Source organism: Symphodus melops (genome assembly GCF_947650265.1).
Source record: "Symphodus melops genome assembly, chromosome: 2".
NCBI lineage: Eukaryota > Metazoa > Chordata > Actinopteri > Labriformes > Labridae > Symphodus > Symphodus melops.
Genome location: NC_136692.1, coordinates 6,560,759 through 6,849,116, shown reverse-complemented (window position 1 = coordinate 6,849,116; position 288,358 = coordinate 6,560,759). Strand labels below are relative to the sequence as shown.

Below are 288,358 nucleotides of genomic sequence, written 5' to 3'. Positions count from 1 at the left end.
CACAGAAGTGAAATAAAAAAAAGTATAAAACAATATAAATTATATAAACTACATAAAGTGTAAACAAGAGAAAACTGTACTTAGTGTTGCGTGTCTAGGCTGTAAAACTGAGAGCAGAATGAGAAATCCAAAGATGGTCTTAAGTTGTGCCAAATGCTGTCTTCAGCTTGTCTCAACCAATCGTTCTGAGAGGCACTGATCTTCACAGAAGGTGTCTCTGCTGGTTCGTGAAGAAGGAAACCAAACAACTTGTATCAAGTTTTAATCAACCGTTAAAAATCCAAAGACTAAAAGACGACAAAAGAGGTTAAAAAGAAAACCAAGTAAGGAGTTTGTCAAAGGCACTTAGACAAGCATGACTGTTATTTGTATTATAAAAGATCCAGTGTCGTTTTTGCTGGTTATTATCTGCCACGTCACTCAATTTGCTTTCGTTTCCATCCTGAAATTGTGCACTTGTCATGCATTCAGTGCCTTCAGGGAGTTCTGCTCGTGAGGCAGACAACAGAGAACCCACTGCAGCTGTCTCCTGCATCGACATCAGGATGGCAAGAGAAGAGGAAAAAAGCTGTGAAATCCTCCATAATGATCCCCTTCATATTGTGGACCTGCTGTTACAGTTACCCGCTATCTCAATGCAGTTTGTGTTGTTGTTTTTTTTAGTTCCCTTAATGAACTTAAACCCACACAAAAACTGATGAAATTTAACATATAGTTGGGCGACCACCTCGTCTTACAGTCCATACTGCTTTTCCAAGCTTAGAGTGGCACCTTGTCCCGTCGTCATGGTGATGTTGTCACCCTGTGTGTTAGCCGGAGATATGCACAGACACAGCAGCGTTTTGTATAATCATTGCTTAAAGACAGGTCACTGTGGAAACTGAAATGTCGCCAGTAAGATGGACTTTCTGTGGAATATTTTGATAGGTGCTTTTTCAAGGATTTGCATTTAATTAAAGAATAATTACTATGCAGCATAATGTGTTTGTTGTGGTCATTTAATGCTATACAATTATGTTCCTGACAACAAAGTGTTTGTCTCTGTCAAGAATAAAGGAAGAGCAGCAAAATGCTTCAAAATGACTGCTTCTTTCAAAGTCATTTAACAACATATTCAGGAATAGGAAAATGAATGGAGCCGTAAAGTAGGATTTTATTTTAAGTCTGCTTTCTTTTCCGAGGTGTTTCTTTGCTTCTTAATCCGTGAGTATACTTTTAACTAAGCATACACAAAGTATATCAGCCTTGCGCTTCCTGCAGTGGTTTGGAGAGTTGCTAATGCTATCCATAATCGCTTGGAGAAGTGTAGAGTCGTATGGTGATGAGACTTGAAAAAAAATAAAACTTCGGAAGCACCAGAGGGCTGCTAAAACAATGGCGGAAAGTTTGGAAGAAAAGGTAATAGATCAAGTCCACAACTGTTCGCACTATTATGTGTCATTGCCATTGTATAGCAACAAATGTGCATTCCAAACCAGCTAAGTAAGGAGTATAACAGATCACAAAAGATCTGTTATACTCACATGAACTTCGGTGTTTTACCCCATCTTGTTTATATGGTGCTTCCTCTAGAGGATTCCTCCAGTAACACGTTATACAAAGACAAGTATGTGAACATTTCCATTCATCATGCAGCAAGGTGTCTACACTAAAGCCTGGTTCAAAAACTGGTATATTTGAGTCATTAGATTTCCCAGACACAAAGCAAATCGGGGATGAGTTCAAAGACTGTATAAAACATGGATGCAGTGTCAGTTATGTCACAAATAGGAGTCTTAAGAGGCTTTATGAAGCCAAACGATGGAAGCTTAATGTCAGGCAAAGTGGTAGAGCTAAGACAGACCTTATGTCTCAAATAAACAGCTGCATCTGTGAGTAAACTCTGACAAACCCCTGATCATGCAAATGTATAAATTACTCTATAACTTCAATAAACAAAAACAAATATATATATATATATATATTTGTTTTTGTTTTAACACAGAGGTTTCCACTTTGGTAGAACCCAGCATCCTGTGACACTGGAATCAAGAGCAATGAGGTAATTCATGTTTAATACTAATATTGTCGTATATGCACAAGTTGATGCACCATTGCATTTGTATATTTCATTTTTCCGAAACAAATTGGGGGAAGGGAGGAGTAATATAAAACAGGCCAGGGGAAGTCTGTGGTGTGTTATTGTATATTGTTTCCTGTTGCTGTAACGCGGTTTGCAGTGGGCTTATCACTAATTAGCTCAATGAGAGATAATCATTGTGCATGAGCTTTAACTTAACAATCAAAGCCTCAGCTGCTCATTAATCAAAGATAATAACTGCGTGGCTGACTGGTTTTTCAGCTTGTGTAGGAGGTTTAAATGATGGTATGCACATGATTACAAAAACTGGAGTCTGTCATAAGCATGATCGAAGTGACAATAAGTCAGAGGGAAAAAAAACAAAACAACCGAGCAACTTTGATCATTTAGAATTGACAAGTCAAATTGTTGATGAGTTTTTATTTGAGCCCCCTGATTTAGTGCACTCAACCTGATACATTCAACAGGCACCTCAACTGCAGCAGATATGTGCTGGTGGCCTTCAAACAAGATAGACAAGTAAGAGCACTCAAAGACTCACTCACACAACATAATGCTGAATTCGAGACAAGTGGTTTGGCTCCTGCCTTCATCTGAGGCAAACAGAGAGGATCAGTTAGAAATGTGTGGTTTCATATCATCTGTAGCTATAAAATCACACAAACTCAAGACTCATTTTGTAAAATAATCAGTGTATACTTGCAGCACTGTAAAAACCCTAGACGTGTAGATTTGACTTCATGCCAATAGTGCAACTTCTACACTCTGTTTTGGAGTGTGTGATTAAAAATGATTTCAGTTGATGGATCATTACCTTAATACATGTGAGTGAGTTTTTTAAAGGGCCTGGGAAGATGCTCTTATTCCACCTTGAGAGGTTTGTAACTGTCTCAGAGTGAAACATCTTCTCCATTAGCATGAAACTCACTGTTAATCCTGTAGCTCATTAGTTATTTGAAATGGGTTCAGTTGTGGAGTTATATTTGTAGACATCCTCTCAGAAAAGAATGTACACAGAAAATAGTTCCAGAAAGTTTCAGCCTCAGCCATTGTATAAAACCCTACAGTACGGGGCTAACTGGCCCCTAATTATAAATGAAGGCAGATGAGTGTGTTAGTGTTGTATATCTGTACACACTTCTTGCGAGATGACCTTGTCCTATAGTCTAAGTGCTGTAAACAGCTGATGAGGCTGCACTGTAGACTGTTAAAAGTTTTGCTATTTGAAACTACTTTTTTTTAAGGTGGCAAAGTTACATTCTGTTGCTTTAAAGACACTTCTGCTTTTATTTGTATTTGATGTCAGTGAACATTTATACGTGCTTGGCTGATGTTTGTCTAAATCTGAAAAGAAGAAATGACGCAACTTATGTTATGAGTTTCATTCACAGTGGAGAAAAACCTCTTTCATCATTGAACTTCTTATGACTGCTTTGAGTCAGGGCTCTGCATCACTATGGAGGGAAACCAATGTGGAGAAAGTTCTGTTATTCCTGTTATTTTGGGTTAACAAGTTTTTGCTTTCGGAATATTTAATACAAAACAATTTTTTTTGTGGTGTTTCTTTGAGTTGAGGGACTTTTTATGCCTCTGCTCAGAGATAGGACAGTGGATAGAGTCAGGAATGAGAGAGAGGCAGAGTGGGGAATGACATGCAGGAAACCCGAGCCACTACACTACCAGCCCCCCTAATACTCCAATTACTTGGAATGGCACTATATACCATAAAAAGTTAGGACGTGAAAATCCCTTGCAACAAATTTTCCATTTAACTTTTTTTTTTAAACTTATATATTATAAAACCAAAACTAGTTATACAAATTACGTTGAATGTTATGCTGTATCAGTAAATTTCATATTGGAAGAGCAATGTTATTTTATCCAGGCAGTTACAGCAGAAACTTGCTTTTACAAGTGATTCAAGATGCCACCATTGTGGTAATAGTGAACAGTTAAGAGGAAGTGAGAAACATGAGAAACAGACTGTAATTTCACTTTAGTCCTGGCTGAGAAACGGCATCACTCTTACTCGAGGGTGAAGTTAGTCTATCGCACAAAAATATTTTACGTTTTGCTCCAAGCCTCTATTACAGCGTGCTGTCGATTTATTTCTGAGGAATCTTGATCACTATCGTAAAAGCTCCTATTTTTAACAAAACTAAAGCTACACAGAGGGACATTAGATTTGAGTTAGATGCACCATTTTCAGCCACCTCTTTGTGCATTTATTCAGACTGTTATGTAAACACAGTGAATTGTGTTAGTTGAGGTCTTTGGATAAGGATGATAAATAGCTCTTCTCTTTAAACCTGCTAAGTGTCCTCAGATTAACAGACGGATCATTCAGTTTTACGAGTGTCTCATTACTGAGAAGAAGCTGAGCGAGAAAGCACAGGGTAAATGTGTTCATAAAGTGGCTGCTGTGTTCAGAGCAGACAAAGATAAACACTTCAGCACCCTCTCCTGCCCAGAATACAAATATTGTTTGATGAACTGAAACAGGGAGACAAGAGATTATACTGTATATCATTCTTCATCATAAACGAATATATATCACTGCAACAAGGTACAATTCAGGATAATTACCATCAGGGCCGATGGAAGTTATTTTGAACAGGAGCTGCTGTAAAAAATCTTTTGTTCTTTTTTGGACAAAAAAAACCTATGAGCCTATAGGCCTATTTAGAATACATTTATAAAATATTTACATTTAAATATGTTTTAAAAAGATGAAGATTCACCACGTCATTGTTTTACACTCTTCAGTGAACACAGCCAGGGCCACACACAGACATCAGTTCTCAGAGTAATATATGCACAATTACTTAAACTTCACAATAGCACTTTAACATTGCAATAGGTTTGTTCAGCTTGCATCAACCTGAGTCACTGCACCTACATTTATGTCACGCACGACTCTATCAGCTCCTAAATCCTTTTACGCACAGCGCAAAGACATAATCTCAGACAATCTAAGCACATTGTTGAATAGCTCTCCACATTCATTACGCAAACATACGCACAAAATCACACTTTTTTTCTCCATCTCCAACCTTTTTACTCACGCCACAAGGAAACAATCCAAACCATTTACACGTTATTAAACAGTTCTCCAAATCCATTATGCACAGAACACACTATGAAAGTAACACTCTCAATCCCCACCACCTTGCAAAAATACTATAGTGTGACATTGAACTGCATATATGAAAATGCGCGGCGGCACCATGATCTTACTTTGAGCTGCAGACAGGGTGCCCTCTGGGGTCGTGGAAATAAAGTCTCTAATGAGGGGACGAATGTCCAGAGAGATCATGATGTCTGTATTGGCATACATCAATTAATGGTTTGTCAGTCTTTTCTGGGTCATCATGGTGCTGCGTGTCTTCAAAAGACGCAAGGCTGAGAAAGTGTGCTCAGGTGAGACCACAGAGATTGGTAGGCACAGACGTAACTCAATAAATTTTTCTGTCTCTGAAAACGTGGCTCTTGTTTGTTACTGGAGCTTAGTCCAACACGATGCTACATTTTGAACTGTGCCACTCGTAGACCGAGCATGGAGCGGGCAGGGAACCTTTTCACCACGAGCCGGCCTTACGTTGACAACGTAACTTCCGTGAACTTGTGTTGATTATGCCTAAAAATAATTAAATAAAAATCAAGAAATACATGTAATAGCCTACACGTGTCAAAATCTTTTCCCATTCATAAAGGAATGGGAAAATGGAATCTATAAATTGTGCAAAAATATTTTTTATATATATATATATATATATTTTTTAAATTTAAAAAAAGCTCCCCTCGCCACTAGGGGCCCCAGCACCCCCACTTCCTGCGGCCATGATTACCATTATTCAGTTCAAAATGCAACCGATTTTTCATTTTTGCAGCAAAAAATGTATTTAATATGAGGAATTATAAAACACGACTTAACTCAATTTGATAAGAATTACATGGAGTATATCAAATCTATATTTTATATGTTCTTGCTTTAAGCCTTTGTTGTCAACGTATTCAAGAAATATACTTTTAAAATCTTCAACTATTACACCCCTTCTAAGTTTATAGACTGATTTGTTCATATACAACACTGCCACTGGGTGGCAAGATGAAATCACTAACTCTTACATTATGGAACAATATCATAAAACATTACATCCCTTGAAATCAGTCAACGCGATTTCTATCTTATTTTATATTAACTTCTTTTTAAAATGTGCTTTTAGGACAACCCCTGTCCCCATTTACTTGTGCCAGTTCACAAAGAAGGTTTCTGTTGAAACGTATTGGTGCCAAGTTTCACAGCTGTCACTGAGAGCTGTGGTCTGGAAGTGGAAAGGAAAAGGATGCAGGGATCCAGTAATGTATTGATCTGAAGTCTGGCTCCATTACAAATGTCAGTGCTTTTGGTCCTGACTCAGACTAATTCACTTGGTCTTTGTTGAGTAATTTCTAATGAGTAATTAATCACCTGGATGGCGAATATACTGTGTTGCCGTTATGCTTGAGCTCATTTCCTACACCAGGGGGCAGGAGAGCTTCACCAAAGACTCTACATGATGGAAACATCATTTTTAAGTTTTTAAAAAAAAAATAAATGCATTTACTACTTAGGAAGTACTAATTTTTAATGTCTACAATAGTGTGCTGTCATACAACATAATAATAATAGATAATAATAATAGAAAGGATAACAACTTGTGTGCTTTTGTCAACTTATTGATGTGTCCAATTACTCTCCAAGGACTGACACTGTTATTGTTGTTGAACAATATTATCGTGCATTACATTGTGCCATGATGGACAAACAACACAACACTAGTAATTAGCTACACATCTGTTTTGAATAGGGGTGTAACAGTGTGTGTGTTCATCCTGAACCGTCACGGTGGAGACTTCATGGTTTGTATGGAGAAAAAAGGTAATCACACATGGCAGAATCCACACCCTTATCCAGGTGGTGGTAATGGTCGTAACTGCTCGCCATCCGCTATAAAACAAAAAATTGCAAAAGGAGAAGAAGGCAACAGCAAAATAGAAGAAGAAGAAGTGATGGAGCATGAATAACTGCTGCACCGGCTGTTGCACTTAAAACAGATGGAAGGACCTCCCATGCCTCTTAAAGGTATCTCACAGTGACCGCACACTTCATCAACTCAGAGTGATCGTTATGCACTTTTATGAAGTGGATAATTAATTCAAACTTAAGGCAGAAGGTGAAACAAGTGGTCCTGAATTACCTTTCGCAATTAGTGAAGCTCAAGTTGTACTGGGTTTGATGGAGTTCACTTCATCTTCACAGGACAACATGAAGGGGAAAAAAACGTGTGACATTTATTGGAAGCTCAACTAATGTCAATCCTCCTTAAGTGAAATAGATACATTCACTTAGTTAAAGTGAGTAGTTAGTATTTGCTGCAGTTTCATAAAGACCAAGACATGCTTTATAGCCTGCAGTCTTATCACTAGCATTCACGTTCTGTTTAAGAGCTTTAATTAAGTGGGCCTTTGAGATATCATTCTGGTGTTTAAGTACTGACTTTCATTAGAAAATGTTTTGCCAGCAAACATTCCCATGCATTCCTAATGTGTAAAGTACCTAAATTGACATTAGTGATACATGGCTCAGTAATATTATAATAAGATAACATTGTAGAGGCTCCAATAATTACAGCTACATCCATAAGCGGCTATTTGGCATCATCAAATTAGTTTGAGCTGATATAATCATGACTGGGAACATTTCACATCAGCACGATGTCATTCATTAGGAAAATGAAAACTTTCACACCACAGTGCGGAATTTGCAGATTCAGTCATGTAGTCTGTTAATTTATCACGGCTGTATTTCTCTGGGGGACGGAACTGTTTCTCAATCTGTCCATCGCTTTAGTCTGGACTGAAACATCTCAATTTTGAGCGAAACGCTGGTTCCTTATCTCGCATTTCAGCATGTTTACCAATCCAGAGACATATCTCATTATACACAAAAGAGATGGACATTGGGCTTTGAACAGACTTTCATGGTTGTAATAGGATGAGTCCTCTGGGCTTTGGAGGAACTTTTACATATAGGTTTCTCTCGAGTGCATTGAAATTTAAAAAAATGATCTGCCTGAGGAAGAGAAGTGGGGAGCCATATATGCGCTGCTACAGAAAGCAGACAAAGGTACTTTTAAGTAATAAACTGATTATTAAATCAAACTACTACTGGCAGAAGACGGCTTTGTGACAGAAAGAATAATATAAACAATCAGATCTAAGACATCAAAAACAACACAGAGATCCTTTCAGGGCAGACTAAAGACAAATACAGACAGGGCGTTGTATACTGTGTGACCGATGCTCTAATATTTTAACCCATCTCTCTATGCACCCACTGTGGCACCCTTCACCTAGGCTGCGAAAGACAGACCTCGTAAGCATAGACGCATTGCAGCTTAAAGGACACCACTGATGTGACCTTTAGATTTATACTCTCACAGATAATAAAAAGAGCAGTCTCATCTAAGGGTCAATGCGTTTTTCTGTTTTTTTTCTATGACTGTGGGATAATGGAGGCATCGAGTCATTACAGAACAAAAGGATCAGGTAGGGGACAAAAAAGACTCTTTTCCATCTTCAAATTCAGCTTTGGGGTGTTTGTGGCCTGAGTCTGGCAGGGCCATCCCACAATATTAACTACAATCTCTTGGCAAAGGTAGTTGGGGCAGCCAGGTCATCATAACACCCATAATACTTCCCACATGAAGTCACACACTACCTTCACTGTCTTTCGTTGGTGCTCTATGAGGCATGGAAGATATCCAAAATGTAACAACGACCCCAAATGTTATGAAAAAAAAGTAATAAAACCTAAAATGTAATAACTGGTCAGCAATGTAAGAAAAGTGCTGTACACAATGTAATATGATTAAATGTCATTTTTTGGTTTGTCAAAATGAGTTCAGAAATAAAGAACAATTAAATCTTATTACTATTTTGCATAATAATAATAATTATCCACAGGACTTGCTTGTAGATTGTTAAAAAAGACATTTTTTACAAAAGCATCAGGTGTAAGGTGTAAGTAAGCATCTTTTTTTGTACTTTAATGTAAATAATTATTGATTTCCCCACACAATATATCTTCTTCTTATCCTCTAGTTTTATGTATTTTGTATGCCAGCTATTGATCCCTGGTGATCAATCATTGAATAGCGGTAAACACTCAGACGGCAATACTTGCTGTCCTGAATCTATGATGAACCTTCAGAGAGCTGAGGTCACTCACCAGTGCTCAGCCCTGTCATCAGTATTACTTCGGGTCTGCAAGTGCTGTCCAGTGGGAAATAATGTGTCAAAATGGATCTCTAAATCCCGCTCCACAGGAGAGTTTGTCGACGTGCCTCTCGATGCCGATTTACAGAGAGAGAGCGTCTGCACTGAAGTCAGTGTGATGTACTTCCATTAAAATCACTGGGAGCGTGTAGCTCGAGAGGCCATTAGTCTTGGTGTAGATTGCAGCTCCAGATGGAGAGCTTGTTTGTGTCTTTTTTTTTCTTTTTTTTTCGCTTTACAACCAAATACAGTATGAGCATGAAATTAAAACAAGAGGTAGCGGAAGTAAATGGCCAGAAGGCTTTTATACTGTCTATAGTACGCTGAAAAAAAACAGCACCGCTATAGTGTGGCGGTGTTGATACATGATTTGGAGACGTGAAACGCACGATATTAAGCTACTGACGGCGAATGACAGCTTATTTATGAGATGCCAGGACACAAATGCCATTCGTTCTTCATGGCTTGTTGACAAGTTAATCATGGCATAAATACGTTTTTTACTAAATCTGGATAGATGCAAGGAAACACTTTTAATTACATGTTACATACGTGTTATAGCTGGGATAACCAGGACAAAAGTTTGAAGTCGGAACTTTCCCACTCGCTGCAGAAATGTTCTCATTAAGTTTGAACTTTGTTTCAAGCGTCTCGTGGACCAAAGATGTTATCAGCTGTCAGTTTTTATCAGGACAGTTTTTATAGACGTTTTCACATTGGGCCCGATTTTTTCGTATCGTGCCTGAGCACAATTGCTCCCCCCTCCCTCTTCCCCAGCTGGTCTGGATGTACATCAGTAACATTGCTCTGTACCTGAGTACACTTGCATAGCTTTGTGTTCACAACAACTCAACTCAACTTAAACTATATTTGTCCCCGGAGGGCGATTTGTTGTGCAGCAAGTCAGAACAATGACAGCAGACAGTACAAGGAGAGCAAACAAGACAGTAAAAAGTCAAAGGACGAAAGTACAGAATCATCATGATGACAATGCAGGAGGCACCAAATACAATATGCATAGAGGGACAACCAGTCAAGATCATTGACTGAGGCTCACAGCAGCTGATGTCAATATAAAAGTAAAGTGCAGAATCCACTTAATACAAGCAGCACACTGTTAAGTGTACATCAATGGGATACTATTCATAAGTGCACCTTACAACACAACCAAATACATATGCAAAACCCCAGTCTTGAAAAAAGAAGCCAATGCAGAAGTGCAAAATCCCGCAGTTCATCAACTGTCTGCTTGATCTTCAGTCATATTTTTGACCAAAGCATTTTTTTTACTAACTGTTGCAATTGTATTTTTGCAATTTAGAAATTTGCAGGACTTTGCATTCAATAGTTTGTCATTAAAAAGAATAAATTATTCAGTACTGAGAGCGTATTTTTGTTGCCTTACTATCAGAGATACCGCTTTGGCCATGCAGCACGAGGGGAAGAAATGTGACGCAACAGGGGAGCATGGCAGTGCTCCTCTCCATTTAGGAGTGATGGGCTTTGTGCCTCTTGTTTGATCCATTTATCCATCCATCCACCCCCTGATGAGTACTTTCTCACTTCCAAACAGCGTCACCTAACTACCTCCTACGCTCCTGCACACGTCATCAGAAAAACTGCCAATGGTTATTTCTGCCTTGAATATAAATGTAGGTCACACTTGTAGTTGATAATGATTTTTCTAGGATGCCTCGGAGGTGCAGGTCTAAAATTTGTCACCTAGGGTGCCTTCAGCAGGGATCCACAGACAGCACGATTTGCATGGCAGGCAGAGAGCCCAGCTGTTCACTGAAACTCATCTCAACATCATTATGCATATGCAGTTGTGACATTATATGCCAACTGTGGTGCATGTCAAACCTGTTTTGCACTCATTAGCTGTCAGGCCAGAGTCTGACATGCAAATATGCCAGTTGTTATAGAGGAGGTAGGAACTGACTTTTCTCATACTGTTGCCACAAAGCTGGTTACAGTTGTCGCCATTGAGGTCATTGTGTGCTAAAAATTCCCTTACCTAAAACTTTAAAAAAAAGGAACTGACTAAATCAAAAGTTTAAAAAAAGCAGTGGTGGCAGAAGTTTTCAAACCTGGAGTATAAATAGTGAAACAGCTCTGTCCTTCATTCCATAATAAGAAACCATACCAAAACAAACTTTTGACAAAAAGTCAAAAGTGCAGGATAGCCTGTGAATATTCTTCCATGATCAAAACTGTCCTATCTTATTTCAAGGAATACTATATGTTTTGTTTTTTATTTATCAGTACTTCTGCATAATTACAGTTCATACAGTGATCTCACAGAAAAGAAAAAAAACGAGTGTGCAATATTTCAACCTGAAAAGTAAGAAGGCTTCAGTGTGAAATAACAGTAATGAGAATATCTGATTGACACGCTGCTGTCTTGAAATTGTACTTTAGTATTTATAACTAAACAGTCTCTTTCTGTGACCTCACAGCAGTCATGGGTTTCTTGATAATTCTACGCCTTATTTGAAACATGATTGTATAATTTTTTACTCTTTATATTAAGTTCTTCATTAGCACAGGTGTTGTTTGTTAGTCTCTATAGATCACTTATTTATGCCACAACTGTTTTTATACACCTACTAAACCATTCACAAAAAGCTGTCTGAGACCATTTAAAAAAATAGATATACATATATGTTGGAAAACTCCTCCTGCATGTTGTCTTAATTGTAGAAATGATTCTGTATCCAAATGTTTCCAACACATTTTGTGCAGTTAAAAAAAAAAAATCTTTCACTTGCAGCAGCTTTTGGAACAAAATGTCGAGCATTGAAATAACAGAGACAGTAACACTTTATAACACAGGCTATCAAAAAGTCTCTCAAACCTTATGCTGCATTACCTCTGCATTATATGGCTCTTACGGAGCACAGGTCAAATCAAACCTATATCTAGATAATAATTAGAAACTTTAAAACAATAATTGCAACAAAACCGACAAATAATTTGTTTTATAAAATTTATTGCTGAAAAAACTATTTTTAAAATTGCACACTTTCTCAAGGCATCTTTCCTCTTTAGTTTAGTAACCTTCTGTTAGTTTAGGACTGTTACAGAAGCAGCTTTAAGTGTCTCTCTTATTGGGAGTGTCCTGTGAGTGTGTGTTTGTGCACACAGATGTGTGCATTCCCCCAGGTTGATTACGGGCATCATCCACCTGTGCAGCATCGCCGCTTGAAAGAACTGATTTGTGCGCACACTGCCGAAGCTTTGGGACTAATCAGAGTTCAGCATCGGGGTCATCACAGCCTTAAGAAGACTACCGGTGCTGTCAGTCAGGAGCTGCTCAGGACGAAGTCTACTTCATCTGTATCTCTCTTAGATTGTTTACTTCTGTGAAAACAAGGCACTCTTTTGGACCCAGGCTGGGCCAGGTAGAATTGTTGTTAATAATGAGGAACACACATTGACATTCAGCGGGTAGACGTCCTTTCTTTGCTAAGATACACTAGGTTAGGGGTGACCATGTTCTTAGACACCAATAAAAAGAAGAACAGAGGTAAACCAAAAAGAGAAAAAGACACACAAACTGAAGGTCTCATCCCTTAAAGCTTTCATGATTTAAAAAACATTAAGAGAATAACTGTCTCCAAAGGAAGGGGCTTCATTTCACTGTGAAAAGGATTGAATGAATGACTCCCTAAACAAACACAGCAATCATACAGTCGACTGGAAATGAGTGCAAATACTTTTTGCTCATTGACTATAAAAACCAGCCTGTGTTTTTGCGTTGTAAATCATGTCTGCACGTATCTACATTTCACAAGACAGACTGTAAGAATAACTGAACACAAATTAACACAGATGTCCATAAAATAGTTGGGAACTGCACAAAAACTCAGAGAGTCTTTTGATTCTGGTGCCAATTTAGTATTGATTTGCCATTTGAAAGTGGCAGTGATGGGGGAGTTGGGGTTAATGGAAGACCTTCAAGGTGGCAGGTGAAGGAAGAAGAAAGGAAAAGTGAGGATTAGAGGAAGAGGGACCCGCTTTGAAATCCGACATGAGAGTTGGATAGAGAGCAGTGCCCTTTTATGATGGTCTGCTGGAGTTTGCTGTGTTTTCACCTGTTGCACATGATTGCAAAAAGAAAAAGTTTCTGGCAAAATTATGAAGAAAAACCTTTGTTGTTTGGGAAGTTCTAAAGTTCTAATGGACACTGATAAATAGTCTCAGCTGTTTTCAGAAAACAAGCATGTACTTACTGTATATAATTAGCTTTGGTTACATTTTCCCCTCATCTTCTTCTCATGAAATATTTGCAGTGCTCTGTGAAGGTTGATACTAAAGCATCAGCGATTAAAGGGCTCTGCCACTAAATCAGTGCAGCGCCTAAGCCCCTCTCTCCCTCAGAGTCCAGATCATTTGACTTGTGAGTGATCCAAGTGTACCGTGCTCAAGCACGGTACACTTCCTTGGCCCTGGCACAATTGGAAGAGGTGTGCTTTGGCACGATACAGGTGCTCATGCTTGAGCAAAAGCACATGTACACAACGTGAATATGAAATGTAAATCTCTGCCTCCATTTTGCTTCGAGAAATGTCTGTGTGAGTGTGTATGTGTGTGTGGGAGTCTTTATTTTTACAAGGACCCAACATGAATCCACCATGAGCATAACACTTGGCAACAATGTCAATGAAAAACTTTTTTACAGACAGAAAGTCCAACCCCCCAGACTCCTGATTAACAGGCATGTTGTGAGTGGGTGGGCTGAGAGAGACAAACAAACAGAGCAGCAACAAAACAATAGACAGACAGGCTTAAGCCAACAATGCCAATATCTATCTATCTATCTATCTATCTATCTATCTATCTATCTATCTATCTATCTATCTATCTATCTATCTATCTATCTATCTATCTATCTATCTATCTATCTGTCTGTCTGTCTGTCTGTCTGTCTGTCTGTCTGTCTGTCTGTCTGTCTGTCTGTCTGTCTGTCTGTCTGTCTGTCTGTCTGTCTGTCTGTCTGTCTGTCTGTCTGTCTGTCTGTCTGTCTGTCTGTCCAGAATCCACTGTTCGGAATCTTGGGAGTTATTTTTTATGGAGATACATGTCCTTCAACTCCCACATACAACTCATTTTGAAGGACAGCCTATTTTCACCTCAGTGAGTCATGTTCTCTTGCAAAAGAACCCTGGTCCTATTTAATAAGCAGAGGTTATTAAATATTGCGTAATAAATAGTTCATGTCTGGCCCAGCAACTTTATTTGCTTGAGGTTGAAAAAGTGAAAACCCCATTGATAACAAACATATTTTATAATCGAAAATCATGAACTGTGAAATTAATATTTCGTTTGGATGTGGATACAATTGTTGAGGAAAAATTATAAGCTACATTTCATGCATAAAATAGTAATAATGTGCAGTTAACTAAATACCAAATTAATAAAAACAAAACACCCAATTTATTTAACAGAGTTCAATCTCAAGACTGATAATCACATTTTCTCTTTTCCCCCTTTTTACACAAGAATAATACATCAAATCTCTTTAATACATTCAAATGTATGCACAGTTGCGATGTCAAGATAGAGACAAATGGTCCAAACAATCAGCATGCACATCGTGCATGCATAAACAGATGGAAGTAATAAAGTCATGTTGAGATAGAAAACAAGGGTAAAGTGAAGAACGCTGAATGAACAGTGATTCTTTACCGCCCGGCTAAATGGAGCTCTGCAGGAGGAAATCCATTTGTGTGAAACTACAGCAAATCTCTGGTGAAAATAAGCCTAAAACAAATGACACTATTATCCCTGAACAATAGTAACCGTGCAGATTTGAATGACTTTTGGTGAACATAACAAACCTATTTCAATAATTTATGACACTGTGCTATAGTCTACATCTGTACTCATTTACATGAATTTCAATAATTGGATTGTGTTATCAGGTTCCACCTAAGAAACAAACAAAGAGGAGTGAAAAAATATTATTTTCACACATCTTACCCAGTATAAAAAACGATATATTCTCCCTGATCCCTCAACTTAATTGATTTAACTGCCACTCAAGGGATGTGGCAAAAAATCCGGCATCACTGTTTTTCTGCTTTTGAATTCTTTCTTTTCTTTCAGGGGAATTAAAATAAACCATTTGCTTCACAAGCTGTAAAAGAAGCAACAGGACTACAGACAATAGAAATGAACAGCACTGAACATGTCCTTAAAGCCATCTGTGTGGTCACTTCAGCAGAAACAAAATGTCACTGTTTCCTCATGACCTCTCTGTAAATGAGCATAAGGTTCAGAATAACATTTGATTAAATATGATGAATTTACACAAGTTCACAGGAAACTTGATTTTATAATTTGAAAAAATAAATAAATCTTAGTTTCAATGAAGTTGAAACTGCAGACAGGTAAAAGGTTGCAAAGTAAAAATAAAAAAAATGTTTTCTCAATTTTGAAAATAAAATTATTTGATATGACTATCTACACTGAATGCAAAATGCAAACAAATTCAATCTAAATATTTGACAGTGATTGACATGGTATTAGAAGAACATTTACAGTCATTTTGAAAAACATCCAGGCTTATATATTTGATGCCTATTTGATTGAATATTTGCACTGACTGCACAACAGAGTCTGGAGATGACTGACCTCCCAACACAGGTGTGCTGTGCAGCTGTGTGTCAGTGACTGACTTATAGCATGTTTAAAAGGGTCAAAGGTAACCACTCGTTTGAGCTGAACTCCACTTTAAAGAACAATATTTCTGCAGGAGTGAAAATACATTTCTTGGCTTGATGTAACCCAAGCTAGCTTAATAATGGGCTCGTCCAGCAGTGTGATGGTGTGTAAAATAAGGCTAGAAAACTGATTATGATGAATTACTTAGGTGTGATATTTATAGCTGGGTCAGCTGTGTAACGATGTCTTAATTAAGTTTCATGTGTAAATGCAGCCTCAGAATTATCAGTTTGCCCCTGAGTGCGGAGCCCTGCCATCTGGTGTATCATGTTGATGAGCAAATATCCTTCTAATGAAGCTTTCGTCGAGCCAGACAGGTGCAATACTCTCACCAACAGCCCTCAATCAAGTGCAAAGAATTCTGCTACAGTCTTCATAAAAACACTCTGAAAGAGGATCCTTTCAGAAAAAGCTGAGAAAGTATGAACAGGATTAGATTAAACAGGTGTAAACTTGCAGTTATATGAAGTACAATCACAACTTCTTCCATTTACATTTGTAAATTATTGTGGTGGGTCAGCAGAGGCCGTTGACTCATGCTGGAGTTAGTTAACAAATAGAGGTTGTTTTTTTTTACCTTACAAAAAAGGGTTAAATAATCAAATATCTGTAAATAAAATCATTTTCTATTCAGAATTGACTCATTACACATACTGAAACACATTTCATGTCATTTTTCATGAACAGCCTCAGAAGAGAAGTATTTTCACATGGGGAATTTGCCACACAGAAGCAGGGACACTCAAATAAGGATCTCATATTATCAGAGATTTTGGTGCATGAATTACTTTTCTTGGCCTTTGGCCTCGAGCAAGCTTTAAGAGTCTCTTTTCTTTGTCGTTTTTTTCCCCATCTATTCAGACGATTTTGCACTGAAAATAGATTTTTCTCCTCATTGCACAAAATGCTGCCAATCCCATTCTCGATATACTGGACATGATGTGACGTCTAAACAGAGTTCTAACAGTTCCTTCTAGCGGACTTCCTCCATGATTCAAGGATTTATGGATTTTATTTGAGTTGAGGTGAGGTTATAGGCAGCTTACGTTATCTCCTAACACTTTTTTCTCCCCTTTTCACTAGCTGTTGACATGCATTCATAATCATTGCTGGGATTGTCAGCATCATGCTTGGCATTCATAAATGATCATTAACGGATATCAACAAACCCTGCGGTAAATTTCTGGCTGATTGCAGTATCAGTGATGCATTTTAATCTGTTTAAGCCTGTCTGGTTAGGAAAAAGGTTATTTACTGGCAAGGCGGGTCTATGTTCATCCCACAACAAATGTGTTTATGTTCGTCCTCGAGCAGTGCGAGTGCTGGCCAGCAGAGGAAATGGGGAGGGGGGGGCAACAAAGACTTCAGACAGAATTGTTCGCACTGCCTTTACAGCAAGCATGCTTGACCCCCAAAGTCCAGTTTGTTTGACTAGTTTGAGTAATCCGGATAGTGCTTATAGACACGGTACACTACACGGAAGGTGTGCTTTGTCACACGCACAAGCATTGAACGCAATGTGGGCATTACGCATAATCTATGCATAAAGAGTATTTACCAAAATCACTCAAGATAAGCCATACAAATTCAGTATTGTCTCGTATTTTTTTAATATGACAGTGTTTATTTTCCTTACTGTGAAATACTATAAATGATGTATTGTATTTGAGCTCAAACACTTTGACTCAAATCCTTTATTGTCTCAGTCAAAGGATGGTACTATTGAGCATCTGCAGGAAATAACAGTGTTGTGTTACTTTTTGCTTTTGCACAGCCTAAATCTGCAGTGATGGGCAGCCTGGACCTTCGTTTCTGTTTTCACAGCCACACTACATGAGCTGTCTCATGCATAAGACGAGCATGCTATATCAGATGGGCGACAACAACAGTAGTTCTGCCAAAATTATCCAGTAACAAGTCACAATCTTAAGTTTTGCTGTGTAGAATGCAAAATGCTGACACTGAGCAAATAGACATAGTTTCATGTAATCCTTTGTATTGTCTTAAAATGGACCAAGTCAACTCTCGTGAGTTTGTACTCTTCCGTGTACATTTGTCTATCTTTATCATAGGTTTAACCTTATTATAAAGTAATGTAGGGTTGCTGTTTTTTTAAAATGGTCCTGGTTCAAAAAATTTTTTCCATCAATTTAATTCTCACCTTGATTGAATACTTAATTCTGATTGGTCAATTGATCATTTGACAGTCTGAATAAAAGCAGACTTCTGAGCCAAATAACAAATCATCCTCTCAGGGTTTATATCTCGCTAAGACGACTTGCACTGGCAAAACATTATGCTTGACAAGTCATTTCAAACAGATGTTCACACTACATTCTCAACTACACAGTCCTTATGCTCACTGGTTTTGCTTAACAGCCAAATCATTTGTTTAATCCTCACCTTTGCTGATTAACCCAGACATGAAGCTAATTTAAGCAACAAGCTCTGATACACCACCTCTACGCCACCTGCAGCATCAAACAGTAATAATTCAAAGTAACTGATGAGCAGTAACTGCTTGCTTTTTACAACATTCTTTTGAACCATCATTTGCTTGAGACTATTCGGCTCATCAAGTATGCCATTTAGTTTATAAGGTGTATTGAGGGCACTTACAAATTAGACATTAGACAGTATTTCATTCACGGCTCATTGAGCAAACAGTACATCAAATGAGATCATGAAATATAAATCAAAGAGAAGAGAAGTAGGGTACAGAAAATTAAATGCCCTGACTGCAGGCTGTCTCATGAGACTATTCAGGTGATAAATGATGCTGCAAATAAAGATGATTTAAATCTCACATAGACACCTGTGAGGGAATTATGAGTCAAAACGATTGTGCTGATTAGGACATTTAATAGCTTCCTCTCTTAATAAGAGAAATACTTATGTCCACTTAAAATAGTCAGAGTAGAGTCATTACAGTAGCAAAGAAAAAGGGGTATAATTGATGATATTGAACATTTTAGGTCTTTCGTCATAATGACGTCCCGGTATTAGCTGGAGGCAAAACTAAGCTAAACTAGAGGTAACCATGAATCCTTACCACAGGGTGGTACCAAGGCAGTCTTAATGACGTCTTCTTGTGTTGTTGGGTGCCAGAATTGAAGGAGTACTAACAGTAATGTCTCAAAATTGAAATTCTACCATATACCAGCCGCCACTGCCCATCAATAACATAAAACATGATGCTAACCTTACAGCATTGCTAACATAAAAAGCGTGTCTCATGGTTGTTTAACATGTTCATAAACCAAAACAGACACTCAGATCACATCAGTTGTGTAGTGAGGTTGAGAAACCACTTTTAAATAATGTGCTGTAGGTTCACTTCATGGCCATGCAAGTGCAATTTGCTGTTATGATGTAGTTGTTGGCTCTATTGACAATGACCCAAGCCTTGTACATGGCGGACTTCTGTCCTTGCCAGTGGCTGTGCAGAACTTAGGACAGTATGATTAATACCTCATTAATTATATTTTGGTATTAAAGTCCTGTGCACGGCCGCATCCAAGGACTTGTACGCTCTCAGTTTCTCTTTTCTAAAAACAGTCCGTCTTTATAGCAGTCAAATCATTCATCTACCAAGTAAGAGCACGTACAAGTCGGCCAGTCTGCTTCAGTTCATCAACACTCTCGATCCTGGGGAGTAAGTAACTTCGAATATTCAGAGAGACTTTTATTATCTTCCGCCAATGTTGAAAGCGAGCCAAAAAGGTTTAAGAACAGAAACGTTGTGATTTTTTTCAAAGAAATTGGTACTGCAGAGCAAGAGTAATGTGCAGAATTGATTCTTCTCTATGGAAGAATTTGATGATGTGCGCACCCACTATATGAGATAGTAGAATGTGTTAGTTAGTTAGTTTAAAAGAGTTTAAAAGAGAAATGTCTTTTAAAAAAAGCAGACAGAACGTGGTGTAACAAAAGGAAAGCTCATACAGGGACATTTAAGTGTCTTGATGTTGGCACCCTGTCTGCAAAGCAGTACCCCTGTCTCTGGGCTTAACTTCTCCCAATGGTAATTTCTGACAAAACTCTCAACCCTGAATCTTTGCCATGGAAAACATGTCGTGTCAGCATGCTATTAATCCCTTTTTCTGACACCTACCCTGCAGCACAGGTTTCAGGCTTTAAATAAGAAATAAATAATCATATTGCTGATGGTTTATTTGCCTTTGTAGTTTATAAAGAGGTATGAATATTAATTTCAGTATGTTTCATAAAGGAGGCGACGCCTGGGAGCTAGTTCAAGCAGTCAACTCACTCAAGCTGTACTGATTTCACATTTGACGTGTCTCATTCACAACAATCTCCTGACAACATCTCTTTCCAATTAGTGATCTATTTAAGCTGCAAAGTTCCAGCCTCCCACTCTGCTCTTTCATTGCCAGTTCTTACCTGCAGGAGTACTGCACTCGCTCTCAGCCCAACCGCCCCAGCATCCAGCTGTAGGCTCCAACTGGAGGGTTTAAGATATTATCCAATCACTCCTCACATTTCTTTCTGTAAATGAAAGCTGCAAGGATTGTCGAGGTCAGAGCCTAGACGCCAAACACAAACTATGCTGCAATAAATATTTTAAATGGTACAAACGCGAGTTGTTTGACTGAACTGGTTGAAAACCTTTTACAGGAGTAATGGGCTTTAAGTAATGGGTTAGAACATTAGATTTTGTTTGCATTAGTTTTCGTGTGCATCAATTACTCATGTAAAGTTCAAACATTCCGAAACACACACCAATAGTATTTTGTTTTCTTTTGCTATCAGCATATCATCATTCAACATATCAGACTACCGTTCCTCGTAAACATCCCATCTCAGCAAAGGACAGTGGAAATGACCCCACACTGATACATGATACATGGTGATGTGAGAGGAGGAGAACTACTTGGTAAAGATAAGTTCCCATAAGCTTTGACTTAGCCTCTGATCTTACTGCGGACCCAGGGGGGCTTCGTGTTTGAGTGGGGCTGAGACAACAACACAAACCACAAACAGGAGAAGACATGCAAATTAGTGGGCAGAAATAAACACATGCAAGTGTTTGTTTATGAGAGGCATGCAATAAGAAAACACAAGCGATAAAAAGTCAGGAGTAAAAACACAATGTGCATTTGATTTTTTTTAAAGAGGGTTACAACTTGTTGTTTTTCACATTTTCTAAGTACACAAGGTTCAACCTGTGAAGGTAGGTTAGTTTTATAAGGCAGCAGTGGTTTCAGGGACACAATCTTCTCACAAACAAGAAGTTCAATGACAAGCTAAGTTCTAAGCCACAGCTTAAGGCAATACATCACAGCCAGCAGACAATGCACTGATTAAGGTCAGCTTAGTGGACTCCTTGTATAGTACTTTGATCTATGATCGGCGATGTAACTTTTAAAGTTGATACTTGCAGGCCTGTAAGAAAACTACAAGTGCAAACGGACCATAGAGTCAGATTGGATACAACTTCACTTCACCTGCCAACTGAAACCGAACATCATTAATGTCATTAGTTACGCCTGCACACGTAGACACACTCTTGGCAGTCAAGGCTTATCTTGCTACTATAAGTCATCAACCTATCCATCAAATAGTAATATGTTGTGAATGTAGAAAGGGGTTCATTTCCAGTGGGCTTCAAATCCAATTCTACAGATGCACTTGGATTGCTCTAAAGTGGCTGAGGAATATTAACTTGAAGAAAGATTTTCAGCTGTAGAGGACCATCCAGTTCCAGTTCCACCTCAAATGTGGGATTAGGGGGTCAAGGATTAAGGAAGAACTTGTAAATTATATAAAGAAATGAATACAAGTCAGAAATCTTAAGAATGTTATCATTTAGATAAAAAATCAGCAACCCCAGTCCCAGCAGATGTTTGCGTGTGGGCTACAGTCCAGTTGGAATCTGTTAATGAACACGTTAGCTTGTAGTTAATTGTCAGTCTCAATTTGATTCAGAACGACTCCAACATGTTAAAAATAAAGAGACACATGAATGTTTTGACATACATGTGACATCCTACAGAGAAAGGAACCTGCTGAAGAAAGGATTTAAGAAATGTATACTTACTTTTGGCCCCTTTAACGAATGTCTACCACACTCTCTCTCCCCATTGTCCTTCTCTATATACTGTCCTAACAAAATAAAGACAACATCTCCCAAATAAATCTAACGAATGTGTCACTTCTTATATGTTATATACTTGGCATTAATCAAGAAGTGTGAAATATCTTACTGTAATCTACTTCACTCACCCATCAGTTTTCTGATAAGAGAGGTAAAAACACTGACAATACGTGTCCTCTCTGATCCTGTCTGACCTCGCTCCAGCCCAGAGCTGTGAGCCGCAGAGCAACAGAGCTGTGCAGAAAGGCGAGGAAGACGTTTCCTCTGTGGACAAAGCTGAAATCAGCAAGAGTTTCGTTTATAGATCAAGGTTAGGAATCAGGGTCAGATATGCTCTGATAGCTCAGGGCTTTCTTGACGCTCCACTGAGGCTCAGAGTTTACGCACCACAAGTAAGACTTCAAAGCTGCATCGTATGAATGGGAACGCTGCAAACTTGAGATGAAGTCATTAAGACAGTAAAGCTGAGGATAGCTTTATTATCGAAAGTTGAACATTTTATCTGGCAACTTTTATTTTAAACCAAGCTTGCGACTATGTTGAACATGACAGATACATTGACTGATATTATCATTCTGATGTGGGCCCACAGTACACTCTTTTCAAATGTCCTTTCATTCATCCGTTTAAAGAAATGGATTTTGAGGGCATATTCATGCTGATGAAAAGTTGGTGCAAAATCCACATGAAGAGGTCGATTTTCATCCCAGCTCAATATAATCCATCATGAAAGTTTTGACAAAACCACAAGTCGACAGTAAAGACGTTCCAGTAACATTTCATTCTTCCTGATAGCGATTCTGTTCCTGAACTTGAGAACCAGCCAACACTGAGTATCACTCCAAGACCAGCAGGACTGAAGGAAACACAAAGTTTTATGTCATGGGATTGGTGCATTGACTGGTGAACTCACCCATAGATTGCGGTATGAAGTCATTTATATTGTCCATAAATTAAAAAAAAAACATTACATTACATACGTTACATTAATCCTTATGAATCAGTTCTATTTGTTGCAATGCAACAAACAATGTGTCAACCACATTAAAAGATATCCGTCTTCAGTTTTCAATAAACTTGGAAACACGTAGAGGGGATGATTCAGAAATAAATTGGGCTACATGGGCATGTTTGCCCAACAGTGACACAAGCAATCAGTTAACATGGACTTAACTGCAAAGTACCCTGTTTTGGGGTTGGCTATAGCTTCTTTAGCCCCTTATCACACAAACACACACGCCCCTTATCACACAAACACAAACACACACACACACACACACACACACACAAACACACACACGCCTCCACAGTCTCCATCATTACATAGCAATGGCATGAAATAATTTGGTCTTAGTCATCACCCTCAGAGCCCCCCCCCACCAAATAACAATCTTTGCCTGACTATGCAGTGACACATTTCAACTTAATGGTAGTTTTCCAGAGTTTTCACCTCTAGCCTGATACGAGAGAGAGGTAGGAAAAATGAGGTGAAACTAGATATCAGCCAAGGCAAGCAAGAACAAACATTTGCCTTAGAAAATTACATAAAAACAATACTTCAAGGTCAGAACAAGTTAGAAACACTAAAAGCAAAAGAGAGCGGGTTATTAGATATTTATCAAACTTTTCAGCATAAGAGTGGAATCATTTTTGGAAGTACACAGAGGATAAGGTGATATAAGAAGAATTAACTGGAGAAAAAGAACTGCAGAAACAGGCCCTTCTTCCCCTGGTAAGTGAGCTGTATCCAATGTTCTCCCTTGTATCTATGTCATCATACATTTTTGATTTGACATTTTCACTGAATTTCTTCAGTTCACGGCATTTTTCTGTTCTGATACTTTCACTTTATTGGCTTAATCAGCATTTTCATTTCATTCTCACTTTATTCCTTCAGCTGCTTTCAGCCTCTCTCCCTTTCTGTCTAGTTTGTATTTGTGTGTTTGTCAGTGTGAGAAGGTCAGCAGTGATGGAGATAGTTGCTTTCCTGTGTGTCTCTGCTAATTGCTGATCAGCATCATTCACACGAGTGGACTCTGAGCGGTGACAAATTGCAAATGGAGGAAGCTCTTGCGAGCCAGAGATGCTGTTGTGAGAGCCGAGGCTCAAGCATCGAAGGCTTTCATTTTCATCCCAGGAGAAGACTGGAAAGTATTCAGCATGAACGCATCAAACACAGATTTATTATGCATAAGAGCCACATGCTGGCATTTATCTGTTCCGATTAATGTAGGCTGAAGAGACTACAAGCAATTTCAATTTGAATGTTAATGAACAGTACAAATAATTCAGACATGAGACAGAAATTAGGGGTTCAGGTGAGGAAATAATTAAAAGTTATCTGGTCTCACTCGATTTGGTACTTTTTTCATTTAGTTTTGGAGTGATTATATCTCTCATATAAGAAAGCACTCCACTCACAAAGCCACTATTTATTTTTTCCTTTGTTTTTGCAAATGATGTGCAAAAAAAGTGCAGCTTATTAAATTGCAGCAATTTGGTCTATTTGGACAATTTTTCCAGTTGATCATATCGTATCGTAATGTACTGTACCAAGAAGACTTGTTTAAGGGAAACAAATACATGTCGGCAGGAAACACACTATGACAGATTAAGATGGGTTCTTGTAATATAGCAATTAATAAGGTATTTTACCTTTGTAAAGTATCTTGAGATAACACTTGTTATGAATTGACACTATACAAATAAAGATTGATTGATTGATTGATTAGCCAGGGAAGTCTTAAAATATTGCCAAGAATTTAACTTTGCCTGCCGCCAATATAAACAGGATAAGGCTGGGAGAAAGGCCGAAGCATTTTGAATGAGCTACACATTAGCATGATAGCTTGTATATTCTTTGCATTACAGCTGGATGAGTAAACAGACGCAGCTGCCTCGGCACAGTTCCAGAGATGTCCGGTAAATTCATGAGGGGTTCAATTAAACGGGGATTACTGTATGCATTTTCTGGAAGTGCAGACAACTGGGCAGATTGTTGGGTACTTTCATAACTTCAATGGGACACGTAGTCAAAAATATTGGCATCTATATGACCAGGGTCTGGCACACATAACGGAGTGGAGCCTGCAAGCAGTTGCACCTGGTGCCACTTGGAAGCACTGTAGTATGCACCGAAAGGCTTTTGCTGCCAAAGACATGCCTGTCAGCTTTAAAAAGGTTTTAGTTTTAGTTTCCTGAAGTCGGGCCTGAGAACTTTTGGCTGGACTTTAATGCTTTATTCAGAAATTATTATCAAATGGGTAGCAACAATCTGACATTTGCTTTGCAGTGGTGAGACAGAGGCAACGTACTGACACTTTTTTGAGCTTAAAATGTTGCTAATTTCCAAAAACTTCACCTTTTTCATCATTTGCATGTTAACCACATAATACTTCATTTTTTCTAAGTGAACTTAATGTCATGATACAGACATCTTCGCAGCCTTATTTAATGAGGTAACTGTCACTATGATAAGCTGCTAAGATGATAAAAGAAATTGGATATGTTTCTTTCCTTTAATGACTTTCTTTGTTTAAATCAACTGTGTGACAGGAAACTGTCAAATGCGACACAACAAGATGTTTGAGTGTAACGGCTGAAAATTGAGGACTCTGACGGCTGCATGGTTATCTTTTGTCTTGCTGCCTTAACTGCATCTGAACAGAGGGGCTTGTTGATGTCTCGACAAGTTGATATATGAAAATGGAATTCTGTCAGGAGCTTTTGCCAGATCTCTGTGCACAGAGAACCCCACACTCGCCAGTCGAGCTGGCACGACCGTGATGCCCTTTGCAACTTTAGGGAGAGTGGATTCTCAACTCTGACAAGCTTGAAAACAACATTCAGACAGAGGTTGTGTGTGGGCTTTCTCAGCTTTAACCAAACATTGCACAGTTCTCAAGGACACCGACACCAGTCACATCAACCTGTCAGAGTCGTCCTTTTTCACAGTTTCAAAAGCATTTTATGGGCAGTGTGAATGTGTTTGTGTGTGTGTGTGGATGAGTAAGAGGTTGGTAGTTTTCAAGGGTATAGCTGGAGCTTAAATGTCCCCATAGAGGGAGAATAAAAAATTAGGAGCGACTGTGTAGAGCATAATAGCAATGAAGATCAAATCCATTATTCCAAACCTCTTAAGATTAAATTCCTTTAGCAGGAAAATTTGAATCAGTGTTAACTGTACCAAAGATGAACGTGTGAATACATAAAGGGCATTAAAGAATTGTATGGACTCCACACAAGAATAAATCCAAAGCAAAGTGCAAAATACAAGAAGTCTTTGGTTAGATGTAAAAAAAAAAAAAAAAAAACGAAAAAGAAAGAAAGAAATGTGCTTGCCTTTATATAAGAGTGTCCGTTAGTGCACGTTAGAGCTGCTGGGTCAGGTGATGAATGTGTTACTTTGTTGCCATGAGAGAAATATACATGATTAGTTCTGTAAACTTTATGCATGCAGGTTAATTGCTCAACAGATAAACATAAAACTTTGAATAGATTGTAGTTCATCTTAAAATGCTTATTTGGGGTTATGAGAGAAGGACTGCGAGAGGGGGCGGACAGCAGAAGACTTTTATAAATAGTTGGCAGGAAAGATTTCCAGCAGGTGCTCGGGAGCTGTCCTAGGGGCAATTGTAAACACTCCTTACCTGTCAGTTACCTGGTTTAAAAATAAGTTCTTGGTGGTGTATGCAAAGTTAGAAGAGATACAAAATAATAAAAATTCACCTGGAATCAACCGGAAAAATTACATTTTATTTTCCAAGGACCACCATGTGTATAATGTAGCGTACATTCTAGGCACAAAGCAAAAGTCTTTTTTATATTTAGCATTGAGACTTCCATCACTTCCACTCCATGTCAATAAAACAGCTCAGAACAGAGATTGTATGTACATAATTGTTATCTGAAAGGTCAGGGTTTATACCTGTACAGTAACTTTTCAAGCAAGCTGCAAAAACATGTGTTGTGTTATTGAAGGCATACATAATAAAGCATTTAAAATGGGTACTGCGGTCCTAATTCAAAACACTGGAGAGAGATGTCCTCCCCATGTCTCCTCCTCCCTCGATTTCACGAGCACACAGGTTGTCATGTTGTGGACACGGAAGCTTCAGTGTTTAGCCAGCTCTGCATCGGTCTTGAAACCTTTCTTCATCTAATGTCTCTGTTTTTCAGAAGCATCTCCAATTATATCTAAGTTTTACTACGTTTCTGCTGGCAAACAGAGAGGCCAGGAAAGAAGAACATGCTGTAGTCAAATGTTTCTATTGTAAAAAAAAAACATAGTAGAATCCTATATTAGAGTTTTAAATTGATTAAGGAAGACGTAACATAATACTCCTGTATAAAATTGCCTGGTACTTACTGACTAAACAAAGAAGGATTACTGAAAGGTAAGGAGGCTTTTTCATGAGTCAAACATCAGCTGCAAAGATTTCAGTAAATTAAGATTCATTGCTGTGAAATGTTCCTGTAGCTTAATCTCAGCTCGAGGAATGTGTGGATAAAAAAAACAAACATATTTGCATCTTCATGAGAGTGTCTCTTTCAAAACCACAGTCACATTAAAAACCTTCTTATATTGTTTTGGAAAGAAGGTTTCAATTGGTGTTTTAACCTTTAGGATTAATTTCCCCAAACAGCCAAAGTCTCCTATCTTAACATTTCACATGCAACTTTTCATTAGCCGTGCTAATATCATGGTTTTAGGGATGAAATTATCAATCTGTCATTCCACCAATTTGGCAAGGCTGGAAAAGACTGAAAACAATTAGAAAGAATGCCATGGCCTTTCATACAGACAAGAATGGTAGCCAGAGGATAAATCTTCACAACTTAGTGACGCCCTGAGTTCCTCCCTGGCGTCATGAGGTTGACACCTACATTAGGGGTGAGCAATACAGAAAAAATTGCATATTCTCAATTTTAGTATCACTATATTATCCCAATTATTTGTTAACATTTTTTGCAAGTAACTCAAAATAACAATTCCTGATTCCATCGTGTTATATTTTAAATGCACAAATGTAGTCTTTTTAGCACTTTGAATTGCCTTGTTGTTAAAATTTTCTACATAAATATATTTGCCTTGCCTTTATTAACAACAATACAATATTTTGAGGGTAACATTTTTTGTCACAAAACTTATTTCTTTTACCAAACATGTCTTTCCCTTCAATCTCATCCATTTTTTCATGCAGCAATATAGTGATGATAATGAATTTTAATTAAAGACGGATCGGAACAACAATAAATGAGAAACACAGAGCAGTGGCCATAGAATCACAACCACACCTGCCCGCTGCACACTATACGTGAGGAGAGAGAGCTTTTTGAAAAGATTTCCCCCGAGATCCTGTTATCACAACAGTCAATTCTCTGTAGAAAGGCTTGTTAAAAACATTAGCAGAACTTAGAGAGCAAAACATCATCAGTTAAAACAATTAAACAAACAGGATTAGATCTGCTTTTCCTGATTGTGGAGCGTCTTTTCTCCTCGCTGTTTGACTCTCAGCGTATTGGGATGTTGTCTCTAAAGAGTGTTAAAAGATTTGAAGTGTTGCAATCCAAAGTGCGGACCTTATCTGTGCATGCGTAGAAAAGTTCAGAGGAAAACAGCTGGATGGTCCTTGTATGACAATAAAACAATGGTGCACTGCAGCCCGCTGATAACAGTCCCTCTGCTTTGGCAGATTGACAACACTTCTAATCCTTCACGATATAAGACCTTCCTATCTCACACGGTAAGGTTAATAAAGAAACATACTTCATTGATTACGTGCTTTAAATACTGCATGTGCATTTCCCTTGAAAGATGATCTTTAAAAACTGTGGCTAATTAGCTATTGATGCTTAACCTTTACTGCCATCACAAAGACTCATTTTGATTACACTTTAGTTTATAAACCAACTATTGACATTCCCATCAGCCTGTACTATCTGCCTACTGAGCAGATGTCAGGACACTGCTAGCTGGCTAAGATGTAAAGCATGACTGCAGACTCTAATTAACGGCTCAATTATGACAAAATATATGGAGATTAGTTGTCTTCATCGTCATTAAATTACCAGGGCTGCTGCATTAACATGACTTCTATGTTGAGTATCTTAAAGCACAATTTGTGTAGAAATCAAATTAATAACAAAATCTGTTACTACTTAGGAATGGTTATCAGATTAAAACTAGAGATGGTTTTCGCCACTCATTCCAAGTTGATAAAATGATAATTTAATCTCAGACTAGTAACGTAAAATAAGAAAAGACTCCGAAAACTATGGTGCCCCTTAAGTCCAAAAAAGTAAAACAATTGTGTGTTCATAATATTAACTTGTGTTCACTATATATTTTTATTTTTATTTAATTTTTGGGACTTCAGGGGCTAAGAAAAAACAGTCAACATTAAGTACAATTTCTTTAACACAGTGTTAAACACAGGCTGCAGCTTCTGTGACTATGTCAAAATGATTTGTCGGCCACATTGCAAGTTGATGACCAAATACCTGAGCTTGCATTGCTTCAGTTGAGTGGCTGTATGCCAGTTTAAACTGAAACAGCCTACATTTAAGATAAGCACCATCTTCTAGATCAAAATAATGTAAAACTGCTTACAATATAAAACTGCCTCAATCTGCCTCCAGGTTTCATTACAATTTTCAAACAGTTGTCATTATCGGGGGCCTGGAGTAATAGAAATATTGATTACTCGTTTAACTGGTTTCACAAGGGTTAATCCCTATCAGTGTTCAGTTGACTAATAGCACAGAGCCCTCCTTAAAACAGCTTCCTCGGTTTTAAATGCTCTGTCCCTTTGACACCTTATTAACGATTTGATAGACAGTTGTATAGAAAATGAACTTCCTGCAGCATATTTTAGGCTTTGGAGAGTATAGAACATTAAAAAACAATTGCTGGTACAAAATGGAAGCTATATATCAAAAGGCTTGTGTGGTTCTAGATGAGTCAAGTCAGTATGAGTCAATATTACTATTTAAAAAACACAGAGCCTATTTACTGAGAGGAAGGCTCGTGTTTGATGAGCAGATACACAAAGACGAAACAACTTCTCCTTTTCACTCTCTGTTCATGAGCCTGCTCATCTGACACAGTAATTACATCCCTTTCAAAGCCTTCACATCTTCCTGAAGATACTTCCACCTTCCTTTCATCCACCTGCAGCTCTCTGACATTCAGACCCAATCATCAGTCAGGTGACGATGCCTCAGATGTCGACATCAGCCCTGACACACACAGTGACGCATGGGCCTGCTTTGGCATTCAGGTCACACAGTCTCAAAAAACTCATGTCCATAAAAATACCACACACTGTCATCTGCACACTTTCCTGAAGGCAAACAAGCTCGTATAGCTGCTAGGAGAAGTAGAGGATTCCTCATTAAAATGCTGCACGGTGCAGCAACTGCATGGACTGCATACTACGACAGGAACAATGACAGTAATGTTCAAGGTGGCTTGCCCATGTCTGGTTTAATATGACTTCTGACAGAATAGTATTCGGACCAAAAGATTTTGTTGGCATGGAGAAATCCATGTTTTTGTAAAGCTAGATTTATATACTGAACGGCAACCATAAAAGAAACAACAGTCACCATAAGTGCAGGTGGAAAAAGCAACATTTTCAACATAAACACTAAAATCCCAGAAAGATGACCCGTCAGCAAAGTAGAGCCAATTCATACAATGAAGAATCTCTCAAATCACTTAACATCGAAATTCAACTCCATTTGGGGAAAATCAAAACAGCTATCACGGTGTCTCATAAAAGGCTTCAATTCTGTAATGTTTCATAATCATTGCAAACATATTTTTCCTTCAATTTGGTATTTGTTAAATAATTGTTGATTTATTGCCAGGCACAATAGCCAAAAGTACACACTTCGTCTTCAGAGTCACTCTAATCACTGAGTTCTTTCCAAGCGTGGAGAACAGAACCCCTCATCAGAAGCTGAGCAGAAAACGTTTTGGCTTAATTCAGTTTGATATTATCCAGATGCCCTGAATTAGCTCTGTATATTTATGCTAACAAGCTTCATTTGGATAAGAACATTTGGTCTGTGAAACTAGTTTGTGTGATGGAGGACTTACACGTAGGATTTATTACAGACGTGACTAAAATCAAGGTGTCACACACTTTAAGTGGCTCCAGGGTTTGTCATGCCATCTGGATTTAAATCTTCACTCTTAACTGATCAACCACAAAACCCAATGGGCATTTGTTAAATATCCATAACAATATGGAGGATAATTCTTTTGTTTTTAATTTGGAGAGTTTATATGTGTGTCCTCCCAGGATTAGAAAATTGAACCCCCTAATGTTTTTTATTATGCTTATATTGGTCCTCATGCACGACTCCACTTTATTTTGTTTGATATCAGTTCTCATATCTTATCCATCATTGCACTACAATCACTTTGTTCTTTCACTATTCATCTTTTTTATGTAGCTCTAGTATATATTTATTCTGTTGTTCTATTATCTGCCATGACTGACTATATCACTTTATTATTTAGCATTAGCCTACTTGCACATAGCTCTATATATACATTTATTCTTTTGTTGACACATTATCTTTGGTAAAATCTTTAATTAAACCTTTAGTATAGCTGCACCATTGTTCATTTACTGTTCTGTGTGACCTTGCCCCCTGTGGACAAATAAAGCTTTTTTAATTGAATTGAATTGAATTATATGAATCACAAAAAAGCATCTCTAAGGACACAATATGATTTTTCATTTCATTTCATTTATTGTCCACGGTATGGAGATTTGTCTTTGGCCTAATAAAAAAACAAACATCAAGCAGAACACCAACAACAACACTTACACACAGACATTTTCAGTGCAAAAGGCAGGACAGCAATGACAGCTACATTACAACACATCAGCGGGACATGGTGTTCAGTGCCCCAGTTGCATTGGGAATAAAGGTTTTTGTAAAAAAAAATTCAGGTCAATTAATCATTAGTCAGAATAAAAAAGATCACGGGTCATAATACGTTCATGAATAACTAAATTAGTTCAACTAAATATATTTACTTTTGGTGAATCAGAGGTTGATTTAAGTTTATGAATATATATGACTCTTCTAATTCAGTTATCAGTCGAGAATATCAGATGATATTAGCATATCAAGTGACTATCAGTGTCAGCATCTCTGATATGCGTAGATACTTGTAGATCAATCCGTACAGATGAAACATAGAACTAAGAAAGATTTCGGACAATATTTTGGCATCCCTCCTTTTCCATCGGTATTAGATCCAAAAATCTCATATTGGTCGGGTCATGCTATCAACTATTGCTGAACTTGAGCTCATCTAGAAAGTTTGTGCTGACAACTGTGACTTAACAGATGATTTCGTTACTGCTTCTCCAAAACTTCCTTGTAGTTTCTATGAACTCACATACAGTAGAGCAGACTACATCTGGTATATACAAAATATTACCCACAAGGTGACCTTCCTTATCTGTAACACTACAGATGGATGTAACAGACGCACAGAGAAGAGAAAAGCCAACCATAATAGCCTTGTGCTCTTCATCAACAATTGGAAATGTGTCCAAATATGTTGGAGTAGCACATACCAACAATTTAAGATTGTTTAAAAATCACCAGATGGATGTTTAAAAAAAAAAAAAGAGTAGGCCTATGAACATATTGCTAAATACATCATAGTAACAAGCTGAAATCTGTTCATCCTAGAATTGTTCATTAAAAATATGAATAGAATACATCCAGGAAGACCTCTCCTGGCCTCTTCATATATCCACGGAGAGTAATTTAATAATTCACAACTTAATATCCATCTCAAAGTGCACAGAGGTCCTGAGAAGGGATTTGCAAGAAGTTGAATATGAAAGTCAGCAGCACAGTTGCTCCGCACAGTTCACTTTACCTGTTTATACAAAGTAGGTATCAAAACAATATGGAGTTAAGTCCACTTAAAATAGCAATCCACCCCTTTAGGAATCACTTTTCCTGAAAGTATTGTTTAATCATTCATGGCCTCTATTTTCTGCTAAACGATGATTTTATGTGTCCCATTAATGAAGGCGTCAATGTATGACTCACCATAATAAATGGATTAGAATATTTGAGTCAAGAGAAATTACAAGATTTCAAAATGTCAAAAGTAGCCTAATATAAAGGAGCAAATTATATAGCTGTGACAAATTGTGTTAAAAATGGGTACTGTAGTCCAAATTTAAAACACTGGAGATGGAGAGTGCTGCATTGTTGTCAGAGAAGCCAGCACTTCAACAAAGCATGTTTCCCTAATGTCTGATGATATAGCATCAGGTCATTTTACTTTTTAATTCAGTAGATATTTTACATTGCTCTGAGTACATTTTATTGCTCTAAATTTAGAAAAAAAGGGAGAAGTAAATGGAAGCAAGGTTATAGTTCATAATAATGATTTTATTCAAATAGATCCATGCACTTTGTCCAAGTAGGCAAACAACAGGATTTCTTTCCTGCCCAAAGAAGACTTTTAATTTGGTTACTTCCACCAGGATAGCTTAAAGCTTGACAAACTAGAAAATATGACTAGCACCTTTAAAATAAATAAAATTATCACCAAAGGAAACAATAGGTGGCAATATACAGCAACAGTAGTGATAAAACATCAGAGACATAAACGCAAACAAATAGTCTTGCAAAATAGAGCTGTAAAGTTTAAGCTAGGTGTTTTTTTTTTGTTCTCCACACAGTTGCCTAGCAATATCAGTGAGTTGGTAGTTGGACTCACCTGATGAAGTCCTCTTAAATTAGCTCATGGTCCAACTTCTCTGCTTCATAACAGGAAACTATAGCAAGACCTTTTGGCCTCTTTGTCCAGTGCAGCTCCTCAAAGTTTTCCAGCATTTTATAGCCCAGATCGTTGAAGCTGCACGTTGAACTCCATCGTTATGGTGAACAAAAGCAACAATGTCTCACACATTTTAGTAAAGACAAGAGTGTCCTGCTGAAGTCAGAAATCTGGAGGACACACTATAATTGGTGTGACTGTTTTAAACCTAAAGGTAAATGCATGCTGACCATGATCCATTATGAATGTCACACTCTTGAAACCGTTCAAGTGAACGTAGGTCACACAGGAAACATAACTTAGATTTCTTTTAGGGGCAGGTGGCTGTCACGCCTCCGATGATGGAGTATTGCTCTCCTGAGTCCTAAGGCTGCAGAAACATCAGCAGCTTCTTCTTTGCTACAGTTGATTTGTCTCCTTCATTTTTTCCAAGTCATAGCCTATAGCACATGTGTAAACAACCAGGGTTTGAGTGCTTTACAAAGACAACAGGTTTAAACGGAAAACAACAATCCATCATTATAATAGGAACATCTGTTGCGGTTGGATTCCAATGTATTTATAATGTGCTTAATGCCCATGTGTTTTTGAAATACTGTTTTTGTATGGTTTGTCTGAACAGCCTTTTCAAATTCGAACTATGGCAACATATGGAACTGTGGAAAAGAATTTCCCTAAGGGGACAACCAATAAACTGACTAAATCATTTTCCCATCTTATCAATGCTCTTAAGGCCAGAGAAAGGAGAAGGGTTTTCGTCATTTCATACATTCAATGGTGGGAGCAGACCAAATTTAAAGTTGGCGGCTGCATGCTCCACAGGATATGGGTCTACAGCAAAGGTCTCTTCTCTTCTGGTTTAAGCTTACTTTCGGGCAAATCCAGAGGCAACTTGAAGGTGTCATGTAATATTTTTTTTCTCTCTTGAACAAGTAGAGAACATAAGTGATGAGATCCACAGTTTGGCAGCAGCGCCTTCAAATTGTAATGCAATGTCATGGATGTCATAAAAGGGCACATTTCACCACTAAACAACAAAAAATGTTTGTCAAATAGACGTTATACAAATCCCTGTCCTCTTGGCTAAAAGAGAATTTATTTTTCTTTTCTTTTTTTTAACAGTAAATAATTGACACAGCCAAGCGATATATAATGAATGCAGTGCATTGCGGAAAGTTAGTGCAAATACAGACAGTATAAATATACATATATACAGTACATACATATGACTTCCCTAACATAAATATGTATGAATAGATATGCATGTACATAGGCTACATCTGAAATATTAATTGTGAAGGCCTGCTTCAGCTACAGATGGCAGATGTCTTCTTTTTGTTCTCAGAGAATTTGAATGTATTGCTCTTGGGGTGTTGAGAGAATTTCCACAATCAAAAAAGCTTTTAAAATAAATAGATTTTTCTTGCTTTAATGACTGGCTTACACAACCATATCAACCATTTAGAGTTCCCTCCAGAGTTTGATTGCATGCCAGGCATCTCTTACTGCAGACTGTCAAGTACACGTCTCAGACCGGGTCTTGGGGGGATTTTTAGCAAATAAGAATAGTTTTATTTCACAGTTATTGCATTTTCAATGTCGAGGGGCTACAATGTGATGCGTTACAAAGAGTCCCACAGGACAAATTAGAAATGTTGTTTGCTGTCCTGTCGTTGTCATGAGCACTGGGTGGAAAATGGCTGTCAAATCTGAACAAAATGAAAATATCATATGAAGGGTGTGATTTGCTCTACAGACCCCACTAAAAGAACTAAATATTGCTTAGGGGAAGACCAAAAGAAATTCCTTCACTAAATATTAATCAAACACAGAATGCCTCTGTGGTGTTTTCACTTTTGTATTTTTTAAGTAAGGGGTCATTGTTTTCTTGATGTAGGAAATGCAGTAAAATAAATTCAAAGAAATTTTTACCATAAATTATACTTCTTCTTTACTACTTTTATATAAGTGCCTCCAAGTGAATATAAGTGGATAAAGATCAAACTTAGGCTTTCTGGGATTGCTTGAGACATTACTGTCCTTCTGGCTCCAGAAATAACCGCAGTATTGTTTGCAGTAATAAAAAAAAAAAACCCTTAGGTGGAGGATTCGGTGTCACATAAAAGTCTAGTTTCAGTCTCGTGTATCTTGGCTAAAATTCATTTGTTAGTTTCTCTCCTGTTCTAAAGAAAACTATAACCATCTGAAACCTCTCAAACTCCCTGTGTTTGTGCTCTTTGGCATGATCGGGCCCCAACATGGTTGCCATGGTGATGTTCTGTAATCAGATAGGGCCTAATGGTCGGCTGTGCTAACTTCTATGGCATCTAATTTACCATTTATATAACAACCATGCTGAGTATGTGATTAGGTCATAAATAACACACGTTAAGAATCTATTTTAGGATTAGAGCCTGTTTTTTTGTAAACATTTGTGAAGGAAACCAAAGGCTGCATATGTCCAAAAACATCACTGACATGAGCAAAGGAGACATCGTTCTTCAGAATTTATAATAAATTAAAACAAATTGAAGAAGAAATTGAGTTTTGCAGAAGATGAATAACACAGATGAATAACACAGTGAAAGCAAGACAGACACTTTATTTGGCATTTCACCTTGAGTACAGCAGATTAAAAAGAGTCAATACGGGGTCCCCCCTAATTACTCTCTGTTTGTTATGGTAAGTATATTGAGTAAAATAAAAATGTGTTTGGGTTTTTCCAACACCATTGCAAAAATCAATAATTTAGCAACCTTAGTGGTGCCTAAATGGAGCTGCCTGAATTGATACCTTTCAGAAAAAAAATGGGATAAAAACAGGACAAGGTTTTACTCTTGTGACAACTAATGTGATAATACTTCTGGTGGTTGTAATGCCAGTTTCTGATCTCTGGAGAACAGTGATGGACAGCTCACTGAGCAGAGAGGGTAGAGAAGGTTCAGCATATTTGGTTGTGACAATTAGTGAAACATATTAGTGTAATCTGTGTTTTGATTCGGTCCGGTAGGTACCAGATGTGGTAGTACGGGTACCGGAATTCAGTATACACACTATAAGCCAGGATGCTTCCTACTAATGTTACCAGTGTTTTTGATCATTCTGCACTTATAGTAGGAACACCAATTCTTCTTTCTTTTTTTTCCTTCAAATTTTGGTGACACCTACCTTTAGATTGTCAAAGTTTGACCCGGTAAACTCTCAAGTGAAGACAAACGATTTGTTGTTTATAACAAGAGAAAGTCAATAAATCCTGTCGCCCCCTCATTAAAAACAATGGACTGCGCAGTCCAGTGTGACTGACATAAGTGGAATTCAATTCTGCAACCTTGCGCTTTAGCAGTATCAAGCACATTAGTATGTACTTAACAGCAAGATCAGCAGAACAAAAGTGTGTGTACAGTATGCATTATGTAATCTCAAAATGTGTTAGTAATTTCTTTCCCACTTTTTTGGTGGTCCAGAAGGGCTCGAAAATAATTTAACTACCATAAATGGAAATACCTCTGTAATGTTCAACCCTTCACTTTGTTCATTAAGATTGATGTTTAAGTTTTTTTTTGTTGAATTTAGAGGTTTTCAAAAAACTAATAATGCTTCTTCTCTTGACATTGAGGCTGTGTGAGAGGTTAATACACTCTAAATACTGCTAGGTTAAAAAAAACAAAAAAAAAACCCAACATCACATACTCCATATTGTTAAAGCCTACCATTAGCCTGCCCTATAGGGCTAACAACAAACCATGAATTCACCTAATAAAACACATCATAAACCTTACCAACCTTAAAAGGAAGGGATCCTTTCTCCTGAAGCCAGCACTGAGCCTCAAAGCTCTGAGGCCAGGTGTGCCTTGTGAAATCAGTGAGCTGAAGACAACAGACGGGGAGAAACAAACCAACTTGCCTCTGTAAATCAAACTATTTATATAGCAGAAGGGAAACAAAACAGAGCTAACAACATATAACTGTAACAATATGATAATTGTTGGTGTCAATGGTGGAATTGGAAACTTGATTGCTTTATGACAATACTTTGAGTTTGAGATCTAATCTAGAGGAATTGGTGGAGTTAAGAGAAATTCTTTTCAACACTGTTTTGCCTTTCCTTTCTACTTATATCTATTTATATTCAAAATTCATGGGTTATTGTTAAACTTCAAAACAAAAAGGTGTAACTTTCGAAGGTTATTTTAAGCCGTTAACCAAATTTTGAGTTGCCCCCTGGGGACAAAAAGTTTTTATTATTTTTTTTATTGAATATTCATTAGGTTGACCAGTCGTTTGCATTTTGTTAAGATTTGACAAACAGAATAAATTATACATAAATACAAGTTTGTAAATAAAGTACAAAAATAATAAACATTTATATAAAGGTTCAGTTAAAGAGGAGAAAAGAACAACATAAAAAAAAAACAACCCAGGGCATGTTGGTCGGATTGCTTGAAAAATACTTTTTAAAGCAAAAGTTTCCACTCAGTGAAGGTCTTCTAAGCCTTGTATAACTATACGTAAGGAGAAAAAAGAAGTGAGGGTGTTATTTATCTGGCAATCCTTTCCACCTTAACCTGATTCTTGGAGGCTAAAGTCCATGGGTTTGGGTTGAGTTTCCTGACACTTTCTGTGTATGGCCGGAAGGAAGAAGCTTCCCCTAATGACATCCAAGGAATTTTCCCACAGCTGAGAGAGAGGGCAGCCAAGGGATTAATCTCTTTTACATGTTTGGAGGGGAGCAAGATGATGCTGAGACCCAGTGCTCCTACCACCTCCAAGTCCTGGAGGTCACTGCCCATCCGCTTCTCGCTGTTTGTTTTGTTTACGGAAGCATTTTCTCTGGATGGAAAAGGACTTACTTAAAGAACAACTGTATGCAGTGGTCAGCATTTTACCTGTTTGGGAACAGAGATTAAACACTGCAGTTTGTGCAAACTATTTTGTGTCAGAGCACAATTGTATCCTATAGCCTACTTGAAAACAAGCCAGTTAAAACGTTTTCTGAATGGACTCCAAGCTGATGCATTCACATCTGTACACCAAATCTATTTTGTGTCTTCGTTGGAAGATTCATTGTTTGATTGCTTTATGTTGCTCTGTTTCTGCTTGTTTCTTACATTGAAGTGGTCAAGACGATTAAACAAATACAATAATATAAGTGCATTGAAATATCCAAAGTCATCACTTATTAATTTCCTAATCTCCAAACCAAATTCATGACAGAATTTGTTTTAATAAACATGATCATTTCAATTTAACACTTGTAACTTGTTTGGGCTGGAAATAGAAAGCACTATTTGCAAAAATTCATCTGCGGACATGACTGCATCACGGGGCAAGAGTAACGTACTTCTGTAAGTTTCTCCAAGAAGAAGCATAAGAAGAAGATTTACTTTTAAGAAAATGTTGATTTCTATCATGTGTTTATTGATTTACTGTTTTTTCTTTCCTTATAGTTAATAGGTTAATAGGATAAGTCCTGTCTTTATCATTATTTAATTGGAACCTCAATTTTGATATCATCAGTGAATTTTAACTAATGCTATCCAGATTAAGACTTGCCTTGAGAGAAGAACAAGTAGCTAGTGTAACAGCAGACCATGATACATTCTACCATGTGAGCGTAAAAGCTCTGCTTCTGCTGGATGGACTGGACATGCCCTCGCACCTTCCATTTGTCATCTATACTGCTTCTCTGGGGACTGGAGCCGACCCCAGTTGTCATTAAGCCTGAACTGGTCGCCAGTCAATCACAGGTCTGACATACAGTATAGAGACAGATGACCGTTCACATGCACATTCACACTTAGAGGCAGTTTAGAGGCCACAATTGACCTCACGAGCATGTCTCTGGACTGTGGAGGAAGCCTGAGTACCCAGAGTGAACCTACGCATGCACAAGGAGAACATGCAAAGCCCACACAGAGAGACCCCGTCTGATGGGGATTTAAAACAGGAAACTTCCCAGCTGTGAGGCAACAATGCTAACCACCGTACATCCCCGATCACACCAGGCCATCATTCATTATTGTTTTCAGTGTCAACAATTCACTTTAAACACTGATGCACATACTTGTACTCCAGTGGATTAGAGACAGACTCGACTGAGCCACAGCCACCCCAGAGAGATATACAGTTGCACACCAGAAGAAGAGTCACACTATTGAATTGAGATTATCCAATCAATTTAAATTATAATTTCCTTCAACTGATAGACAAAACTGTCTGCATTTCTGTCAGATTCATTGCAAGTGTTTTTGAATGCAGAGCTTCAGTGAGGACACACATACGTGTCTGGCACTGACTGAGCACTAGCTAGACAGGAAACTTCTCCACCCTCAGTCTCCTGTTTCCTGTGGGAGGCCTCCATCTCCTCACAGTCACCTGAATGTGAAGGACTTTGTTCTTATGTGCAAACAAATCATTCATGGAGACAGTCTCTTTTTCTCTTCTCCGACATGATGAAACATGCAACTATTATCTTTGCTGAGCTCCTGACTCTACAGAGCTGCCTGAGGCTGCAGCTCACCTGCTGCTGGGAACCTTAGCTGAACCTGATCCTGTTTAGCATAGCACCAATCTTACTGCTGGCGGCACATCACGATGCTCAAACGTGCGACTCACAAACAAAAGCTTGATTTGTCTATAAAGAACAGTCTGTCCATAAGACAATTGTAGCATCTTAAACAGGATATACAGCAGAGCCTCGTTTGGACTGACCTCTTGGAAATCAAGGTAATTCAGAGTTATTTAATACAGGCAACACAAGGTAGCAATAAAAAATACAAATAACCAACAAGTAATTGAAAGAAGAACAGATTTACCCCCTCCTCCAATTCCCACAATGCAGCTTGTGTCATTCAGCATTAAAGAGGATTTTTGGAGATTCAAATGTACGAACCTTGTACATTCAGACATTACCTCTTCATATTTATCTATTCTCATATTTGTTTGTTTCTTAGCGATCATTATGGATGTCGGAAGGACACACTGAGTCAAATTCATTTGCTCCTCTCTTATCCTTATCACTGCAGTACTGTTGATAATTGAGTTAATTTAGCAGCTTTGAGTCATTAACACCGTGTCTTTATGAAGGGCACATTGGGAAATTTCTGCAGCTTCTGAATAATTAACTATAATGAAAATCACTTCACAAGAAGAAAGACTTAAAATCATCTTACTGCAAAAGGCGAATACTGTAATAAAAAAATAAATGAATCCATGTTGCTATTTAAAGACTTTTACCCACAAAGACTTTCAGCTGAAAGAAAAGAGAGAGGACTGTGCTGTATTATGGACTTCAAAAGGATATAGTGGTCATTAATGAGACTGAACAATGAGCTGATGATGTCAAGATGACACATCATCAAAACATGCAATAGCCGTGCTCCTCATGCAATAGTGAAGATTAGTGACAACCATAAAAACTTTTAAAACACAAATTTAAAACCTCACCAAGACAATGTGACAGGGCTTTCGTTTTTAGGAATACATCTTTCCATCTCCATTATTCACTCGAAAAAGAATCACTGAAGAAGTTTTCTTTCAGCCAGGTCTACTTTAAAACCTTTGGATGCAGTGGATCTCTGAACTGAGATTCATTTCCGGAGACAGCTATGGGACAAATTATTGTCTTCTCTACTAAAGACACTGACCTGCCTGTACATCAATCAGGAGCAATAAGCACCTTTTTTTTTATGTGTAAGCCACTTTTATATACCTCTGTATCTCTCATGAGACTTCCATTTCATTTGTAACTTGCATCTTCTCTATTTTTGTCTGTACCTCAGCACCATTACAAATAAGGGTTCTTCCATAGATTTTAAAAAAAATAAATGATGATGATGAAATTACCTGTTTTATTTAGGAGGCTTTTGAGTTTTCTTACTGCAGTTTACCTTAAATCTCCTTGTTTCCGTGGTAGGTATGTGACCAGTCCGTTCTGGGTGACTGTAATGACAAACCCTGAAAAGAGACACTGAATAACATTAATCTAAAGAATCCTTTCATATACTGTTTGTAAAAAAAAGTCTTGATTTCTAGTTTAAAAAAAAGAAAACGTTTCTCTCTTTCTTCCACTGTCATCGGTGTGAAGTTGAAAAACACTCTTCTTCCCCTGAAGCAGAGAAGTTCATGGAATATCAATTGCTTCACATCTTTTATTGAAACTTCACCTGCAGCAGCAGCCGTACCTTAAGGACAGAAATATCCTCTGAATGACCACACGGTCTACTGAGGTGTCAGGAAGAATATTAGAAAGCTTTGCAATATGAAGCAATAAAATAAATATAATGGACTGGCGAAAAAAAATCTGTGGGGGAAGAAATATATATAATGCATGATGTGGGAAACGTGTGTATGTGTCAAGAACATACATGCCCAAGGAATGAGTTAAAAAGGGGACACTAAGAGAATACACACATCAGTGTCAGAGGTAGAGCACCACCCAGTCCCATGAATAGCAGAGTTGATCAGTATTACGCATCACAACACATTTTGTACCTATATGGGGCGGCTGTGGCTCAATCAGTCGTCTCCTAACCGAAAGGTCAAGGTTTCAAATGACCAGCTCCTGCAGCAACATGTCTGATGTTTCCCTGACAAGACACCTAACTTTGAATTGCTCCCGCTGCTTCAGTGGTGGCGAATGCATGTGCATGACTGCCATCAGTGTGTGACCGAGTAGGCGTCACATGCGGCGTAAAAGCACTTTCAGTAGTCAGAAGAATTGAATAAGCGCGACACAAGCTCGAGTCTATTTACCATTGATCACAATTATCTAAGTAAATCTTTTGAACTGAGTTCAACCTTGATTTACTTTGACAACCAATTAGCATTTAATTGCAAATAGTCTGGGAAGTGCTGGCCTTTAAGATGAAACCAGAGTGCAGAACTTCGGCAACTACGACTGTTCTCCTCTGATATCAATCTTTGCACACTCTTAATGTAGATACTGTAAAAACTCTAACTCATGTAAATTAACTGTTACATAATTATACAATTTATTATCATGTTTATCTCTGCGTGTTTGCATCACTCACCACTGCTCATTTGTCTGATAAGCCTTGCACATACAGTACTAGTCTATGCTTATTTTTTGTTTATTTATTATGTATTTAATGTTGCTCTTTTGTACCTTCAGAGCAAAGTTCACACAACTCAGATTCTTTGTGTTTGTAAGCATACCTGGCCAATCCAGCTGATTCTGACTCATCTTTCACAGAGTTGTGATGTTCCTTCATTTTGTCACAGGGCTCGCGTCTGAAATGGCTCCTGTTTTTTCCTAAAAAAACAATTTCATAGAGTGTATGTTGACTACCTCGGAAAACAACACCAACAACTGTGATCAAACCCTTGCCTCTTTCATGCCAGTTCAACAGCAATCACAAATGCAAGATGCGTTGGTTTTTTGTTGTTGTCGGTGCCTCATTATTTTTAAGTAGAAGGGAGGAAATTGAAAGTTTATTGTTTTCAATGTAGCGTTTTATTTCCCTGTTTCGAGATACCTAATTATACAAAGTGCTACTTCATTATTGTTTCTGCTGCTGAAATGAACTGTGGCCTTGGTGAATAGATTTCTCTTCTGCACGTCCATTTAAGTTGGAGCCGTGCCGTACAGAATTTCAATGAACGACCTGTGCTATTTTTAGTTACATTTTGACTGATACGTCTTTACCACTAAAGTCTACAGCGGAAAAATGAAAGAAACATCCACACAGAGAACTGCCTGCAGAAAGGAGACATGATGCTGCATTGTCAATGACCTGTCTGGACCCATGAAGCAGATTGAATCAGTCAGTCCCTCATATGGAATCTTAGTTTTCCCTCTCTTGACTGTCATTCTTCATCTCTTTTATCCTACTATATACCATGATGTGCTGGTCTGTAATAAGTGAACTCAATCTAAGAGGACACTGGTGCTTTCAGTCAAGAAGACAAATGCTCCTCTCATCCTCTGAGTTATTCTCCTTAGCTGAAGATGTATGTGGATGGTAATGGAAAGGTGGACTTTGCCTTCAGGCATTAACAGAGCACTATATGATGGTTAGTACCTGCCAACTCTTGGTGACAGTCATAGGGGAAAAAGCACTCCATCTTCTGTAGTGACACTGCCCAGCCAATAACACACGGGTAAGTGCTTAATAGATGCAAACATGGATACATGCTCAAAGCTGCAACCGCACAATGCGATAAAAGAGAGGAAAAACATCCCTGCTGAGTTCCTCCACAGAAAGTCTGAGGTTATGTGAGCCGACCTGTGTGAACACTGTGAGGCCAGGGTACAGAGACCACAGAGGCTTTCATCTTCCTCTGCAAGCTGAGGTTAGATTGGATAATTATTAGTCTGTTTGTTATTGTACATTTTACACAGCAGATAAAAGCAAGCTGCTTGAGGGAACAAAAAGAGAGTAGTAGTGATTTCCCCGAAGAGCAATTCCCTTGTTATTAATAATTATTTAACTTCAAGTCACAGTTAACCTAAAAAGATAAACTGTGATTATGTGAGAAATTGCTACTTGTGTATCTTTATGTGTGAGTGATTATATGTATAAGACTGTGTGTGTGTGTGTGTGTGTGTGTGTGTGTGTGTGTGTGTGTGTGTGTGTGTGTGTGTGTGTGTGTGTGTGAGCTCAACATGTTTTCCCTTTGTCAGAGGCACTGGAACTGTTTTTCATTATATAGATTTAATAGTTAAAAGGTTTAATCTGAAATCTATCTTCATAGATTGACTATTCTAGAAATGGCTAGTGGTGCACAGCATGTTAGGCACATGTGTCAGGCTGCAGCTTTACAAGTTTGCCTTTGTTGGAAGTTGTGAGAACAAGAATGGAAGAATTTTCTTTATGAAAAATCATAAAAAAAAGTTTAATCTGAAACAGCATGTTTGCAGCATTTGAAATGCTTTCAGATTGAACAGTGTTCGTACAAGCTACAGCCTTTGATCGAGACAGCCGTCATGATTTGTTCAGACATGGCTGTGGGTCTGTATTGAATATTGTTTTCAATGACATTGAATCATTTAATGAAATTAGAACCATCTCTGATTTCTCATGTACATGTCGTGAGAAAATATTTAAAACCAGTAATGGTTGCCAAATGTTACATAAACACGTGTGACTATCACGAGGTGGATAGCAAAGAGACAATAAGAAAAGACTGAGGAACAAGTATTGCTAGTTTGCTCATTTAATAAATATTTGAATTTTCCAGGCCAAATAGTAGATACTTTATTCATCCTCTTGGCAGGTGTATCACATAGCTCACATGTATAAGTTAAATATTAAACAAACAGGGAAAAAGAAAATGTTAATTTTAAAATCATGACTACAGACAGAGTCACAAACTGCATAGATAGGATTAAAAGACAAGTAAAATCCTATGGTCTCTGCAACGTTCTTATTATAGCACCAATTTTCCCAGGGTGAGAGTGTGTTAAGTAGAGAAAGAGAAAAGAAGAAAAGGTAGGCAGTGACGTTCCACCCACAGCTCAGGTCAGGAGCTGTGGGTGGAACGTCGCTGTATAATGGCTATGGGCACAAAGAAGCTCCTGAATCTCATAGTATTAGAGTTCTTGCGATCAACTTTTTAGTTTGTGTCCCCAGATTTGCTTTGTGTACTTTTGGAATAATCCGACAAGTCTGTCAGTAGTCATTAGAGTTTCTGGAGGAGCAGATGCTCGATGGTTGACAGACATTTTTAATCAGCCTCCCCCTCCCCTTAATTACAGACCAATCAAATACTGTTCGTCCTTTAATTACGCTGACATCTTCTCTAAATTTAGCTTAATGACTTGCTGCTTCTATGGTGCTCATTTATCTTTTACCCTGCTTTAAGCCAAAATAAAAAGAGTACTTTGCTTTACACAAAAAATAAATAGAAACCAAGGTCTGGTCATCAATAAAAGCTTTCACATTTTTGCACGTTTTCTCTGGCTGTAGCATTCTTCACTGAGTTCTTTCATCACAGTTGTATTTTTGATGGCTTGTTTGTTGAGTTTTGAACCAACTCTCCATCTCAGTTGGGTGTATGGTTTGAAAAAGCCCTGCAGGTGTTTGTGTATGTTCTCTGTGTCTCAGTAGCATTACTCTGTTAAAAAAAAATCTCTTGTTTTTTCTGGCACCAGTGTTGCATTTGCAGCAGTTGCATTAGAAGGCAGAATGTGTTTTATTGTGATGAGCTAATGAAGCCAGACATTTTTTAGCAGTTAAGGCTATCATGGTGCTAAAATGACAATATCAGATGCTTTTGGGTAAACTGTTGTTAATTTTTGTTTCCTCTTTACTTACTATTTTGTTGATTTCTTCTATGAGGACCAATGGTCTATATCTAAAATTCAACTTCTTTTTTCAAAGTAAAATTACAGACAGATTTTCATTAAGCAAAGCAGAAGGCTTTTGAGGTGGGGGACCCAAGTAGAGCAAGAGAAAATCCATCAATCCTATCTATACTGCTTTTCCCATATTCGGGCCTGGAGCCGATCCTAGCTGTCATTGGGTGAGAAGCTGGGGGCCCCCTGAACTGTTCACCAGTTAATCACAAGGCTGACATAATAAGCCCCGTTTCCACCAAATGGTCCTGTATGGATCAGTACTGTTTGGTATGGTTTGGTTCGGTAAAGCCTGATCCTGTTTGTGTTTTCACGGCCAACCATGCCATATTTGGTGCTTACAGCCACATCAGCTACGTAATCGCGTGACATCATAGCAGCACTACACAGTGTACCCCTCTAATAACAAAGAAGAAAAGCATGACACAGTAAACAAAGACCAACAATGGAAGACATCCAGCATTTCATCTACTTTGTCATTAGCATGTGGCTCTTTGTTACAAAACGCAATCCAGCTTTATTTCATAAAAGGCTGTGTGCCACGAGGAGAAATACAGCCTAAAAAGTCCATCAACTGTGTATTTAAACATGGTCGCACAGGAAGTGACAATTCTTTTGACAAATCAAAGGACTGCAGTGATTAGCTTTATCTTTTAGGTTTGTATTGATATACTTGGTACTCCAACAGAAGGGTTGGTAATTTGTGGATAATTCCCAGTTTTATTCTATGGAAATGCCACAAAATGCGTGCTGTACAGAGTCAAACCGAACTGAACTGCTTGGTGGAAATGGGGCAATAGAGACAGCCACATCCACACCTACAGGCAATTTAGAGTTAACCTATCCAGAAATGATTTGGGCTGTGGGAGAAATCCAGAGAGAACACCCATATACACAAGATTTTTTAAACAAAAGGTCAACAGGCAAAAAGAAAAGCTTACCCTCTTTTATGACCATGAACAAAATGTCCAACAAAAATCTGAAAAACTCCAAAGCAAAGAGGAGAAAAACCACGAGGACAATCCCTGGGGATACACAAAGAAAGAAATCCCAAAGGAACACGAGTAGGTAGACAGAGTGACACAGACGGGAAGGAACAGAGAGACGCAGGTGTGACAGACACAGATGAAACTGATGAGTGCAATCACTGTGGAGGGAAAAACATAATTGCAGGAAGTGACATGGGGGCAAGAAGTAGAAAATAAAGCAGGAAAAACAATGTATGGAGTATAACTATATAAAATAATAATGTAAAAAATATAGAGATATAAAAGTAACAACAATTATATGATAACAGTATATGTCAACCGCAAATAATAATAATAATAATTTTTCATTCATGTTGAAAACAAACTAGGTCCCCCTGCTGTTGTACAGTCTGATAGCTGTGGGATCCTGGGGGAGGAGGGGGGGGGGGGGGGGGGGACGAGGTGTTGGCTAAAGGAGCTGCTCATCTGCCACAGCTCGTCGTGAAGAGGGTGGGAGGAGTTATCCAGGATGGACATGATTTTGTCCTTCTTCCTCCTCTTAGCCACAGTCCAGTTCTAGGCCAACGACAGAGCAGGCCTTTAACTTGCCTCACCAGTCTTAATGCCACCCCACCAGCACACCACAGCAAAGAAAAGTGTGCTGGCCACCACTGACTGGTAGAAGGTCCTGAGGAGTCTGTTGCAGACACTAAATGATCTGAGTCTCCTCAGGAAGAACAGCCTGCTCTGTCCTTTCCTGAAGAGGGCATCAGTGTTAAGTTACTAATTGTAGTGAAGGTGATGGTGGCAATAATGATGTTGATATTGTGGACAAATTTCATTGCTATGACAAGTTTTTTTTTTCTTCTCTTTCTTACCTCTCTCTTTTTTCAAGCAATACAACTCCTACAACAGGACAACATCCTGACCCTCTTGACTGGTGTCTCCACAGGAATCTGGTCTGCATGTAGATCTATGATGCATGACGTGAACTTTTTTGTGTTAATTTCTTTTACCACTCTAATTTTTTTTCTGCAAATCCCAACTGCCTCCCACACACCTGACGGAGAGCAGGGAGGGATGATGCGAGAGCTTTCCCCCTCTACCGGTTTAAAGGTAAAAAAAAGCTTTTTTAAATATTTATACAAGTTTAAATATTTAAAGAGATTTTACCTGTTTTTTTTATCAGTTCATTTGCTCAATTCGACAGACTTTATGACTCTTTAAGCCGCCTCAGAATAATAAAACTAAATACATTAAAATACTCTGTTTACACTGTTATTGTGTGTGACAGTCAGAATTTAATAAAAAAAGAAGTTTAACCTTTCCCATCTGCCAGTTACTTGAACATTATAAGCCTTGATTATAAAATTATCCATCATTAAAATGTACTGCTGGTTATGAAACAGAAGGGAAATCTTTTTTAATGTCTATAATGAAATGTTCAATGAGCTACTTTTAATTGAGTACATTTTTAAACTGGTACTTTTACTGGTACTTTAGTAAAATTTTATCAAAGTTAAACTTTTACTTGAATATTTAAGTACTCTTTAAACCTCTGTTTGCTTACCTTTCCTGGGTATTCACTGGGCCAGTAGGCTTGAGATAAATCAAGTGCAACAATATGTACAGTAAAGGCCCAGAGAAAATGTAAGAATGAAAAATAATACTTGTCCATGTCCAAGTCCAAGTCCATCTCCAACTTCAACTCCCAACTCCAATCACCTCAGAGGCTCTCGAGCCTCCTCTTATATAGGAGCTGGAACCTACCAAAAGGGGTTGGAAATCAACTTACTCCAAGTGTGTATTACCTGTTCTACAAACAACACAAACTATCTGCAATAAAGCTAAAAGCATACATTTCAGTTAAGTAAATATATAAACAGCCTTTGAAATAACACTTTTAATCTCAACAACCTAAACATCCCTCTACCAAACATGGCACCTTCCACTGGACACACCCCCATGTGAGTGAGTGACAACTAAGCATTCTTTTTGTTATATATTTGAAAAATGTCAACATTGATCATTTATTTAATTGTTTGTTTTTCTTTATATAGACATATTACTTTGGTATGACAGTAATCCGTGCATTTTCGTTCGTCTTGCAGTTTTCACACCTTCTTTGACTGCGCTCCAACTTCTCCAGGCAACACCCCACTTTTTCAAAAATACTGTAGTGTCCTGTAATTTACAACATCATGATACTGTTCAGGGCCCATAGAACCGAGTGATCTCTGGCATATCGCAGGTTCAGCTGTGCAGCTCTCCTTGCACATTATTAATACAGACTGAGCTAAGAAAGTAAAAGTTCTGGGGTTGTACCATTTGCTTGTTGCGAACTCTGACACTATGAATGTTTACCCCTCAATATTTCCATAAGCCTCAGAGCCAAATGGACAGGAGAAAGTTCATGTCTGTGTAGTTGTGTATGATTCCAGGCTTAGTGTTTCCTTGATCCCCCTGGACATGTTGTAGTTTAAGCCAGGATGAAGATATGTACACTACATAGGCTCTTGCACACACACTCAGACACTGTTAACCTGCACCAAAGATAAGTGGGCTGTTTTCTGTCTGACTGACATGTGGCTGCTCAGCAAAGGATTACTTTACAGACTGATTAAGGGGAAACAATCCTAAAATATTTGCTATTGTTTGTATTGCCTTAGATTTTAGACTCATCTTTAATGTTACTATTAAAGTATTCCTGGAGGCTTGACTTACTTGTGCAGTGACTCCCAAGCATCTTACAACTTTCTCTTCTCACAAAAAAAAGCAAAACTTGGAGTTTGTGAACCTAAATGAAGTTTACATCTTCTATTCATATCTATTCAAAGATTTAATTTGCGCAGTAGTCAATCGTTAAGGTACTTCTGTTTTAACATCCCAATATCCTTCTTTTGTGACAGTGTTCTTCTCACCTTAGTCAATGCATATGTCATAGACTGTATGTCAGCTGATGAATATCCTTCCTTTTTTTCCTTTTCCACACCGTTGGACATGGATTATTATCAAGTATTTGCCATGCTCTTAGGCCACTTTCTTCTTGCAACACAGGACGTTAAACAAGTTAAAACACCTTTGACCTTCGACCAACACTCTTTACCTGTAGGCAAACTTGAAAGAAGCACAACACTAACAACCAATAACAGCTACTAAATGTGCCCATGGGTGTGTCAAACAATTCAACAGGAGCCTGTGCCAGAAGTTATGAAAGGGACATTGCGTCAATTTAAGTGTAAAATTATAGCAAATAAAGAGGCGCTGTCATGTTTATGTTTGGGCTGTCGCTTGTCTGACACAGAGAAAATATCTAATAAAGGTTAACATTAACCATTAATAGCATAATTGTCCAAAATCGTGAAAACGTGAAATGTCAAGCTGTCATTTCCATAGAAACAAGTACTCATGATATGAGCGCGATGACAGGACAATATCCCAGTGCAGATTTTAAATGTTAAATGTAAATTGATGTCGATCCTCTGTCATAAGTGGCACCTTGGTGGCACATGGCCAAAACATTTCCCAAACAGAATGCATGCTGCTGTGTTTCCTGTTGTTTGCTTATTATGCCCTGATTAATCTCACATTAGAGCTATCAATCAAAGCATTGTGCAGAGGCATTAATAAAGGAGTCATGTTTCGTTAGCTCAATTACATCAAACAGTAATGTTCATGTTTTTCAATTAGATGAAGCAAACTTCTGAAAGACAATGACATTTGCGTTTAAAGATACAGAGTGTAACTTTGAGAGTAGATGTCCCACTTTAGGGCCAGTATCTCAAACTGGTGTTGTAGCACTCGAAATTGGTCTTGGCCTCAAAACAGTTCCGGCCACAATCTTCCCGGTGCTACGGTCTATAAGTGAGTGACACGCCCCCTGCACACAGGGTGTTGTTTTATTATCGATATTTATGGCCTCGATCCCTAAATGTCTACAAAGCCGTCCCTTCAGAAACCACTTCCCCTCTTCCTCCTCCTTAGTGCAAGTCTGTATGACTCTTGGACTCTTGCATCAAAGCTATTGTACCTCATATAAAAGTGTGTGACTCCCACATTGTGGCAGGATTAATGGTTGGACATGGAGGGGGTTCATATAAATAACACGCTTGAGCCTCAGTATCTCATATTCTGTGTGGGAAATCTGTATTCCTGAGGCATGATAAGCCATAGCTGTCTGCAAGGTTTAGGTATATTACAGCAAGAAGCTCAGAAAAATGCTGAGGCTGTATTTTTTCATCTTCTCATAGCCTGAACATACAAACAGCCTCAGATATGTTAACCCTAACCTAACCCTAATAAAACTTATTTTAGATCCAGCTTTTTAATTATTTGTCCCTTAAAATCATGACCTTGATCTATCCTCTGAAATCGTGATAACCACTCAATCTAATTCACGTTTCATTCATTCAATCGTTCATTTGGGAAAGAATGTAAACTATCCCCACCAAACACGTAGCTGTTACAAAATTGCCTTTTTTATCTGCATGTATAGTTTCCCTCTGCTAATGCAAAAATGAAATTGTTTTATTTGTTTATCTCAAGAACAGAGGTCATTGTTGAGACAGAAATGACAGCAATGTCCTTTAGAGTCATATTGCAAACCAATACGGCTGCCAACATGACCTTATACAGTAAATGATATAGTAGCCACGTTGCTGCAAAATACACATTCGAGTTAATGTTCATGTCAGTATATATGCATCAGATTCTTTGTTCTCATGTTGGTGCAAAGTTCAGGTGTTGCCAACGTTAAGATCACTATGAAAGCGTGGAGGAATACTTCAAGTATGACGTATAAACATAATGAAACACCATTTGATCGGAAGAGGGAACAATGTCATTTGGTATAAAAATGTAAAGACATGGAGTGAGTAAGGAATTTATTCATTGAGAAGCATATGGCTGTGTTAGTATTTAAAAAGGAAGCTTGAATTTTAAATAGGGAGGAAGTAATTAAATCATCAGACACAACTGTTATAGATGTAAATAGGAAGTGACGTTGGAAAGAATTTCAATGAGAACACCCTTTTAGCACTGAACCATACACATACCCACACATGCAGCCGTGAACATACACACACACACACACACACACACACACACACACACACACACACAACACACACACACAATAAATATTTATCATGGTCAACTGGGTCCTTGGTGAGCAATCAAGAGAGATTTACAATAAATACAGGCTAAGAGGATATGAGTGTGTGGTGTGGTTTAGAATATTTTAAGTGGGGGATCAGTGTTGATATCACACACACACACACACACACACACACACACACACACACACATAGAACAAAGTGCATGTAGCGTGAGAAAGGCGCTGCAGGGTCCTTGTGTTTTGGAGGACACCCAGAGTTCACAGAACACATCTCAGGAGAGTTGTTCAGTGAACTCTGCCGGTGGCTGGTAATTAATTTAGATTTACACATTGTCAGAAAAGCCAACAGACCAAAGCTGCAGATAGTATTGAGTTATTTCAGTTGCATTACGCTCTTATCAGTGCATTTTTTTTAATGTGTGACAGACAGGAAGGGACCGAGATTTCCATTGACCTCTCAAAGTCTGTTAAATATTTGGTAACTCCTATGTGAAAAGAAATCAGAGATAACAGTGCAAGTATAATCTAGTGTATAGTAAAAGGTTATTGGAGGTAACTTGTTTTTTGTTGTTCTTTTTTTAGAGAATCTGGGATTCAGAATTCTCTTCTGTTTGCTTTTTCAATCTGTGCATGTCCTTGCTCCTGGCTGTATTTTAGAACTTCTGATCCACCTCCACATTGTTAGGCCAATAAAAGACACCTCACAAACATTTCTGTAAGAAAGCTAGTCTCATTAATGCATTCTGCTCCATCTGAACTGCCTGAGGACAATTTTTTGTTTTGTTGGATTTTGTATAGACCAACCTTCAGTTGTGTATTGCAGTCTCCACAAGTTGATAAATCTTCTCTGCAGGCCCCTTAAAGGGATTAAACCATCCTTTTTGGTAACACATATTTCATTTAAAAATATATATTGAAAGCATAATTCTAAATGGCCTGTGCAACTCTAGCCCCTCTCTCCAAAAATATATCCATCCCAGGGTGTTCTATGGGTAAAAAAAGAAACTTGCAGCAGTTACCTGTCTGGTATAAGGTCCTAATATTAGTCCTTGTTAATGGTTAATTGTTTTCATTAACATGTATTGGATTTTTGTTGCATTCAAAAATAGAATTGCAAATGAATTATTCAACTGTACTGAAACAAGAACATGAAAAATCTCGTTTGTCATTTTAAACCTTCCTGTTCCTCCTCCGTCCTCAGTCCTTCCTGCTACTCCCCGCTGACCTGACCCTAAAATACCTACACACCCATCATCATCCTTAGGTTATTTAAAAGGGAGAGTTTAAGGTGTAAGGGTGAAGGGCGAGATCAAAGTAAAGATACCACATAAAATCAAAGGGAGCAAGGTAATTGCTGGTTGGGAAGTTAGTGTAGTTTGACTGACATGGTAAGGGCCTATATGTTGAATCTTCAGAACATGAAACAGGTCATAGAGGCAGTTTAGGTACTTAAAAGACAAGTCAAAAATGTAGAAATATTACACACACCTTCCTGAAGATATAACTATCCCCAAACAAACATCTATGGGCTTCAAATCATAGAAGTATGACACTTCTAACTGCACTTAAAACAACAGATCTCGTATATTTATCATCACTTTTTAAAAGCTCCTGTCAAAAAATAATTTGGGGCATGTCTTTATTACAAACAGGAACTGCTTGTCGGAATATTTATTGATACAAATTTGGGGGAAAAAAGTAAACAAATGGAGAGAAAAAAATGGCTCAAGTCATATCCTACAGCTGACTTACAGCCAACATGGCCAGATCATGCTTCCTGTTTACATTCCCAAAAGACCTAAAGTAAAACAGCGTATGTCGTCTACTTGTGGGACAGTCCCTCAAGTTGAAGCATTTAAGTTTGAGACAGAATCTCTGTCATAATCAGCCTGTTGATATTTGATAAATACTTGCGCATTATTTTTGTCAGACTGTGTTTTTGGACTAAATACTCCAGCCTTTCCCCTGCTTGTCATGTCCTCTGCCTGTTCTAATGTTGTTGGTTTTTTTTACCTGTCTTTAGCTCCTTTAAGAGGCCAATTAAACCAATCAGCTGTTTGCTCACTCGTGTCCTGATTACAGAAAAATTGAGGACGTCCTATGACATTTTATGAGACGATGATGGCATCAAAAGATGTGCTAAAAAGTCAGTTCCAACAGTCTTTCCAGCATTAATGCACTGAAATGAGGAGTCTGACCCTGACTGACAATCTACTCTGAATTAATGTGTTCTCCAGTCTGTTAACCTTTAAGCATACTTCACTCATGGTCAAGCCCTAATGACATCACAAGGATGTTAAATCGTCCTGCTTTAAAGGCACTTAATGCTTCACAGTGGCTTTTCGTTGTATACAAGTTTAAGGCAGTGCTGAATAACCAACACATTCCCAGAAGTATAATACAAAGAGTTTACGGATTCTGTGCATGGCTACAAAAAACAAATTCAAGGCCCATTACGCATGGTCCAATCCACGTAGACTCTAATACCTTAGTACCTTAGTATCCGACAAGAACGAGCTCCACAATGGTTATTTTTTATTTGAGCTCATTTTCCTTTCCTTATACCTCTTCACTTGTTCATCATAGCACCAAAAATAAAAAGGCAGAATTTTCTATCTCTCAGCCCCTCAGTGTTATTTCACAAATTTAGACTCTTACACATATATAAGATGAGTAATCATGCTCAAGGTGCATCAATCTGCACACCAGAGTTAACCATCACAAAAGAACATAACTCCACACTTTAAACATATTGTTGCTATGCAGTGCCCCCCCAGCCCCCCCATCCCCCTTTACCCCCATTTTGTCATTCCAAATCCAACTCAGGAACAGGCTCTGGGGGCTTATGCTTTTGGCCGTTATTGTACCGTAAATTCCGTACTATTGAGCGCACCTGGATATAAGCCGCACCGGCTAAAAATAAGTAAATAAATGTATTTGTACATATATAAGCCGCACTTGATTATAAGCCGCAGGTGTCCACGCTATAACAAGAGCTATTTACACAGACCTAGGCTACCGGTAACATCCGCAAATACTGTAGCGTCCGTACGGACGTTTAAGGACGACGAGAGCGTTCAAATAATAACTTTTAATAACCCGATCACTGTCGGCCGTGACCACGCCGTTTACAGCAGAGAGCAACACATAACTTTGCCGTAACAATCCAACTCTCTCCCCCAGCGTTCTCTCATACAGCCACTCAACACGTTCGCGCTGGTGCATTCACTGACTCTCCACATAATCGGAATTATGAACACATTATCAACTACTGACTTTACAACATGAACCGTTACAATACGAAGCCTTGCCGACGGTGTCTGTAACACGGCTGATGAAAAAGATGACCGTAATATATTTCACAAGAAAAAGTCCATCCATTCACTGTCTCAGAATGACTTCATTACTCACTTCCTCAGTCTCTGTTGTCGCTGTCAGTGTCATCTTAACGTGCAGCAGCTCTGTTAGCTTCTTTGACAGCCAGGTCGATCGCCTTTAACTTGAAAGCTGCATCATATGTATTTCTCCGTGTGTTTTCCATCATGAGGGTGCGTGCATGAAGCGCAAAATGACTGATATTAAGATCCGACGTGACGAAGTCAAATGTTTTTGCGGCAGAAGCTCATTGTCCCCCATAAAAAATCCATGCATTAGCCGCACCGGAGTAGAAGCCGCAGTGCTCGAAGTGTGAGAAAAAAGTAGCGGCTTATAGTCCGGAATTTACGGTAGTTGTTTTTGCTAAACTGGAGATGCAATTCTGTGTTGGTTGGCCGGGTAGATTGTTTTCAAACTGTGTCTCTGACTGTCCAGGTGAAAGTCTGCTCTCCAGAGGAAAAAGAGGTTTCATTTTTTGTGACTGTATCATGGATGACAGTGATGTAAGAGCTGCCATACACTCAACGTTTGAACCTGCCAATGGTGAAGTAAAAAACATATTACATGATTATTGTGAAACAAACACACACTGCACAAATTGGGTGATCTGCACTGCAACTGGCAAGCTGAAGGCTCAAAACCTGAGCCTCCTTTGAGATCAGACCTGCCAACAGGTACTGACAACTGCTGGAGCAACAAGAGGTGTCCATGCAAATCTGGACCAAACACCAGAAGCTCTCAGAGGGAACAATTTGTTTCTTTATGTTTTGAGTCATTAATCTTCTGCAGTGTATTACAGTCTTGCCCTTTGCTTGTGGCAACATGCAAAGGCAAAGAACCAATACCACGGAGTGTGCATGTTACAATGCACCTTATTTTTAATTCAGAGCTGAAGATATCAAACAAATTGTTCACTGAACCAATCTCTGAAAACATGTTTATATACACATATTATATACACGCTTCATATTTCAGTCACTGAGGTTTTGACTTTGAGTGTCTAAAATTCTTAAAGCATATCATTCCGAGTGATTCAGATTCTCCCCTGTGATTCTACTCTGTGGTACATGGCACAAGAGCATTTCAGGTTCTTGTACCATGGCCTCTACAACTCCTAAACAAACAGAATAATATCAATACATGCCAAGTGGAACTGAAGGTCTTGAAATGATTAGCATTCCACAGCTGCACTGATATATGAGTCCTTATTTGACACCATTTCAATGATTCAAGAGCTGAGAGTCACAAAACAGACTGATCTCTAGCTTACCTGCAAGTCAAAATTCATGTATAAATCATTTCATGAAATCACTGAACGCATACAGAATTGTGCATTGTGGAGAAAAAAAAATGGTTTAAACAAAAAGATCCTCAAGTGAAAAGGTGAGAGCTCCCATTGTTATAATTAATAGGCACATTGCCTGCAAAGATTAAAGTTATAACCAGCGATGACAGCACTCTTTTTTTTATTAATGGTGGTCTCATAAGTCTCTCTGAGGATCTTCTGCTTTCGATGCTTCACTACCGCTGTCTTTTTGGAATGTCATTAATCAAGCAGTGGTATGATGTGATAAACACATATATTTTCAGTGTCAAAGCAAAGCAGTTGTCAGAACACAATTCCCCTGTCTGATAAAGGTGGTCTCTAAAACAAGGCATACACAAATATTTTGAAATAAAACAAGGGTGAGAACATAGACTGTATAAAACATGGATGTAGTCTCAATAATGTCACCCATTGGTTTTCTGATGAGGAGTTATGAAGCCCAACAATAGCAGTCACCAAACTAACCCTAACCCTAACCCTAACTTTGGTCAAACAAGTATCATGCAGAATAACAAATAGCTAAGAAGTGCAAACTGTTTTAAGAAGTCCTGAAATCAAAAAGGACACATCTTAAATTAACAGACCTCTATACAGTGTTTACAAACATGTTTATTTCTGCTGGCAGCATTTGAAAGTCTGCTCAAATGTAAATTCCTGGGTTTTTAGAGCCTCAAGTGGACATTCAATGAACTGCAGTTTATTGCACCTATGCAGTAGCTTTATGTTTCAGCAGCTTGGGTGTGAAACACATGGTGTTTTTGAGGGTTTACAGAAAATGCGTCCTATTCAGCATGAGGTAACATTTCAGTTTTCAGCACAAAGGTTGTTTCCTTTTTTTTTTCTTTGCCCACTCAAGACTTAAGTCCTGACAACAAAAGGAGGTAAACCAGGACTTTTGACCTTTTGACTTTTTCAAACATTTGAGCATTCGAACAGTCATGTATGTAATATCAAAGCACAACATGACTTAGAGCCGACTGAAACCCGGCGCTCTGCAGAGGACTGATAAGATGGCTCACAGTCAAAGTCTAGGGCAGATTACCATACTGAGACTGAGGGAAGAGAGGGAGAGAGTGTGTGTGGGAGAGAGATGTCGCCTGTTCTCCTCCCTGGTGATGCTCTAGTAAACTAGTACTACAGCCAATGTCACATCTCTTTGGTCTGCACTTAAAGGAAGCAAAGCTAACTTATTCAAGAAACATTCTTTGGTTTAATTCATTGGAATTCTCTCAACGTTCTACTGCAATCAATAAATAACATGTCCTGAAAGGGGGGGGGGGGCGGGGGGGGGGGGATCGATATAACTGGCTGTAGTGCGCTTAGAATAATTTTGGTCCACACAGCTTACAAGTAGCACAGCTAAGGCATATCTAACAAACAGATTTCATCCTACTTTTACTGCAAGCTGCATGTTGTCGCTGCAAAAATAGGCTGTGAATATCATCTGCGGAAAGTCATGGTGACATTATATACTAGCTGTACACCTTCCACAACAATTTAAATGTCTATGTCTGTTGAACACAAATACTCAGACATATATCACTTTCAAGATAGCTGTCAAAATAAAAGTACAACTTTTTGTGGTGTCAACAAAAAGCGAAGGAAATTTACAAAGATTGGGCACGTAGCCGCACAGTGCACTGTATGAAAATAAGATAACAATACATAAAAGGGGATTTAAACACCCTCAAACAAACTAAAATCAAATATTCTTTTTTTAAGTTTCTCAAAGTGCAGTGTTGAATAGTTTTTTTTTAAATGAAAAGGTTGTTGTGATAATCCTATAAGGAAATTATAGTTTTGAATCTGCGGCTTATAAACTACATACACGTCATATCAAATCAAAAGGTAATGTGTTCACAGTAAAAGATTAATTCAATTAGACTATAATCAATTTATCCTAAATCTTTCATGCACTTAAATAGAATTTGCCACTAACAACCTTTAGCAGTTCATCTAATATACTGTTTTGTGAAACATCCTTGGGTCTGACAGGCTAATGGTCTGCACCAGCACTCAAAAATTCTCTCTCCTCTGTGCTGTGGCCTGATGTTGGCTCTGCATGACTGAGTTTAGCTCTGTCATAGAGTGGGGCAGCTGGCCTGGATGAGGTTGTAGCTTCTGTTAATATGAATCCAATAATGAGGATGTGCTCTGACAGCTGAGCAGGCTCACCGTGACAAGGAGCAGAAGAGCTGAGTGCCTCCAATAGACAGTCATAAATTGTCTTCCTTTAGCCAAACTCGGCCAGTGGTTGGCTTGATGGACCGTCCATTTTGACTTTGCTCTGTTGTAACAGATATTCATAGTTTCTAGATAATACATTCTAATAATGTTGGTTAAATTCTTTCTGACAGTATATAATACCACAGACAGGCAGCCTCAAAGTCTGGCCCTTCAAAAAGTGAACGAATGGATACTCATATTAATTAAGCTAATGAGCAAAATTGAAGGTCCAGGCCTAACTTTTCAAGTTTCATACTGGTAATTATTGCATAATGTTAGCATGTGATTTATAGAACATAGATAATGCTCCAGCAAGCAGCTCAGAAAAACACTGAGTATATCACAGACAAGGTTAGGATGTGAAGTGATGCAAATTCTGACCGGCTCAGTTCTTTCAGAATTATGCGGAAACCACTGCAACATTTATAGTCATTAAAACTTTGTATCAAATTCTACATTCGGGAAGTATTGTTGTGGTAAGGTCTGTCTACAAATGTCATCTCTGTGTTGCTATTATGTTTTCTAATCTTCATTGTGGCATCACAAATAGATACTGCACAGAGCCTGAACTTTAGCATCATTTTAATCTACTAAAAAGAGTTTTAAACCCGGTGATTTAATAAAAGGCTAAACTGCATACTGATGCTTCTATATAACAGACAGACACAAATCAGAGCACCAGCAAGATAACTGATCCATAACTTGCACCCATCCCCCTGGCACATTCCCAAAGACATACATCTCTTTTATATCTCATTGTGTAACATGTGCCCAGTGTGTAGAGGCTATAATTTACACTGAGTGGGGGTTTACAGCTCATATAAAACCAGACAAGGTGATGCAGGATCCACCACATGTTTAACATATGAATGCCTGTAAGTTTATTATGATGACCTACCATTTCTACATTACTTGCCAATGTTTAAATCGATGTCATTGTCAATAAAATTACTGTAATTTAACAACCAATAATGCTATTTATACTGTGGCTGATAAACTGTTGTTGACGTTCACCTTGTACATTTTAAAGCATTTACAGGTTGCCAGTTGAAGGCCCTTGCGGCCCTATTACATCTTGTGGGCAATTGGTAACGCCCTGAGCTACCATCGGAGGTAGTAATAGATGCATAACAAGGGAGAGATGTTGGCGATGTGATGGCAGGGCTGAGTGTGTGTATGTGAAGCTCCCATAGCGTGATCACCCGCCAGGCCACTCACGCTTCCTCGACGCCATAATGCAATGTGAGTTCACACACTGGAACATCAATATTACGTCAATATAGATGTAATGTTTAACCACAACGATGTAGTGATGGAAGAAATTTGTCAAGGCGCTTTTGGTGAATCACAATCTGTACAGGGCTTTATTTAGCCAAAAGTAGACAACATCTCAAAATAATTAATCTGTACAGCTGCTGGACCTTTAAACTATAGCCCTAAGATTAAGCACAAAATAGACATTAATAAAGGTCCGGACCATTAAGTTTAAAGCGATCTCAGCTGATATTCATATACTTTTATGATACACTCCAAGTTGAACTCATTGACTTCAGAGGAGAGCTTTGGTGCCTGACTGTTGATAAGAAAAGAGCAAGTCTGACGAGCTCAGTCAGCCAGTTTATGAGCTATTTAACCTTTAACCTTAAAGGCTTCTTCTGAATAACAAGATTTTTGAGTGAAAGTTCTCAAAAACATTACCATTGAAAAGTGTTTAAACAAGAAAAGACGTACATTTTACTCGACTTTGAAATGTAGAATACTTTTAATTCATATTAAGGTAATTCCATCAATTCACTCCAGATTACCAGTGATATAAAAGCAAACCTCACACAGCAGGGAACAGTCAACAAAATGCATGCAACCGTTGTTCAATAATGAAAATGATACTCATATGGAATTTGAAAGATCTCTTCTATACGGTTTTATCGGATTATATGCCCCAGTGACTTTATGCCTTCAATCTGAATGTTTCGGAGGTGTTGTGGAAGTGACCCCGTCTCTCTACTGTCTTACAAGTTAGTAGCAGAGGCATTACAGGGAGCGCAGTGATGTGTGTGCGTGCATATCAGACTGTGTGTCTATTTGGAGCTCCTGCTGTGCCGTGCTTCCACAAGGCAAAGGCAATGTCAATTCACAGACTGGGACACCAATATTGAATACTTTTCTCAATTATATGTACAGACAGAGTTATGATTTGTTCTTACCAGGCTGATGTTTTCCCATGCAGGCTTTGTTTGTCCGCTCTGTGACTCTGCTTCTTGACCTCTCCTCTCCTTCAGGCTCCCTGGTGGTTTGTGGAGGCCTGTCCCTCGACTGAAGCTATGCAGACAAGGCCTGGGGATGGCAGCTGCAAGTGTCCCTGGGAAACTTCAGTGCTTTGCCCCCAGGCGCTCAATAGTTTACTCTAGAAGTCAGAGCTGGCTTGTTGTTGTCGCCTGGGGCTGTTTAGATCATCTGATGCTGCTTTGATTGATGCAACTTTGTCTCATTTTTGTGGGATGTATCAGAGCCAATTTAGAGGGTTTTTACATCTCTCTCTCTGAAATTCTGTCTTGTTTTCCATTAGAGTATTATGATAAAACGCCATGCACACACATGGAAAAGACATTGTATCTGATGTCAAATCTCTTGTGTAATCACACCTGGCCAATTAAGCTGATTCCTTTCCGGGAAGGAGAAATAGGCAGACCGAATCTGCAGAGAAATTGATCAATAAAATCCTAACATGAATGAGAGTAAAAAGGGCCATATCAGCATTTTAATACATGCCACAGGGAAGGATTGGAGGTTTACTGCTTAATTCACCCATGTAGCTGAAAGATGTGGAAGAATCAGTATTTGTTATTCTTCTTATTTATTTTTTTTAAATTTCCTCACTGTTTGTAGCTTCAAGTTTGCGAGACAAAACAACTCCTTCGTAAACACAAGTCACATAAATTTGGTGATTGACTGATGTGTTTATGATGGAGTTGATTTATAACAAACACATACATCAATGTCAACTGTAAGACATTGACTAATCCCTTCCCCATGTCTACTAATCCCTTCCCCATGTCTACTCCTCAACGCATAATAATATTCACATTTTATAAACAATAACAGTTGTTTTTAAAGACTTTAATATCCTCACTTTAGGAAGAATGTTTACCATCTACTAAATCTTATCCTCTACTGTAGGCTTTATTAAGGGAACTTGTTTTTTTTGTTGTCTTTTTTTGGTTTAGTTTCCTCGACAGAATAAATATTTTGTTATTAGTGTTTCATTTATAGGTCGTGCAGGATTTATGGGGCTCTTTTGTAGAGACCGTGAACGCAACAGTAAATATGTGAATTGGGGGTGGAGCTGAGGGTTCAGACCTGCTGTAACAGCTCTGACTCTGTGATCACTTACAAAGGATGCCACCAGTGGAAAAGCATCGTATGGCAGAAATTCGTGGAAATGGAGCAGAATTTAGTATCTTCGTTATATTCATTTGCTCAAAAGGAAACATTTCGTTCCCCAAAATCTGGAAGTATTATTTTTTTAAAACAGTTTTCTACTAATGCGTGATTTCTATTTGGGACTTTTTCTTTATTTTTCGAAATTGTTTGAATTTGCGTCTGCGACCACTCTGACGGCAGACTGACTGAAAAGAGACTGAAAACAATGCCTGACTCACTGCTTTGCACTAAAAACAAACTCTAAAGTTGTCTTTATGGCGTTTCAAAATGACATACTCTAACTTGAGGAACGAAAGCAACAATGGGATTTATTTTGCTGAATCTCTCAACGGAACGGTTTTGGACCAAATGTCTCCAAACGACAGCATCCCGACCTGCACGAACTTCGAACTGGACTCACAAGTGGTCGGGGTTGGGGTCTGTCTCTCCGTTTTTATATTGGTGGCAATTGTTGGGAACATTTTGGTTATTTTATCTGTGGTGTGCAATAAACATTTGCAGACTGTCACAAACTTCTTCATTGTGAACTTAGCCATGGCAGACCTGCTGTTGAGCATTATCGTGCTGCCTTTCTCTGCCTCTCTGGAGGTGCTGGGATGCTGGGTGTTTGGCCGGATTTTCTGCAACATCTGGGCAGCGGTGGATGTGCTCTGCTGCACCGCATCCATCCTCAGCCTCTGCATCATCTCAGTGGACCGGTACATAGGGGTCAAACACTGCCTTAAATATCCCAGTATTATGACAGAGAGGAGGGCAGTGGCTATTTTGGTTCTAGTTTGGGTGTTATCGACGATTATATCTGTGGGACCGCTCCTGGGATGGAAGGAACCTCCGCCAGTGGACGAACGCATCTGTAGCATCACAGAGGAGCCAGGCTACGCGCTCTTCTCCTCCCTCTTCTCCTTCTACCTGCCGCTTATGGTCATTCTCTTCATGTACTTCAGAGTCTATGTGGTGGCACGCAGGACTACTAAGAGCCTCGAAGCGGGCGTCAAAAGGGAGAGGGATAAGTCGATGGAGGTAGTGCTCCGGATTCACTGCCGCAGCGTGCTGGAGGACGTGCGCACGCAGAGCGCAAAAAGTAGCAAAAACCATCCGTTTAGAAGTTCGCTGTCTGTAAGGCTGATGAAGTTCTCCAAAGAGAAAAAGGCAGCCAAAACCCTCGCCATCGTTGTTGGGATGTTTATACTGTGTTGGCTGCCCTTTTTCTTCTTTCTGCCCATGGGTAGGTCTTACATTTCAGTTGTCCAGCGAAAATGTTGTATTAGAAATATTATTCCATTTAATGTCTTTCAGTAACCTATTCAGATATAGCCTTTTGTTAAAATTCCTAATTAAGTGTATCGTTTGGTATTAGGGTTTAGTGCATCTGCGTCACTAATGCCCCGACGGTTTAAGCCTGAAGCAACCCCTGATAACTACACTTCACGTTGCTACAAGCTGGCTGCAAGACAGTTTTTGTTTTTACAAATAAAGTTTAAAATAACTAGGCAAATGCCTGTAGGCCACAGTGTTGAGATGACGGGAAATTGGTGAAATTAACCAAACAGAATTTGATTAATTGTTTATTCTATGGAACAAACCGGGAATTAATCCAAACTAAGGATGGGAGCATTTAATTAAAACAAATGTTTTGATCAGAAAAGGTCAAATCTGCAACATGACCACAAATGTGGCTTGTTTTTATACCAGTGATTTTTTCCTGTGAGACTATTTGTACAGATTGCTCATATCAGATTTTTCAAGGAGCAGTCATAATACTCTGACATTCTTCCCTAATGACCTCTCTGAAACTGCAGCCAAATACAAATATGAGCTTCAGTTTATGGTCTACCTGTGTTTGGTCTCTAAAAGTATTAAGAAAACTTTTTTAAGGACTCAACTTTATACTGTAGCATTCAAAGACACAGATGAAACAACATAGTGTTCTACATGTGTGTCTTTTGAAAATAAATAATTGAGTGAAATAAAAAGTGATAAAGTCAAGAACTGTTTTTAAAGTGACCCCAGCATTAAAAGGATTTGAAAGAGGAGTTGTGGTGATTAATGGATAAGGAAATCGTCTGAGCAGACGGTTGAAAAGACCTTCCAGTAGGGATGACCAATAAAAGACATAATGGCTGTACATAAATCAAACTGAGGATTGCTACTTGCATATAAAACTGCACTTACAGAAACTGACTGTATTCACAACACACATGCACACACTAATGCACACTCGTGTATTTTAATTAGCATATATTTCACATAACTTTATGGAGCAGCCACCATGGATAAATGACTGGTCTATGATCAGGTAGAGCACTCAGTGCACTCTCATCTTGCAGCACCTTGAGATGTAGTCAATCAAATTGTTAAAGTATGGCCTTCAGGGAGAGAGTAGAAGTTCATGGAAGATGAAATAATGGCTGCTGATAGTTTTGTATGCTCAATGGGAGAGGAAATAGCACATTTGTAGCCCGGAGTCGAAGAAAGATTGGGTCTGCTCTGGATTCACATTTAGCAAAGACAAAAAGGACTATATATAGAGATGGTTGAATCATTCATTAATAACAAATTAATTAATGGATACAGCAAAACACAGGGGTGTATATAGACTGTGGTCTGGGGCCCATATGTGATTGGCCACCCTTGTTTCCATCCAACAAATTCTGATATGCTTTCTGCCCAGTTAGAGGCAGGACTTACAGTATATTCAAACCAACATATTGTGCATGTTGCAGAGGAAGCTTGTGCCTTTTGTGGCAGTTTAATGTTACACTTTTCTTTTGGGAGTACAAAATGCTGTGACTTTTAGAGATACTCGTAATTTTGATTCACAAGGAACTTCTTTAAGAAAATCAACAAGAACTAGAACTAGTCATTAAGCTTGTTGCATTCTCTTGGGTTTAAAAAAATAAATGTCATCATGTAAATTCTGTTTGATGCCATAATCTTATTAGGTGGATTACTTGAGGCAGAAATGGAAAGAAATGTGCAAACATATATTAAGTCTGTACCCTAGTTGGATAGCTGAAGTCCAGAAGTCTAAACATGCCTCCTTCCATTAAGATTATTCTAACACTATAAGCATATGATGCCTTTCTGTAAAATTATTCATGTAAAGCCAATTCAAAATCTAAAATCAAAGGTTCTATTGGTGGTTTGATTACAGTTCAGAGCAACCTTAACTCCCTGTCCTCAACTCTGCTCAGCCATTCCTGCTCAGCCAGACAGACAGATGTTGGTAGGTTGCAGAGACATCATTACTGAGTAACCTTTTGTTTCAGCACCTTTTGTGCCATTCAGGCCATTTATGTGTGATGATGCAAATTTAGACAGAGTAGTCTGACTCATTCCAGGCTCCAGAGAGAGTGCCCGAACACCATTAGTTTAAATTAGTGCACCAGACTCATGAATACATTTTTTTTATTGGCAGAAAATTAGGAAATAAAGACAAATAGCTTTTCAGAATTAATTTGAAGGCTGCCTATCATTCAGAGTAATGGATAAAACATCAAGTGAAGCCATATGGAACAGAAACCATCAGGCAAAAAGGCTATTTTCAATGAACGATCAGTTACTTTAATGTGATTAAATGATAATAGAGACAATTAGGTGTATTGTACTTGTTAGTAATGGAGAACCCAAGGCTTGAGATATAATACACTGTTATACTATTTTTGTAAACCAATCCCAGAATTAGGGACCAAAACCAACAATGTATTACTTCATCATTGGTTTTGGTTGTTGTGTAGTTTATTAACTGTTGTAAAAAATGCTATGACATGTCACTGCTTGAATAAGTATATTGATTTTTGTTGCTCATCACAATTATGCAATTGTAATATGGTTCACTAAACATTCACACACTTACTATAGCAAATATATACAGAGCTACAGTTTGATCCTTTGTGGCAGTATATTAAAGGTGCTATAAAAAGTCAGGTTTCAATTGGCTACCTTTCACATGTAAGTTAAATGTCAAAGAAATAAATCCACGCTCTGTTAGAAAGGGGCGGTCAGGGTTGTGTCACAAAATATTGTCTGAGAAATTGGAAAGGTCCCCAGACTCTTGGGTTCATAGGATTTGTACATGATTAGCCAATGTTACGTTTTAAAGAAAATCACTTAATCTGAAGGTAATCAGATGATATTCATCTATCAGATTTCAGGCTTTAAAATACACTTTTATATCAAGGCAGTTGACAAACAAACGAAGCAAAAAAAAACCTGAAAGATATAACCTGTTGTCATGGTGTTGTGTTTGTGCGTCAGAGTGAGTGAATCACTTTCTGTCTGCCTTACAATGATGTCATTTTACTGAAAAGAATCAATGGGAAACATTGCTGTCTTATCTCTTTTTTCAACTTCACCATTAATGTGTTGAGCCAAAATTGGTTTAAAGATGAGTTAAGATGTGAGTAATGAATCAGATAAGGAAATATACATGTTGAAGAAAAAAAGTGAGAGAAGTTAAAGAAAGAATTATATTTTTTTATATTCTAATGTCAAAAACATACAAACTACTTATCAGAAAGTCAAACACAAGCCATTTTTTATATTTTTACATTGTACAACCAGGCTCAAAATTGAAAACTGACTTTTCCCCCAGAGAGTACAGACTTTGACATTAGCACTGTGATATGTTGCCTCTGTGTCCAGGGTCAACACAGTGTTTAATCCCAGCCTGGGCAGACAAGAATAAATAATAGGCAATGATTCAATGTCCCATGAAAAATAACATTTAATGCCTAATCTTTATTGAATTCTGAAAGGCAATTAAAAATGATTGATGCACACACACACACAATTTACACATGTACAGGACAAGATCAGTCAACAGATGCACTGCTTTGTCTACAGAGATTAACAAAATCAAAATGAAACTAAATGTCCTCACTGGAACTTTAATATGTTTGTTTTGTGTTTCACTTTATAAATGGCTTCAGGCACTTTATGCCCTATACAATTTTTAACTGATTAATATTAATGCTCCATCATACTAAAGAAAGGTGGAGAAGTATTAAAAGATGTCCAGAGCTGAGTTTTCCATCTTACCAATACTAATGACTAAAGAAAGGCTTTGTATAAACTACACATCAAAGCCATGTACATGCCTTACATAAAGATGTAGGGAGTGCTACACTGTACAATGTGTAACTCTGACAAGTAGGGATTAAAATGGGTACTGCAGTCCAGTTCTAAACATCCCCCTGCACCCTCTAACATAGAGTCGAGGCACAGGCTGACATCTTGCGGACACAGAAGCTTCAGTGTTTAGCCAGCTCCACACTGGACTTGTAACCCATCTGTGCTAAAGTACCTCCAATATTTATCCTAGTTTTACCATGTTCCTCGTCGTGGAGCATATTGTAAAGGCTTTTTAGTTTGGTTAGAATCAGTTATATCTGAACCAGATTGCTTTCAGCTTCCATCGTTACATCACCTGTTGGTTTGCGGTTTGCCTGACAAACCAAGGGGCATACAAAACAGCTGTTTGAGAGTGCCTTAAAACCACTATCGTCAGAACAAACACAGTATCAAACTCCCTCAGGATTTGTTGTTTTCAGGTCTGTTCACACTGATGGGCGATGACTTCAGTTATGTTTCGCTCAGAGGCTTAAAAATACATGTTTTTACATGTTTTTTTTTGTTTTTTTTACATGAATTCCTCTCTAACCATTAGCCCTTTATCGCCACATGGGGGACGAGAGACAGCCTCTTCCACTCACAGATGCTATTTTTAGTGCCACAATGGCAGAGTTTTGTTGCAAGAGCACAATTCAAGGAGACAAAATGGACTTTCCATAGAAAAGATTTACTTTGGCCGAAAATACAGACAGATAACCAACATGTTTTTATTAGTTTATTAGAACTCATGTACTGCTCTCTTTGCCTCACATGAAACTAATAGGACCGGACGGGAGGGGGGAGTTGATGGATGGGGAGGGAGCTGATGGATGAAGGGGGTATGTCTGATAAGAATGTTTTTTTGGAAAATCTGCTTTCAGAGTCACATAGTAAGCCTCTAAGTAGTTCAACTTTATGGAAAAGGAAATAAGACAATGGATTTTCCCTTTATGCTATGTTGACCTTTGTGCATCAATTCAAACCACCAAATAAATCATTTCAATACTAATCACTGATGTAAAATCTTTTTCATATCCTCCTTGGATAAGAAAGAGTTTTCTCCATGGGGCTTATGTAAATGTGTCCCATAAACAAAATATTAATAATAACTTTATTTCTATAGCACTTTGAAAAACAAGGGTCTGTAAAGTGCTTCGACACAAGCAGAAGCAAACATAACAACAAAGCTTTAGAAACCAAATAACAACCAACAACCATGACAATACAATCCAGGGAAGAGTCACACAACCAACAACAACAAAACCCTCACCAGTAAAAGTACCCAAAACAAAAACCTGGCCAACACCAGTACCAAACTCCTCCCCCAACCCCCCCAAACAAACAAACAAAAATTCAAGCAACATAACTCAATTCTACAGAATGTCACGACCCTTCTCTTTGTAATAAACACAACAACACAGCTTCTGCTGCTCAATGCATCATGACAAAATGATTACTGAATGTTCTGCTGTCATAGATGAAAAATGTCTGTAGCCAAAAATAACACAACACAGCCTTAGAAACAGCATTGTTTGGAAAGTATTGATAAAACATCAGGACAAAAAAGATTCAGCGTTTCAGTTTTCATTTTGTTACTTTGTATGGTTTCTTTGAGTTAATCCACCCTGAAGAACATAGCATCTTATTGCTAAAGATTATGCTCTGATAATTAGACTTGAGTATTCACGTGTTTATGGTATATGAATGCATATCCCTTTCTAGCTACATACTTTTCCAATTTTGATTCATTTTTCACATAAATTCCATGAGTTTTTCTGTGATGTAAACATTAAGCTTATGTTGTGTTGTGCATATACTGAAAGATCACCGACTGATTGCTCCATCCCCCATAGGTTCGTTCTTCCCAGCCCTGAAGCCGTCTGAAACCGTCTTCAAGGTGATCTTCTGGCTGGGCTACTTCAACAGCTGTATCAACCCTGTGATCTACCCCTGCTCCAGCAAAGAGTTCAAGCGCGCTTTCACCCGGCTCCTCAGGTGCCAGTGCCACAAAAGACAAAGAGTCCTGCGCCGCTTCTATGACCAGAGGTGGAGGACAGCTGTCAAGGGAATGACAAGGGATCAGAGGGGCGACTCCAATTCTGGCTACACTGTGAATGAAACCTTTGGCAGCTCTTTGTTTCAAAAGGGGAAAGGGCGCTCGCTCCGTTTCAAAAGATGGAGCCTTTTTCCGCCTCTGCAAAAATCCTCTTTCCAGTTTAAAGAGAAAGTGACCAATCTGTCAAATAAAATCAAAGGGAGTACGGGAAAAAGCAGCACACCTGCAGTGGGCCGGATTGAAATAGTAGACACAGTCTCTATGGGGATTTACAACTCCTGTGAGCAGAGCACTTATCAGTTCTATGATCTGGCAGACTGCTATGGCCTGAAAGAGACTGACATTTAGAGAGGCGCAAGAGAATCTTTTATTTATTTTCAAAGGGTCATATCAGAACAACATGCAAGAAAGACTCTGATACGGCATAATTCTGTCTTCACAAAATGTCTGAGAATCAAAGTGGGATAAAAGCCGCAGCCCAGGAATGATGGCTGGATCCCAACCCAAACAAGACAAAAAAACTTGATCTCAAACTGATATTCCCTTCATGTTTATTCAGATCTAACCTCTTATGAGCTGCTGATAATGGGCGCAGACTCAAAAGCAAACAAGTTCTCTAACTTCATCCTAGTATTGTCACTTGAAAGATTGTGTACGGACAAAACACAGCCAAGCACTGACAGATGTACTCTTATTCTGCAGTTAAAATGGGTCTCAATTACTGTCAGACTATTTTGCTTCACACGTCTGAAGCACCATGTGTGGGACTATTATTGGAGAAGGATTTTATTTGGATGTGCCGCTAATTTTAAACAGAATATACAACTGAAAAAAAAAAAAAGCTTGATGGAGGAAAATTAGGGATTTGATCAAATATGACTTTTCAGAATTCAGTTTATTTATCCGTGTTTTTTTAATGTTTTGACAAGGCATTGTATGGTTCAGAGGCAAGCTAAGATGCTGCATATAATTTATTCAAATTGTTGGATTTAAGAGTAAACTTGGCATTGATTCGTATGTGTGTATGAATACAAATCCATTAGTCTACATTTCTGTAGTTTTTTGCTCTAATTGAATGCTGATGTGAAATGAAAATAGTTTTTTTTTGTATTTTCTGATGTTTGTTCATGTCTAATAAAAAAAGAAGAAAAACAATGATGAGCTAATGATGAAGTTAACCAGTCACCATCACTGTGATTTGATTCATGATTAAAAAGGAAATGTCCAGCAGATGTCACTACTGTTTTTATTTTTATTTTTTTACTTCTTTTAACCAAGCTCATCATGCTTTTGGAAAGCGAATAGCAAAAGCTTAATAGCAATGAATCAATGGAAACAGATCAGTATCTGTACATGAAGTGGGGGAGAACTTGCTGGCAAGCAAAACAGATTTGGGTTTTGAATTGAGTGGCAAACAGTTTTACTAGCTTGCACTGCAGGCGATCCAGAAAACAGAGAAAATAAACTCTATCAGGGCGAGGAAATCTCAATTGCTTCCTGTTGTTAGCGTCATTACAATTAAGAGTTCACTCAACTGTTTTCTTGACCTGGGGAAAAGTCACAGACTTGAAATTCTACTCTTTTTTTCATTTGGGATGATGACCAAAACCAAACACGACAGAAAATGTAGAAGAAAAAAAGGGATTAAAAACGGTCTGGTCAAATCCTATAAAGTGCAGCTCCTATATTACATGAAAAAAAAATATGGAACCAATTACAGCAAGCGTATTTTTCAGTTTACAAAGGTAGGCATGAATGGTGGAATTTTATTGGTTTGCAAATCCAAATCAGCCAATAACACAAAGGGCATTGCTTGTTCTTTTTGCTTTGAATGCTCTCTGTTGTGGCCTTAAAAATAATAGCTTGAAAAATCAATTCTTCCTGACTTGTCTGTCTTTGAATAAGGAACTACAAAGAACACTTGTGCAATAAATGTCCCTTTTTCCTGTGTCAGTGAGTTGATGGATCGTCATAGCAAAAAACCCTTCTAATCTTAACTCCTAAACTGTATCCTAGATGCTAGTTTAACCAGATTAGTATTCAAGGTAATAATTAATTTCTCTTTTCTTTCTTTTTTTTTAAATTGACAGAAGACATATTGAGATTCATTGAGGAGGGAAAAAAAGTAAACTTTCTGGGTGGGGCTTGGTGAGAGGGAATAGGGAGAGCAAAAAAGCCAAACAAGTAAAGCAAGAAATTACTTTCAAAATGCAAAGAAACAAAAATGTCCAAACTGAAAAGTCTATGAAAAAGGAAACCTGATTGTGCGGAAATTACAAGCAGCTGCAAGAAAAAGCAACAATAAAAAGACAGGGAAAGTGTGACAGTGAACAACCCTAAAAAGGATAAACACAATAACTACATACAAGGGGCAATCAAACAGGTGTTGTGAAACAAGACATAAGTGAAACTGATGAAGGTAATCAAAAAGGGAAGAAAACATACAAAGGGAGGAAGACAAAAACAGGACAAAAACAGGAAAAACAGGCAATTTACAAGCAACAAGTTTTTGCTAAGTGTAACAGAATAAGTGCTCCTCGCTCTCCATTTGCCCATAACAACTGTATTCAATGCATCATCACGACATGTGAACGATTGCTGAACAAGACGGTACGTAAATACACAGGTGAATACATGCATGGCCTTTTACTCCAAACTATCAACAACTAAGCAGCAGGGTCCTACATGTACATGGTGCTCCAAATCCTGTATTGGACTATTACAATTCTGGCTGCACATCAAGTATCGAATTATTTGGACAAATTGACTTTAAGCATCCTGTCTTCCCACACCAAAACTCTCCTGTCAACAGTAAACACCGGTCAGCCGGTCTAAGAGACTAGCAGAAGAGACGTGACGTGACTTCAGACCAATCACAAACAAGTAGTATGGGCACACCCTTTCCAGTTTGTGAAATATATTTGCAGTCAGTTGACCTTCAGGGCCACCATATTTTAGCCCAACAAAAGTTAAAAGACTCATGTCCCACTAAGTGTGATCTTGGAAATAGATTAAGGTTATGAGCGACTACTTGTTATTAATCTTATCCAACCATTACAATTTATTGAGCACTTAAGGCAAAACTACATTTTAAAAAGCCATAAATCATTTTACAGCTTTGATTAAGCGTAATTCAAAGTCCTCAACCAGAGAGACCCTACTGTCTCAGTGAAAAGAAAAAAGGAAAAAAATGGATGCGACCAGATACATGCTGTTTACAGATAATCCAATAGGGGGCAGTAAGCATGCCTTAATTAAAAACAGGACTGTTCAAGTGGTGAGAAATTTGAACCTCCAGTGGTAAAGGAAATGTCCTTTAATTTTTTTGTGTTTGAAAAAGACAACTCATATAGCTATGCCATGTGTAATTTAAGTTTTTTTTTTTTTTTTAATGAAAATGTTTTCATCATGACTTCAATTCAAAAATGTAAATGTTTGCATTCAGTTCAGGGTTTAGGCCATTCAGATTTAATGCATGTGTGAAGAACTTGCAACAACACTTTTGAAATACAAATTGATTGAATAAGCAGCATTTTCAAACTATAGCTTTCTTTTCAAATTCAGGGTTTTAATTGGAGATATAATCTTAGTATATGGTCTTTTTCTCATCTCTCTGTCATCTTTTAATAGTTCATACTTTATGTGCATTTAAGCATAATTAAGGTCGAGTCAGTGATTTTAAAATGTTTTAAGTTCGTATGTAGTGTTATTAATTTCCTAATGTTACTGATATTATGTTTGCAACGTGAGCGCCCTCTGCTGGAGCGTTTGCAGACGTGAACAATGCAATGAGTCATGTTCCCCTGGTTGACTTGTTATTAGCTCCACAGACTGTACAATATTGTAAAGGGACGCATGGGCTTTTATTATAATAGGGGAAGGGTGCTATAGGATGGTATCAGAAAATGTTAAAACTTCATTTAAGGGGAGATTGGAAAGGGTCGGGTCTTTTATTATTCTTTTATTATTATTATTATTATTTCTTTTTTTTTTTTTTGCATTATTTAATGGTCATTTTTTGTTTTTATGTATCACAATTATAATTAATGTAATTATAGATTTTGGTTTTTAAAATATTTGGGTTTGTAATTAGTCATCATGCCAACAAAAGGTGGCAGTGATGCAAATTTGATGGATGCCAACCGTCGTAAAACAAGAAGAAACAGAAGAAGCAGAAAACTGCGAAAATAGGGTTAATAAAAAAATAAATAATGCTGTTTAAAAGATTCTCTGAAATCTATATCAAACTTTTTCGTGATTTTAGGGGTCTTACTGAGCTCAATGAAATTAATGGTAATTAGTAAATTAAAATGAATTTAATAAAATAACTTTTCTCTTTATTAACTCTTACTACTGTTAAGTATAATTTTGCCATTCAAGTGGGTTTTTATGTTGATATGAAGAAGCATAAGCATTTGTTAGCTTTGTTTCTGGTCAGGTTAGTTGCCGTGCTCACTGACAAAGTTTCAATATTGGATCCCTGTTTAATAACCAAGTCCATAACAGTTCATGTTGTGCTTTATAGCAAGTGGTAAAAGTTACACGCTACTTTAGGCTATACCATTTTATTATATATATTTTCTTAAAAGCTGTTGTGTTCACTGAAAACCAGCAGAGGGCAATAAACAATTACAAAAAATAACCTGGCTGTTTGTTTGTGAGAGTGGGTGAAAACTCAAAATGATGTTGAAAAGTGGCCCCTAAATATATAAAACATGTATGTTGGTAACTATAGCGACATGCTTCAATAGTTGCAAGTAAATAAACTGGACACAGCTCCTGTTTTATCAAGTCGAACCTCATTCAAAAGGAGTGAATCAGACAGTCTGGCTATGGAATAAACAGACCTGTGTGCTTAAGGAGGCAACTGCCTTCTCTGAACATCCTGCCTACAAGTACACACACACCTGGTATAGATAATTCCTGAAACATGAACCAACAACCAAGGACAGCTGTAGTGTTGCCTCTTTTTTTAAAATGCAAAACTGACACACATTTTAATATAAAAACATTTTATTGTTAATTCACAGTCATTATTCACACAGAGAAAACACAGGCAGGACCAATCTCCTTCTTTGAGAGTACACGTACAATTACGTCAGTTCATGTGACAGAAACATAGTCATGGTACTGAGTGGTTGAATTAATAGTGGTCATTACAATGACAAGAAAAAACAAGCATATGACAATACGAGGTGAAAAAAAACTAAATAATAGAATTCATTTTGACACATGTAGTGAGAGTGTAGTGTCTCAGGTCATTTTTCAAAATACGGTAGGTAGAACAATTTGAAACCTCTTCTCCCACGGACTGCACAGCTGATGTAAATCACGTGGTACACTGTGGAGAATAAGAGGATGATTTTGTCAACATTTACTGGCTTAGAAAAAGCTAAAAAAAAAAAAAGTTTCTAGGGACCAAATTATTAAATTACCTCCAGGGATGAAGAGAAGAAATCCAGGTACAAAGAAAATAGCACTTGAAACACCTATAAGAACAGTTCCATTAGATACAAAGCACATATAAACATAGTCACTAATACTTGTCAGAGCATCCACACCCTAAATGGATATTATTTAAAAAAAAGTATTGGCCCTCCTGCAGGTAGTTCAAAGATTAGTGACAGCGCCTTATCGTTCATGTCTACACTGAAAATATGTCGCTACCACCAGGAGAAGAGACTGCAAACAAAGGGGAAATAATTAGCTTCTCTCTGTCCACACATGATTTAATCTGTTTGAGGCACACTAATAATATTATTCTTCCACTTTAACTTCTCCCACACAGGAGTGCCTGGAACAGCTTCAAAGGCCACTCCACAACTACCTACTTGGCTTTTTCCCCTCTAATTTCTTCCAACTACAGCACATGTGAAGTTCCGAACAGATAAAGTTATTTAAAGTTGAAGTGACCCTGTCTCAAAATATGACTCGACACACTGTGAGCATGCCAGTTTCCATTTACTTTTTTAATATAACGTACAATGCACTGTACAAAAACATTGTTAGAAAAAGTACAACAATGACTGAGGTTTCCTATGGGGTCACATTCTGCCTAGGCTAAGTAACCTCCTTTCGTTATTTCATTAGTGTCTGATTCTCTAAACTTGGGTCCATTAGTGGAGATGCCAGGCGAAAAGAGGGTATGTTTATTTTTGTTTTTTTACCAGAATCCCACTGTGAGGTCACAAGGAGAGCAATTTTAAAACACAGCATTTTTCTCTGTGTTGTCAGACTTATGCAAAAGGACTGGATGGGTTTATTTTACATTTTGTAATTGTTACCCAACTATATGTTCAAAAACACTGTAAAAGTGGATTTTTCATAATATGTCCCCATTAAAGAAAGAGACTTTAACAGTCTAAAGGAGAAGAATGTTTTTAAGAACATACCTGCGTTTGGATTGAGCTGTATGACAACACCTGTGAAAATAAGAGCTAAAAAGACAAAATACAAAGCTTCATCAGAGACTGGAGGGACATGTGAGTGAATATCACATTTACTTGAGTAACTTTGGAAAACACCTGATACACAGATGGGATCAACAAGGGGACAAAGTCCAGCTTGTTCTGAATGACACAACTCTGAACAAACTAACTGATGTTATCTCGCAAAACCATTTAAGAAATGTCTTTTTATCCATGCAAGCCTAAAAACCTTCAATATCAACGTACAAAAGGTACATCAGAGTAATGAGCAGAAGATAGAAAGGAAAACAGCAGCTGAAGTCGACATTTAATTAAACTGTTTCTATTTAGGGTATGAACTGATCACAGAAAAGACCACCTCATTGAATACTTTAATTTAATATCTTACTGCTTTACACTTACCGACTCCAGTGATGAGGAGGAGGAAAGAAGCAAGAACAACCTTTCTGTTTTTCTTCACCAGCGGATGAGACACCCACCTGCACAACAAAAACACTAGTTGAAAAGTAGCTGGGTTTGTTGTTATTCCTGTGTGTGTATGTATGAGTGACAGCACGCATGTGTGTGTTTGTGTGTTGGTGTTGTTTGAACTTACCCACAGCAGTGTGCAGAAAGCTGTGTGACAGAACTCAAGGTGCTGAAGGACCACTGGGAGCTGCAGTATGACAGATTGGCAGGGTCACTGTGGAGAAAGCGGAAACAGATCTTATTTCACACTCTGAAAATACACGTGCCACTGATCAAACCAAAAATATCAAGCTCCACATAAAGAACAAACCTGATTTTGAAGAAGTTATTGAAAGAGGAGTTGCCATTACTGTAGAGGGCATCTTCATTTTCCAGATTCTAAAAGGAGCAGCAGAGGATCAATAGATTATAATTTTAAGTTTAAAAAGTATAGCCTGTTTGATTGTGTGCAAACAGTTCGTGAGGCCACCTGATACTTTAAGTTGCTGTGCTCGAGGGAGCCGGCGGTGGCAGCAGTCGAGGGATGAGTCTGAGGTTTGGAGAAAGTGAGCGGACCAAAGGTCATCTCTCCTCCTTCTCTGTCCTTCCATCCCTGCGGCTCTCCGTTAGACGCAGCTTCCTCTTCGTCTCCCTCCAACACAAAGGCATCGTCGATACTGAACTGTGTTGCCATGGTGATCGCCTCTTACACCCTCTGGTCCTGTAACTGGATGTTCACTGTTGGTCCAGATAGAAGAAAAAAAAAACAATGTGAGGACAACCTCAGCTATGAAAACAGATTAGGTCAACTAACATACATTTCTCAAAACTTATTGAGGCAAAAGTTAAACTTCCTTCGTCATGCTGTGTTTAGACGTGTAAAGAACCAGCACAAAACCCCGAAAAACTATACTACTACATCCATAAAAACTACATATAAAGTCAACACATCTATTTTCGCAACAAAGTGAGAAAATAGCGACAGTACTTTTATTCAACAATTCATTTATCCGACGCTTTTATCCAAAGTGACATCCATGAAGGAGTAAGACAACAGAAGCAACCACAACAATACCAGCTGCTGAAGAGAAAGTTTCTTTTCATTAAACCACTACAAATGTGGCTGTGCCTTGAGTCTCTGCCATTGTTTGAGCTTCTTTCCGCTAGTCAGATGACCAGGATGAAAAACTTACTTTTTTCAGAAGTTACTCCTTTCCCCCGGCAGGCCGATGGAGTCAAGCTTTTTAAAATTCATGGCAGGCCCTGTAAAAAAAAAAACGTTAAAAAGAAGTTTAAAATGTTGACGACTCCGAAGGAAGAAAGCTAATCGAAAAGTTTTCAATCCTTTTTCTTTTTTTAAACACTCGGCCCTCGATTGCACTCGACTGATTACGCCCAAAAAGCTCCTCGGGAAACAGGCCACTTAATCGAGTGTCGGTTTTGCCGATCGACGCACTGCCTTGCAGAACATTAATTATTCAGAGCCTCTATTTTAGTTAAAGTGGCCTATTTTTACCAAGCTGTTATTTAAGCCCCTTTACAAGTAACACGACAGCTCTGCATATGAAGAGATAGACTCAATCAAAGAGTGTATTCATTTGAAAATAGCCTGTAAGTGTAAGGCTCTCTTCGAAATGTGTTGCTGTTGTAGAAGGAAGGCAGGAAGGTGTGAGGTCTATTAAAATCTCTTGGACTGAAACTTACATTTCTTGATAAAAAAAAAAATAGCCTGTTCATTTATACAACGGAGCATGAGGGCAAGCTTAAAGAAAAAAAAAAACCTAAACCCTTAAAATAGACTATTAAAAGTGTAAAGTATGTTAAAATTGTTGTAACTAATGTCTTGTGTCCTGCCTGTCTGTATACTGCTACTGGATGCCTTGAATTTCCCTCGGGATCAATAAAGTATCTATCTATCTATCTATCTATCTATCTATCTATCTATCTATCTATCTATCTATCTATCTATCTATCTATCTATCTATCTAAAAAAGTAGGGGGAAAAAAATGATTTTGGATGGTGAAACTTATACATATTAAAAAATTGTGCAAGACTGCACCTTGTGTTTTGTGGTAGATAAGATTACCCTGTTTATTTACTTTTTTTTAACCATGGTCAATCGACCAATTACATTTATTTGACTTGTTTGTTATTCTGTAAAGTAATTACAGTCTTCGAAATATTCAATATGCATGTTTTATTCTATGCTTGCAGAATACCAAAAATGTATTTGTTAAACTGGTTTATTGGATTGAGGTCACGATGGGGCAAGAGCCGGCAAACAAGAAATGTGTAAAGGAATCCTCTTTTTTAAGTGTTCATTATAACCCATGGTACATTTACATCATAATTTCGTTACTTGATATGACAGGAGTGCTGTTCACAAATGGTGCGAATAAGGTTTTTATTATTATTTTCAATAAGCACACACTCAGTTTTGTTCGTGTTCAACTATGTCCTTTAGTGTGTGTATCATGGAATCCTTTGGCAAAGTTAATCAATGTAAACACTCAGGGCAAAACAAGTTTAGCATGCAAATTAAAATATTTGTGAAATTATTTGCCAAGCCGCAACTACTTATATGCCACCTGTTAAGTCTTATCCAGTGCAGTACATTACCACCTAATTATTATATGTTTGCAGTTTAAAAACATGCTATGATAGGAAAAAAAAAAGCTATGTAAGTCCTCCCATCTTGTATCTTTTGCCAACATGTGAAATCATGTGATTTCCTGCAAGTCAGAGGACCTGCTCTATGCAAACAAACATCTCTAAACTAACAATCAGAGATTAGACATTGTTGGTTTCATTTGAGAGGAGCAGACAGGCTGAGGTTTACGAATGAAGAGGAGCTGAATCATTAAATCAAACAAACCAAAAAGGTGACTGATTCTGGATTAGTCTGGAAATTGAAGAAATGTAAGCTATTTAAAATTATGGAACTATTTGATTTAATATTGTTTTGCTTCATATTTATGGTTAGATGCTTTTGCTTTGTGAAAAATGATACTTACTTTCTTTAGTTTTTAAAGACGCAATTTTTTACAAGGGCAAAGATTTTATTGGATTATCCCAGTTAAATGTAGTGTTCTCAGGAACATGATTAATTACACATTGCCTCTCATATTGATCTTTTTTCTGACTTATTGAAGACATACTTAATTCAAAATTCTTACTTGCAGAACTACAAAGTCAACGTCAATTTCTTACTTTTGCTCTGTGCTCTGCTTTAGATGCGACTACCAGCCATTTGCCTCTTCCTGATGCTCATTTTTGAGGTAAACTTACTGAAGATAAAGACTGAATTTGTTACAGCTCAGGGACATTTTTACCTGATTTTTTGGTAACCATTAGCTGTTCACTAAGGGCTTAAACTTGATCTTTCTTGACAGTGAAAATGAGCAGTTTCTACTCCTTTTTAACTTTCTTTTTTTTTCTTTTTTAATATGTTTTAGCTTTCTTCATGCATGAAACTCCAAGTGACACCTGGTTCAGCTCTGAACCTGCCCTGCTTCTCACATCAATCTGGTTTCACCAGCGAGCCTTTCACCTGGAAATTCAATGGTTGTATTTCTGTAACTACCACTGCTATTTTTACTGTTCTGCAAAAAGAAATATTCATATATCTTTAGTTTGATCTTTCTCTGAATGCAGGTGAAATCATAAGTCACCAGACGGCTCCGTCCCATGGCTCTATAAGATTTAAAAAGAACGGACTGATTCTCTCTATATCCCCTGTAACTGCTGCCCACAGTGGCATATACGAGTGTTCAGTAAAGGAAAACAACATGGAGATAAGTTTGACGTACAGCATTGTAGTTGTCGGTAAGTAACATAGTTACACATTTCTCACAAGCATTTTCAATGTGGGTTAATTTAAAATGTTTATGGAAGATCCAAAACATGAACATGAATCAAAAGTGTGCTTGTGTCTCTTTGCACAGCTGCAAATGTCTATACCATTAAAATAATAGGAGGCCAGAGTGGTCAGCTCCCATGCCATTTTCCAACTTCAAGCCAGGTCACTGCTAATGCACTCTGGTTCAAAATGACGGGAGAGGGCCAGAGGACACAGCTGGATATCGAGGACAATTCAACAAATGATGACAAGAGAATAGAACAGCTCTATCCACTTGATCATGATCAGACCATCATACTCAGGAACACTGTCATGGGGGACACTGGCACTTACTATTGTGTATCTGCTGAGGGGGAGACGCTGAGCACCGTACACACTTTGATTAACGGTAGGATTATAAACCTTTTTTAACTGCTGTCTGTTTAAGCAGGGACCATTGGTTAAAGTATATAACAGACCAACAAGCTTCAAATGAGTAATAAACACATTTACAAACTATGTTGAAATATGTATATAAAAATGTAGGCACAGTATTCATGTCCATTTCTAATATGCCATTCAACTGTCTTTCAGTTGCTCCTACCGATGCTCCTTACTCATGCAGTGGTTTCAGCACACCATGGGAGCCTTGCCTGGATGTAAACAGTCGCACAGGAGAACCCATGTTGCAGGAGTCCATGGCAGAGTTTTCTGTTACGCTGTATTCTTACCTCAGGCAGTCACAACCCTCAAGCAACTTGCTATTCTCTCCGATTAGTATAGCTGGGGCGCTGTCCCATCTGTTGCTAGGTATGAAAATAGAAGTTCCTCATTTTTTTATATGCATGTTATGATTGATTATTAGTTCATGAGACCAAATACTTTTGGCAACACCCATACAAATTTATAAAAAACAACAGTAAATCATCTGCATGAAGCACAGATGCAGTTTGAGGTACCTAAAAACCAGATGTTCTCCCTGCGCCAGCTGTGCTTTGTGATATTGTCTATACGGTCAATACTGTCCCTTCAGGCCAGCTGTTAACTTCTGATGCTTCACAAGACCCCGAGGCTAACTTAGCCCGTGAACTCTCCCCTTTTCAGCGTAACAGCTTTTTTTCTTTTGCCGACGGTCCTCTGGAACCAGTTGCCATTATTGAATGACCATGTTTGTGCGTTTGTTTTGGCAGTCCATGATGACCGCAAAAGTCCAGTAACTAAACACCATTTGGGTTCACACCAGGCAGATAGCTTCTTCATGTCAGCCCCTTTAAAACGTATCCATTGTTGCCCAATTTAGAATTTATAACCCAATTTTTCTTGGGATTTGTTGACGATAAGAAAACTAAGTAATAATGAAAATTGCTTATAAAGTATAATTAGGAATAGTTATTTTTCTGTTGACTTCGTGTAGACACACTTTTAAAATACTAGTTGGTTACATAATAAAGTCTGTCTCTATATATACTACATCTTCGACATTTTTAGCAGCTGTTGGTATGTGTTGTACATTATGCCCTTTTCTTCTTCTGTTACCTTCCAGGAGCCAGGAGTGACACCCGCAAAGCCATTGAGAGGGCTCTCTTTGTGCCCCATGACTTCCACTGTGTTCACTACCAGATGAAGAAGTTAAGAGAGAAGTTGGTTGGTTCCTTAAAAATGGCCTCTCAGATCTACTACAATTCAGGTATTTCTCAGAAATAGTTTTTCTGCAAAAAGAAAATCAGTGAAAGAGATAGATGTAGAGCTTCTTAGAGCATGCCATGCTAAACGAATTTGTCTCCGCACCTCATGATGGTTTGTCTGTTCTCTTTCTTAGAAATGAATATAAGCAAGTCCTTCACAAACCAGTCCATTGAATTTTATGAAGCGGAGCCAACAAGACTGCTCGAAACCAGCCAGGAAAACTCACAGATGATTAACAGCTGGGTGGCAGATAAGACCAACAATAAAATCACACATCTGGTTGACTCTGTACCACCCAATACACAGCTGATGCTGCTCAATGCGGTCTCTTTTAGTGGTCAGTAAATTGTATGTGCACAAGTGTGTATGTGCAAAGCATTTGTTCGAATCTGAACGAGGCGTTTGTGTGTATCTCTGCCTCAGGTCAATGGAAAGTCAAGTTCAACCAGAAACCCAAGAAAGGAGCTTTTACTAAACTGGATGGTGATGTGGTGAATGTGCCTCTCCTCTACCACCAGAAGTACATGTTGTCTATGACATACAACCTTGAGCTGGGTGCACAGGTAAATACAAAATAAATCTTTTATCCATCTATTTGCATAACACACAGCCAAGGGGGAGATGTTCTAAGGCAAAGGTACGGGTGAGAAGAAACTTTTCATTTTTTATAATAATCCTTAGTGCCTAATTGCATTTAAAATTGTATTCATTTTTTTATGACAAAGACTTTAAATGCTATTCAGGGGCACAAGATAACCTTGTTCTACCATGGGACAGTATGTACTCCAACCTAATTGCCTAATTTATGTCTACAGGATGAGTGTATTAGCACACACAATAGTCCAGCCTTTCACTCTCCTGCATGATAAAAAAGGATATATATAGCTTTTTTAGTGGTGATAATGGCTGAGTAATTTTTGCATACTCATCTGCTTGGAGAGCTAAACCCAACAGTCATACCTGAAAACATGTGTACCAACGTGCATTTTGCTATATGCATTGCTATTAATGATTTACCTCCATGCAGATAATGGTTAGTATTTCCATTCTCAATAACTTCTCATTTGTGTTAGCTGTGTATACAGATTTTTTGTTTTGTGCAAAAATATGAAGACAACTTACTGTATCAAGTGCCTAAAGATAACCAAAAAGATTCAAATGAATTGTTTGTGGTGTACAACAATTGTGAACATCTGATGTAGTAGACCTGGTTGCAATGTATGTTTTCTTTGTATGGCCAATCTGGCCTCTGACAACAATGATTAATTAATTAATTTTACATTAATTTGGGAAAAATAGCCTATCCAGACAGAAACTATTAGTCAGCATTCTTTTAAATGTGTCATATATATGTGCACAAGACAAACTTACCAACTCAGTTTGCTCACCTTTTTGTGGCATGGCCCATCACTTCAAGATAGTTTTATTCCCCTTCCTTCACAGTAAAACTTTCTTTTAAATAAAACATTTGCCAACAGGTGGCGAGGTTTGCTCTCACCGGTGAAAACAGTCTTTATATCCTGCTGCCTCACTCCAACACAGCAGCGAGCCTGCTGCAGTTGGAGGAGAGGATGACAGACACATCGGTGCGTCAAATGATGGAACAACTGAACACAACATCTCCTCAACGTGTCGAGGTCACTCTGCCCCAGATCAAGCTTGATGTCCAGCCAGACCTGATTATACTAATCAAAAAATTAGGTTTGTTAATCCTTGTTCTTTCATATAAACTGACCACAAACGCTATCTACTATTTGATCTCTATGCAAGTGATCCAATTTAACTTTACTTCCTGCTTCCCTCAACCATCACCCCACCCCCTCTCTGCCCTCAAAAGGCCTGTCCACACTGTTTGAGGATGCCAAGCTCTGTGGACTGAACCCTGAAGAGAAGTTGGTCCTTGACGATGCTAGGCACAGAGCCTTCCTCACTCTGACCGAACATGGTGTTGAGGCTGGAGCTGTCACTAGCATGTCTTTCTCTCGCACCTTCCCTTCCTTCTCGGCCTTGCGGCCTTTCATCCTGCTGCTGTGGAGTGACCAGGCCAATGTGCCACTCTTCATTGGGAGAGTGACTGACCCATGACGTAGAGCAGAGAAAAGAGTATAGGAGGCAAATGAGCAAGGAAAGAAACTGAGGCGGTGTATTGAGTTAGCCTCTCAAAAACAAATATACAGGACTGGATGTGAATTAGCTCGAAGATGATGATGAATAAACATGTCCACCCAACACATATGCTGCCTATCATTTCTTTTTAGGAATAAAGAAAAATGTGTATCAAAATGCAAAGAAAGACAATAAAACCTCTGAAACAACTTCAATTTATTTTTTTGAAGTAGTTACACAAACCCACCACAGGATGGCAGCCACACTGTGTGATTGACATTGACAGTGAATACACAGGAACTGCAGTTGTGAACTCCAATCTTATTCGCCCCTGCCTTCTTGCGCTACTACCACTTTTATCAATTTAAGGAAGACGAGTGTCAAAACTTGTGACAGTAAAGGTTTTGCTTGTTGTAATCAATAGCATGCTTGGTTAAGCCAGGCAACTAAGCAAAAAAGTACCCTGAATCTTTGTATTCACATACAAGTATACACTGGCGCTGAATGGATGGCATTGACTGTAAACACATCCACGTTCAGGACAATCAGCTAAGATCACGCTCTATTATACAAGCTCGTAGTGACTGCTAAACATGCAGCTGTATTGCAGATAAAATGATTACATTAGCAAAGCAGGGTCATTAGACAATAGTCAGAAAATGTGGTGACTGTAAACAGAACCAACAGATCCAGAGACGGGAATGAGCAACCATCAAGCCAGGAATGTGAACTCTATTAGATCACTGTCACCCAGCACAGCCCTAATCAAAGTACAGAGTATTCCCAGAAATGCATCTTTCCTGCTGGGATAACACAATCAAGTTTTTGTTGTGGTTTGATTATCTGGCTGCTGATGTGCTCAGTGTTTTTTTTGTAATGTGCATAGAAAAGTGCAGAATAGACATCCTTGCCTGACTCTCCTAATAGGTCTAACTAAAAATGTGTTTAAGGTAGAAGTCATAACGCATTGTTTAGTCCCAACTCTGATATAACCCAAGCCTGTATTATTCGAAACCCAATTCACCACTGAAGGATGCATTTTTTTTTGCAGTCAACGGTGAGACACAAGGTTGTTGAAGGACACCAAGAATATGAGCAGTCGTATCGATTCAACAGTTAGAAAACTCCCGGAGGCCACTGACCGACTGTGGGTGTGCTCTCATGTACCAGTGTACGTTTGGAAATAGTGAGAAATGAGCCAAGGGAGTACATTTGATATCATGGCAGGCATTTAGCAAAAGTCTAGGCCCATGTGTACCATCAATATTGAGAGAAGTGCATCATGACACATGACGCATGTAGATGAAGTTTACGATATAATTGAGTTTTCCTATTTCTTGGAATTATTTACTGTCCCCTGCTGCCTAATGTGTTGACATGCTGGGTGGAATAATATCTCCTGAGGTTGGAGTCTGGTGGGGTGGGTGGGGGGGATGTCACACTCAGGACAGAGAGTTCTATTCTCTCGTGCTGCTGTTCCAGGTTTAAGTCTTATACAAATGCTCCTCGTGCCCAGAGTTGGCATTAGGGGCATTTCAAAAGAAGTAAAGCCCAATTACTCTTTTATTATCAACTTTTCTGTTGCTCATCCTTTATTAAAGGAAGAATGTTTGACATTTTACACATAAATACAGCAGATAACAAGTATAGTCTCTGTAAATATCTCTATGGGTCATGACTGTTGACAATGTGTGAGAAGGGTGAGTCCCACAGACTGTGTTGTTGTCAGAGCTGTGTTTATAATCAGGTTTAAATGGGCGTGATGGCCCACTACTCCTTGCATATAAACGCTGTTTTAGTCCAGGACCCAGAGAAAAACACCACAACCTTCTCACTGCTTATTTAGAGGTCACGTAAGTGTTTTTAGATCACGGTCAGTCCATGTAAATGTACATGCAACGTGAAGCTACGAGCTAAGTCAAATGTGCCACAGGCAATTGCAGCTCAAGCCAAGGACAATTTTGTCTGCTGCTTGCACTAAATATTGCTTAATTATGGTGTGTTCCATTTGACTACTTAGTTTGAACGCAGGGGTGAAGAGGGTTGGCGTTGTGTCGCTGGAGAAGAGCCGAGGTTTTAGAATAGTGGAGGTGTCTCCGAACAGCAGATTGCTTTGGTTTCGTGCAAGCTCGACAGCTACAGGATCAAAAAGTCACACATTCTTCCTGTAAATGATAAAACCAAAATATTATGAGAGCATTTGAGCGTTTCCCCCTCAATATGCTGTCAGATAAACATGGCTGTTATGTGACTATGATCAAATGAGTCTTTGTTTCTACCAACTGCAGAACCAACTCTTATGCTAAGCCACAGACAAACTTGGTTCTGGTCATGCAGTGAGCTCATTTCCATTTCAATAGTCATACTACATGGCACTATAGACCTGATATTTACAAGGTCTAACGTAATTGGATGAATGAAAAAGTGATCAAAGCAATGACTCTCCCCGTCCCCACACACTGATGTAGATTTATCCACATTTTGTCCTTTTCTCTGGATTCTCTCATTAAAAGTGTTGAGCCACTAAATGTGAGAACTAACGGAGAATAACATGTCAAGGTTTTTAAAATCGTGTAGCAGGACTAATCAAATTCCGCCTTTTCACACAAAAAACTGCCCAGGTATTGCTCTACAGGGAGAAACGGTTGCATCATTGATAAATCTATAGAAGCAGAATTGGAGCTGCCGAAGAAAAACCTGCGTATAAAGTGAAGGTACAAGCGGGACCACCAAAAGTAATATCCGTTCTGCCTGCTGCCGACTAAACTTTTTCATCAGGAGAGTCAAAAAAGAGCGGTCAGAGGTTATTAAGCAAGATGTATTCAATTCTTGAAGTTTCTGGCATTGGGGGAGAGAGATGACAAAGGTCTGGGACACATAATTGAGAGCTTCTCCTGTAGCCAGGGACACTCACACCCACTGAGGTCTGTGGTTGTGTCTGTGGTGGACGTGGCAGGAGGATTTCTCTCCTGTATGGATGCTTCTTTTCCTTTTGTTATCATTTCTTCACACCTCTGTGCTTCTACAGTCGGATGGACACATTTTGAATGGGGCGCATGGTGTGAATGCAGACTCACAAGCACTACACCGACAGAAAATGTAGGCACTCATATTCTCATAGCCCTCATGCACACACAAACACACACACACACACACTAACATGTCAATGTCTGGTATGAAGGTGTATAGAAAGCCACTGTCAATGAAAGACAATGAAAAGACATCAGAACAAGACCACTGAAACGGTAAAGGTACAAATCCACCAAATGGATCATTTTGTGCTTTATAAGACTGTGTGTTGTTTTGCATCCGACCAACAACCACTAAGTTAGAGACTTCTTACAACAGAATCACCCTTGTTCCTGTAACTATACACCACAGTAGGAGTCACTTGTACGTATGCACACATATTTTTGGCCCCTTTCACTGAATGAATTTGAGTACATTAATCTCAAATGTCTTCATCAGATGTTCATTTAAATGACAGCATATGAGCCACTTCCACGATACAGTGAGGTCTAGAGCACAACTTTGTGAGTACTTTTTTTGTTACGTCAACACTTTAATGAGGACATTGCCACAATTTGGTTCACCTTAGAAAAAAATACATTTAAAAAAAATGTATTTGGATAACACATTATTACCATCACTAATATTAGTATGAATATCATATACTAATACTTGGTGTTGTAATTATTTGCGTTACATGACATATTTTTATTTTAACATCATTATTATTGCATTTAATTCTCATTTTCTCTGGCTTTACTTAGTCTCTGTTGTCAACCATCTTACACTGAGACTATCATGTGTGTGTGTGTGTGTGTGTGTGTGTGTGTGTGTGTGTTTCTATGTATGAATGTCTGGTGTAATCTAGTCCGGTTTGTCACTGCTCGGGGCTCCTTGCTGTGTGAGCGTATGCCAGTGCTCCACTTTCTTCCCTTTGTTTTTGAGACATTCGAACCAGTGTTTGAGTCTCTGTCCGCTCGCATTGATGCCCAGCTCCACTCCGCCTGCAGACAGAAAGGGAGAGGCAGAAAGAGAGGACAATGAGGAGGTGATAGGGAGAAGTAAAGGAGACAGGGATCTGGAAGAATCAAGGGAAGCAGTAAGAAGATGGACCAATAGTGAAGGAAGTCCTTAACCTTAGTACCAGTGCTAATCTTACCATACAAAAAATCCCTCCATTACAGGGAAACATTAAAGAAAATTGGCCTCTGTGACTGATAGATTTTAATATTTTAAAAGGGATACTTGTACTTTTTTGGTCCTAAAAAGGAATAATTTAATCTTTGGTCAACTGGGGCCTCAAGAAAGTGCCATTAAACTCGTTCACAGCTTGTTTACATATCCAGCTTCTAGAGAGAAACACTGTTTCTCAAAGAAGCCAAGTGGCTGTACACCTGATGAAAGCAAGTCCATTAGTCACTCTCTCTTAGCTCTGTTCTTGATTGCTACAAACTCTCTTGGGAAATATCCGGTTCTTTAGCAGCTGAATGCTTCACTAATTTTCTTAGCTGTTGCTAGTTATTGTGTCTGTCTGAACATAGGCTTTTTCTATAGTTGTTTTTGGAAAACAGTGGCACCTTTTGACTCTATTTTTAAAATCTTATGAATGAAAACGAAAATAAACCAGCTACTGTCGCTGTAAGACATAAACACTGAAATACTGTCTACTAGTCTAAGTGATGTCCAAAAAGCCAAACCATGTAAATGTGATTTGGTAAATTGTGTCAAAATGGTACTTAATTAAATACAAAAAGTAACTTTCCTCTCTGGTGAAATAACTGAAAACAGGGAGACAGGCTGGCAGACACTTTGTTTGCTTTAATCTAATATTCAATAAAATGTAATTGCGCTTAAGCGATAACACACATCACCATTCATGGCATTAAAGATGACTATTTCTTGACTGGCAGATAGACAGGGAGCAGAGAAGGAAGCCAGCAGACATTTGAGACAAATTCCTCCAGGCAGAGAGAGAAAGAGAAATAGACAGGCAGCGGGGGAATTACAAGAAAGAGAGATTAAGATAAGGAAAGATTTATTGAAAGGGCATGGAGGGAATAAATATGCAGAGAAGCAGGAAATGACTCAGGTGAAAGTGAGCTGAGGTGATGAAGGCTTTGGTGGAGAAGGAGGGCGGTAAGATAGAGAGATGCAGGCAGTTGTCACAGCGAGGTTATTACAGAGCCATTCCCTCGGCTATGATTGCACAGTCAATGGAGCGTGAAGTTTTAAACACGGTATTTTGGCAATGCTGCCTTATAACAGCGCCTTGCGAAATGACAGCCGTGAGGAAAACAAGGCACGATTGTTGATCTGCGTCTCATCAGAGCTCGGCATTGAACACTGCCTGAGACGCTGCTGCAGGGAGGGGAGGAGCTGCCCGGGAGTGTTTCCTATCCTTCTTCCCTTTCTTTTCACACACGGACCAACACAGACAGAAGTGCAGGTCAAAACCTGTTGGCAGAGTTTCGATAGGCTAATCACACACAACACATTGTCACCTCCATCACGCCCCCATGAAAAACCTCATCACCTTTGAACAGAGATCGATGGCGTGTGCCTGCGAGCTGAATGTGGCAAACAAACGGCCAGACATCCTGACATGTGACGAGGGAAAGAGGAAGGTAGGGTATAGGGAAATAACACAAGTAAGGAAAAACTTGAAAAGCATGGCGAGAAAGGCATCCACAGCTCTTTAGGGTAGCCATGCTGATTTTTTACCCCCCTAACAAAACAGTTCTCTGATACTCACCTGTCTTATTCATCCCAAGCAGCAGATACACAAGTTACTGGCTTATTAAGTATTTCATGAAATTGTAGACCTGAGCATTTATTCCTATTTAAATAGGAAGGTACAGCCTGACAGGGAATGTTTGGCAAAGTGAATAAGGTATGACATGTGATGTATGATGTGGCCAGTGGGGATGGTTGGACTTGAGCCTGGGCTAAGAGCCCCAACATATCTTTATTTTCAATTAAATGGGCAGTATGTAACAATAAGCATCCCATTATGCTTAATAGACTTTTTTTTTTTTTAATGCAATTTATCCTTTCTGGATGTCCAACATCTGTTGGTGAGTGCAACTCCATTCTGCCATTCACATTTGTGTAATACACTGTGTCACTGTCTCTCTGAAGACAGGATATTTGGAGTTGTTAAATTTTGATTTACATCACAGCCACACTTTAGAATTATTAGGTAAACACATAAAGAAGTGATCACTCAGGCTTTGAGAACAAAGACTTTAGACTGCTCTGGATACTCTTGTCAACATTTCAGCTAAAGAGCTGATCGAGCCAGACGTGAGTCTTGGTACAGTCTTCAGCTACAGATCCAGCTGAGCTAAGTTTGTCTGTGGTGTTTTAAAATCTGTTGCTCAGGACTATTTGTTTGCTCGCAGGGGTTTAAAGCACTGCTCGGGGCTCTTACTGTTTACCCTTCAACAGGCTTCCTGAAATCTGGCCAATCAGAGCTTTTTAGTTTACTCAAAGAGACAATATTTAAAATGGCTTGTTTTAGTTACAGACTTAACTGATTGGGTACATAGAGGGTCAGCATGATGTTGAAAAAACATTTCTTACAGGCCTTTTAACCTTGCTGAGGAAACGTTTCATAAAGCTAACATGACACAGGAGGTTGCTCTGAATTTGAAAACTCTGTTGGTGGCCAAATATGACAAAATAAACGCACATAAATGTAATTACTGAGGTCTATGTTGACAGTGATTTAACATTTTTATCAAATGCCAGCTAAAAAAAAGTCTTTTATTGTAGTTTGTTAATATTGGTGGTGATTCATGGGATAAACAAACACCTCTCACTTGATTTTATTATAAAGGTTTTTAGGGAAAATATCAACACTTTTCCTTGTACAGCAATACAGACACTTTCAAACATATAAAGCAAGATCTTTAAACCGGTTGTGTACATTTAGTTCCAGATGAAGACACAATTTCCCATCACTCCTAATGTATCGATCTTTCCAACAAAACATCCACTTGATTTATTGGCTGTCATTTCTCGTTCCACTTTGGCCTTCACATTTTTCCCTCATGGTCCAGTTTTCTCCTCCCTGTATCTGCAATATCTCACCTATAACTGTGTGACATCCTTTCTATCTTCTGCTAAGCCTATTAGTCCGATTGTTACTGCGCTCACTCTTACAATAGTGCAGCAGGATTCTGTTCACTCTGCCTCTTTATCAACTCGTTTTCCCTATTCTTCATGGTCTCCGAGTCATTTTTCTTCCACTGCTAATTAGCATAACTGGCAGGCTGACATAGCTTAACCTGTAATGATAATGGTCTAGGGAATGGCTGTTATCTGGGTCTGTACGTTAGACTGATGGCCTTTTCTCCCAGCAGGCCTCATAACTTACTGGGCTTATCTAAACACTGGGTGTCTCCCACCCACTGCCTCACACATGTGCGCACACACACATACGAGTAAAACGCTTTGATCTGAAGGCCTTCAAGCTCACAGGGTGGTAATCCATTCTCATCGTTCCTCCCCATACTTCCCCATCACTCCCTAAGCTCCCACGTGCACAGTGCGGTGATGTACGCACCACGCCATGCCAAAGCTGTTTAGCAGTCTGATGAAGCAGTAGCTATCTGATGTGCCTAGTCTGCAAAGGATGGGGATCCAGAGTGAGAGTCCTCCTTTTTGATTTCTTAAGCCCCTCCATTTCCTCTCCACTCAAACTCTCCTTCTCTCATTCAATCGTTCTCCTCTATCCTCATAATTACCCCTCATCTCCTCTAGTCTTTTTTTTTCTGTACTCCACTCTCCGCCCACGCTCGGCCTGGTTTTTATTCTTTCTGCAATTGCGTCACTTTTCATTCACACACTTGTGTTCCGTCATTGACTTTGCTGCTGCTGCTGCTTTCTTTTCTACTCCTTCCCTCCATACCGCCTCCATTTTTTTTTTTCATAGCTTACCTATGAAGTCGTTGCTCATTCCCAGGTCGTAGTCCCACACAGAGATCTCCAGGGTTTTCTTTGCCAGCTGGTCCAAGGTTACATCATATGAAAACTCCTGTGCAGGTGCATCACACAGGAGCATATTTAATTCAATGACTCATTAACACCAGAGTTGAAAGCAATTGAAATCCAAATGTAATGAATTCTACCAAGCAGATTAAACATATAGTAGAACATTTCCAAAATATAGTGTTTACAGAAGAGATGCTTAATAAAAATCTGAACAACCAGGGTTATTTCTCATGGAGGAAACCAGTCATACCTCATTGAATTCAGGGTTGAGAGTCTTTTTCTTCACTGTTGTCTTGTACTTGGACTTTTTTCCCATATCTGGCTGCAGGATTCTGGGAAAGAGGAGAAAAAAAAGCAAGAAAAAGCTGATGAGGACATCAATTCTTTAGACCTTGTACTCGCTACAGTGAAACCTCAGGGGATGACATCGGCTGCGTCTCAAATCATACATTCATTCACTTCTTCCTACTCCATACATCTAAAGAGACTTACTGTACAGGGACTTGTCTGTAGTGGACCATACAGTGAGCTCAATGGCACAATAAAAATTAAACATCGTCAGACATTACTCACTGTCAGGTGGATGCTGACAATACCATCATTCCTGTCTCACAATTAAATGTCCAGCTACGCCAGGATTAAAAATAGAGGTATGAATTTCTGTGATAACTCATCAGACGTTTTCACAAAATAATCACAAATTATAAGAAAAAATAAAACATCATATCCTAATTACAATAATGAAGCATTAATCTGTGCCACAACTTCATTTGTAAATACAGACTAGTCTCATGCCTGTCATCATTATAAGGAGAAACATTCATTTCCATTTTGCTAAAAATGCCACCAAATATGATTTTGTTGCCGTTTCTTTGCTCACGCTAGTTGTGCTCGTCTCTTCCATCCCTAAAGAACAGTCAAAGGCCCCTTTCCGCCTGTTAAAGCTTTACACTGCAATGCATGATGGTATACATTGATTAGTTTGTGACCATTGGTTGTCCTCTACTTTTCAGAAAGCATTGTGGAAGACCACGAGTCCTCTATATATGGTACAATAATATTCACTCTTATTATCATAGTGCAACAAAATGCCAAAATTCACGATAATGCACTATAAAGTGTGTAGTGGTGGGTGATGTCAGACATAATGATGGAAAACATGCTCAACTCCATTTCAATGAAAAAACAACTGGGTGCTAAATCAAGAAAAATGTTCAACAACAAGAACAATTAGAACAGCAATCCAAAATGGTATTGTAATAGCCACATGAACGTTTCGAGCAGACGCTCTTTTTCTTTCCTGTTACACACAACATTGTTTTTCTGATTTCAGTCACAGCCATAACTCCAGGTTATAGGATTTCAACCTGAAGCTACGCATAAACGACTGGAAACCTTGTGAAACAGCTTGTCTTAATCACTGTATACATGTTACTGTGTTGTGATATGCTCTAAGTAACTTTAAACTGCCATAAGCTAGCTTTTCCCCCTCCTCCACGTATTTTGGACTGTAAACTGTTAACCTGCAGATTAGAGCAAAAGTCGTTCACTCAAGTTTGATCAAACAAATGAAGGAGTGTTTCTGCTAAATCTCAAACTGCAGTCTCAGGATAAAAGATGTTTGAACAATGAAGATGGTCTAACGCATTTCACCTTTCAAACAAAGCCTAATCGTTATTTCTGAGGTCAAATAATAAAACCATAACGTGATGTGACCTGATGTGACAGAAAACTTTGCTGAATCAATAGAGGACAAGGAAGTTTGCTTAATTCTTTCAGAGATAATTTTGACCCAGAAGTCTTTTGAACAAAAGCAGGGACAGTGAGAGAGTGGAGCAGAAGCAGAATGGAAAAGAGAGAGAGCGTAGACCACAGCAAGATCATAATCACGCCGACGTTGGAGGACTGTACGCTCCTGCGAAGAGGCGACAGAAGGAGTGCCAGAGGGCAATGGGAGTCATCATCAGCATAAATTCCAAGTCAAGATGTTCAGGCGGTGAGATATCTCACTCTTTCAGCCTCCTCCCTGCCGGTGACGAATCCTGGCCTGACAGCTGATGCATGAGATGGGCTTGAGGTTGTCAGTGCCGAGCCGGAATCAGAGCAAGTTAAGGATGGAGTGAAGGAGGAGGGGAAGGTGGAGGAGGGATTGATAGAAAACAAGGTGGTGGCACTAGAACTTGAGCCACTGTTGGTGATGTAATTTGTTTTTAATGCCGTGAAATGATTGAGCTTAAGCAGTAATCCAAGACAGTTTTTTCCTTCAATACACATTGCTAACTTTAATTGTAGTATGAAATTCTCTGAAATGAAAAAAGTTGTTCATTAAGGCTCCACTTTGTCTCAAGAATTCACAATCCACATTGTTCTCCAATCTAAAAAAAACACAAAATATTTATAGTCTTAAGAAAGACTATGGTCTAAATTTATAGATCTCTTAAAATGAAGGGATGTTTTTTTCTTCCAAAACCCAATCCAAATGTATTGTTACGTAAAAACATTGTTCACTAATAAAAATTGAATAGTGATATATGTTACAATATTTGGCCCCATCGAGGTGTTACATTTTAGAAAATAAATTCAAAATTCTATAGCTGTTAAAATGTGGCATTACCACAAAATGAAGTCCATAAGACATACAGGGGTGACATGCTTGGTAGCAGGGGGAGTGGTTAATTACTATAGCTTCTGAGCTACCATCTGTCCTTAGGTGAGAGGCAGGTTACACTCTGGATTGCTTGGCCAGTCAATCAAAGGGCTGAAATGTAGAGTCAAACCACCAGTCACACTCACATCTCAAGTTACCTGTGAACCTTAAGTTAGGTTGGACTGTTGGAAGAAGCCGGAGTACCAGGAGCAAACTCACACATGCATAGGAAGAACATGCAAACTACACAGGGGGATTTGAATCAAGAACCACTGTGAGGCACTGACCACTTCACCCTTTGCTCACTAATAAAAAAAAAATAATCAAATGATTCACAAACAGCATCCTCACTAAACGTATACTTAGACATAGACCCTTCTGTGATAATTCAAATAGCCAAAATGATATAGAGTCAAAATAATTAATTGTTTATTTTTTTCCCACTCAAAAACAGGCTAAACTTTTGTGTAAACAAGGTCTATCTGCTCTAAATTACAAAACAAAAGGAAACATGTGGTAATGTGCTGGACTGAAGTAAGACTGAAGGTGCAACACAAAATTGATTGACAATTTATATGCTTTAAATGACAGTCAAACCCGAAAGGGTCATTTTTGACCCCAGAGGACAAATGATGTATGGCAATCGGGAGGACAATACAAGGGTTCAGCCAATCATTTGATGATATTTTACCAAACCAGTTATTCTCACAAGCTCTAGGTGGTCATTTTAGTTTTAAGAGTTTTACCATCCCTTTTGGAGGTACATTATTTCTGATTCTGAAGGTGATCATTTATCGTACATTCTGCACATACAGAGGTCAGCCTGCCTTCACAAAAAAAGAAGAAGAAGAAGAAGAAGGAAATAGATTGAAAGAGACAGCCAAACAAAGCCTCTATTTGACCGGTGCCGTGCGAGAGGCTGAGGTGAAAACCGAGGGGGGGGATCTCTGTGTGAGCTGTGTAAAATCTCATTTTACATCCCGCTCTGAGGAAGTTAGGACGGGGGATTCCAATTTCCAGAGTGACAAAACATCATTTGACAGCAACTTTCGTAATAATGATAGCAGAACTGAAAAATATTATGTACAGCTAAAACCAAACTATGCTGGAATTACCCGTGGAAAATTCAATGCGAAGAATTATTCATTCCATGGGAGGCTGGTCTGTAGAGATAGGAAGGATTATCCCTTCTGTTTTTGTTGGCTGTTTTTCGCAAAAAAAAGTAGGTTGTTCACTGCCAAATACAAAGAACTAACTGATGATATATTTCTATGCTGAACCCTTTAACTATTTCAACCATGTATCACAAACCTCCACTGGCTGATAAGACTAACAGGGACTGGCAGCTGTTCTTTTTGATCATGACGCTGAAGCAGTGATACTGTAACAGCTTTAAACACGACTCTCAGCAAAACTTCACACTTACTTGATTTAAAAAGGCACTATTTTTGCAGGGCATACTCGGTGTTATATATGTGTGTGTTAATAACTTTTTTGTCACTCCATGTAACTATTGCTGCGATATATTGAGCTTGAAAGTGCTGTTAGTCACTGTTACCATTCATACATTGCAAAAAAAAAGTGGCTGCACAGATGCAGTGCAAAACCCTAAATCATGACTGCCACATTCACATGGCCACCAGGGTCCATCTGACATAGTATTTGTCCTCTGCTTATTCACAGTACGCTCCACAAACACGCAAGTCGAGCTGCACGAACATGATGAAAAAGAGACTGTTCGTTTGTGCTGCATGTTCAGTACTCTACGTCACATCTTTGGTGCTAATTCTCCTTCAGCAGTCAATCACACAACTTATTCTTCTGTCTCTCTTTTGGTCTTTAACTTGCAAATACAACTTATAGAGAAACTCTTGGAAAAACTGGGGCGGGGGAGGGGCACAGTATAAATTCTTTGTTCTTTGTGAATACACTTAAAAGTTCTTGTGAGGAACTTTGGTTTGAGTCTGTTTTGACTACCCCTGTGGAAAAAGCCGTATGTCTCATGTCTTTGTTGATCCTGTTCTGTTTATGTGTGGGTATAGTGTTTTCTGAAAAAAAAAAAAAAAGCGTTTCCTTTAACAGTCAAATGTTGCACTGATGGAATCATCGTTTCTGTTGGAAATGGTTTTTTTTTTGTTGTTGCAGTTAATGGTGTCATTTGACACCAATAAAAAGAAAAGACATGTACATCCCTCAGTGGGAGATGGATCCAAAAACAAAAATAGAGAAGCAAAAAAGATACCCATACCAAGCTTCTTTGCTTTTCATCATCTGACACCTACCCCGTATACACAGCTGTTTCAGGCACTGAAAATGACATTACAGAAGTAGATGATCTTGTTGCTGATGCTCTCGTTTTTTTCTACAACTCATTATTGTTTATCGTTATTTATTTCAATCTGTTTCTTTACCAGTTGAAAACTCACAATGAGTTTAAGGCTAAACAAATCTGAAGTCTCAGTTTGATAAAATCATGAAGCATTTTCAAGTTTAATTTTTAGTTTTTTAGTATCAAATATTACTGTAAATCAATATATCATTATTGAATGCATTGGCTTTAGCTATTTATCTATATTATGTGTATGCTGTGGTTGTAAATGTTGATAAATATATGTTTGGTTTCATTTAGGCGAAGAAAAAGCCACTCTATAAAATCTAATAAAAGTAAAGGGCATAGTGTCATTTTAAGTTTCCCTTTTTATTTAAAAATATACTCTTTCCAAATGGCATCCTGCTGACTTCTTTTATTAATTTGGCTTTTATATGGTGTTTTATACACAAAGGCCAGGATTAAACACAAGCAGATATATGCCAAACTATACATCATGTTAGCCGAGTATTCATTTACATTATTGCTTCTGTCGTCTGTCTTTGCCCTTTATGTCATTGGACCCTCATGACTCAGTCACATGGCAGCTAAAACACACTCTAACTGCCGGGGTCATGAGAAATTGGTGCCTAAAACCATCCTGACAGCAAGTTTAGGTTACAGGGGGAACGAGAATGCACGAGAATGCTATAAAGAAAGAACAGAAATAGTGAAGGGCGTAGATGAGGGAAGGATGGTTGGTGTTAAAAACAGATTGCCAAGTTGTCACAGAGAGATGCAAGAAATAACAACTGTGTTAGAAAAAATGTATGACAATGTGAGAGGAGCTAAATGTATGTCTGCTGCAGAGACGATTCAGGATTTAGACTTCACACACACACACAGACACACATTCAGGACCAAATAGAGAGAGAAAGACAGAACAAAACTGTAAAGCATGGCGCGTGTGCTAAGTCAGCAGGAAATACTTGACATGTTTTACACTTTTTTCTGCCCTCACATGTCTTTTCTCTCAATAATTTATTCTCACAATCTTCCAGGTAATGTGCAGAGAGACGACAGGAGGAGTGTGGGTCCTTTCGGAGGATGTAAACTCATTTAGTCTGTAAATGCTAATTTGTCCTTTCAATTGGAAGACAAATTAGTTCTGTGATAATTTTGACCTTGTCTCACTTGAACGGCTTCGGGAAGCGGATTGAGAGTCACAGAGAGTGAAGGAAGCGATTGGAAAAGCCCTCTGGAAAAATGCACCGACACACACACATACACACACACACACACACAGCATGGATGAAGAAAGACTCAAGATCAGCTTTAGTTAAAGCATCCTTGAGAGGATTGGTGGTGTTACAGCTGCAGGACATCACCGCTCTGACAGTGAAGTAAGTCAGAAAGCTAGCTAAGCAAATTAATTCCTAACTCCTATGTTGTAGACTTGAGAGATGCAATTCCCCTGTGTCAGCAAAACATTGCACCCAATCCTCTTTTCCCTCAAAGGTTTTTTTTTTTTTTGTTAAGAGTCAATTTCAGTAAAACCTCACTGTTTTAATTACGTTGGAAATCACTAAAGGGGAGTTAAAAAAGTGTTTACTCTGCAGACCAACCTCTACACTGAGATGAAGCAGGTTAAAAAGAACAAAGGGAAAACTGGAAGAAAGACTAAAAGAAATCAGCCCAGGTGCTGGCTTATACAACACGTGTCAACTAGTTTTCCCTAAAAAAAAAAAAAAAAAAAGGAATTGAAGCCGAGAACAAAAAGAGCAAGACACAAAAAAAGAAGAAGATTAAATCCGGACGTAGCCAGTGAAGAGAAAAACATTATAGAAAAAAAGAAGATGCTGGATGTGTTATTTTCTGGTGTGCTCAAAAACACTGAGCAGCGAAATAGACCAATAAAGCACAATGTGTCACTTTAAAAGTAGTGGAACAAATCAATACTGAGCAGGGTACAAAGAAAGATATTCTCCTCCGTGTCTGAGAAGTAAACTCATTTTTGTACATGACGTGAGCATCCACTGGGCTTTTGTTTTCTGTGACAAATAACAGAAATTTGGCTCAATATTTTTAACTGATACATCTCAATGAAAAACATGTGAGAAGAATCTTTTTTTCGTCCAGGACTTTTCAGTGTTACCCTTTGATGGATCTCTTAAGTAAACCTTTTGTCCATGCTCTCTAGGAGAACACAGGGCCACATTGTGCATCAAGCGCTCTTTTGAATAAAAAGAAAAAAAGGCTAACCAAAAATGTGTTAAAAATTGGTCGGTTTACCAAACAATCCTACAATGCTTGTAGGCGTAGAAATGATTGATAATATCCCCAAAGAAGTGGCAGATATTCTCTTGATTTACTTTACAGTTAGCTGCAAGTTCATCTTGTAAAACAGGATTTGTTCTGTAAAGACACGTTAAGACTTCTTCGCTGGTTTTCACAGACAAGTGTGTAATGGTTCACTGCAGGTTGAGGTGAGCAGAGATATGAGAGTTATCACCTAAGAGGGGAAGGTCGTAAGGTATACACTTGTTAAACATTATATAATCACTTGATGACATTAAAGCAACTTTAAAGCTTTCTTTATGAAGAACTTTCAGAACCTGCTGCTCTCTCTGCCTTGAATCCTCCCACTGCTGGATGCTACGTTAGATACACAACTGGTTGTCGTGTGTGTGTGTGTGTGTGTGTGAGAGAGAGCTCTCTCACCCCTGCACTGGTATTTAAGAGCAGCAGGCAGATCTGAGATGGAGCTGTGTGGGTTTTATCTGTCACCATCCATGCCTTACGGGCAGGTTGGCTCAGGTGCACTGTGTCAGACACTTTGCTTTCCATCGGCTCAATGTTTCACACGTTCGAAAAAACCTGAATTACAAAGTGCCCAGTTTTTAGTAATACAAGTTAAGTGACGGTGAGAACAGTCTAGGGCAGCTACAAACAATTGTCTGAATCAGTTATTAATTTACTTAGTTTCAGATTATTTTATTAGAGGCAATGATGAATGCATGTTTTATTTAATCCAAGACTAAAGTGACATCTCGGAAAACAAAACAAATGAAAAACAAGGATACACAGTTTACAATGATGTAAAACGTAGAAAAGCAGCAAAAGAGCAGCCAGAAAACCTTGACGTTAGATATAAATATGAGACACATTTCCTTCCAACAACTTGATAAGGTGTGAATTAATTCAGCTTATAACTACATTTCCTTTTTTCCCTGCAGCATGATAGGTGTGAGAAGCACACTGGTCAGGCTAAGTCTCTGCTCAATGGCAGTGACATTTTACATTTTAAGTGTCAGGTCATTACAGGCAGCTGCTCTATCAGACATCCTCACGTGTGTGAGCGGTTTTAATGGTTGTGCATCTCCATCAGTCTTATAGACGCTTCACATTTCGCAGTCGCCCCCGCGCTTGTATATCCTGGGTCTGTGGGTGTTGTGTCATGCCGGTGTCAGAGCAGGGAATCTGGTGGCTCCGCCCCCTCAGTCCTGTCAAGCTGGTCGAGGGGTGAAGTGTGTGTGAATCTGAACAAATGTTACGCACTGTGCGAGTGCTGTCAGAGCCCTCTAACCTTGTTCGGCTCCATGCTGAACACTTACTCGAAGCAAAATTTGAGAATTGACAAATACATCTGTCCATATTGAGCAAACCTTTTAGTTCATTCATTATCATTGTTGATCATTTGGATTGGACTGCGAGATACTTAGTGCTTTCTCCTCCCTTTTTTGTGTGTGCCAAAATAATCTGCAAACTGATACCAGCACAGCTCGTGGCCCAAAACACCATGAAAACATTTTAATTTATAAAATCTGATTAACCCCTGTGGCTTTCTGCAACTTGTTAGCTGATTCACGTACAGTTTCTCAACATCATGCTCCTTGAATACTCAATAATGGCAGGTAAGTGGCAGGACATTGTCAACATGTTTTTATTATTAGTAAAGATCAGAAAAGATTGTGGCCACAAAGTTATCAATCCCTTTACAGGATCAACTCAAGGACTCACTTCAAGGAACAGAGGGATGCTGCCCAACCACATAGATTCCTTTATAGTTATATAACACATTAAATCCAGGCGGTGACTGTTTGGGTTCAGTTTGTGTTGATTTTGGCGCCCCCTGTGGACAAAGCAGTGCTTCATATTTTCTGCTGACCTTGTCCTATACGTGTGTCAGTAGTGATTTTAGAATAAAAAAAAAAAAATCAAGAACAGCTCAAAGATCCTAATTGTAGCTTTAACTCTGAATGACTATAATCTATGGCTGAACCCAACTTATTCACCCTCAGTTTTTTTGCTGATATATCAAATGTAAATTGCTTCTGTGGAAATGTGGAACACCTGGATGTGAGCATAATTTGTAGTATCGCAGGTTTTTTTCATGAATAACTGACGTGACTTACATTTTGACGAAGGGGTCAGAGTAGCCGTTAGAGTCCATGGCAGCCAGATGGGCGCAGCGTATGATCCCCACCAGCAGGCAGCCTTTCTCTGTGTTGTAACACAATGACACCAGGATGCGACCACGCTGGGGACACAGAAAAAAACAGTCTGTCAGAAGCAGCACCTGCTTTAAACCTGACATTTCCTCCTTCAGTGAGGACACAAAGGGATATCCTGAGCCAGGGTCAATAAAGTTCGAAAAAAAACAAAAACACAATTCCATTAAAAATGAGAGACTGACAACATGCTTTAGAATAAACGAGTTGGGATTTCTGAAACATTTTTTAAGAGCTAAACGATTTGCTTTGTGTCTTATTTGGCAGCAGGAATATTCAAATTAAAGCTTGTAATTAAAGGCCTTATCTGAGCCTGGCAAAACTACACAGCTGCCTTCGTCTTTTAATCTGCAGGTTTGAACCATAAACTGAGTCTAATCAGAGACCAAAAGCTATTAGCCTCTGTCTCTACAACCATGAAGAGGCCTTAGATAAAGAGCACCTGAGGAGAAAAACACCTGCAGCTCTGGCGACATTAACACCATGTTGCTACAACGAGTCCTGTGAGGAGTTTCTTTTCACACAGGTCCCCAAAGAGTTTATGGATCAGTGCATATACTGATTAAAAACATCTAATTAAACTTTCTTTTCCTTTGGAGGTTGCAATAAGTACAATTTAAAAAAAGGTTGACAGATAAGTATTTCTGAAACGATAAGAACATGTATCAAATGAAAAAAAAAGAGTAATAGGAAATTGCAGAGCCGTGTTTTTGTTGAAAATGATGATAAGATTGTTGATGATAAAGTTGATGATAGTTTTACCTCCTCCTCTGCAACGGGCGCTCCCTGCTCCACCAATTGATTGTTAGCCTCTTTGTTCTGAAATGAGAGAGAGAGAGAGAGAGAGAGAGAGAGAGAGAGAGAGAGAGAGAGAGAGAGAGAGAGAGAGAGATGATGGTTATAGCCTACAGAGCCTGCAGGTGAATATCTATTACACTTTATAACGCAGCTTTTGAAATTGATGTGTGATAGCCCTCAGGCAAACATGCACAATGGAAATAGGACACATCTTGATATATGTCTACCAAAACCAATTTGGTATTTATGTGAGCAGTCTACGCACGCACACACACACACACACACGCAGACACACACAGACACACACACAATGCATCTACCTGTGCAATTCTCTCCAGGCCCATATTGTAGCGTTTGTTCTCTCCCTCTCTCAGTTTCTTCAGAGCCACCCTCACCTCTCCGATGAATTCATTTCGTCCGAGTCTGTCCATGTCACACACACAAAGCCTGAACACACACACACAGACACACACACACACATGCAGCAGGGGAGTAGAAAAGAAGCAGGTGAGTCAGTGATAACTTGCATATGAACCCTGCTGCTGCTTTTCTGCCACTCATTATTGAAAAGCAGGCGTCGACGCTGCCAAATATATCCAAAGTGCATCCGCACAATCAATCGGCTCCTCCATCTGCAACACACGACGAGCTCTCTGCAGATTCAAACGAGCAGCCTCGTGAATGTTGAGCATGTTGAGTGACTGCTGAAGGAGGAAAGAGTTCATAAAGGATTTCAATCATTTTCTTTCTTGGCTGTTGCTAAATCAGACACTGATTTGTCCTAATTAAAACATGTAGAAGCTGAGACATTGCTTAAAGCAGGCTGATTTGAAAGGATCCTAATTACGTGTTTTACAAGTATAATATGAATTAAAAGGACTTGTAATTCATGAGCATACATTATGTATCATATACACGCATCAGCCTCTTCATTAGGTTACTTGTACAATCTATTGTGACCCTTTTAAAAGTGCTCTGCAATGAATTCTGCTTTAGGTTGTACCTTTAAAAAAAAAGGTTCAAAATGACTTTTGGTGTTGTGCTGGCCTGCAATATGTTGAATTGTATTACTAATACTTTCATCCAGTGCAGAACACCTCTTACATTGTGACACACTTCAGTACACCTCTATCTACTCCTATACAGTCATGCAACCATCCGTGACAACAAAAGCCTCAAAACTAACTTAAAAGTGGAATTGATCGCAGAGCTGTGGTATAAGGGGACGTTTGATTGGACAGGTACCTTGTCATGTTGCAGGTTGGTTTTTATTCCATAGAGTAAGGTTTGTGCTTTAAGTGGTTAAAGTTTTACTTTGATACACAAAGAAAAACAAGACAAGAAGTACACAGTGATATAATGGCTCTTTGGGGAAGTATCTTAGGATGAAGTAATTCACGGTACATTAGGATCCCATGATGGTTTAACGAGAAGTCATACAAGATGATGAGATAGACGGGACACTTCGCCCAGGATAAAGAAAATATCAGGATAAGTTATGGATTACAACACACTGAGCCATATACACATGATGAGTAACAGCACATAATGGTTTATGATAAGGTGAGTATGATTAGGAGGTTAAATGTGAACTTATTTTTGCTGTGACTGCTGTTTTTGGGGAATGTTTGATACGTATTAGGGCTGGACAAAACATTACATTTCAGTTGTTTTGTTACACCAAACTCAAAACTTTTATTTTATCAGTAAAATTCAACAAAAGCAAACTGAATTTCCCTTAGAGGATTAATATAGTAACCTGAGATTATGTTTTTGGGTTTAAATGCAAGATCTAAACTTGTATTTTAAAGTGCACAAGGGTAGAGCAAAAGTACAGATGAGGCAGAGCAACTTTAGCTAAATATCTGTGGCATGCAAATCTGTAGGATGTAATCGAGGGGGGAAGGTATGAATCCCTCCACTAATAAGAATGTTACGATAAGAGAGGGTCTGGACTTTCAGGCTTAATGAAGAAGAGGAAGGGCAGTGAGTTAAATCAGTTGAGGGAAACACAGCTGTGGATCCTTGATGTGAAGAAGGCATGGATCAAAGTTTTGGCAGCAGGGAAGAAGAGTGATGGACGACAGACAAGCTGTGTTCTTTAGATTAAAAAAAAAAGTCAGTTCTGGTAAATTGATTGATGTGATGTTCAAAGGAGAAGCTGCTGAAATAAATGACTCAGAGATCTGTGGGGAAGGAGACAGATTAAAGTTATCGAAAGACTGTAGGGCTGATGAGGACGATGATGTCCTATTTACCACAGTTTAGTGTGAGGAAGAAGTTGGCTTGCGTCTCTGACTTAACTTAAGCGAGACATTGTTCAGAGGTAAATACTGTCGTTTGCAGTCCTGATGTTTTTATTTAAAGCTGAACATCATTGGCTGAATCGTGGAAGTTGAAAGCAAAAGGAGATGTGATTTTGTAAAGATTTTGTAAAGGTGCAGCAGTTGCAGGTTTTTGTTGACATTTAAGGAAAACCAAAAAATGTCACCCTTATGTTGGCTTTAGAGGACGAATCAAACAGATTTATTTGATCTGCAAAGCGGAGCATGGGTGTGACATCATGAAAAAGACTTTGGGATGAAATAACATACAGTAGATGTACAATTTGTCCGTGTCATTGTGGTGGATGACACTGAAAAGATGCTTAGACCAAATTTTGTTTCTGATGTTGTGTTATGTGCAGAAATGTTCAAGATGCTCCAAGTGTGAAGCCCGCACTGTAAAAGTACTATTGTCTTCTTTGTTTCTCCAGTTGTGTAAAATAATTTCCTCCACAGGGCACACTTATTCAAGCTGATGGGGATGCTTGATGGAGAGTGAATATTCCATCAGCTTCAGTACAGGCTTCACAGCCCATCACCTGCTACAATATTCCCTCTGTGCTCGAAAATTCCCACATGGGCTGTCACTGCTCTTGATTTCTTCCTCGCTCTTCACTCTGTACTCTTAACCTCTCTCTGTGGCTTTCATCGCACTCGCACACACACACACACTCGCACACACACACACACACACACACACACACACACACACACACACACCTTCCCTTTTTTCCTGTTCTCTTTCTGTCCCTTTGACATTTGGACGTTTGACATGCTGGTTGAAGCCTTTTAGTCAGAACGGATGAGTATCTGTAGCAAGGGCTTCAGAATAACTCTGACTCATGACCACGGCTGTCAGATGATTTATGTGCCTTTGCCCTGTCATACATGTGGGGTGTCTCGGATGGGATGTAGGTTGCTGTGAAATGTGACACCAGCCCCGCCCAAACTTTTGGCTTCTTCCTCTTCTGCAAGTGCTCCAAGTGTTCCCTCGCGCCCTATTCTTTAAGGCCGAAGACATGAATGTTAACCTCATGGCGGCATCAAAAAAAAAAAAAGGGAGAGGGTCACAGAAGTCTGACGGATCCCTCCTCTGGGGACCATAAATGTCTGTACACACTGGAATTAAAAGAAATCCATTATATACACGTAAAACTTGTAGATTTCTTTTATTCTGGAAAACTGGTGAAACCACCATCTAAGCAACATCGTCATCCGCACTAAGATACTTCTAGCATGGCAAAAAAAAATAAAATAATAATAATCAAGCAAACTCAATCCAAAATATCCATCTCACACTGACATCTTACTGATAATGAAAGATTATTTATTCACGCCTGACCATATCAGTTACCAACCATACATCGCACCTGGGGCATCCTGTAGCCAATCTCAGCCTCGCCCATACATCCAATACAGAATCAAGTTCAAGACGTGTCCCCATCTCCCCACAGTGCAGGACAGTCTATTACCAAGGCTGACAGAGGGACGGAGAGAGAGAGGAGAGAAATTGAGTGTGACTAGACCTGGCACTGACATCATGTTGGTAGTCCTTTAGCACACACACACACACACACACACACACAAACACACACACACACTCGCAGGATATCTCGATGCCACCTCTCATCACAACACCTCCGCACAGTCCAACCCGCCTCTGTTAAGTTCCTGCTTAATATTTGTTTTGGTCATAAAAGCCACAAGGAGTCTTCGAGTTGAGTATCTTCCAAATGAAAAACAATTCCCCTCTTTTTTGGTTTATTAAGCACTAAAATATGCTGTGTCATCTGAATAAGGGGAAGGACCGAGGCTCCACATTATCACTGTCACTGCTTTCTAAATAATTAGACATTTGCCGAAAGGCAGGGAAAGACTGTTCGACACTGTTGATGAATGTGGGCTTAATATCAAAACCCTGTCGACCTCACTGCACTGAAAAGAAATCTTCAGGGGGAGCCGACAGCCTAGTGGTTACGTTGCGCACCCCATGTACTGTACAGAGCCAGCAGTCCTGTTTGCAGCTGCTGCAGTGGGTTCAAATCCGAGCTCTCCTTTTATCTGCATGTCACTCCCAACTCTCTCCTCCCAACCTTTCTTCATCTCTCTTCAGCTGTACTATCCAATGAAGGTAACCATGGCCCAAAATGTATTTAAAAAAAACAAAACATCTTCAGGCAGCTGTCAGCTGGTCTCATATTCAGTCTTCAAATCAAGTTTGATACAGATAGGTCTACTTCAAATTGCAGTTTTCTCATGTTGGGGTATTTTTTTTTTTACAGGTTAGAGACAACTCAAATGATCAGTTATGAAACATGTAAACTAGAGGAAGGAAAAAGTTCGCTTTTAAATTATACAAAATAAGATACAATAACAGACTAAATAATGTGTGAAGAGGGAGTTTATTTGCAGTTTGTTTCAGTTCCATTGCCTTTTCAGTTCAGAGTACCTCTCACAGCCTTTGTGGAAACTAGGTTAATTAGAATTGTAATTCTGTATTTGTTTAATGACTATTGTTTGATCCTCTTTTGATTCAACTTTACTATCTAAACTTTGAGTTGCGTAGCCACAACAGGTTTACATCCTACTCTTTTATGTATTGAGATTAACATAACCATTGTAGGTGACGGTATAGACTTGAAATCCAAACTTGAACCTTTTCGTGGCTTTGGTCTTCCAGACACCCCCTTCAAAGAAAGACAATGTGTCTTCTTCCAGGTATTGTCTTTGTGAACGCTGTTTGTTTCTGTAAACCTGAATCTGGTTTGTTCTGAGCTCACTTGAGCCACAGTGGTTTTCAGAAGCTCCCTGTGACCACCTCTCTACCCTACGCCGTGAAATAAGTCATCTGAACCAGCCACTGAAACCTGAAAGATTCTTTTTTTTCTCCCGCACCTCGCTGCACCATCTGCTGCAGGATACTTTGTCATGAAATCAACTGACGGATGGTTTGTTGAAAAGGTCAAAAAGGGCCAGCGACACTATGTAGCATGAAGATGGACTTTATTAACTTTATTAGACCCTGTTTATATAACAACAGTTTGTTATAAACGTAATATTTAACAAATTAAAGCTGGTACAATGTCGAGATATTTTTGCCCTCCAGACTGTTTCATAACCAGCTTCTGTTTAGCTGTCCTTTTTCCCTTTAAGTGCATTTTGTCACGGTATAATGGCTTTATATAATCATTGTAGCCGCAAATGAGCAATTACATAGCGAACAAATGAATGTATAATTAAACAACACCAATCATTTCCTTCTGCACTGCATGAAAACATTTTTACAGCACATGTTGCGCCTAGAATGTTTTGTTTTCAGTTTTTAAAATGTTGTTGACTACACTTCTTGCACTTTTATCACTTTGTCAGATGTTGGTTCAAAGATCAAATTTACTTGTGCATGTTGAGGCACATCTTCAGCATGTGCAACAATTCTTCTTCATTTAGTCAGGGACAGAGTACAGCCCTGGAGCTGTACCAGAGTTAGCGCTGAGCTAATTTACATCGGAATTCCCTGGTCACGATTCAGAGACACATCTCTGTTAAGAAGTCAAACAGATCTTAGGGAAGAGCCTAGTGGTTATGTTTTCACTCTCACAACACTGTTTCGAGTTGTATGGACGACAAACATCTCCTACTGCTGCTTCTTCAAACTGAACGCGTTGAAACCCAAAGTACAGCGGTGGTGACGCTGTGAGAGAAACTGCCAGAGAAAATATGTTTAGAGAGCTAAACATTTGAGAAATAAAACAAAGATATATATATATATGTGTCGCATCAGCGACACAAGAAAGTCCCTCCCCTACCTCGGACTACTTTTGCAAGATAATTAAAGTTACTGGGTCCTGCTGTTCTGTGGGAAACTTATGCATGAAATCAGATTGCATGAGCGGGCCTTTTTGAATGACTTTTTTAACATTTACATTTGAGGTTTCTTTATGGCTGTGCTGTAAACTGAGCAACTATTTGCACTCCTGCAGTGTTGTTGTTGCCTATTAATACGGATGTTCTATTGATACGGAGAACTTGGTGTTAAACCACAAGTGTTGCAAGATCCGCCAGGCCTGAAATCTCTCTTTGTTCACATTTGAATCATATTTATCTAATCTGGATTTAGTTGCTCTGACAGCAGCATTGCCCGGTTTAACTATGAGCTCTAAGAGTCCAGGCCTTAAGGAGGGTCGAAAGGGAGGCTAAGTCTGGACAAAGTCCTCGTGCCTTCCAGTGCTATGAGTGTACACAGCAGCTCGTCTTCTGCCCCACATTGGGAGCAGCGGAGAAGCGTGCAGCAGGGCACAATCGAGTGAGTAAACATCTCTCAAGGGATCCCTCAGTGTTTCCGCCGTTCTCTGACTGTTCACCACTTTCTGTTGATTAATGAGAACAGCCTGTCTATTGGGTGAGGTATCTCGCTGGTGCCTGGACACATCCAGTGAGAGCTGGTGCAGATTTTCTTCTTCTGTCTGATTTTATGCTATCTACCCTTTCTCTTCTGTCAGGCAGTGTTTCATTCACTTGCTGTCTCACTTTTTTTCCCCATTCCCCTCAATATTTTTTTAGCTATTTTTTGGCTCTCCTCCGAATAAACTCCTCCCCATCCCCTTGCCCTGTTTTTCGCAGCTAAGTGAATTTCCTCATTCATCATTTTATCCATTTCACTACTCTCTCTCTTTCACTTGACCCTTGGATCCTTTCCATCCCTCTGTTCTGTTGTCTTCCTCAATCTTGCACTCCCTATTTTCCCCTTCCATACTGCCTTATCTGTCACTTGACATCATTCACGCTCTCTCTCTTGCTCTCTTTGTTGATCTTGGCAGTCACTTCTCTCTTTCTCTCTCTCTCTCTCTCTCTCTCTTCATCTCTCGCTCGACACTGGTCACACTCCTCCTCCTCGTTTTTGGCTTCCCAGAGCCCCCGTGCTGGTTTGTGTCTGTTGGCTGTGTCCTTGAACAGAGGTCAGGTGGGTTTCCTCTAGTTTGAGGGGACTCTCTTTGTGAATGTGTGTGTGTGTGTGTGTGTGTGTGTGTGTATTTAGGGAAGGAGAGTAAATGTTTTCCTCTTAATGAGTGTGTTTCCAAAAGCTCAAGGACGTGTGTTGTTTGCACGTGTGTATGTTGATGCTTCCTCTTCTTACGGAGGAGGGGCCATGCATGATCTTTCTTGCCAGTTATTGTCCTTGACATACACACAAGAGAATAAGCACCTGACTGAATGCATTTGTGGGATGAAGATGAGATTCATGTTTATGTTTGTGTGTGTGTGTGTGTGTGGGTGTGTACATCAGAGTGCCTATGTGCTTTGTTTCCTCAAGATAAACAATAACATCCAACCCTGTAATGAATCCGCTGAGCGAACTGACACTGATCGTATGCAGCGCACACGTTCACAAACAAAACACATGTAAGCTCTGTCTCTAATTCCACTCACACATGCAGGACGACTCGAGTGTGTCACAGTTTTTTGGGCCAAGATGGCTACGCTTGACCTCAATCAGTCCGTATGGAGAACACCGCAGGAGGGGGGGGGGGGAATCAACGCAAAGCCAGCACCTGGGCAGTTGCTGCAGCAATAAGCGAGTGGAACAGTCGTCTGGCTGAAATAATGACCTGGTAAGCCCACGAGGAGGCAAAGAGTGTTGCTGGCAGTTTACTGGAGAATGTGAAGCAGCAATCTTCCTCTAAAGGCCAAACAACAATTACTTGAAAAAGGCCTGCTCAAAAAAGGAGTTCTGATAGTCAAGCAGTTGCACTCCCCATGTACAGAAGCCCAAGTTTCTCCCATATAAAAATGGGATTTATAACTTTTGATCAGCTTATCACTTGGTCCCTTTATATAGCAAGCTCTGCCGTTAGTGTGTGAATAGGTGTGAATGTGTAGGTGCGCCCTGCGGTGTAAAAGCACTTTGAGTACCCAGAAGACCCGATAAGCACTATACCTGTACAAGCTCAAGTCCATTTACTCTTTACAAAATGGTGTTCTAATATCTTGCTAATAATAATAATAATAATATCTTATTATATATATATAATATCATGTTGCTGCTGCATTAATGCAGTCCTCCTGCAGTGCCAAGATATCCACTGTTTATCATTCCGCGTGATCACGACTGTGTTAAAACAGTATGTGTACAGGACCCACACGGATTTCTTCATGTCATATCAGAGTGCTCATGTCAGTCGGTAGTCTCCCTCACTGTAGGATATTGCAAATCAGAAGTCTGAATTGCAAACAAAAGCATGTGCTACTTTTATCGTGGAGAACTCAAATGATTGTGTGATCGATGCCCAGACATATCTTCCACACTTAAACTCATGTTAGAAGGAAATTTATATAATAATTTGGTGCAGATGATGAAGATGTGTTGCACGACGAGAAGGCAAAATGTGTTCAACAGCCACCGCCAAGTCTGTGTCTTACAGCTGAGTAATATTTATTAAAACTAAGAATCATATCAAACATTTTAATCAAGTCTATTGCCACTTTGTTTTTGGGGGTTAGCTTACTTTATACAGCTTCAATTCAATGAAGGTAAGACAACGCTGATGAAAAGTGTAAAGGAATGTTAATATATCTTAATTTTTTAAAATTAAGAAAACAGCTTACCACGTGTGCGTCTATTAATTAAACTGCTGGGTTGGATGACTATATTTCATAGTTTAGTGAAATCAAAGAGGCATCAATAGTCAGTCTGGCTTTAATTCATCACCTCATCATCTGCCTCGCAAGTTTCCTCTGCCTCCAAAATGTACGCATGTATGGGTCAGAGTTCTGCTTACGAGTGCACACATTAAACTGTCGGGTTTGTTTTCATGGATCACAAACTTGGTATGTGAAGTGGTCTACGACAGTTTCATACACCAGTTTCAAACGTTAATCATTATCATCGATAAGATCCTGGTTATTTTGGTTGGCAAGTGCTAAATTGCTGGCCACATTCAAAGCTGAACACCTACCTGAGTGTTTTGGTGGTCATATCGGCTGCCGTGATTCCATGATACACCAGTGTTTCATTCCATACTGGGTTCAACGTATTCTTCAAGGTTTTTGTGCGTAGCTTGTTTGCCTGAGGAGATCAAAAAAAGACACAATAATATGAACATTATGGTAAGGGATGGATCAAAGGAAGAAAAGAGGAATGAGCAATGTCTTAAGGGTGAAGGAGCAAACTCGTCTGATCAGAATGAGAGGAAGAGAATGAAAGATCATGAAAAAGAAGCAAAACGAGTGATACTAAAAAGATCAAAAAAGAAGCAGAGAGGGAGAAGGAGTGAAGAAACATCATTTATCTCTGTCCCTCAGGAAATAGCAGACATCTGCTGCCTACTTTGTAGAGGAGAGAGAGAGGACGCTAGGCTTCCCTCGTCTCACCTGTCCGTCTGTCTGCTCCTCAACTTGATAAGACAGCACATTAGCACCAGCCAGACCTCAAAAACAAGCACTGTGGCTCAAACATAACACAACACAGCAGCCAATTAAATTGCTCAACACACTGGGCATGAAAAATTAAAGTTTTCTAAGAGAGGAAATGCCCATGAGCCCTTAAAAGCTTCCCCATCCATAAATAAAGATTGCAGCCACTTGCTGTCTCATTTCCAAAAGTTGCCTTAAGGATGTGTTCATCTTGTTTGGGTTTTCATTTGGAGGTTCTTGTGTTTGTATTGTAGTGTGTAGGTATAAACCCTTCAAGGTATCAGGCTTGTGTCCTATTAAGTTGCATTTTGCTGACTCTGTAGAATTTGAATTACTGTGCTAAACACTTTCGAAGCCAAACTTCTGTTTTAAAAGCTGACGTTATGTACACTTTCTTACAATAAGACGTGTCAATAAAGCCCCCTGGAGCCAAAGTTAAAGCTAATTGGCTGCTCTGTACTGCGATTAGGGCTACTAGTAGTTGAGAATTTTTAATTTACTAATATCCTTTTTGAATGGCTTTGTACTTGAGTTGACTTCAAACAATCAATGCAATGGGGAAGATATAACTTTATTGATCCCAAATGGGGGAATTCAGGAGTAGGAAAGAACGTCTGTATGTAAAGAGTTCCTTTTAAAATGTGAAAAATGCTTTTCAAAGACCAAATATAAGGCCAAAATAAATCTATTATATTAACCGTGCTAACAAGTAACCCTTCCAGGGTTAGCATGTGATAAGAACAATCATTTAATGGATCTATATGGTATCAGAAAAAAAGCCCTTTGATGATGTTTGATTGAACTGATTGTAAAGAATAAAAAACACATATAAACCTGAAATTATATTTCTAAGAAAGAGTATTATATTAACTCATTTGAAATGTATGATTAAGACAGATATCATTCTCCGAACTTATCAGTTATCAGCAGATGACAATTAAGATTAAGGAAGTGACTGCCACATTTACGGAGCTTCTAGTGTAACCAGTGTTTAGCAATGAAGAAGTTCTAGCCAAGACTTCCGTTTCCATGTGTTGCTTTTGTTAACGGTCTGACTAGAAACATGAGAAGCGAGAACGTAAATGGTGTTGAGAAACAACACCTTAGAGGGAATTATTAGCTGTACTTGCATGGACTGTTTTTCCTAAACCATACAACAGTACAGTAGGCCTGATAAAAAGCTAGTGGACATTACAAATGATACAGCAAAACACTTGCAATACCTAAATCCAGTTCCCCACCAGTGAATTCTGCATTCATTGCAGAATCTGTAAATTAATATAAGGCTGATGTTTAAATAAAAAAAACATTGATTCTCACATGTAGACATTGGTGGGTAAGGATACAGAATCACTGATGAGCGTACATTTGATCATTACCCGAGGCACTAATAAAAAAAGCATTACATCTGGCTGGGCAGCTGCCTTATCCTCATCAATTGTGGCCTGGCAGGAATTCTTGTGCCGAGAGTAGACTGGGCAACACACTCAAAGTTTGCTTGCTTCATCAAAGAAGAAAAAAATTAAAGGACAGCCAGTGTAGATTCAACCTGGATGAAAGGGCAGACTTTGAGGACTGCCTCTACTGAGTGCTGCCAATCTGAGCTAGGACAAAAAAGGGATTAACAGGATCACCACTGAAAGCTGAATGCTTAGTAACTGCTTTAATTTGTGTTGCAAGAAGTTTCTCAATATCACTGGCTTATAAGATATGTCCTTGGAACTGAATGTGAGGGATGGAGCATCTTGTGTATTGTTCCAAAAGGATGGGTGGTAGGAAACTCAGAAGTTGAATCAACCATAGTCTGCCAGGAATATACATATTAAGATGTGCACATGTATTCCAGATTCTATGGGTCTATCCATATCATGAACTGCAGCCCTGCCATCTATAACTGGAGGGGCAACTTAAAGAGACAAGCACCCAAGCCTAAACACAGATGTGTGCAAACCACTAACAGATACTGTCATGAAGGATCGATGGATCCTTTCGCTCGCTCAGTTCCTCCTCAGGAGACCTGCAAGTCTCTTGATGAGCCCAATGGGGATTATTTTGTCCATTAATGTGGTGTTTGCACCAGACACGAGGAACACTGAACGACGTGTATGGATCTGCTCCATTAGTTTAAATATTAAAGATAGCCATCACCCATCAGTTTCCTAACTGCTAATATAAAGCCTGGATTGGAAGATCAGAAATGTTTATGGAACCAGAAGTAACTAGCAAGAGTTTGGCAAACGCCAAGTTTTCGAATGTTAATAGTCAATGAATCAGGTGGTTAACCTCTGTGTTTCCCATAGAGTTGGACTGTAGTTGATCATTTATGGACTTTATAGACTTGTAGCTTACGCTCCCCAGTGTGAAATCAGCAGGTAAAAGACATATCCAAGATAAGTTAAGATAATAGACTTGAGGTCACTATTGCCTGCTACAATCTCTATAACAATGTTCCTGCTAACAAATCAGGTATGATAAAAAAATTAGTATAATCCAAGGATTTAACTTATAGAAAGAGCTTGACAACTGACATCTTGGACAGCCATCAAGTGCCAAAAACTAAACAGAGGGCCAAACATTTGTTTAACATTTAGCTAAAAAATCATCCAAACAAAAACAAACAAACAAACTGCCGGCTATGCCTGAAGTCTGGAAAACATATGCCCAGAATCCATATCTTTATGGTTATCACACAAATTACAAGCTAGGATATAAACTACTGCTTTAAAATACATGCTTGTATGACTTATTGGCATCCAGTAGTTCTGATTACAGATTGCAACAAAGTAGTAATAATTATCTTCACTAGAAACTTTACTTCCTGGTGTGTCCCGAAAAATAGAGAGAACAAACAAAGCCTTCTCTGAAGTCAGTGTTTGGATATGGTTAACTGAAGAGAATTGGTGGTGCAATGTGAAAAAAATTCTTTGGAAGAATGTCTCAATCACTGTGTTAATATTATTCAAAGGTAAAGACAAAACCTTAACATTTCTTATTTCAGTTGGTTTTAAACTATTGAAGAAATTCACACCAACCAATAGATCTCTCTAAATCCTTACACTTGTTCTTAAGGGACTTCTCTGTGTGCTTTTTAAGGACTGACCCATTTTTATAGATTTACATCTTTTGTAGGAATAAATCGGCTCATGGCTGTATGCCACAGACTGGCACAGAAAAGTGTGAAAGAATTGAGTGAAGGACATACATATTGTTTATTTTGGTCCTTTACTCGGGTTCTTTGACAGTGAGAAAATGCAAGCTTTGACAGCCTTATCCATGGATCCAACTGTATATATAACGTTTAAGTATTTCTCCACCTCTACCGGTAACATTGAAATGCTGCACACATTTCATGCATCAACCCATCCATCCATTTGTCTGGCCAGCTGGCGCAAGGTAGTGCAGACATCCCCCTCTCTCTTTAGCAAAAGGGAAATGTAATGCATTAGTTACAAAGTTTATAACGCTGACACAGAGCTATTCTACCCGCATACTAATCATTTTTATTTGATATTTTCAAAAGGTAAATTTGGTAGGTATACCTTTCCATGTAATTGCAGATTCCTGTTTCATCTAATGGTATTGGCACTTTTATTTGGTTCTTCTAATACTAGTGTGTTTGTATCGTCTTATTCAGACACTGTGTATTTCCAGCTTGAAAAGAAAGTGTATGTTGTTCTTTCTAAATAGTCCTGCTAGTGTCTGAAGCTTTGCAGATAAACACCTCATCTCTCTCTCTCTCTCTCTCTCTCCTTTGCTTTCTGTCACAGTCAGCCTCTTGCTTGTGCCTGAGGGCCTGATGCTGAACCGTCCCTTCCATCTTCTTTTACTTGGTCTGTTTTTGTCCCCACATCCCATTGTTCTGCCTTTCCTCTTCTTCCTTTTTCTCCCGTAACTGTCCCCTTTCAATCCTCCATTTTCTGCTTGAAACTTTTGGCTTATCTTCAAGAGTCAGCCCTCCAGAGCTTGCTCTGTGAAGGGAACAAATGTTTTCGATTCATGTCATTTGTTTGATTCATTAATGTGCAGGTGGAGCTGTGTACAAGCACAGTCACGACTTGCGGGGCTTCACAGCTTTATGTGTGCCAGCATAACTTGACAAAACAACTATTTCACAACAAATCACCAGCCCTCATTGACTGAATTGGGTTGGCTTTCTAAGCACAGTTCTTTTTTTACTGCTACATCTACAAACACTTAAAACACCAGTTTCCTTTTCCTGCCCTCTGTCCCTCCCTGCCTCTATTTTCCCTCCACACTTGTGCTTTTGCATCTGTTTCTAAATGTTTTATCTTGAGCCCTCCATCTGTCCATCACGCTCTCCTTCTTTTTCTCCATCTGCTTGCATGGATCTTACGTATTTCACACATCCTTTCTCTTGATCTCTTTTTCCCAAAGATGTGGCTGAGGAGTCGGGCTGTGAGTGAATTTGCCATGGACCTCGACTAGGATGAAAAAAAACAACAATGAACACAAAAAAAAAGCACTGGCAACTACTGTGCCGAAGCATGTTTGTGTGTGAGGATGAGAGAGGGAGGGATAGAGAGGAAGAGACGGATGACGAGAGCATCGCTCTGTGTGACTGTGACTAAAGCCTTAGCATGTGTCTGCAAGGTCATGTGCTGCATGTGCTAGTGTGTGTTTGACATCACAAGAGAGCATGCCTGACTGTATACTACCGGGTGGAATCTGGTGTGCTTTAGCATGTGAGGCTGAGAGAGAAGGGGAATGAGTTGGACCTCATTGTGTGCCTTTGCTCTCTGTATTTTGACAACTCAATCTTGCAGAAAGTGAAACCTTTTGTGCATTGGATTATTCATTGTAATGCTTGCATGCTGAGTCTGAATGCGGACAAGAGTAGGTGTGCGAGTGTGCATCTGTCATCCTCACTTCTACATGTGTACGCTCCCACTTTTCAAGTGACGTGGCCCTGGTGGGTATTTAACACGCGGCTGTTCATGGGCACTTACCTACTCATTGACGCTTTCTCTGTGCCCCCACCACCATCACCTCTACCCCCCCCCCCCCAACAACACTCGCCTGTTGACGTGAGCCGTGTAACAATCCTCCCTGTTTCCATGACAACCACCTGCTGCTGTCCTCCCCTCATCTGTCTCTCCCTCCCTCTCTTTCTGCACACTCTCTCTCTTCCCTCTCCCCCTTTCCTCCCTCTCGGTTGTCTCCCTTTTTCTCTCTCCTCACACTGTTGGTATTTCAAGGTCAACGGGGGTCACAGCCAGGATAGTGAGATATAGACAGAGATATGGGTGAAGAGTGGGGAAATTAGAGCGATAACAACAGGAGGGAAGCCAGACAGAGGAAGGCTGGAGGATTTAAAAAAGAAAAAATGGCGCCCAGACGTTGGTATTGTTATCACCTCAGACCTCAGACAGTTGCCTCACTCAACCCATGTTGGTTCAGCATCCTCCAAATGTTGATCATAAACTCACTTCGTGTCAACCTTGAGCCAAAATGGCCGACAACAGGTTGCATTCTGACATAGCTAGGGTTCGCTGTTGTAGCGAGGCTTATCTTTCCTGCTGCTTGAGCTGAAAACAAGACAAGAGAGGAGCAGCAGAGCAGAACATGTTTGTGCTTGATAAAGCAGAGCAAAGGACGGACAACAATGAGACGTAACCGACCGCAATCCTGCCCAACAGTTTAAATCAATGTGGTTTCTGCAAGACTTTTTGGCTTTCTTTGTGTTCAGCAGACAAAGAAGAAAAAAAGAATCTGAGCCTACCTTTACACAAATGTGTGATCTATTTTATATGCTGAGTTGAATTCTTTCCTATGATTGGCTTTGTTTCCAGCGGTTTCTGTGTGCTGTGGGAATTTCTTGAGGCAACGCTCGTGTGTGGGACAGCCCAGTGTGGTAGCATGTTACATTAATTGCCACTGGGGTAAGGTTGGAGTAATGACCTTGCTCGCCCCTGGGAGAAGATGGAGCTTGACGTATGGATCTGCCAGCCCATTGGAGTCCATGGCTTTCAGTCCCTGTGGACACAAGCAGAAACACACACAATAACACATCGTGTCAAAACAGACGTCATCATGCACCTCAAACACTTCACACATGTGGCAGGGTTTAAAGAAGACAGTGAGACTGTATAGCACACTTCTTATATGGCACGAGTTACATTTCTAAAGAGCCTCTGGGTGTTTTGTTTTTTTCCACACTGCTGTTTTCTCCTTTTGTGATGTCCTTAGGGGAACCATTCTGTGAGCTTTACATAATTAACATCATGTGGCAGTACACAATGTGTAATACAAGGCTGTGTCCTTGTACGACGGCCATACCAAATGTGTCTGCATCAGCAGAGGTAAGTAACATCTCCAACATTTCATGGAGCAATGAGATGATTTTGTGTTGAATTGACGAGCTGCTGAGAGCGTGTGGACAACACGTTGCTTCTTTCCGTCTGATGTATTGTGCCAACTTAAAAGCATTACAAGAGAATCGTCTCGATTGGGCCTTTGAGGGGGATTACACATCTACCCACACACATATTAGAGTCTGCCAAAGTTGGATGCATACAGACATAACACAAGCACGCGCACACACACACACAAACACACATGCAGAGTTCTTTTAATATAAAAAGCGTATTGAATTCATGCGTACCTTTGCTTTGTGAATGGTACAATGAAGACAGTTGTTGTCCTGATCAAAGAGCAGATTGAACTCCAATGTTCCCAGGTAGGCTGAAAACAAAACACAAAAATAACCACACTGACAATGAAGGGACAAACATCCTCATATATGCTTGTACACACGCTCAAAAAGCTCTGAGTCATATTTGTAGCAGATGGTCTCTAAAAAACATGCCGGTGCCTGATATGAATTGATCTGTCTTGTTTGATTACTGTTTGGGAATGAGCAAAAAAACTCGCTGGCCGAGTCCCGCTTTTTGCAACAATGTCCAATAAATCATCGAATGCGCCCTGTCACACAAAGTGGGAGTGACAAACACTTTTGGCAAAATGCTTGACTCCGCATTTACTCTGCAAGCATATGTCGTGTTTCTGGGGAAACTGCAGAAACTCATTTTGAGTTACAGATAAAAAGATAATGGGGAAAGGTTTTTTGTTTTTTTTAAATGTGATGCGTTGTTTTCCTGCTGCATTGCCTTCTATTTCTATATGGAAAAACAAAAAGCAAACTAAATCATTTTGATTACAACTTTCTACCGTTAAACTTTGCTCCCTCTCCTTCCTTCACTCACTGTCTTCATCGTCAGAGTCGACAGTCTCCTCCCTGTCTCCGTCGTGGCTCTCCCTCCTCTCCCCATCTTTGAACCCTCCAACTGTCTCGCCGTTGAATGTCTCCTCTTTCAGGATCTTCTTCTCCCTCGGAGGCGGTGGCGTGCAGGGATAGTCGTGGAAACGTGGAAAGAAGTCTGAGATCTGCGGGATGGGGAGGATGGGACCCGGGCACACGTTGATGGCAAAGTGCTCCTGCATAGAGATCTTGACTGGCGAGGGAGGGGGGAGGGCGGTGGAGTGGGGCGTCGCCGAGGGGGAGGTGGCGGACGAGGAAGGAGTGGAGGTGGAGGAGGGAGGGATGGCAAGGTGGGAGTTAGAGGGGGGCGGATGGGGTTTGGAGACGCTCATGTGGACTGTCGAACAGGGCTGCGGGATACAAAAAAGTAGAGGTGCGACGGAAAGAAACAAATGACTGAGGAGAATAAAGAGAAGAACTGGGATCATAGAAAGGGGAGAAACAAGAGGCTCAAAACTAGAAAAGAAAAGCCAAACAACAGTCACATCCTGAGTGTCCAATGTTCTCCTCTCTCTTGAGTTTGTACAGCAGCAGCAGCAGCAGCAGCAGGGGTCAACTCTATTCAAGGCGAGTAAATGTTGGCAATAAGTTGAGATTCACGGCACATCTGAATCCTCCTGGAGAAAACTGAAATATGCGTCAGCTCCCATCAGCTGATGCAAACCTGACTTCTCAAAAGCCAAAATAGCATTTGCCAGAACCCTTGGCACTTCAAGTGTGACTCACACATTGTGTCAGCACACCAAGTCTGCAATTTGAATTAATATTCCAATGTAGTGCGGTAAAGTATGAACAAGTGATGTCACTTGTGTATCTGCACTTCCCTCTAATCCCTCCCTTATCTCTCGCTTTCACTCTTCCCTCTTGCATCTCACAAACCCCCTGAGCGATATTTACATAATACTACTCGAAGCCTCCCTCAGCCTTAACCATATTTGTCAAATGTAGTGTAATGGCTGTTACCAAACTCTAAACACATTAAGCCAAATGCTATCATTTCCCGTTTTCCCTGCAGTGATCAAGAGAGATTGAAAACAGATTTTCCTGTATGCACTCCCACACTGCCACTGTATCTGTTTTCATTTTTTATCTACTCTGATTTCAGCGATCACAGGCAAAAACTTCAAACTAGGACATGACAATGTTTGCCTTTATCTGCGGGTGTTGTCCCAGATTTAACTGTTAAACTGAAGGATTTTTACAAAAAAAAAAAACATTCAGCCAGTCAAGAAGAGACCGTCTCAGCTCCACTTTAGAAGCCAGAATGAGAAGGAGAGACCTGGGGTGCTGATAGCCTAGCGGTAATGTCATGCGTCCCATATACAGAGGCTGTAGCCCTCATTGCAGCGGTCATGGATTCAAACCACATCACTGTAAATATTAATGGACGAAGACTGAGTAACATCCGCCATCTTTTACGGCAAGGGGTTCCAGAGGCTCATCGGCAGCCACCGCCACGCTGGAAATGTTGTCTCACCCTAGCTTTCAGTCAAGCTAACGACATGGAGCTGAGGCTCTGCGCCTAACTATGGATAACACGTCTTGTTCGTAACATCAAAACCTTTAAAGCCTTTAGAACCTTTAAAAAAAATAAAAAATCCCCCTCTACAGTTTGCACCCATGATGACTAATAACTAATCAGGGCTATTTCTCTTTTTGTACAAGGCTGTAAACATGTTCACTTCTACTATAAAAACTGGCTTTTTTGGCTGTGGTGTCTATGTGACATCCGGAGTTCCTGGAGCCAGTCTAAAGCAGGATTTTGCACTTCTGCATTGCCTTCATTTTTTCCAGACCTGAGGTTGCCGCCTGATTCAAATCCAGATGCTGCATGTCACAACACACTCTCAGCTCCCAACATTTTCTTTCTCGCTTCAACTGCCCTCTCCAATACAGGCGAAAGGGTCAAAACACAACTTGGAGGCGCAGATGCTGAAAAAACTTCCTGCACAGCTTTGTTGAGTACTTGATTCTGATTGGTCAATCACATCATTCGATGGTCTGCCGTTTAAAGCAGATCAGACCTTTGCTAGATAAGCAGCTGTGATCCGACATGTTCTCAGAAGAACCACATTTCAGCATGAATTAACCTACAGAAAGAAGACCAGAACTTTTAATGTCACATTTAATGCCTGCTTACTGCAGTATAGTGTATGTTGACACAAAAACAGAAAAGAAGACAGAACTAGACCACACAGAAAAACAAACAAAATCATCCATGCATAAAGAACTCTAAATACAGCACAATGTGGACTCAAGCTGTCCTCAATGTCAGGTTAATGGAAAATGAAAAGGTAAGAGATTCTGACAGTTGAGGGGTAATCAGGTGCTGCACTGAATTATACAGACTTGTTCACCTTGTCTCACTTCATCATCAGGAAAACATTGGTTTAATGTTCGTTATATCAGCAAAGTGGGCCCATTTTAAGACTTCTCTGTTTCTATGAGTGTTGTTCCATGAACTATACTTGTACCAACTGTTTGTCAGAGGTTTTTTTTTAAACATAGAAAATTGTTTTTAAATTTCAGTTTGATATGCAGGATATTGTACAGTGAGCGGGTTGCTACAGCAGAATAAAACCCGACGCTATAACAACCAGCGAAATGCGCATCATACATGTCATCATGAACGGGTGACAGACTGTGGGGACACATCCATGTGAAAGACTGTTGTTGTTGGGCTTACGTCCTTCTAATTGTGCCTTTAACTATATGACACAGCTACATCACTAATGCAAACACGGCTTCACAGGCTACACTGTCAGGTCAATTGAGGATGCAAGTAACTTGTCATCACCCCTTTCTCCAACAATGCTTCATGTCACTATTTCAGTGCTGACTTGTTTTACAACAGGAGTCTGATTTTGTTTGAAAGGCTTTCAGGAGTATTATTTACCTTCAAGGAGAATGATTTGCTCTTTTGGTGACTGATTGATGCATCTCTTAAGGAGACACACATAAATAGCTGGCTTGGTCCCCGTTCATTTGTTTCTTGTTGTTTGAAAACTCATAAATCAAAGTCCTAACTCTCGGGCTGAACTAATGAGATTGATGTATTCATTATCAGTCAATCTCTCTCGTTTTTTTCCTGCCATTTAAATCATTATTTGTTTATCAAAATGTCAAAAAATTGTCAATAATTTGAAGAACTTTCAAGAGTTGATGCTGATTTATTAAAATGCTTTGTTTTTGCTCTAAAGTTGATAAATAGATCAATGCTTAAATAAGTGATGGAAAAAGGCTGCTGATTTTATTTTAACTCACAAATAAATAACTTGCATTTAAAACCATGTTATTCTTTTGTATATGTCGGTATTTTTCTTTGCGTGTCCTCAGAAAAATGTCTGTCTATGCATAATAGATGAGTGTGCATGTACAACCTAATGCTCAAAATGTGTTGTAAATGGCATGCACAACTTAGTTTCTCGCAGTATTGGAGCTTCGACTACATTGTGAACCGTATTGACAGTTTGCTTTTTTATATGCATTACATAAATGTGGAACACCACGTAGCTCATGTGAAAAAAATCTGACACAAACAAACAGAAGGAGACTGAATGCAAACTTGCATTATAGAGCACATGCCTCCTTTCTTCACTACACTGAGTTACAGTACTCATACAGAGTCTCCTTTACACACACACACACACAAGAGGGTAATGACTTTCCACACAGATGGAGACCTCAATCAGCTCATTCTAATGATGATACCGACACTCGTTCACATGCTTGTACTGCTCTTCCATAAGAAAAGCCAAATACAACACATTTGTCCCTGCGCCAAAATTAATCACTTGCAGCATGTTGCTCACTCAAACTCAAATCGCTCACACCAGTCAGACACAAACACACACATACACACACACACACACACACACAGACTCGACACATGCAGCCACATGTGCACACATGCACAAATATAGACAGGGACAAAAACGTACCCAGGGACAGTCTTCATCTGTGCCAGCACTCCATCTTGCCTGCTCTCACGTCCTCTGTTACTCACACACTGAGGAGCATGCAGACCAGCTTTGAGTCAATATATCCCTCCGTACACTCTCTCTCTCTCTCTCTCTCTCCCCCTCTCTCTCTCTGTCTCTTCGTTTGCTCTCCTCCACTCCTCCGTCCCTCCCTCTTCCCCTTCCCTTTTACTTGTGACGTATCTGGTTAAAATATCCCCGTCAGTCCTTTGCAGGCTATGCATATAGAGCTGTCACTCACTTTTTTTCATGAGGCGGGGAGATTTAAGGAAACCCGCGAAAAAGAGATGTGCGTGTGTGTTATCTGATGGTTTTGGTGGTGGTAGTGTGTGTATGTGTGTGTGTATGTATGTGTGTGTGTGTGTGGGGTGGGGGGTGGGGGGGGGGTGTAAAAAGAGGGAAAGTGAGAGATGAGGAGAAAAAAAACTGACATCATGAAGACTGACAATCCCAATCACAAAGACAGCAGCTAAAACAAACCTAAAAAAGGAGGACATAATTATCTATATATTTATTCAGTCGATAGAGAGAAACACAGAGAGGAGGGGGGGAATGAACACACAAAAAGAAATATCACTCTGGGATGAAAACAAAAATCCAGCAGCTGAAGGGCAGAGAGAGGAAATTAAATTCAACGTGTTGACTGAGCTGAACAGAATACACAGCCAGCCATACAATCGCATATCCAGATTACTTTGTGTTAGCTATGACTATGGCCAATATCAGCCAAGCATATGTGTGTTGGTGTGTGTGAAAATGTGTTTTGCCTGTATGTATCCAACTTTGGCCGCCTTTGTAGTAACAACAGCCAGAGAAATAGAATGAAAAATAAAACAAAGAAAGTGACACTGCAATAAACTCCAGGCGGACATAAGAAGGGTATAGATACACAGGACTAAATGCATTTATATCCCTATTTAATGCTTACTGTACTTTTTTTTTTACAGAGCATGCTAATCCCAAATAACTCCATTTAGATTTCTTCTAAGAGGTTTAACAGGGATTTCTACCTGCTTGGGGTCTAATGTATCCACAGCATTAGTAGCACCATTATGAAGGGTAGATTATGTAGAATCCTTAGTCTGTAAATGTCTCATTTTTAGTGATTAATAGTCAATACTGTCAAGAAGGCTTACTATTTCAATAACAATACAATTATGTTTACACCCCTTCATCAAATGTTTCCAGCCAAAGGAAGGATCTGCATTCACATGTTGGTTTAAATGAAATCAGTAGACATGAACAAATATCTGACAGAAAACGATATATTTTATTTTTTTTTTCAAATGGGCTCTCTGTAATGTCAAAACACGGGACATAAAGCTTCAAAAGAATAAATAATGCTTCATCAGAGAAGTCAGTTCAAAAATGTCTCTGCTTGTGTAGAAGTCTCTTTGGGGCTTCAAACCCTAAATACTGCACATCCCCAACATGCTTGTGAACAATGCAGGACCCCGAGGACATCTGGGGCTGGCCTACTGGCTTTCCCCAAGAGTTTTAAACAAAACAAGGGGAAGCTGCGTTTTGTTATCACGCAGCACAGACATAATCTTCAAGTTCATGTAAGACCAGCTCCAACTCTGACGTCCATTAAGTCCAAGCTGCAAACAGTTAATTTCCAAACTGTACTCTACTCTGGAAGGACTCCAAGCTTGTTTTAAACTCAATTTGAATAATTATCATTAGTATTTATTTATTAGCTTATTATGAACTATCTGTCTCTGGTCTGCACTGTGAAATGTTTTAATGAATTATATGAATGAATTTTAAATTAAGCAAAGTTTAAGCCTCAAGATGTAGGGAGACATTCTTGGATGGATCGTTACCACACTCGTTTTGATTGACTAGTAGTAGTAGGAGAGTGTGTGTTCATATAGGGATGGTAAAACTTAAGTCCGAGACTTCAGAGCAATACAACATTAGTAGACCTAAAGAGCAGATTACAGAGGAGACAGGGCAGCAGATAGAGTCGGAAACTGGGGAGAGAGTGTGGGGAATGAAATGAGGGAAAGGAGCCACAGGTCGGATTTGAAACCTCAGCCTCTGTGAATGGGAAGGCGAAGCAACCACTAGGCCATCGGCGCCCTGATTTAGTTTTTTAATGTTGAATTTCTGCACAATGTAATAGTTCTCTTTTTTGTCCTCATTTATCTCATATATTTTGTTATTAATCTTATTTTTTACCTTATTTCATGTTTCTTTGTATGCTCTGTTTTTGATTCTGTAAAGCACTTTGAAATGCTTTATGTCTAAATGATTCAAGGGTAAAGACAAGGGTACAGGAAGGGAAAGGTGGTGAACAAAGCTTGAACAAAAAAAAACAAAAAAAAAAAACTTCAGTGGACCTGAAATATGAGAAACGTCATCGAGAAAAGAAGCTTATGAAGAAATGTGTGTCGCTCAAAAGCAGCAGGAGGGCTCCTTTGTTTACAGCATGTGATGGCAGAGGATGATTTCAAAACCTGTGAATGACTTATTACTGTCTGGAAAACCATCAGAGCTCTAATTGGAGACAACATAATTTTCCACGGTTGAAAAGTAACAGATGAACAACAACAACAACCCCAGTCTATTAAATTAATCTTGAGCCGCAGGAGGAAGGGGAGCTTGTACGTGTAGACGCATGTGGCCGTCCGTCTGTGGCCACTTTGATTTACTTTGGGCGTCTTTTAACTATCGGCATCTCATCATCAATAATGCGTTAACAGACCATTACGCTGTTTATTCATTAATTTGTAAAGAGAACACGAGTGCTTAATGACTTGAAATGAGATAAATGAACGTTCAGTCTACCAAAGCCAAGCTATCCATCTAGAAATAGGTGCTTCAGACATGCAGAGCTACATGCTTTAAGTGGAAGCAGAAGCGCTGCTAAAGTGCACCCCTGTCCTTGTTGGAAGATGACAGAGTCCTTTTTAATGGGCTTCATGCTGTTGGTTTCTACAGAGCTGCACATCTTTTTGGTGGTAACTAAAAAAAAAAAAAAAAAAAAAAAAAAAACTGCATCTGTGCAAAGGTTTCTCCCCACCCACAGCAGCAGCTATCAGACAGCTGCAGAGCTCTCACAGCCGACCTGCTGACCACCAAAAACTCTCAGACGCTCTCCATACGGCTGAGCGCCCAAAGGACTCACTGTACTCCACTAGAAGGGCTCTTAAACTGCAGTCTCAACATGTTTAGGTCATGGCAGATTTACAGAAGACTGAAGAGATATGATGTGCATTTGCAGCGTTGGTTCACCATCACTAAGAAAAACATAGGTCAACCTTTAGTTGCATGATTCCAGGGTCATAGCCAGGTAACATCGAGGACACTGAGGTCATGTCCTCGGTATTATTCCTGGGATAGTATTCTGTAGGTTTTGGCGAACATTGGGAAGCTATACTTGGTATTTTTAGGCAGACGATGATCATTTTAAGACTGAGCCAACAAAATAAATTAGTCTCTGCAGGAGATTTATTCTTGGCAGCACAGGACCATTCATAAACAGAATGTGTATACCTTCTCTTTGGAAATAAACGGGACGAATTGTAATTTGGGACCTTAATGAGAAACTTTGCTGTTTTCACACATGCACTCTGTAAAAAATGTTTAGAACAATTCACAATCCTGAAATCTGATTAGCATATTTACACACTATGTCCCTGACAGTGTGATGATATCCCTGTCCGTCGCACTGTGTAATGGGGTTGGCCTGACAAGCCACATCGTCAAAACTATGACCGTCAGTTTTTTTGCTTTAACATCATTACATTTATAGATAGATAGATAGATAGATAGATAGATAGATAGATAGATACTTTATTGATCCCGAGGGAAATTCAGGTTATTTATTGGACAGTATAATGGATGGTTACCTGGTAGGAACGTAATCAACTCTGCTGGGTGCCTCGCAGATATTGTCCTGAATATTTTCTGCTCAATCAATCAATCAATCAATCAATCCAACTTTAACATGGAATGTTACACTTGGTCTGGCAGGCTTGAGGGGTGAAGTTTCAGCTCACCCTGATTTTTGGAGTTTTGTGCATGTGTGAAAACACCAAATGCTATGCAGTTCTGAGACACGTGTTATCTACAGCTCTGTCACATAGACTTGAATTAAGATGTTTAATTTTGAAAAAGAATTACAATGTCTAAAATCTGTAATAAGTGAAAATTACACTGTCAGAGGCCAGAAAGAAATATGCTTATTATTAGTGACTGTGCTGTGAGCCAAGTAATCAGTAGATTCGACAGGCACAGGCTTAATTGACACTGTTCACAGTGACACCAAACCACATGGATTTGTCTGGTCTAGCGTGTCCGGGCAGGTTCTGAGGAAGAAACACAATCAATTGTGCTTGAAAAATGAAGTCTGGACGACGGCGCTGCACTATTGATCTCTCTCAGGGGTAAACATTAGGTAGCCTGTCAGATAGATATTTAACACAGTGGCTTTGCCCATGAACTGACAAAAGTAAATAATAGTCAAGAACATCCCAAAAAATAAAAACATGATGGAAGAATCAGAGCAGAAAAATGAAGTATGCTAATGAAGGAAATGCAGAAACAGTAACATTCAAAGTGCTAACAGGTTTTAGCCACAAGGTTATGAAGCCATAAAACCGACATCAATCCAATTATAACAGAAAGTGTTGAAGAATATTAAAATGCATAAACAAACATGATTCACTCAGTTGCCATACCTCCCTCAGCCTGGGTGTCAAAATGAATAAGCATTCATGTGGCTTTTGAGTTCAATATAAATAATAAACATCGGGAACGGGAGAGAGAGAGAGAGAGAGAGAGAGAGAGAGAGAGAGATTGGTTGGCAGGAGGGACTGGGTACGACCAATTTGTGGGAGAGCATTCATCCAGTCGCTCTGCATGGAGTGATAATCTCCTGCCATTACGACAGCACAAAGCAGTGCAGGTTTTCCATTAAGTGTCCGAACACAACGTTCCCAGTCTCTCAGCCAACCATTAGCTGTGAGATTAAGTAAACCTCCATTTACATACTGTAGCTCTACCCCGCAATGAATTTTTCAACATTTGGCACCACACAAGATGGGGAACCGCATACATTTCCTGATAACGATCAAAGCATCCCCTCACTCTTTCCTACACTCGTCCTTGAAACTGAGTGCAGACAGATCTTGAATTTCTGAGTTACTTCTTTGGCTTTTTTTTTTTCTTTTTTTTTTACATAATGTGGAGCAGAGTGTGCTGGACGAGCCTGTATCTTAAAAGTCAAACTGGCTAGGTCATGTACACTGTGAACAATTGATAGGACTATCCTGTGGTATGAGGAACAGCAGTCTTACCTTTAGCAATCACCACAGCTAGAGTTTATTTAAGTTTTGGTTCAACTTTGAATCTTTCAACGTGGGACAAACACAAAAATTTGAAATGAAATGGTTTGTTTTGTTTTGACCAGAGAAGTAGGCGGCACCCCCCACATGGCTGTAATGCCACAGCAAACCAACAGGTGTTGCAGCAGTAAAGGCTAGCAAGAGCACACTGGTGCGGTTCTAACTGATTTAAAAAGCATTTTTCTAACAAGCTGCAGAAAAGTGGTAAAACTAGAATAAATAGTGGCATTGCTTTTGAAAAATGGAGAGAGGTTAGAATGCTGAAAGCTTTCAATGCAGAGCTGATTAAACATGGAAGCTCACCCCTTGCACATATGCCATTCGGATCAGATTTTTTATGAACATTTTTACAGCCCAAGATGCACTGAATTTGTTTTCATCCCTTCAGATTTAGGCTACTTTTATATGTGGTCATAAATTCCACACAGGTTGGATCTTTTGCAATGTAGCTTCAACCTTTACAGTCACGTCGGAATACATGCAACTTTTATATTCATCACCCGTTGGCAATGCATTTTTGAGTAAATAGCACACAATGAAAAACAACACACTCCCTGTATCCAAGGCAACGATCCCATGATGTAACAGACATCTCTCCTCAGGTACACGGCTGATTATACGCCCTGTTGGTTCTCGTGAAAGTCGTGTTTTTAATTAGTTTTCATGTGATTTCAATATAGCAAGACATAGGTTATGCATTAGAGCTGTGTGCAAAAAATATAGATGTATTTTGTCCAAATGCATTCAGTGAGGAACACCGATTCTCAAATATTCTTTGTCACCTTCACCATATCCTCGATGATGGTGTTTATTGGGCGTCTATAGAACCTGATTTAACTGATTTAATGACCCTTGGTCCCAAATGTTCAACACTGTGAAAAGGTAACTGATATCACAAACTAAATAAAGACAACCATGTGTGTAAAATGTTGTGAGAAAATACACCACGATGCCTTCGATTCAGCATGCCCCCTAGCACCAAACATTATCTACCATCTGTTTGATAATAATTCCACTAGTGTCCACTAGAACTCAATATCTTCATTACTGTGATAAGAAGGAAAATGCCTCTTTCTAAAAGAACAAACAACTTAAAATTCATCTGTACTTTAATTTGCATCCCCCAGTTACGGCAGCAATCGTCTAGCTCCACTCAAGTCAAAGATTTCTCAATGATACGGTATTTTTTATGGTATTGGACTTGTCCCTGTCTCAATCCCTAGATGTCTTGGTCTTGTACCTGTCATGTAGCATGCACACGGTCTTGGGTATATCTTAGTCTTGGTTCGTGTGGTGGGTTTAAAGGGAGCCTCAATGACGACAGCCGTTGTGGCCACAAACCTTCAGGGTAATGTTATTTTGAATCTTTCAAAAGTTTGCAGATGTTAGCCATAAGCTTAATTTATCCCCTAGACTTAAGATTTAACCAACACAAGTCCTAAGTATAGTTTAATGAGCAAATCTACAATCATTATGCATTCAGCTTTTCATTTATAAGAAGAAGAAGAAAAGTTATTCCTTTGCAAAAGTTACAGTCTTCCTTTAAAAGACGTTTTTGGATCTCGATCAGCAGCAGCTATAGGATCTTTCCTGACAGAAGCAATATGAATGATGCTAATTTTCCTGGAGTGTCTGAGTCACATTTTAAATCAGAACCTGTCTTTATTTCTTCTCAATGTGACGTCAATCAGAAGAAATTGAATACATTTAATCAGCAGTACTATGTTGGCAAGTGCATTTTTTTAACAGGTGGCTAGTTGTTGATGTTTCCCCAGGGTGACAGTTGGTGTCACAGGTGTTGCTTCTCTCCGCATCACTGTGCTTCGGGGGGAATCATTGGTCGCGTTGGCAGAGAGTGCTGTTCTGTCAAGGTGCATTATTCTTCTCACCCAGCGTCACGTCCCAAACTTCAACCCTGCACAGTTCCTGGCCTCAGCGTCCTCTGTCCTTTTCTCTCAGCTCCTCCCATTGCTGCTCTCACCCACCACCAACATCACCTCCCACTTTCACCTCTCCCTTGTTTTATCAGTCCTCGCTCTGCCTAAGGGCTGTTCTGACACCGACATATCCCATTAACCCAAACTGTGATTTGTCCTTAACTCTGACATGCAGGGGTATTTCAAAAAGAGCAAACGCGGCTGAATTTATGTGTAACTTGTACTTCTGCTGAATGACACTGAACACACTCTGATTCATCTACTGTGCGTTACAGACTGAGCCGGCAATGAAAACAAAGAGGTGACCCACTGACTAATAAAATCATAGAGAAGCATAATGATTTTCCCTCAGGATAAATGCCTTATTTTATTCTTCCTGTCCTTAGTGAAAATAAATTATGGGTCCCCAGTGTTTCCCACAGAAAGACGAGATACTTTGGCGAGTATTTTTTTTTCTTACTTTTATCTCGGGGTATATTTTAATATTAGGTTTGTATTTATATCAAATATGCTTTATGCTAAATTACCTCCGTTTTTGCAACTTTCATCTGCTCAATTTACCCTCTCAAGTATACAGGCCCAAACACGACGACTGTGCCTTGCGTTCTCTTAAAGTTCTGATCAATATTCCGTTATTTATAGGATTTCAGCACTGGATCAGCAGCAAGCAGCTGTACAACGAAGCTATGAGAAGCTCCAGTTTTTCACGGAGCCACAAGGACAGAGAAAGAGAAAAAGAGAGTGAGCGGGGGAGAGGGAGAGAGGGGATGGAAGAGAGGACAGGCGTTCTCTCTCTCTCTCTCTCTCTCTCTCTCTCTCTCTCTCTCTCTCTCTCTCTCTCCCTCCCTCCCTCCCTCCCTCCCTCTCTCTCTCTCTCCTGCAGCAATTTTATGAATAAATGAAGAAAATAAATAAAAGCAGGTCGAAAATGTACTTGGGCACCCCGCTCAACTATCGTGTGTAGGAAACATTGAGTCCAACAACATATTAGAGGAAACCATAGGCTCTATAACTTCCAGATATTCTAGAAGAAGGAATAGAGCTGGAGTTGTAACACACAGATTGAAATAATGGCTGATGAAATTCACCCAGCTCTAGCTTATGATCTAGTCAATTGCAAACAATAAGAACAGCACAAACAAAGACAGTTGACAGTTTAAGGTCTGTGACAGGATTTAGCTTAATTGAAGCCTTGCCCCTTGGCAAACCGCCAAAAAAACTCCCACCTGTCATTAAAATCAACCAAACCCCTCATTATGCACGACTCTTAGCTTTGACATGATCAAAACAGATGTCTGAAAGCTCTAACTTGCTTACATGTCGCTGGAATGAAAACAGAGCTGTCACGTAGCAGCAGCTCAGCTGCCTAGAACAAAGTATTCACTCTGTTAAATGTGTTGTCTTCCTCAAACATGCCTGTTCCTATGTGTTCCACTAATGGGACAGATATGAGTTGATGCAATGAATTGTTCACCAGTTTATAACCCTGTTTGTTTGTGTCAAATCTCCCTCCTGCATAGGAGAGATGATAAGGCAATTGAAAAAGGGATTGGAAAAATGTACATGAATTGAACGTTTGATTTGCGTAATGCAAAAGATTGACAAGAATGGAAGCACATATCACCTCTGAACATGTTTCCTGTCAGGTCCTCTTCTGCAAGCCCTTGTTTGGGTTTGCAATTTTCTCCGCAGTATGGCACTCTGCTTTTTCTTGCAATAGCTGTTTTGAATGCAAACCCATTTGCTCTGCACTTGAAAGAAAATGAAATCATGTAAACAAATCTCAGTCAGCAACAATGTAAAAAGGTAGTTTAAAGAGGGTGCTTAGGTGCCTTTTTGTGCTTACAAACTTATAGCGACAAATGCACCTTTAATGTCAATGTGACAACCAATAAGCACTTTAAGTATATTCTATTCATCACATGGACAAAAATATAGCTATGCAACTTTCTAGTGTGCTTTAGCAGAACTCTGCCTTGTGTTGAAAAAATACAATTGGATTTCAAGGTTTGAGATTGAATCACTCTCCCGTTGACACTGATTTCCAACTAGCCTGCTGTTCCAACTCTGAAGCAAAGCTCAGCACTAACAGAGCCACATTATTCGTCATTGACCCAATTACATCCTACATAGATCATGTGATACATATTTCTCTCTCTCTGCTCTCTATGTCTTGTTCACCCTTTCCTTTTTCTTCCGCCCCTTTTGATGAATAGCTTTGCTTTTTAGGACGAATGACAGCTCTTGATTAATTGTGTGTGCTCTTTTACTCTTCCGGCCATCTCGCCTCCATTTCTCCATCTTATTTCTCTTTCACAACCTGCGTAACAAGAGAAATACTCTTTGCCTGGGTTTGCCCCATCAGCATATTCCCATAAATAAAAGAGGGGGAGAGGTGGAGGTGGAAACAGAGAGGAGGGGAAATGGAGGGAAGTGTGGCCCAGAGGCAGGGCAGTGGGCATGTGCGAAACGAAGGGGTGAATAGATGGAGCGAGAACGGGGGAGACGAGCCTACTGCTCCAGATCAGGGGAGTGAAGGTTACTGCAGAGAGTAAGACAGGGAGAGATAGAGATGAAATGGAATAGAAATGCAAATGTTAAAGAGCACACAATTGACTTCCGAACATGGAAAATACTGCTTAAAAAATCAGCTTGAAGATGAGGATGGATAGATTATGGGAGGAAGAGACAACCTGACAATGAAAGAAAATTATAAATTGACGAGACTGATGACTTAAAAAGCTGGACTGTGTAAAGAGTCGGAACAATTTCCTCCAATATGAAATAAATTGCACAAATCAAACTAAGTCTCCCATCCTTTTTAAAGTTCAAAGAAAAATAGCCCCCAACTTTCACACAATAAAAGAAGCTTTGATGCAGAACATGACAGGAGGATGAACAGCAGACCAGGAGATAAAGGAGTGGGGGGGGGAAAAAAGAGGATGTGAAGGAGCAGTGATTGCAGCGAGGTGTGCCCTGTGGCAGGACGTCATGCTGTGCTTAATGAGGCAACAGTGCAAGCAATTAGTTCCTGATATGACATTATCCGTCACCAATAACTGAACGCATCATTAACCATAGCCTCTTTCTCTCTGCCTTACACTCACATATAAACAGAACATATGCATGTGCTTAAATACAGTGTGCTTGATATAAAAGGTCTAAAACGTCTAAACTCTGTCAATGTCACCAAAATAAACAAATATTTACTGCGATAAAAGCCCATACAGAGAACTCTATAAGTGGTGAATTAGTTTGGAGTAGCTGATGACTCATGCAATGCGTTGTTCAGGCGCAATAAATTCTACAGTTTCCCTGAACATTAAATGCCAAAACAGACTAAATCATCTCTGAAGCAACTTCTGATGTCAAAAGTAATGAGGAGCTCAAAAGAGTCTCAAAAAGGCTATTAAAAAAAATCAGTTTATGTCAATAAATGTTTATCCCATTCAGCTTCCAAAAGCCTACAGAAGGCCATGTGCATGGGCAGATACAAAAACTCCACCTATGTGTGAAATCTTCTGCTCAGGGTCATTAGTCAATGCAGCAGATTTCTTCTCTGTACAACTGCTAAGTCTTTACTTGAGTAGAACATAATCAGTCAGTGATCAGTCATACTCAGACAAAATACTCATCCAAAGTAATGCATTATACTAGTATCCATAGAAATTTTTTAACATTTTGAACTTCAAAATAAACTAATTTTCATGACAAACAACACTTGAGTGGGAAGAGGGAACGATGATGATGATGATGGTTACTTAAAAGGTGCCATATTGTGTTTTTTTTTTCTGGTTTGAGATGCTCTTTAGTGTGTTTTGTATTGTGCATGATTAGGCACACCTATATGCACAAATTCAAAGTTCCTGGAAAAAACGTCTTCTGCTACGTCCTCATGTTAGTGGTAGCAGTAGCTGCATGTCACGCTCGCTGAGGCACGTGTGCGCTCCCCTCTGGAACATTTGGTTAGAGTTTATATTGGAGACCACTGCAGATAAATTGGTATCTCTAATCCTTTCGCCAATCTTGTCCTGCACATGAGTAAGGTGTACACAATGCTGACTAAAATGTCATCCTGCTGTCTTTTATGAGTCCTTCCTCACTCCCTTTGAGCTTTTGTCTTGGAACTGAAAACAATGCGTCAGAAATGTGCCGGAACTCACTTTGTAACCCACCCACCTCCCAAGGAGTTACAAAAATCAAAATGTACTGAACGTGAAATGATCAGTCTTGTTGTTGATGGTCTGGTTTGCTTTTGTAACAAAACAAAACAAAATAGTTGTTAAACTCAGTATGTTTCTCATCCAACTAAACCATTCCTCCCAGTAGCTTTCACCACATGCTGGACTTGGGATTCATCAGAACAAAGCCAACAGACAGCAGACTCAATAACAGATTTAGGACACAACTTTGTTGATTCCAAATATCCTTTACCTGAAGCAGGGTTTGATAAATGGATAATCTGTACCAAATGGAGATCAGTGCCTAATGTCTAGTTAGAGGCTTGGTCAAGGTACCGCACTGAAAAGACAAGAATGCTGGAAGGCTAACCACTAAGAGCTAAGACGAACTGACAGAGGACAAGGAGAGCACAAGGACTAAATACACAGGGGAGAACATGTGACGAGGGACATGTGAAACTAATAAGACAGGTGAAACTGAACAGAGTGGTGCAGACAATCAAACGGACAGGAAACACACAAGGGCACGAATTTAAAAACAGGAGAAGCAAGTGTGCCAAAATAAGACAGGAAACAACTGCATCTTGAAAACCGGGCAATCATAAACTAATCAGGGAACCGGGGCTTAACATGTGGAAGTGTGAACTTTACTGCTACTTTGTACCAGAATATTTCCATCAGAATATACTTCAAATTACAAACTGGAAGTATGTGAATGTTATTTCAAGGAGTTGGGGGCGACTAAACGCCTCTTCAATCACTGCTGTAGCATATGGTTGCAGATTTCAGTTTCATGCTGCTCAAAACAGCATCAGTGCTCTCAGCCAATCCAAGCTATGCTTAAAAAACCAGAAGCTGATTTCCACTTAAGTTAACGATTCAAAGGTCTGCACTCCATTGGGAGCTGAGTGGTGCATGGAATGTGACATTATTGCACTCTCTTGTCTTTTTTTGTCAAGGTAAGGAGTGAAATAAGTTTCCACTTCTTCAAAATAGCCAAAGCGCTAAATAAGGGCTTTGGTTGGAGGCACTAAGCATATTTGAGCGTAGCGAGGGTTTGATCACGCAGGGGAATAGGTTCCTCAACAGTTTTCCACCGCATCCGTGCCTCGCTGGGCAGAGAACAGGAGGCGAGGCAGGGAGGGGGAAAAAGAAGCAGGGGAGAAGGCATAAAAACTAGATTGTGCCTTACCTGCAGTTTTTGTTTTCTCATGAGCACAACAAAGTTTGTTTTTCCTACTTGTCGGACTTTCACCCACCTATTTAAAATAGAGAGATGCGTCAGTGAAAACTAGAAGTCATGCACCTGTAAAAGCGGAAAATACTTTTTTTTTTTTTTACTACAGCGGCAAGGCAGTGAAGAGTCAGCGCTTTTGCATTCTTTTGTCGTGACATTTGAGGAAGAGTCATGGGTCACGCTGCCAGTTTGTCCATTGAAGTGAGACAAAGTTCAAACACTGACCACAGCAGAGCGGAGCAGAATGCCACGGAGACAAACAACAGTATTTGTATGGACAGTTAGACCTCTTTGAGGACCAGAGGGACTGAAAATGTGTCATTTGTGTTCATGGGGGAGAAAAGAAGGGCCTGATATTCACACTGAGATAAAAAAAGACAATGCTGACCTTATTCACAGGTTAAACTTGAGGTGTCCCTCCAGAATGAATAGTGTGCATGTTTTGGACAGGCCTGCTGTTGCTGAGCAGTGTGGCGTTCAATAGGCGAAGGCCCACAGGGTATGAAAACCCTCTCCATGTATTGCCTGACTTCACTAATTAAAAGCAGTCATCGGTGAAGAGTGAAGAAATCGTTCGTTGTGGTGAAAAGATGGACAGTACAAAGAGGGGATAATTGTCATTATGTATCGTATACGTTTAGCACACTGACAGAGTGCACATTCACTCACCTCAGCTAAGACAGCTAAAAAATAACATTGTTATCTTAAACTTCAGGAAGTGTGGTTACACTGGCGACATTTCACGAAACATGCGTCAGTGTCTACAACTGTCACCTCAGGCTTTTATAGATGCAATTTAGTCCAGCTCTAAGTTAATTAACCTCTTGAACTTGAAATTCCTCTCTCTCATTCTTTCACTTTTGTGGGTTAATTTTTACACTTGCAGCCAATTTTAAAGTACAGTCTTCATCTTCCTGTCCTGAAATCTCAATCAATGTCCAATAGGAATCCTTTGGCGCAACAGTTGAATATCTTGAACATTATTGTTCATTAAATACAAGTTCAGAGGGACATTATTAAACCTATATTCTATCGTCTATCATGTTTTACCTGTGATCCAATTCAAAACAGGGTAAAGATTTTTACCAAACTCTAAAGGAAAAAATCTAAATCCTTTCTGTACATGCGGTTGAGTTCTGCTTCCTCCTTCAGTGACACATTGTTACATCATATTGACATTATTTATGAGGGGAGCCTTGGCAGTCTTTATTCATGTCCGTGTCTCTACTTGGCCTTTCTTTAAAGTCTATATAAAAAATGCAGCATGGTGCTGTAGTTTTTTCTAAGTACTCAAGGCAGAAGCAGAATTCCAAGTTACAGCAGTGTTTACTGTGTGAGCAAACCAAGCACTACAGGTCAGATATAAGAAATAGCATGGGAACTTAATTTCCATAGCCACACAGGATTTTTGCACAAAGGTCAAACAACATTATCGATGGTTCAGGCTGCAACTGCCCGTGGCCTGCATTGTTGTGTTAGCAGGCTAATGTTAGCACACTTTAGTGAACTCGTAGCTTCATATTGCATACCTTTGCAAAGAATGGCCGTGATCTAAAAACGCTTGCTTCAGCCAGGAGAGGAGTCAGCCGTCCCGTAAACCTGAGCTCCGACTCCTCTCACTCGTTGTCAACAGTCATGACTCGGAGAGCATAAGATTTACTTGACTTCTGCTCTTTTATGTGTAAAATGTTGCATAGTCTTCCGTTCAGAATACATTTTAACTTGAAGAGGTATTCTCTACTTTAAAAAAAAGTCTCCCTTTGTCGGTGGTTTTGTTATATAAAATGGGCATGTCTGAGTTAAACACAATCTCTCATCTCAGCCGTGGACTGGCTGCTTTTGTTAAGCCGTGACATTTTATCTGAAAAGGTCTTGGGCTTATGGGAAATGTTATTCCTTGAAGAATGATGAGAACCAGCAATATTGAACATTAGCAACAGCATCTTACGTTAAAAAAGTTTAAAAAAATGAAAATGTAATCTATGCATAAGAGATGAGCCAATTACCACATTAGGAAAAATCTAAAAATCTCTTGTCAGTGGGCACCAATCTGATCACAGAAACGTTTCTGAGAATGGATCCGTTCCAAGGTTAGTGTACATTTTTCTATTAAGTCATCCTGAAGGACCTTGGAAGTTGGATTTCTCAGTCAGCGATCTTGTCTCTGATCACAGCAGAAATATCTCAGGAAAATTGAGTAAAACCAGTGAGAGGTGTTGGTGACTAAGGTTCTTCAGACTGGCAGACGACCATAGATTGTATGCACTCTACTGGTGGTGACCGGTGCAATCTTCATGCACATAATGAAGCTGTTCATTGTCAAGTATGTTTTTTCTGCTTTTTTATTGAAATAGTGAACGTGTAGATTCTACAGGTTGTAAAGGCACATTTTGTCATTATAGTGTAGTATATTGTATTGCTGAATCTGCCACTTCTGGGTGATTCTTTATACCTCACGTACTGCATGCCTGATCAGGGACACAACTAAATGTTATCAAACCCTGTCAACAGCTTGAAATTAAACACATTAGTCTAGATTCATATAACGGCTCATCGAGCTCTCCAACATGTCATTGCCCTTTTTGTTCTTGAGGACAGAGGCGGTCTGCTACATCTCTAATCCGACACATTTAGCTGGATAATCACCTTGCATGATATAATCCTCCTGTTAGGAAAGGCTTCATACAACAGAGATACACCTCATCCACATTTATCAAACGGGGCAAACAGGGAGGACAAACAGATTAAAGAGGATAAACGTTCGATAAAAATCTTCTATTTATTTTCTGTCTGGGTCCAGAGAAGGTAAGCCAAGTACATTTATTTGTAGAGAGGTGCTGCTTAGTTCCTCTACAAAGTTTCATATTTAAAAATGGATTCAGTTTTGGTTCAGTCGTGGTGAAAGCCCCTTGAACAGAGAATGTTCACACTCTGACAGACATCTGCTTCTCTGCTTCATAGAAATTTGATTTCCTGGTTCTCCACTATATTTCGCGGCCCAAGCCAACAGATGGCCTACCCACGATTTTTGTACAATATTTGTGCCCCTGTTACTTGCTACAATGCAATCATATCAACAGACTTATTAAAACCATGCAGCTTCTCTGTGTGATTATTAGGCCAGTCTCCAGAAACACATGCAGGAAGAGGAGGTAATGAGACAACAATTATACAAAGCAATGTTACGGTAATTGTCCAAGACTGGAAAAAATATGTGTGAAAACAAGAAAAAGATCTCATTCTGGCCCTCTCCTATTTGCCCTCCTACTGAAGGCGACAGTCTCATTTCAGAGCCGTGACATGATGAAATCAGTGCTGGGGAGGAGGTTGGATGGAGAGGGCTGGGGTGGATGAAGTGGTGGAGAAGTGTTGAGATAGGTGAAGATAAGATGGAGTGCCAGACCAGATTGCATTACTATGGGTTGTTTATGGATCAGACACAGGCCGGTTTGGCTCCCTCTGGGATTGATTGTCTTTTGACTGGACAGCAGGCGAATGGAAAAGATAAAACCTAAAACAATGAAAATAGAGAGGGAGTACGAAGAAAGTGGGAAGCCTCACCTGAGCTCACAGCCAATCTGAGTGGAACACTCATGTCTTTTTGTTTTAATAGCAGGGTTCAATATTGTGCCCCTGTCTGTTTACAGTTTGGACCAAAAACATTCATTACATTTTAATGACAGTTTGTGTAAATACTACGGAATAGGTCATCTGATTTTTGCTACAATCATTTATTTAAAAACACATGTCTACAGGAGATGTTACCTTACCCTCGTGTTTTACATGTGTCTGAGCTACTTCTACTAAACAGGTGAAGATTGTACAAAGTCCTGAGAGGTGACTCCAGAGGGAGCTCCAGAAAGTCAAGTACTTTCCCTTCAAGGGAATTTCTTTTAATTACTGACCATGTGGGCTCTGAAGGTGTCATAGTGGTGTAATTCTGAGTCATTCAATCTTAAAGAACATTTCTAAAGATTCTACATCGTCCTTGTACTTTTCTTACATTGACGAGATCAGTAAGACTATTTATTTATAGAACTGCTAGAAAAGACTGAAAGGTACTTGGTAACAGTCATTCAGATTATAAAACTTTCAGATTGGAAAATGCTCAAATGCTCTCTTTTGGCCGGCAATTTGAAAAAGCATTTTGACTTCAGTGCAGCCAATAAACTTCAGTGTATTTCTATGTGAGGTAATACATTAGATCCAGCCTCATTTCCACTGCACGCTGCTTGACATTATTTATTTGGAAACATATTCAACCAATCATCCTTCCTGTTTATTGGCATAAATATGTACTTTATCAAAGAAGTTGGTACATTTTGTTTCCCATCTTGAAATAGAAATGTAAGTTCGAGTAATTCCAAGCAGTTTTTTTTTTTTTTTTTTGAAAGTTAGCAAAAGACTTGATAAAGAAAGCTCATGACTTCCTGGATGGATATTTTCTGCAGGGAAAAAACAAATGGTAGTAATTCCTCATTATAAATTCCTCCCTTGTAATTTGAAAGTTAGTCTTTTAACAGAGCCCTAATGTTCCCAATAGTCCCAAAGAGGAATTAAGTATCATCAGCCAGTGCTGCCCACTTTCAGCCAATCAGCATGAATTCTGTGGCTAAAGATTAACATCGGGATGCAGAAATGGATGGTGCAGCCTCGGCGGAGTAATGGGCTCCTTGAGTGCTTTCTTTTTCTGTCTGCTTTGTGTTTTCCAGTGTGTACATGTGGTTCTTGTTTATGAGACATGTACGATGAATCTCCGCGCCCTTCACTCCAGAGGCTCTTGTGAAATATATTTAGAATAGCCATTTAGTGTTTAACCCCTTACACTCCAAGCCAGGCACGCTTTACTCCTGCAGCTCTCATGTGCAGCCCTCCTCTTCATCACCAGCTGCGCTAGCTGTGTTTGTTTTAGCCCCGGACTACCTGGCCCCTCCATTTCATTACTTCAATTAGCCTGATTACAATCTAAAATTGCCTGTGTCGGCGCTGTGATTGACAGCAATTGGCCACTTAGGGAGGAGAGCTGCAGACACGCAGACAGTGCTGCTCAATGGCTTGTGCAGGGAAAGGCCCATGTGTACAGTCTGTGTGTGTGTGTGTGTGTGTGTGTGTGTGTGTGTGTGTGTGTGTGTGTGTGTGTCTTGTGTGTGTGTGTGTATGTGTGTGTGTGTGTGGATGGTGGCGGAGTGGGGTGGGGGCGTTTGTTTGTTTACCCTGATGGGAGTTGTGCTCACTGAAGATGAGTGCAATTCTTCAGGCAAACAATGCAAGACCAAAACACTATAGAAAGTCCAGATATCTCGCTTCACCCACATGGGCTTTGTGAGTGTTTGTCAAACAGGTGTGCGTTTGTGTGCAGGTGTGAGGGAGGATTTTTTTTGTTTTGTGTTTATTCTTGCATACTGGCAAGATTTTGGAAACATTGTGAACTTATCTTTAAATAAAGGTAATGGATAAGTTTAGAAATCCAGCCACCGCCATGATGTTTTTCTGGAGCCAGAAGTGACCAAATCTGGAGGAGAGGACAGTGCTGGAGAGGAACCAGGTTGGCAAATGTCAAGTTATCAAAGCTTAACACTACAGCTGAAGCTAATTCAGCTCATTTATCATCACGTTTCCCACAGAATTAGACTATCATTGGTGAAAGCTGACACGGGTTAATTATTTATCAGACATCAGATGAAAAAATGATTAGATTAGATTTTTAAAAAACTACAGAATCTTGTGCAACTAAAGTCTCCGCTCCAGTCTGAAGCCTTCAGTAAGAGAGCAGCCAGTGAACAAGTATGAGGTAAACGTAAATCAGCACTTACACATTTGAAATACTAAAATTTCACTCCCCTGAAATGTCGGAGCAAAGATTTCTTGAATGACCCGTCAATAAAATTGCCCTTTTTTGTAACTACATTTAACAACTCAAACAAGGAACTCAGAACACAGAGACCAAGGAAAAACCTAGCACACCAGAGCACCAACCACCTGTCACTCAAAGTGACCATGGCGCTAATAATGCCGTACTTTACTAAGTTTATTCATACAGCGCCTTTCAAGAGCAGACGGCACAAAGTGCTCCACAATAAAGGATTAGAAAACTCACCATATAATTAAATCCTGTACAATTGTCATGAACTGAGCAAAGAACTATAAAGATAAGAACCCTTAGTGTTCCAGGCTTTTATATTTTTAATTCCGCTATAAAGTTGGACATTTCAAGATAGCACCCTATGGAGACTATTGCTTTCAGAGCGAGCCTCAAGTGGCCATTCGAGAAGCTGCAGCTTGTGATCCTTCCACATTTCGCTCATGGAGACTGCTGTATCAACAAAGCAGAATATAAAATCTGCTGTATGTTCTGCAGATCGATATCAACATACAACAAGTGTATTATGAGAGTTGAACATCATATGGTTAATACTTTTCTCTTCTTGAGGAATTCCATGGATGTAATCATGTGTGGACTTCTCAGTCTTTCTAGCGGTAAAACTTAACATGCGTTAGGCGTGTTGCAATCAGCACATATCACATGCAGACTGATTGCATGAAATCATGACAGACAGGCAATTGCTACTCAGTCATGGCACGTATTGTTCGGCCCAGTGGGAGTTGGGAATGCGGCATGTGTTGGGCGGAGGCACATTAAACGGTCGAGAGTAATTTAGAGGACTGCCTGGTCTTCATGTCTCTTCTCATTACGGCCCTCGTGGTCTAGACGGCCCAAAGCACAGACTCTGCCGAAGCAGATCTTCGCTTTCTGCCTTTGTGCCGCCTTCGTTGAATGCTGGATGGTGGAGTGAGGCGATATGGTTACTATGCATCAGTGCCAAATACTGCCGTTCATCACAAGGAGCTGATAAGCAGAACCACAGAGGGCCATGACAGAACATTAATGTGCCTCTCAAACAGTCAGCCATAACTCTCCTCCTCCTCCTCCTCCTCCTCCTCCGCACGTCCAGAAACATGTGTCATTCACTCCCTGTTTCTTCATCTATCTCCTCTCCATCTTTCTTTCTGTCACATCCCAGTGAATGATGGAAAGCAATTTCACATCATTTCACACATTGGATACTTTTAAAAAACTGTCCATCCTATATACATATAGGTAGGTAGGCTTTATTTGTCAAATATGCTCCATGTTAAACATACAGCACAGATGAAATTTCAATCCTCTCAACCCACAGTGCAAACCTGCAGTGCATATTACTCTGTGTAATTTGAATCTTAGTGTTTGTGTTCTTGTATAAACTAAAGTGGATTTAAAAAGGGGTTCATACTCGACCTTCCTCAAGATGAAGAAGTCACTGTTTAAACAGAATCCTGTGTCAAGGTCACAAATCTGGAAACAAAATATGATCAAAACTGATTTAAACAGATCTACACAGATCTTATTGATCCATTATTCATCATTTTGTTTGAAGCCAAGTCAAAAAAAAAAATCTCTAAAAAGCAAATTGTGTCTTTCAACTTGTTTTATTTGAGTGGCTACAAATGAGGCAATACCTGCACGAGCTAGTTCAGTTAGACAACTTCAGCTGCAGTGTTTTCAAACTGACGTGATTTACGCTCCGTCACTATTCTCTGTCATTGCATTGCTCTTTTGTAAAAGTACAGTACTTAAATCCCCGGACCCCAGCATCCACCTGCAGGCTCTGAAGGGGTTTATGATTTAATGTCATCACTCCTCGATTTCTGCTCGTAAAATAAATTCAATTCAAACTAACTTTATTTGTCCCCGGGGGGCAATTGAGAAATGATGAGGTCGGAGCCTAAACACCAAACACAGAAAATGTGCTGCTGCTGAAATGAATCATTCAAACTATGCAAATTGTGAGTTGTCTGACTGAAATGTATCCTTTTAGCAACAATAGTTCCATAAAGGCTCTTTTTTCTGTGTTGAGGCAGAATGGTAGACACACAGCATTTGCATTTTGCTCATTAACATAGGGATGGATTAGGCAAACTCAAAAGCAACATCTTAATAACTACTTATGAACTCTAAGTATGTCTGATGGATGTGTTGGTCAGAATAAGAAAGTGTTTGCTAACACTACAATCACTCTATGAGGTTATAAATTATTAATGTGGCGGTTTTAATTTGAATATCAGGGATATGGTCATAAATGTTTATGCACTTGGGAATCTCTCATTTTTGTCCATTGGTACTTTTCCATTAAGAGATTTTCTGTCTTGTTCCCAAAGTTCAAGTCCCTGTCCACATTTATCTTTCTTCCAGCCAGGATGTCTCTGAAAAGCACGAAAGGGGGAGCAGAAAGTAGACCGTCCTCTGCTATCAGGTCAGTGAGATTCAACTAAAGTGCTGAAGAAAATTAATATGGAATGAATACACTTATATAGTCAAATTAAGAATTTAATTAAACGTTCAAGAGGTGAAATTATGAGCTTTGAAACTGTACATGAGCCAGATTGAACCATTATGCACCACATTTTGAATTTCCCTTGGGATCAATAAAGTATCTGTCTGTCTGTCTGTCTGTCTGTGGTGGGACTCAAATGATGATTTCAGGTCCGATTTTCTCCCTTCAGTATGATTCGCTGCTTGTCAAAACCCAAGCCAAACCCCATAAGTCTGTGGTATCACTGCAATTAATTTACTGTGGCTTGTAGAGTCAGATCTGGATTAGTAAATATCAAATATATAGAGTCAAGGTCGGACCACCTCTAACGGAATACCTGCAGCAGCCAATGAGAGAAGAAAGACTTGGAAGCATCACCAACTGGACGTTGCTTACTCTGACAACTCACCCACAGCTCGCCATGCAAACTGTATAAAGCCGCACATAATCCATGCTCTCAGGCAGGAATTCATCCATATTGATTTTTTTCCTTCTATGTTTTTCACCATAAAATAGAACACACAGCAAGATGCAGATCACCCTCCATATTTGTTTTTCTCTCAGCATCCTGTTTGATCAGGCGAGTTTCTGTGAGATCTTGTGTCTGTGGAATATTAACAAAAACTGCAGGTGTGAGGTCTCCCGAAAAAAGAGGTCTCTCTTTTTAGTCGGCTGAAATGTATTTAAATGAAGCATGCAGAAATTCAAACCATTTTCTTCCATTGCTGCTGCTGTCCATCAGCAGTCTGAATCGATGTTTACTTTCTCAAAAGAAGAGCACTCCATGGGTAAAGCAAAAAAAAAAAAAAAAAAGATTGTGGATTTCTATGGCTTGTTATTGGGGAAAAAAATGCTAATAACAATCAAAAGGCTTCAAGTGCATTTTAAATTGATTTAACCTTTTTCTTTTTCATCTCCAGCTTGTCTCCACGAGGCGGGAGGAGTACAGCAGCTGGCAGGTCACCAGCTTCTGGGAGATTCAAAAACAAGGCCCTTCAGCTCAGCCTCTCCAAGAAATTCTGGTTATTATGATTCTGTTTCTCATCAACACTGATTAGGACAAGGAGGAGATGGTTTTGGAGATTTGTTCACCCAATTAGTTTCATTGATTGGTTCACCTGCTTCAAAACAAGCCCCCAGAATTTCAAAAATAGTCCTTAAAGAAACTCTTCCAGCATGTCCTTCTTGTTTTTCGGATGACTGATGTCATTTGAGAGGTCCATTGAAAGCACCTCTGACGTTTTCCAATCATGTCACTCAAGCTGAGCAATTATTTGTCGGAGGGCAGCAGTGAGTAATCCTCCAAAAGGCTCTTACTTGTTCTTTTTGTTGAGTACATTGTGAGGGGTAGCAGTTAAGTAAAGGCTTGGCTTGGTTGATAACAGCTCCCCAATGATTGCACATATGTATGCACACTTCACAGTTCTAAGTCAAAGACCCCCGGGGCCCAGGGGAAGGGCTCTCAAGAGGTCGAGGCTCGCCGGAACAGCAAGAGGAGCAGCAACAGCTCAGCGGTGGCTGCTGCCTACATCTCCTACCTCAACAAACTCTTTGGACAGGTCAGTAAAGCAGTATAACTGGACATTTACACATGCGGATGTGGTCACGGCCTTGATGCGCTTGTTGGTTACTAAGGTTACTCAAAAAAAAAAAAAAAAAGAAAAGTGGGCTGTGAAAAATAAGTCACAACTCCTTCAACAGGTTCTTCTTTTTGAAATGATTTAGAAAAACCCTAACAGATTTTGAAGACTTTCTGTGATGTGAATGTTGTGAATGTTGTGTTTGAATTGCTGAAAAATCTGAATATTGCAAAAACAATAGTTGCTATTGTCTCTATCTTTACCCAAATAGACAAAACAATCAAAACAATCAAAAGCATTTACGCATTTTTCTAAGTTCAAGAGCAGACAACATACATGTCAGTAACACTGGGATTCTGGTTATTTATTACTATTGTGTAGCTCTTGGTTTAGGCTTCTTTGTCAGTATGAAACCATTCGGAGAGGGGCCTCAGAGATAAATAGATGTATGAGGAAAGAGCAGCAGGCTCGAGGACAGCTCTCACCACAGCCTTTTACCATCACTTGTCATTTCATTCAGAACTGGGATTTCAAACCCGCTGTGATACAGACATGCAGTACTGATGAGAGCCCAAGGCAGAAACTAAGCCGACTACAGGGATGTCCATATCCTGTCTTATTATTAATAGAAAAAATACATCTAATTTGGGAGTAATTGCATACTCTTTCATAAGGTAATGAGTACTCGAATATTAAAATGCCATCTTACAACTGTTAAAATCTTTAGCATTTGATCCTTCTTCATGTAAATTCCCACAACAAGACAAAACAGACCTTTAAAGGTATTTAAATGATTGAAGTGACCCAGCCATGGTTGTAGTTTTAAAGGTCACAAATTATCCTCCTGTTCTATCACTTAAATAAGTTTCAGAGGTCCCCAAAATATACCTGTGAAGTTTGTCTTGAATATCGACTCCAATCCTGGATTTCATCAAGCCTGTTTAAACCTCTGTATTTCAGCCCAGCTCGGAACAGTCTCTTGCTTTAAAATTCAGGTGAGCTGTGTTTCACCACGTTCCTTTCTGGAAGAGCTTGGGAGGCTCGGACTTTCTTGCACCATGCCTTATTATTTACAGCGAGAAGGCAGACTCAAAGTGCAGAACAAAACAAACACTCTGAGGGTGTTGCCAACTCGGAGAGGGGATACTGCCCTCTGTGATGTCATCAAGGGAAAATCTCAAAACAGCCTGTTCAGGCACAAATGCTGATAGATACTTTATTGATCCCTCCCTCTATCTATCTATCTAAATTTCATGAAAACTGGAGCAAGCAAAAGACGGAGAGGATGGACTTTTCTCATAATTTGGGGGTTTGTAAACAGTAGGGACGCATGCGAGTGTTTAAAAACCATGTGGTGTATTGTGCATAATATGTGACCTTTAAGCTTCCTCTTCTAGGAAGCAGGTGTCAAAGACGGCACCTAATGAATAGCAGGTGTGCAAGCTTATTACATCTATTAGGCAGATGATGTCACAGGCTTAAAACTGCTTGTAAGATCAACACAAAAACACCAATTGATCTCACACATCATGTTAATTGTGACTGACTCATGTATCTATTCCTGAGGGAAAGAAGTCAGTATCAGCTGTTTTGGGGCCATATATTGGCATTTAAATGAGAAGCACTTGTACAGAGAGAGTGTGTTGTAAATGCAGTTTGACACTATATCGAGGAAAAGGAGAGAATCAGTTGTTATCAGAACCTCATTTTACACGTGTACTCCTGACAATAATAATTCCACAACATTCAGCCCCTCTGTTTTCAGGAACTTGCCTTTCACACTACCTCACCACTGGAGATTTATATGACAGACTCGCTCTTACCCCTGGAAAAACTCCCCCCTGGAGGGAAGGCGTCTGAGGAGTATGTGCAGAAGGGGAAAGAGTCTCAGGAACTGTGACTGTTTCTGGGTCAATATTACAAAACACAAGTGAAAAATTCCATAACCAAGGGGAACAGCAAAACTTCACTCAACATGAATTGATTTGCACACCCTGCATATTAGCTTGTATTCATTTTGTTTTCCAGAATCAGAAATCCTTTCCTTTCTTTATTTTCTTTATTGCAGACAACAGCAAAAAAAAAAAAAAGGCTCACCCTGACTTTCTTCCAACATTTTACAAGTTGAGTGGCACAAAAAAAAGGAAGAAAATTCTGCTGTTTACATTCTCACACGCAGCACATCAAGATGAGTTGAGGACATTTTCAGGATTTCAAAGCGTTTGTGAAAGGATCTATAGAGGGAATAAGTCCACAAAGACAGTAGGTCAGAGTGGATAGATGGGTCAATAAGGGTCAGTCATCATTTTGGATTTCAAACCAACAATCAACAGTGGTAGATAGAAGTGCTCATCTCTGCCAGTACGCAGGGTAAACAAGTGTGTTGTTTTCTTGGCTCAAGCTGAACAAACCATGCCACAGGCTAGCTGAGACACATGATGCAATTAAATCACTTCATGCAGATCATAGACAGGGATATCAGTTTTTGGGACAAGAGCAAGAAGGTTGGTCGAAAAAACAACACCACTGATTTAGACAGCTGTCCAAAGTTACATTTATCTAACTTTTTACTGTGCTTTGTGACTGTCTGACAATTGTGTGTAACATACAGTAGGTCCTTCCCGAAGCAAATTATTTTGCTGTCATGCTGTTTGTTTGCTTATTCTGTGCCATCCAAAATGTGTCATCTGTCTGCCATCTGCCCTAATCTATGTGAATGTGTTTGGCCATTTGGAGTGTTTGGGCTTTTATCTTGATTATCTTATGTTCATTACAATTGGATGCAAAAATCTTGGAGAAAAAAATAAGATTTATTCCCCAGGCCCTACTTTTATCCATCACCACAATTGTTCCAGTCAAATTATGCTTTCCATTCAATCCAAAAAAAAAAAAGAAAAGCAAAACCAGTTCTGTAAAAGGCTCCAACAAGAATAACTTACCAAACTTTGTTTGATTATAGACCTAATTATGAGCATGGGTCTTGTGAAAAGGGACTGGCAAAGAAAGGTCAATAAAGACCACATTTATAGACTGAGTCACAGCTGAAAGAAAGAGAATTGCATTGACTTTAAGGTTACATTGGATGGAGTTGAAAAATGGATCTATTTGTTCAGTAAACTCTAAGAGGTAGCTATCGATTGAAAAATCAAAACACTGGTTGTAGCTGTTTAAAGTGAACGATGAATATCTGATAATGTGTGCACTGTTTGCATATTGGCTATTACTGGTACAAAATTGGACAAGTTAGCGTGGAAAGTCGATGATCATTACCAAGCTCTTTTCATTCAACATGAAACCACCTGATCAGGATTGTGAGTCTGTACCTCATCTACAATACAAAAGCAACAGTCCAAAAAAGCTAAATCACTGGGCTTGCCTCTATGAATGCTCTTTATGGTTTAAAAAAGCGTCAGCTCTGTTTACAACAGAAAAGCTAAATAACGTTTACACAGCCTTTCAGTAGAATTTCTGAGCATAATTTACAAAATCTCTTTACCAAGCTGTAATTTGTTGTAGGTAACCATTAAACGCACAGACCAGTGTAGAACTTCACCCATGTTTCTGAGGAGTGGATTATTTGGGGCTTGTTTGGGAAACAGTGAGAGCAAATTGTAGGCTTTATGGATTGTTTGGAGAAAATGGCTGTGGATCAGATCCAAGATGTTAATGACTGAGACTGACGAACTCTGAGGAACCCTGAATGGCAAAATGCTTTTAAAGTAATTTGTGGGAAATATGCAGTAATAACATGGATATTTTGAGACAGAAGGTCACATTTATTCATTTGGTGGGTGAAACCAGAATAATGTTTCTAAAATTGACCATCAACAGGATCCTTTTGAGAGACACTGTGGTGCTGCAAGAGATGACAAACTGTTAAAGATGTAGATTTGTGGTCGTTTTTTTGCCGTCAAGTTACAAAAAGTCAGAGGTGGATTGCAATTTTCAACTATGCCTGAGCGATATAATTAATAATCAGAGTGTAATTAATTGTCATGATTTCATTTTTCTTATTTACTAGAAGACATGTGAGGCTAACACAGGCAACACCACAAACTATTACTGCCATTGAATACACCAAAAACAAGGAATGAACAGACATCCAAAACAAAGTGTTTGTGGTCTCTTAGTTAGTGGTCCCTAAGTCAGTGGTCCCTTCAGCCCCATTGGCTGAAGGGACTCGTCTCGGTAAGGCACGCATTTCGCAGTGTTTCCATAAACTAATCCCGGGAAAGATTCCCAAATAACCGACCCTTACCATCATACTTTTTGGGACCCTTCCGTTGGGGTGCCACGAATATCGAGCCGACCCTAAAACGTCTGTTGATTGATCAAAAGAATTGTCACTTCCCGTGTGACAACAGTAAAGACAACCCTGCCGTGTTTAAATACACAGCCGATTTTTTACGTCTTATTTCTATTTATTTATTAGTTAGCGGTTAGCTGCTATCATGTGATGCTATTACGTAGCTGATGCGGCTATTGGCATCCGGTTTACACGCCGTCTACCAAATAGGGTGGCTATGGAAACACAAACGGGATCAGACTTTACCAAACCAAATGTGACAAACTGTTCTGATCCATATCGGACTGCTGTGTGGAAACGGGGCTTTAGTTAGTGTTCCCTTAATCAGTGGTTCCTAAATTAGTGGTCCCTCAGTAAATAATCCCTTAATGTTCCCTTAGTTAGTGGTCCCTCAGTAAATAATCCCTTAATGTTCCGTTAGTTAGTGGTCCCTTTCATCGTGATGATTATTGATATTGATATAAAAAATTAATTGTGATAACGGTTTTTTTTTTATCACCCAGCCCTATTTTCTTCTGCTCAGGCACATCAAATGACACTTCTTGGCTTTGAAACAATAATGTTCAAGTTTAAAGTAACTCCAAACAACTTGGCTGAGAGGATTCACTCTTCCATAATTTTTACTTCTCCCCATTTACGTTTCTTCTACGATTTATTTATTCTCTCAATTTGTACTCTAAGTTTGTACTCCTCTCAGCCAATAATCCCAAATCTTTTTCAGCTTCATTTACAAACATCCTTATCCTAATCAGCAGCATCTGTATCCTCGCAATAAAGTGATGGGTTTTGAAGCGCTTATGGGCATTGTCTGCCTATGATTATTCATTTCCTTGTGGTGAGCCATTAAACATTTGTATAGTAATATTTTCCACCGCTGACAATAGAAGATTAGAGTGTTTTAAAAAAAAAAAATAACACACAATTATCTAAATGATCTCTCTACCTGCTTGCGCTCTTTCAGAATAGTACCTACAGCCCTGATCTTTTTGTTATTATAATGTACGAAAAGATCCTTTTAATCACTGAACCGATACGGGACCCTGTAACACCTAATTACAAAGCAGAGCCTGAGGCTTTGCCATTAATGCCTTTATTACAGGAGCGAGGCCCACAGTATAAGATAACAGAGAACTCTACCTGAGGGAGGGGGCAATGTGTGGGTCTGAACATTTTAATGACATTTCATGAATGGATTTGTAATAACTAATGGGACAGTTTTTATTGTTTTAGAGTTATTTATGGGACTTGAAACGCGTTTCACAGTGACCTTGGAATTCATGGACTCCACCTCTACATGTGTTCATGAGTTACTGCCACCCCTGTCATGACTGATCTGCCCTGTTTAACTGTCACCCTCCTTGCTTTAGATTTACTAGTATCCACTATCCAGGTGTAGACATTTGCATCATAACCATGGAATCTAGACAGCACGCTGTTTTGGTTGCCGCCCTGACACTGAGGCGGGGAGACCATCCATCCTGCAGCCGTCCTAATCCCTGCCTCGACACAAGTATTAATAACCCCCTCAGCAAGGTTCACTGTCAGCCCTCATTAGATCCATCTGAAGAAGATGCCGCGAGAGACGAATAGCCGGAGAAAAACAATTGATGCATTTACTTGTCAGATTGGAAGACAGATGGATATGAAGCAAAAAAGCCAAAACTCAATGATGACAAACATACATACTGTAACTGTCTTTCCTTTTATGTGTTCGTGATGACCCCTGCTCACATATATGTTCATGCATCATGCTTACATAGCAGCAGGCTGCTCAATGGGCCATGCGAAGACAGACAGAATGAAATTAACTGTTAATGGGCTCATTCAAACGGATGAATTTAGTGTACCGTAAATTCCGTACTATTGAGCGCACCTGGATATAAGCCGCACCGGCTAAAAATAAGTAAATAAATGTATTTGTACATATATAAGCCGCACTTGATTATAAGCCGCAGGTGTCCACGCTATAACAAGAGCTATTTACACAGACGTAGGCTACCGGTAACATCCGCAAATACTGTAGCGTCCGTACGGACGTTAAAGGACGACGAGAGCGTTCAAATAATAACTTTTAATAACCCGATCACTGTCGGCCGTGACCACGCCGTTTACAGCAGAGAGCAACACATAACTTGCCGTAACAATCCAACTCTCTCCCCCAGCGTTCTCTCATACAGCCACTCAACACGTTCTCGCTGGTGCATTCACTGACTCTCCACATAATCGGAATTATGAACACATTATCAACTACTGACTTTACAACATGAACCGTTACAATACGAAGCCTAGCCGACGGTGTCTGTAACACGGCTGATGAAAAAGATGACCGTAATATATTTCACAAGAAAAAGTCCATCCATTCACTGCCTCAGAATGACTTCATTACTCACTTCCTCAGTCTCTGTTGTCGCTGTCAGTGTCATCTTAACGTGCAGCAGCTCTGTTAGCTTCTTTGACAGCCAGGTCGATCGCCTTTAACTTGAAAGCTGCATCATATGTATTTCTCCGTGTGTTTTCCATGATGAGGGTGCGTGCATGAAGCGCAAAATGACTGATATTAAGATCCGACGTGACGAAGTCAAATGTTTTTGCGGCAGAAGCTCATTGTCCCCCATAAAAAATCCATGCATTAGCCGCACCGGAGTAGAAGCCGCAGTGCTCGAAGTGTGAGAAAAAAGTAGCGGCTTATAGTCCGGAATTTACGGTATATAATGCTATGCTTTCTAATCCTTTCTGGATGAAAAAAAAAAATCCAATTAATGTGTTGACCTTGTTTCATAAATATGGCTTTGTAGGTTGTAGGATTCCAGTGCAGGGTAAACACTAGCTCCAGACTCTTAGCAGCACAGCTGTAGCATTAACAAAAGCGAATGTGAACTTTTTAGAGCATTATATCAATCAGTGTAGAAGTTTTTCAGTAGTTGGGGCAGACTACACATAAAATGAGATAACTCTTGACGCAATTGCATTCTGGCATTGAATCTGTGTTGCAACTCTGCTGGCAATATCATACAGTGAATAATCATTTGAGTGCCTGCCACATCAAGCGGCTTCCAAAAAACCACAGGGTCTCTCCTGTTTCCTCAAGCTATTGTGCACTTGAACAGGATGACCTTGTATGATTTATGTATTAACCACCCTGAGTGCCAACATGTATTAAGAAAAACATTTTAGACTTTTCCTCGCATTTTAGTTCTACTGCTAATCTGAGTTTATTCTTATTCAACTCATGTCCCACTTTTTTAGAGTTAAAAGCACTGCTGAAGATGAAAAATCCTTTTCTCTAACAAATGTAGCGAAAAAGTGATTTGAAAAGACGCTCGATGAAAAGCATTACATAAAAAATGTATAAGCAAAAGAGAAAGTTGAAAATGAGCATTTCATAGGGTCAAGAAACATGCAATAGAGTATTATAATGTGTACAATGAAATATAAATGTATTAAACAATGACAAAACCTATGTCAGATGTTTGTTTGTTTTTTTTATAATTGCAATACCTCAAATATTTCCAACAGTCATTACAGCCAGAGAAATCTGTAATTTTGTATAATTGTAACGGGACGTGTCTTACTTGGCAGCTACCATGACAGAAACAACATGTTTATTGTTGCCGTGGAAACACTTAATGTTGCAAAGACCTCTACACAAGAAAGTGGGAATTGCTACTGAAAAGTGTCATACTGTTGCTGTATGTGCTGCTTTAATAAAAACCTCATGTACATTATACGTCAACATTTTACATTTTCTGTATCTTCCAAAAGATACTCTCACAGATAAAAAAAAAAAAAACAACAAAAAAAGTTTTCTAATGTAAAAAAAATGTGTATAATTCCTTCAAATGACGAGGCAAATAGACGTATAGTGGGGCCCCCCAAAAAATGGCTTGCATAGTAAAATGCTATTTCTGCACACAGACAAATATTAATATTTTATCCATCCCTTCCAGTGTCTTTATCGCTATTTTTAAACCTCAGTATTTTTGATTACTGCACGAATTTAAGGAGAAAAAATAGAATCCTCTGGAAATGTGTGCACTTTATGTTGGCAATAATGAGAGCTTCCACAGGGCTGTATGTCAGTCTTGTTTCTTTGAACTTATAGATTTCCTCAGGCACTGGGCCTCTTTGTGCTACGCGATATCTCCATATGTCAGGATTAGCTGCTCCATACCAAGCTGACTGACTTTGCATGTTTCTTGTTCCCCTTGAGGATGTGAGGATGTTTCTGGAAGAGTTGCACATTGTTAATAATAGCAAGCTCTTGAGTCAAGATGCAGTTGGCATACAAGGGGTTTTTGTTTAGATGCATTTTCCCTCAGACTCGCTGATTTTATATACAGTAAATCTATACAGTATGTGAATTTACAGAAAACATTGAAGGTACTGATGTGCCAAGCTGTACTTTTTTTTGTTATATTTATCTAAAGATAAAGGTTCAAGAGTTTTACTTGTATGGTCAGAACAGTCCTGTACAACTAAGTTGTCATTTTCCGTTTACAGCTACAGACATTTTAATACTTTGAGTTTCACTGCTTTAAAACCCAAATTTCCCTAAGCTCAATTACTTCTCATGTCAGTCATAGTAGACAGTTTGTTCCAACTCAAGCTTCTGTCTTTGACTCCACTACCTTGAAAACACGTGAAAAGGGGGAGAGAACAGGGAATGGAGAGAAAGGGGGAGATCACCCTGTGCAAATGTCAAAACAAGGCAGAGAATACCGAGTGTTTCACACACCAAAGGATATGCAAATGTGCCTTGTGTGTGTTCGTAGGCTCTCTGTGTATCAGTGTCTTTACATGCATCTGTGTTTCTAACAGTGCAGGGTTTGTGCAACTCCCAGTCACGTGGTGGCATATGGGTGCTCGTCACACACAGACTGAGCTAATGCAGCATCGCCCTTAGAACGCTGCAGATGTAGAGCGTATGTGTGCACTAAGGAGTGTGTGCTACTACAGTGTGTCATTTTGCAAATTAGAAAGACATGTCGCTGGGCGAAAATCCCATTAGGGTCGACTGTCAGCATGAAGCAATGTTGACATGATATGCATGTTATTCTAATTTGGGAGTCAAAAAGCAGATACTCACAGAGGTATTTCTCCAGAGAATTTGCTTTTTTTTAAAGCCAAATTGATTTTACATTCTGTCCTCCGATGCTGGCTCGTAATTAGTATTATTATTATTATTACTTGTCCTTTTGTTTCTCTCTCCACTCAACAGGAGCGAGATTTGATGCCAGGGGAGTTAGATGGTAAGACGTTATCTTTTCCTCCAACTTAATTGCAAAAAATATGATAAATAAAAAGTGGATTGCACAGTTTCATCAATAACATTGATATCTGCTCTCACTAAGCTTGCTCCTCTCCATGATTCATGTTAGACATTGATGTTTTCTCAGACTGCATTCAAATGTTGTTTACCGATGACTCACAGCTATAAAATAAATTAAACTACACCACTTGCTGCTGATATGAGCTGGCTTTGGTTCTCTCTGCTGGATTCAACAAACTTTGTTTAAAGTGTTACTATCAGTATCTGTGCACACTGTGTATGTTTATGTGTTTGACTCTGGGGGGAAAATAGTGTACCCTACTTAACGGTTAGCTGGGATTTCTGTAATTTGTTTGTGTCTGTCAGAGCTGCAGGAGGCCTTTAAGGAATTTGACTACGACGCGGATGGGTTCATCCATTACAAAGACATCGCAGACTGCATGAGGACTATGGGCTACATGCCTACAGAGATGGAGCTGATTGAGATCATCCAGCAAATCAAGATGAAATGTGAGTATTTATCCATCTGGTCGTACGTTTGTGTTTGTCATTTTCTTTTCTTCCCCCTGTGGTTAAAGCATGTGTGCATGATCGATGGGACTTTCTCAAGTGAGATGTGAATGTTTGAGTTATTGGTCCATTTACACAAATGAGTGCTATGCCTGCACAGGTCCATGTGCAACTGCTGTTTGTCTTTGAATTTGAGGACATTCGAGGCATTTTAGCAAACTGATTAATGGCCCCCACGCTGCAGGTGAGTGTGAGTCTGCATCTCTGTGTGTTTAGTTCAGATCCAACTTTCCTTGCTCCATGCTTAATGTGGAGGCGTTTGTCTTTGCCGTCTTCTCTGAATGATCATGTATAGATCTGTGTGTGGTCGGTGTTTAAAATTTAATGTGAATCTTCTTTGCATTGATTTCCGGATTCATGCCATATAGCCTGGAGAAGCCATTCCTGCTAAATCTATAGAGTGTCAGAGCAAAGCCTGAAAATCTGATAAAACTTTGAAGTGTTTGGCAAGACATTAACCTTTAATGGCCACACAGCAGGACTTGAAAAAAAAAGCTGGAAAAAAATAGCATTAAATGATGCTAAAATTCACCATCACTGCCTCACAACTGTCAGAGGTCGAACTGTCCGTTGTATTTAAAAAGACAACATTGGATTATTAAAAGAACTGCGAGAAACAAACAGTGGCTCATCTTCGTAAACTCTACCACAAGATAAGAAACACATACTTTGAACTTAAACTGCATGAGCCCTTCTTTCTTTTTACACAAGACAATATAAAAACATGCTCTGATAATGTAAGTTTACCAACTAGAAAACTAATCACATGTTAACATACCCACAAGCATCTGGGTTTGGTCTTTTCTGATGATGATGTGCACCCATAGATTGTAGAAAACATGTCAGTTTCAGGCGAGCCGTTATGGAGCTCATGGTTGCCATATTGAAAGTTTAAATTCAGTCTCACCGTCAATAAGTGTAGAAACAGACAGAGCAGTCTCCACCTGTCACTCAACTCAGCCAGGCCCCTGAAGATTATGCACAAGTTGTTAGTCTTAATAAAACCAAAACAGACCAGCTTTAACAAAATGTAGACCTGAACAGTGAGAACCAATGCAGAAATCTGCCCTTGACCATATTCTTTTTTTGATCCCTGATGTAAAGATGATTATTTCTTCTGTCAAAACTGCATTGGCTTATTTTTTCATCACCAGAGGATGTCGCTGGTGCACACTTTCCTTTTCCATTTCACCAGTCATGTCCAGTCACGGGACATGTAGCCGACCTAAAGCACAACTCTGACATTAAGACCTGCAGCTCAGCTTCTAAGAAGTTGACAATCAAAGACAAACCTAACCAGCCACTGAGCCACATGATAGAAAAAAAACATTTCAACTAATCAACCAGACCCTTTTCTCCCTGGCATAAAATATCACTGTCTAAATATAAATTAAGATGGACAATAAAGTGCTTTTTGCCAAAATATTTTCTTCCTCTAAGGTTTTATGGCATAGAGGTTTTTTAAGAAAGAAGGATTGTTGCTGAACATCTTTTTTTATTCTTTGTTGCACATTGTGATTTGGGGTCTTTCCATGCTAAATTGTTGACTTCAAAGTCTGCTTTAAATGAGCTTTAAAGCAGATTTATTGTGCATATAAACCAATAAACTAATCCCAAACAATCCAAGTCAAAGTCATCACCAAACTAAACTGAGGATTTACAGAATGCTTTAGCTGAAAAGTCTCTTTCACTGCTCGAGGTAATTTCTTATTAATGAAACAGATATATTCTGTTACTATGGAAACAGCACTACATCATTCCTGCAAGATAGCACTCCGTATAAGAGCCAGCGGCTCACTAAGTAAACTTACACTGATGCAGTCCGTTTAGATGTCCTCTTCTTCAGTGGCCTCCTCATTGTCCTCATTATAATCCATGTTTGGTATTGTTTGGTTATTTGTTTGGTATGTTTGGTTTCCACGACGTGTCCGTTTTATCATGTCGGACAAATTAAACACGGTCCATGAACATTAGCATGAACTTTACAGTATTTATGCGAGTCACTTGTGGTAACTTTCTAACAAGAAACTGCGAGAGTAACTTTGGTTTCACTTTGTCCAGCTCTACAATTAAACATGCAAAGCGACGAGCCTATCTGTCAAATCAAAGCAGCAGAAGTCAACCGTCATCATCACTCACGTCGATTTGACGTCATTATGTAAATTGAAATTATGTTTTTGTTAGTTTTAAAAGAAGCCATATATGGCTATGTCTCCATTTATTTAAATTAGCCTGTTGTTGTTGTTTTTTTCCCCATTTTTTGTAAATCACAGTAACATGGATGATGATTACATATTTATTTTCATCATTTATTTTTCTCTGGCGAAAGTTTTTGCCCTCGAGCCCTCCATAATGTTTGTCTGGTCTGCAAACAGGATAAAATTAGCTTCAGGTTACACTGAAATACAAAAACATTATGCCCCCTGGAAAGTGGAGCAAAATATTGTACAGATCATGCTGAATAGGGTGAGGAAGTGTTTCTCAGCAGTATTCTTCTGGGAGCAGGGTGCATCTGCCTTCTGTCCTACCTGCTCATTAATTAGATTCACCTGGAGTCCCAGATGGGGATAATTTCCTGACGAGAAGGTGAGAAGGACAATAACATGGAGCTTGAAACCAAGAATGATAGAGAGAGGCACTGCTGCATTGACCTCATAAGCATCCCATAAATGTTCCCATCTCGCACCAAAAAAAAAAAATAAGAAGAATAAATTGTCGCTACAGACTTTCCAAAAGTATCAAATAGTCATGCTGAATAACAATGATAAAATGGAGGATCCAATTACATTTCAACAAAACAATGTTTATATATGAATTGAGCTTTAAAAACAAATCTGAGACAAGCTAATACACATCATGTGACGCCGATATGAAACGTCTTCATTTCAGGACAGCTTGCCCCCTGAGATCTTTCTGAGTTTCTCACATACATTTCTCACAGAGAGAAGATGGGTCAGATGGCAATATGCATTTTACTGAGTATTTCCTGCTGCATTCACGTATCTGCTCTCCTCAACTTTAATCTAGACAGTGTACTTCTGAACTGGTAGGAACATTTTGAATTATATGAAGGTGGATAATTTTTCTGTTTCTGTTCACACTGCAGCCCCATCGTGCAGATTAAGGAAATACTTACAGGTGTTTGGTGCCTGTGTAAAAGGGTAGAATTATTCAGAACATAAGACATTTTGTAGGGAATATTAAATGTTAAACTTTATGCTGTACTTCATAGTCTGTCCTATGAATAATTCATGTGTTCATTGATGTTTTAATTTAACCCGTAAGGTAGAATAGGCTTCAGACATTTACAGCTTAATCTCTGTAGGATAATCCCTACAGAGCCATTAATACCATGAAATTCAGTCATTTTTATATCACTAGCATTGCACTATCAATTAAAAAATAATAATAATCTCCTCAGACTTTTGGGAGAATTTCCCTACGCCATGATTATAGACTGACCTAGTTAAGGCATAGAAATTATTCAAGGCAATGACAGGAATCCCCCACAGACTGTGGCTCCACAAGGGTACAGTCAGTCATCCAAAAAATATACTGTACCTTGAGGGAAGTATGAAAGTTGTCAAAATCAAAAAATGAATGGTCTTTTATGTCAAAATCAGCTGCTGTTGTAACTAAAACATGACAGTTTGAACATTAGTTGCATGATCCAGCAGCACTAACAGGACTTTACATACAAGCAGAGTTTTCTATGGTTTGATTTTAATCCTCTACATTGCAGAGTATCTGAGCACTGATTCGATTATTTGAACTACAAAATGACCACATGGGTTTATTTCAGTCCCCTTTCACATCCACCAAGACCCAGATAATGAAAACAGGCAGAGCGTATTGGTCTACAATATCAAATAAGCCTGTCTTTTGTTCAACTAATAACATGGCCCTCCCATTGTAGCGCTCTGTTTTGATAATTACCATGGGGATCAAACTAAAAAAGCTGGTTCGGAGTGGGTTTCAGGAAGCATTACCAGCTCTTATCTGTTGGCTTTGTTACAGTCTCAATGCCCGGGGGACTTTCACAAAACTTCTCAAGCTTGGTGTTAAGGCAGGAAAAGCCTTTTGCAGTATTCTACTCAAGTGCTGTGTTTAAGTGCCATTGAGATGGAAAGTACTTGAACAACTATTTCTCTTTTGACTTATTCTAAGGAAGAGTTAAGACACTCCTACATTTTGGATGACATTTTATTATTTTTAATGTAATAGAGTTACTCGGCAGTCTTTTTTTTTTTTTTACCTAAATGGAAGTATATATTTATAAATGTGAATCACATTCAGCTCTGAAAATATGGGCCAATACTTAAATTCGAAACCAAAAAATAAAAACCTTCGAGATGACACTGTGCAGAGTTCACCGTCAATAGTCTGTACAAATATTTGAAACACGTTGTCTGCTCACCTTGTAGATGGTGAGTGTTTGCATCTTTTTCAAACGATCACTGAGTGTAAAGCTAAATATAGAGAGAACTGTCTCAGGAGCAATTCAGGGTTTAGTATCTTGCCCAAGAACACTTCGACATGTGGCTGCAAGAGCACGAGGATCAAACATGCTCGACCTTCCAGTTGAGAGACAATGAAACAACTCCCTGATATGTACTTGAGCAGTCCAGAGCTGGATATTGCCTCTAGTAGGTGGAGACCAAATCAGAGGGAAAACAAATTTGGTAATCAATACTTAAGTTGCCATATATCCAATATAAAATGCCCTTTATCAGAATACTTCTCCCACCACTGTTGCTACCAAGTCCCAATTTTTCAGTTGAAAAGAGGTTTAAAAAATGTGTGATTTTCTTGATTTAACATCTTATTTTAGACCTGCTTGTGTCATAAGCTTTTCCACACGTTCGCTTACTTAGTTAACGTATTAGTCACCCTGTGCATGTTTATTTGTCTGTATTTATGTGTGTTTCTGCAGGGGGTGGTCATGTAGACTTCGACGATTTCTGCCAGTTAATGGGGCCGAGGATGCTGGCTGAGACGGCTAACATGGTTGGACTAAAGGAGCTCCGTTGCGCCTTCAAACAGGTGAGAGGTCCCAAGCTAGAAACTCTTAAGAAGTGTGACTTCAAGCAACTGAAAAAGGGGCCTTGGACTATAACAGTACTTTGAAGTGTGCAACAGAACCACTCCCTGGAGAGTGCCAAGAGTGTATGGCTCTTACTTGTAAACAAGCCAGGGGAAATATGGAGGGGAATGCTTGTTGAGAATACAGAAAAAAAGGGTTCAAAGGCAGAGTGAAATTATTATTTTGATTGTGATTCAATGCAGACATCCCAAAAATAGTCATATATTTGTCTCCCTTGTTTAAATGACAAAATTGAGTAGTCTATTCAATTGTTTGTTGTGCCTCATCGGTGCAGAGGAAGTATCCAGGTATTGAGCTGCTCTCTCTGACATCGACACGGTGGCAGGTACACAAGTTCTGAATTGATCTGTCCCCAGAGTGGTGCCTCAGTGTGACGTATTCTCTGGACCAAGCAAAATTAATGAGATGATCAGGTTATTGCAAATCCCTGCTTCCCACGCCTGGGTCCATCTATAAAGCAAATTACAGATATCTAATGGTGACTGCAAAACAGACAACACGGATAACATGCTCATTAATGTGCAATACTCTGCTGGGATTAGGTTCTCTTTATTACAGTGGAAGGGAAATTGAAGGAAGTTATTTATGGCCTTTAAATGACAGTTAAGCAACATTTAAATGTTGCATTTACAGCCTGCAATGTTTTTAAATAGAAATGAACACGGTTGGGCAGCTCAATATACAATACTGTTAGAAGCTATAAAGTTAATTGTGTCAATTAAATTACCCAACCTTAACTCGACTTGAGATGTACTATTACAGTGAAAACAAGTCTTTCTCCAACAACCTCTCCCTGAACCATCGAGTTCCTAGATTGTTTTTATGTAAATACAAAAAAATCGGTATTTTTCTGCATTAAAAAGTCTGCAGGTGAAAGCTTCTTTGTTCAATTATAAGACATATGAATGGTTTGCTATTGCAGGTTGTTTGGTCATCTGCCATTGTATGTTGAGTTTATCATCCACGAGTCATTGTCAGGTCCTGAGTAATGATGTCATAGGCCAGAAATCCAGATTTTCTTATGTTGCAATTAATTTATGGAGAATGATGTAATTAACTTTTTTCCACTTCTTCTGTAAGTCTAAAGAGACTTCTCTGTAAAAAAAAAAAAGATAATAATGCACGTTATCTCAACCTTATAGTCACTTCTCAAGTCATTCTCACTTCAATTCTAACAACTCATGAGTCAGCTGAGCCCTGTCTGCACTCACAATCTGTTTTCTCAGACTTCAAGTGGCCTCATGCAGCCATGCTGTAACTATAAGGTTTGAAACAACATTTTAACAGCTGTGTTCAAATCATTTTGTATAGCATGATATCTTCATCTCTGTACCTGTTTATATCCAATGAACCCTCACTCCCTCATTTTTCTGTCTGCATGTCTCCAGTGCTCATTACATCATTCTGTATTCAGTCTCTGCTCATTACCCTCCTCATTAGCCCAGAAACATGTAACGTTTTTCCTTCCTTTTCTGATGAACCACATGTTCATGTCTCCACCTCCTTGCTCTCCACTAACCGCTCACGTTGAAGTTTGACTGTGATGGCGATGGAAAGATCACGTTAGATGAGCTGAAAGAGGGCATGAAGACCCTCTTGGGGGAGAAGCTGAAGAAAGGTGAGCTTGAGGAGATTCTCGCCGACATTGACCTCAACAAAGACGGCAACATCGACTTTGATGGTGAGCAAATGGGCTCTTTGGGGGATACAAATGTAGGAAAATAGGAGTTGATACACTCCAGGCAAGGTGTGCAAACAATAAATGCGGGAAAAAAAGCATGGAAAGAGGGGGAAAGGACTGCTGCAGCTTTAAGGGTGTAAACCGAAATAAGTAATTTTAAAAAGAAATAACTTACAATAGCAATGAGTAGGCAACAATATGATGGAAGTAATACAATAGGACACAATAAGATTCAATCACATTGATAGGATGGGAAACGATACGAGGCACTGCGATATAGGGAACGATGTGATACGTTACGATAAGGTACGTAACGATACAGTGCGATAGTGAAACGATGCAATACTTTGCGATACGATAGGAAACACTACGATACCATTCCATTTGATACATCACACTAGCTCACATGCTGTGTTAGACTCAAACAATGGTTAAGCACTACATACAATCTGTTGAAAGTAACATAAAACCCATTTTTAGCATAAGCTTGAGATAACATTTGAATAAGTAACCCAAAGTTATGAGCAAAGTATCATCTAAATAGTAAGCTAAAAAGCAGCAAATACAGTAATAAGAGCAACCTCTTTTCAAATGAATATCATCTGGCGACTTCGCTACAGTAATATCTAAGTTACAAATTACAGACCAGTTGTCAGTAAGTGGAATACTTTGACACATAAGACTTCCTGTGTGTGTGGAGAGGGGCGACTACGAGCAGAGGAATCTAAATGGTTTGGCCGAGGTTGAAGGAGACGGTGGGAGAAAACGAGCAAGGAATCAGGTGAAATAGAAAAGGAGGGGTGGTTAAGTGAAGGTGGGTTGGTTGAAAGAGCCAGTCCAATCTAATCAGAAGTGCATTAAGACAATCAATACACATGCATGGACAGCTGTCACATGTCACACAAGGGAACGCACACTCCAGTGGACAGCTCAAGGACTTTTGCACAAATGTCATTACCACGTGTTACCTCTAAAGCCATACAATAGGGCACACATGAACACACACAATAATACCACATGCATGTTAGTGACATTACAGGCTGCAGAGCAGGGAGGACGTAAAGTTGTGATCCTGTTTATCTTGTCTCAGCATTCTGATCAATTACAATTATTGGAAACATATGAACAGGCGTGTCAGTCTCAGTCGGAATCAATAAGCTGGTCCTCCTGATTATCATCAATTAGCCCCCAGGGCAACATTTGTGTGCATGTGTCTGGTTAAGCCACATAGGCAGAAAAGAAGCAAACCACAGCAGAGAGAGGATAGTCGCGAATATCCAGATGACAGGTCAATCTCAGGTGTTAAGAAGACTCGGACTGAGCCGATGTTCTGCTCGGTTTACTTCTTTTTATAGAAAATGGTTAAAGGAGTACCTGGGGAGATAGTGTTAGTGGGTTAATCTGGAATTAAGCTTCAGTACTTACTCAGTCAATCAATAGATTTTCACCTACAATCAGACGCCTTTCAAAGCAAAGCTCTTCTGGAAGTCAATGGAAGACAGCATTGATTGGATGGATTTTGTGAAAGCTGCCACAAGCTATCAGGAGCTTGGTTCATATACAGCAAACGTCAATAGCTGTCTTGATTGACAAGTGAATCTGCTGTCAATGATACAACCAGCTGAAACAAGGAGTAATCAAGCTGATGAGTCTGGAAACTTGGCTTTATTTGAGATTTTTGATTCTAGGACTTGGATCTGAAACCTTTCCAAAACGCCAATCAGCTCTCTGTTTAATGAAACATTTGGGGGAAAAATGAAGTCTTTGAGGCTTTAAATGAAGTCTGTCATGTTTTAAACTCGAACTTTTTCCTTCTTCATTTGTCGTATCAACCGAACAGCTTCAGTTTTTCATTATCTTGCCAACAATAGAAGTGTTTTGTCCTGATCAGTGTTAGTTTCCAGTGTGTGTGCTGCTGGTGACGTGGCTGTATTCAAAGCTGTCCTTTTATAATATTAGACCGTCATTAGTTCTTATCAGAGGATCTGCTGCTGTCTCTGTCTCCCTCTGCAGAGTTTGTTATGATGCTGTCTGCGCGGTGACCTCTGAATTGGACTGAAGACTGGGCACGCCACACAGCTCATGAACACGATGTTCCTCCTGCTGGTTATCATCACTGTGTGTTGCAGGTGTCGGCAATATAAAATGAAGAGTGCTGTTAATATTTTCTGATGACAGTTGAGATGGGTTGAGTGTCTGTGCACAGGGTGAGTTATAAAACAGAATATATTGTATTACATTAATGCACCACTGTCGCCCCCTTGTGGTAAAAAAGTGCGTAAACTGAAGATTTATCAGCAAAGGTTTAAGAGAGGTTTAGAATCTAAGCTCATTTTGAACTGAATATGTCAGCGCTCTGGAAACTTCTATCCTCTTGTTTTAATGATCAACATCTTTCTGCCATATTTGGAACATTTGTTATTATTTTGGCATTTTTGATTGGTGAATTACTTTTTTTTCTAGTAAATTCTTTTGACTGTTTTAGAGGGGGCAGAGCTATCACGGAAATGAAGATTGTTTTACTGTTCAGCAACATTTCAAAGTAAATCTGTGCGACATTTGATAAATAAAATAATCTTCTTTTCAACTATGTTGCTTATTTTAAAGTGGATATTTAGAGTTATCCATAAATATTTCATTTCATTTGGTACTGAATGGTTTGGTCCTCATGGAAAGATCACGCTTCAGCATGCTCTAACAGAAAGCAACACGTTATTCATTTGTAAAATACTTGACACTGAGGCTCAAATTGAAAAAAAGAGTGCATTTATTATTCAAATTGATAACTTAAAACATCTGTCCAAAAAGCCTTTTTACAGATGATTTACATAAAACAGCTTGAACTCGACTTTCCTTAAAGAATGGTATATATACATAAGAGCAAAAACTGTGTCTCAAACTAAGGAGAAAAAAAACACACATTCAAAATAAACTTCATACTATGGCAAAAAAAAAAAAAAAAGGAATGGTAACCACGCCAATGCATTGTGTTTTTTCAAATCTCCATACAAAATGCTATAAGGCAGTTGCAGTCCGAAGCACTGCAGGTACCATCGTCTCTCCTCCGAGAGGATGGGGCAGATCTGATTCTGCTCACCCACTGGAGGAAAACATGCTGTTTCTGTCTTCTTTCAACTTGTTACAATATTGCAAGACCCCTTTAGAATTTATCATTTAACACATGGTCCAACATGTATAAATAAAACATTAACTTACAAACTCTTTTAAAGTTAAATTAACAGGTTACATGATTCTTTGGGTTTCGAGAAGACACGCATAATACTTCTTTGCCAAATCCCCAAAGGTTTGAACAAACTAAAAGTCTGGAAGCCATCTTAAGGTCAACTGTGAGAGGAAGAAAACGTGGTGAAAAAGAAAGGAACCGAGGTTTGATTTCATGGACGCGAGAGCTCCTCGGTTCAGACGCTAAGAGAGAAAAAAATGGCAGCAGGTGAAACATCGCTGAAGCTAAGCACAGTTTGTCTCGTTCTTTCAGCAGGAAGGTTCTTCGCCACTACTTGGAGGCAGCGATGGAAGTTGTGCGTGAAAAGAATTAAAGGAAAAGTGAAAAAAAAGTGGTTGCTCGGAAGAGATAAATTAATACTTTAACGATCGTTATGGAACACACACCAGCCTGTCGTTGCACCTGGCTTTTTCACTTGTGGTTCCTTTGGATCACTTCTGGCTTTCACTTTTTTGGGACTTTCAGCATTAAGGATTTTGTTCCAAAGAAACGTCTCAGCCCTCTGCATTATAAACAGATAACTTACTACTTATCTTCTTTGCAGCTGGGCTCCAAAAGTTCGATAAATAAGGAACACTCAAAGGTGATTGTTACATGTTCTACTCTCTGTCGTCCTCCTCATCTGCTCCTCTCGCTTCAACACCGTTGTTCAGGGAAGTTTCTGGAAATGTACTACACTATGAACAAGTGTAGATTCACAAAAGATGCCATCACTGGTCGTGCTTTTTTAAATCATGGCTGACAGTCAGAAAACCCCCCCCAAAAAAACAAAACAATGTGTGTCAGAGGGAGTATCCCTGAGGTGGTTTTGCCACATCTCTGGATTTGGTGATCCACAGTTCAAGGGTGTTTTACTTTGACCTGGTGAAACTTAATAAAAGCAACAGGTTAAACCAGGAGTCTTGTTGTAAGGCATAACAAATGTCAAAGGACCAGATGGGAGTAAAAACCAAGAACAAACAGAAAGGTTGCTGAGATGCTGATTCAGTGTGAGCTCTTTTTGAAGTCCATATGAAGTCTGTGTTGGATGAGGAGAAGGAAGCTCTAGTTGCTTGGGATGCTTTGCAGATATGTGAGGATGTGCTGGATCTTCACCAGGCGTTCTTTGAGACTGGTCATGGAGAGGACAGAGAGCTGGTATCGAGGGTCGATCGGCAGAACAGCCAACAGCCACCAGCAGCAGGCCGGACCGTTAGGAGTCGCCTGGAAAGATGAAAAAAACAAAATGAGTATAAAACCTTTGATGTTACCAAAAAGCCTCTCTTGACATGACACAGGTTTACACATTACACAGGTTTACATATCGGTTATTCAAGCAATGGGATTTGGCTTTCCACCATGACTCGCCAAAAACAATACCCTGACATCTCCAGTTTAACAACCATTCAGAGGTTTGAACAGTCAGATTTTGGTTTGTTGAATTAATTTAACATTTCATCTGCCCTCATGTTGTATCAGCACTGTTCGGACTCCTTTAAGGGTTTGCTGACAGGAAGATGAAGTTTACATCATGTATACACAACTTTAAGAAAGTCCCATCACATGATCAAAGTACTGGTCTTGTATTGATGGTTTATAAAGGCACGTTTATAACATCTATACATCCCAACCTGGGAATGAGTTCAAAACAAATATGACCTTGTCATGTAATCTTCTGAAACAGTACATGCCTGCGTCAGAGCTGGGGCAAAACAAAAAAAATAACAACATTTCTTTGAAAAGCTGAGCCAGTTACAAAACAAGCTTAACAACACGAGGATTTGATGTAAATGATGTTCTCCGAGTGCGTTCTACATTTGTTTTTTGTGTTGGCCATTAACAAAAGTATCACTGATTCCGAGAAAAAAATAAACCTACAAAATCTTGTCAGTGATTTCCTGTCCTAGTTTGTGAGCACGTGGTACAGTTGGGTATTCCTTTTGTGACACGCTTGTGATGTAACACGGCTGCTGAGATTAAGTACAAGGCATCCATAAAGCTCTTTAGCCTATATTGTCGATAGACCCCGCCCCCTGGTTGTCCTTACATTGGAGCTGTAATCCCTCTGAGCGCCGCAGGCTGCGAGCCAGAGCTGAGCACAGACAACGGGAGAGTCGTGTGAACGCACCGTGTCGTGCCCCTCCCTAAAAGTCTACTGTGTCTTCAGATAATCTAAATTTAGAATAAGGGGTTTTACAGTCTGTGACAGATAGAATACGATCCTGAAAATGTTATTTATTCACAATTTCGTCCCATGATAATCTGATGTGGGCACAAAAGAGGGAAATGGAAGGGGACTTGGTGCTGGATATGTACCTGGATGTCAGCCTCTCGTTCAGGCATTGGTCCAAAGTGCTGCAGGATCTGGTTGTGGAAGCGGATCTTGAGGTTCTGGAACCAGACGCGGGCTTGTTCGTACACTTCGTCGTGCAGCACTTGAAGACTCTCCAGCTCATCACTGTCCTCCACCTATTAGAAAATGATGAATTCACCTGTCAGTCATTCTGTATTGTTACTATATTAAACTTGTTATCATAACATTCCAGGCAATGAGAGATAACTCAATGTCAAATAAAATGTTACCCCACCTTTAATAATCCCTTATTGAGTTTGTATTTTAATTATAGATTCTAGTATGATAAACAAAGCACTGTGTCTCTTATTCATACACTATCCACTGTAGTTCTTACCCTTGTATCCTCTAAATGCTCAATGTCAGCAGTACTGTAACCGTCCTTCATTCCTCTGGACAGGACCCGAAAGCGTTTTCCTCCGATGGTGTCCACGACCGACCGTCCATCGGGGAGGAAATGAACGCTCCTGATGGTCAGCATGCAGCCATAATCTACGAACCTGCACGGAAGGAAACCAACGGTTTATTTTTCTAATCTGAGTTTTGGCAGTGTCTGCCGGTAATCCCCCCCTTTTCAGATCTTTTAGAATGAAAGAGAACAACGGGTTCAAAATGTCAAACAACAGTAAATCCAACACATTTCCTTGACGGTCAGTAATCCACATTGTGTGCGTGCTTACCCTTTCTGGGGATCGTTTATGCACATTCCAAACTGCCGCGTGCCCGTTTCCATGCAGCGGCGAATCATGAGGCGGTAACGTGGCTCGAAGACATGCAGCGGGCAAGGCACGGTGGGGTAAGCCATGGTACACACAAAGATAGGCACATTTTTCGTGAGACTGGAAAGAGGGAGAGAAAGGCGTTAGACCCTTTCAACATTCAGTGTTAAGATGATGGAACGGTTGAATCTGGCAGGCGAGTCATGCTTACTCTGAGAGCTCCTTCGTCTCCTCCAGATGAGATTTCGTCCTCTCTGCACTCTCCTTGCTCCAAAACTGTTTGATCAGCGTGTCCAAGATGGACGTCACATTGTACTTCCTGCATGCGAGATACTGGAGAGAGCAGGAGAGAAGTTGAGAAACTAAAACATCAAACAAGGTGCGCGCTTTGGGTTAGCATGAGGCTAAGATTCGTCTCTCACCTCTTTCAGGCTCTCTTTGCAGAGGGGACACTGAGGCGTGTGGTCCAAGCAGCGTTCCACACAGTTTTTGCAGAAGGTGTGGCCACACGGTGTCGTTACAGGCTCATAAAATAACCTGTGTCGATCACAGAGAAGACATATTTAAGTTGTTTAATCTAAATGTTGAGTGTGCAGAGTTGGCACATTTGTGGAAATACATGCTCGTGAGCTTACCTCATGCAGAGCGAGCACTCTAAGTCATTGGCGTCCAGCAGCTCCTCAGGAACACTTCTGCAGGTTTTAACTTTGGCCGTTTGCTGTTTCGAACCGTTCGTCACACCTGAAGTCCAAAAAAAGGTAACCAAGCATTTTAGTAAAAAAAAAAATAAAAAAATCTCCCAAACAGCTAAGACATATGATCTTACATCTGGGGCATAAATCAGTACAATAGCAGAACTGGTCACTAACCTTGTTTTTTATGCTTGCTGCTTCCACTCGCCACCAAACAGGGCTCTGTATCTGACGCAGATAACTTCCTCTTCAAAAGGCTCCCCTTCTCCTGGTCGCCCAGTTGAGGTGCAGAATAAACTCTCTTCAGTCCCTCCTCACCACAACCAGAGCCGTGAACTCTTACTGAATGAGCTCTGCTCAGGCTGGACCGCTCCAAGCTTTCCCAGGAGTTCTGAAGAACAACAGGACAGCACAGATGAAGAGGCCTGCTAATCAACATGTAGCAACAAAAGCATTCGCTCAACTCCTCGTGGTCATGATGTCATCACTCTGTGGTCTCTTACCTGCTGGCTGTCCGGTTGATGGTGTGCTGAGGAGGCGCGGGCCTGGTGTGGGTGTTGTCTTTGGACTGGGCTCAGCAGTCGAGTTTGGGCATCGGGCACGAGGGTCTTACTGCGCAGGTGAGGTGAAGTGCTCTGAGTGGTTTCCCTGAGGCCGACTTTGACGTTCTCATCATCAGGAGAGAGCAGGTCACACAGGATCTGTAACAGAGAACTCTCTCTCGTCAAAGACGATTCACACATTTTATAAACAACTCATCATCACGGGAGTAAAAGAGGAGGTGGGGTGGTCAGTTGATGCAAAGAGGAAGCGTCCACTTTTTGTACTGCACATGGTACCTTGTAATAAGGAATCGAAGCGAGAATTATGTTTTTATTTCAATGGATTTTGTAGGGGGGGAAAACTGCATTTCAAATATAAATAAAGTGAAAAACAATCTGTTGGGGGTTTTTTTCAGAGAGGGGAGAAAGTGTTTGTCCTCTCTGCACAAAGGTTTTATTGACAAAAAGATTTAACTTCACAATGCTGTAATCATTTACATAACCTGCCAGAACAATCTTGTCCGTGAGAGTGGAAGTGGCGTTTTGAGGTCAAAAGAGAAAGCTGACTTTGTTCAGAAATCTGCCTTGTGCTGTGTACACAGCCGATATCGGCACGACCTCAGTTTGACCTCAGTGTTTATGTCTCAGGAGCAAAGACCACCGATCTTGTTTCGGCCGAGTCAGAGACCTGACGCTTACTCTTTGCACTTTCCCTCTCCATCCGCGTTATCAAGCAGAGCTCCTCTCAAAGACACCGTCTGCAGGAGCACTACAGTCTCTGTGACGGTCTCTGTCTTTAGAAAGACACTCTCACATATGCGAGCACACGTCAAGCATTGTTTGAAGCCGTGCCATCTCTAAGTGAGGGCGACGAGGATGGACGTCGTCAGTTTGTGTCCCATTAATTTGCCGTTTTCTGAGCTGTGTATTGGGAAGGCCTTTGACACTGCAGGTATGACTGCAGGCTGCTGCACAAACTTGATGTGACAGCGTACTGATGCGCACTGTCTGGATCCCACACTGACGGAGATTGATGTCTCGCCTGGCAGTGAACATGTTGAGGATCACAAAGATAAGGATTTCTGATATGATACCAATATAACCAGTGGCCCTTCCACATGCAGGCCCAGTACACACACACACACACCATGTGCAAACGGAAGTTGACTGATGTGATTATGTCTTATTCCTTACGCAATGTTGACTCAGTGGTGATGAGACAAAGTTTGCGAGGAATTATCATCTGAAAGTAAGTCGACGGAGTTTCATCACAGGGCAGCAGTAAACGGTTAAGTTCTCATGAAAATTTGAAGCAGCGCCGCTTAACACGAGTCATCTGCGTGTCACTTATGTAACGACAAAACTCTGTTATGTCTGTTATGTGGCACTAATGCCATTATAGGCTGTCACAAGACCTGAGCTGTCAACAACTTATGCAAGTCCATGACTGATCTCCACATCTCGCTGAGAAAGTTTGAAGGAAATACATCGATTGACTCCAATGTGTTTTTCATTGTAACGTTTCTGATATGTCATCATGACAGACGGCTGTAGCTCAGCATGAAGGATTTATCTCAGCACAGACTAACTTAGAACAGGTTTTCTACTTCATAGATGAGAAATGTTAATCTGATTAGACCTACCATCTACTGAGTGAAATACTTATGGTTTGGATAATGTGATTTCTAAGCATTGAAAATATTGCATGATGTACCGGTAAATACTGTTGGAAACCGCAATCTAAGGAAACGCCTACAAAACACAGCTTTTCTTGTTTCTAGGTAAAGTCTTGTGTCAGTCATAAAGTGGGATCTCAAACATCCCTGCCATGATAAGAGGACAGATCCATAACGTCAATGAAGTATTAATGCAGATTCTTTCCATCATAAAAATACACCTGATACAAACAGGATACAGGCTTAATGTCCGCTGCAATCCAGTGAACATGTCGACACGCTCATGTACTGTACCTTCACTCCTCGAGCACAAGCTGTACTTTCATGAAAAAGGGAAATCACAACATCCAATCTGCATCAGCTACAAGCTCAGTGTCACACACCACATCCCCTACTCTCTTTGTTAATACTGTGAAAACACTGTGGATCCAGGCTGGAGCACAACAGAGCCTTTGCTTCCTCTCTCACCTTTTCCACTTGTCTCTTGGCACAGGGGAAGTCCTCGTCCACAGCCAGGCACTGGAGGAAGGCTTGAAGAGACTCGTCCACTTGGCCCATTTCATGTAGAACCATCGCTTTCCTAAACATAGCCTGACAGGGCAGAGGGAAGGACACGATGACACCTCATACATCTGTATTATGGAAGCACACATGTACACGCTCTCATTTTGTAACCATTTGAAATACTGTCTACACATCAGCAGTTCGTTCTCAAACATATGATGGTCTGGCTTTGGCTGGCAAGCGTCGTTCAAAATGACCAATGGAAGGGCTTTAACATCATATATCTCAGCTCACAAATGAAGATAAAGGGAGGCTTCAACCCACACGTGTGTGTTTGTGTGTGTGTGTGTGTGTGTGTGTCTCTGTGTTATAGTGGGAATTAGTGAGGGCTCATGTTGAAATATCAGTGGTGTCAGTGAACTGGTCCACATTCGCATGTTACCATAAAGACAAAGCAGATGTGGTGCTTCTGTGCGTCTGTGGCATTGGGTGCAGCCCCGTCTTAAACTACTCAACTGAGCGGTACACCAGATTTATCACATGCCAGATTCTTGAGAGTGAAGGTATCAGAGTGAGCATTAGCACACGACGTGACACCACGACCCTCCTCCTTACACGGACAGCATGGCGAGCAGACGGCCTGACATTATAAAGCTTAGCTAAAAGTGACCGTGGCCTTTCTGTGTGGTGTTGTAAAAATGAGTGCAGTCATGAGTGACCTACTTCATTTGAACAACCGGACTCGAGACAGACTTCAGCGTCCTGCAAAGCCAAGCGGTAGTGTTTCAGAGCCATGTAGGCCTCGGCTCGGGAGAGCCGCGCCAACGCTGTTGTCTCTGGATCTGAGGGGAAAAGAAGCGAAGGTTCAAACTCTTTATTCACAACAAATAACAAAAGCAGAGTCATTTAGAACGAACCAAGTGTGAGTTATTGCATTGTTCACATTGCAAAATTAACACAACGCTTGTTTTCTCGACTTATTTGCTTTCCTGCTTGCGTAGGTGTGTCGTGTTGACCTTAACAGACAGACTGCTGTTTTCTGTACGCCATATTGCACAAATATATGACGAACACAGATAGTGTTTGGACTGTGCCACGTCGTTGAATGGAGACAATGCCAAAGACAAAACATTGTTTAAGCCTGAAGGAACAGTCAGGGAAACATTAAGGTTCTCATGCATCTGTTGCAGTCGGGCAATTTGCACAAGAAAAGATTGAATTATAACAAATTATATGTTGAAAAGATGAGAAAAGCTCGCAGGGATGTCTGTTTAAATTCTTACATGGACATGTCATTACAACAAACTCGAGTGGAGGCTGAAAAGTCAAATTCTACATTGAACTGTACGAACTGTTCCGTTAGCAACAAGGTTTCTCTCTCAAGGTTCCTGGAAAACCGCATCTCTAATGATCCTGCAGGCAACACAAAGGTCAGCAGACACAGTGAGGTTGTGTGTGTTATATCATTTGACCCAAATACCAAAGTCGTTTTCATAAGCACCCATAGGTGAATGTTCAAAACATACTGTATATATATATATCCAGGCCTGTTAGACATTTGAGAGAGGATATGGCAATGTGTGTCTAAACTGCTGCACAGAATGACACCCAATCTCTGCTTTCAAACATTCATACATGATGGGAGCTTTTTTTCAGTTGCATGCAGATTAATACATTATAGTTTATTTGGAGCTACAGGGGTCAAATGAAAAAAAAAATAATCAAAGTATGTAGCCTGTAATATTTTAAGAAAAACTGGTTCCCAATTAGAGGTGTTCACTATTTAAACTTGGCCTTCGATGCTTTGCTCATGGGCACATCAAACCACTATTGCTCCACAAAGAAAACATCACATTTTACTTCCCTTATCTCTACATCTTTTGAAAGATCCTGTCCCATATCCTCATCTGTACAGGTGTCTTTAAAAAGACGTTTGTGTTATTAAGCTTTTCCTAAAGTATGGACGTTTCTTATTTGGCCATCAGCCTGGCTTTTTTTTATCTTATAAATTATCAAACAGTGTATTAATCTCTTCTTCAAACACTTATGGAATATGCTGTCTCATAATCGCCGTAACAATTACGAAAAAAACCACAGACAACCACCCCCTCTATAAGTTATAAAACCTGCCCCAATGTGTCATGACCTGCCTTATGCAAGCTGCACTGAGCGCGCATGCGCAGCTTCCATGTTTCGTAAGCGGTACATAGTAGACTCAGAAGAAATTCTTTCACTTATCTCTTTGTTACATATGCAAGATACATCATTTCGCAAAACGCAAAGGACTGAATTTAATAAAATTATCATTAAGTTAAAATAGAAAGAATGTGCAGCAGTCTGAAGACAGCCCCTGTTCTTGTTACGTGCATGTGAAGTTATGTCACGCAACACTTACCACGCTGAATGATGTCGGTCGCTAATGAAACAGCTTCTTTGTAGCACTTTTTCCTACAAAGCCCGTCCACTTCATACATTGTTTTCGTCCTGCTCAGCTCGTCGGGGAACCATTTCTCTAGAAGTCCGCACAGAATCACATTGGCCTTCTCCTCTCCCCGCACAGTCTCCCTGCACAGCTTACATTTAGACAGCAGCCGTCGTTGTAAACACCTTTTACAATACGAGTGTCCACATGCCAGGGTTATAGGTTCACCTAAAAAGCTGTGACAGCTGGGGCAGTCGAACACATTGTCCCTGGAGTTGGACCCGTCGTCCTGATACTGACCCGGCACTGTGTCTGGCCGGGCCGCTTTCCTCTTAAAGTTGCGGACGATACAGTCTACAAAAGTGCTTAATTGTTCCGGCTCCATGGGGCCATACCGCATAGCCAATGTGAACCAGTCAATGGCTTCTTTGAGGCAGTTTTCAGACGCTAGAGCATTAGCTTTCTGTAGAATGAGCAGATGGTGGTCCTCTTCTAACGAGACATGATCCGAGTCAGCGCCGATGAAGAAGGCGCTCCTCTCCTCGAGCGCATCCTCCGCGTGCGACTTGAGCGACATAGTAGTGTCCATAAAGGAAAAAAATAGTTTATGGGATTTTAGTCTGTCTTCTGCTGGCGTGTCTATACATTTCTATGGCTACCTAACCACGGTAATTGACAGTATAGCAAAGCGACTTTTTTTCATGTAGACACCCAATCGTTACATAAAAAAAAAAAAACTGTCACGTGAACAGAAAAGTCGTGCCGTGATTGGTCCGGACGTCTGGATTACAAAACCTGCGTTGGAAAGTTTCATAACTACGGAGGCGACGTAGTAGATGACCGACAATGTCATGTAACACAACGCTCGTGTTTATACAAGTTTGCTCTGATAACCTGCATTCAATTTACCGAACACAGATAGCAATAGATCCTATACTAACCGCATTTTGACGTAAACATTTAGACTAATTCATTTGTAAACGCAAGTATGATTAATAAAACATACCTTATCCTTTTATTCCGCTCATGCAAACACATCGTTTAATGTATTAAATGTCAGCTGTCATTGAAGATAAACTTGTTTTCCTTTTTTTCCCCCATAACTGAACAAATGCTCAGGTCCCCCATAGGCTGTGTAAATGTGTGTTTACAACATTAATGCATACGGTTTGTGAAATACATTGGCAGCAGGTGAAATACTTAGACAGTTGATCTTCAGGTCCACCATCAGAAACAGACACTATTAAAAGTCTTTACTGTATATAGCCTACACTTTAATGTTAGTCACATACGGACAAAAAGTTGCAGTATGCTTACTGTTAAGAAAGCTGCATGTGAGGAACAAATAATGTCAAGTGGTAAATTCAAGTCCTGCATCATAGTTCACATACAGTGCAGAAGAGTGACAGTGGTGTTAGAGAGCAGACATGATATCTGAGATATGTGAAGAGAAGAGGTCTACAGAGGACTGATAGCAGTCTATGCAACATTAACCACACAAAAAGCACAAATACAGAGTAGATCAGATTAAGAGCTGCCCACCATAAACAGCGTGTTTCTGTATTTGCTGTTGTTTTCTGAACGTGTGTTTTTGATTTAAGTTTTGTTACTCGTTTGATGCTTGGTGCAGATGTTTTGCGTTTTTGCAGCACGTTTGTTCGTTTTTTTGCTAAGCATTTGCAGTTTTGCAGTGTATTTGTCTTTGCATTTATTTTGTGAGTTTGCATTTGTTTTTGAATGTGCAGCGTTTCTGAATATGGTGCACAGATTTAGAAATGTGTGTTGTTTCATCAGCTGCAGAGCATTTGACCGAGACCGGCCACGGTACCCTTCCTCTGAAAACTGATTTATAAAGAGGATATTATTATTCCTCCAAATTGTTCACACATTTGGTATATCTGTGAGTTATCAGCGTGTAGTTTAAAGTACTGACACACAAAGTTTAAGTTTGTTAAAAATTCTCTTGAATAAAGACGTGAAGTCTCCTTTATGAATGAGGTATGTGTGCAATAGGCTCATATGCTGTGACGTACTAGGGTTGTTTAAGGTCAAACAGGAATTTACTGTTAACTGATAGTGCCCTCTAGTGGTCAAAGTCTTCCATTATAGTAGAGTAGAAGAATTGCCTGCTGGTCTTCTTGTTACTGTGACCATACCAATTTTCATACCAGTTCTCTTTGACTTTTAAATTTGGTTTGCTGTGAAGATTTTTGTCAATGACATGCATTAATCTAGGTTGCTAAAAAGCGAAATAGAAAAAAAAGAATTATTTGAGACATATGCATCGTTGCCAAATCTAAAGGGTTTGACAAAAGCTGGTCCAGAGGTCGTTATGTATCAACGTAAGTCCTGGTTTGGAAATTGCAGTCATTAGTTACAGTTTAAAGCCACTATTTTGTTAATTTAATGTATTTGATTCATTACATTAAATGAAACATTTTGTTGTACTTTCTTGTATCGCTTATATATATAAAAAAAGAATAATAATTTGGACTTTTTATGCCTTTATTTTAGAGACAGGACAGTAGGTGGGTTCAGAAGTCAGGGAGGGACAAAGTTGGGAACGACATGCAGGAAAGGAGCAACAGATCGGGCTGCCTGCCTGGAGGATAACAGGACAGACGCCAACGATAAAACTTCTGATTCAAGATGTATTCAGATGAAATTCACATTTGTAATTAAACTCAATAAGCGTTTTCATTTTAAGTAACACTTGAAAAAGACACGATTATGTAATTCTACGTACCCAAAAAAATGTATTTGAAGCAAAATATTTGAGCCTACGAATCTTATTCCATATAACCACTAGATGGCAGTGTTGTACTGTAAAACAACATTGATCAGATGTGCCTGGGATGGTTTAGAGACCTCTTGTGTTGTGTTCGAGACTACGTATCAGCAAAATGTTTTCCTCACATTATAGCTCATGCCTCCCTTTTTATCCTTGTGTTTGACCCTGCCCTATTTCATCATTACAAGTGATTGTTTCACCTGAGCCATCACCATTTTCTAGGCTTCAATACTCTACTTCCAGCGATTGGCCTTTTCTGGAAAAATCTAGATGGATATGAGATCAGCTGTAGATATGATGTGACTTGATTCTCTGTCCTCTTTTAACATGATGACTCTTAAAACATATTGTTATGGTGATGAAATACTGGTGTAGTTGCCACAACAATAGTTATCCATCACTAGAACATTCCAGTCCACATATGTGTCCCAGAGTTCCTGTCAGATATTTTTCACGCCTTAAGTCTTGTGATCAAACACGACCGCTCACTGTCTGTCAATGTGCAACAGGCAGGTTAGAGCTGTGGGTGTCACACATGATGCCGTGAAGACCAATGAGCTGGTATGATATCCTAACATTTAGTGTCCTTAAGCCATTAACCGTGACCTTGAAGATTTGTGTCATTTACAGATAAGGCCATCTTTCCATCATTTGTTTTTTGAAATGCGTACACGTGGTGGTCATGATGTTCTCTGGTTCAGGAGGAAAACAAAGCTGGAGGTGCTGAACAATCACAAAAGGTTTAAAACCCTGAAAATTCACACTTGGTATGGATCCAGAAACAGCCCTCTAACTTCTATGTTGCACAATGAGGACAGCATTTCATGTAAATCCTTCTGCAAGTACATGAAAACATGCAGTGGCACGTTTATGTTCATTTATCAATGTGGGAAACCTTCCACGGCTGATTCTCAAACAGAGGTGCCAGAATGCTGACTCTCAGTTGGCCTTATCTGGCCCTGCATAATCTCCCAGAGGTGTTTGGGTTCCCAACAAAAACACGTACACATGTACACTTCAAAAACATACCAGTGCGCTCGCACACAGTAGAGCATGAACAGAATAAGAGAGAAATCATTTGTCTGTAGGGGTTTGTATTATCCAAACAGTGAAGAGAAATCTCTTCGACGTACATTCATTTCTCTTTCCTAAACTAAGCTCAAGAGGAAGGCTTAATGTATGCCGAGCTTTGGCATCTCCCAGTCAAGTTATCACTTGTTTCTGCTGTCACACTGCAGGCATGTGGAAAGTACCCATCCTCGAGTTATGTAAATACACATTTTATAGATCATAATAATTACAGTGTTTTCAACTGAAGCAGAGTGTGGACTGAAGACTTAAAGCATGTGACAGCCGTCGTACAGTGCAGCTATTTCTTGTTTGTGCCACGTGATTAAATACATGAAGGGGGTTATATTAGCCCCCCACTTTGACCCTTGGACCCCCTTTTACTGCTGTGACCGCCCACGTTCTCGTCGAGTCTGCCAGGTCCAGAGCAGGCCAGCGGTGGTACAACGGACCCCATTGTCTTCTGCTATATGAATCTGTTATGTAAGAAACAAAGAGCGAGATCACCATCTACAGGGCCAGCTAACACCCCCACTGCACGCGACACGACCCCCTCCCAACAGCTCAATCACAGACCTACTGGTTGGGATATTAACAGGAAGGAGTTGTATGTGGCGTTCAGGGCCCGAGGGGGTTAAATGTAGAGTTGGTTTCTACCTCAGAGAAACAAAGTGTGGCAGTAAACAAACGACTGAGGCGATAACGAGGGATTGAAATAGTTCTGTGGTGTGGTTCACCCATTACATAACACGCACACACATTTGTTTTTACTTTAATACATTTAATAGTGCACTTTGATTAACCTGTACAGAAATAATATTAATAAAAAAGATAAAACATTTGTTCATTTCAGTAACGCAAAGCTGAACATTTACAATAAAATAACACATTGTATGATACAAAACAAACATATATCTGAGGTATAAATATATTTGTTTAAATTAACTGTCACTGTCATGCGTTATTATTTGGCAGAAACACAGTTAAAGGTACAGACGCTTACAATAATGAACCATGGCTTAGTGTATTAATCATACAGCTCCACATGACGTTTGCGAGTCCTCGGAGTAAAGCGAGAGAGTTACCAATAAAGGTCCACTTGAGTTATGAGGACCTTCATCTTCAACACTGATACGACAGCACGGAGAAAGAAGCTTACGTGAAGAGAGTTTTTTTTTTTAAATGTTTTTTTTTTTTTTAATTCCTTCCTTTGAAATCACACAAACATTCAATCTGCCCTCTCCTTTACAGTAAAACCTGTAAAATCTCCACCTTTATAAAAGGACCTTTGTTTCTCTGCTTACTTCTCATCTTCTATAGGACTAGCCCGAGGTTTCTGTGCGGTTTTTCTTATTGTGAATTCCATATACACATTTTTTGTTTGTTTAAGTGTTAACAGCTTAAAACGATAAAAGAAGGTGAACCGCTGGTGCTCTAACTCTACCTTTTTACTTAGTGAGGGAACGTTCAATACAGGGGAGCGATTCCTTTCATTAAACTCCACATTTGGTCCTTTACTTTCGATCTGTTGGTTTTTCACTTGAGTTGTGTTGGTGTTCCTCTCTTTCTTTAACACAGCTTGTACTGCTTTTAAAAGGTCAATAAATTAATTCTGTAGATTTATAGAAAGTCATTTCTCCACAAACTTCAACGACAAAATTAACTTTGGATCAAACGAATGACTTAATTGAGGCTAACGGGATTTGACTTCCTGTCAAGGTCCTGTTCTGGATGTTTTATCTCTCTTTTTTTTTTTTTTTTTGGTGAGCCAGCCACCCGTTCTCATCTGTTTCTACCTTTCTGTACTAACACCCTAACCTTCTGTGCCATCACCTGTCATCTCACCATATCCTGCCTATTGTCTCCATTCAGTCAGCACATTCACATCTTTCTGCACCAATGGATTCATCAATCAGCTGATCATAATATTATCTTATATATAATATTCCTCCTGTGCTTGACTGTAACATAAAAAAAAGAGAGGTAACACCATATGGACACAAAGCCTTACTGTGAACAGAATACTGTATGTACACATTATGCTGCCACTGGAAACCAGTGTGAGGAATATTTATGTATTGACTGTGTGTTGCTTATATCACACACATACACACACACACACACACACACACACACACACACATATACATACATACTCCTTGCTGAATCCTCCCTTGCTTCTCAGAAGCAATAGCACCCTTTTTGGATGAAACCTTACATCCTGTTATCAGCGACGTCACATCCTTTGGCCCAGATCGTTGTTTGTGTGACGTGCAGCAGCAAACTAAGAGCTCCAACAGAGTGATTTTTTTTTGTGTGTGTGATGAAATTAGAGCAAGAACAGTCCTTCAATCCAGGATCAGAGATTCATCCTTTAAATGGGAACATGTTCAAAGTGGATGGGTTAAATGATTCATTTCTGGTCCTCTTTGGGATCCGTTTCTGTCGTCCATGTTATTTGTCCATGGAGACAGTGAACGAGTCACGTATCCTCGCCACCTCTGCAGCACACAAGTGTCCATACAGTTTGTTGTACCACTCTGGGAAACGACCCCTAGGGGGAAAAAAAAAAAAAAAGAGTTGTGGTGTCAGTTCATGGTACCATCAGATAATAAGCATCAATCAAAAACAGAACTTTGCTCTTTGTTTTCACCTGCAGTCGATCCTGGAAATATAAGTGAGTCTGGATTTGTTGTTCCCACAGGGCTCGATGTAGTAGCGTGAGGTGAGGACATTCACACGGACGCCGACGACAGGTGCGCCTTCATGGTCCACGGATGTGCACACCAGAGCACACGCTCCCTTTGGCAGGTCTGTCATCCATGTTCTGAAGAGCAGAGCAACGAGTATAGATTACAAAAACATGTTGAGGCAGAGCAGGATATAGAGAAAGATCAAAAGAAAAAGGAGGAGGATGGACAGAGATGAAGAGAAGCGTGGCAGAGCCGTCTACCTGAGCACCAGGTGGTCTTTGGTGGGATGTGGAGCCATGGTGTTCCTGACGTACTGGTAGATCTCCGTCCTCTCATCCAGGGTCTCCACCACCCGGCTCTCCAGCAGGTCCTCGTCCCAGTGGCCTTGCTCCCGCAGCACCCTGGTCAAGACCTCCTCTGGCCCTGCAGGCAGCTCCACCGTCACCTTCCATAGTCGCAGGGGGAAACCGTCATGCACCTGGAGAAACAGATGCAAACATTAAAACACAAGGCACTCTTAATATGGAGGTCATTGTGGTGCTTTGAGCAAAGCATCTGACAGACAGCAGGTGTCGCACAGAGGGAAGGATGTTGACGGTTTTTGTTCTTTTTCACCAAGAACACGACTGATTGAACAAAACATCCAATAAGTTTATTGAATGGAGTGGCATATCCAACATTATGGTTTAAGCCTCATGAAGTTTAGTTTGGCGTCACAGAAGAAGCTGCTAAAATGGTTTTGGACACGGAAAAAAAAGGCGTCAACACTGTTTTGGTTGTTTTTCTTTGTTTCCTGAATTCAGATGGAGGTGATATTTAAACATACATGAAGCCGTTCAGCGAGGACAAAAGAAAATGCGAAGACAGGAGAGGAGACCTGGACAAATGATTTATTTCTCCCTCTTGTGGGAAGCGATGGTGGAAAAAAAACCCTATAAGAGCCTAGATCGTCTTATGCAAGTGTTCCACAAGGAGATTTAATCTAATTAGTCATATTTACAGAAATTAAAATCCAGATTGAATTCACAACAGCCAGTCTGTATTTCCAAAGCACCCGGTGCCCTTCAGCCAAGTCAGCTGCCTCCGTCCGTTCTGCCATCAGATGATAAAGAACACACACACTGCGCCTTGTGACTCTCAAACATGAGGAAAGATAACCTCATACGCTCGGCCCCTTCGCACAACACACTCCGGAAATGTCGGCCTGGGATAACGGTGGAGGTCGTGTTGTGTTGCTTTTTTGTGCGTCTATGTCAGGCTGATGTCATTCTGGGAGAGAACGTAACAAGGATGAGAGGGAGAAGCTGAGGGCCAGGCCAGTTTCACACGGATGGGTTTCTATACAGGAAACCCAGACTGCTGGTTTACCATGAGATATTTAGAGAGGCACGAGAGTTTAGAAGACAGGAAACCCGGAGATTTAAAAAAGACAGTGTGCGCTTCAGGAACTGGTTGTTCACACGTTAAAGAAGGATTGGCTGTCTGTTTTTTAATTAATAAATCTTAATAAATAAATAAATCTTAATAAATCTTTCTGTTGCAGATATAAGACTGTATTCAGCCTCTGCCACAATCAAACACCGACTGCAGCCTTTTGGACTGAGCAGATGATGTGTCGAAAAGAAATTATCTCCTGAGGAAAAAAAAAAAAAAAAAAAAAAAGACTTTCTCACCTTCCTACAGGACAGCTCGGCGTGCTCGGGTGTGGAGCAGCTGTCATATCCTTTAAACTTGTCCTTGGCGTCTTTGAGGAGGGCGTCGAGGCTTTCTCGGAGGTAGGCCCTGTAGCCTCCCTGTGCCGCGTTTTCACCCGCCAGCTCCTCCAAGCGTCGAGGCAGCAGCGCCTGCTCCATGTAAGAGTTCCTGCAGCGATTCATCTCCTCGGGGATCTGAAGGAAAGGAGGATGATGAGAGTCTTTTAGCCTTTCATTTCAGCCGGGATGTATTATAGACAGATAATGTTTCACAGGATTTCGCTTTCACGTCCATAAACACAACATGAGAGAGTAGAAGCTTCAGTGAGAAGTGCAACAATTAAACACAGCACACAATATTCTGATCTTCCTGTGTCCCCAACTAATTGTATCCTTCCTCGTTTACCTTCAATCTTCCAGCTTTAATTAAACATCTAACTGCATTATAATCTAAGAAAAGGATTTTCATTGGATCATAGAAGGACTATTATTGTCAGATTTTTCATAGCTCATCCTATTTTTACGACCTCCTACGAGCAAATGGAGATCTAATAATGAGAGGATAATTCAGGAGTTTATTGAGTCTGGGGGGTGTGTGATGTGATCACGACAGGAAGTCAGGAAGCTCCCCTACAATCTAATCAAACCTTGAACACTAATGACCCAGGGTAGTCACGCTAGGAGCTCGGACTGCACAGCGGCATAACTTTTGGATAAATGGGATTCAAATTGGATTAGCGATGGTGGAGTTTGCTGATTATTTCCTGTAATGCAGTAAAGTTTCCTGCATGTGGACACACAGAGCCAGGCTGGATTTATGAAGGAAAGACAAACTGTGCACAAGAGAAAGACAGGTGGAACTTTTTCCTCTCTCTCTCTTATCATAACACGACTTTAGGAGATGACATGAAATTGAATTACGGCGTTATGTAACGAGGACGACGGCTTTGTTTACAGGACAAAGACTTAGAAACAAGGCGTTTGACAGCGGCGCGATGCGGCGAGCCGGAGGTGACATTCAGTGTTTCAGCAGCTTCAGCCCTGAAGTTGGCACTTTGCCAAAGGGATCGAAGCTGTCTCTTTCTGGGTCTGAACTTCGACTTCATTGTACCACCTCTTTAATTCAATTCAATTAAAAAAAATGTGTCCCCGGGGGGCTAATCCAAAGCTGTACTAAAACTTTAATTAAAGTGTCATCATAGAATAAAGTGTGCAGTAAGCTTAGTTAGACTACTACTGACCCTGAAGAGTTTCCTGCACTCCTGGATCATATGTGTGAGGCCGTGAGTGGCAGCCAGGTTCTCATTAAGGTCTCTCTGGTCCGGCTTTCCCAGTGTCGTCTTCCTGTTCATCACCCTGTGAGACAAACGGAGGACACGATAAGTTACAGCAGCCATTATTGATCCAAAGACAGTCGGCATTGGAGAGAAAACAGGTTGATGGTGGGACAGAAGAAAGAACGAGTTCAACCTGCTTCCACATATGGGACAAAATGTGCTTTTCCCTAATTCGCCAAAGATGTTTATGTAACCTTTTCTATTTCGCTCGCCATTCCTCCTGAATGTACAGAATGTCCCACTAACTGCGTCAGTGACAGCCGTCAAATTCAAGGCAACGATGTGACAGACACACACCTCGGGGAGGAGCTCTCTTTGCGGCGCAGAGTGTTGAGATGAAACAGGGAGGGGGCCAGACAAACGGCCAGGTTGGTGGGAGTCATCTGGTTCTCCGCCACGCTGGCCGTCACGTCGCTCAGCAGACACAGCAGCGTCCGTAGGGCCTCGCGGTTCTCGTCGGGCAGCAGCAGCACGGCGGCACGCACAGCCTGCAAGCGGAGCTCTTTGGGCATGTCTACAGAGGGAGAGGGAGGGAGTGTTTAATATCATATGAACCCCCCACCACCACCACCACCCTCCCGGATAATAACCGAAGTCTGACTACACTTTGTCATCTTTTTGCATCGCTGGATCAAAAAAAAAAAAAAAAAAGGGTGTCTGTTTAGTGTCTGTCCTCACCTGGCAGGAATGATAAGTGTGTTACATAAGCCTATGTGTGTGTACATGTACGCTTCATCCTTCACACATGAGTGGTTTTGTTTCACCTTATATAAACAGTTCTTTAAGTAACCCTGCATCACATACTGTATATCTTCTCATTCCACAGGAATTTCCTGCACTTCTCTTGCGTGTGTTCTTCTTACAGTTTCACAAGCTCTTGCTTAATTGCAGGCAAGCATGTGCAGCGCTAAAACAACACACAATTCATGCAATCCTCTCACAGATGTGTGACTGTGAAGCTGAGGCGCGTGCGGCTGTCTCTAAAACCGCTTGTTTATAATCCGAGTTCTTACACTGATAAATCTGGAGGAAGGTCTCGGACAGTTTGCTGGTGAGCAGAGGTTCTGGCAAATCTCGGAAGTACTGCTTCAGCATGTCTGCGACGTCGTACGCCGACTGGCCCTCGTAGATGACTCCGCCCCCGTCTGCGCCGCTCGCCTCGTTCATCTGGCGAAGAGCTTGGATGCGAGATTTGACTCCTGATTTCCTGAAAAGACCCACCTGGGGAAAAAAAAAGAGTGAAGGACAGACAGAGAAAGAGTTACATCAGAGAAACCTGATGAGTCAGCTTTCAACTATAAATCCCTTATTAGTCTCGTTTGGATCCTATTATTAAACCGTTTGAAAATTAGATTCAGGTGCCCAATGCAAACAAAAAAAAAAGTCCTTTAAAGAAGCAGATTGTTTTCATTGAAAATATCCCTGACTTAAACGCAAATCCAGAGCTTACAGTCAATAAGGTTACATCACTCCAGATCCTGTTGTCTGTATTTACAAGAGGCTACGTAACACCCAGAAGGCATTTTTCTGAATACTTAATCTCGTGTAGGACCTCGTCAGTAGCCTTGTAAGGCTGCATGAAAGGGCAAAGCTTGGGAGGAAAAGAGCAAAAGTCCGTTGGCTTGCCAGGCCTGAATATTTTCCATGAGCTTTCACCACTCTCAAACAGAGGCGCCTTGTCCGGCTTTGACAAGAAAGCCATCACTCCATTTACTGTTTCGCTAGACCATTAATAGCTATTTTCTCCCGTCCTCCCTCTTTTTTTCGCTCTCCATCCTGAATGTGCACACGCTCTCAGAAACAAATCTCTCATAATGTTTCCTTATAAAACAAACAGACACAGGAGAAGTGACAGCTGCACACTTTGACTGTCTCCAGGCGCTCGTCGCTTCAGCACATGTCTGACAGAGAGGAGAAAAAGGTGGACAGGCAGGATCTGAGTACACACGCTCACAATGCGGGTATCAGGTTTTTTTTCCAATGCTCCTTCTTACGTAACATCTTTTGAAAATCAGCAGCTGAACATTTGACTGATTGCAGATGTCCTAAAATGTGAACGTTATTAACTCCAGTACCTCAAAGAAAAGTTTTTTCCTTTAAACTTCGGAAACTGCAAATAGTACTTCAAGCTAACTGACATATTTTTATGATTTATGTCCACAGGTTTTTATATACATGCTGTACTTTTGGGATTTTACTGGCGTGCTTTGTATTACCTGGTCGAGGCATTGGTTGCGTAAATAGCGCATGGCCTGCTGGATTCCCTGAGGGAGGGGCTGGCCTGTCCGCTGGACGATGACTTGTAGTGGCACACCGAACACATTCCTGTCTTTGTAGTCGCGCACCTTGATGCGCTTCATAAACTTTGGCACAGCCCTGCAACTCACAAAAACACACAAACGATAAGACAAAAATTCACACAGAATCAGATTCCCCACCGTCTAAGACAGGTTTCCTTTTTACGATTGTCCATTAAGTATAAAATTAATCGTGAAACTCTGCAAGAAAAAATGAGTGTAAATGCGTTTGTTTTCCGAGTTTGGAAAGAGAAAACCCAGCATCTGCAGAGGCCTGTCTCCAGGTTTATGAGGGGGGAGGATAAACAGGCTGAGAGGAGAATGGAGACGGGGAGGAGGATGTATGCTTGGGTGTTAAAAGGGGGAGGATCGCACCGCTTTATACATCCGTGCAAAGTGTCTGTGTCACTATTTGTTGAGTGTGTCTGTATTTGGATGCGAGTGAAGACCAAGTGTGCAACCACAACCTCAGAGTTTAAAAACGCAACTCTGACTATTTCCCAAGAACACACCCTCAGATTTATGGCGATGCATCTCTTCGCATGGGTGTGAGTGTGTTTAGCAGAGAGACGCTATGCGTGACTCGGGACAAGCTCGTCTTTGTGAAAGTGAGTCCAAAGACTGAGAGAGCTTCTCAGAACCACACTTTGGCGAAGAAGAAGAAAAAAAAAAAATGGAAAAGGAGCACATTATGATCTCGGCACGGAATTCTGAATATGTGTGGGCCTCCAGCGGCCAACAAATGGCCTCTGTCTTTCAATGAGCGCCAGCCTGTCATAAGACAGGCTCGGGTCAAACCACTTTCTATTCCTGTCCAAGGAGGAATGAACAGAGAAAGTGGAAAAATACAAGAAGATGATGTGATGTGCCATTTTCAGATCATTTCAGTCTTTGGGTAAAATAGAATAATTTCTTCAGATGCCAAAACACAGGCACTACTTTACAAAAGCTTATTTTGGTTGTTTCACATGAATTCCATCGACATTAATTACTTTACATTGAGAAAATGTTTATGTAGGTTTTGTGACAAAAAACCCACCTGATTTTTGCTTCATAAAAAAGAAATTGAGTGATTGGAAGCATTTCAAAATCTCTGTAGTGGATACATAACAAGGAGGATTTTAGATCCCACCGGATAACTACAAGCGTATGAAGTGATGTCACACCAATTGCCTCGTAGTGGTAGAGAGGGTACTGGTGGCCGGATAATTACTGGGGACTGATCTTTCAAGCCTCCAGCTCTTGTAACGCCATGCGTGTGAAGCGCCATGATTGCCCCGTTGAGAAAAAGACAATGTACAGCCCTTCCCAGCAATTATGTGCCTGGGAAAAGAATGTGAAACCCAACCTCTGTGGACAGCCGTCACCATGCTACATAACAACCTGCAGATGGATGGCACTGGGAGACGGATTGGGATGGGAAGGGGGAAGAATGGGAAGAAGTGAAGGCATGATCACACACAAAATTGTCCTGTTCTCAATATGTAATCCTCTGTCCGCTCACCAGCTGAAGCCGTGTTTGTTTGTCGGGGTGTGTCTCTCCAGCAGAGCAGTGAGCTGCAGCAGGGAGAGCTTCTGCAGCAGATTCATCTGGAGCACTGACTGGCTGCTAATCTGGAGCTGGGCCGAGGCCAAGCTTGGACGATGGGAGTTCTGGAAGCTTGGCCAGCGAAGTTTCTGCGGTCTGGAGTAAAGGAGGGAAAGAGAGCACAGATTGAATTGTGAGTTGAAGAGAGAGGCTGATTTAAAAAAAAAAGTTCGCTCTAAGTCCTTATTTGTGTGCCACGCTTTTGGGTAAACACAAACTCAGTGTTTGTAGTTTTCTGTGCTAAGTGATCAGGTCAGGGATTAGAGGGATTTATGTAGACATCAATCAAAAAAACTAGCTATGAGACTATAAACCCCCACGCCCCTCGAATGGAACTCTGCTTGTGGATTCCTGAAGGAACAGCAACAATCGCCACGGAGACCGAGCAGCATTCCAGTGTTTTCAGCAGCATTACGTAAGGAGAAAAGTCCCAGCGTGTCCCCCAGTTTATCCTCTGCTGTCACTTTCAATGGAAAAGTCTTTCTTTTACCCCACTGTTTGTCTTCCTATTGTGTTGTTGTCCTTGAGCTTCTCATGCACTTTTAGTTTTACACTAACAGACTAAAGGATGATCCTGTGAGTAGGCTGGAGGTTTTTAAAGTTGAGTAAAAAGGAGATGTATTTTTATTGGAACTACTTTCTATAACGCAAATGAATTCATTCTTTTTACATTGGGATAAAAACTGGGTCCAAAAACCTTTGCGATAAATAGGCTAGGTTTGGTTCTAATTTAGGTGAACTGATCCTTTTTCTTTCTGAGAATTCTTTTACTGACCTGCTGGATCTGGTCAGAGACGCCCCGACACCAGAGTCTCGTCTCTCTCTCATCCCCTCCTCTCCCTCGCCCAGAGGGTTTCCTGTGCTGTCCTGGTCGCTTCCGTTCTCCGTCTCCTCCAACCGGTTCTGCAGAGGAGACGACGGGCACGGGGAGGCCGAGTCGAGGGCCGAATCCGAGTCTCCTTCTTCCTCTTCGTCCTCCTCCTCTTCCTCCTCTTCTCCTGCCACAGCCTCTGACCAGGCGTTGACGAACCTCTGCAGGCCGCTGACGTGTTGCAGCACTTCCTCCAGTTTGCGTTCGTCCCCCTCTTCCTCCTCCCCTTCCTCTTCTCTCGCAGTGTAGGGGACGTTGTCGTAAAAACTGAGCCTGCTGTCGACAGAGCCTGAGGACACTCGGCGCTGGCGTCTGCTTTGCCTGCCCCTGAGGATCACTGAGTTCCCGTTGTCATTCCCGTTGTTGTTGCGTGAACTCCCGTCCTGCAGGGCTTTGGGGAAGGTTCCCGGTTTGTGACCTTCCGGTAAGTAGAAGAAGATCCCGCCGTCCTCTTGCTCCTCTTCCTCTTCTAGTTGTCTGCTGTTGCCTTGAACACTGCAGTTGTTCCTGCGGTTCTGCTCGTCCACCGTCATCCCGTTGCTGGCCGCGCAGGTGATGGGCGGGGCGGATTTGGGCAGGGCTGTCGGCTGTCGATCTGAAGCTTGTTGGAGAATGCTGAAAGGGTCGAACCCCTCTAAATACATCCCTCCTCTCTTACCGGATCCTGTGGCCGTGCTGTGGCTGCGAGCCCGGGTTACTGGGCTCGGCGTGCTGACTGCGCTCCCGCTGCTCGCTTCGGACTGGCTGCTCCCAGTGCTCCCAGTGCTGCCGCTGCTGGTCTGAGTGGAGTAGGAAACAGAACGATTCCGGTTAAGTGTCATGGTTTGAGTGGGATTGCGGTGGTGATTGAGGTTCTGGTTGAGGTTGATACTGGGGATGTCCACGCAGTTGAGCCTTCGCAGCTTGTCATCATCCAGACCCTCTTTGATGACAGGGCCGCTGATTTCTATCTTCCCAGCAGCTGCGCTCCCCTTCTTCTTCCTCTTCGAGGTGGTGCCGCTGCGCAGTCGCAGGCTCTCCATCCTCTTGAGGAAGCTTTTAGCTCTCGAGCGTGTGCTTTTGCCGCTGCCGCCGCCCCTGTCCAGACTACCTCCCAGTCCTCCCATCCCCGTGTTCACATCGAAGGTAAAATGTTCAAGTGTTTCCAAGGGCGATGGAGGCATCCCATCAGAGAGAGAGTCCTCATTGGCGCATCCTGACCCGCCTGTACCTGAAGACGAACACATGCTAGCTACAGAGCTAGCACGAGTAGCCCCAACCAGGACAGCGTCACTTGTCAGGGACGGCCCATGGCTCTTCTCTTCTCCTCTTCCTGCACTCCCGCTGCTGTGGATGGAGCCCACTTCAGGCTGCTCGCTGAGGTCGGTCAGCACACTCTCGGAGCTGTTACCTTCATGCAGGGCCAGCTTTCCCTTCTGGGATACTTGGTCCTTTGGAAAATTTGGCGTCGCCGAATCTGTCGACAGAGATGAGAAAACCTCCAGCTCGTCCATACGGGACCAGCGCTTGCTGTCTCTCTGGAAGGTCCAGCGGCCACTGATGGCACACGGCTCGTCCTCATCCGAGTCCTCGCTCTGGAAACAGGAGAGGGAGGGGATAAGGGAGGGAGAGAAGGAAATAAAAAGGGAGAGAGGGAAAAAAAAGAAGAGTTAGAGGATATAATACACTGCTATGTTCCCTTATTGTCTCCAAAATTCCTCACCATTGTCCAGGAAACTTTCTGGTGAAATTCATTTTCTAAGTGTTGTACCTTTTTACCTTCAGTCCAGATGACAATTTAGACTTGACATAGGTTAGTCAGTCAATGCCATAACAAAGACAATGCTTTTGCATAACACACTGCTTGGACAAAAAAAAAAATGCAAGAAAAAACAAACAAAGCCAGATGACTAAGTAACACATAGAGCACAAGCACATTAACAACATGCGCACACCTCCACAGTTTGGCTTAACTGTGTCGGGCTCTGGAGGGAGTTCATGACATTCCATTATGACCCCCAAAGCTCCCAATGCAGCCAGCCAGCCAGACTGGGGTCATCCCCCCCCCCCCTACTGTCTTTATCCCCTCCGTCTATACGCGAGTGTGAGACAGTGTCACTGATACACTGCTTCTGTCTGTCCTTCTGTCATAACTGCTTGTGATTCGTGACAAAAGCACAACCGAACCTGTCGTCTTTAAGAGCACAAGAGAAGCGCTTGTGAAAGGTTGCATTCTGTTGTAGCTTTTTTTTTTTCTCTCCAAAGTTATGGAATGTGAGATAACAGTTGGGCTTATCATTTGTAGAAAGAGCTGTTATTGGCCAAAAAAACTATCATTCCCCAGCATTTAGCAGATATCTTATCCTCAAACCAATAAGGCCACCAAAGCATTCAGAGCAGTGGTGGCCGCTTTGAATGAGACAAGGCGGCGTCTGCAGAATTTGAACTATTTATAATTACAATTAGACAGATAGAAAGAACAAACCAGAGCAGAATGAGAAACAGACAGATGGGGATTTAAGAGAGGGGGAATGTGAAGACATGAGGAGATCAATGCATTCCTTTGCTGTGCAAGGGAAGGAGGAGGGGGGTGTCATCCTACAAACACAGCAAATAACCTCTTTGACTCTTCGCTGTTGACTCCTTAAATGAAAGGTGCTGCAGAGAGGGTCACTCTAATGAATACCACCACACACAGAACAAGGACGTTACTATGCAGCTCTTTAAGCCATTAGAGAAAACTGGGTTGATTTAGACTTTCTAGTTTACTTGAACATGCTGAGGAACATTCCCAAGAGGTTTGTTCCCTTGAAAGTAAGAAGTGTGTCAGTCTTATTTTCTTAGAAGCTATGAAAATCCACTATCATAAAAGTGTAGTGTACAAATTATTTTTCAGGTGAGAAAGAAGTATGAGGAAGTATTTGAGGAAGATCGGGAGCCTGCCTTGAGTAGGGGAGGTCCTGCTGAATGCAACCCCTTCATTTAGACATTAAAGCTACCCTCCCTCCCCCCAGGGTCCTTACAGCCCACTTGATTCAGAAATAAACCCAACAGGTGCCTTCTCATTAAATAAGACGAGAAAAAAAAAAACACAGCTTTGCCCTGTGGCCAAGAGTGAACCTTCGGCTGAGGTGAGGAAATCCAATTGTGGTTGAGGAGCAGAACAAACTGTGCTGTTTCAACGGGAGGAGTGGGGTCAATGTATGCGCGCGTGCGTACTTACTCGCTTTCTTTGCGGTGAGATCTCGAGTCGCATAAGAGCACACTTGTTGAGGGTGTTCAGTCTCCTGCAAACACAAACACACATGCACATTTGGTTACATTCAAACGGGGAATAAAATATTCCAGACCCTTGTTTTCTTCTGTTTGTTTTTTCTCGAAGACAAGGTGCTCATCACCAAGAGGATACATGATGGGGGTGAAAAAAAAAGGATAAAGTCTGGAAAAAGAAGAAAGGAAAAGGAAGATGGAGGGGGAGTTTGTGTGCACCCCGTCTGGCTAATGAGCTGCTGAAGGATAATCCCCATCTGAGCGGGAAGCGAAAGAGAGGGGAGCCAGAAAAAGGAGAGAGCCAGGAGAATGAAATCTGCTGGAGTGGCGACGACAAATTCGGGGGGGGGGGGGGTGAAGAGAGAGAAAGCTTATCCCCCCAGCCACCTGGTGAAGGGGAGCGGGTGGGTGGGTGGTGGTGGGGTCCACCCTCTCTAGAGAGCTCTTAGAGCAGATCATGTAACAATGGAGAGATGAAGGGATGGCGACCTGGAGATAGTCGGGGTTGTGGGGAGGAGGAGGAGGGGGGGGGGGGGGGGGGGGACTTGAAGGCGGCCAGAAGAGGAGACATTGAGATGATAGCTTCCAGATGTGTGGAGGGACACCTGCTGGGGTTTATTACTGAGAGTCGGAATATGATTACGAAGTCGACTCCATTAAAGAGCCATTAACCTCCTCCTCAGATGCTAATTAATATGGCAGGGCATCTACTATAATGCAAACACAGTCCTCTCCAATGACACGTTGGCTATTTACTGCCATTTTATTTCACGTAAAAAGGAAAGGATGTCCAGAACATTCCACAGAGATTTTCTGATGCAGATACCAGTATGGATATTTACCACCAGTACTGCCAACAATGCAGTCACAGGGTTTGGAGAGAATAAATGTTCCAATCATGAACATTTACCAACAAGCCCCCCATCAGCCAAAAAAAAAAAAAATCCCCCCCAAATAGTTTCAGGTAGATTGTGGATCACTAACTGCAACAGTGTTGGACTGCACTGGTATCCAATAGATAAATGACAGCCAATACTCAAGTCTTGGTATCAGAATCAGTCTTAGGGGGAAGGACTGATACTAGCATATCTCTATGTACTACCATTCAGTCAGACATAGCCATTGAAATTAACTTAGATCTTTGAAGCTTTATCTCAATATTCTCCTCAGTTTTAGAGACAAATGAGCGAGAAAATAAAAGCCCTAACCCTTTATAAAAGAGTAAAGAGCATGGCGTGACAAGCAGAAGTGAAAGTTCAGAGTAAGACATGTGCTTGCCAGGACGATACAAAAGACTCTGATGACTGAGGTAAACACTATCAGCCCTAGAGAAAGAAGAACATAATGACAGAGCAATGGTATGGACGTAGAAAACTAAATGGAGAGATGGAAAGGTAGGAACATGGCTCCAAGGTGCTTATCGTGACATTCTTTCATCTCGTCTGCAACTCTCCGAAGCATGCCTTCTTTTGAAGTCATGCCCTCATGCTTTGGTTGAGATAACGCAGCAGTATGACTTGTTCGTAATCTCACCTGCAGAGAGCCTCGATAGCGTCCCGATCGAGGAAGTCATGGTCTCTGGTGACTGAGGAGATGTCGATGGGAAAAAGGGCATCTGAACACAGAGAGAGAGTCAGATTAGTTTGGGCATCTCCCTGCTGCTGATTGGATCAATGTGTTCCGATTAAAACTAAAGATACATCCCCAATGGCCTCAAAAAAACACCCGCCTACTCAAAAACCCACCAGGGCCCTTCCGTCCCACCTTCTCTCCCCCCATACAAGGCTCGATGAAAAGCTAAAAGAGGAAGTAGTGTCTTAGCCAACCAAACAAACACAGCTGCAGCTTTCAGAGCGGGCAGGCAGGGGGGATGCGGAGCACAGAGGGAGAGGAGAGGGGATTGATTGAAGAATGACAATAGGTACTCCATTGCTGCTCACGGGTCCCACTTCCTTTCCTCCTTCTCTGTCTTTCTCCTCAAGTCTTACTCAGTAACAGGATTAAGAATGGAGCACAACTGGAGTGTGCCCGAAATCATACAGAAATGTCAAGCACTAGTCTGCTTCATCGAATGACTGAAGGATGGACGGGTTTGCAGAGGTTGCCGGAATGCGCTGACCCAACCCAAAATGGGAATCTTGCGTCTAAATCCTTTGGGGTGATGATGATAAGTAAAAGCTATTCAAGGAGAGCAGCACATTTAGCCAAGTGTGCTGAAACATGCCTATCAGTTGGCTTATCTTTAGTGGGGGAATAGTCTTGACAGCTCAGACAATAGAGATTGTCTCAGGCACACAAGAAAAAGGAAAACACGTCTAGCAATAAATACAAATAATTTTTTTCTCTGCGAGTGACTCGTCTACAATCTACACAGTGATTGATTGGGGCTGGAATTTTTGTATTACGTCATGTATGTATGAAGCAAACTCATCACCTGGGCGCAAACACAATGAGCGTTTCCTTCAAATAGGAAACCTTAACGGTTAAGTGGCAACAAGCAATGACCTGTTGACAATGGAGTCTTGGTCTTTCTGTCATCGCCCTCTAGTTACATAAGTGCAACTGGTATGCCAATGGTATCCCATAGAATAGCTGGAGTAGCTATAAGGATTGTAAAGATTGTTTGATGTGTTTTTTTTGGGTGATTATTTAAACTTCAAGGGTCTCAAATGAATATGTATGAGTCCTTTAGAAGGTACAGAAAACATGTTTTGTGTCACATGAACAAAGTAAAAAGACCTTTGGTCCTCAACGAGTGACTATAATGTTTGGAATATAGTTGACTATGTTTGGATTTGTGAGATTTTTAACGGCACAGCAAAATAAGCTTTACCTCTCAGGAAGGTTATGCTGGATGTGGTCTGTTTGTATCAAAGGAGGTAGATGTGTATGTTGGTGTTTTGTTTGGACACAGGACAAAGTGGCCTTATTCTACAGAAGCTGAACATAAAGGGTTGTTGATTGACTCACAGTTTGGTAGAATGTCTTATGTACACAAAAAGGGGATTGACTGATTATTTATACCACATTAGAAACTGGCCTAAAACTGATTTGATGGAGCTAAACAAAAACACGAGTATGTTAGAACTTGGATGCACCCAGAAGTGCACCTTCTTTGTTCTCCCTGTGCTAATTACGGCTAATTGAAAAGCCTAGGTTTGGGTGTGGCAGTCTTTTGGTCTTTACCTTCATAAAGCTGGGCATACTGTGGAAACCCTGCTGCTCGCAGCCAGGTGCAGGCCTCTTTGGCTTCGATTTCTGCAGAGAGAAAACAATGGAAGAAAACCAAGACATGTTAAGGTTTTGTGGGTGAGCAGAATATATATTTCCGAAATACAATGAATGCAAAACACCAAATAGCCTCTAAAAACACAAGTGTCTTGTATGAGGAGTTGTGAAAATGACAATTGTAATTCTATTGACACAAAGATCTATGTCATCACTAAAAATAAAACCTCATTAAAAAAGATGCAACCCTGTCAATACACTCAAGTAAGACAAAGAGCTTAATGCTTGAACATGCGGACAGCTTATCAATGTGAACTCCTTGACCCTTTAGCTGTCTCACACTAGGTCACTCTACTCTCACATGCTTCTAAAGCTAGAGCTCAACGCATCACTCTGCAAATTATGTTAACCCCATCACACCCCAAGTGTGTGCCACTTAAGCCCCTTATGCAGGTAAGGTGAGGGTTCCCACAGAGATCTCGTTTGACTTGAGCCTAATCTTATGACACATATAAATCATTTGAGTATCATTTGTGACATTTGAATGTTTCTAAAATTGCTTTCAACATACACAGAAGTATGTATACGTGTCGTGTCCATCAATAACTCCTGTTGGACATGTTCACAACACATCTCTAACTCTGCCAGACAAACCCCTCCAAACACAAGATGCAACATTTAGGCTTGTTGTGCTAAATACCGGCTAAATGTTGACGTCCACTGTGTCACAGAAGTCATTGCTATGTCTCCCAGTTGTCTGTGAAAGCCTTTAGTTGACATATGCCAAATGGCTGCAAACACCCCGGCCTCCTCGGTTTCTCCTAATCACCCCCACAGCCTGCAGGCCGCATACAAGAAGCAAGTCTCCGGGCCTAAAGGAGCTTATTTTACAATGTCTGCTTTGGTGGAGAGACAGTGAGCACAAATGTCGCACAACCTTAAGAAAAACTTGTGAACCAGATGGGAGCAACAAAGGCAGGAAATGAAACCATTGATGAAAGCAGCAACATATGGAATCACTGCAAAACATGTTACCTGCCAATTAAGTTAGCAATGCTTCAAGTGCTGATGTCTGAAATTTAGGGAGGATAGTAAAAAGTTTCCCTTTGAGTGAAAACAATGTACAGACATAATAGTATGTCCTTCACACTTTCAGAAGGGTTGATATGCTGATCTACTCATAGTAACCAGTAGTTTATGTTATCTTTTAAACACCTGTCTAAAAGTTCTGCCTCATGTCAAGGCTAGATGACACAATTTATTTGTTTCTTTTTGTCCACAGTTAAGACCAGGAGTATGAAAAGAACGCAGACTGTGCGTGAAGAGAGACAAAAGACCTTTCTGTATTTTATTGGCAAACAACAGAGATAATGCAGATGTACACATACAAATAAATAATGCCAGACAAATGAGAGTCTACCAGCTCAGAAGTGACTTGACACAAAAGAAAGGTAAACATAAAGTCCTGTCACACAGACAGACTGAGGCCAGAAGAAGACTACTGTTTCAATGGGTCTGGGCTCAACCATATACGAGAATTTACATACCAACAACAAGCCTAGACGGCAGACAAACCCACTAACAACAAGGTGTGACACGACCAACACAGGGTCTCCCCTCTGCCACTGCAGGGGCCTGCACTCCTAAAGCAGCCACCGCGACACTAGCATGCACCCAAGTGTGAAACAACACATCAACATCGACTCTTTAGCCCAGTTTTATTTGACAAAACAACTCTCAAGAGGAAAGGCATGTGTGTGTTGGGCTGAGTATTTTTGGAGCATAGCATTCCCGAGGAACGTAAAAAAAAAAAAAAAATAACGCGTAATTATACCAACATTCTCGAAAGCAAGCACTCCATAGGGCCACATGTTTTGTGTGTGTGTGTACTAGTGTGTGCACAAGCCATTCTGTGTGCCAAGACCAACCTCATGTTTAAAGACAACCCACTCAAAAGACAGTAAAGCTATTGAAATGCAAATTAGACATACAAACACGTGGTTAGCTTTCCACCCCCAAACCCCAAAAAAGAAGGCTATGGGATCCATTAAGTGTCTTTGGAGTGAAGCTATCCAGTGACACACCCCATTGGGCTAGAATGTGTGTCAAATCTACTTTACAGTGACATAATGTAGACTTGGTGTGCCTTAGAAACAAAATAATGACAGTATTCAACACGCAGATGGGTACAACTGAATAATATTCCCTTCTGCACCACATTGTGGGGCCATTTATTGAATAGAAATATTTTTTTTACATCTTTTGTGTGACTGCAGGAAGTGGACAGAGGCATCTGGCACAAACAATCTAACAATGGAAACCACACACACACATAGCGTCTTGTGTATCTGGGATATAAAAGGTGGGCTCAACCAAGCAATCAAACAGGTTTATAGAAATTAACTGAAAGTGAAAATATCTTCCTACAACACCCCATTCAAACTTTTACATTTTGGTTTACTTCAGGTTCATCGTTTTTCTTTTTTTCCCCCCCATTTTTGTCTTCCCTGACTGTCCAACCCAATTCCTTAGCCCTCGCCAGAGAACTACCTCACTTCCTTTTCCTGCTTCCCACACAGGAAGAGAGCTGAGCGGCGCTGCGGTGGCTGCTGACCACCCCGCTGTAAGGCCCTGCCTTCGTTTGTTGCTGGACAGATAATAGGCAAGGAGGAAGCCAAGACAAACACTGACTCCGGTGATTGTGTGTACAAACCAAACGGCCTCATGTTTAAAGACAGCTACAAAGTCCCCACTCCACAAATGTATTATAGAAAGCACTAAGCTCCTAAATATGGCATCCAAAAACATTTAAACACTAAATTCCTCTCAAATAGAAAGCTTGGTTTCACTAACTTGATAATGATGCTGAAGTTTGGTCGGCGTGTGCCAAGTTGGCAGACATACAACAGATTATAAATGTGAAAGGAGTCAGGCAGTCACAGTTTCAAGGCCAACTACAGAGCTGAAGATACTGTCATGGTCAATGTATTATCCAACAAATGATCACATTCATTATGTGCAATTTCATTTCTATAGAAGCACATTCAGGACATCTCGCTCTTCATGTTCACATTTTTTTCTTTTTCTTTTATAACAGAATATCGATTAGCAACAATGGCAAGCGCAGAAATATTAAGTTCCACAAGACCAGAACTTGTGGTCCTGCCGAGGGAGCCACACACGATGTCTGAAACATGTCCGGCAGGCTGGACAGAAGGTAAGACGTGTTAGTCGCTACAACTGATCAGGCTTCCAATAAGGACATGTTTAAAAGACTAAATGTGTTTATTCAAAGGGAATTAGCTGAAAAAAACAACAAGAGATGCAGTACTTCTCAGTGGGACATAAAGATAAGAGCGAGTAAAAGCAGATGAATTAATGAGTTGAGCTGATGCTAATAGAGATTTCATATAAATCCCATGGGACTTTTCTTTTGGAATCTGGCCAAAGGTGAACTGGTAAGAAGCAAGTCAGTGTTAAGCTTCACCTTCTGCTCTGGGGTATCCACTTCTAAAATTATCCACCATAGTCTTTTCTTTCCCCTCTCAGCCCTCTCTCCTCTGTTCTCTCTTCTGCTCTGTGCCGGTTTCAGCTCCACTCAGCCCCTCTCTTCTCTCCTTTCCTGTGGCAGGAAATTCTCACAATTGCCGACCAAAATTTCCCTCCCTTGGAGAAGGCAGCGGGGTCTGGCTTGGCCAAGTCTGAAAGCTCAGCTCCAGAGGGAGTTCATCAGTAGCTAGCAAACAAAGGATGCTGCTCCCCACCTCAAAGGCTCTGCTATATACATGGCAAACTGGAGGTCAAGACTCTGAATACAGTTATCACCAGAGCTCGGTCTTTGAAGTTGGCATAGAAGAATGCTTGACTAACAACTGTTGTGAATTGAGGTGGCTTATCTGGAATTGGCCGATTGTCGCTGGATCTCAAAGTACCAACTGTAAGACAACCCAGAGGCAGGCAGGGGGATCTTATCAACTTCAGGTCTGAGTGGGTCATTCTGAAGGAGCTGTAAAGTGGGTCTAGACAGGTAATGTGATAAACCAAGCCAGACCCTGTGGCTCAGCAGCGGTTTACACCATGCTAACACCATGCTAAGCTAAAGCCTAGATGCCGCCAAAGTCGTCATCGGCCTCAAGTCTTGAAAAAAAACTCTTGATGTGTCCATGAACTTCAAAACCGTATTAATGTTTTATTTGAGCTCTTCATGAATTATCACAATGTATTCAACATATTGAACCATGCAAGCATTGGAACAACTGGAGAGGACTGGTTTTCTTAATGTGACCAATGATTAATCTTCCAGTAGTCTCCTGGAATGCACAGATTTTCTTTCTGATGGGTATATGGTTTTCTGATTCCATGCCTGGGACAGCTGGCGTTCCCTGAGAGGCTCTGGCTGTTAGCAAAGTGAGACGATGCCAGGAATATCACCATCTGGCCGGCCTTAAGCTGTGTCCAATTTACACACACATACACACAAGAAAGAATAATGTGGTTACCATGGCCCATTTAAGTTATCTATCCCTAGTTGGGACAGGCAAAGAATGGTCGGACATATAAGCATTCAAACGCACAGCTGGTCCACGTGGATCATCGCAAAGCTAACCCCAAAAGCGCCTGTGCTCTCTGACGAAAGACTTATGCTCACACAGAGGGTCCCGGTTGGGGTTCAGGTGACCTGGCATACTCAAACCCTCCGATAAGCTTTCCAGAGACAGATGACAGCTTACCTGCCCAGGGGCCCACTTGATAACTATCCTTTTATAAACAGGTCCCAGGACAGCTTCGGCACCTTGAAACCAGTGAAGGCTAGACTGAAAAAAGAACATGTGTCTCTTCGAACAGGACATGGAGAAACAAAGTGCCAACTGGATGTAAATCATGCAGATAAGGCCCCCAGCTCACTTCCTGTTCAACAGAGACTGTAGATGAAGCGTGTTTCCTTCATTTGCTCATCTCCAAGCAGAACTTTAGAGCGAGTCAGCCGAGCCATGAGTGAAAGAAGTGAAGAGATGTGCAGACGCAAAAGAAGGGCGTCAAACAGTCAGAGCACTATTATTGTTAAGTCTCAATTTAGATTTGTGAGAAAGAACATTGTCTGTAATCATTGCTCATGTAGGTAAAGATCATTCAACTTGTAAAACAATGGTGGGACATGTGTGTGTGTGTGTGTGTGTCTCTGAGCACGTCCACTGTGGTGACATTGCACAACTGAACCACACTGTGCTCATATCTGCTCCAGAGCTGAGGTAGCTGATAAGAAGCCATGTGTTGGAACAGGCAGTTAAAACTGTTGAGACAAAGGCCCAAAGCCCACAAATAAAGGGAAGCCTGCCAGTACAAGACTGGAAACGCGATTTTGTACAGCTACAACATCCCCCCCCCCTTCCCAAACCACCCACCCTAATAGCAAAAGGTCGGCAGGCAGGCAGGCAGGCAAAAGGCACATCCATACATTTGAACAAACTGGACGCACTGTAATGGTAGAGACGTCGCGGACTGGCTCCCTCCGTTAATCTCAAAAGACTAAATACGATTAAGCCTGAACATTCCAGTTCACGACCTTGTTTCCACAACACGGATCAACGCTGGGTCCAATTAAAGTGTCGGGTCTGCGCTGACAGTCCGCGTAAAGATGAGACATTCAAACATAGATTGGGTTAATGTAAGAGAAGCGTTGTAATTTGGCAGTGCGTGTTATCTATATGAAAACATTCACCTGAGCAGGACTTTTTTTTTTTTTTTTTTTCAATGGACTTCTGCGCCGGAGGAGCCGTGGAGTAACGCGTAAAGAGGGGAGATTTCTTATCTGACAGCCCGCAGCGTTGCGCCTTAAACACGACTTAATAAAAAGAGTTTTACTTGTGAACAAAAAGGGCCAAACAAAGCGTAACACAAACAATCACTTTTCATTAACAATATCACTTATCCTATTGCAGACTGCTTATGACACCTTTTCTGTTATTTTTGATGGAACAGGAACCCCGCTTGTTTGGGAACATTTTAACTTCCATTTAAAAAACCTGGAAATAACCCTGATTGTTTTAACACTTGGTGAAAACGATTATAGATCAGACTTACGTGTTAATATCATTATTGAAAGTGTCGGTCGCCACCAGCCTGAGCAGAAAACCGAGCTCCCGTTTACGGTCCGGTCCAGGTCTACTCCACTGTTAAGGCGAAGCAGCCCGCATGATACATCCAGAGGAAAAAGAACAACTCACAACTGCACAGATTTGTGAAGGTGTTTTCTGGGCGTTTCTCGAGGCAATAAATCCATCGTTAAGATCTGATTTGGCTGCGATAAAACTCAATTCCACAAATGTTCAAAATCCTCCCGACACTGCGAGTCCCTGAATGAATCGGTCCTCAGCAGGAATGTGAATGGAGAGTAGAGTGATACAAGCTTTAGGAATGGACAACTCTGCCCTGTGGCTCCACCCCCCACCCAATCCGCTGCTCCCCACCTGATAAGGAGCTGGAGGCACACACACACACACACACACACACACACACACCAAAAGCTGCGTTGGTGCTATGAAATAAAATATCTGCTAGTCTTTATAAACCTCTTCATTCGAGGTGCCGAGGGTGTCCACTGTTGTGTGTGTGTGTGTGTGTGTGTGTGTGTGTGTGTGTGTGTGTGTGTGTGTGTGTGTCTGTGCGTTAACTTTTCACCTTTTTCCAACTTACTCCAGCACTTTCTATTGTTGTCTCACTAAGGTAACCTAGTCCTTTAAAAATGTGGTATATGTTACCCTCATTAAAACGAAAGTGACTAGATGAGCTCTGTGGGGATTCCCCTCAATCCATTTCAGCTCCTGCCGTCCTCGTCTTTGCTAATAGGCAACAACTGACTGAAAGGTTGGTACTCAGTTTGCATATCATTAGAAAATACTAGAGACAACCGAGGGGACTCTCTTTTGTGACACGAGATTAGTCTGGAAAGCGCAAGTGGCCCGGTGAAAAGAAAACTGCAGGTATGGTAATGCGTCTGCTCCTGCCCCGTGACGCACGTTGGATGGTGGATGCAGGGCAGATGTTAGGAAGTGTTAGTGATGTTAACACAGTGTGTGCACTGCACTCTGTAAGCATCCACAAAGAAAGACAATATAATGACTATAATCAGTAATTACGGTAAAAACAGGATAGAGCAAGAGGTTGATTTCTTGATAAGCAAAAGGCACGCAGTTTACACAAATATTTCTATGCATGTATCCATCTTTTCCTCCAGTTACAATAACAATAAACAGCAATGTTTAGGATAATCAATGCAAGCTTTATTCTGAAAGTAAAAATGCATGAATAGTGTTTTTTTAAATCCAGTAAATGAATCAATAGGTGTGCCTGTTTAGGCAGGGTCACACATTACTCATTTATAATTGGTCCATTTTTTTCACCACAGCCTGTCCAGTTTTCCTGTCTTTCCTGCACTTTCTCCCGGGACGTTTCAAGCCGAGTTTTCCAAGAGCATTTTTAAATACGTCAGCCTTGGCACCATTCTGCTCAGTGTTATTGCTATGGCAACACACAGGCGATGAGATGGTGCATGAAAAGGGAAAGCCAGACGAGTCGCCATGTGGCGGGGGAAATACATGTAATCCACAGCTCGCCCTGCCAAGCGGGGAGAGGATGATGCAGAAAATCCTGGCTGGCTAAGTGAACAGCCTGTCGTTGGCTGGTATACCGCTCCCAGCTGACAGAGAGAGGAGTCACAAGTGATTCAGCCAACAGAGACCCTGCCAACTGTTAAAGGGAGAAAATCATCCGTTTGTATAGGCTACACCACATGCTCTGTGAGTGGGGATCATTTCAAAGAATCTGTATGCAAATGTGTTTTTTCAAAACCCTAAAAAAATGCCAACACACAACTCCACAAAACATTTTCTGAAGAATGAATAACACATCAGTGTTTCATGTGCTTGTTTCAGAGTCTGGCTTTATTAAGGCCTCTTTATAAAAAGGTGAAACTCCTCATTATTGTTACATAATAGCAGCTTGATGATTCATTCTCTCTTACAGACTCAACTCTTACCGAACGTTGGATTTTGTTTTAGAAGTCTGCACAATTTATTACATAAAACCTCTTCATGGGTCTCAAAAGGTGTGTTGTAAAACCTGATGAAATAAAATATGTTATATATTCGCTTTATGTCAGTAATACTTTTACTGAGAGAACTACAAGTCCCACATCTTGAATGAGTATAACGGTGTTTTAAAGGACTGTCAGGCACCAGGTATGTTTGATATGCTGATTTGTCTCTGAACATAATTCACTAAAAAATAAAGTTGCAAAGTTTCAAGATGAAGGAATATTTCAAAGATAGTAATCCAAAAATATATCCTTCAAAATTCATTTTTATAAACGCATTGTCATGACACATTTTGGCCAACGTTGCATATAAAATATGCAACATGTATAAAAGTATACATCAACATATTAGAGAGTGAATGGGAATCGTGGCTTCATAAACTGAGGAAACTTGCAATATTAACATCCAGCTTGTAACAAGAAGGGAGGACAACAACATGCTCATTGTCAGTTAGTGTGTATGAGCTAAAGAGAGAGAGGGGGGGGAGGAGGATATATAGAGAGAAAAGCAAAGAGAGGAAGAAGAGATGAAGAAAGATTACCAAACAAGGCCAAATCCCTGAGCCACAAAAACCCGACCACCCAGACGCTGCGCCCAAAACCCCGACCCAGCTCTACCCTCGAGCTGAGACGGGTCAACAACCTCAGCACGCAGCTGAAGGGCGACACACTCTCAGCGTTGTTTTGTGTTGATAAATACGCAATAATGCCAGAGATTGTTGCTGAATGTGTGTGGTAAAAGTGTGAGGGATCAGACGAGCAGACTGCCGCTGCTGCCAGTTTTGCTCGGGGGGCTGAATGAGTGTGTCTCTTCGGAGTGTCTGCAATTTTCATTCATCAAAGCTCGTCAGAGTCAGCCGCTTGTTTGGCTTATGATTCAGATACAGATCAAATGCACAAGAGAATAATGAGGGCTTTGGACAAAAGAGAGGAAACGAGAGGATGCATCGGTGCTGCGGCAGGCAGACACGGGGGATTAGAGTGCATTAAATGCAACTTCTCCCTGGAAAAGGAAGACACATGAACACTTCAGCCTTCATGGAAAATCATACAGGCGTGTTTCTATGGATTATCACACAATTCATCATTAATGTAAGTCATGCCAGTGGCTGTCCTGAACTATCATTTACTATGTCGCATAAATGCACAGGTGTAAAAACTAAATGGCCAACAAACATTTGATTATCATAAATTTGCTCCTGAATGCTCCGTAAACCTGTTGCTGCCGGCTTGTCGGGTGAAGCTACTGTTGTTGGAGGTTGTAAACTTCACAGTGTCACCTCTGACCCTGACACACAGAGGAGGGGGGGGGCTGAAGAATAAAAGGGGGAAAAAATGGCAAAACATATACTTCTGTCAAGTAATCTACAAAGATAGAGTTAGACAAATAATTCAGAGACAAAGACGAGTTGGGAAAAAAAAGAGAAAGATGTAAAAATGAGAGAAGGATCAGAGAGTTTTTTTTTTCTCCCCAGGATTTCTCTGGGTTCGCCTTGAGGGCTCACGCTTCCCTCTTCTTCCACTTCTAACCCCAAACAGCGGGGCCGGGTGAGGGTCAGCTGATGGACGTGTCAGTCCAACACACGCACAAACACCCAAGGCCGTGTCAACAAAGCCCCACAAAGGAGATAACCGAATGATGGGTCTGCAGAGGGCGGAGAGGACTTGCTCAGATTGAGATGAACATGATAGATTCTTCAGTCGAAAAGGCTACGATCAGTCGGGTGTTTTTTTTCTAAAGGATTTAAGAGAAGTGATAAAAAAAAAGAAAAGAAATGGACTAATGTGTATTTACTACAACAATAAGTTAACTAACTGTGTCTGTCTGCATTTATTTAAAGGTAAGGCACCGCTGCTGTCCTTGAAGCTAAAATCTAAATCAGTCCAATGACAACTGTTTGCTGTCTGTCTTTCACTGATGCAGTGAGAGATAAGTCTATTTGCTGTGTGTGTGTGTGTGTGTGTGTGAGAGAGAGAGAAAGAGATGGTGAGTGAGACAGAGAAGATGGGGAAATAATCTTTTCATAACAGGAATCTCCAGAAATAGCTCATCCATGGTCTGGGGGCTCAGCCCAATAAGACACTGATTAGAGATATGAAAGAAATAGAAAGAGAGAGTGAGGGAGAGAGAGAGAGAGAGAGAGAGAGACACACACACACACACACACACACAAGATGGTGGGGAGGAAGTGCAGGGGAGACAAGAGGCTTGGTCCAGCACACACACACACACACAAACAAAGGAAGTGTGAAGCAGACAGTGGGCCAAATGCCTCGCTGACACCCTCTCCGGGCTTTGATGGACTGACCACGATCACAATAGAGGCTGACACACACACTTACACAAACAATGGATCGGTGTTGTACGACCACATATGTTGTCAACCAGGTGCAATTCTTTCTTTTTTTTTAAATCATTGCACTGGATCATCCAAGAGTTTGGCTTTTCTCTCGTTCACGACTTAGATCATACAAACAGCTTCAACAGGAAAACAAACCATTGAAGGAGAGAGCATTATTAAAGCCTTTAAGCGTGTTCTCAGTGTGGCTTGGTCGTCATGTACATGCGCTGGACATATCGTACAGGATTTGATGTTTTGAACGACACTGTCGTTGGTTTAAGGTTGAAGGATAGAGGAGTGATTATGAATGATCTTAACACTGCAGACATGTTGCTTTCTAAAACACTAATGAACATCATAAAAAGTGCCATTCTCAAAGACACCTTGAACACTAATACCACAGCGCAGATGCTACAGGTGGTATTTGAACATCTCATCGACATCAAACAAACATAATCACGCACACACACACACACTCACACGAACACACACACACACACATACGGTTTAAATCCAAACCGGCTCATTAGCCTTTTACTACACGATTAGAGTGTCCTAATGTTGACCACACATCTATTCAGAGTCCTGGCTTCGAAGTGTTAGTTCATTTGGATTCTGATATCTCAGCAAGAGTTCTCTTGGCTCATGTAGAGTACACAGAGACCACAGTGAAATACTGATTTGCGAGGGTAAACTTAATTTAAGAGGTCTTCTTGGTACCTTGTGTTCCTCGTAGATCGTCTGCATGTCATCAGGCGTTTTCAGAAGGGAAGGAACTTTTTCAGAGTTCTAAGAAATTGGGCTGGAGCCTCCGCCACATTCAAAACTGCACTTGATAAGCGTCTTTGTCTTCTGAGAAAGAAATCCCTCATGAGAGGAATCGAAAAGCATGAGCAGATGTCGCACAGCCCTTGTGCTACATTTGCATCTCGTATTTGTAAAAATGAATAGAAACAAGAACAATATGGCGGAAAGATCGAACAGTATTTAGTACCACCGCATTACACATGTACCGTAAATTCCGGACTATAAGCCGCTACTTTTTTCTCACACTTCGAGCACTGCGGCTTCTACTCCGGTGCGGCTAATGCATGGATTTTTTATGGGGGACAATGAGCTTCAGCCGCAAAAACATTTGACTTCGTCACGTCGGATCTTAATATCAGTCATTTTGCGCTTCATGCACGCACCCTCATGATGGAAAACACACGGAGAAATACATATGATGCAGCTTTCAAGTTAAAGGTGATCGAACTGGCTGTCAAAGAAGCTAACAGAGCTGCTGCACGTTAAGATGACACTGACAGCGACAACAGAGACTGAGGAAGTGAGTAATGAAGTCATTCTGAGGCAGTGAATGGATGGACTTTTTCTTGTGAAATATATTACGGTCATCTTTTTCATCAGCCGTGTTACAGACACCGTCGGCTAGGCTTCGTATTGTAACGGTTCATGTTGTAAAGTCAGTAGTTGATAATGTGTTCATAATTCCGATTATGTGGAGAGTCAGTGAATGCACCAGCGAGAACGTGTTGAGTGGCTGTATGAGAGAACGCTGGAGGAGAGAGTTGGATTGTAACGACAAGTTATGTGTTGCTCTCTGCTGTAAACGGCGTGGTCACGGCCGACAGTGATCGGGTTATTAAAAGTTATTATTTGAACGCTCTCGTCGTCCTTTAACGTCCGTACGGACGCTACAGTTTTTGCGGATGTTACCGGTAGCCTACGTCTGTGTAAATAGCTCTTGTTATAGCGTGGACACCTGCGGCTTATAATCAAGTGCGGCTTATATATGTACAAATACATTTATTTACTTATTTTTAGCCGGTGCGGCTTATATCCAGGTGCGCTCAATAGTACGGAATTTACGGTAAGTCTTTTTGTTTTGTCTACATAAAACACAAATGTTACCAATGTGCTAACCTCCTCATGCTCTTTGTGTGTTGGTAAGAGATGTTAGTGAATCTTTTGGATCTTCATTAGTTGCCAAAATGACTAAATGACCGTCAGTAGTTTTGTTTTTGTCAAATGGACCGGCGTTGCTCTCTCTGTCTTGCTCATGACAACTTATGAATAAAGACATTTTCCGAAACGTTGGTTCTTTTCAATACTCTCCATCATTAAAAGTAAAAACTGGTTCATAAAAAAACATTGAAGCATCCAAAAGTTTAAACTATAATCGCACATCGTCTTTATTATGGATGTTGGTATTGTGAAACCTACATCACACATCAAACCTGCAGGCCTCATCAAGACATCCACCACCTTGTCATTGTTTTACCTCCTGTATGTGTTATAAGTGCAAACAAAGTCTCTCAATGTATGAAATGCATGACTAGCTTCTATGATAACATTTCCACTCTGGGAGTCCTAAAAACGGGACACAATGTCGAACACAGAGATACACAACGTTTTCTATTCAATGTTTTACCGGAGCATGTGAACTGTGACGAGCAGGATAAATCAAGCACATTTTAACGATCTTTGCCTGCTCATTCATTTGTGTCAAATCGTGCGACAGCAGCACTTTTAGGCTCTCCTGGAGTAAAATCTGGTCGAAGCAGTTAGTCATTGGGTTTACTTGGATTGATCTACCTTTTGTTGTCCTTTCTGTTTCAGTTCCAATTCGTGGTTGGTTTGTTCATGGAAGAGCTTGGGTCAGGTTTGACTGTCATAAAGAACGGTTTACATGTGTTAGTGTGATGTCAGGTTCTAAAAAATTTTAATATAGGTGTCCAATGATATGTTACACATCCGAAACAGAAAGTTCTCAGATTGATTGAAACCATTAGGGGCAGGTTTGTGCTGAAAAGGTAAAGTCTTTTCACTCAGTGGACTGTAAATCTATGAGCGCGGTCGACATCTTTAAGGAGTTAAATCACTATTTTCCTTTCAAACACAACCATATGTGACTTCTCCTCAACCTTGGCTTTCACACAATGGCAGAAAAAACATTGGCCAACACTTAAATGTGTAAATGCTTAAGCTTACAGATTGTGATAACATGCACACCTTATGTGTGAGCTCTTAAAATACTAAAATGATCACAACTTTTATCAAATACTTTTTTTTTTTCAAGCTCACACGTAGGTCTGCTGATCAGCAGCCTTCTGATCAAGATAACAAGCTCACATAAGCAAACGGCTCCAGATTATAGCTCATACTTTTTTGATTAGTCATGCAGATTATTGATGGTTTGCTTTTGGCTGGCAGAGGAAGAGCCTAAACCAAAGGGCAAAGGTTGGAGGTTGAGGAACAAGATATAAGGGGTGTTTGGGCTAATAAAGCTGCCATTTAACTCGGACTCTTAAAAAGATTGTTCTCATTCAGTCAGGCTGCATGTAAAGAAAGTGAAAACCTCCATGTCAAACTGCAGCGGTTTCTCTGCCATCGCTGCTTGATGATTGTCCTTAATCTCAAACTCAAAAACACATTTTGTGACTAAATGCAGATGTTAGCAGCCTGAAGTGAATGAACCATGCTTGTGTAATTCCTTTTTTAGAGGCTTGAACACAAGTAAAAAGAGTCGCTGAGTGTGACCACATTTTGTAAGAATTACAAGAGGTGGAGGTCTTCATGGGAAACCAGCTGAATACTTGGGGAGTGATTAATGATGCCAACCATATGGTTGTGACACAGAACACATTTTCAGCTGAGTGCAATGCGTGGAAATGTGAAGAATTCCTTTTCTAAGCCTACTGAAGTAGGATAATTACTGTTTTTTATCATTTTGTGCTTAACTGTGCCCCATTTTACAAACTCAACACATAGAATACCCATCAAATAATACACTGAAAATCATATGTTATATGAGCTTAATGGTTGTAAAAGTAGAACCAAGTTGCTTTTACTTGTGATACCTAATCTTTAGTTACAGATTCTGCATTAAGAACTCGGATATTTGAATAGTTCCTGATGTAGTTTACTTTGATTTTGCACACATGGCACACTGAAAACAACAGCTCTAGCTTTTTCTTACTGGGGACAGAATGAAGACGGTACTCATTTAGGCAGGACAGGTTTTCTTGATCCCATATATAAATCTAAAAGACATCTTGGCCTTTTCAAAAGCTATTTAGAAAGAACATTGCTGAAAAGGGTAGTCTTATCTGAACATCTACAGTACAACACCATTTGTTGATAAAGGTCAGGTGATACTAAATAGACCTTGAGGTTAAATTGTTTTGTCAACGAGCTCGTCCCTGCTCTGATGGCTACCACATGTATATCCCAATCGGCTGCAGAGTGGATTTTGAATCTTGGCAGTCATGGCAGGTTTGAAGTAATCATTCCTGGACTAAAATGTAACGGCCTCAGTCTTTAAGAATGTAATCTCATTGGATATCATCAGGCGTTGTGATGAATTGTTCTGGGTGCAGATGGAGTTGGCACACATTGGGAGAAGTAGGAATGGGTGTGAAAAGTCGGCCAGCTTCCTTTCAGCAGCAATGAATCATGGGACCTAGGGTGAAAGATTTAAGATCGGCAATGAGATTATGAGCCCTGAAGCGAAATGGGTGGAACGTAAGGTGTGTAAGAGAAAAAGGGTGGGAGTCAATGGATGTTAGAAGGGCAGAGGTTATGGAATGTGTAGGGGGGAAAAACCTGGTGCATAAATGATGTTTGCATGTGTTTGTCAATGCATTCCTGTTTGTGTGATTGGTATGTTATTATCTTTTAAATGTATGGCTGTGTGGTCTTCGTGTGCACACCCACACTAAGGTGTCCAATAACTCGTCTGACAATAGAAAGTGCAGGACTCTCACCCCTTTTGTGATTTTCTTTCCTGTTTTTGACTTTTGTCATGCCGTCCTACACATGAGGAGCAAAGACCAAATTCCAAAGTACCATATGTCTGTTCTGTCTCTCTCTCTCTCTGTGTGCAGAATCAGTCAGTGAGTAAGGCAGGAAGTTGATGCTTTAGTCTTCCCTGCCCTGACCCGTGACCTCCTTTGAACCCTGACCTCTTAGCGAGCCACGTGACAAACCAATGCAGACATGGAGGTTGTCATGAAAAACACAAACCAGGTTCAGACAGGAGATTACCATAGATCCTGTGGCTCCTTTGCAAAATAAAGTGCCCAGAGCAGGTTTGAATTTCAGTCATTTCTTCCAGCTTCCAACTTCTAACAGCTTCTGTTGTCTCGTGTCATATTTTAGAAGATAAGACGGATAACAGAGAGCTACAGCAGATCAAAGAGCGGAGGGATGCAGAGCAGACACACCATGGCGAGTGTTTTGAATCCATTTTTAGATTGGCTTTCATTGAAGTTTCCTCGCACTTACATATTAGAATTTTTCCCTGCAGTTTTACTACTACATGAACCAAGATGAAAAAATCCTGTCACTCAAAATCCCATTGTAATGTGTGAAAAAAAAAGAAGACGCTCGCGTCACTGAAATTTGCATTTTGACCTAAATAAGCTGTGCAGATGTGCTTCCAGTGATTACAAGACTTATCACCCTCAAGGTCAAACACTTAAAAGTAATTTTGCTTTATACTTTGTGCGCAGGTTATTTTCTGCCCTTCAGCTCTGCACTGACAAACTGCAGAGGGAAGACATACATCAGCCGGTAGATATTAACTCATTTCTCATGTGACAACCATGACCCACTAAAACCAGGAACAGACATGGCGCTAACAAGACCGATGCTGAGCTCGTGCAGGAGTCAAAAATATTTAAGCCTTAATAGAATTGTATGTGTGCTTGACAGTGTGTACATACATTTATTTACATGCTTGACATGTTTTAAGGTGAGCTTCTGTAAGCATTGACCAACAAGGAAGGTATTTTGACGAGATTATGGAAGGCCTCACTGCAGCTGGAAATCTAAATGTTTGTCTTGAATTGCTGACCCAAATCCACCGAGCCGGAATCTGAGGAATCTTGTGTATTAAGCCAAATACAAATAAACAGGAGGAAGCTGGTGTATATGTTTAGCTGTGTCAGGAGAACGTACCCTGTAGGTACTCAGCGGGCAGAGACTTGTTTTGATTTGCCGATGACCTGATTCTACTCTATTTCAACTGGAGCTGAAATGACGCCTACCTTTTAACCTTTTAAATTAAATTCAGAGAAACATTGTGCACCTATTTCTGATTATTTACTTTATGACGCATGAGCTTAAACCAACCAATTTACATCAATTCTATACTTACATCCCCCAAGTGAATTACCCCTTTACCTTTAACTGCAGAGAGCGAAGATGCTTTGGTTAGCGAGCTATGCAAAAACTTAATCTGTCAGACTGACCTTGAGAAATCACCACCTTCAAATGTTTCCCCTGAATTTCCCTCGGGATTAATAAAGTATCTATCTATCTATCTATCTATCTATCTATCTATCTATCTATCTATCTATCTATCTATCTATCTATCTATCTATCTATCTATCTATCTATCTATCACTTTACAGAAACACATGAGTTACAGGCTGTCACTTTCAGGGATCTTGATCTTTAGTCTTGTATATATTAGTCTTTACTTACCCGTTTATATTTTTAGCTAATTGTTAGTATTTAATGTTTACACCAAGGTTAAATTCCTTCCTCCTTGTTCCAAATGCAGAACTGTCTGCTCTGCGATATGTCAGTCAAAAAAAGTGACGATGCAAGATTTGTGGTGTTAAAATTGTATACCATAGAAATATTAGTTCGATGTTTAAAAGACATTTGGAAAACAGCGGAGACCGAAACAGGCAGTCTGGTGTCATGTCATTAGCTATCCCTGTTAGCACACATCGTTAGCCTGCTAATAACCAAAATGGTACCTGGAGATATACTTCCATTAAGTTTTATAGACGGAGCTTCAGAGAGCTCAGGGTTTGTCGAGCCGGAGTACAAGCTACCATCATGGAGAACAACAGGTACGAGGCTGTTCTTTGAGAGTGTTAAGTAACACAGTACGAAGTACATATAGCCCATATCGCTGCTGTCGTGACATGACGATCGCTTTTTGCTGTTGGCTATTTATTTATATTTATCTTGAAATATTGTATGTTTATGTCATTTTAAAGGAATAACAGGCATTTACTGGATGTTTGTCATTTTACAGGCATGACGCAAGATTTTTTTTATGATAAATAAATAATAATCATGCGAATAATAGTAATCTGAGTACAGAGATGACAGTAATTTGCTATCCTTAGACACTATATGGGCCTCGCAACGTTTTTTGTTTTATTTATTCTTATTTAACCTTTATTTAACCACGTTTGTCCCATTGAGATTCCAAGGGACACCTGGCCAAGACAGGCAGCAGCAAAAAAAAAACCCCACAGAGTTACAGTTTTATCCTGCCTGCCTAAATAATATAAAATACCATCCAAAAATTCCAGCTAGATATTGTCAAAAACGCTTGACTGGCCAAATAAAACGACAAGCTTCCTATTTGACGTTTTGAATTTTTGATAATTCTGTTTCCTTTTAAAAAGGTACATTTCATTGAGTGTGTGCTCACTTGATCGCTGAAATAAACTTGAACTGGTTCATGTGTAAAGCCCTGATGTCCCTCACCTTCATTCAGCTACTCTTTCACTCTCTGCCCTGCACTCAGACTCTCTGGGTTTATTTGCTTTAGCAGCTAATGGAGAGCACTGATATGTTTGAGGGTGGGGACTTTGGGTGATGAACAGGATATGTGATTCCCCCCCTCGTCCCTCTGCTCCTCATCTGTCCCTGGGGGATGATAGCTCAGCTCCTGAGTATCAGGGGAGACTAATACTGTCCAGCTGGAGGTCGGCAGCAGTGACAGAACCTCCATATGTCTAACAGATTGGACTTTGGCTCTTATGCTGACCCTTCTCTGTTTTCACTGCTCTTCCTTCTGAAAACAAAAGAAATGAATGTTTCCACATCTTTGGAAATAATCGTGCCCATGCACATTTGTGTCATATGAGGGCAGCGTGGAATGAAATTTTAAGTGACTGACAGTAATGACTTAGACCCTTTATGACTATCAATGCTGCTCAAATGTTCCTACACTCAATGACGTTTTCACATATTGAATACTGTATATGGTAATTTTCTGGTTGCATAACAAAACAACCTCTTTTTAAAAAGGCCGAAAAAATCGTTGACAAAAAGCCATTTTCATTTCACCATTGAAAACCACTGTTTTCCTAATTTTGTTGATTTTAAAAATGCATGTTTTATATATATAATCTTGAAAGGGATTTGCTCCTCCTCCTTTGAAGGACTTTATAAAGCTAAAGTCTGCCGCTGGGAACAGCACCAGGGCCACAGCCCGAGGAGACTGTGAGGTCCCACACAGACGCACGACCTTCAGACAATCTGTTCTGTCAGTGAAAGGAACTAAATACTGCAATATTCTCCCGCTCCCAAAAAAGACTCACACACATCTGCAACCTTCAAAACAGACGTCAAACAGTAGATAAAAGAACACCAAGTCTGTGACCATGTTTAACCTTTAACTTCTATTACTGTCTTCTGTCACTTGTGCCTTTGTATTTATCTCTGTTAACTGCCTATAAGGACGATCAGTGGAAAGTAGCACTACTGCTATAATCTGACATTTTACAGCTGTAATTGTTACAGTTCATTAACAAATAAACAAATAAATAAAAATAATAATTTGAACTCACTCCTATCATTCTTTCTGTCCCAAATGGATGTGTGCAGTAGTCACATCATGTTGAGACATTATGAGCATAAAACCTGGATGGCAATATTGTGCTGGAAATCCAAACTAATCTGGATTTCCACAGTTTTCTTTTAATTAACACAAACCAAAAGTAATATATTTTATAAGTAAGATTTCACATGTAAATCATATCCCTTATGGTGTTAGAGGTAAGCAAAGTCACACGAAGAATTTCTTTGTGAACCAAGAGCATTTCTGAGCAATTGTAATTTAAATATCCAAATGTTGTTCAAGCATTTTTATGGTGAAGTAGCCCGACTTAGGTTAAAGCACTTCCATACTGTTATAAAACCAGTCCTCCATTAGATTATCTAATCGGCAATCATTCTAAAACTCAGGTCAAGTTGTCAACTCTATAACGGAGAAAAAGGGGGAAAATGAATTCCTTAATTCAAACCAAATCACATGATGGTAATGCAACATTTTTACAAACAATGAATCCTTTTCTCAGTGAAACAACAGAGGCTTTGTGATACTTGTGCAGAGATAGTTTAAGCACAGAGAGATCAATCAATGTCATTGTCTAAATAAAAAACAGATTTAAGGCCATTAAAAAAACAAGTAAACAAAAGAACAAGACAAAACCCCTTTACTTCCTTTCTTTTAGTGTGGATAGCTTGAAGGCAATTCGAAAAGCAAATCTGTTGTGTTACTCTGTTGTGGCTTTATTCACCTGCAGGTTTTAAACACGATCCTCAGAACTGTCATGCACATGATGCTTTGGGCAGAAAGGCTTTTCTGGCTCACATTTCAGTGCGTGCATATCAGTAAGAGCCACTTAAGTGGTTCACATGACAGTTTGTATTGACAGTGCTGAAAGGCCGGCTAAGGGAAAGAAAACCAAACATGTTTACTGTTCATTATCTTCCAAATGAAATGAAAGGAAACGGCAGAAGGCACACAAAGGAATTTGTTCCAAAAATCCCTATAGAACTAACATCACTTCAGGCAGAATCCAACAAACTCCCATTTTCGTAACATTCCCAAAATTCCTTGTTCAGGTCCCTCCAAACCGGCTGCTTTGCTGCATAAACAATGAATGAAAAATACTGATGGCAAACCTGTCAGGGCATTTAGTCCAAGACATGCTGGACACACATCGTGTTCACTGACCCTGACCTCAACCACACACGCACACAAAAGACATTAAGTTGTCAAAGTGTCACTTACCCCACATGCTAATGCTAAGCGCTCCAGTGCTTGTATTATTAGCAGCTGTAAAGAGTTAAAGTGGAGGTCGGCCTGAACACGGAGGGTGACAACACTCAGCCAGTGGCCTTGTGTTCACCCATTCATGGTGGCAGAGAGGTTACGATCCCTGAGTGACTACAAGGTGAAAGGTCTCCAGCAACACCTCTCGATCAGAAGGACCAACGGACATTAAGCGCGCGTTCAGTCTACAGAGAGAGATTACGTTCCAGCTCCTCAGAGGTGGTAGTCCTGAGCAATACTTGTGTTGGATCACATTGTTGTCCTGGTGAAAACTGTCCAAGATTGTTGGACAATGCTTTTCAATGTTTCAACAGTGGCCTGCAGGCATTATGAAACTCTTTCTCAGAAGCTCATGCTGAGTTTCAACAGCTTCAGACCTCGAACAAACTCTTTCTTGTGTCTTAGAAAGACTCACATTTCTTGAAGCATCCCATCTGATTGCTAGAAATGGTTTTGTACAAGAGCCGCGACCAAATTTAAGAGAAAATGAACCAAAAGCCCGACTCAAAAGAAGGATCTTGCAAAAATCTCCTACCTACAAAATGCTCTTTGGACTCTGTAGGTTAAAGGATTCACATTGGAGATGGTCCTCTTGATCTTGCTGCTTTTGATTGTAATAATCTCAGCTGTCTTCGATTCCTCCCAAACACAATGGCAGGTGTAGACTGGAAAGCATGATGAGATGGAAAGAGGGAAATGGCTTTGCCCCAAGGCACCAAAATGGCTGTCAACATCCTCATAAATAAAAGCACCAGGCGCTTTCTAGAATGAAGGAGTCAAAAACCAGGTCAACATGAGCATGTTAAACTGAATACCATATGAAATACCACGCTGAACATTTGCGATCAATATCTGTCCCCAATTTCTTTGGCGAATTCACTCACTATACCTAACATAATTTCTTTTCTCTATCCAATTTCCGTTTGGAAGCCATCATTTCATTTAGGCTGGATAAATGGCAATAAGGAAAGCAATGTCAGGCTCTGGGATGTTGGGTTGGTACAGCCTTTAATGCTCCTGATGGATATATCTGGATATATTAATTCACCAACTTTTTGGGTTGATCTGCAAAAACCTGAACCTTTGTTTAGGACTGTTACTATAAAATGGTAATTATTAGATGGTGGACATAGTAAACATTGTCCCTTCTGCTTGTCACATCTACACCTTGTCATTGTGAGCAGGTTAGCTAGTTAGTGGAAATCTGAATTTAACTCAGAGCAGTACAGTGCTTAAGTACAGCCTGAAGAACTCCTCCTGAAGATTAAGAGTCTCCAACAAAAGTCCTGTATTTGGTCACTAGACTAAAAGTTGAACTAAAAGAACAGTTCAGTGCTCAGAATAATATATGGCGCTATGTCTAGACACTCATCTTTGACTGCGAAAGAACCTAGGTTATTTAATTGATGGGAAACTTTTGAAGGGAAAGGATGCTGACATAGTGCCAATGTTCCCAGAATTATGGATTGCCCATTTATCAAGGAAAATGTCTCTCTTCCAATTACTTTTATTTATCCAAGTTGTCATCAGTCATTGGAATTCAAGTTAAGATTTAAAATATAAAGTTATTTACAAACGTTTACTTCGTATTCCCTTCATGAGACAACACATACCAAAGCCCAGAGTAAGTTTTATATTTCAACAAGACGTATAGCCTGAGCTGAGGATACAAATGTACAACAATGTTTGGTTGTTAAATGGATGACCATCATGAGGAAAGTAAGTAAGTGTCTGTCTTGTGACTTTTCTCTTCTTGGACAAAATTTATGTGCGCACATCCGCCCATCAAATGACAGATGCTGGCGAATCAGGGTATCACAGGAATAATCACAGGGTATCATGTTTTGGCAGCCAGAGAGACACGTGAGAAAATGGGTCAATGTGTTTGTGTATTCAAAACACACTGGCACAACGTCCTGGAATCTATTAGGTTGCTGCAAGTAAAGCTTGTAAACGATAAATACACACACTGCGAGGGACATCTGTAGGCATGAATAGCTCATATTACCTAAAACTGACAGGTATCCACGATAACAGTTGAATCTATTGTTCAATTACTTTAATGTTCTATTTGATCAAATTACTTTTTGTGTCTCAAGTTGGACTAATGTGAAATACTTTTTAAGATTTTTAGTGTCTCCGTCAGTAATCGTTACTTTCAAACTCGATTCCCAATTGTTGGCATTTGAAGGGTCAAATATATCAACAGGAGCAAAAGGATTAGTTTAAATCCTCCTGTGGATTGGCTGAGTGAATTAAAGATGGATAACCCACTTGGAGCTTCTAGCACTGCAAAAAGCAGCAGACACACAGGAAATGAAGGCCCAGCGGAGAGTAAACAAACAACATACCATGAGATCAGGCAACCCAACGGGCAGTTAAAGCACCAGAGATGAGACCCTTTTAATGGGGCACTAAAACTTGTCGTTAGTGCCCATCTGGAAAAGATTCTTCTGGAATGTGACTGTTTTACGACTAATGACCAGTGCCAAGTCGTCACGCCATCATCTTCCTCCTCTCGTTTCACATCATAACTTTTGGTGAACTCTGCATCACTTGAATGGCAGGAGCTTAAACATAGCTTTTAAGAAACTGTCCATAATAACTCTAATATATAGATAGCTTAGCCGTTTAGCGTGTTTCTGGAGGCTGCAGGAATCTGAGTGTAATGGATGGTGGTGTTCAAGCTGGCAAGCAGAAAAGAGCACAAAGTAGCTTCATTTAGTGCACAAATACCAAAGTAAGTGTGTGTTCTCTCAAATAAAACCCTCCTGCTGTGTTTTTATTGAATCAATTACTATAAATTCTTTCAGAAGATTCGAGAAACAATGGCAGTTTTAGCATGCTGTAAAACACGTTTGTCATACTGGAGCTGGTGGTAGCAATGTCAAATTAAAATTAACTTCATTGCAGTAATCTTTATTCTAATTGATTGTATATTTTTGCTTTTGAAGATCACATTTTTTTCATTGAATTAAGTGTGATAGGTAAAAATATATATATTTAAGTTCTGATACACATAAATGCATTGCCATCATCATCATCATCACATATGTTACCACAAAGCCAATTATTTTGTATTATTCCACTTCTCCACTGCTTTTTCTTTAAAACTACCATGTGGGATTTTCAGTTGTGGCCAACCTTGATACATGTATACAACAGTTACATTTATTTCAGCATCCAGCTTCCATTCATCTCACCTTGAATTGTTACACAGCATCATATCACCATCTGACTGCACTGACATCACTGATAATGTCCTGCTCTTTTTTAACTGAACAAACCTTTATGCTCTCATGTGAAAAAAAAGCTGTCATTGTTTTTTTTTTATATTCTTAATCATGTATGGTCAATTTGATCTTTTTGTATAAATGTTTTCTTCCTTTAGCTGCGTACCATCGACTCTCTCCCTTCTTGGATTTGTAATTGATATATATGACTGTCCTCTAACGCCATCACCACCAATCAAGCCTCTTGTATTGGTATTGATTGAAGCTGGGAGGGACAAGCTAAGGCAATAAAGACAGCTCTGTCTCTGCCAACAAAGCCGCGCTGCTTCTAACAGCGCTCACAGCCCTTCTGCTGACGGAGGGAGAGAAGGTGTAGGAGTGTAACGGCCTGAAAGTCTGCGGTGTGAAATCAGACATTCTCGAGTGCCGAGGCAGGGTTGAATTCCACAATCCGTACAAATATTTGTGCAGAGCACTTTAGGATTCCCAAGCTCAGCAAAAATCAGGAGTTGTTCAGAAGCATCACCTGATCTCTGTACATTGTCAACAGCCACTTGAAACAGCAAGCTTGTTTGTTCGAGGTCAGTTATATCTGTCTGTGAGGTAGATGAGTGTTTGTCAAAGTTCTGTGTTGAACAATCACGCCGGCTTCCATCTGCAGGAGGAAAAGCATGGGCAGCGAATGGGACAATGCAAAGTCAAGAGCGGGGCATCAAGTGGGCCACTTGTGGTCTGACTGAAAAGGGCCAGACGTCCCACTCGAGATGATTAGAGCGAAAGAAAACAAGCATTAGAGAAAAGGCTCTTTAGAATCTTGCTCTCGAAATCTGCAGACTCAGGCTGAAAATAGATGCTTCTAAGACTAACATCTTCTTTTTTCTTGGTGTCTTTCATCGTTTTTAACAACAACAATTTGTATGTGTTTCAGGCCAAGAGCTACAAGATGCTCAACATTGCTGTAATGCTACAAGCTCCATACAGAGCTGCTTTCTGGGTCAAACCTTATTTCAAGGTTTGTATTTCACTTACGACTGACGGATTAATAAAGGACGGATTAATAAAAGACAGAGGGTTCTTATAAAGAGAGTTTAAATCATCACTGAGTGAGTTAAAGTGTTAAAAACTGAAAGTGAGAAAAGACCGAAGGCGAGGGAGCGCGAGGTAGAACAAGCAAAGTAAACAAGTTTGGTGTGAGCTTGTCGGAGTCACCGGGTTTAGCAAAACATTCCAGAGTGTTCGAAACAAGCGGCCTTGTGAGTGCACAGGGCCAGAAACAAGGGGGCTTTAAATCACTGAACAGGAACAGTGTTGAAGGACTCTAATTCAATCATAAATATCTCAAAAGTGTTCACCCTTTCACACACATTTCATTTAATTTAAGTGATGAACATTCAGCTATACAACAGCAGCAGGACGACAAGTCAGAATGAAACAGACTGCAGTATAGACTGGTATAGTTTTGAGTCCTAAAACCAGGAAGTGAGTTAGCATTTTAGAAAAAGTCAAAGTGGATTTTAAATGGGTTTGTGGTTAGACGCCTGAAATAAGGTCTGTGGTTAACACAAGCTGAAGAGATGTTGACGTTTCGATGAAATGAACTACGTTAGCTAAGACCCCCACTTGTGAAGCTTTTACGCAAACTTTAAACGGCGGTTGCTAACGTGTAGCTAACTGAAACTACAATGGTTGTCGCAGACATAAAACGTCATCATGCCGGGAACTCTCTCCCTAATCCTCCTTACAGCCTCTAGTCATGTTTTTCAGTGTTCTTGAAAATACCCAAATACCACAAATAGGATAAATGATGTAAAACATTCTTAATTCAAACGAAAAGCAAGAATAAGACATGGAGTTGTTTTGGAAAACTGATCTTCCTAAAGTTAATAATTCACTTTTACTTGTACCAGCGATGATATAATGTTATATATTGCATTTCAACAGATCAATCTCAAAAACAACAAAAGGGTCAACTCTAGAAAAGTTAGTAGGGCTAATTTAAGTTAGTACAGGTAAAAACATTTTTCCTAATGCAAAAAAAATGAACTGTAATAATGTGAGAATCTGACATCTCTCATGTGTGAATAGACAGTGTTATATTTGGAGACAAGCTATTTGAAAAATACAATTGCTTCCCGTGGGACTGTTTTGTGTTTGTAGTCAAGTGTAAAAAAAAAAAAGACATGGAAAAAAAAAACAGAGAGGCAAGGACAGATGCTGTGCAGTGAGAGTACATGCAGTATGTCCTTGGCATGTTTCCCATCGTCATGTCTGGTCGAGCTTGAACATAATCTTATAGAGCACATATACACACAGTCACACAGTATAGGAGTCTGTGCATGCTTTTAGGTATGCACTCGCACACAAACACTGTTTTTATGACTCTTTCAGTGGTTCAAGTGTGGCACGCTTCTCTCATGAGACTCACATGGGTTCAAATAAAATCACAGGCACAAACAAGAGATGACAGGAAACACTGTTCTTGGCCTACTTTTTCACATCCTCATGACTGCGATGGGATGAAAGCACAGAAGAGGACAGCGGAGCAGTTCATATGCCCTGATAAAATAATCAGGAGATACTATTTATAGACGCACAAATTGAACAGCGTGACCTAAATGTGAAGGCAAACTGAAACGTGATGTGCGAACCGGGGAATCGTTGCCAGAGAGAAACATCAAAAGCTCCTTGACACAACGAGTGGTTAAACGACGCCACTGGAAATGACCACATGATAAGTCACCGTAAACAGATCTGTTGTGGGGGAAATGAGAGACACCAAGAAACGATTTGAACAATTACTGGAGGCTTGTGGTCTGAAGCGCCATCATCACAATTGACATCACAACGTGGATACAGAACGGCTGTTTCTCTGTGTTGTGTGAGAAACTCTACGGGATCCATCAAAGCTTGAAACAAATGTAAGAAGAAACACCCAAATTGTCGCTGAGACCGCAAATGCGTGTGTTAAAACCAAGATACAGCTGAAGACAATGTGTTAAAGCTGTGTTCAACATGACAGCACAAATGTGTGTTCAAAGTAAGTCATGTCTCTCATTATGTCATTCGAGCCCAGCAGTTAAAATGTTTCTTATCTTGTTGATGTGCACAAGAGATACACATTTTAAATCTGTGTTTGGCATGTTTCCAAAATAAACCCCTGATTCAACTGTAATTGCTCGGTCCATTTTCCAGCCCGAAAGTATCTCATTGAAGCTAATTTGTTACATGGCTGCCTGTCGCGTTTCTATTCAAACAGACTTCTGCTGATGTCTCAGCAGTGTGCCCTTTCTGACTTCCTCTTTAGGCATCCTTGAGGCGTGAAATGGCCCTGCAGGGACCCTGTAGAGTCCTGTAGGGCCCACAATAGAACTCAGGACATCTGTGTGGTTTCACAGTAAGCAGGGTTCGAGCAGACCGGAACATGTCCGTGGACCTCCCACTGGCCCACTCTTAAGCCCAGCACAAAAGCCTGGTTTGCCTCTTCACAATAACACATTCATGCACAAGAGGGGTCATGAAGACAAAAATCTAACTCAAACTGGAGAACTCCATCAATCCACTGGCTTTAGATGTTATTTGACTGGAGCAGTAGATGAATTAAAGAGGGCTCTACACAAGGCTTTGTTGTTGGCTGTTAAGATGGATGGTGATATTTTCCAGTGGGTTACATACAAACGGTCTACTTTAATCCCTCAAACACTGAAGAGTTATGGTCTTAATTGCTCATTTTGACGTCACAACGTAGAAACCAAGTGTTGAAATGATGTGTGAGAGCTTCAGGTCTATCAAAGCTGGAAACACATGTTGGAAGAGACCAACAACACTTCGATTGTATGACAATCAGTGCATGTTGTTGTTCAGTGGGCTGATGGTTTTTTTGTCCAGTAGACGCCAAACTTCAATCAATCAAGAGGTAAATTTCTATATATAGAGCGCCCGATCACAACTTACATAAGTCCCTTTATGATACTTTAATCAAGGGGAGGGTTGGGATGTCATGGCAGGAGCAAGAGTGCTTTTCAAGGAGGGACTGCTTCAAATTTTTGTTCGAGTCCAGACTAACAAATATTCAACCAAAAGCCCAAAAGATTAATTCAATTTAATTCAAAAGACTTTATTTGTCCGTGGGGGTCAATTCCAAGGCATACAGAGCAGTAGATGAACAACAGTGCAGCTATACTAAAATCAGACAAAGAAAATAAAGAGTCGACAAAAAGTAACGTGTCACAAATTAAAAACAAAATGTCAAATACAAAACTACAAAGTTAAATATATCAAGAAGAGTGGAGGTATAAGTGGACTGTAATCAGACTCAAGATGTAAACAGAAACATATAATATGCAGTAATGAGCAGATGTAAACAACTATTGTGTAGTAACTGGAAATAAATAATTTTCAGTTCAATCTCTGTTCAGTCTTGTTAGTTTAGATTTTTGGCAGAGATTATATATGCATTTAATTGAAGAAAAGCATGTGATCGGCAACTCGCTATCTTCTTCCTGAAATTGACAATTCCACTCGAAGAGCTCATTTTTTAAACCTGTTTGTCAGTAAACTTGATCATTTTTGACTGAGTTTTAGTGGACAGATTAAAGGAAATCAGACAGGTCTGATGACAGATCATGTCCTTGTCCTCTTTCTTTCTTGTTGTCAGCCCTGATTTTAGATGCCCTTTGAACTCTCCAAATCATTTCAGGGGCAGAAAGCATGGCTCTCATTCCAAACTTTGTTTTTGTCAGGCTCATATAAAAAAACCAAGGCTGTGTTTCATTGAATTTAGTAGTAATACCATAGAACGAGTCAAGTCTGAAGGCTTGAAAGAGAGATATTGTTTTTGTATGGTAACCATTCTTCATACGCTGATGAATAGGCTGGAAGTCCAAACTGTACTTGTATGTTCTCAGACATACAAGATCTGTTCTGTTGGAATTTCATATGTATAGCCTAAAGGAAGGGTTAAGAAAAAACATGCTTGAAGCCTTGGCCCCCTTAATGTTCCCATTCATACACCTTTACACCAAAGGGAGCTCTGAACTGAGGAGGGCGTTGATTTAAGGGCCGACAAGGACAAAAGCCTGACACAGCAGGGATCTTTTTGATTATGTCTCCGATTGCCAAAGTGCACAAAGATTGTTTGTGACAGCTGGTTAGTGTCAGGGGATACACAGTGTTCTCGGGGACATGCTTTCCCCTTCAGCTGTAAACATGTTTTAAAATGTGATGTGATCATAGGCATGACAAGGGTGGGAGATGTCAACAAGGCGATTGGGTTTCAGGATGCGTGATGCTGCACAGAAATGACAGGCAGTCCTTGAGAGCATGCCCTTAGTACTGTTAGTGAATGCACTTGAGTCATACAGGCTCAGATCGATGATAATGTTATCAATAATTGTCAAGTCCTGGGTAATCTTGTCAGGGCGGTTAGACACCAGAAATGTCAGTCTGGCATATCTGAGGGTTTATGCCAATAGTTTAAAAAAATGTACATAACAATCATAATCACATGTTAGAGAATATGGAATCAGGCCAGTTTGATTTTGGAGTCACACTCTTGAGGAAGCCTCTTTATTAAAAGCTTTTAAAGTTTGATTTCATCAGCGTTTCATGGAACAAAAACACACTGACCCAGATTTACCTCTCCTTCAACAAATGAATGTGTTTCTGTACGGTGAGGTCAAAAACACCAAGGCGTAAATTCACCCAAAGTCATCATGGTTCAATTACACGTGCTTTTCCTGTCAAAGCTGGCACAATCTGCAGACATCTTGAAGACGAGTGAAGACCAAATGAAAGGAAGGCAAATTAGTGCCATGTCAAAGCTGTAATTAGATCCTGTCATAATTCCTTGACCCACTTTTTTCCAACTCTTTCATCTGGGACAGTGAGCTATTTGGCAACAGCCTGAAACATCCGGGACACTGTTTGTCGGTTGATATTTATCACCTTTAGCTCTTAACTTCAATAGAGAGCTGAGGCCACAGGGCACTGACCTCGAAGGTCAGTGGGAAAACCTTGTAACCTCCTTTGAAAAGCAGCGCACCAGCACCTGCGCTGACTTTGAATATACTGAGATTTCAAACGCGATGCGCCTTGAACGTCGTGTTAATGGCGCCCGCCCCCCTTTTTAAGAAGCTCTTTGAAGTGGCCAGTAGATGATATCAGCCATCTGCAGCTGACATTTCTCACGAGCCGCCGCGTTCAATCCATTTTCTTTACAGCTGCTCTTACATGATGGAGGACACTCTGTATTATTTAAGAGCAAGCTAGCCGGGGAGTTGGATTCTAATGCACTCAGTCCAACGTGTGTGCACAACCAGCTCATTAGTTATACATGGATTTTCAGGCAACTTTGGATGGCAGTTTAGAGGGAAAACGCCTACGCATAGTATCACCTGGATTTCTGTATAAAGAAGGGAATCAATATACATTAACATCCACCGAAACAAGTAACCAGAATTATAAATAAACAGAAGCATTCGGCGCCTGTTTTCTGCAGCGTCATCACACGTCCATTAAATGCTGCCTATTCATCAGTTTGTCAGACACACGGCAGGAGCCTTGCAGAGAATCCTGCATGCTCTCTAAGAAAAGGAAGACTCAGTTTCCCATCATATGTTGTTGAAAAAAAAAATCTCAAGAGGTAAAAGAAAATATTCCACAATACCAGACACCCCACAGGCATAAAAAAAAAAAGCAGGTACCTGAACTGCACGCAGGCAAACAACTAGTGATCAGCCTTAACCTTCGTCACTCACCTGCTAGGTGACTCTCCCGTGCTGTCTTGCTCAGAATGTCTCGAGCTCTGCTGGTGGAGGTCCTGATGTGGTCACTGAACGACCTCTGCAGCAGCAGCAGCCTCATCGAGCGAGACATGCTGACGAGCATCCACCGACAACGATCTACTCCTACGTCCTTCTCCACACCTGTTCCTGATCTGATAAGATTATCGTGCGTCTTCAACCTCACTCCTTTCCACAGCTAATACAGTTAAACACACACGGTATCTCTATGACTATAGTTTCTCTCTTCTATCCTCGGTACTTGATTTTTCTTCCTACTTCTCTATCCCACTCTGTTCCTGCCTGGACTGCACACTCCCATCTGCTGCAACGAGCATCAGTGCGGTAGCTGCTGGGACACATCCAGCCAGTGCTGCAATGCTCTCATATTCTATTCTGCCAGTGTGTGTGTGTGTGTGTGTGTGTGTGCATAAGTGTGAGTAAGTGCTTCTTAACACGAGCACTCTTTGAGAATATCTGAGTGGTTAAGATTCAGTTACCATCTCTGTGATGCTATTATTTTTGATCTCACATCGTTTTTTTTGTTTTTTTGTTGCCTCTCTTCTCTGTCACTTTCCTCGTCTCTTTGTTTACCCCGCCTCAACCCTGTCTAGATACACAGAGCATCACCACAGGTTATATAACCCAGCGCCAAAGCAACATATCCACCTGTCCTTGTCCACACAGAATAAGACATTGCAGAAGTGAAACCAAAATGATGGGAAGTGAGACGATGAAGTCACTCAGGACAGATTCAAGAGAAATGACAGCCTTCATAGTGAAAGTACTTTAGGACTCATATAAAAGGACACTGAGGTGAAGAAGGGTGACAATACAATTGAAGGAGTAAAAAAAAAAAAACGGCTCATGCTTCACTCCTCCTGCCCCACAGAAAGCCTGCAGTTATTCCCCACAGCCAATAATAACTTTTCATCAGCCATTCAGCCATGAGAAACGCTCCAACACATGCCACGCCTGTAGTGTGAATGCACTATATGCTTCAGTATAGGTGCAGAACATGCAGTGCACACATTCAAAAGGCCCCACACACACAAGCACATATCATTAACTATTGAAGAACAGGACTGTTCTGTTAACCTAGAAGTCATAAAGCTGACGACGCTGAGATGGACAAAAAGTCAAAGGCATCAGCAACGGAGAATATGCAGAAGCAGAACAGTCGTATTCGAATTTCAAAATAAAAGGAGTGTTTTCTTTATCTTCTTCTTTTGGAGCCCCTGGAATCTCATGCCACAACTGACTTCTAATACATTAATGTTTACATACATAAATAAAGACATCTACAAAGTATTTAAATCAGGCTCTGTAATATTACTGTGCATTACCTCCACAACTATAGGGGCATAATAGTGAACATTGCATGATGACTGTGAGCACGATGAGCAAGGCATTTTGAACTCACCACTCAGTGACTGATTTCAATGAATCTTTTCTATTTGCAGGGCTCACTGAGACGGCTCAAACGTACCTTTTAGCGCTTACTGTCACAGGCGCCATTGTTGTACAGCATGCAAAGCCCGAACAATGTCAATAAAAATGTGATTTTTTTTTACACCCACAAAGTTGTTTTGTGCCGGCTAAACAACAGCAAGAAACATGAACACTTGAGATTGAGCAATGCATATTCTTAACGGTGCTTTTTTTCTGCTAGCTTTATCTGTCAATGTTTTTATGACAGCTCAGGGTCAAATTACTGTGTGTCGTGTGAATAGGTGGCCTGATGTGACAAACCAAACAGATAAATAGTCACTCTAGTTCTCCTCATTGATACACTTAAGTTTTTAAAGAATCCTTTGGCACATGGTTTGGTGTGACAGTCTGCTTCTTTACTCTTTTGGTTCAGTTTTGCTGCTCGAACAGAAGTCCTCCTTCTTAACACCAGCCTGCTCAAACTCAGAGTCTACCCAGCAAACAAAGTAAATCCTTTTGAAGTTATAAGAAGAAGACGTCATATCAAAAAGAAAAAAAACAACATTATACGTATGATTCAGCGGTTGGAAAATAAATGAAAGCATGGTTGTAAACTTGCACATGTTGGCTCACCATGTCATGGTTTTAAACAAAGTCTGATAGTTTCTTTTACGCTAATAATGTTTATATAAATGTGTGTTAGTCATTACCTGAGTGTGCAATTTGTAAGCTGCTGTAGCTGGGTGCAGTAAGTGCTGTCCAGAGTGCCTCCATTACATTTCACACGAAGTTCACTCTTAAGAAAGTCAGTCAGTCATGCCGATTGCTCCAGCATGTGGAGGTAATGTACATCTGCTTATTGCAGGCTGCTGATAGCATTGTGCTCATCGCGCCCAATTGACTTTATGGTCTCCCGAGGTTTACTGATAAGGATGGATTCCCGCGTCTTCCCTTTTTTTTTTTTTTTTTTTTTTCACGGCCTTTTAGTCCGTGCTTCTGCAATTGTGAAATGACCTCCTAAACGGCGTCGTAAACGGGGCTTTGGACTACAGGAAAACAAACACTCTGTAAAAGTTTCACGCTTTTACTCTCCTCCCTCTCACACCTGCTGAGCTCACGTGACATCTGTATCAAATTATGGTTTTCAGGCATGCTTGTGATCGTATCCGTACCATGAGACGTGCAAGTGCGGACCATCTGGGTCAGCACTCTTATCACGAAGACAAGTCAGTGTACTTTTTCTGTCTCTGGTATACCTGTGATAAGGGGACAAGACGGAGACTGTAACCTGGATATGATGGGAAATATCCTGAAGGGTGGAGGGGATGGGGTAAACTAGGTGAAACAATGGAGTTCTCATAGTTCAGGAAAGAAAGTCTTGCCAAATGCCTGTTCTGTAAAAGACATTTGCAGCGTGCCAGAGGTGAGCGCCTTCATCTACGTCGGGAGAGAATCACCTGCCAACATACTGACCTAGAAATGGAGACAGAGGAGGTGAAGAACGATGGGGGGGGACTTCAAACAGTGTATATAAACAGTTTGTGAGAGTCTGTCATCTAATCAACGTAAAACAATGCACCGTGCTCTATTCTTCACAGCATGGCCAAAAATGTGTCAGTATGTTAAAGCATGTATGTCGGGGTGTGCCCAACGGTCATTGTGTGCGAGTCCCTTTGATGTGACCATCTGCTCTGGGTCTCACTCTAATATCAAACATTCACTCCCTCACCATGACTGTCTGCCCTGCTTTTATAGCACTCCATTTGGACCATCTGATAACTCAGAGTGTGTGTGTGTGTGTGTGTGTGTGTGTGTGTGTGTGTGTGTGTGTGTGTGCGCGCGCGCACTGGTTCATTCAAGGTCTGAAACCTATCTTTTCAGAAAGATATCAGAACACCAGACAGCTTCAGATAACAGAAGCTGAAATATACACCCATATAGAGTTTACACAGACTGTCTGCATGTTGTAGACGATCTCTCTGCTGACGCCCAGACGAGGAGCGAAGAGAAAGCAGCCAGAGAGGGACAGAGCCTGCAGAGAGAGGACTGACTCACTAGCCTGGGGACAACATGGGCATCTCACTCCATCCACACTGGGAGATTTACAATCCCCTTGCGTTAAGATGAAGGGTCTTGAAGGATCATTTCAGGGCAAGAGCTCACGTCAGTGATAAATCACAGTTACGTGATCATCTCAGAGGAGAGGGACCTGTAAAGAAGAAATACTTGTTTTTTTTGTGTGGTTAGCTTTTGGAGAGTTTTATCAATTCAGTCAAAAGGTGTCGTTGGATCAATTAGCAGGGTCGTTCCTGGATTGTTCTTAGACAACATTATGTTTCAATCCAAAGCTATCCAGTCAAACATCTCATGATATTACTTCTCTAAAGGACGACTCGAAGAATATCTGCTATGGTTGTACATTTTAGGATCCCCACAACATAAAATGCTTCATTTACTTGCTGCTCCAACATTCACTTCTGCAGCTATGAAAAACTTTGACTTTCACAGGAAGAGACGGAAAACAACGTGTGGAGGTTTAGGTGAGCGATGTACATGATGCTTAACCTGGCGATGACGCTGCTTTATCTCCTTTTTTAGGTTACAACCACTTCTTATCATGGTAAAATGAGTTTAACATGTTTAACATGTTTACCTTTTTGATTGATTCTGTGATGAGGGCACCAGTATTTTCTCTGCACAGTCTGAGTATGATCGTCCTGTCCCGTCTTCATTTTTGTTTTGTCTGTAAATTATTTGAAATATCATCACTTATCGCATGTAAAAGCCCAATCAGCTTCTTAGCTGCATTTCCCTTCAATGTTGTCTTTATGCTTTGTCTTTCTGATCCAGGTCCAAACCATTCTACATCTCGCAGAAAAAGAGTATTTGTAAAAATTGGGCATTGGAAAAAAAGTTCCGATAAAACTCAGGGTTTTGAAGAAGAATTTATTGAGGTTTTTTTGTGCTGCCATAAACCCGTAGCACTTCAACAGCTTAAACATGATCATATAAGAAAATGAGAATATTCCTCAGCCTTAGTTTCAACTGAATATCTGTTTAATCCATATTCCTCTGAAACTGAATTCATATAACAACCCACAGCTTCTGTCTGTAGAGTGTCTAAGGCCATAAAGCAATCAGGCAGCGAGTTTTGTAACATACACTTTATACTTTACACCTTACTGTCTGCAGTTACTCATCCACCAGGTTCCATATAGGAAAAAAAGAACAATGACCTATTTTCTTCAAAAACAAAAATGCCTGACATTTTCATGCCCAAATTTGATGCGACTGAAAAGTGAAGCTAAAATAAGAACAATGACTGAGCCTCAGTAACATGTTCTTTCTTTAGAATAGGGGAGACTGTTGTTGATGTAACTCTGGGAGTTTAGCGAGCTGACTTCCTGTTGTAAATTCCCCTTCATGCCAAGGTTTGCTGCTCACAGTACTACAACACAGATGGAGTTCCAAATCTTAAAACTCTCTTGAAAGTTTTCTGATTACAGTAAAATGACACCATTGTGATAAGATGGAGATGAGGGAAAAAAGGTTATTAAAAAAGTACAAAATAAAGTCTATAGAAAGCCCTTTAAAAGAATGCATACAAGATTTAACTTCGACATACCTCATATTTTATATGGAATTGGACAATGAGTCATTAGACATGTAGAATTAGTGTCCTTAAAGAGGAAGAGGTGGCACGTTTGAATGTATTCACAGTTGAATAAGAAGTGTGAAATATAACGGGATGAACTCCAGCATGTTACAGTACAGTACCAGACTCCACACAGGAAACTGAGCAGAGAGTGTGTCAAATGGGAGGGGAGAGGAGGGGCTGTTGGGGGGGGTTGAGGTCTGTGTAGACTTGAGGGGGGAGGCCAAGAATGTGACCTTGCACAAACACATTCACACAGGAGCTCCTGTACTGGGTATGAAGGGGGGGGGGGGGGGGGGGGGGGGGGGGGCAGACAAAGTGGGATCAGGCAGACTCAATAAAAGAGCCGGAACACGAAACAGAAACATCAGTCATTAGCTTTTTTTTTTTTTTTAACTTTGCTCCAGGTTATGTCTGTCAAAGCACGATCTCAGATATGAGACAGTGTCCTTAAAGGACATTTGTCTGCAGGGTGTAAACATGAGGACAGCAACGCTGGTCATAAATAACAAGAGCACATCATTCAGTGTAAACGCTAATGATTGTTATCCTCATGTTCTCTGAAGTCAGTGGAAATGAGCGTGGAAATAGGCCTGTTTTGAGAATTGGACATGTGATCTGTTGAAACCTTCAAACTGAATCACAAGATCTGAGGATGATCAGGGATTCTCAGTCACCATCTGTTCTCAAAGGACTTGTTGTTAAAAGGGTCATTCACATCGAAGAACAACATCAAAACATCACACTTGATATCCGGAAAAGTTTGAGGAGGACATTATTTAGGAAATGATGCGAGTATCTTTACGAATACGTTAGATGAGAATAGCTATATGATTGTCGTCCTAAATGTGGTTTTAGCAGACAATCAGCTACAGGCCAGCAGAAAAGCTAACCTGGTTACACTATAACAGTTCATTTTCTGTTTTGCATTTATAAGTTAAACTCAGAAATGCAGGTGGGCAAATACTTTTGTAACAATAGCAGGAGACTTTATAGTGTTAGGAAACAGTTTGAGACTGTGTCATGTCACCTGAAGGGAATAACCACATAGTTAGTGTAAACAGTCTGCTGACTTTTCTCTTCACTCTCAAGTCTCTTTTATATTTCCTGTTTAGGGCGGGACTTTAACACGCCTGTAATGTCTCCCCTTCTACTGTATGTAAAAGTCACAGAGGCGTAATGGGGGCATCTTCAGTCGTATCTGAAGCTTTAGAGGGGGAAGCGTCAGAGACAGCAGAGCAAAACGGCATTGTGTGTGTGTGTGTGTGTGTGTGTGTGTGCATGCCCGAGTGTGTGTGTACGTATGTATGTTTATGCATTTTTACGTCTTGCACGTTGAAATGAAATCAACCACATAAAGGAACCATGATAGCTTTATGGAAAAAATTTACTTCATCATGAAAACAAAACTGTGATTGTGACTTCATAAAAAATAATTATTTGTTCATATATAGTTTTTTGAAAGTTAAGGTCAAACAGATCATGCTTTAATAACTTGTCATGAATCTTTCAGACTAGAGTTACAAGGTGCCGCGCAGGCCGACAGTAAAATATAAAGGGTAGAAAAAAAAAAACCCCTGTCGAATGCAACGACAAAGAGGACTGTTCAGAGTGTGTAATACAATGAGGAGAAATACTGGGATCACCCACAGGACGACACCCGGGTAAGGCGTCACTTTACGTAACAGAGCGGTAAAAAAAACAAAAGCTGCTTTTAAAATTAGCTAGAAATATCAGGAACGTGGATTTGTCACAGGAGTTCCAAGAAAGGAAGAAGTTGAGTATCAGGAAAACGGGAGATAACAGAGAGGAGGAAACCAACAGGAGCGACAGGCTTACAGGAACGATGAGACAAGTTATTCACAGGAACTAGAAGGTCCCTGAAGTCCGAGCGGCCCTCCCATACACGACTCCACTGAGGGTGCTAAAACGTTTCCTCTTTCCTCCACCTCCAGCCGAGGTTGCCGACTGCGAGGCTCTCAGTCCAGGTAAAAGGTCACGCTTGAACCCTGTTATTGGTTGAATGCCCGTCATTGTGTTCTGTTTATATCTTTCCACTCGTTTATATTTAGACCAGGAAGGTACAGCACGGTGCCTCTAACTTCAGCTACAATCAAGGAATAAATAGACCATTCTTCGACTCGGGTGTAGTACTGTGTTGACAAGCTCTGACACCGAAATAGGAAGTGGACATGTTACACATTTAGCGGTCAACATTCACAAGTAGGAAGGATGAGGTGTTCATGTCTATCACTATATGTTATTGAATATTAACACATCACATGACTATTGGTATTGGCTAATTTCATCTCTGATATGTGAATATACAACTAGTTTATTTAATTTATTTGGATGTAGCTTCTTTTTACTATTGTTCATTTCTAAATGAGTGTTTCAGTTCACTGATGTTACTCTGGGCAATAAAGGCTTTTGTTAAAAAAAATATCTTGTCTTCATTATAAAACTTTTTCAAAGTGTTTGCAAACTGCACGTTTGTACGTCTATATCTATCTCTTTAGGTGGAAGATACATTAAGGAAAAAATATCTGTTGATGTATCGGCGTATGATCCTTTTCCACCAGTACTGGCTCCATAAATCCTGCATCGGTCGGGTCCTACTCAAAATGTGTCGAACATTTCTGGACAGTCCGCCCCTCAGATTGTTAATGAGATTCTTATTTAAACATGTCCGTCACAATGGGAAGTTTTCACTGCTGGATGAGAGAGCAGAAGTCTCAGGAGTCAGGACACGATGAAAGAAAAAACACTACAGAAAACCCAACATGGTTTTTAACACCAGATTCCAGCACTACTATGACCATTTTCAGACTTGTTTTGTTCTTGAACAACATGAACACACGACTTGAGAGGAACATAGAGGGCGAGCAGCAGACTGCACCGGTCTCCTGCTTATCTGTGGGGAAGGTTCATGACTTTTATCTGCTGTGTTCACAAATCAGTTTACTCTGATGTCACACAGACATGTCACTTGGAGACTGGCAGGAAAAAAGTCCCGGTAAAGACAGGGTAAAAAAATCACACTTTGTTCAAATTTTGTTCATACATGCAGCTCACTGAAATATCTTGTCATGTCGCGTTGTAGGGAGGTGAACAGCTGGAGACATGTGAAGGTGAAGGAAGCAATCTGCATGCACCTTATCTGTTCAGATTTCAGAAACAGTCATGGCCGAGCTTCCAGCTGACTCAGACTTAACAAAAAGGTTGAGACAGTCAAACATTCAACAGTGGCTTCTTTCATCACATACTCAACACTCGACCACACTCTCCTTCACCTTCTCAATCAGGAGGGGAAAGAAGAACCAATGAGTTTATCGTTTGTGACAACTCAACCGATGATGAAGGATGAGAAATGTTAGGATGCCCTTTCAAGCATAACACCTGCACTGCTTTGAAATCAACAGACTTGTGTGCATTGATAATAGAGGTGTGAGGTCATAGAGCCAATCAACCTCCATTTAGAAAAGAACAAGGGGTCTTATCTGTTTGCTGCATCCAACAGAGGTCTACTGATGAACCACATTGCTGATACTGATGGTCAAATATTCTTTTGAGACATTAAGATTCCTTCAGTCTGTCTGCTCTTTAAGGCCAGGATTGCGCAGCTGAAGTCTTAACAAAGCAGAATATCATTCTATACCATCAAATGTATGATCATCAGAGTGTAAACACTGAATTTAAAGTCAATCTTAAATTGTACAAAATGCCCTTCTTCATTTAGAAGAAATGTTTTCTGTTGAGTTAAGCGCTTGTACTTGTCCCCTAACATATAACATGTGATAGATTATGTTTTAAAATAATGACACTCAGCAGGCACAAGACATAAAAAAACATTGATTTTGGGCGTCCATTATATCCTGAGTTGGCTTTCAAAGAGATAACTCGTGGATGTCTTTCATCACATCCCATACATCATCTCCCACATCAAGCTCAGCAGGAGATAAGGCCGGTCCTGCAAATATGATGAGTGACTGCTCTTATCGTCTGCTGATGGCAGGTAGTGTGCTGTGAGCCTTACCAGGGAAGTGGCCCTTTGCAGGCTTGTGTTTAAGAAGGAACAGGATCAAGAAGTCCTTTAAACACTCAGTAGACTGAGGGGAGGTGATGGGCCGAGCCTTTACAGAGTGTGCGCTGTGCTCCCGTTGTCACAGAGACGGAAGAATGAACCATGAATGAGCCCTGTCGTTCACAACAGGAGCCTTTAGGGCATGGGATGTGATGTAACACTGTCACAAATGTGTCATTCCCAGGGGCTTCAATGGTGAAGATATAGAGAGGGGGGCTTTGAAGTGTCACAATGAACACTAGGCTTTGTTCTCCATCCAGTCCCCCGAAACTCTGCCAACCCCAATCATATCCCCCCCCCCCCATTTAAAAGTCCCAGATATGGAGGTTACATAACTTGCACACAGGAAGTCGCACTGATTAAATTACGTAAAATGACCAAGAGTAAATAGACATTGCATTATATCGGGTGTCTTTGAAAGTGTTACCCTCGTTGTAAAGTAAAAACGTTTGTAGCGTGCCAAAAAAGTTGTGCTCACATCGGCCCGATGCAAATATCCAGACCGCTTTCTGCACATTTCCCATGAAGCGTTTCAGCAAACGGCAGTAATTAGAGGGAGAGACAGAGCCAGAGCGGAGCGAGGACTCCCAGCGGGTTTTGGACACAGCAGGGGGCAATATGAAAGCCTCGTCCCTTCGGTTCAACCACCTCTGGTATTGTTTACCGCGGGGCTGACGACACAGGGGGGTGTTTAATGAACACTGCTCCCCTGCCGGCTGTCTGAAAGCGGCTCTGTCGTTTGGTGTTTTCCTGATGACCTCTGCATTAACCAGCAGGCTGCTGACAGAGAGGTCGGAGCCAGAGTGAAGGGGTGGGGGGGGGAGTCACTGGAGATTGGGTTTCTTCTGAAGGGTTTCTATGATCGATTCATAATTAAGTGGATGACAGCAAGCTTCGCAAAGGCACGACGTAACAATCTGAATCCGGAGACGGCTGTTCATTGGTAGGAATTCATGAGGGCTGGGTTTGAATCCGACCTCAGCCCTTTGCTGCATGTCATCCCCCACTCTATCCTCCCAATGTCTCCTGTCTCTCTTCAACTGTCCTGTCTAATAAAGGCAAACAAGAAATTCATTTGAGCAAGGGAAATATTCTCCAACACCACCGAGAAAGTGTCTGCAAAATATCAATTAAAAAGTTGTGGCATCAAATACGACACGCAGTCTGGCTCTTATCTTGGAAGGCGGCAAGGTTTGATGGTTTTTGTGGATGAGTCTGGGATCTTATCTTAACTCTCCTCCAGGAGTCTGTCCTCCTCCACTCAAACCCTCCCCCCTCCCTCCTTCCTTCTTCCCGTCCTTCCTTCCTCCTCTGTTGCCCCGTGTTGTGAACACCAGACGAGGCTATCCATCAGAAATTGTGCCACAGACAATTGTGACAGCGAAGCAGACACAGACAGCAGCGGCGCTCGTACGTTTCCCAAACACAAACATAACAACGTGATGAAAAGAGAAAGAGCGTGCTGCTCTTCTTTTGATCGTCAAGCCAAGAGTGAAGTGAACACATAGAGACAAAAAAAACATCATAACAGTGTTCATCATTAAGATTATGATTGTCTCTACTACTGCTGTATAATCATATAGTTATTGTATTTCTTCTGTGTTGATATATGATTCTTTGGAAATGATGATGTCATCACATTCATGATGAACGATGAAAAAAGATTCAAACAAAAACGGCTGGACTCACCAGCTTTTGTGTTGTCAGGAACGGAGGAGGTGCTCTGAGAAAGAGAAGAGAAAAAAAGATAATCGTTACTATAGTTCAAGTATGAAACATTTAAATGGATCAAATGTGAATTCACCTGTCTAAATAAAAACCTGAACAGACCTTCAACAATGTGTTGACGTAAGGACAGGTACCACTTGGGATGGGTCAGGTAAAAAAGCCATGAACATATTTAATCTCTTTACATGACTTGACTCCTTTTTTATGGACATTTTTTTTTAATCAAATAACCTCAAAATCTAAAGTCCACACACATACTACCAAAGAGCAGGACATAACTGTAGTGTTCAGGGCTGACAGCAATGAGTGTTACTGCAAATATAAATCATGAGTATTACAAACATATTCTGCTTTGTTCCTCCAAAAATCAGTCTGATGAAAATGCTTAGAGAGGTCACAGCAACATGTTGCCTTTAAAAAGAGAATTGTACAGCAGCAACAGAAATCCAAACTGCTCAGACAAGAATGTGTGCATGATGTTCTGATTCTGATGTAGAAGAGTCCTAAATAATGGTCAAAATAGATTAAAAAAAAAAACCCAACACTTTCTAATGTAAGAATTCAAAGTGTCAGCCTCAGTGTTGATCCCAGCCCTCATCTGACTCATGTAATATGTCCTTCTTTGGCTTTGTTGTGGGTTTTCAGGAGAGTGATATGACAGCTGGAGTATTGTGTCCTTTCATTGGTAAAGTGTGTTTCTGCTCTTTGTGTCTGTGTTAGCGTGGTGGCTAACAGCTAGTTGGAATGCAGAGGTCTCTCTTTTTTTTTTTTTTTGCGACTGACATTTGACCTTTTGACTCCTTGGTTGACCTCCACGCCCTGACCCGTTTTAATCCACACTCCCCTGGAACAGATCAGGCAGGGCGAGGTGGACCAGGTACATTCCCAAAACTTTTTCCCTATTTTGTCTAAATTAGCTTTTTCGAGTTCAGAACTTGTGAATACCTTTCCTCCTGATATTTTAAATGAATTTCTATGTCTCCTCTTCGGTGGTGATTTTCTCCCCTCTGGCCTAATTAAAGTGTTTTAACTCTGTCCTGCTGTGAATACTTTAAAGCCTGTTTACTCAGAATCAGCACAGCCAAAAGCACACCAATTATCATCTTAAAGGACGTTTGTACTTGTTTTCCAACAGACTGAAGCCACTCACAAGCTTACTTATGCACAGAGATAATAAGTGGAAACAAGCTAGCCAGGCATGGACACTGTCCACATTTAACTCTAATGCAAGTTTCTTAAAAAAAAAAAAAAATGTATTTCTATCTTGTTGTCTTGTTGAAAAACATTTTTTCACTCTCTTATGACAACCTCATGATGGCCATCTTTCTAAAAAGAGATCCCACAACACTGGCTGTGTGTGGCGTGGGGTCACATGACGGCATTCCTCAAGCAAAACAGGGGAAAAGGGCATGACGGCATCAGAGAAAGGAGTATTTGTGATAGGCATCGGGCAGCAGCGTTGTCTTAAAGCAGTATTGAAGGTAAGTGACGTGGGAGTTAAGATGCCCAGGATATGGGAGGACATTTTTTAACTGCAGGCAACGTAAACCAAACAACACTCCTTTTTACATCGAGAGTTCAGGTCGGGACTTTTACGCCCCTGTTATGCGTCATGTGAAATGCATGGAGGTGGAATGGTGGAGCATTGGAGTGAGTAACAGAGGCGAAGTTGCATGAAACATCACGGCCAGCAGGGCAGAGAAGTGCTGCAGTACGTGTGAGTGCGTGTCCGATAATGTGTGTGTGTAAAAGAAGCTTTTGTTGTTTGTTTTGCCTCGTGCTTCCGAAACACTTGGAGGAAAATCACACAGTTTAACATCTTTAACATTGGCATTTCGCCGTTAAAGGAAGGCGCGCTCGTGGCAGAGATGTTGAAGCCGCTGCTGTTCAGTTTACGTGCTGCTTTAAATCGCCCCTAGTGGTGACTTGCACAAATGACATGTGCTCTCCTTTCTCTGCCCAGGCTGCTAGCTTTAACAACACCAATCTTGTTATCTCGCGAGATTAAGAGCGTGTTTGGCGACACAATTTACCTCCCTGATTAAATGTTTCTGTCAGTTCACTGTGATCGCACAACTGATGAAGAAGCCCGTGAACACACTCAGACTGAGGAGCAGCACCCGCAGAAAAGAATGAAAACTTGAGACTCACGCGGTGCTTAGTTTTTATGAAGGAGCATCACAAGCACCACACAGTCTGATAGGAGCATGAACAATGCCTGCTCTCATATAGGAGTTTGTTTGCGAACATGTTGGCTGATTAAAGGCGGATAAAGTGTTGTCTTGGTCCCAATCTGTCTCTCTCAGATTGTTTAGAAGCCCTCGGGTGAGCTGTCTGTGCATACAAACTTTATCTGAAATCCAAACAAGTCCATCCGTCTTCGTACGTCTGTCCAGGCGTGTGTGTGTGTGTGTGTATAGTGTGAACACGCACTTATGCATTAAGGGTGCGCCAAAACAGCGTTCAATCACTTGAGGGGTCACGTTTCAGACAAAAAGTGGGTTTAATTCTCCCTGTGGACAAATAGCTTTATGATTTATTGCTGATTAATGGCTTACAAAAGACACATGGGAGAAGCCCGGCCAAAGACTCCAAACACTCCCACTCACTGCTCTGTCACTAAATCACCGGTGCAAACAGATCAACAACAGAGAGGTGAAATCAGAGATAGATTTATATTCAGTGCTGGTTCAGCTGTTGGACTCCAGAAATACTAGCTCTGCTTTTTCTGTCACCAGAGAGTCCATGCTGCATTCCCCTGTGTGCACACTGCACATATTGTGAGGCTCAGTCAAGACAACACAAAGACTTTTTTTTGTTTGTTTTGTTTTGTTAATCAGCTGCATATGAACCATCTCTGCTGACTGAAGGCCACTGCACACTAAGCTCCTTTCAAATAAAAACACAGTAGACTCATGTTGCAAAGTGTCTGTGCGCGTCGGATAAAAACTGGACTGCCGCAGTGGACAAAAACGAGACCCTTTATCTCTTTGTCGTTTTCTAAAGAAAATGTCATTCTGCTCTTTTTTTAACAGTCAGATACAACAATCATTTCTTTGGAAATTGTAAAAAAAAAAAAAAAAAAAGTCGACATTTCCTGGTGTGCTCTAAGTTACTTCACAGGACACGTTACCCAGCCGCTGCACTTATGAACAGTACATTTATTACAACTATCAGTCCTGTCACCTTCTATAGGGTCACATCACGGCATCAAAAAAAAAAACACTCAGTCTGTTAACCCCGACAGTTTTTGGTATTTTCTCCAAACATTACATATGGCCATCCTTCTGCACCTCAGTAAGGTCGAGAAGCATGTGATCCTCACTCAGCCAATCAGAAGAGATCCTGCTATTGTGGCATTTGAACCAAATAGGGTTACCTAGTCAATGTTTATTACAATTTCAATTTTTGAAAAATGTTAGAACAGAAATAAAGTTCCGTTGTGTCTCTGAAAAACACTATGAGGTTGAACTTTTCAATTTCAAAGTCTTTCAATGAGTGCCCTGTAAAGGGTTAATAAAGAGCTAAAAACTCCTCGCTTGAATAAAAACCTGATCTCTAAGATATGACTTTACATTTGCAAAAAGGATTGGAATCTGCCTTTACTAAACGAAGAAAATGGAAAAACTGTAATTATAGGTATGTCAGACATTTCAGGATTGATTGCCTTACATGTAGATTGGTTTTGTCTATTTGTAGGATTGATCGTAATGAGCAGGCTACAGGAAAGTCACAGCCTTTATGTGTCATTCTGTTGTTACACATGTACAGTATTATTCTACATTCATCAGTGCTAGTTAGTGATTACCCAATAATATGGCACAGTGGCATCATAATGATTTTTAAAACATCTATAAGATCCAGCGTCCGTTACAATAAGCTACATCTCACAGACAGAGCGGCCTTGACTAACGGAGAAAGTATGGGAGGTCTGTGTAGCTTCTCTGCTTAACACTAACAAGACATTTCAGTTGACCAGAGTGTGCCCTTCCTATTGTGTAAACAGCACACCACGGGTTCCTGTCAATGACCCATGAAGTCACTCAGACACAGTGTAAATCACCTTTACACAATGCTCTGTTTTACCTCATAATAGCAATTACAGTGGAATAAATGTGAGTCCAGAGTCTAACAGGAATGTGAGTGAATGGGTGCCAGTAAGTACCAGTGTTTTCATAGCACCACGCTCACATATTTCCTCCTGTTTTTCTGCGTTCCCCGTGGCATGCCACGGTGCAGGTTGACTCAGTGTGGGGCTGTGCGGCCTGTGTCAGGTGTCCACTGGGAGCTGTAGGCTGCGCAGCACACAAGCGTCAGCTGCCTCATTTACTGCCACTAATTTACTGGAAGAGGGTTGTGTGGGGCATGGGGGGTAAGGTATGTGTTTGCTTTACTCACATGTGTGTGTGTGTGTGTGTGTAGTGGGGTGCAAGCATGTGTGCCTGCAGATTAACCACTGTGGGGTCATTATTCTCATTACTGCAGCAAGAAGCCGAGGAAAGTAGGGTCCTAAAACAAATAATTAGAGGAAATGATTAAAGAATTGCCAAGAGAAACGTTTGAACTTGGGTCAGAGATCTTGGACCAAGAAGTCGTTTTTCCAGGTGAAAATAGGAGGATTAGAGTTGAAACTAAGAAGTAGGGCATTTGAATTGGATATACTTTTACCATTACAATCAAAGTCCCAAATAAGATTTTATTAACATAGAAATAACACGAGAGTTTGCTTGATAAGGTTCTTGGTAAACCCTTTCTCAATAAAGTTAATTCAATAAAGGCTATTCAAATCAATCCCTCGTTATGTATCATAAGTAATCAATAGGCTAATGAAGCTGTTTGCTGCTGCTCTGTGACATTTAAACTCTGTGATAGATTCAGACTGAAGACGGTGACGCACACAGCCCCACAGTTACGTCAAACTGAAATGTTGAAATCGACATTTTAAAACACATTTTGCTCAGATGTGACTCCACAGATCGAGCATCTACGGACTCTTTTCGAACGTCTACTACAATTTACATCGAGGTTCTGAATCATGTTCAAAGAATGACAGCGCAGCATGACGTGACTCACTCGCCCCTGATACTACACGAAGGAGTTTTCTATCAGGAGTTATCTCATCAAAGAAGCTGGACAAATATTTGTGTCAGCTTTTTTTTTTTTTTTTTTTGGGACAGATTTCATGTAACCTGCTGCTCTTACATTTTGTTTAGTTACCAAAGAACTTCCAGCCCTCAGAACAAACACTGTGATCTTTTGTTTGTTTTTTTCATTAAAGGGCCTTACCTTTTTTTTTTTTGATGTATTATAACTTCACTTAGTCAGAGTTGTTAAGCAAGCGATTGGCATGAGCCTCTTGCACAACAAATCCAAGCAGTCCACCATGACTCTCTGAACCCCCCCCCCCCCCCCCCCTGCACTGCAGCTGCACTGTGTGTGTGTGTGTTGTGTGACCACCCATGGTCTCTGCTGGCCAAGGATTAGGGGGCTCAGGCTAACCCAAACCTTTTTTCTCCACCACTTAACGCAAATGGCTAAATTGGTGCAGATGGCTTATGGTCAGGTAAGCTGGTGGCTCCAGCACCAGACGTATAAGGTAACTGTGATTGGAAAGAGGGAAGAGAGACATGCGGGTAAGTGTGCGTGTGTGACTTCTGAGTGCACACGCATACTTGTCCAGAGCCTTTGGAGATGTTATCTGGAGCTCATTTCTGTTTTTTTGACTGGCATGAATGTGCTCTTTCTGCCCTGCACTTACACAAGAATTTATTCTCAGCGCTCTGTCGACCCTCGAGTGCACGTGTGCAGGGGAACGTGGGAAACAATTTCATTTTCGCCTGATCCTTGAGGAAAACTCTAAACCAATTCCCCCTCCACCCCAAAAAAAAAACCCTAACCCTAATACCCCCCCCCCCCCCACATCCCCTTTCCACATGTTAACAGTTTCCATATGTCACACTTGAAGTGTGTCAACAGGAAGTGCGACGACTTGGGGTAATGATGCATTGGAACATTTCCCTGCAGAAGATGTGTATTAGGGAGCAGATGTTGGATTTAACAGCTATTTTGAAAAGAAAACTCCTCAGGAGGATTCGGGGCTCTTGGAAACGTCTGGGTAACACATTGACATTTTTGAAGACATTCAAAGCACGAGTGAAATCTATAGCATGGATGGGTTCACGTTCAGTTTTTAATTGCGTGAGGAGGTTAATGATTTTACCATTACCCAATGTGCCCCCCCCCCACACACACACACACACTCACACACACGGACAGCTAGCGGAGGCCGAGACTCTCGCTCAACCTTGAGTCACGAGATATGCTGCGTACGGGCCGATGTTGACTGAGTGAGAGTAAGAAAAGTGGACACACAGAGGCAGACATTCACCTATACCTTTGTGTACATGAGTAAGCCAAAGCAAATGGCTTCTTGTTTCAGACTGTGTCTGCTAGAATTTAGTGCTGGGCCCCCTCAGCATAAACCACAAACTGTCGACAGGTTCTGGTAATCCATCACCGGACGGCGGACACAACCGTAACTCTCGTCCCGTCTAACTGCGAAACTGGTCCTCCCGAGAGACAAAGGAGTGGTCATCACCAAACTCCACTTCTGAAGTTATTCTTCCATCTGCATCGCCCTTTTGTGCAACATTCTCAAGTTTGATTTATTTAAAGTGGAGAGGTAGGATAAAGGTGTTTTCACTAAACAAAGAGGAACACGAAAAGCAAACGACGATTCCTTTTGAGAGCTGGGCCCTATTTTAACTGGGGCGTGTCTGACTATATTTGGGTATTTACACAGTGCACAATGAGTGTGACAAAATGTGCACACACACCAGGACGGGATCGAAGAGGATCTATGCTACCGAATGCTCTGTGTTTGTTTGACATCAAATAAAGGTAGGCTGCAAAACCGGATTATTTAATACACGTGTAATGGACACTGGACAGGTCTGTCTTCATATCTGTTGGCTGGAGCAGCAGCCACAGGAATTATTATAAATCTTTCATATATATATATATATATAATCTTTCTGTTGCATGAGGGCGTGTGAGTGTGTGTTTGCATCTGCATGTGTTTCTGCCGCACATTGGAGCGATGGCTGAGCACAGAGAAGAACTTGGAAACAAAAGCGTTTGGTCTCTCAGCCCCCCGTCCCATTAAAAATCCAGTTTGAATGTGCTGATATTAAATACATCACACACTGGGCTCCTTTATCTCTTTTTTGGGGGCTCTCTAGATTAGGAGGAGAAGGCTTGTGATCATATAGAAAAAAACATTTAAAGACTATATTAGAGGAAAACTAGTCAACTCTTCGTTCCTTCGTTGGTTATTCTGACAAAATGAAGCCGTGTTTTTTTTTTTTTGTCTGGTGAAGAAGTTTCCTTTGAAGTTGTTTTAAAAAAAATTAGGGATGGTAAATCTAAAATGGAAGGATTGGGGAAGTCTTTTAACGTTATTTTATCCCCGTCTCAGGACACTGATAAAGAGGGCTGAATGTGTCACCTGTTCCCGCTCACCATCGGGTTGACTTTGTAGCTTACGGACCAAAGATAATGTGGATAAGCCTTTCGATCCCCGCTGCACCAACAATGCTAGCCTGTGGATTAGCTGCAGACATTTTTGGGAGAGTGGGTTAACAACACAGAGGGATTAGACCGTCCTCTGGTGAAGACCTTGGTGGCCTCAGAGTGGTCCCTGCTGCAGACACACCACTTACTGACTAACTGGAAGGGCATGTGGGCGAGACCTTCTCTGGCTCACAGTTTCGTAACATTTACTAAAGAATGCATTGTTTAATGTGGAGGGCAGCAGTAACTTATTAACTACTAACATGTTGTGCACAGATACAGGGTGAAAAGCCACGATCTGATATTTAGATCCGAAGGCAACACAAAACTTTAATAAGTGGGTGTGCAGGGAGCTATGATGATAAACTGAGTGTGAAAGAAATAACCTTTTTCACACAGGCACTAAAGTCCTGAAAATGTCCAATTTGACATTGAAAATGACATTTCCCACAAGCCCCCCCGAGTCGAACTTTTGGAAGAAGTTGGGCTGAGCCAATATTTGAACGCAGCAGGAATATTCAGGAAGGTTGTTGATGAGGCGACTTCTGTGCGACAGCTAACGACGCAGATTCACACTCTACGTTGAAACAGTAAATAACTGAATTTACAGGTAGCATTGACATGAAGGTAAAAACTGTCCCTGAAGCTTCAGAATCGATGACTCCGTCCGCCATCTTGGATATATTACGTCACACTGTCATTTCAGCAGCGTCTCCTTAACGTCATGCCTTGAATCCTCAGACGTGCTCTTTACTTTTGGACATGTATGCCTTTATTTGATAGGACAGTGAACGGAGTAGGGAAACAGGGAGACAGAGGGGGAATCACATGAACCCGAGCCGCCGGCTTTGAAGATGATAGCCTCTGTGCATCAGGCGTGACCTGAAGCGCCTTAAAATCTCTCTTCGACCATGAGTGACAAAAGAGAGCAGGGAATACAGGGTTAGCGGTGCGTGCATGGAAAGGACTTTGGATGCATATTCACTGAGATCGTTCAACTTTAAGGCAAAAGTATTTAAACACATACGTTCAGACTGAGTGTGAACATTGAAGTCATCTATCCTTGAATAATTTTGGTCTTAATTGCACCTGGTTTTCAATACATTCCTCTTTGCATGTCTTAGCATTTATGAATGTGTGTGTTTGTGTGTGTGTATGTGTGTGTGTCTGAGGGAGCATCCACTTTGTTTGTTCGTTCTCTGATTTATGGCGTTTCATTATCAGCCGGCTGCAGGGGTGTTTCCAGATGCCTGCATTTTCCAGTCATCCACAAGATTTACTGTCAACAAGTACCATCATCCTGAAACTATTTCCCGTGCCTTTTACTGTCGGCATCACGTAATAGATGTACGCTCCGCTTCACTGACTCAGTGCGCGCTCTAAACACTGATAACTACTTGTTAGCAACAATCACAGTGGAGGGTTGATTTCACATCGGATTAAAAACTAGGATCGATTTAAGCTTTTTTAAATAGTACTCAAAAGCATACGGAGCCAGTGAATTACACCTGTGATTAAGTTTGATGTGATTGAGGCGTGGAGCCACAGTGTGTTGTCATCAAAACAAACACAGACAGAGCTGCCATGTAGCACAGCGGTGTAAACATGTAGATTTATGTGATATTCCAGTTCCACGAAGAAGCTCCAACAGAAATCTCATTCTGTGAAACGATTAAATATATTAGAGCACAGATCTATATTGACAAAAGAAACATTGTGCACAATGAGTCTGGCTGGTATGAGGAGCATTTCAAGCAGTTTCACAGTGATGGCACGGTTCATCTTTGTGCACTTCTGCCAACTTCAAAATAAGAGCAACATATCTGATTTAATGTGTCCTCGCTTCTGTTCTTGGAGTGCTTTATGCAACTGCTCTAGCCTTGAATGGACAGGAAAAACAAGATTTCCTGGTGGGGCGGTTGACAAGAAGTTCATTTTCCTCATCCTGTTCCAAACACAAGCTTTTTCTTTTTTCCATGTCCATTTTTTTTTTTTTTTAACCAAAGCAGCAGGCCCATGTTTGTCTCCTCGTTACAGCTGTGCTCAGCAGAGAGGGACTGACCTTGGGGACAATAACACCACACAAAGCAGCTAGCCAGGCCGTGACCAGAACCACTGCGAGCACCCCTCGTCAAAAAATGAATGGCGGTTGGTTTTACAGCTCGCTGACTCACTTAGGCCTAAAACCGTCATTAAGCCAAATATGCTGCTAAACAGACTTATTCCTGCAGGAATTGGAGTAACTGTATAATAATGACGCAGCAGTAGAAAAGAAAAGTGAGTAAAATAGTGAATGTGAGGGTGATATTGAAAAGGTGTGGTTTGGATAGAGGATGTTTGGGGACAGTGAGGCTGCCAAAGCGGAACACGGAGGAAGGACAGAGCAGAGATCTGCTGGTGACCTTAGCACGCAAACCACTGCACTTCTATTGTCCAGCAAACTTCATACAGATAAAGAGCCGCGTGCATACAAATCACACTGGCAGAGAGTTCAATCGTTCCGTTATTTCAAAAGTATAAATATCTCTCAATCCATCTTCTCCCTTGAATAAGGCCGTTAAAACTCCCGAGTGGGGAAATCTGGTACTTTCAGAATCAACCTAAAAAAGGAGCCAAGCTCAAACGGGCAAGCTCTGTTTGGAGCGCTGTTGCCATGGAGACAAAAAACAGATCCAGACAGGGGGTTAGAGGTTGCCCTCCTATGGAATGTTTACCAAAGAGTGGATGAGAGGTAAAGGTAAAGAGCAGCGTCTTACCTGTCGCCATATGCATGACATGTTAATCACTCCTGTGCTAAATTTGACAGACAGCAAGAGTCTGGGCCGTGTTCAGGAGTTTAAGTCTTTACGGGGTTCAGGGTAAGTCAGGCCTGTGGGAACGCTCGGCCCGAGGCTGACTGATATGTTGTTTCCGACTGTAACATTTAGAGGAAGGTGGTCAGGGGTCAGCAGTCTCCACCTACCTCTGCAGCTTGGCACATCCTCTGGAGCTGCACAGATGCTAAAAATAGAACCGAATAACAAATGGTGCTCGCGCCACGCATAACTTAAGTTTGTCATTGTATACAGATTCCCCTAAACAACAGCGCTGACAATAACAAAATGACTTACGCTGCCAATACTCAAGATATGAAACAACAGAGAAGGAAATATTTCTTTGAGAGAATATAATCAGAGCTGAAGATATTAAACGGTTTAACACTTTACTTTCGTACTGTGTCAATACTAATCTGATATTTTTGCTATATCCATTCAAATGTATTATGCTGCTAACTGTAAATGAGTCCTACCACACATATCCCAGCTTACCTTAACTAGAGACTTCTTGTTGTTTTGGTTTTAGCTGTGTGCACTTTAAGGTGAAGCCCAGTGATCTCGTTGTATAATTTGTAAAATGACAATAAAGGCATTCTATTCTGTTCTATTGTATTCTGTTCTATTCTATTCTATTGTATTCTGTTCTATTCTATTCTATTCTGTTCTATTCTATTCTGTTCTATTCTATTCTGTTCTATTCTATTCTATTCTGTTCTATATTCCTCAGATAAGTCATTAAAAAAAAGAGTTTTGTTTATATGATTCTATTCAGTAAAACAGCCAATGCTGGCCTCAGGTATGAAATGTTTCTCTATGCTCCGTTCTTTTGACGTGTATAAAAGCTGACTGTTTGGATCATTTGATATTTTACTGTCCCCTTAAACTTCTGTGACTTCAATAAACATTTTCATTCATTTTTCAACTATTCACAAAAACACATTTCATAAAAAAAAAGATGATCAATTGATCTGAAACACAATCATAAGTTGAAGGGAAAAACAGAGCTAACCAATAAATAAGTGATGCTCCGCAGTCTTAAAAACTAAATAAAGCCACCTGTTGCAAACACAATGCAAACCGAATAACACGACATGACACCTGCTCCACTGAGGAAGGGATATAAAGCTGCCAACAAAAACACACTGGGTAAAGAATAGCTCATACACTGTGAGAAAAAACACCTGCTGTGGCACAACATCCGCGGCATTTTAGCCCCACAGTCCGTGCAAGAATAACAGCCACCTGCTGAAGGCTAACAATAGCCACCAGCTAAGCTATTCACTTGAACCCGATGCCTTGTCCACAACTGTGACTGAGCGATACTGTATAACGCTGAGTGGATGTCAACTCATCACCAAAGAACACAGACACATATCAGCACTTCACCTTTATCACTGTTACATAAAGGACAGAACAGCACGAGTGTGTGCAAAGTGATACATTGAGTGCCGAGAGGTGAACAACACAAACACCAGGTAGGACGTCTTGCGTAATCCAGAATGAGATGGAAGGAATGTGAGCGCATGATGGTAAACACTTCAGGATCAGCACAACCTCTACAAAGCTCTGCTCTACGATCCAGAAGACATGGGATGACTCACTGCACTCATGCAAAAAATCAATAATGGAATATTTTGTCGTGAGGTGCACGTAACATACACGACATGAGCTTCACATTAGTGGATGTGTGTGTGTGTGTGTCTGCGCACAGACTTCTCCTGCAGCACCACTAAATCAAAACAAGACAAAAGTGGAGCGTGAGTTTGCGACGAGATGAAACAGGGTCAAAGCAGGGTTTGAGATGGTGATTTTTTACGACTCGTTTCTTTGGGAATTGCACAAAAGAATCGCTCATAAAAGTACATCTTCATTGTCTTCCTATCTGTACAGACGATAACTGTGGCGCACGACTAAAACACTTTGCACATGTGGCCCAAAGTGGATAAACACTTGACAGGGAGGAGACTTCATGAAGTGGGTTGAATTGGTTCAATGTACAAAAAAACAATTTTCTTCAAAGGGTGTCCTAAAGATTCTGCATTGTATATTTTCGGGGTTGATATAAATAAAGTCTGGGACATGAAGCAGACTGATCACAGTCTTAAAGCTACACTATCCTGTGATCTAACTTCAGTCCATATTGTCAGGTTTTAACCTCAGCATGGAAGAATCAATCTTTACTTTACACGAGGTACCAAGGTTGTGATGTAAGATTTCTTTTGTTTGAGCCCTTCAACAAAATGCTGGTAGCAATATTAAAACTCTTTGCACTCACCGTTCACCTTCCAAAAAGATTGATGTTGTTTTCTTTCATGCGTAAACTAGTGAATAGCTTCTTTACTGCTTTAATGTCAAGACTTGTTCGAGGCAACACGTGCAGGGTCTTCTAAAGAAGCATTTCAGCACAGAGTCTGATCTGTGCCTTACTTAAGAAGAGTTCCCTTCCACCAATCCACATAGTGTATATGATAAATGGTTGTTTTTAGTGTATGATCTGGTCGTGTCGATGTGGCTATTTAATGAGATGAATAACATACAAGGGAGTGTTCGGAGCACAATATTCACATTTCGTCAGCTCTTTCTGAAGCTTGTAACATCCGGGATTATTTACCACAATGTGAGAAAAAAAAAGTATTAGATTAAACTGCATCCAAACGTTTGAGACTTTGTGTTTGTTATTAACAGATTTGAAAAGTGGTTCATCTTTTAATCTAAAGAGACTGTCAAAGACACAGCTTTATGGTTGATACTGGAAGAAAGGATTGTGATTGCTCCCTAAAATAAATAAAATGAGATTAAGCTCATAGTGATGGGAAACAAGTTTGATATTCAATCATCCTCCGTCCTTTAATTGCAATTTAGAACTGAGTTATTTTGTTATTAAAGTTCAAAACATTTGTCAGTGTTTGAATGCTCTATAATGCTATTCACGACTCGTAGACACAACAGTGATTCCTGGCTGAATGAAAGCGCTCACCTCGGCCCTGTTCTTCCTCCCATGTCCCATCTGATCTGTGTTTACATCATTTGAAGGATTTGTATTGTCGAGCTAAAAAGATTAAGGGGGCGTCACGACTCTGTGTGTCTGAAAGGACCCATCAGTCCCCTACTACTATTACCCAGTGAGCATCCCCTTCATGAAGTCATCATCTCTTTGACCTCAATCAATCACTCGGCGGGGCCTCCACTGTAAAAAGCCTCCTATTAGGCGCAGTGAAAGCTCTGTTTACCCAAGCTTAGTGAGTTACCTTGGGTTACTGCGAGAATGGAGGCTGTGGAAACAGTGTGCTACAAACATAACACTCGGCACGTCAGAGTATGCCCTCTGTATACCACATAGCTAATCATTACACAAGAGTGACGTATTGGTAACTTTAAAGATGATGAAGACTTGCGTGTCGTGTCGTGTCGTGCATCAGAACAAGGCACTATCTTCAAAGAATTCACAGAGATAATTCAGCAATGTGAAACTTTTCTTTATTTTTTTTTTATCAAGGATTCAGGTCTTTTGTGTGGTTGCCGTGTTTCTAACTTTGTTAAAACCGATCTTTAGGTGTAAACGTCCTTTCTTAATCATCCTTCAGGAGATAAAGTGTAAGTTCAAATAGTTTTATAAACACATGTTACCTGTTGGAGTGGCTCAGTCTGCTGGACAAAAGCCTCGTTCACTTTGACCTCATTCTGACGGCGATGGCTGAGCAAGGCTGACAAAGTCATTAAGTGAGCAAGCAAAGGGGTCTGAAGACGCATGTCTCACTTGAAGCGTGTCCCCCCCCGTCCCCCCCGCCCTGACTCACCCCTGCCCTGGCTTTTCACCCTTAAACCCCCCTTCTGACCCCTTTGTTGGGGAGAAGGGGTCTCAGTCTTTGGAACCAGCTAATTATAGAGTTTTAACGTCTGCTTGACTAAGCCCTAAGTGCTGGAGGACATTCCTACAATTGGGAGATTCACTACAAGGGTGTGTGTGTGTGTGTGTGTGTGCCCCTTTTTTACAACACAATCCCAAGAGAAAAAGAATTTGTTTTATTGGAAACATGAGGCTGTTAAACAGCAAACGTTCAAATGAAAATCTCAAAAACTAACTAAAAAAGGGAAAGTAGATCTTTAAATCTGCAGCAACGATACATACACACAATGTTTATTAGGTCTTACCATCTGAAATAATATTGATTGGGAGGTTATAAAAGTTCATAGTTTCTCTAATGTCTGAATGTTTTATCTCTGAATTGTGGTTTTAGTTGAATAAACTCAAAGCAATAACACACAAACTTGACCTTCAAGATTTAGAAGACTTGCCACCTGTGCTATGATGTACACATATATTAGAGCTTGTGACTTACCCCACTCTTAGGCTTTGCCCCGAGGTCAGTTGTGGGTCCTGAGGTGGAGGCAGCAGCAGCGTAGGAATATGGTGGGACAGATCTTTCATCAAACTCCTGAAAAAGGAAAACGTCACAAAGCTGTAACAGCCATTATCAATTGATGATCAAAAGCACATCGCGCATACACAGGACAGATACCCAGTGTCTCTAAGCATTGTTATGTGTAATGTGGCCACTAGGGGGGGGATCCATGAAGAATGTAATTGAGGAGGAGAAGGAAAGACAAAAGATATTAATGAACATTTAGGAGTCCACTATGACATTTCTTCAAACCTTTTTCAACAACCAAAATAAATCACTTTTCTTTTCATTGTTTTGAATGCTGAAGCCAGCGGTAATGCAACACAAACAGTCACACGCCACTGTGTGTACCTGGAGTTGACGTCGATGGAGGGTCGGGGTGCTGTCCATAGAGGAGGTGGCACTGAGGGCATTGTCTATTTCCTGGTCCAACTGGTCCAGCTTCATCAGCAGCAGCACCATCGAGTCGAGACGAGCGTGCTCTCGCTGAATACAGACAGAAAAAAATTCTACATTTACATTTGTAAACAACTTTGACACAGGAGGTCATCAAGGTTTTGAAGTGTCCTTGAGCAAAACAGGTGTTGAGAGGGGGAATAGTACCATAGAAATGCAGGCCATATTTCATCAGCCTCACTGACAGATATTTGAAGATTGGGATAATGATAATATGTAAGACTGGAGCTAAAGGAGGTGTATTGAGGCGTTCCTGATGTCCAGGTTTCCTATCCCCTGAAGTGTTCAGGGATGACACACTCTTAACTTGTGTTCATGTTATCATACTTCAACACAGGACAGTGAGCACTGACATTCTGTGTTTCTAGTTGAATGGTGCACTTATCCATCCACTGATGAACTCCATACTTCAGACCATAACCATCTTTATACATTTTGTTGAGTTGCAGCTTACCTAATGATTTATATCTATCAGTTTGCTAACTCAACCAATCAGCTGGATATTATGGGTTAAGATAGAAACTGTTAAGGTGGAAGAACCACACTGAGCTAGTTGTGGCTTTATTGTACACCAAGGGACAACTTCTGGAGTTCAAAAGATAAGATAATTCTTTATTGATCCCCAGAGGGGAAACTCAAGAGTCACAGTGGTAGACACCAAAAAGACAAGGAAGAACAAATAGAATAGATACAAATAAATGAAGAGTATTCCACAAGTGGTTACTACAGGAAGCAAAAGCCAAATAATTCCTATTGTCACATATTATTTTGAAAGCAAAAACAAATATGATACCAGCTTGGTTTGAAAGACAAAAATAATAATAATAATAATAATAATAATAATACATTTAATTTGTAAGCGCTTTTACGAGGGCTCAAAGGCACTTTACATGTAAAGGCTCAACTAATTTGGTAGCTCATTCCCTTATTGGCCCTCTTCAGCTTGACTTCTTTACTGGCTCTAGATTGAGCAATAGTTAGCTTTCCGACCTCCAGCTGCTGCAGCAACATGTCCCAAGTGTCCTTGGGCAAGTCACTTCACCCTGAATTGCTCCCTCTGCTTTGTCTGCGGTGTGTGAATGTGTATGAATGGATAAGTTACATCTGATGGTCTCCCTACATAGCCACCTCTGCCATCAGTGTGTGAATGTGTAGGTGTGACCTGCGGTGTAAAAGCACTATGAGTAGTCCGAAGACTTAAAAAGCGTATAGGCTCAAGTCCATTTACCATTCACATTTTAGCCAATCAGTTTAAAATCAAATTAAATCTCTGAAGACTTTATGGTGTTTTACATGGTCTATGTGGTCACCTAAACAAATCAGTTTTAAAATGAAAAGTTGTATTTCTTAATCCATACTTTGGTCCTTGTTCAGGTAATTTTGCCTCTTGGTAATGCATGCAAAAAAAAATAAAAATGAAAGGCTCTCGCTCTTCCAGTAAACTTGTTCTTTTGTCCCTGCTCCTTACATCCTTTCCCTCTTCCTTTATAATCAGGCTGGTGACTCTTATCCTGTCACTTTCCCCCTCTGCTCCTCTGAATCCTTTCTACAGTTCAAATAGTCCCAAACTGTTTCCTCCCTTTTTTTCTACACACACAGTGCATTTCATGTCTTTTTTTTCCATCGACACTGGACCTGCTTTTTTAAATCATATTACTTCAAGACAACATATTCCTCTCAATCCTCTGATCTGCAGTGCTCAATTATCCCGTCTGGTGCTTTGATAACAAAGTCTCATACTGACCTCAGGTGGTGTGTCTCCAGTAAGACAAGCTAAATGACATACAATCCAGCCAGCTCAAAACTCCACTATGCTCTCTGTGCTTTGTTTGCCATCCCTCTGCCCTCTTGTTAAATGCAACATAAGCCTCAATCTGAAGTTTCAAACGTCCCTCTTTGGTGTTCTTTACATGGTGCATGTTTTCATTTCCTCCTGTCCGTCTTTTTCGTCTAAGCTCCGGGCGTAGCTCTCTGTCTGAGCAGCTCTCCTGAGATGAACCCCAACACATGACATCACACTGCTCGCTCATTAGTCCCAAACAAACCTTGTTACAATTTCCCTAACAGGCCCTGTTAAACTCTTTATAGGGGTGATGTCATGGGACGAACAGGGGATCATACATTTGTGAAAAGGCTTCGAGGTCTTGTCTGTGGTGTGATGCATGGACTGTAAAGTGATGTAGGATAAATGACATACACAATGCAAATCGTTAACACGTCTGGTGAAGTTTATAATGTGGCTTCACCCTCTTTTTTATTTTTATTTTTACCCTCTTCTTTACAATGGGTGTGCTGCGTTGACATGACTCTGTTTTATCAGCTGACTGATGCTGATGTCTGTGAGTTTGACGGCTTTACGGATCCTAGATAGGATCTACATCACGATAAACAAGCTGCAGCTCTAACCCTGGGCCCTGGCCCCGAGCTCCATCCCTCTAATAACATCTTATGACTGGAGAGCTTACATTTATTTTCCAGTTAGGGCCCAATTAGCCTGTCCAAAGAAGTTCCTATTGGGTTTGCTGAGAGAGCACATAAGACACAGAGGGCCATGTGTGTCATGGAAATGTGTCTCTCATTGATGCGTTCATTGGCATTCCTAGCCGGTAGAAGCGCAGATCGCTGCGTTCTGTCTGCTTGGAAAAGTATCACAATGAAACATTGTACGGTGGTAAAACAATGACATCTTTACGAGGCTTCGCTGAATGAACAAAAGCATCTGGCTCGGGATGGCAACAACAACCACAAAACAGAAGAGTCAAAAAACAAGTGCACAAGATGTCAGGCGCCTGAGCGAGGCAGCGTTCTTTAAAGGGGCATTCTGGTGGTTTGGGTGCTCTCAGAAGGTTTCTTTTTTCTGTCTCTCCCATCTTTTGAGGTTTTTGTTACATTCCTTCCCACTTCCTGTTTTTTTTTTTTTTTTTAAGAAGGAAGACAGTTCCCACACTGTTTGAACTCTGGGACCCCTCCTTTCCCACTCCTAGCTTTCTTTTTCAACCCCCCCCTTACACCCTGTGCCCTGCATCCCATTTCTCAGACCTGTCAGAGATGCTTTGTCCTTTCCTGTGAGACAAAAACAGTGAGCAGATTAGATATCAAAATTCTCTGCACAGAATGTTTATTGTTGGCATGATTTTGTTGTAACTGAAGCAGCCATTGAATGACTATATGAGGACAAAAAAAGGCAGGGAATAAAGTGAGCCCGTGCACTGAGACTGTGGTGATGTTGCCAGGTCGTCTGTCGTCAGATAATCAACAGTCGAGCCAGCTTGGCCCTCAGGTCAGGATAAGGCCTTGACTCTAAAACCAATAAACGCACTAACAAAGCCCAATATCAGGCTAATCTAAAGAAATCATGCAAACCAGATGGGTTCATTTTACAAAATCAACCTGCAACAGCAGCTTGATTCACAAGGGATAGAATCATTAGTTAGTGCAATATCTTGTCAGAGATCATTCGGGGCTGTTGTTTCCATCGTCCACATCCAGTTATTTTCATCATAATATCCAAGAGCTCCTTCTTCTTCTCTTCTTTCATACTGACAGCAGCATGTGACCTCCCTTGGGGGTTTTATTGTAAGGTTGTACTGGCTGACCTTCTGTCAAGCACATTTTCTTGGTAAACTGCCGTCGTACAGTATGTACACCACAGGGTAAAAACCACATGGTGCAGTCAAAGAGGAGGCGAGCCAACGCCATATGGTGGATGGATTGCCTTGGGGCCTACACTTTAATGGCGGAACTCTTTTTTTTTTTCCAGGATCTAGTTTTTTTAGATACTTAATCTATTAGTTTAAAACTGAAACTGGAAACAGTGTTAATAAATGCAGCACTTGTTTTAAATGTCCCTACTCTGGCCTGTTGTTGTTGTCTAAATATTGGCAGCTGAGAGTGACGTCAGCTGTGCTCATGATAAACCAGGTTACAGAAGAGTCAAGGCTGCAATCACAGATTCATTGTTTACTAATGCTGTGAGGGAAACTGAAATCTCTAGAATTAGCCAACAATACGCATTATGTTCAAAATCTAGACGGTAGGGCTTAAAGCAGAAATGTTTCATTAGCATGCATTGATTGTAGTTGTATCGAACTTTGTTATTTTGTATTCTAACTTTGTATTGACACTCTTGACACTTATTCTTCTTCGACACTTAATTCTTTGTTGACTCTTATTTTATTTAAATGTTTTAGCATAGTTGCACTGTCGTTCATTTACTGCTCTGTGTACCCTTGAATTGCCCCCCAGGGACAAAAAAAGTTTTTTGAATTGAATTGAAGTCATTTTAAGGAAGGGACCAGTAACTTACTGTCGGTCTGCGCATGTTAAACACAGTTAAACCTGGCAAACCCTCAAACCCTCTATGTCCCACATTCAGACCACCACTGATTGACAGCACAGTTAACTGATTAAAAAAAGAGGGAAATGAAAAGCTATAAAAAAGCTAACAGAAGCTGATAATCTTCATTCTATGCTGATGGCATGTAAAAAAAAAAAAAAAAAAAAAGTGCTAACAGCAAAGATATTACCAGCACATCTGAAATGTGTATGGCTGTTTTTATAGTCATATTATTTATCTTAAGCATGTACTTTTGTTGTTTTATAATGTTGAAAAGAAATGCCACGTATGCACATATTCGACTACAATAAGCATGTGATAATGTCATTATATCTGCTGCTGCTTTACTAAACTGGAAGAGTTGCTTTAAAGGAGGGCTGATCTATGTCGAATGACAAGAATTTAACCTTCCACAATATTGTACTTGTTTAAACATCTTACTTAATGCATGCATTTATGACTTACATGGCCTGTGTGTGTAAATAATGGATTTCTTGTTTTCATTCCAAACAGTGAACACTGCAACTTCTAGAAGTGAATTAATTCTGTGTGAGTTCTCAGGCTTGTTCTTGTTCCATTGAGTCACAAATATAAACTGATTTTTTTAATGCAGTTTTTCACACTTTGCTGTTTATACCTAAACAGCACAGGGCAGAAGGGCTTCTGCTACAGTATTTGCTGGAGAGCTAGTCTTTCACCCCAGAGATTAGTTGAGCCTCCAAGCTCCTCTGTGTTCATAGTCTCCATGCCCTTATAGGACCTTGTTTTGCAATGAGCAGTTGAGAAAGAGTAAAACATTTCACAGATCGCCCCCCCCCCCCCCCACTCACACAACTGCAAGCATGTGAGAGTGAAGTCATTGTTTTCCAACGTGCTTGCCAGAGTGTGGGACAAAAATTATTTGTAGGCCCAATATGCCCGGTCAGTTTGCTTAATAACTTCATTTGAAGTTTCTCAGGTGCAATAACTGTTTTTTTTTAAAACAGAAACGCAACCACGAAGACATAATGTATTGTTAATTATGATCTTCCACAACTATATCAGATGCATCCTTACCTTTCTCATGCGCACTTTGACCACGCTGTCATCCCTCTGATCACCAGGTTCATTTATTCCTTCTAAAACCCGACTGGAAAGTTGTGTGTTGCTGTAAATAACAGCTTGTGCCTCATCATCTGTCTCCTCCATTCCAGACACAGTAGTTCCCATCCCGTGGTGTTTCCCCTGACCATCTGCCACCTCCGAGGCAGGTGACTCCCCAGAGCAACGCCCACAGGCCTCTAGGTTGCCATGGAGTTCCTTTGGTGAGGGCTCATCGTTGGCCTCTGCAGTGCATAGAAGCAGGTTCTCTGGGTGCTGTTCATTGCTCACGCGGAGGTGCTGAACATGTGGACTTTGGGTGACACACGAGATCTTTTCAGGATTCAGTGCAGGGGTGTCATCTGGCTCGACGTGGCTTACTTCTGGAATTGTACCCAGTTTTGAGGCGCAATTTTCCAACTGCGCAGCCATGACAAAATCCTCAGAAAAAGCCGACTCTTTGGACACTTGGATTTCTGTTGATTCGCTGATGGGGGTTGTTGTTTGTTCATCCGTGTTTGGACACTGACTCTTAGCCTGTACTGCGTTTCCTTCTGAATATCCATTGTCTAGTTTTGCAGAAGACATAGCGTTGTGAGCCGTCAAAGAGCAATGCTGACCAGCGACAATAATATCAGATGATGTGACTGGTCCATTCTTGACTTCAGATGCAATCTCACTGCCTTCCGCTTGTACACTGTCTTCTCCCTGATGCCTGTCCATCGCTGTTATTTCAACATTGTGCTGTTTCACTGATATCTGGGAGGATATTTCACCACCATTAGCAACATCCGATACCCTAGTAGTGCCAGGATGATCCAGCTCTCCTTCTTGAATGTCTCTTGAGTCATAATCAAGTCCTGTATTTCTTGGAATTCCTTGGTAATCCAGTTTTTCGGCAGAGTCTGCACTCCAGCTTTCATGTGCTTTTTCGTCAGATATTTTTTCTAAGGCAAAAGTCACAACTGGTTCCACTGTTTTGTGATCTTGTGACATCTCTTCACCACTCTCCATTATATTAACCGAACAGTGTAGGAGAGCAACAGGTAAGGTTGCATTTGTATCCGAATGTCCAGAGGTGGATATTGTCTCTTCCTCTACATCTCCATCAGGGAGGTCAGTGTGAGGATCCAGTTCCGTGGATGACCGGTTTAGAGCAGATATCTCAGGAGGTCTGCAGTCACCCTGTGTATGGTTCTCCTTTGTTTCCTGTTGATTTGGAAGTTTGCCAGGCTGCTCACCAGCAGATTCAGACAGTGAAAGCCCATTGTTAGAAAAGATAGAGATGCATTGTTGCTCTTCAGGAAAAAAATGTGGATTTTTAAAGACACTATCGTTATTCCAGATGTCCGAATTCTGGACACTCTCTGCACCATCTTCACCAATAATAGTTTTCTCACACTGACTAGTGCTAACAACTGCAAAAGACATGTCTGCTGTGGACATCCCACTATTACAGTTAAATTGAAATTCCCTAGAATTTCCAACTACTGCGGTTTTGAGATGATCTGATTCAGAGTCCCTTTGAGGAATGTCAACTTCCACAAATTCATGAACGCGATTCACCGATTCCTCCTGCAAATCCAGAGGAACTTTTTTGTGACTTTCCGTCGACTGTTCTGGGTCTTTGTCATCGTTTGTGAGCTCAAGAGTCTGGGCCACATCCTCTGTGGGCAGTCGATGGCAACCCTCTGGCATGGAAGCACACCTCATACGTCGACCTTGTTTGGAAGCACCCGCTGCCATCCAGGGAGCCTCGCTGTCCACCCCATGACAGCAGACCAGATCCAAATCATCATAACTGTACTGTAATCCTGAAGGATGTGTCACATGCTCCTCCCAACTTCTTTTCCGAATGGCTACTGGCATGGTGGACAGCCAGTTTTATGCCATAGAGCTCGATTTGTTGCCAGGGACAAAAAAAATGGAGAACCGGATCTTCTGTAAGTGAGAGGAAAAAACTGGGATGAGAAAGCACCAGTGTTTCCAAATTATGAGTTAACAGAGAATAAATGTGCAGATGACAGCTTGATACATAATGTTTTACTCGAAGAGTAAACAGCTGAGGAGTATTTCAAGAGGAGCGTATTTATGTTGGATTCACAGTTTAAACTCTGCTGTGCCTGTATGAAATGACAGGCTTTGCTAGTCATACATGGAGAGATGATACGCTAATAGCAGAGCTGTGCCAGATGTTACTTTACATTCTGATAGCTACATTGAATGTCCTTCTTCAGAAACAGTTGAGTTTTTTTCTAAACAACATCAAGATAATCAAGATAGATGAAGGTGTTCCTTGTTTACGTTGTAACACATCTATTAAGTGAACTGCAACAAACCAGTTTGACAAATTTACACTAAAAACTTTCCCCGAACCATGACTTTAAAGATGCACATTTTAAACTAGTCTTGGAGAATCAGGGTGTTGGTTCACTTACTTTTTGTAAGTGTAAAAAACCCAGAACATTTTGATGTTACCAAAGGGAACTTAAACTTCTAATGACAGCCAGGGTCCCTGAACAGCTGGGTCTGGACAGGCCAACAATATCACATTAATCAAAACCAAGCTCTACTGTGTTTTTTTCCCTCACTCTTGTTGTAGATCATAATGTACAGAAGCAAAAGAATACACAGATTCAAACAGCAGTAGGTACTTGTATCCATGCTGTAGATCTGCCATAATACAGAACAAATAAGAGCACTTTATAAGCGCAGAGTTAAAAGGACATCCTGGATAAGCCATGAGGCTTTAACATAATGACAAAATCGCTCACATTGTTCATTGATCAAACAAAAAAGTTTCTGGACACAATGTCCCTGAGCAGCTTCTGATAAAACACTTTTTTTAAAACATGTTATCAAGATGAGAGATGGATGCTTTTCTTTTCACTTCATCACCTCTTATTTCCTCAAGATAAGATCCGGCGGGTCCCAACTGTCATCTGCGCCCTCTGGCATGAACCTAAATCCAGTATTTGAGAAATCCAAAGGAGGTGTGTGAATATTGTACCAAAGCAGTTCTTTCTTCTACTCGCCCTTAAACCAACAGCATAACTGACACCTCAATCCAATTCAGATATCTTGTGCAGGAGTTTGATTAATGTTTAGTTCTTTTATATTCTCCGGTGGTTTAAAAAATAATCCAGCTGTATAGTTGGAAATAAATCAACTGGCAAGAATCCAAAAAAATAGGTTATAGATCCAGTATTTTCTTCAAGATCAGTTCTCCAGATTCAGTCACAAGTTGCCTTTTCATTCATCCACTGAAAGCAAAGTGTCCGTGAAATACAGATCCGTCTTTTTCCATGTGAGTTTATAAAGGTTTTATTTTGTAAGAAGTCCATAGTCTTGGTTTCTTCAAGCCATTTTCTGGACTCCAGTCAATATCCTCGCTGTGAAACTGTCCGAGAGGCAGCGAAGCCTCGGAAGGCAAGCAGAAAGCCGGGGAACGGTGAGACGTCCAAAGACAACTTCCATCTTGATCACATTAGGGGTTTTTTGCTGACGCTGAATGCAGAAGGGTCGGGGTGGTGTAAGAGGGGCTGGGTTTTCTTTCCCCCACTCCACCCCTGCTCTCCTCCGTTCTATCCTTTTCCTCATCAGGTCCCCTCCCCACTGGTTTTGACAGGGAGTCTGAGTCACATCCTAGGAGCCCCATCCCCCGTCTCCCAACTCACCCAACACAGTATACGCATTTGTTCCCTCCTCCCTCCTCTCATGTACTTTCTCCCCTCGCTGTTTGAAAAACTTCCTCTCCGTGTCTTCTCTCAAATCTGGTCTCATTCCTCTTCTAAGTGAACTTTTTCCCTAGTTCTTGCCCGAGTGTGCGATTTCACCGAGGTGGACAAGACTTGCACCAGTTGGTTTTGATTAGTAACAGACAAGCTGCCTCGCAAGACCTCCTGGCTGTGGTCCAAGAGCGATTGCTCTAATATTTTGGCAGTTATTCGTGGGGCATGCTTTTCTTCGAAAAACAATTGTCATCTCGTAACTGTGCAAGCATTCTTATCCAAACACGCTGGTAATGACGGAAAAATAGCAACGCTTGATATCTTTACCGATATGCATGAGGTATGAATGTGTTTTAAACATTCTGCAAGATTATCTGTAAACTGTAAAGCAACAAATGTTTTATGACAACATGTAACATGTTGGAAGGGCTTCTGACTTTGTACCTATAGTGGTAGATACAAAGTAGACAGAAAGGAACAAAATGCCAGTAATTAATTTCCTAATATAGTCATTTGTCGGACGTACTCAGCAGATAGAAAAAGGAAAGGCAGCAGTATTTACATTCAATGTCACTGAAACAACATTTACATAAGCAACAAATAATCACTGGATAAAATCATGGAAAAGTGCAACAGCAAGTTATGTGAGCTAAGACTAAGTCAGTAGTACAAAGACTGGTGTGTCAAATCAACAGGGACGAAGTGAAATGAAGCCCCTTCCAACGATCCCTCTAACCCCAGCCTCTGACCTCGAGGTCAGCCAGATGTTAGGTGAGTCTCTGGATGAGTCTTTTCTTAGGGGCCTCGCTGGGAAAATGTACACTGCCATCAATGTTGGCTCTCCGGGGACACAGATGGTTGTGCTCAAGGGAAAAGATCCAAGTTCAACAAGACTCCTCTGTAGCATGTCACATGATGCGCTCTGTGGTTACGTTGAGTGCAGTGTAACCAAAGGCAGATCTTTTTGGGTCACAGTAGCTTCCATGTGAATACGGCTTGTGATTGAAGAAGAAGGGCTGACGCGGAGCATGACTCGGGCTATCCACTCATTACTTCATGTGGACACGGGTCTGTCATTTGAAAAGCCTTCGTCCTCACATCCTGCACAGCCACAGGACAACTGGTCTCAGTCAAAACTGATCCTTTCAGTGACAGTGTGCAAACACAAGTTCGATCAAATACATGTGTAACAACAATATCTGTACATGTGAGCTGCAAGAGAAGCGAGCTTTTTAAATTGAGCATCAAAGCATGTAATCGTGAATATAACGTTTTCGGTTAGGTGGAAAGCTTAGAAGCACTTTGATGTCAAATGCAAACATGCTAACACGCTTCTGTTTGTCAGATAACAATATTTACCATGTACACAACAAGTTAAGTGTGTTTACATTAAAGTCATTACACTTAATTGACATTGTTCTACTTCAGTGCAGATTACAGTGGTTGACCAAGGGGCTGACAACCAGCCAACAAAGAAGTGCCACTTGACGTTGGCTCTTAAAAGTCGTTTTCAAAAATGCACTCCAGGCTGCTCCTGAAAGCTTCCTGAGTTGGTTGTTCACACACATTACGCTGCCTTTGTCACACTGGCTTACCCTGACTTCATACGGAAATTTAAAAGGTGGCTGGGATGATTTTTTTCCCCGCGTGAAGTCAGTGTGATAAATTCTGTCGCTTTTGCTCACACATGCGTCTCAAGCAGAAGTTTTGTGCAAGTCAAAGCACCAAAAGTGAGATTTCCCACAGGCCTCATATTAAAATGAAATACTTGAACTACTGCTAGCAACAAACACAGCTTATTTTCTTGTACAAACAAAACTAATGCTAGCCAATACTAATACTTTCCCTGTTCACGGCAGCTTTAAGCAGGATATGTTTGAATGAATGAATTGATATTTTATCACTATTTAGAAGGTGTAATATGCTTGCCATTACTTGCTTGTTAGTTAATTTAATGTGTCACACTTGGCTGGTGCAAAGGTGTCAGGATTATTGTTGACTTTTCCCCACTGAAAAGACAGAGGTAGGACGTTACTTAGTTTGAGTCATACACCAGTTTATCTCCCACCAGAGGAATGGGAGGGTATTATGGGCAAGCATCAAGTCTGCAGTGTCTGACAAGTTCTCATAGTTTCTTTTCGCTGATAAAAAAAATTAATTACACAAATAGAATGTCTTTTTATGGAAACATGAGGTTTAGGTAGCTCATGCCACAAGCTAATAAATTAGCCAGCTGTTGACTTTTTATTTATAAAAAGTTCACCGTCACCGCGAGAGGTTATATCATGGTCAGACGATTACTGATGGGCTGCTTTCAGGCATCACACCTTAGCCAAATATGGAAACTTCTGCCCCAAGAAAAACCATCATGGCAGCGACTGGTACACTCACATCGAGTCTTCAAAAATGTGGGGGGGAAAACACATAGGATGCTGCCAGTGGTTGGGTCCATTGTTTGTACAGTCTATGCGTCAGACATTGTCGTGTCTAGAGCTGAGGATGAGTCACGATCCAAACGTTTCAGTTTTTGTACAAATCTCCCACATCTTTCGACAGCAACTTCAAGAAACAACATGAACAGAAACATTCCCAGGAGCGTGTGTGTATTTGTGTTTGTCATCTATTTTGGAAAACTAAGTCAATGATCATGTATTATGTATGAGGGTTATTCAAAAAAGTCTGTATTTCTTTCCCCTTTAAGAGTCATCATTACAGGCCAGATTGTGTCCTAATTCCGCCACACAGCAGACGAGCATGAATGTTGTCGCAGGCATGCAGCACCGCTGGTCATATGTCTACAGTCATCACACACAAGGTTAAGAAAGAGCCATTCACGATTCACCCTATAATCCCCCACTGTTCAATCTCTCGCCCTCTTAAGTGGAGCAGTGAGGGCCCAGAGGAAACAGCCTCACATTCCTCACTCATATAGTTTATTATTGGAAAACCAAGCCCGTCTAAATCATGGGCATTGAAGAACATAGGGTGTTTGCCCATGTCGGAAAATGTAGGTGACACTCGTCGAGAAAAGAAGAAAAAAAAACAGTGAGTCACTCAGAAGTTCTTACGTATACAAAGACTGCTTTCAGAGGATTTAGTTGCATCCCTTTTTAAAGCTTCCTTAAATAGCTGCTTTCTACTGTACATGCCCAGTAGTTATGTGAAGTTGTAAAAACGGACTCCGGGTTGATTCATACTGAACAAAAAAAAAGCCAGAATCTCATCTGGAGATCTAAAAATAATACCAACAAACCACACGAGATCCTTGGGATGCTTTCCTGTCACTTGCTTTGCTCCGTGGTTAGTGACTCCCTTTGAGAAGACCGGAGTCGTGTTGGTTTGAATAGCAACGTCTGAGGTCTGCTCGGGAACTGAAGCAATCGCAATACTCTTTAATGAAACATCCTGAGGTAGATGATACAACTTACGAAGCCAGTTGAGGGCTACATTGCTGTCTTTATTAAAAAAAAACCCTGTCTTAAATCATCCCTGGATTTCAACTCCCTTTGCTCCCGTGGGTCGTCGTGGGAGAATCTGAGGGGGCCTTGGCTACTGAACACGGGTTATGCTGTAGTGTGACTGTTACCGTGGGAACAGGAAGTACAAGTTATTGAGGATACAGACCATAACAATCTCCAGGCTAAAATAATTTATCTAATCTTCTTATGAGAGGATCTGTGTGTGTGTGTGTGTGTGTGTGTGTGTGTGTGTGTGTGTGTGTGTGTGTGTGTGTGTGTGTGTGTGTGTGTGTGTATGTGTGTGTGTGTGTGTGTGTGTGTGTGTGTGTGACACAAGAAGAGGACCTTATATATGTGTATTAATGTTGCTGTGTATATAAATTGTACAGACTTGAGTCATCTGAGTTATATTTGATGTATAACTGTGAAATATACATCTTTTTGCTAACTTCTGCTCCCTCTAACTTTTTGTTCCTTGTTTACTTTTTTAAAAAGTCGTGCAGACCGGCAGCGTCACATCAAAGGATTTTACCATTTAAGAAGTCACTGCTCTTCTTACACAACCAACCTGCATAAAAGTCACTCTGTTTGTGATGAATCACATTTTCGATGATGAATTCCATTCAATACTTTGATGAATATCCTACTTTGTTTTCCTGCTTGAAAACATGATATACCAATTAACAAGATTGTGATCATGACTTCATCTGCTCTGGTGAATAGACTTGCACTTATATCGCTCTTTTATGTCACGCAATGTGTACACCAGAATGTCCCTCAGGGATTAATAAAGTATTTCAAAATAAAAATCAAACCACAAACTTTGGACTGAAAGATGAGCGACTCGACCACTGAGAGAAGCTGCTGTATAACACCTTTTTCATAAAGAGCCTTGTTAGGAAATGTGATACTGATCTTTAAACACAAGTCTCTGAATCCTTTTGTTAGCATTCTACCTTTGTCGAAGACTTTTCCAATCCTTTGTAAAACACTTTGAACTGCAACTGAATTTGTCTAAAATATTAGGTATAATTAAAGTTTGGTTGAGTGACGGAATCACCTTCATTGACGACATTGTCAGATTATCTTATTATCTAAACTAAACTGTTGTTTCTTCGAAGGATCGCCTCTCCTCCTCTTCTCTTACATTCTCCTGTGCTGACCTCGTCTTATTTCAGATTTCAGAGATCTCTCACCTTCGCCTCCACGGATGAACAGTCACCATAAGATCTGTTTTTTTTTTTGTACAAGTCTGTTTCTGTTCTCCGTCCTCTGAGAGGTAAAGAACCTACTAGTTGTCTCGGCAAGTGGGATCTGAATGAATCTCTCCCCTGTTGCTCTTTCTTAAGTGTGTCCAACTTTTGCTCTAATCATATGTTGTCAGGCAAAGAGTCAGAGGATTGTCACTGACTTGACGGACGACAAACTTCCTTCATCTCTGATAAAAACATCCTATTTATCTACAGTTAACATAACATCCTGTCAGCTGAAAAAAAGGCAAACATTCACCATGCTGTGATATATGAAGAAGTTACTCAGAGAATCTCTCTGTATCACACACAACGTTCATGGGGATCAGACTGGACTCGGTGGAAACAACAGCTGGATTTCGTCTTTCTACCCTTGACTCAAAACTAATGTCCCATAACCCTTTCACCACCTGTGGCTGAGCACACACTCACACTTCTGTAGCCTTCGCATATGCTCAGGCCAACACGTATACAGAATACACTCACATGTATGTGAGCATTACATGTGGTAAATGTTTTTAAACGCTGATATCACGAACCATTATCCAAACTACACGACTTCGACGGTTTTCCAGGCAGATGTTCAACTGTGATCGTTCTCGACCTTTCCTCATACACAAACTTTAATTCAGACTCTTTTTTCTTTCTTTTTTTTAAGTTCCACATGAATGAGAGAGCAGCTGTCACTTGATTATCAAGGATGATGTTTGTTTTACCAAAGGTCAAATGAATCACAAAGAATCGATTGTGAAACTTATCATCCTTACTTCTTTCCATTCTTGCATAAAAATACTAAAAAAAATAAAATAAAAAAAATAAAAAAGTAGGTGCAATTTAGAAACTGCAAATTACTTGGAGTCATTGTACTTATTACTTTGGAATTCCTCCCATGCTCCAAAGTTTGACATTATAACAGCTTAATCCTCAAAAGTATCTAAGGACAGGGTCTCATAATATTTATCCTCTTGTCTTGTTGTTTATGAGGAATGATTCTTGAGGCCTAGCACAGTGACGTACTACAACAACCCCCACCCAGCCAGCCAGGATTCTGTTGAACATATGCTCTGCTGGCATCGACTCTTCCACTGGAGATCCAGGAAAACGTGTTGTCCTTGGACACAGTTGCCACAGCAGCATCAGCAGGAAATACTTGAGACTGAGAGTCAAGAAAAGAAATCAGGGGAAAAGAGCTGTTTCATTAAATAATGACAGAGAGAAAATGGAGAGTTTGGTTTCCGCCCTTGTGAGTTTGAACTTTTGCTTCCAAATGTAACAGCTGCCCTTTACCCCGCATACAGCTTCTGACGATATCTCCCACTCCTTACTCTTATTTTTCACTTCAATCCATAGTGACACAATAGGAGCTGGGATCAGTCATGAAGAGTTGATACATACTCTATGTGTCGGCCCAGAATATAATGTTTTAAAAAGGTATTATATGCATAAGGTCTAAGGCTGCAGGAAACTCGCATTAGGCAGGGATGGAACTGATAAGACCGCCAGAGTTAAATATTTACCATCACTTCCGTTCTCCCACGCAGTACAGCAAAAAAAAAAAAAAAAGTTATGGTCCAGTTAGAGAAAAAGTTTCTCTGGAAAAGGTTTGGTATTACAGCCCACTCAGGAATTGCACAAGTCAGTAAAAACCTTAACCAGGAAGAGAAGAAACCAGGCAGAAAAAAAAGGCAGGCAGGCTGTAATGTCATCTCAAACATGGTGCTATACAGAACATCTGACTCATTTTGATAGCATGTCCAACTAACTGCAAGAAAGGGGGGAGGAAGGTACACCAGGCCAGAAGCTGTCGACTAAAAGAATTGCATTAAAGAGGCAGCTTTTCTACACTTGAATAGATTTTTAAAATACACAGACCAGAAACAGGATTCGAACCACTCACCTCTATATATTACAGAATACACCTTGCTTTAGTTTGAGGGGCTGCAGCAGTCCAGCCTCTTTCCACCAGAAATCCTCAGTCAGCTGTTTGTGAGCAGGATCAAGTCCTCCAGCAGAAGGACAACCACGTAGACTCTGTAAGTAATCAATGCATTTGTATCAAATTAAAACAACTGGTTGTAGGAACGTGACACAGACTGATGGTGGCGACAAAACCCCACAGGTATCATTGTGATGAGCTGTTATACACGAAGAAATATATAGACCACAGACAATATTGTGTATAAGATAGACTCCCAGAGGCTTATTTTCACAATAACAATAAACACAAAAAGACCTGGAGGTAAAAGTTAAAGTACAGATTTGTGTTCCTATTTTTTCCTCTGCTCTAACAATTAGCAGCTGACAGCCTAGACAATGACTGTCTATGTATGGCATGGAGCATGAGATACAAAAAAACCCCTCAGTGTTTAACACTGTGTGTACATAAACAAGTACAGGGACTCACACCCGTCACTATTGGCGGGCCATATAGGGGGCCGGGCCCGCCCGCATAAATGCTTGTGCCCCCCCCCACTTGAGGTACTGATCTTTTTTTTTTTTTTAACTTATTACATTATCAGAGATGCAAATTATGTTGCATTGATGTCACATTCTTTATCAGCAAACCATCAAAAATATAAATGTAGCCTATGTCACTGTAGCCACTCAACGTTACCGCAGATTTTTGAAAGCTGGATGACTTTTTGCCGGCTTAATTACTTAATTTCGCCATGGTTATCCATATAAATCCAGGCCATGCCGACTGTTCTCACAGCACACACCTTTGCCCTAACTTTAGGAACTTCTACTGTCGTGTGTGAAAACTCATTTTCCATGCTCCAAAGCGTCTTCTCAGAGCATCGGCGCAGTATGCTGCTCGGAAGCAAGACCCAGCTGATTCAGCTTGCTTTTAAAACGAACCTTAAACAAGTTTAAGTCCGGATGGAAGGATGAGAAGGTTCTCTAACACTGCATCCAGATGTACTGACAGGAGGACTGGCGAGAGGACAGCACTGCGCTGCTGCCACTCAAAGTACCGGTAATTTCAAAGGCTGTGTGTGTATCACATGTCAATGCATATCACTCTGTTGACTGCTTTAAAATGCAACGTTTGAGAGATGCTTCTGGTGTTACATCTAATATGTTGTATAGTCAAGTGTGTTATGGATATTCATCATAACATTTCTTATGTGGTGTAGGCTACACTGTAAAAAGAGATACACATTAACGACTCAATAAAACTGAGGCAGCAGATTGCATACATTATTATTAATTACATCTAACCTTGTTAAAAGTTGAGTTAATATAACTCAAATCAGTTGCTAAAGACTAACCTGTTTAAATAGAGTACATTAAAATAAAACACAAAAACAAATTAACCAAATTTAAACAAAAATATTAAGTCGATGTCGCGGTAAAGAGCTGGCAGCAGAGACGCCACAAATATATCAAGCATTTGTCTTGATCTGGATAAAAGATGTCAACCAGTCGAGGGATGATAGAGGCAATAATGATGATGCCCCTCTGTTTGTTTTTTTAGGCGACCTTCGTTGAACCCGCCTGCCTCCCACACCCACGATGGAGGGCCGGTGGGGAGGTCGGAGGTCGCGGCGACTGTAAAGAACTTTTATGTTATTTCAATTTATCAGAGCTTACAACAGATACACTATAGATAATAAAAGAACTAAATTCTGCATTTTAAAGATTTATAATATCAGTACAACTAAGAATACAACTTCATTATTCTGTAGACTACAGACAACTGCCTAAAATATGCTTTAATGTGATGTGCAAAATAGGCAATACAAACTTTGTATTATTATTTGTAAGGGCAATGTCAACATGAATGCTGCTACTGTCAAAATGAAACGACAACAAATAAACAAATTGTAAGGAGACCCAAATATTCCAGCTCAAAAGGTTTTGAGTAGTAAACAGACATAGCGTAGAGTAAACTATGTACAGTATGCAATAAATGCAATTTCTTAAATTTCTTTTAAATAACTGACCCCCAAAAAACGAGATATTCATAATCAATCAGAAATAACCAATATATAATCAAAAGTAATGCTTGATAATAAAACCAATGAAAGAGAGCCGACTGACCTGTATGAAGACCCATTCAGAGTCAGAGGGTTTCTTCAGTAGCATGGCTGCGGGGGACTTCTTCTGTACAACAACATCTGTCTTCTTGGAAAACCTTTGAACCAAATCAACAAGACATGTTAGTTCAGATACAACAGCCAAAGTGGTCTAACTACACTTTGAGAGGACAAGGATGACACTTGAGTGTTTGTAAAACTCCAACAGCAATCTGGCAAAACATAGTTCTTTGTATCCATTCTCCTGTATCCATTCTCCTGCGACAGTTAGTCATGCAGACATGTTTGAGGGAAATTGTAATTGGTGGAATTGTTGGTTATGTTTAACGTAATGTTTGCGTGCTGTATATACATATACAATACAGTATAGTGTAGGATTATTAAAATATGCGTGCTGGCTCTTATCACATGCCAAAAAGCAAGTTAAACTTTTCATTACTCGCCTTCTACAATATAAATATCTGTCGTAAGGTGACAAGACTTTTTTCCATCCTGTGAATTTTGTTAATACAAAACAATAGTCAGTTTTCAGTAAGTTCATTACAGTTTTACTCCAGCAAACGGCGCCAAAATCTACAAGTGTCTGTCAGCAAGATGCCACTATGTTACATTCAAGGTACGTCGTAATTTTCTGAAGCTTTACCAAGCGTGAACTTAACGGTGATTCCGCGTGACTCCAGTGAAATAAATTTAGTCGGTTTTTTTTCGAGTCGAAAAAAAGTCGAGTTTCTGTTGATTTTGAAGTCGTAATTGACAAGCACAAGTTTTATGCTGGATCCAAAGCCCTATAATTTCACTGCTATGTAGAACATTAGAAAACGTAGGGTAAATAAGATGACTATATATTATTTACTGTCTATGCTGAATACTCAGGAAATATTCTAAATCTCCAGAATTCAGGGTATGTCGTCTGATTTCAAATATTATTTGTTTTTTCTGAGGAGAAAAGTTTATCTCAAAGCTTTGTGCGTTTTAGAGAAGAATTCTAGTTCAAATGCACGAAAATACTTGACCACAAAAAGTATGAAAAGCGTCTAGTCTATTCCTGTTTTCCAGTCATTCAACTACAATAAATATCCATTCGTAATATATATATATATATATATATATATATATATATATATATATATATATATATATATATATATATACTGCTGTGTGTTTGCTTGTGGTCTTAGAATTATAACATTTCCGTTTTCCCGTGAAGGTAACATAAGAAATGCGACTTCTTCCGCGTTTACCTGCAGCTCTGAATGTAGGGGGAGTTTTTATGTTTGGGTGTGTGCTGCGGAGTTGAACATGTCATAAACGAAACGGTATATTCATGTCTGGCAAAGGGTTATTGTTAGAGAGAAAACAGCAAAGGGGAAACTGGCTAAAAAAAAAAGGCGGACAAAAGTTAAGCGTTAACCGGAGAAGAAAAGTCACGTAAACTTCAGTGTTGTGTTGAAGTTAGGAGAAGCTGCCGTGCCGTCGTTTACAATGGGCTGTTGTAGCAGCACAGAGGTAAGTCGGCTAAAATGAAATAAAATAAATGATTCTGGCTGCTATAAGAATTTAAAAAGACAGTTTGCAAATGAGTTTGACACGACGTGTGTCACAGCACGTCACGTCCTCTGCAGAGCTGCTCAGTGATTTGTGTGCTGCTGGTTGTTTTTTGGGGCTTCTGATCCCGCTGCAGGAGTCCAAACAAAGAGGAATTAAGGAGATCGGTGGCATCTTTTCATCATCTATTATTTATGTCTTGGCAGGGAAAGCGTGACTGGAAACCACTGGAGGAGCGCAGCTGCACGGACATCCCATGGCTCATCGTTTTCAGCTTGTTTTGCATTGGGATGGTAAGTTTATAACCGAATGTGCGTAACTTAAGATGCACACAGAGCAATGATAAAACACTCTTTAGGTTATTTATTAAAATGTGATGAACTCTTTTCGGAGTTGGCATAACTCCATGGTCTCTTTAGAGACTGAGATTGCAGTTTATGAAGGGTTTGTATCAGACCCCCAATGCTTTAAGATGGCTGAACCCAGTAAAATAAACATCTAAAAAAAAAACCATTGAATGTCTCTATTACCTGCTCTTCTACCTAGTGAATGAATGCATTGCATAAAGTTGAATATACAGCTGTCCTATAATGATGACAACAGCATGTCCTTAAATTGTATAGCTTTTTTGGGGGGAGTGTAGTTTGTGCATCATTGTGCGACACTGAAAAGACAATTTATTAAATCCATTCATTATCACTGTTGTAGAAAGGTTGGACAAGTTGGTTTAAATCGGCCTGCATGATGGTAAAATCTCCAAAAAGGATTTTCAAAAGTTAAGGTTTATCATTAAAAAAAAAACACAGAACATACCAGTTAAGAAGTATGTTATAGATGTCTTTTCTTAAGATGAGTCCATGGTTGTGTTTGCTGATTAAAGTAACAGACTGTATATGTTTTTGTTTTTTGTTTTTTTATAGATAATGTTATGAACTGTTGTTGTTGTTTTTTTTAATGATGTCCATATTGTCTGTTAAATAGTTAACTTCCTCTGCTTGATCCGTGTTGTCTCCAGGTGTGTATCTGTGGCTTCTCCGTTGCCACGGGAGCTGCCTCCAGACTTGTCTCAGGATATGACAGTTATGGCAACACCTGCGGTCAGAAGAACAGCCCGATAGATGGAGTGACCCTCAGTGGCCGGGACATGACGGAAAACAAGCAAGTCATATTTGTTAGAAAACAAACCTAACATGTCACCGAAATCAGCTTCATCTTTCTCTGTGGTCACCATTGATCTACTTTTTTTTTTTTTTTTTAAACAAACCAGTTGCTGCCTTTACAGACGCTTCATGTTGCCTCCTGTTGTGACATATTTGAGCGGTTAGGTCTGCGACTAAACATGCTGTGAATTTAAGAAGGCACACTTCAAATGCAATGCAAATGACTTGCTCACACAAAGAAAGCTGACATCAGAAAATAAATCAGTAAAATGTTGTGTCACCTAGAGTAAAAATGCCCAGATGTGTACTCCTTGTCCAGTACACTTTTTCTTTTTATTAGGGTTTATTTATGGCCTTTTGTTGGAGAGACAGTGGACAGAGTTGATAATCAAGGAGAGAGAGTGGGAAATGGCGTGCAGGAAATGAGCTACAGGTTGGATTCTAACCTGGGCTGCCCGCTCGGAGGACTACAGCCTGCATACATGTGGCACAGACGCACTGACCCCTCGCCCCACCAGCGCTCCTGTTCAGAACACCTTTGACTTTTTCCTCAACTTCCTGCAGTGCAAAGGGAAAAGAGTTAGCTGTCATTAGAAAGAACGTTGATGTGGATTAACATCACCTACGTTTAGCTTCACTGATGCCATGTGTTTGTACTGTGCGCAGGTGATGGAGTTTGTTAATATAAATGGAAATAAGTTTTGTCCTTTGGTCGAAATATGTGTGGAAAGTCTCGGATTATATCCCTCTGTTTGTGCCGTATCGTTCCATCAGACTGCAGCTTGCAGGCTCAGTTTTAGTCAAACAATGGGTCATGCTTTATTGATGGGCTGATTGCCCATGGAGGCTTTGAATAAAAGGCGTTGAGCTACAAAGAAGGATTTGTACGGCACAGAAGCAAATGTCAACATCATTTTGTGCCCGGGCAGAACAAACTGGGAAAGCAGGGACCAAAAAAAAAAAAGCTCAACATTTTCATCAAAGGGAAAGAGCTTCTTACTTTAAATTAACGAGTTTAATTTTCTAAAATATATTGTTATTCCTGTCAGGTACGTTTTCTTTTTGGATCCTTGCAACCTTGACCTCATCAACAGGAAGATAAAGTCCTTGGCCCTGTGTGTCTCCAAATGTCCCTCTGCTGAATTGAAGACCTACAGTGACATAAAGCAGTTTGCCCTGAGTAACGGTGAGAAAACAGCACAAGCGTCTTCGTCTTAAAGACAAAGGCGATCAAGTGCATTAACTTATGTAATGTTCATCAAAACAGCATATTGACAATTGACTCTAACTGGAATGTGATGTTGTTTTTTCTTCTCCAGGATCTAATCTCTGCTCTTACGACATTTCTCCTACAAGATACACCGGCCATTCAGAAAGATTCACGAAATGCCCCAAACTGCCCGTTCCACCGAGGTAATCCAGGATGTTATCGGATGACGTTAGACATTTTTATCAACTCAAAGATGTTGGTCACTGTACAAGACCGTGTCAACAGCACAAACGGTACATCAATGAACATGGGTTTCATAAATGCTGGTCATAGAGACAATGTCTAACATTTATGTAGTCCCCATTTTTTTCGATCATCTTTGGAATAATGTAGATTCTTTTTCTGAAAGAGACAATATCTGTGTGAGATTATGCTGTAGAATTACAAACTGGAGTTTTATTCTTTAGCAAAATCTCACACAGCGGTTCCCTGCAGTATGACTTTTTCAAACTCCTTCAAAGACCAAATAGATGGTCTCATATGTTGTATGCAACACAAGATGAAGATCTCAAGCAACATTATCTCAGTGGGCAGATGTCTCACTGAGGATTGGTGGGGGTTTTTTGGGGGGGGGGTTGGGCTTGTAGTTATTTGGCTTTCTTCTGTTTCCACATTATTTTAGGAAACTTCAATGATCTCAAGGCTGAAAGCTGCTGCACTGAACTTCCTCTTTTGTGTCAATTTTGACACAAAATTGTCTTTGCTGATCTTGTTCTGCCGTGTGTAATGTTTCATCTGTCAAATGGATCACTCATCGTTCATCTTTCCCGTGAAAAATGTGAACAAACCCTTTTTCTTCAGCGTTTTAAGAGTCGTCTCCGCTGACGCCTCTTCTTCTACATTTATCAGCAAATCTGTCCCGATATTCCACCGCTGTATCCCAGTGGACGTGGGCTGCTACGCTGAATTCGCCCAGGCTTTCATCGCATTCGTCGGTGACAACAACACGCTGCGCCGACTGGCTGTGGGAGTGATGGCCAGCAAGGAGATCATCATGGGCCTTTGTGTGCTGGCTTTAGGTATAACGAACACCAGCGGACATCTGACTTGAATGTTCTTGTGTTAAACAGAAAATCATTTCATCTGTTGGGAAAAAAAAAAATACTCCTTTGTCCTTTATTAATGGCTTCTCCCACGGCACGCACTTGAGCTATCTACAGGATTGCAAACAGGGAAGCTGTTTTTTTCATTTAATAACAGGAAGTGACTGTGTGGTCTCAGGCACTGTATCCGCTGGAGGTTTTCCCACAGGGGAAGAAAGGCAGAACTAGTCCCATGTCAGTTTGAGTCTTCTTTTTATTTGTCTGAGCTATTTGATCAGTCTATTCTGGGTTTTCTTTATATGAAAGAAACTTGAGTCGTTGCAGCACAGAGCCTCCCTGAAAGGCTTGTCTTGGATTTCCTCATTTTCTGCCTGTAAAGAAAAAAAAACAAAAACAAAACTGCAAAATCATGTTTTCTTTTTCTCCTCAGTTCTGTCCCTGATCATGATGGTCGTCATCCGTTACATATCCAAAGTCCTGGTGTGGATCTTAACGGTTCTGGTAGTGATTGGCTCTATAGGTACCATGTTACAACTACACACCTCATTCATTTTTTGATGTCATGTTTTCATTTTTTATCTCAATCCCATTTGATCTGAAACGAGCACGTAGTGGAGGATGAGTTTTCGTTTGAGCTCTTTTCTGCTCTGCTGTCTGGCAGGCGGGACCGGCATCCTCTGGTGGCTCTACGTGGATCACAGGAAAGCGGCTAATAATAACACCTTATCTGTGTTTGGCAAAGAGGTGGCTTCTGACAATGTTAAGGCCCTGCTTGTGTATTCAATTGTTGCTACAGTTTTCACGGTATGTCAGAGGGCAATTTTCTCTTGTTTTTACAGTTTTACGAATCAAACCGAAGTACTACAATCTTAAGAAAAGCATGTTCGATTTGGAGAACTGGTCTCTGTGTAACCCTCCAGGTGGTTCTCCTGTTAGTGATGTTCATCATGAGGAAGCGTGTGGCTCTTACTATCTCCCTGTTCCATGTGGCCGGTAAAGTCTTCATCCACCTTCCCCTCCTGGCGCTGCAGCCTTTCTGGACCTTCGTCTGCCTCATGCTCTTCTGGGTCTACTGGATCGCTGTGCTCCTCTTCCTCGGAACCGCAGGTTAGGAGGAAGGCCGGCTGGGACGGTTCGCACACACTTTGAAGTATTTAGATTGTAGACATGTGCATTACACCGAATGTTTCCTCTTCTCGCATTATCCTCCTCATGACACGATTCACAGACAAATAGAATATTAAGGAGGTCATTTTTGACATTTTGCCTGAATTTGGGGGCATGACTCTCCTCCCACATTTGGAATCTTGTGCAGTCTCGTGACGTGGGAGGACGGAGGCAACAACAACTTCTCTCTTCATGTCCGACTTCCCTTTATATGAAGCCGGGATTAGATTTCAGCAAAGTAGAATTGAGAAATACAAATAAAATCAAAACATCCAATTATTGGATGTCTCCAATGTTTGGTTGTACTGTGGTACCAACATTAGTTAACCATAACAACAAATACTGCAAACACAATTTTTACATTGTACTTTGGATGCTGTGAGTATCTGTTTGTTTGAAGATAAAAATATATCTTGATTCGATCTATTTATGTAAAAACCGTATGTAATTAGAAACATTACATTCACAAAATATAATGATGATGCATCTCAGACACTTGGGCCACAACTCACTGAACACAATGAAGGAGAATATTTAGATTTTACAAGTAGGGGTGGGACAAAATACCAACACATCGTTGTATGGCAGCCATGACTTGTGCGATGTGATAATGTTATTGCTGGTGCCAGTCATCAATCTAACCATCGATCATAATAACATATTGCTCTCAACAGATTTCCCTGCTCACACGTCACCACTTCCTGACTCCCTTGGGTGTCGCTTATAACGTGAATGAGCGTAACGTGAACAGAAGTAAACTGGCAAAAAGAAAAGAGTAAAAGTTGGATTAAAAAAAACAGCAAACACATCTCAGACATTTAATCTTTTTAGGCCCTAACCCTAACTGTGCTGTGATGAGGGGCAAGAAGACAAGAGACACAAGCAGGGAAAAAGAACCCTCACACACTCGATATCTCAGACACTGTTTACATGGTGTCAAATCCTGCCAAGGTTCTTTTGCACCCATTTAAGGCGGAAATTGAAGAATTATCCTCTGATTTGTTCTATGATGTCGGGAAATCACCCAAACAGAAAGAAATTTTCCACGAATTTCAGAGCCGTTTTTGCCTATTGCGCTTGAAGCAAACATTTTTCAGGCTCAGGCTTCTTTTTTTTTTTTTTTTTCACTTTAAGCCCAGATGACTCCATTGTCAAAGAAAACTCAAACTCCTTATTTTTCCCCTGACAGGAACAGCAACAAAGAACAACTCGACAGGCGTGGTTGAATATGAAATCCAGGGGCCTCTTCAGTACATGGTGTGGTATCACGCCGTGGGTCTCATCTGGATCAGCGAGTTCATTCTGGCCTTCCAGCAGATGACCATCTCCGGAGCTGTCGTCACCTACTACTTCACCAGGTACAAACAAGAAACAGAAATTCATTGATGTTAAGGCTCGTTATGTTTTCTGTGTGAAATCCAAAGTGCAGTAGAAGAGCCAGGAGGAGATTTCTCATCGGAATAATTTCTTCTCCCTGCATCTGATTAACTCCAGGAATAAGTCTCAGTTGCCAGTAACTCCCATCCTGTCCTCGATGGCACGCACCTTCCGCTACCATCTGGGGACTTTGGCTAAAGGCTCCTTCATCATCACGCTTGTTAAGATCCCTCGCCTCATCCTGACGTACATCCACAGCCAGCTCAAAGGAAAGGTGAGCTGTGACATAGTGCAAGGGCTTATTTTTTAAACACAATAAAGAAGAGATAAAGATGTCGTGGCCTCATGTTGACGAGCAAAGTGAATGAACATTTTCATACGTACGTTTTCTGACGGTTGGTTCACTTTTTTTTTCCCCCTCACTCTCTCTCTCTCTCTCAGGAGAACGCTTGTGCCCGTTGCATGCTCAAAGCGTGCGTCTGCTGTCTGTGGTGTCTGGAGAAATGTCTCGCGTACTTGAATCAAGTGAGTGATGTCAAGTTGGAGAAGAAAAACATCACAGAGAGGATAAAACACCCGGAGTATTCACAGTGTCCATGTCGCATTGTTTCAGAACGCGTACACTGCTACAGCCATCAACAGCACCAGTTTCTGCACCTCCGCCCGCGAGGCTTTCCTCATCCTGGTGGAGAACGCCCTCCGAGTGGCCGCCATCAACACCGTGGGCGACTTTGTCCTCTTCTTGGGGAAGGTACGTAGCACTGACCTCTATGTACAGGCTGAGGTATCATGATGTGGATCGTCTGTGTTGTATGACGTGACTCTCCCTGCTACCAAATCTACCGACAGTACGGGTACAAATAAAGTAACCTGAACTTAAACTTGTCCACGAGGGGTTGAAAAATCCCAGGAATTTTCAAAGTTGGAAACTCTCCATGGCAATTAATGAGAATTTATTGGAATAAACTAAACAAAACAATAACACAATTGAAAGTTGGCCCTTAACAGGGAACTTTAATATAGTTAGGGAAAATGAATTTTCGAATAATCTTGATTAAAACAACCAGACTTCATGCAAGTACACTTGAATATCTGTGCTATGCCTCAATCACATGGCACATTGAGGCCACGCCCCCTACACTGTGCACGCCATCACATGCACAGATGATTTCCAGAAGAACCCTGGACCACATTTTGAGCCCACAGCAAATCTATTGAAGACACACATTTTAGCCCATGTTTTACACAAAGGGAAGTGTGTTTGGAGGATATTATGAGGTAATGTATTTTAAAAATGTGAAATGTTTCTTTAATTTTATTATTTTGCGATGAATGTCTGCTTAAGACACAACACAATGTTTATATTTATGCTCGGATGTCATACAGTTAGATTAAATTACCCCCAATTTCCAGTTAATTCACGTAATTCCCATGGAAAGTTTCCGATTTGGAAATTCCTGAGCTTAACTTCCCATGGAAAGTTTCCGAAAATTTACTGTAAACATTCCACCCCTTTCCAACCCTATCATCCACCAACTAAACTGCTCTTAATGTTTGCTAACTGGTTCCACATCTCAGGTGCTGGTCGTCTCCTGCACAGCCTTTGCCGGCGTCCTGGCTCTGAACTACCAGAGGGAGTACACCGTGTGGGTTCTGCCTCTCCTCATCGTCTGCCTGTTCGCCTTCCTGGTGGCTCACTGCTTCCTCTCCGTTTTCGAGAACGTGGTCGACGTCCTTTTCCTCTGCTTCGCTGTGGACACAAAGTATAATGATGGCAGTCCCGGACGCGAGTACTACATGGACAAGGCTTTGATGGTGAGAGAAAAGATCATTTTGTGCTTACAAAAAAACACTCGCAAAACTCACAAACTGATACAATCCTAAGTCTCTTCAGGATGGACGGATTTCTAAACTGTTTTTAAGCTTCCTGCTCAATACATATCTGTCCATTACAGAGAGCAGAGTTTGACCTCTGCTGTGTTTGGGTACTTGTGTGTAATCAAAAGCAGATCAGATTTCCCTACATGGTGATTTTACCACCTGTCATAAGGCCGGAGCAAGAGATCATGAGGAAGGATTCCAGCTTAGAGAAGGCTGTGACTCCGACCTTAATTACCGGTTTGTCCAACAATAAGGAAATCATGTCGAGAGGTGTACAGTCTTAATACAAACATGTTCCTTCAATAGGCCCATGAGTTTAGTTTTTCTTTTTTATGTTTAGTTATTTATTTATGAGGATTTCCCCCCCCCCCCCCCCCCCCCCCTCTTTGTGCTGAAGAGCCTGTGGCCACAAAGCTTCAGGCTGCGGGACTAATTGTTTTAATTCTTACAGCAGTGTTCAAATGGTGTCAAACCAATGCTATCCTTTTTTTTTTCTTAAATTATACTACGAGTTAAATAACTCATCTATCTCTCTCTTCGTTGCTAGGAATATGTTGAGAACAGTAAGAAAATGTCTGATTACAAGCCAGGAGATGGAGATGGACGAGAGCTGAAGTCGATGGTGAGTAGTTTGATCTTTGTAGTCTTGTGTGTAGAAAGAAAGCCCACAGTTGTTCACATCTGGGTCGTGTGCAGAAAGTATTTGATGGATTTCTTTGTGTTGCAGGCACGTGGTGGCACCTCAGCTTGATCACGCTTCAGTGAGACGGCAAAAATACTAAAAACCAGCCAAAGCTTATCTCCGAATTTATCATTATGTCACTCCAGGGACAACAGTAAGATAACAGCAAACTTTGTACTGACGGTGTACATATTTTCACAAAGGATGCTTTCAATGGATTTTTGTATTCGAAGGGACTGCAAATTTTAAGTTTAATACTATTAAGTTGTGTTTTTTAACTGGTTATGATGTCCTTGTGTCCTTTGCAAATGTTCTCTAATAATGTGTTTTTAATGACATGAACAGTTGAACATGTTCTGTTGTGTTTGTCAGGGACTAGTTAGCTACCTTTTGGTGAACATTTGTACTAGAAAGCTAACTCTGTTTTTGTAAAGGCCTGTTCATAATCTTTTATTTCTTCTACTCAAAGTTTTCTACTAAAAAAACATGAAACCACAGCTCTGTTGTTTTGGTCTTTTTTATCGTCTCAGTCTAAGATCTCGTGGGGAGTTAATGAGATGTCAAGTTGCTTTCTTTTTTTTAAGCCACAGCTAAGATAAAAAGAAAAACACCCACTTCAAATCCACAGGCGGCAAAGAGGAACGCTTCATTTATGAAGTGTGCGAAAAAAAAACCTGTACTGTATCTGTTTCATTGATAACTGGACAGACATGTAATACCTGGTAAGCTGTGCACTATTTTGACAGCTGCCAAGTGCATCGCTTTCAAGTCCAAGAGAGTTTAATATACTAGTACAAATATGACAAACGTAATGTGCAGAGGACGGAAACAATCAAAGATCTTCATTTGAAGGCAAATATTTAAAACAATAGATGAAAATCCCTGTGGTTAAATCAAGATTAACTCATTCTCCGCCATTGACGGAATATTCCGTCATTTGGAACCCAACCGTTCCCCGCCATTGACGGAATATTCCGTCAATTGGTGTTTTCAGTGTAATACGATAGGGGGCGCTCTGGCGGACATTGTGAAAAAGTTACAGGACTGTGGTGTCAAAAACCAACAAACAAGACCACCCGCGGGAAAGTAGACAGAAAAAAAACGAACATTTTCTTCGTCCTTATTTTCCAGCGGGCGGTGTTCTATCAGTCTGTATGTGAGTTTGACGCGCGTCAAAAAGTCAACATTAGCCGTATAGATATGAGATAAAAGCTCTTGAACAGTACAAACATGCCGGCGCCAGCAAGGAGATATTCGGCTGCGGAAACTACAGAGTTAATTATCGATACAGACTCTGATAATTCATTTTTTGACCTCCGTGAAACTGATCTGGATGAAGACAGCAGCGGCGACAGTGAATGGAGGGATTCAGGACGTGTCAGAGGTAAGATATGATCCCGTTATTTTTTGATTCACCGTGATAGCATATGCATCTGATAATTCATGAGATAACGTGACGTCGAAATAACATATCTCTCAGTTTTGTACATAAACTATGTACAAAACGAATTTTTGACGGACATTTTATTGTAATTTCCAGACACAGAGTCCAGGTCTCCAAGGTCCAGGTCTCCAAGGTCCAGACATACACGTAGGTGCAAGAGGTGAGTCATGATAACATATTTTATTTAGTTTGATAGTATGTTACTTGGATTGTATGATTATTAGATACTACAAGACAAGAGCATCTGCTAACTTGTGAGAGAAGATAAAAAAAGAAATAATTTAGCTTTCATTTTGTACACAAACTATTTACCAAATGAATATTTGTTTGACATTTTACTGTCATTTTACACACAGAGTCCAGGGATTCAAGGCCCAGGTGTCCTTTACACAGAACTACTCAAGGTGAAAAAGGTAAGATGTGATATGAAGAGGCCGAAAAATAACGTTTCTCTCTTTGTGCACATCACACTGTTGAATAAAAAAAATGTCTTTCTAATTATTTACAGGTCGAACACAGCAAAGAGGCAGAGGTCGGACCTGTGGATCTTATGGGTGTGGTGGAGGTCAAGTACCTGGTGACCAAGCAAGAGGGTCTGTAAACCAGCCAGGTGCAGGTCCTGGTCCAGGTAATCTGATGTGGAAAGAAATGAACTGGCAGCCAAAAGACTTTCCTTTTCACTGAGAATCCTGGACCTCTAAATGATGCTGCTGCTCTTGATCATATCATTCGTAAGCCTGACCTTGAAATGTACTGGTCTACAGATGACATTTTGGTCACCCCCTACTTCAACAAGGTCATGTCCCGCAACCTGTTTGAAATCATATGGAGATTTCTACACTCCAATGATTATGAATCAAGGCCAGCAAATAGCACTGACAGGTTGTACAAAGTCCGCCCTGTCTTATATTACCTTATATCTAAATTCAGTCAAATGTATCAACCTAACACCAACATTTGCATTGATGAGGGTATGCTTCTGTGGCGTGGACAGCTAGCGTTCAGGGTATACAATCCCCAAAAACCTGTCAAATATGGGTTCAAATCCTACATCCTTTGCGATTCTGACACAGAGTACTGTTACAACATGAAACCCTATTGCGGAGAAGGCACTTCCCTGGGAGACACAATTGTCTCTCTTGATCAGGTTTTTGTTCAACTAATGTTTTATTATTGAAAATAATAATGATATTTAAGTGTTTGTAAAAACAAAGTATTTCTGAGTGTATAAGAGAAGAAAAATGTATAATATAGTTTGTAAATGTTGTAGTGCTACACTATTCAAAGAAAATTAATAATTTTATGTAATCATTTTTATTTATTTTAGTTATTTATTTTAAAATATAACTGTAGTTGGCAAATGAAAGTAAAAAGAATCCAAATGTAAACTCAAAATCACTTTTTTTCTTGAAAATAAGTGTGTTTTACAAAAGTGCTGTTTTCTCAGCTTTTTGTCCGGAATGTGGTTTTTTTGTGAAAATGGCCGATATTCAAGTGCTGATAAAAAAAGATTGAATGAAGTTTGAATAAAATAGTTTTTTGTATATGAAAGCAGAGGCTCTGATCTTTCTTTTGATGTATTCAATATTTACATATTCAAAGAACAAAATATTCTGTGAGTCTTGAAAGATTGGTGAAAATGGTGAAAAAGGCTGGCGCTGGCTGGCAAACATTCTAGAATTCTCTGGCGGGGAAAGAGTTAAGGACAGAAAGATAGCAGGTAGCAGCTGAAAACTGAAGCTCAGGTTCTGACAGAGAGTTCATGTCAGGGTTAGAAATATACATCTTGTTCAATTCAGTTCCTTAAAGACAGACTGTAAGTTCATCTCAACAAAATGTAAAACAAAAAGCTAACGTTTAAGGTTCACCCTCTGGACCACCAGAGGGCAGTAGATCCTGTAAAATAAATTATATTGGTGTATTTTTGAGCTTATCCACTGGGGATATTATGCCCTTCAAAATCAATTCACACAAAAGTAGATTTCAACTAACAGCTGGACTGACGACTTCTCTGTTTCCTTTTTTAGGGACAGTAAATGATTCTTCACATTTTGACGTCTTATCACATCATGGATGTCAGTCTGGATTATGTAACCCAACTAAGATGTGATGTCATGAAACCTAAATGAAGTGGCTGGAAAGTCATGTGACACTATAAAATGATTGTCCATGTTGAGGTGAGGTCTGTTTTAGCAGAACCATCTTTCTACATGCAGTCAGGGATGTTTACGATGGCTTGTTGGAGGCCTCTGTTGCACATAATAATTCACTGTATGTTAAATCCTTAGATCTTTATTGTATTTCATAGCCCTGTTGAAAATGTATTTCTTTTTATTGATGTCTCCTGATGCACATTACATTAATGTCTTGTTTTCCTGCATTTTTTTTTTAAGCTTACAAGTCAATTTAAACTACAAAATGTACACGATCACCAGGGAGATAGACTCACTCGGCCATAAATCCAATCCCCCTCGAGAGTATCCTCAATCCACTGATGTATAGATCACTGCTTCTTCCCCTCCAGTTTCTTTCTAAAACAGCACTGACCAGACAAGATTTAAGCCACTAAGCAGTTAGAGGTTATTGATGGGAAAGCTCTCTCTGCACACTCCTGTCCACCTCCATAAAATGCAGAAAACCAGAGGAAAAGCGCTCGATGGCCTGTACTGAGTCACACCTAAGTGATTTCTGTATAGTACTTACAGAATAACCATTCCTGGAAGCCTTTTGTCACAGGGTAGAAATACAGGAAAACATGTTGTGCCCGAGGTTGCCTTAGCAGGAAGCAGAAAGTCCTGGGAGCGGAGAAGGACGTGTTTCTATATATTTGAACTGGAATAGTAGTGGTTCTGAAAAGTATGGTTTAAAAATGAACCGAGACTGAATGAATGAAACCTTAACTGGTGTTTGACTGTCCACGGTCCTATATCTCAAAATAGGTGCATCACTAAAGTCCAATCATGAAAGCGTTGCATGGTTACATGTACGAGGTGTCAAGTAGCGTGTTCCAAGTTCAGTAATCAGAGGTTATGAAGCAGCTGAATGCTTCAAAGGATGTGATGTGTCTTTTAGTCCTCATCCTGCTGTGGCCTTGTTTGCTAGATTCGGTGGACAGCAGGTAAAGAATGCACATTGTTATAAATCTTCACAGGCAATGCTTCTGTCCCAGCACTGCATACAGAAGGTTTAGAAAGCAGTACTGGACATTAGAAGATCACTGATTTGAGTTTACTTTTCTGAATAAACGTGCTTTTATTCTGTTTAGATGCCAAACTCCTGATTGCAAAGTTCCTGTATGAATCATTCTACAAAGCTTCTGAAAACACATTTGTTGTTGAACCTCTGATCACATTTTAAGTAGCTTATATGTATTCTGAGCCCTTCATGTTTTTTTAAACCTCTATTTCAACACTTTTTGAATTATATGTTATGCATGTACCTTTTTTCTAAGTCTTAAATAAGCTCTGATTCTGTGGGTAAACAGCTCACAACCATTAAACCTGTTCTGTCCTCCTCCTATATGGATGACTATTGTTTGCGCTGACTCAGGCGCAGTAACATGAGCCTGATGAGTGTGTGTGTGTGTGTGTGTGTGTGTGTGTGTGTGTGTGTGTGTGTGTGTGTGTGTGTGTGTGTGTGTGTGTGTGTGTGTGTGTATGTGTGTTTGTGTGTTTGTGTGTATGCTAGAGTGTATTGACCAACAGTGACTTAACCATTAAGGTGAGCTTTACTGCCTCCTCAGCAGCTCGCCCTGAACGCTCAGAAAGGCACAGACCTGTGTGTGTTTTCTCTCTCTCTCTCTCTCTCTCTCTCTCTCTCTCTCTCTCTCTCTCTCTCTCTCTCTCTCTCTCTCTCTCCCTCTCTCCCTCTCTCTCCCTCTGTCCCTCTCTCCAATGCTGTGCACATCTAGCACAGAAACAAGACCTCAGTGAATTGAAGAGCTGCTTCAGACGGCAAACGGAGAGAAACACTGTTAAATAAACAATAGGAGGTAATGACTGTAAACATAGTTATCGTAAAAAAGAGGGGAAAAACCTCACCTATGCTCATAGGTCATGTTTAATTCAGTGTTTATCCTCTCCAGCCAATGAAGTCAACACCTATCTGGAGAATAATGAAATTGTGCAACAAAGACAAACCAGTATATTGTTATACCGTTTATGGGTTGAGGGTTTGTATCTGTATTTGATTTGTCAAGAACTTTGGATTTCACCTTTGTATAGAAGTTGTTCAAAAAGAAATATTAGTTTAACTACTTTTAAAACTATGGAAGTCCAAAGCAGTCATGCATGTATACACTGTATTTAACCCATTCTTCTTTGACAACACATACAGTAGTTTCCGGTTGGTTTCTTGGACTTATTTGTCTTGTTAATTTGAGACCACAGTGCTCCGTTTCCTGGGTAATGACTTCCTTTCCGTTGTTTTGTCAAGATCAAAATGAGTTTTTTGGGGTATCATTGCTATCCGCCCTGCACAGATTGATCTAATTATCTTAGGTAATAACATACACTAGGTTATTTTCTTGTGATAGCATCATGAGTTTTTGGTGATCTGGAAGACAAAACAAGGAGCTGGTCCTTGTGATAGGCTAGACCACAACATGCCACGCTGCCACACTAATGAGTCAAACCATTACGTTTGTTGTGCATTTTCAAGTCTCACAACGAGATTGATAAAAAAAAAAAGTCAACACTGCAAGAAAACAACAGGAAAGAACTTGCTATTACAGAAAGAAAAAAAAAAAAAAAAAGAAATGTAACCTTGTCTGATTAGGGCTTCTGTACAAAGCATAAAATAGTAGTAGAAATGTGTCCCTGATTTAGCTTCAAGCTGGCACAGCTGGCATCAGTCTGCACTGGCATGTGAACCTCAGTGAGGACGAGGCACACTGTCTTTAATGCCACTGACAACTTGTGTCATTTGTCATTTTGTCCAAATGAAAAATAATAAGTGTGGGCCAAACGTGTGTGACCTGACCTGAACCTGTTTTAATGTTATTTGAGATTTCTTCGAGTACATGTCGCACAACACTAATTTGCAAGATTTGACACAGTGGCATTGACACTATGATCAAATGCTTCTTAATAAGTCCTGCTCTTAGATTTTCTGCAGCAGCAGTCAAATTGTTTTCTGGTTAATGTAATCGCACAATCCTGGATGGTGATTACACCTTATGAAGCGAAAAGACAAAACCCTCATCCTGCAGCACATTGTGGGAGTGATAAAAAAGAACCTGCGTCACAAAGCATCGCAAATCCAAGAAACCTGATTTCAGAACATCATAAGTGCTTCCTGCAATTTGAGGCATTTCCCATCAGCGCTCAGTCATACTGTCTCCCTGTAAGCAGGCCAATCACTTTTTATTGTTGGAAGTTCTCCAACTACAGGCTCACACACAGAGTGAGGAAATGAGATTGTTTCTTTTCCACATATCCATGGTCAGCACATAGAGGAAATGTGTGTGAAAATGAACCTTTCATATTTACCCAGTGACTTCCTTATGTGGAAATGCTGCCAACACACACATAATAGTGTATGTACTGGGACTTCCTGCAGACTAAACTGTGTGGAAAAAAATATTATTTAAATACTTTTCAAGGTCAGTGAATTTCAGCGTTCTCATGTGGTGTGTGTTTTGCTCGACACATACTTTTGCACATGTGCTTGTATGTTCTGTGTCTATCCATGCACCTATGCTGGTGGTACAGCAGCTCATAAAATATTGAAGTGTTCTTCTCCTACATAATGCAGTAATGTCCCTGCACACAGCACTCGTTGCGGAGTTCGTCACTTCTGACCTGTCAACTTTTTTCTGCTTTTTAATTCTGTGTCAAGTGATGCATGAACTCGTCCAGCTTCCACTCATGACAGATGTTTCATTTCACCTAAACTCACCACACCCCTCAGGTGCTCACCTTAAATAGGCCGAAGATCATGAAGTGCTGACTGAAACTTGTGTTTTAGTTCCTGTGTTCTTATCGAATTGAACATGTGCGATGTATACAGCACAAAACCGCCCGCGCCACATCTGCCTTTTTACCTAAATAGAGGCACCTCAAAAGAGAAGCGAAAACGCTGAACATGGAACAGAAACTCCTGCCGCAATGAAACACGAGGTTTTC

The 288,358-nt window shown here is 40.4% G+C and overlaps 8 protein-coding genes and 1 long non-coding RNA gene across 19 annotated transcripts; 5 read left to right on the top strand and 4 right to left on the bottom strand.

Annotated features, from left to right (window-relative positions):
• The first annotated feature begins 1,963 nt into the window (after positions 1-1,963).
• LOC306820247 lies at positions 1,964-18,125 on the top strand. Its single transcript, XR_013778655.1, has 3 exons — positions 1,964-2,041; positions 2,548-2,599; positions 17,904-18,125. It is a non-coding gene; the product is annotated as an uncharacterized lncRNA (long non-coding RNA).
• A 44,695-nt stretch (positions 18,126-62,820) lies between these two features.
• adra1d (adrenoceptor alpha 1D) lies at positions 62,821-71,244 on the top strand. The gene is made up of 2 exons (XM_079337062.1): positions 62,821-64,077; positions 69,818-71,244. Exons 1-2 carry the CDS (start codon positions 63,120-63,122, stop codon positions 70,366-70,368), a joined length of 1,509 nt encoding a protein of 502 aa, XP_079193188.1. The 5' UTR covers positions 62,821-63,119; the 3' UTR covers positions 70,369-71,244.
• Positions 71,245-75,015: 3,771 nt separating this feature from the next.
• Positions 75,016-78,420, bottom strand: tmem134 (transmembrane protein 134). 2 transcript variants are annotated; one of them, XM_079337317.1, is made up of 8 exons: positions 78,089-78,420; positions 77,386-77,633; positions 77,227-77,294; positions 77,044-77,130; positions 76,851-76,927; positions 76,413-76,457; positions 75,456-75,509; positions 75,016-75,361 (listed from the first exon to the last, which is right to left on the bottom strand). In XM_079337317.1, the coding sequence occupies exons 2-8, from the start codon at positions 77,587-77,589 to the stop codon at positions 75,279-75,281; spliced, it is 618 nt and encodes a 205-aa protein (XP_079193443.1). In that variant the 5' UTR covers positions 77,590-77,633; positions 78,089-78,420; the 3' UTR covers positions 75,016-75,278. The 2 variants fall into 2 exon arrangements, with proteins under 2 accessions (XP_079193443.1, XP_079193444.1); XM_079337318.1 differs by lacking the exon at positions 78,089-78,420 and adding an exon at positions 77,884-77,907.
• Positions 78,421-79,702: 1,282 nt separating this feature from the next.
• Positions 79,703-84,651, top strand: serping1 (serpin peptidase inhibitor, clade G (C1 inhibitor), member 1). Of its 2 annotated transcripts, none has more exons than XM_079338025.1 (11): positions 79,703-79,815; positions 80,130-80,174; positions 80,352-80,460; positions 80,551-80,721; positions 80,841-81,143; positions 81,329-81,544; positions 82,278-82,421; positions 82,554-82,757; positions 82,844-82,983; positions 83,899-84,121; positions 84,258-84,651. In XM_079338025.1, the coding sequence occupies exons 2-11, from the start codon at positions 80,130-80,132 to the stop codon at positions 84,503-84,505; spliced, it is 1,803 nt and encodes a 600-aa protein (XP_079194151.1). In that variant the 5' UTR covers positions 79,703-79,815; the 3' UTR covers positions 84,506-84,651. The 2 variants fall into 2 exon arrangements, with proteins under 2 accessions (XP_079194151.1, XP_079194152.1); XM_079338026.1 differs by having other exon boundaries at positions 79,713-79,778.
• A 1,430-nt stretch (positions 84,652-86,081) lies between these two features.
• Positions 86,082-158,455, bottom strand: doc2g (double C2-like domains, gamma). 4 transcript variants are annotated; one of them, XM_079338032.1, is made up of 12 exons: positions 158,384-158,455; positions 132,703-132,829; positions 119,752-120,157; positions 119,151-119,230; positions 118,448-118,522; positions 112,072-112,181; positions 103,115-103,241; positions 102,759-102,815; positions 101,901-102,025; positions 92,781-92,862; positions 92,477-92,573; positions 86,082-88,539 (listed from the first exon to the last, which is right to left on the bottom strand). In XM_079338032.1, exons 3-12 carry the CDS (start codon positions 120,137-120,139, stop codon positions 88,400-88,402), a joined length of 1,281 nt encoding a protein of 426 aa, XP_079194158.1. In that variant the 5' UTR covers positions 120,140-120,157; positions 132,703-132,829; positions 158,384-158,455; the 3' UTR covers positions 86,082-88,399. The 4 variants fall into 4 exon arrangements, with proteins under 4 accessions (XP_079194158.1, XP_079194155.1, XP_079194157.1 ...); XM_079338029.1 differs by lacking the exon at positions 132,703-132,829 and adding an exon at positions 136,452-136,518 and having other exon boundaries at positions 158,384-158,449; XM_079338031.1 differs by lacking the exon at positions 132,703-132,829.
• cabp4 (calcium binding protein 4) lies at positions 139,170-165,903 on the top strand. Of its 2 annotated transcripts, none has more exons than XM_079338034.1 (9): positions 139,170-139,301; positions 144,727-144,787; positions 145,768-145,869; positions 146,271-146,406; positions 155,952-155,982; positions 156,369-156,512; positions 161,506-161,615; positions 163,210-163,294; positions 165,371-165,903. In XM_079338034.1, the coding sequence occupies exons 2-9, from the start codon at positions 144,732-144,734 to the stop codon at positions 165,397-165,399; spliced, it is 693 nt and encodes a 230-aa protein (XP_079194160.1). In that variant the 5' UTR covers positions 139,170-139,301; positions 144,727-144,731; the 3' UTR covers positions 165,400-165,903. The 2 variants fall into 2 exon arrangements, with proteins under 2 accessions (XP_079194160.1, XP_079194159.1); XM_079338033.1 differs by having other exon boundaries at positions 163,210-163,357.
• Positions 165,904-166,106: 203 nt separating this feature from the next.
• On the bottom strand, positions 166,107-176,227 carry lonrf1 (LON peptidase N-terminal domain and ring finger 1). Its single transcript, XM_079338071.1, has 12 exons — positions 175,462-176,227; positions 173,790-173,908; positions 173,031-173,153; positions 170,848-171,045; positions 170,522-170,735; positions 170,288-170,393; positions 170,075-170,189; positions 169,864-169,985; positions 169,614-169,772; positions 169,271-169,433; positions 168,897-169,049; positions 166,107-167,804 (listed from the first exon to the last, which is right to left on the bottom strand). The coding sequence occupies exons 1-12, from the start codon at positions 176,075-176,077 to the stop codon at positions 167,646-167,648; spliced, it is 2,247 nt and encodes a 748-aa protein (XP_079194197.1). The 5' UTR covers positions 176,078-176,227; the 3' UTR covers positions 166,107-167,645.
• Positions 176,228-181,081: 4,854 nt separating this feature from the next.
• Positions 181,082-268,639, bottom strand: dlc1 (DLC1 Rho GTPase activating protein). Of its 5 annotated transcripts, XM_079338019.1 has the most exons (18): positions 261,084-261,820; positions 258,162-260,126; positions 252,665-252,799; positions 252,251-252,346; positions 237,484-237,517; positions 196,263-196,334; positions 194,610-194,691; positions 193,030-193,093; positions 189,732-191,401; positions 188,873-189,052; positions 187,288-187,447; positions 186,085-186,292; positions 185,369-185,585; positions 184,976-185,090; positions 183,714-183,929; positions 182,301-182,518; positions 182,001-182,174; positions 181,082-181,901 (listed from the first exon to the last, which is right to left on the bottom strand). In XM_079338019.1, exons 2-18 carry the CDS (start codon positions 260,052-260,054, stop codon positions 181,802-181,804), a joined length of 5,634 nt encoding a protein of 1,877 aa, XP_079194145.1. In that variant the 5' UTR covers positions 260,055-260,126; positions 261,084-261,820; the 3' UTR covers positions 181,082-181,801. The 5 variants fall into 5 exon arrangements, with proteins under 5 accessions (XP_079194145.1, XP_079194146.1, XP_079194144.1 ...); XM_079338020.1 differs by lacking the exons at positions 258,162-260,126; positions 261,084-261,820 and adding an exon at positions 268,522-268,639; XM_079338018.1 differs by lacking the exon at positions 261,084-261,820 and having other exon boundaries at positions 258,162-260,414.
• A 3,221-nt stretch (positions 268,640-271,860) lies between these two features.
• slc44a1a (solute carrier family 44 member 1a) lies at positions 271,861-281,286 on the top strand. Its single transcript, XM_079338080.1, has 16 exons — positions 271,861-272,170; positions 272,416-272,502; positions 273,225-273,367; positions 274,419-274,555; positions 274,689-274,782; positions 275,489-275,658; positions 276,113-276,202; positions 276,344-276,486; positions 276,603-276,789; positions 278,039-278,207; positions 278,344-278,500; positions 278,668-278,751; positions 278,840-278,977; positions 279,805-280,041; positions 280,655-280,729; positions 280,835-281,286. The coding sequence occupies exons 1-16, from the start codon at positions 272,147-272,149 to the stop codon at positions 280,856-280,858; spliced, it is 1,959 nt and encodes a 652-aa protein (XP_079194206.1). The 5' UTR covers positions 271,861-272,146; the 3' UTR covers positions 280,859-281,286.
• The last annotated feature ends 7,072 nt before the right edge of the window (positions 281,287-288,358 follow it).

Bases quoted from the DNA above. Each gene is read 5' to 3' on its own strand.
- adra1d (XM_079337062.1), top strand. From the start codon at position 63,120: ATGACATACTCTAACTTGAGGAACGAAAGCAACAATGGGATTTATTTT. The intron at 64,078-69,817 runs GTAGGTCTTACA...CATCCCCCATAG, and splicing joins TTTCTTCTTTCTGCCCATGG to GTTCGTTCTTCCCAGCCCTG.
- serping1 (XM_079338025.1), top strand. From the start codon at position 80,130: ATGCGACTACCAGCCATTTGCCTCTTCCTGATGCTCATTTTTGAG. The intron at 80,722-80,840 runs GTAAGTAACATA...CTCTTTGCACAG, and splicing joins GTACAGCATTGTAGTTGTCG to CTGCAAATGTCTATACCATT. The intron at 81,144-81,328 runs GTAGGATTATAA...ACTGTCTTTCAG, and splicing joins CGTACACACTTTGATTAACG to TTGCTCCTACCGATGCTCCT.
- tmem134 (XM_079337317.1), bottom strand. From the start codon at position 77,589: ATGGCAACACAGTTCAGTATCGACGATGCCTTTGTGTTGGAGGGAGAC. The intron at 77,131-77,226 runs GTTTGTTCTTTA...CTTTCTCCACAG, and splicing joins AATAACTTCTTCAAAATCAG to TGACCCTGCCAATCTGTCAT. The intron at 75,362-75,455 runs GTAATTTAATAA...TATTCTCCACAG, and splicing joins TCTTCTCTTCATCCCTGGAG to TGTACCACGTGATTTACATC.
- cabp4 (XM_079338033.1), top strand. From the start codon at position 144,732: ATGTCTCTGAAAAGCACGAAAGGGGGAGCAGAAAGTAGACCGTCCTCT. The intron at 145,870-146,270 runs GTTATTATGATT...CACACTTCACAG, and splicing joins AGCCTCTCCAAGAAATTCTG to TTCTAAGTCAAAGACCCCCG. The intron at 156,513-161,505 runs GTGAGTATTTAT...GTGTTTCTGCAG, and splicing joins CCAGCAAATCAAGATGAAAT to GGGGTGGTCATGTAGACTTC.
- slc44a1a (XM_079338080.1), top strand. From the start codon at position 272,147: ATGGGCTGTTGTAGCAGCACAGAG. The intron at 276,203-276,343 runs GTACCATGTTAC...GCTGTCTGGCAG, and splicing joins GGTAGTGATTGGCTCTATAG to GCGGGACCGGCATCCTCTGG. The intron at 278,752-278,839 runs GTGAGTGATGTC...GCATTGTTTCAG, and splicing joins GTCTCGCGTACTTGAATCAA to AACGCGTACACTGCTACAGC.
- dlc1 (XM_079338019.1), bottom strand. From the start codon at position 260,054: ATGCCAGTAGCCATTCGGAAAAGAAGTTGGGAGGAGCATGTGACACAT. The intron at 252,800-258,161 runs GTAAGGATGCAT...GTCTGTATTCAG, and splicing joins TCAAAGTGCGCATGAGAAAG to CGAGAGCACGCTCGTCTCGA. The intron at 185,091-185,368 runs GTGTGTGTCTGT...TTTGTCTCACAG, and splicing joins AAAGAGAGCTCCTCCCCGAG to GGTGATGAACAGGAAGACGA.
- lonrf1 (XM_079338071.1), bottom strand. From the start codon at position 176,077: ATGGACACTACTATGTCGCTCAAGTCGCACGCGGAGGATGCGCTCGAG. The intron at 170,736-170,847 runs GTAAGAGACCAC...GTTGTTCTTCAG, and splicing joins ATCAACCGGACAGCCAGCAG to AACTCCTGGGAAAGCTTGGA. The intron at 170,394-170,521 runs GTTAGTGACCAG...TTTGGACTTCAG, and splicing joins CAGCAAGCATAAAAAACAAG to GTGTGACGAACGGTTCGAAA.
- doc2g (XM_079338029.1), bottom strand. From the start codon at position 158,439: ATGAGGACAATGAGGAGGCCACTGAAGAAGAGGACATCTAAACGGACT. The intron at 120,158-136,451 runs GTAAGGCACAAT...TGTATCCCGCAG, and splicing joins TGAGAAAACAAAAACTGCAG to CCCTGTTCGACAGTCCACAT. The intron at 119,231-119,751 runs GTGAGTGAAGGA...TTTTGTTTTCAG, and splicing joins CGACTCTGACGATGAAGACA to CCTACCTGGGAACATTGGAG.